At 38.0% G+C, this 288,358-nt stretch overlaps 1 protein-coding gene, 1 long non-coding RNA gene, 1 other non-coding gene and 3 pseudogenes across 12 annotated transcripts; 5 read left to right on the forward strand and 1 right to left on the reverse strand.

Annotated features, from left to right (window-relative positions):
- Positions 1-26,371: 26,371 nt before the first annotated feature.
- On the forward strand, positions 26,372-27,824 carry LOC112861223 (heterogeneous nuclear ribonucleoprotein K pseudogene; annotated as a pseudogene).
- Positions 27,825-79,807: 51,983 nt separating this feature from the next.
- On the reverse strand, positions 79,808-187,931 carry LOC147584282 (uncharacterized). Of its 8 annotated transcripts, XR_015248044.1 has the most exons (8): positions 184,681-184,835; positions 181,461-181,536; positions 178,329-178,448; positions 178,105-178,216; positions 175,127-175,255; positions 88,840-88,968; positions 86,952-87,083; positions 79,808-80,030 (listed from the first exon to the last, which is right to left on the reverse strand). It is a non-coding gene; the product is annotated as an uncharacterized LOC147584282 (long non-coding RNA). The 8 variants fall into 8 exon arrangements; XR_015248043.1 differs by lacking the exons at positions 181,461-181,536; positions 184,681-184,835 and adding an exon at positions 187,817-187,931; XR_015248039.1 differs by lacking the exon at positions 181,461-181,536 and having other exon boundaries at positions 184,681-184,834.
- Positions 98,598-98,917, forward strand: LOC147584283 (cytochrome c pseudogene; annotated as a pseudogene).
- On the forward strand, positions 172,153-172,243 carry LOC112861931 (U2 spliceosomal RNA; annotated as a pseudogene).
- On the forward strand, positions 184,886-199,496 carry ARRDC3 (arrestin domain containing 3). 3 transcript variants are annotated; one of them, XR_015248029.1, is made up of 8 exons: positions 184,886-185,412; positions 189,385-189,466; positions 191,385-191,532; positions 192,520-192,622; positions 192,963-193,219; positions 193,556-193,718; positions 193,953-194,145; positions 196,735-199,496. XR_015248029.1 is itself a non-coding variant. In XM_025924675.2 (8 exons), exons 1-8 carry the CDS (start codon positions 185,133-185,135, stop codon positions 196,789-196,791), a joined length of 1,245 nt encoding a protein of 414 aa, XP_025780460.1. In that variant the 5' UTR covers positions 184,887-185,132; the 3' UTR covers positions 196,792-199,496. The 3 variants fall into 3 exon arrangements, 2 of the variants coding, with proteins under 2 accessions (XP_025780460.1, XP_086552904.1); XM_025924675.2 differs by having other exon boundaries at positions 184,887-185,412; positions 193,991-194,145; XM_086696778.1 differs by lacking the exon at positions 191,385-191,532 and having other exon boundaries at positions 185,355-185,412; positions 193,991-194,145.
- An 88,298-nt stretch (positions 199,497-287,794) lies between these two features.
- On the forward strand, positions 287,795-287,901 carry LOC112861789 (U6 spliceosomal RNA). Its single transcript, XR_003223687.1, has one exon. It is a non-coding gene; the product is annotated as a U6 spliceosomal RNA (small nuclear RNA).
- The last annotated feature ends 457 nt before the right edge of the window (positions 287,902-288,358 follow it).

The following is a 288,358-nucleotide window of genomic DNA, read 5'->3' on the forward strand; positions in this document are numbered from 1 at the left end:
CAGAAGCCTAGGGACCCTGCCTGGCAGAGCTGCTGGGGTAGGACCTCCACTGTAGTGGATCCAAAAAGCATGACTGCTACCCCAGTGGGTCTGAAAGGCAAAGCATCAAGGCAAAGCATCAAGTCAAAGAGGATTATTCTCAAAACTTAAAATCTCCTGGAGCTTGTCTTGCCAGACTTTGGACTTGCTTGGGACCCATCACTCCTTCCTTCTTTCCTATTTCTCCCTATGGAGTGGAATTGTCTATCCTATGCCTGGCCCACCATTGTACTTTTCAAGCATGTAACATATTTGGTTCACTGCTGGAAAGCAACTTGCTCCAAGATGAATCATAAGTCAAGTCTCATTCATATTTGGTTTAGATATTTAAGTGACTTGGGACATTAGACTTTAGAGTTGGTGCTGGCATGAGTTAAGGCTTTGGAGCTGCTGGGATGGAATAAATATATTTGGCTGGGGGTGGTGTACAGGGGAGGAATGCAGTGGGTTGAATATTGGTATTCCCCCCAAATTCATGTTGAAACCCTAATCCCAAAGCAATGATACCTAAAGGTGGAACATTTGGGATGTAATTATATCATGAGGGTGGAGTCCTTGTGAATAAGATTAGTACCCTTATAAGAAGCCAGAGACCTAGCTAGCTCTGTTTCTGCTGTGTGAGGACACAGCAAGATAGCTATCTATAAACCAGCAACAGGGCATCCATCAAAAACCCTAGCCTCCTGGCACCCTGAACCCAGACTTCCAGCCTCCGGAACTATGAGAAACAAATGTTTGTTGTTTAAGCCACCCAGTTTATACTATTTCATTATAGCAGCCAAAGTTAACTAAGACAGATTCATTCTAATCACACTTGTGCCCCCTTATCTCTTCTAAAATTGCTCTTATCTAGGTTACCAATGACCTCCACATCATTACATCAATAATCAATTCTCAGTCCCCATCCTACTTACTCTATCAATAGCACTTAATCCTATTTATTAATTCCTTCACTTGTTAGATTTTCACTTTTTTCCCCAAGTTTTCCGTCTTCAGTTTGGCTTTTCCTTCTACTTCACTGGTTGTTCTTATTCAGTCTCCTTTGCTTCTCCCCAAATTCTTAGTATTTGAGTACTCCAAGGTGCAAGTCTAGGACCCTGTTCTCAGATCTTCTCATTCCACTGGCAACACCACCCAGTCTCATGGGTGGTGTCATCTACTGTGAAGCCAGATGTATCTCCTGGTCTTCTCCTCCTTATTCAGAGCACTTCCTCACATAAAACATATCAGAGATGTTTCTTCCTTGGGGCATTTGCTCAACTTGATCCCTCTGTCTGGAATATTTTTCTTCTTTTTTTTACTATTTATTTTGAGAGCAAGTGTGCATGCAAACAGGAAAGGGACAGAGACAGAAGGGGAGAGAGAAAATCCCAAGGAGGGTCTGCACTATCAGTGCAGAGCACAATGCAGGGCTCAATCTCACAAACCATGGGATCATGACCTGAGCCAAAATGAAGAGTTGGATGCTCAACCAACTGGACCACCCAGGTACCTGTATGGATTATTTTTCTGATAATTCCTTTCAATTCCTTGCTAAAATGTCACCTTTACAAATAGGCAATCATAAGATGCTATTTAAATTGTCAACCTACATCACTACCATCTCATTTAATCATACTATACACATACTCATTTCACGATATGATCTTTTATGTTTTTCTCCCCCATCCTATAATGTAAGCTTCACTCTCAACTGTTTTGTACACTAATATATCCCAAGTATCTAAAGTAGCTCTGGCTCATAGTTAGTGTTTAATATTTGTTGAATTAATGAATTTAACTATTGTCCTCCAAAGACATTCCACTTATCTCTAGATTTTTGTCACTATAAATAATGCTGCAATAAATAGCTACTAGATCCTTATATACTGAAGCTTTCATTTCTATGAGCTAGATCACTGTAAGTGGGGACTACTATGTCAAAGGTATACATATTTTTCTTTTAATAGATTTCAGATTACTTTCAAGACATCTGTAACAATATAAATTTCCGTCAGTATTGTAGATGACTATATACTTATATCCTCATATTCCAGTCAACAATAGATTTTGTTTTAAACAATTTCCTCTATTGTGAACATACAGCATCATTTTGCATATCTGACTACTAACAGATTTGATTATCAGCAGACAATGTCTTGAAAGAAAATCAGAAGAATTATTTAGGTTGACTTAAGTATCCTGTCCTCAAGTTATTCATCTATGAAATAATATTTGAAATAAGATGACCCCTCTGCAAATCTAGAAATATATGAATCAATACAAGACAATCTATTTTTGAATTTTATTGCAAGGCCAGAAATGGAGACTGGAACATCTTAGTATCTTCACATGAACTAATTTATCAGCTCAGTTTCAGAGAGAAGTCTTCTGAGAAACTAAACCCAAAGATAATTGGGGAATGGTTTAAAACATGGGTCACAAGTCTGGCTTATCTATACATTAGGTACTTAGGACATTGGGCTCTTAACTCCTAGAAAAGAATAGAGGAAGAAGGATGGGCTTGAACCAATTATGACCTGTTTCTCAGTATTTCTAGCATTAGCCCTAGCCCCTGGTATTTATTTTAATAATTCAAATACTGTCATGTGGGAAAAGGAATAATGGCAAGACTGTCATAATAATAAGCCTTCTTGATTTCTGCAAGCTTTATTTACAAATACTTATTCCTTGTCAAATCAAATCAAAGGAATCGCTTAGAAATTTATACACCCTTACTCTATTGGGTTTCACTGGTCCTTCTTAATGGAAAAATCTTCCACAAGTTGCCACTGACTGTCTTTACAATTATAGATATACTTTGTGCTTTCCTCTTCGTAAAGACTCTGCTTAACACAAATTGAGAACTAAAATTCCCACTAGCATAATAAAATCTACACCAAATACAGCATTTCGAACACAAAAGAAAATGAATATATGCTTTGTGATCAGAATAACATAAAAATAACCATCCCCAATGAATTCTTATGAAAAAAATTTTATCTCAAACAATCTGAATCTTAAATTAGTTTATATAGCTCCTTTAAAATATCTTTTAATACCACTGGGTCACTTGTGCTAATAATTTTGTTAAATTGAAATAAAATAATTATTGAAGCCCATCATGAGTTCATAGTGTGTTTGAGGGAAAATTTATGTTTATAATTAAATGTTTAAAAAGATATTCATGATTACAATAGAGTTGAGTATATTGTCCTCCATTTGTGATATCTCAATCAAAAATATTTATCCTGGGGTGCCTGGGTGGCACAGGCAGCTAAGGGTCTGACTTCAGCTCAAGTCATGATCTCACAGTTTGTGAGTTCAAGCCCCACGTCGGGCTATGTGCTGACAGCTCAGAACCTGGAGCCTGCTTCGGATTTTGTGTCTCCCTCTCTCTCTTCCCCTACCCTGTTTGCCCTCTGTCTCTATCTCTCAAAATTAAATAGACATTAAAAATATATATATATTTATCCTGTCATTGCTTATTCTCTCTTTATCTTGCATAATCTACCATGAATAATATTATTCATACAACATTAAATTACAGAGATTAATCAGATTCCTCTTATAAGTGGTTTAGACCGATTAACTTTTTCTGGAGAGAGTGAGAATGTGTAGGAATGGGGTGACTGTCCTTGTTTTTAATTAAGTTATAACTACATCTCTACTGTTCCTCATGAAATCACAGAATCCAAGAATTGGAAAGGACACCAAAGGTCATATAGTCCAGCCTCTCACTAAATATTAACTCCCTCCACAACACTGCTTACTGTTAGTAATCTAAAATATGTCTTACTGCTTCCAGCAGTGGGGCACTAACCCCCACACTGGGATGGTTCTAATTTCCAGAAAAACTTTCTTATATTTGATCAAAAGTATTCTACCTCAAACTGATACCCAATGTTTCTAATTACTTCTTTTGAGTGGCAGAAAAAATTACTGCATCTTCTACACAACATTCACAAAATATTTCAAAGTAGCTATTATGTACTCATTAATTCTCTCTTCTTCAGGGGGAATATTTTGGTCTTCTACAGTTTTCCCACTTAAGAGATGCTTTCCTTTTTAATCACCATCTCTGGCTTCTACTTCATTGTGCCTCACCTCTCACTCCCTTTCCACTAAAACTTCTTAGTAGTCTACATGGTTTTTTTTTTAAGCAGAGCATTGCAGCTTGCTCCCCAGCTTTGCATTTCCAAACTTCTCTGGTATGTGGCTCTAAAGACAGGATCCACAGGCCATCTCCACAATCCTTCCCTACATGTCTCTAAAAGGAAACAAGTGTGTGGAAATGTTCAAAAACAAACTGCTTGAATGGGTTTCAGGATGTCCCACTGAACAAGTAAAAGAATCAAGCTATGTGTGATGTCTATTGGTAAACAAATAAAATAAATGACATCATAGAAACTAAAGAGATGAAAATCTTCGACAGATTTTTGATGAGGAAGACAATTCTCATGTTAAAGGTACAAAGGAAAATGGGAAAAAAATAAAAGGATTAGAAAACAATCTATTTTACTTTATAAAAACTTTCTAATTCCTTTTCTGATAAAAAGGAACTAGAGGGGCGCCTGGGTGGCTCAGTCGGTTAAGCGTCGGACTTCAGCTCAGGTCATGATCTCGCGGTCCATGAGTTTGAGCCCCGCGTCAGGCTCTGTGCTGACAGCTCAGAGCCTGGAGCCTGTTTCAGATTCTGTGTCTCCCTCTCTCTCTGACCCTCCCCCATTCATGCTGTCTCTCTCTGTCTCAAAAATAAATAAATGTTAAAAAAAATTTTAAAGAAACTAGAAAATAATTCAAAGAAATTCATAACAGCATGCACATCAAAGCAAAATGACCAACCACACCATCACACATGTTACAAAGAAAAATATCTATAAAAACAATAAAATAATGACACACTTACAAGGCCATCACTTTCAATAGTTGTGGAATCCTTTTTTTTTTTAATGTTTATGAAAGAGTGGACCTACGCCAGCTGACTCCATCTTGTTCTGTGTCCTCCACCTTGAGTGACTGTGTCCCCAACACACCCCCTTTCCGGGAAAATCGCAGAAACCTCAGACCACGCCTCCTCCCCTTGAGTAACCTCCCGCTCACCTGTTCAAACTTCCCAATCAAAACACGCCCAGTTTCCTGCGTAACAGGACTCCGACCCTTCCCCAGCCAATCGGCTGAGGCCACAGCCATTACCTCACCAACTGCCCCTAGACCCCTATAAAACCTTTGTGCTTTGGAAACTCGCTCTCTCTTCGGTATCTCACCGCTGTGTCGGTGCACGTAGGGGATTGAGCTCGAGCTAGCTCAAATAAAGGCTCTCGGCTCCCTGGTGGTCTTTGGGGATCACGAATTCTGGGCACAACAGTTTATTTTAATTTTTGAAAGAGAGAGAGAGAAACAGAGCACAAGTTGTGGAGAGGCAGAGACAGAGGGAGACCCAGAATCCAAAGCAGGCTCCAGGCTCTGAGCTGTCAGCACAGAGCCCAATGCAGAGTTCAAACCCGTAAACCATGAGATCATGACCTGAGCTCAAGTCAGTCACTTAACTGACTGAGCCACCCAGGGGCGCCATTTATGGAATCTTTATATGATTTCTTTAAAATATACTCAGCTTAAAACAAAAAATACCAGTGGCACTGTAATACCAGATTGTTTTAAGTGAGGCTTAGTTTTATAGTCATCCATTTACATAAATTCCAATTTATCGTTTGCATTATTATTAAATCCAATTTATCACAGACAGTAGTTGGTGGCCCAGCTATTCAGAAATATTGACTTGCCTTTAAAAGAAAGACTACAAGCACTCAGGCAATTAACTACTATTTAAGTGAAATGTAACATACATATTCAAGGCATACTACTCACAAATGAAAACACTTATTTTACCAGTACCTATCAAGAAATAAAATATTCCCAAAACGCAGAAGGTCCCCTCATGCCTTTCTATTCACAGTCCTCCAGCAACGAGGACTATTGTAATCACTATTCTGTCTTCTAACAGGGTACAAGTCAACTCTGTTTTGAACTTATAAAAAGGTATAATACAGCACATACTAATTTCAATTTGGATTCTTTTAATAAATACTATGATACTGAGATTTATCCAAATGGCCAGGAAATTGACTTTTAATAGTACTAAAGCAGTCCCATGTCCACCTGCATTAGGATTATGTAAGGATGCTTCGTTTTTAAAAAGGCACAGTCCCAAGCAACCACCCAAGACCTAGAGAATCTGAAACTCTGAGAGGAGGTAGGAAATTAAGCCAAAATCTCTAACTTGTATAAACTCATCCAGTAATTATTTTGCCTACTAAAGGCTGAGACTCTATACTAAAAACTTAATGCCTCCCTTCACTTGCTTTACCAAAAGAACTTTTACAAGAGGCATGCTTTTTCTGGCATCATACCAATTTTACCAGTACTTCAGACTCTGAAACTGATTAGTTGCATTTTTAATAGTTTTAATAATCTCAAAAAATCTACTAACAATTCTTTCCAATTTCAGTATTTTAGCATCATCTATTTCATAAGAGTATCATTCTATAGCCTTAGAAATTACAATATCAGTTTTGAGTGTGTTTTTAATTTTTTCCAAAATTTCCCTTGCCTTTCATTATACAGTCACTAAGTGCTTGAAATCTAACAGAGCCAAGTTAATTTTGGTGATTTTCCTAAATCCACATATAACATAATGACAGTTTTACTATTTAAGGACCATCTTTTCTAGTAAAATTAGCATCAAAAAACAGTGGGGAAATATGCAATAAACCAATGATGAACCCTACCTAGGGCTAATTGGTATGGAATGTATTTTCTTCTTCCTAAAAAGAAGAGGCGTGGCAAGAGAAACGTATTTCAATGTCCCTTGACGATTCAAAAGATTTAAGAACTTGCTGATATGTCCTGGTCACTCACTTGTGCTAGGATTAGAATTGTTAAATCACCGTTAGACTTAACACATATAATCAGGCTAGAGAAGTCTCTAATAACTTCCAATAAAGATACTATCTCAATAAGATCTTGTACAATTATCTCTCTGATAACACCATAGTCACTGAGTATGAGTGAATTTCTGAAGCTCATAGTTGCTTCTTCAAATAAACTAGGACTTGCTGAATGACATGAGCTTTTCAAAGATGCTTTTAATCTGTTTCTTTTCATAGATGCTTCCTTTTTTTCTGTTTTTTAATTTTTTTTAAAGTTTATTTATTTTTGAGAGAGAGAGAGAGAGAGAGACAGAGCATGAGCAGGGGAGGGACAGAGAGAGAGGGAGACACAGAATCCGAAGCAGGCTCCAGGCTCTGAGCTGTCAGCACAGAGCCCGACGCGGGGCTGGAACTCACAGACTGCGAGATCATGACCTGAGCTGAAGTTGGACGCTCCACCGACTAAGCCACCCAGGCGCCCCACTTCCTTATTTTTTTTTCTAAGTGAGACTCCTCAACATATCTGAGCCTAACTATGATTCTGTAAGAATATAAATATCAATGCTACTATTGGGTAAAATGGATTCTAGTTTACATTCAAAGGCCAATGGTTCTTGATTGGATAAGTTCAAGAGTTTTAAATTTAAATACTAAAATAGGGCTGTTAACATTCAAGAAAATGAAACAATTTTAGAAATTCCAGATTATTCAGATAGTACAAATTTTTTTCTACTGGTAGCCACTTAAAATAGCAAAAATAATAAGCAATTACAGTGTTTACATTACACTTGTAAATCTCAACACAATAGTGTACAATCTTAGCATCACTGGGCAGAACCAATTCTCACAGGATTCCCTAGCTCATCCCTTTGCCTTCAGCAGTACAAGGACTTTGCTATTTTCAAGGTCTTCAGGGACAAAAAGCCCACAATTACTTGTTATAATAATTTTAAAGAGTTATTCCTTTCCCTCTAATATTTAAGTTTAAAGATATTCCATCCTGATTCCACTTTCTAGATATGAAAGTTAAGTACTTGATTCTATAATTTAGAGACACTGTTACAGGGACAAACTCTCCCTCACATCTTCATTTTGGATTACAGAGAAGAGAATTCCAGCTGAGTCTTCTACTCTTGTGAGAGGAAGCTTCTGTACTTATCTCTACCTTGCTATAGATTGAATGTTTGTAGCTCCCCTGCCACACCAGCCCCAAAATTCGTATGTTAATTCCTAACACCCAGTGTGATAGTGTTTGAAGGTGGGACCTTTAGAAAGTGATTAAGTCTTGAAGTTGGAACCCTCATGAGTGGGAATAGTGCCCTTATAAAAGAGACTCAGAGTGTGTCCTTGCCCTCTCCAACATATAAGGACCCAGAAAGAATATGGCATCTATGAACCAGGAAGCAGATCTTCACAAGATATGCCTACATCTTTATCTTAGACTTCCCTCTCCAACATATAAGGACCCAGAAAGAATATGGCATCTATGAACCAGGAAGCAGATCTTCACAAGATATGCCTACATCTTTATCTTAGACTTCCCAGCCTCTGGAAGTGGAAAAAATAAATGAACTCCTGTTGTTCATAAGCCACCTAGTTTATGCTATTATGTTAAAACTGCTGGAGAGATTAAAACACACCACTTACTCTTTTCATCAATGGGAAAGTAGCTCTGAAGGCTGGCACTCCTATTAGACATGTCCCATGAATTAGAGTGAGGTTATTTTGTCTCAAGAGCAGATTAACAAGTTCCATTATTTTGCTCTAGCTCTACTTGGCAATTTCATCAAGACTTTCTGATAAAAACGCCATGAAGCAAATGACCTTGCAAGACCAGCCAAACCTCGGTCCTTGCTCTTGCAATATCTTTACCTGCCCCTATATTTGCAAGTCACTTTAATCCTCTGCAGAAGGGTTCATATCTTCAAAGTAGTAAGAAGCCTTAAAAACGTTGACCTCAAGTCTTAGATTTCTCAATTACGAATATGGAGACAATAGTTCCTCAGATAAGTGTTAAGGAATAAAAGAGATCATATAAAGTGCTATGGAAACAATAAAGCATTCTATGAATACATGCTGCTAAGAATAATTTCCTCCATCTATAAAATAATGGGGTTGCCTAGTGCCTCAGAATGTGATCTTATTTGGAAAAAGGGTCATTGCAGATGTAATTAGTTAAGATGAGGTCATACTAGAACAGGTGTGTCCTTAATCCAATAGGAAAGGTATCCGTAGAAGAGGAGACAGATGCAGATAGAGGTGTATCATCTAAAACTATAAAAACACAAAGGGAGAAGACAGCCATGTTTTGGCAAAGACTAGTGGCAGAGATAAGTTTGCTGCTATAAGCCAAGGAATTCCTGAGGACACCAGAAGCTGGGAAAGTCAAAAAAACCTCCTTGTCTATAGGTTTTAGAGTGAGCATGGCTCTGCTGACACCTTGATTTTAGACTTACAGCCTCCACAAATGTAAAAAAGAAAAAGAAAGAAAAAGAAAAAAAAAGCTAAAAACTGGTTTGAACAAAAGCATTTCTAAGGAACATTAAATTCTAACATTTTCTCCAACCCAGATCTGTCTTCTAAATCTCAGATCCTTAATCCAACTACTTAATTATGGACACAAATTAGGTAAGTATATAAATACTTAAATAAGCCACTTGACTCTTTTAGAGGTCCAAACTCAACATGTCCAAAAATAAACTCATTATCTTTCCTCCTATATTTTTGTCAATTTTCCCTATTTTGGTAAAATAACATGTCATCTACCCAATGACATAACTCAGCAACCAGGAAGTTATCCTTGACTCTGCTCTCACCCTCAAATCCAATTAATCACAAAATGCTGACAATTCTTCCTCCTAAAGATCTTTGAAATTGGTCCTCAGTTCTCCATGTATACTGCCATTACCCTAGTACAAATACCCATCATCTCTCAGCTGGACTACTGACCTCAATCCCCAACTGGGAAATAATTCCCAACATGTCATTATTTCCTTTCTTTAAATCCTTCACCATACTAGAAACTGAATGATCACTTTAAATTACGAATCTCTTTCTGTCAATCTGCTCAAAAACACACAGTATCCTGTGACTGTTAATACACAGTTCAACTCCTCAACATAACTAAGGAAGCCCTTGCCACATCCAATGCTTCTCTCCTTCTTCAGTCTTTCATCATACCCTCCCAATGAATAATTTATGTTCTCCTATTCTTCTGCTTTCCTGATTCCTTGAATATCCCTTGCCCACTTGCCTCACTTCCTTACCTTGATAGGTCATACTCAAATTTGAGTTCTCAGCTTCTACGTTACTTTCTCATAGGAGACCCCTCTTGTTACCCCAACCCCCTTTTTTGAGTAGAATCCCTCATAATACATTCACTTAGTACTATGTAATTCTTTACAGCACGTTAAACATGTAATTAGTCAATTATGGGGTCATTTTCTTAACGATAAACTCAGTCTTTGAAGGTAGAAAATGTGTTTGCCTCAAAGTGGCTGTATCCCAATCATCCTGTTCTTGCCTAGCATACTTCAATGGAAGGAAGGATATCTTGCACATACTGCTGAACATGAACAAAACATATACAATCCAAACACAACACCAACAATGAAGATACCAACATGTTTCTCATTGGTGTCTGAGACTTTTTTCCTCCTTAGAAGTCAATGTGTATAGTAAAAATAAAGACATGACTTTTGTTTCTCCACAACTTTAAAGCCCCCTTGCATGTCAAGGATTTCCTGATTTTTATGGTCACCTACTAATAACTGAGTCCCTACTAACAATAACTACTTGTGTCATTTCAATAAAGCCCTTCCTGAATTTTTTTAAAAGCATAATGATATCTTTTTAAGGTTATGTAGTTTTGATGGATTAAAAATAGCATACTAAAAATTATGAAAGGATTATCAAGAAATTCTTTGCTTCCAGTTATATTAGTTAAGGTAATACTAGCTAACAAACTCAAAAATGCAGGATGGCTCAAACACAATAATTTCTTGTTCATATAAAGCCAATTTATTTTTTCTTCTGAGTATCAAGGACTTTTATCTCAACAGCAATGCAGGAAGTCCGAATTCCTCCTTTCTGTGACCCCATATACCTAAAATGTGGTTTCCCAGGCCACTGGGACAAGCTCTGCCAAAATGATAGAAGAAGAAGTTGGAAGATTATGTCAGAGTTCCACAAGCCAAACCTGAAAATGGAGCTTGTCACTTCTACTCTCATGACAATGGATAGATCATCAACACTCAGGCTATACCTGAGTGCAAAGGAAACTGGGAAATGTGGTTTAACTATGGGTCAAGAAGAGAAAATATGGTTTAGTTAAAAGCTCATCAGTCTCTACCATACCACTACCTCCCCAGTAAGATTTCTCATTGGTTTGTTCTCTACCCATTTCCTTTAATTCATTTTTCCTCAAAGGTTACTCTTATAAACTGACAATTCTGACCAATAGAAGATTTAAAGTATAATAACGTAATTATTATGTACTGCATGCAATCTCAACATTATAATACTTGTATAGTAATTTTGTCCTTAACAATAATTTCATGCAAATGAACGCACATCCTTCCCATTGTTAACTTTCTACTTATAATTCTTCCTTTCTAAAAAATAGGAAAGGGAAATAATCTTCATAGGTATATTTATAAAGAAGTGTAAAAACAAAGTTAGTAAGAGAATGACTTTAGCTTAAGAACTATTCATTTCATAACAATTGCATAAAGAAACTTGAACAACACGACTTAATTTATGCACATGCTAAATGTGAATAATAAAATTAGCATTCAGTGACTGTCAGCTACACTTATCTGTATAGTAATATTCATTTGCATGAATTGAGAATCATTCTCCATTATTGATAGGAGAAAAAAGTGAAACAAAAAAGGAAGATAAAGAGATTAATAAGTCTGTCAGAGTGACTATAATGGAGGAAATATGGATATTCAAGAAAGGCTTGATGTATCCACCTTACTTTTAAGCCAACTCTGATTGTACCTGAACACTGAAACTTGCTTCAAGGAAACTGCCAAAACCAATGTTTTGACCCTCTTCAATCTCCCTTTTTCACATGGCCTACCCAGAATCCAGAAACCCTTCCAAAGTCCTAAAATATTTGGAGGTACTTTGAAATCTGCTATCTATGATAGCGCATGAAGGCAATGACAAAGAATCTCCCTATTCAAGAATTAGATCATAATTTAAAAGATAAACTATTAAAATTTCAAATACATACAAACATACAAACCTAAAAAGTCACAAATCACACAGAAGTGGTTATTCAAATGCAAGAGTAAACCAAAATATTAACTCAGACAAGATATTGTCTGTGATATATGACTGAGAGTTTGGTACATAAACATAGCAGTTAAGATAGGCATATAATGATAATTGAGTCAACTTGAAACATAACCAATTATACAGTAGCCTAAATAAGACTGTGGAAATAAATAGTAGAGAGATGGTCAATTTTGAACCACAAATAAACAAAGCTTAAATACTAGAAACTGGTTTTGAACAAGCATGACACAGAGAGAGGGTACCCTTAACCACTAATTTATGCACTCTGTTTCTGTTATTTATCACACTATTAACCTTGATGATTCTGTCCTCATCAAGTGGTCTTCTGATTGTAATTTAGTTTTCCGTGTAGCTCTAGCTAAAATAAGAGAATATGCTGGTCGGGCCACTTGACAGTCTTACTTCTCATTGTTCTTTAACAATCTGGTCCTAGGTCCCTGGTAAAAATGACTCTGATCCTGAGAAATGGATGTACTCTTCATGTCCAATAAAAGCACATTTCTAATCCCAAAGAACAAGACAAAAAACCCCAGGTTGTGATTAATACAAACACAATACGTTCCATCTTGACACCATCAGGACAGCCTGTCATGTGATCAATATCCCTTCTTTACTACTGGCCTTTCATTTAAATTACAACAGTGTTTGGAACTTGCCAGGCAACACACCCAGTGTGTGAATATACCCAGTGAGCAGCATCCCCAAAGACACAAACTCAACAATAACAACAGTATAAAACTTCTGATCTATACCTCTAATTTGACAGGGTGAGTCCAGATTAAATTTATAATAAGGTTTATTTTCCACATTCTCCTTCCTGCCCTTTGATTAGTCAGTCCTTCTTTCTGGTCCAATTAATATGCCTTTTTTGGGTAGGGCCCTAAAACAAGTCTTTCTTTACACAATGACTTGTACAAGTTTCAAAAATGGTTTTAATTATTTTTGAAAACAGTAACATCTCATAGCTACATCAGGTTATCTTAACATCAAAGGGCTTTTCATTTTCCTGTATCTTTCCAACTGACTCTCGCTGAGTCCTATAGCAACAGGCTCACAATTCAAACCTCAGGAGACTACACAAAAAACCAGAACCATGAATGGCTTAATAGGAAACTGTAAACTTAGAGAAAATATAATAGGCATTCTGTCTCTGATCCTTTAACCACAAAGAAGCAGATTTTGTATAATAGATAAAATGAATATTAAGATTAACTATTACTTTATATACTGATTAAAATAAAATGCTAATTAAATCATGACACATTACTGATTGCAAGATGAATCCTCATTTCAAGGAATTAAAATATAAACCTAGAATTAATGACCTACAGTATTAGCTTTTATTGGTTTTTACTGAGTTCCAAACTCACTAAGGTTAACATCAAACTCAAGGCACCATTTCTTGAGCAGATGTGATGCAGGGAGAGGATTTCAATAGGCCAGAATGGGTCTTAAAAAGACATTTCCAGGGGCACCTGGATGGCTTAGTCTGTTGAGCGTCTAACTCCTCTTTCAGCTCAGGTCATAACCCCAAGGTCGTGGGATCAAGCCCTGGTTGGGCTCCACACTGGGCATAGAGCCTACTTAAGATCCTTCCTTTTTCTCTCTCTGCCCCTCTACCCTACTTGTGCTCCCTCTTTCCCTCTCTCTAAGAAGAGAAAAAAAGTAATAAATAAAAAGGCTACCTCATATCCTGCCTGGAAGGTTGTGATCTAACTGCTACAAATTACATAAACTTCCCCCACCGACATTTTTATCCAGAATATTTTAAGTTCTCTACAATCAGTATCTCTTCTAAAGTTTCATTTAAATCCATCTCATCCATACAAGGACACTTGGGGGGGGGGGGTGATGACCAAGTTCACTCTCGTTATGATGATGGCCCGATGGGCATACATATATGTCAAAACTTATCAGATTGTACACTTGAAATATATGCAGTTTACTGTATGTCCATTAAACTGTCAAAGCTGTTTTTAAAGATAAAGACTGTTCAGTCCTGGAGAAAATGCAACCTATCTAGTCCAATGAACTTTCTTTAGGGGTTGATAGTCAAGTAGAGAAGACAATCACATAAACAAATTATTACACTACAATAAAAGATCTGAAAAAGCACTGGGGATCTAGCAACTAGCTGTGGACAAATATCTGGACTTGGAGTTCAAAGATAGCATCCTAGAGGAAACAATGCCTCTGGTAAGTCTTGAAGTGAAATAACGATTTATCTCAAAACAGTAAACAAAAAAAAGGAAGAATGAGTCCTCTCTAACTTAACTTTTGTTGATTGGTTAGCTTCAGAGTATTATTAAAAGAAATTTTCAATCATATCTGCTCCATAACATCTGCTTATAAGAAACATTCAACTACTTCTATCCTTTGCATATATATACTTATTTCCTTTTCTATTTTTAGATTTCAGGGTTTTTTTTAATTTTTTAAAGTTTATTTATTTTGAGAGACAGACAGCATGAGCGGGGGAGGGGCAGAGAGCGGGGGGGGGGGAGAGAGAGAGAGAGAGAGAGAGAGAGAGAGAGAGAGAATCCCAGTCTCCATGATATCAGTGTAGAGCTTGATGTTGGGCTTGAATCCACAAAACTGAGATCATGATCTGATCCAAAACCAAGAGTCGGACAGTTAACCGACTGAGTCAGCCAGATGCCACCTCAGTCTTAAGTGTTTTTGCCTATGGATAAAGTATACATGACAACAAACTGTGCACGGACTATATGAAAACATAACAGAAAATTTTTAGTATCTAGTGGATTTAGCAGCAACAAATTGAGAAGTCATATTTAGGCATACATAGAGGAGATACCTGTGGCTGACTTTAGAGGTTACCGGATGACCATGTATTTGGTAGAGGTCCTTGGGGAAATTCTTTTACATTAGGTCCTGGGTCCTAAGTACTATGTTGTAATAACCTAATTCCTTAAATAGTGGAAAGTATGTACACTTTATATGTAAACCTAGTAACTTGCTAGCAATACTACAGTATGAGTTTAGTCATCAATGCTGCATTTGGCATCTAAGTGCATGATTGTCTTACATCTATGTGTTCTAAAAGGACTACTAGTTCCAATTTGTCTACCTGGTCATTCCTGACATGTCTGAGTACAAAACTGCATTAGTTCCAGAGGGCTGCCATGACAAAACACTACAAGGTGGGTGGCTTAAAATAAGAGAAATTTATTCTTCCAAGGTTATGGAGTCTAGGAGTAAAAAATGAAAATATCATTTGGGCTAGGCACCCTCTGAAGACACTAGGGAAGAATGCTTCTTCCCTCTCTGCTGTTGGTGGTTTCTAGGAATCCCTGGCATTCCCTGGATTATAGATGTTTCCCTCCAATGTCCACCTCCTTCACAGGACCTTCTCTTCTGTGGTTATGTGTGTGTCTGTGTCTTCACATGGGCATTTTATAAGAATGCTAGTCTTTGGACTAAAGGTCCATCCTAATTCAGTATGACACCATCTTAACAAATTACATCTGCAAAGACACTATTTCTAAGTGATTACATTCTGAGGTTCTGGGTAGATGTGAATTTGGAGGGACACCATTCAATCCAGTATAGTCCACCTTTGGCCCCCCAAAGTTGTATCTGTCTTGGAATAAAAAAGAAAACACTCACCTCATTTCGTTATCTTCAACAGTCTTAAACCATTCCAGTATTAACTCTAAATACAAGTATCTCATCTAAAAACCAAAACAAAGAATTCTAATTCTGCTCAACAAAATCATCTGATTCAGTAACATCTGGGTGGCTCAGTCACGTGAGCTTCCAACTCTTGATTTCAGCTCAGGTCATTATCCTAGGGTCAGGGGATTGAGTTGTGCATCATGCTCTGCACCGAGTGTGGAGCCTGCTTGGGATTCTCTCTCTCTTCCTCTGCCCTTCTACCATTCATGCGCTCTCTCTCGCGCTCTCTCTCTCTCTCTCTCTCTCTAAAATAAAAAAATAAATCAATAAATCACCTGAATCAGCTACAGGTGAGACTCTGAGTATTGCCCATCCCGAAGCAAAATTTCGCTCCATCTGTGAACCTGTGAAATGTAAAAACCAACTATCCTTTCCCAAAATACAATGATGAGACAAGCATAAGATATTTTTATTCCAAAAGGGAGAAACTGGAAGGCACAAAGGGGTCACAGCTCCCAAAGAAGTCCAAAATCCAGCAGAGAAAATCTTATTTGGCTTTAAGGCCTGCAAGTAATTCTTTGTTTTGATGCTATGTCCTCTGGGTCCTCCAGGGAAACTTTGATCATTAATTTGGAAGTCATTTTTCAATCACAGATGAAGATTTTCAAATAGGTAATAATTTTAAAATATGAAAAATAGTCCTTCATTTGCATAAAATAAATACATGATTTACCTGACCAAATTCAGAACAATGTAATATAATTTATATCTCTATAATTTTTTGTTATTCAAAACAAGAAGAAAATTATAAAACCACTTGGCAAGCTGAATTTTCTACACTAATATATATTTCTTCTCTTTTATCTTTAGTACTATAAAGAATTGCAAAACCCCAAATCTTTATCTAAGCATCTGGTATCTCTTTTCCAAACACATTTAATAAATTGCAAAAATGTAACAGAACCTTGCTGTCACCTTTAAGTACCCTGGGGCTAGAAATCTAATTCTGTCACCTAGCACTAGAATAGCAGAACCTTATATTGTTAAGGACAAATTTAATGAACTGAAGCATTAATATACGATAGCACCTAAAATTATAGCATTAAATGAAATGGAAAATAACTTATTTATAGCTCTGCTTAGAAAAATTTGAGTCATAAACAAACATTGATATACTGCATATATTCCTTAAAAAGCATACCTTAACAATATTTGTGTATATACTTAAGATGGAGACATTAAATATGGTATATGATTTATTCTTTAAAAGTTCTATATCTCAATGAAATCAACCCGAGGACTGACACAACAAACTGCACAACTAGAGGAAGGTGCACATCCACGAAGGTAGGAGGTGTGGAGGCATGGTTTGGTGGAGAAATGGAACATGGGTGCTGAGCAGGGGAGGGAGCCCTGGTCATGGAAAGAGGTCAGAGAGAGAGAGAGAAGCACACAGGGGACTGCATAAGGAGAACACTTCCCCAAAGCCATTGGCTGGGAAAATGAGTGGGGCTGATTTTCGTGACTTTTTGCAACCAGCAAGACTTTAAGAATGAAGTCTTCAAGGTCTGGGGCATGGCTAGGATAGAGCCCTGAGAGTGCTCCCCTACTCATGGGGAAAAAGCAGGCAGGGAATCCAGAAGGGGCGGGGAGGCGGCCTAAGGCACAAACTGATGATCACCTAAGACTCACAGGGAGAAACTGTTCCCTTTTCTTAGAGCACATCTGGGAGAGGTGGCATAGCCTCTCTGGGAACAAAAAAGCTAGCAGGCACTGTTCCCCTCCCCGACCCCTCAGCATAGGAACAGAGACACCTACTGAGGGCAGCCACCCTGGACACTGGCTGTTTAACATGTTTTGCTCCAAATCCCATGCCCATGCACTCTGGCGAAACTGCCCTCCTTAGTCAAACCTACAACAGTCCTAGCACAGTGAGATCCACCCCCAGAAGACCAGCTCAGGTCCTCACCACATCAGATGCCTAATGTCTGGAGTTTTAAAAGTTAGCAAGCTTGGCTGAGATAGACCCCAAAGTGCATAGCACTGTTTCAGGCAGGCAAATAATGCCAAGAGACAGTGTGAAAGCAACAATCTAAAAAATGCCTAGGATGCAGAGGGGAAGTTATTTGCTCTTCTGAGAGGGCTTCCCTGAGAACAGCAAGCACAGACTCCACCACTTTCTCCTCTCAGGGACAAAGGAGCTTCCTGGGGCCATTTTCCTCCCCAGCCCCTCAGCATAAACTAACTTCAACAAACAGCACAGGCTGCTTGATGTGCTTACACCAAGTCTCACCCTGTGGCGTACACCCTTGGCACTCTGCCAGTACTGCTTTTTTCAGGAAAGTGTGCCTAAGGATCAGCATAGTGTGCCCCTTCCCCCAGAAGAACAAAATGAATGCCCATATAAATGACATCTACTGACCATAGAGTTCTGCAAAACTTCAATTCTAGTGGAAATAGCATCAGGTCTCTTTTAGCAAGCAGACCAGAGCAAACCTAGTTAAAACTCTCCACACTCTGGCAAAGTTGCAAACACTCCCCACTGCAGACAAGTAGAAATGCTACAGAGGACTGACCTAAGGGATAGAGCAGCCATAACACAGTAGTAGAGTGCATGCAATACACACACCAGAGACACTTCCTGATGTGCCAGATCCTGGACATTATATGACCTCTTCTGTATAAAGCCATTACTCTCAGGAAAGGGAAACATAACAGGCTTCCTAACACAAAGAAGAAGACAGAGACCGTGACCTACACAAAATGCCCAGGTGGAGGAATTCATACCAAAACAAAGAACAAGAAAAGGTCACAGCCAGGATCTAATCAAAACAGATATAAGAAATGTGCCTGATCCAGAATTTAAGGCAACAGTCATAAGGATACTACATGGGCTTGAGAAGAGCGTAGAGGTCATCAGGGAGACCCTTACCAAAAAGATAAAAAGACTTAAAAACCAGTATGAAATGAAAAATGCAATAACCAAGATTTGAAACTGACTGACTATAATGAGCACAATGATGGAAGAAGGGGAGGAACACATCACTGATATAGAAGATAGCAATATGGAAAATAATAAAGCTGAACAAAAGGGGGAAGGAAAAATCTTGAATCATAAGATTCCCTAAGTAGGCTTAGGGAACTCAGTGACTCCATCAAGCATAATGACATTCATGTCACAGGAGACCCAGAAGAAGAAAAGGGGGCAGGTTGATTTGAGCAAACTGTAGCTGAAAACTTCCCTAATCTGGGGAAGGAAACCATACATCCAAATCCAAGAGACACAGAGAGGCACAGCAAAAAACAGCATAACACCAAGACATAATAGCTAAATTTGCAAAATATAGTAAAGTTAGCAACAGATCTCTCCACAGAAACTTGGCAAGCCAAAAGGAGTGGTATGATATACTCAACATGATGACTAGGAAAAATATGCAGTGAAGAATATTCTATCAAGCAAGGCTATCATTCAGAATAGGAGGAGAGATAAAAAGTTTCCCAGACAAACAAAAACCAAAGGAATTCATGACCACTAAACCAGTTCTGCAAGAAATATTAAAGGGGGACACTTTGAGTGGGAAAGACCAAAAGCAACAAAAACTAGGAAAGAACTAAGTCTCCAGAAACAACAACAAAACAAGTAAAAAAAAGGCACCAAATACATATCAATAATCACTTTGAATGTAAATGGATTAAATTCTCCAATCAAAATATAGTGGGTGTCAGAATAGATTAAAAAAAAAAAAAAAACAAGACCCATCAATATACGGCCTAGAGATCAAAAGACACTTGCAGATTGAAAATGAGAGGATGGAGAAACATTTATCATACAAATGGATGTCAAAAGAAAGCCACAGTAGCAATGCTTTTATTAGACAAACTAGATTTTAAACCAAAGACTATAACAAGAGATGAAGAAGGGCACTACATCATAATAAAGGGGACTATCCAACAAGAAGATCTAACAATTGTAAATATTTATGCTACCTACTTGGGAGCACCCAAATATATAAAACAATAAAAAACAACATAAAGGAACTCATTAACAATAATAATAGTAAGGGACTTTAATATCCTACTTATAGCAATGGACAGATCATCTAAGAGAAAATCAACAAGGAAACAATGGCTTTGAATGACACACTGTACTGGATGGACTTAAACAGATATATTCAAAACATTTCATCCTAAAGCAGCAGAATGCACATTCTTTTTGAGTACACATGAAACATTCTCCAGAAGAGATCACATACTAGGTCACAAATCAGGCTTCAATAAGTGCAACAAGACTGAAATCATACCATGCATATTTTCTGACCATAATGCTATTAAACTTGAAGTTAATCACAAGAAAAAAGTTGGAAAGACCACAAACACATGGAGGTTAAAAAACATACTGCTTGGGGCGCCTGAGTGGCTCAGGGGATTGGGTGTCTGACTTTAGGTCAGTTCATGATCTCGCCATTCCTGAGTTCAAGCCCCACATCATGCTCTGTGCTGACAGCTAGGAGCCTGTTTCAAATACTGTCTCCCTCTCTCTCTGCCCCTCCCCCACTAGCACTTTGTCTCTATCAAAAATAAACATTAAAAAACAAACAAACAAACAAAGCTGCAGTGATCAAGACTGTATGGTACTGGCACAAAAACAGACACATAGATCAATGGAACAGAATAAAAGACCCAGAAATGGACCTACAAATGTATGGCCAACTAACCTTTGACAAAGCAGGAAAGACTATCCAATGGCAAAAAGACAGTCTCTTCAACAAATGTTGAGAAAACTGGACAGCAACATGCAAAAAAACCAAACTGGACCACTTTCTTACACCATACACTATAATAAACTCAAAACGGATAGAAGACCTAAAAATAAGATATGCAACCATCAAAATCCTAGAAGAGAACTCAGGCAGTAACCTCCCTAACATCAGCTGTATCAAGTTCTTATTAGACAGGTCTCCTGAGGCAAAGGAAACAAAAGCAAAAATAAACTATTGGGACTTCAAGATAAAAAGCTTCTGCACAGTAAAAGAAACAATAATGAAAGTAAAAGGCAGCCTACAGAATGGGAGAAGATACTTGCAAATGGCATTTCCAATAAAGGGTTAGTATCCAAAATCTATAAATAATTTACCAAACTCAACATCCAAAAAACAAATAATCCAGTTAAAAACTGGGCAGAAGACATGAATATACATTTTTCCAAAAAAGATATCCAGATGGCTAACGGACACATGAAAGGATGCTTAACATCACTCGTCATCAGGGAAATACAAGTAAAAACTATAATGAGATATCACCCCACACCTGTCAGAATTGTTGAAATTAACAACACAGGAAACAACAGTTGTTGGTGAGGATGTGGAGAAAGGGAAAACTTCTTATACTGTTAGAAGGAATGCAAACTGGTGTAGCCACTCTGGAAAACAGCATGGAGGTCCCTCAAAAAGCTAAAATAGAACTACCCCATGATCCCGCAACTGCACTACTAGGTATTTACCCAAAGGATATAAAAATACTAATTCAAAGGAGCACATGCACCCCAATGTTTATAGCAGTATTATCAACAGCAGCCCAAGTATGGAAAGAGCCCAAATGTCCATCAGCTGATGAAGGGATAAAGAAGAGGTGGTATACACGTACAATGGAATATTATTCGGCCATAAAAAAAAAAAGAATGAATTCTTACCATTTCCAAAGACATGAATGGAGCTAGAAAGTATTATGCTAAGCACATTAAATCATCAGAGAAAGACAAATACCATATGATTTTACTCAGATGTGGAATTTAAGAAACAAAACAAATGAACATGCGGGGGAAAGAGGAAAACCATAAAAAAGACTCTTAGCTACAGAGAACTAACTGAGGGTTGCTGGAGGAAAGATGGATGATGGAGGATGGATTAAATGGGTAATTGGTGTAAGGAGGACACTTGTGATAAGCATTGGGTGTGTATGTAAGTGATGAATCACTAAATTCTACACCTGAAACTAATATCACACTAAATGTTAATTAACTGGAATTTAATAAAAACTTGAAAATGAAAAAATCTTATACTGCTTTTATTAGAATTTATTTCATAGATTAACTTTACAGCTACAAAGAAATCATTGTAACTGAAATAGAATATTTTAATGTTAATTTTTTCTACAATACATTATATTACTTTGGGAATGTAATATTTGTAGCTGAGTACTTGAGTTCTATTTCTATCTGTAAGGGTTGATTAGACAAAGCTTATAATTTCCTAACACTACACTATGCTAGATTGCTAGGTAAAGCAATCATTAACTAGTTAGTTCTAGTTATTAATGTCTGACCTGTAGACTGATTTAATAAATGTCATAACATAATGGTTAATTTTATGTGTCAACCTGAATGAACCACAGGGTTCCCAGATATTTGGCCAAACATTATTCCAGGTGTTTCTATGAGCATATTGAATGAGATTAACTTCAGCAGATTTTGTAGATTGTTCTCCCTAAAGTATGGGCCCTCATCCAGTCAGATGAAAGCCTAAATAGAACAACGGGATTGACTATTCCCTAAGGAAGAGAGGTGTTTTTTGTTTTTTTTTTTTTTTTTTGCTTGTTTGACTGCCTTCTCTCTGGGACATGGGCTTCTTCCAGCCTTCAAACTCAATCTGAAATATCATATCAGCTCTTTCTGGGTTGCAAGCCTGCTGGCCTTCAGATATCATCAACTCTCCTTGTTATTGTGCCTTTGAACTTAAAATGGAGCCACACCATCAGCTCTTTTGCATTTCCATTTTGCAGACTAATCCTACAAATCTTGGGACTTGCCAGCCCCATAACTGTGTGAGCCAACTCCTTGTCATATATCATAATATATTGTATATATTATTATAATGGTGCATATAGGGGTGCCTAGATGGCTCAGACAGTTGAGTGTCCAGCTCTTGGTTTTGGCTCAGATCATGACCTCAGAGTTTATGGATTTGAGCCCCACACTAGGCTCCCTGCTGACAGCACCGAGTCTGTTGAGATTCTTTCTCTTTCCCCTTCTCTCTGCCCCTCCCCTGCACATGCTCTCAATCTCTCTTTCAAAATAAAAATAAACTCTAAAAAATGGCATATATATATATGAAATTGGCTTATACAATACACCATACACACAACACACACACACACACACACACACACACACACACACCGTTGCTTCTATTTCTCTATTTCTGGTTCTGTTTCTCTGGAGAACCCTGACTAATACACATAGATACTCCAGCCCATGTCCTCTTCACCTCACCTCTGACTGCAGTCTCAGCTAGGGAAAACAATACCAGAGAGACCTTTGATTCATTTTCTGCTGACAGTGTCTACAGCAGGTATACCCTTTTCCCTCAATGTGTGGATAATACAGGCACTTTCTCTGGTCATGGCACTTGAGACATGGAAGTATCGGAAAGTTAAGAACATTGCAGATATAACCAGCCAATTGAAGATAAGAGCTGATGGAAAAATGCATTCACCTCTGGTTTGGAAGGCATTCTGTGTGTTTCCATGGAGGTCCTAGTACTGCCAAGCCTCCATTGCTTGTAGCAGTGACATGATTAACACAGCCTGATATTGGCTTGTGCTCCTTCTCATCCTCATTCTTTTGGCTTTTTCACTTCTGCTCCCTAGAATTACCTTCCAAATAAACTATCTGTATACAGGTCTTTATCTCATGTTCTGTTTCCAGTGAAACTCAGTCTAAAACAACCAGCTTTAATTTGGAACGCTATAACAAATGGTGAGATGTTAAAATGATTCACCCTAAGTGTTCTAGTGACATCAGTAAAAAGAACAAGTATGGACGTCTGAAAAGTCTCTCTTCCATAAAAGCAATAAAAATACTGGCAAAAAAATGTCAGATTTAGCTTTTTGCAATGCTGAAAATAACCAAAGGCTTGCAGCAATCTGAGGAGTGCTTATTAAAAAATGAAAAGTAGAAGAAAAACAGCTGAATTGGTAAGAGCAGTGAGCTTTTGACATTTTAACTTGCTTTATCCTCATTCCTTCCTCTGTAGATCCATGATAGTCTTAAAAATCCAAAGCCTGCATTTATCATGACAATCATCAGCCTAACCGCCACTGGAAGGAGCAAAATATTATTGGAATGCTTTCAAAGCTCCATTCCTAGACAACCAAGAGTTCTATATTTAATAGATTTATCATTCAAAAATGTAGGAGAAATTAACACATTCCCAGATAAACAAAATATTTTTAAAAGACAATATAAATTTATCTTTTATTTATAACTCTAGTTTCCTCCTATATGATTTAAAAGTACAAAGCAATGATTATATATTTCTATCCCTGACCATATATTTATGAAGATGAAATTTGTAGGAAAATAACAGCACAAAGAAAGGAGAGGGAATGGAGTCACAAGGAGAAAATATTTTATACCATTTGAATTAAATTGGTGTTAATCTGAATTAGACTATAATAAATGAAGATGTTAATGGTATTCCCTAGTTACTGAAAAAAAAAAGAAATCTCATAAATATAGTAAAATAAACAAGGATATTTCAATGGTACAGCAGAAAATATCTACTTAATACAAAATAAGGTAGTCATGGAGAAAGAGAGGAACTAATAAAACCAAAAACATGTAAAACAAATAGCAAAATGGCAAATGTAATCTAATAATTACATTAAAGATAAGTGGATTAAATTCTCCAATTAAAATGCAGAAGCTGACAGAATGAACTTTTAAAAAATAATTCAACTAGATGCTTTCTGTACACTTCAGATTTACAAACACAAATAAGTTGAAAATGAAAAGATAGAAAAAGATACAGCATGCAAACAATAAGAATGGCTATACTAATTTCAAAAAAATAGACTTTAACGCAAAAGTTGTTACTAGACACAAAGAAGGACATGTTATAATGAAAAAAGTATCAATGCATCAAGAAGTACACCTATTATAATCATCCATGCACCTAACAAGTACATGAAGCAAAAACTGGTAGAATGGAGACTATAATACCCTACTTTCAACAGTGGATAGAACAACTAGATGGAAGATCAAGCAGGAAATATAAGACTTGAACAGAATTTAAACCAATTATACCTAACAGACAGCTTACAACACTACACAAAAACCCCAAGATCAAGTGTCCATGAAACATTCTACAGGACACGTCATATGTTAAGACATAAAACAAGCTTCAGTAAATTTAAAAGGATTAAATGAAACAAAGTATACTCTGATAGCATGAAATGAAATGAGAACTCACTAACAGAAGGAAATTTGGGAAATCCATAAATATGTGGAAATTAACATGCTCCTATAATAATTAAGGTGTCAAAGAAGAAATCACAAGAGAAATTAGAAAATACCTGGAGATTAATAAAAATGAAAACACATTTTTAAAAAATGAAAATATATATCAAATTATTTATGCTATGAATAAGATAAAGCTGTGAATATAAAAACATTCATGGCTCTACACACCTCTATTAATAAAAAAGAAAAATCTCAAATTAATCACCAAATCTTCCACTGTTAGAAACTAGAAAAAGAGCAAACTAAGCCCAAAGCAAAAATTTTAAACGATAATGAAGATTAGAGAGGAAAATAAGAGAGAATAGAAAAACATAAAATAAGAGAATCAACAAAACTTAAAGATGGTTCTTTGAAATTTTTTTTCATGACAGCTCTGTAGCTAGACTGACCAAGAAAAAAATAGAAGTTTTAAATTACAAAAATCAGGAGTAAAAGATAAAATTACCAAAACTTAATCAAGAAGCAATGGAAAATCTATGAGAGATCTTCATTGGCAATTCTACGAAATGTTTAAAGAAAAAATAACTAATAACCCATCTTTAACACATTTTTCCATAAAAATGAAAATAAAAAATATAAGTGGAGAGAACACTTCTCAATTCATTCCATCAGCCCAGAATTATCCTATACAGACAAAGAGGTTATAAGCACCAGAGTCCTCAACAAAATACTAGCAAATCAAATCTGGCAACTTATAAAAAGGATTAAACAATACCATCAAGTAGGATTTATTTGAGAAATGCAAAGATGCATTCAATGTATGAAAATTAATATACTACACCATAGAAGTAGATTAAGGGACCAAAAAATGATCACTTCAGGAAAAGCATGTGACATATCTAACACCTGTCAGGATAAAAACACTCAAGAATCTAGGATTAAAATAGAAACTCTTCAACCATTACATACAAAAAGAAAACAATCCACAGGTAACATAACACTCCACAGTGAAAAAGTGAACACTTTCTCCTAAGATCACAAATAAGACAAGGAATCCACTTAAGCACTTCTAGTCAACATTGAATGAAAGTTCTAACTAAGGCAATTAGGCACGAAAACTAAATAAAAGGCATTGAGAAAGAACAAGAAGACTCTGTCTAGCTGTGACCAGCTGAGTGCAGCACAGCAGCCCAGGGGCCTAGGGATGTTGGTCTGGGGTGGCAGGGCATGGGGAGTGACTGCAGCACTAGGCTGTCAGCTGGTCCTGCCCAGAAGAGTACAGCTCTGCTCTACAAGGATATATAATACCTGATTGTTTTGTCCATTTATTATAAGAAAATGGAAACTGACCAGCCAGAGGAAACCTTCCCTGACACCATAACCAACGCTGAATTTGGTAAACATCACACAGAAGATACAGAAGAGGAACAAGACTTTAGAAAATCTAGAAACACTGGTAAGATGGTTGGTTGACTTACACATTCTACTACACAGCAAGAATGCTGGGGTAGTGATTGGGAAGGAGCCAAGAATATTAAGTTTCCCCATACAGACCACAATTCCAGTGTTTTAGTCCCAGATGGAAGTGGCCTGAGCATATAGTGACTATCAGTGCTGATACTGAAACAATTGGAGAAATTCTGAAGAATTTCTACCTTAGAGGAGGGCCTACAGTTGCCATCACCCACAGCAACCAATCAGCTCCCACTAGAATCTGATACTGTGGAATGCTTAAAATACCAACACTATAAAGGAAGCAACTTTGACTTCGAGTTGCAACTTGATTCATCAGAGACTGGCAGGAGGAATTACTGGGGTTAAAGGTGCTAAAATCAAAGAACGTTGAAGGAACACACACAACAGTCAGGCTTTTCTAGGACTCCTGTCTTCATTCCACTGACAGAGTTGTTCTCATTGGAGAAAAACTTCATAGGACTGAACAGTGCATCAAGATCATCCATCATCTTATAACAGAGTCACCCATAAAAGGACGTGCACAGCTTAACGATCCCAATTTTTATGATGAAACCTAGGATGGTTTTACAATTTTTGCTGACTGCCATAGATGTCCTGTGGGATTTCCCATGCAGGGGAAAGGCGGTTTTGACAGAATGCTTCCTGGTCAGGGTTGGTGTCCTATGCCTCCATCTAGAAGAGATTATGATGATGTCATCCCTCATCAAGGACCTCCTCAGTCTCTTCCTGAATGAGGTAGCCAGGGTTGAAGCAGAGCTCAGAATCTTCCTCTTCCTCCACTATCACCACCTAAAAGAGGAGATCTAATGGCCTAGGAGGACCTGGAGACCACTATAATGGGAATGTTGGTTTCAGTGCTGATGAAACTTAGAACTCTGTTGCATGGAGCCCATCAGAATGAAAGGTGGTTTATGAACCACAGGGTGGCTCTGGCTAGGATTATTCCTATGTAGGGGTTGTGGCTCATATGGTTATCTTGGTGGACCTATTGTTACTACGCAAGTAACTATTCCCAAAGATTTGGCTGGATCTATTATTGGCAAAGGCGGTCAGAGGATTAAACAAATCGTTGTGAGACAGGAGATTCAATCAAAATTGAAGAAACTTTAGAAAGATCTGAAGATCACACCATTACAATTACAGGAACACAGGACCTGATACAAAATGCACAGTATTGGCAGAACAGCGTGAAATAGTGTGCAGATGTGGAAGGATTCTGATGCAAAATATTTTTTCTTTTTTTATAGTGTGAAGCAGGATTCTAGAAAGTTCTTCTACAACTAGTGAAGAACTAGAGGAATCCTACATCTTGGTTTTTTTTTTTTCTATTTGTTTCTGTTTAAAAAGCCACCATTACTCTCCTTCATAGGTGTTCTGCGTTCGAGGTGCAGTAAAATCTTTGCTGTTCACCAGAAGAAATCTTTTAGTTTCTTAAAAAAAGGAAGGAAGCTGGGGAAGGGTGTGCAAAAATTAACATTAAAATTTTGAAATAGCAGCACAGTGAATGAATTTTAATTTTTTCTCATTGTTGGTGGTTCTAAAGAAAAAAAAAACCCATGTAATTATTGTGAACACTTTGCTTTGTGGTCATTGTAACATTTTGGGGAGTGAAACAGGGAGGAAAAGTAACAATAGTCCATATGTCCCTGGCATCTATTCACAGCAGTGTGCAGAATGTAATTCTCTTTTGTAAGAAATGTTCTGATTTTTTAAATAAATTTAGTGAACCTATTTTTGGTGTTCATTTTTTTAAGACTGTCATTTTTCAAATGGCTGGATTCCCCAACCCACCCCAAACTAAACACTAAGTTTTGAAACTAAACACTCTGATATAAATAAATACATTCTTTTCAACATAAGCATATCTTGGCAAATTTGTTTCTGGTGACTTCTTGATGATTTGAAAGTCCATTGCTTATGGGGCACCTGGGTGGCTCAGTTGGTTAAGCATCTGACTTTAGTTCAGGTCATGATCTCATGGCTTGTGAGTTCAAGCCCCATGTCAGGCTCTATGCTGACGGCTCAGAGCCTGGAGCCTGCTTCAGATTCTGTCTCCATCTCTCTGCCCCTCTCCCGCTCTCACACTGTCTCTCTCTCAAATATAAATAAACATTTAAAAATTATTTGAAAAAAATTCGTTGCTTGAGAAGTAATTCTGTCATATACATTCATGCTTATAGTAAGCTGGGGACACTGTTTTTGTATTTGCAAATGCTTGTCCCTGCCCTGCAGCAGCTTTCGATGCTACTAACTGTGAAGGAGAACCAAAGTGAAGAGCAACTCCACAAATTCAGTAAAGGTATAGATATTTGCCAGAAGCCTAATGGCAGCAAGTTTTATTAATCAGAATAATACTTGGTTATGGAAGTGATTGATGCTAAATAAATGATTTTTGTTAGATAATTTTCTCACCTATAGTCAAGCTGTCAGCCTGCTAGTGTTTTTTAAACTTTGTAAATATATATATATATATTTTCCCATTGTATTCAAATTGAAGTAAAAAGATGTGCCATTTCTTTGTGGTATATTGGATTTTATAGGAAACGTTTGTGAACAATTCAAAAAAATGATGAAAAAAGTTCCTGCAGATGTTTGGTGTAGTATCTTAGCATTTGCATTGATAGATAAAAGTTCACTACCAAATAAATAAAACTCCCATAATGCTAGATTTGATGTGTGCCCAGTTTGAACAAGGTATGATTGACTACCTGTAAAATTTATTCTAACATTCCTCTTGTGAGGAAACATAGTAATCTTAAATGATACAGAAAAAAAAGAGTGGACAAGAAGATAAGCTATATCTGCAGATGATATGACCCTGCATACAGAAAAAAATAATAGATCCACTAAAAATCAGCTAGAGGTAACAATTTCAGCAATGTTTCAGGATACAAAGTCAGTATACCACAATCAACTGTATTTCTATATGCTAGAAATAAAGAATTTGAAAATTAAATTATGAAAACAATGCCATTTAGCATAGTATAAAAAACCCTTAGGAATAAACTTAAAAAGCCCTTGATAGGAACTAAAAACTATAAAACACTGTGGAAAAAATTAAACAAGACCTAAATATATATGTGGAAGTATGTATTACGACTATGTCACTCCCCAAATAGATCTAAAGATTCAATACAATCTCTATCAAATTCCCAGCTGATTTTTTTTCTTTACAGAAACTGACAAGCTGATCCTAAAGTTCATATGGAAATGCAAGGGATCCAGTACATGAGAGGGAAGATAAATTAGACTTCATCAAATTTTAAAGTTTTTATGCATGAAAAGACATGGCAATCCATTGAATAGGAGAAAATAATTGCAAACCACATATCTGGATTCAGTATCCAAAATACATAGAGAACTCTTTCAACCCAACCATAAATTGACAATATAATTTAAAAATGGGCAAAGGACTTGAATAAAACTTTCTCCAAAAAAACACATTACAAATAGCCAATATGCCCATGAAAAGATGATCAACATCATCAGTCATTAGAAACATACAAATAAAAAACACAACAAGAGACCACTTCATATACACTAGAACATCTATTATCAAAAATCAAGTGTGGAATAGGATGTAGGGAAATTGAACCCCTCATACATTGCTGGTAGGAATGTAAAATGGTATAGCCAGGTTGAGAAACAGTTTGACAGTTCCTCAAAAAGCTGAACATATAGTTCCCACATGACCAAACAATTCTACTTCTAGGTAAATACCCAAGATAAATGGAAACATATGCCCACACAAAAACTTGTACAGGTATGTCTCTAATAGCCAATAGGTGGAAACAATCCTATTGTCTAACAATACATGAATAAACAAAATGTGATATATCTGTATAATGGAGTATTATTTAGCCATAAAAAAGAATCAAGGACTGGAGCACCTGGGTGTCTCAGTTGGTTAAGCATCCGACTTCGGCTCAGGTCATGATCTCACAGCTCATGAGTTCAAGCCCTGTGTCAGGCTCTGTGCTGACAGCTCAGAGCCTGGAGCCTGCTTCAGATTCTGTGTATCCCTCTCTCTCTGTCCCTCCCCCACTCACACTCTGTCTCTCACTCTCTCTCAGAAATAAAAAATAAACATAAAAAAAAGAATTAGTTACTTATTCTTACTACAACATGGAAGAACACTGAAATCATTATGTTATGTGAAAGAAGCAGACACAAAAGGCCACATATGATTCCATCTGTATGAAATGTCCAAAATAGGGGTGACTGGGTGGCTCTGTCAGTTAAGCATCCAACTCTTGATTTTGGTTCAGTCATGATCTCACGGTCATGAGATGAAGCCCTGAATCAGGCTCCATGCTGAGCATGGAGACTGCTTAAGATTCTCTCTTCTTCTCCCTCTGCCCCTCCCTTGCTTGTGCTTCCTCTCAAAAAATAAAATGTCCAAAATAGTCACATTCATAAAAACAGAAGGCAGATTACCAGTTGCCAGTGCGGGGGCTGGAATGGGAGGAGAATGACTACTAGTGGCATCATGAAAACATCCTGGATTTAGACAATGGTGATGTTTATACAACTTTGTGAATAATACTGAGAACCACGAAGTTGTATACTTTAAAAGGGTAAATTTTATGGTGTGTGATTTTTACCTAAATAAAAGAAATTAAAGGCAAAAATTATGCTTTGTTGATACACAAACCACTGTGCACTCTACTGATTTGTCTGGGTTATCCAGTGGGCTCTCTGACCCAATATGTAGTTGCCCAAATTGCATACATTTCCTCAGTACAAGTTTACTCTTCTGCCTTCATAATTAGACACCTGATATGTTTTGAAAAATCAAGAATGATTCACTAAACATCCTTGAAATTAATAAGTCAAGCTTCTGCTAGCTCTTTGCAAACCGGGTATCTGCTAGCTCTTGACAGTCCATGCCAATGTTCAAGGGTTTACAGTATCTTCCTGCATGTGTACGTGCACAATTTCTTTCTCCAAAGGTCTTTCGGCTATTTTCAGAGAACTGAGCATGTTTCCAAATACCTAAGCCCTGTGATGTCCCTTAGAATCACCACCACACCTGCCCCTCCACATACTCCTTTCTCAGGGCTCCTGTATTCACTGTTGCCTCTGCCTGGAATGTTCTTCCCAAAGATACCCACAAGGCTTGCTACCTCCTTCCAACTGCTCAACTCTCAATCTCCTCTTTTTATGACCATCCCTTTTAAAAACAGAAACCCCATTATATTCTGTCCCCTTTTGGTTTCATTGTACTTTCCTAGCTTTTATCTAACTGACTTAGAACACATATTCACACACCTACTTTTTCGTTTGTTAACTGTAAGTGATACACAGCAAAGTCCCAGTGTTTAGTCTCAGCATCTACAACTGTGCCTGGCATATAACGGATGCTCAAAAAATACTTGTTGAGGGGCACCTGGGGGGCTCAGTTGGTTAAGCCTCGAATTCAGCTCAGGTCATGACCTCATGGTTTGTGGGTTTGAGCCCCACTCAGGCTCTGTGCTGACAGCTCAGAGCCTGGAGCCTGCATCGGATTCTGTGTCTCCCTTTCTCTCTCTGCCCCTCCCCTGCTTGAGCTCGCTTGCTCCCTCTCTCTCTCTCTCTCTCTCAAAAAATAAATAATAAACATTTTAAAACATAAAAAAATTGTGGAATGAACAACTGAAAATCTATCTTAATACAATCTTCAAAATAATTCTTATTACTTATCCATTGATATATTAAGAATTCTGTAGACAGACTTCCTTATCCTCCTGAAAAGGCATAAAACTGGTAATTACTTTTAGACTTCCTGTCTTTCAAACCTGAGCCCTTCCTTCCTTTAAAAGAAGAGTTTGGGAGTTTTTGCCTCTCTAACAATAACTTTCCTAATCAAATGGTTAAGGGAAAAAAACTTAATAAAGCAACCCCAAGATTTCTAATATAATGTTCCCTATATACATTTATTGAAAAAGCACCAAACATAAGCACAAAACTTGATAAGCCAGGACAGTGTGTCTTTGGAGAAAATAGCATTTTCTGTAATCTTTCCCAGCATGTGTGTGAAAGATTAGAAAAGCAAACTACTAGTTTGGCTGACCACATGACAATATTCCTAAAAGTGCATCTCTAGAAAAGGGGAGACAGGCTTTCCTAAAAGAAACATGAGCATTTTAAGCTAATATTTTGAGCATGGATCTCCCTGTATAAGATGAATTCCCAGGGAATTGAATACAAACACATACATTAAGGGAAGCAGAGTAAAATGCACCATTGTATATATAGATTTCCAATCAGCAGAGAGGAATCTCTTATCTCTCAGCAGGAAATGTGTGAGATGAATTTCTCACTTAGCCAATTAATTTACACTTTAGTCACCAGTGCTGGAAGGTAGTTTGGCCGACTTAGTGGTCTAAAGCTAAAATGAGTAATAATAATTCACATTTATAAAGGGCTTCAGAATATTAATTATTTAATCCACATTATATTGCTGCATGATAATTCAGAATTATTGCTTGTGCTTTTTAGGCTGGAGAAACTGATCTAAATCAATTAAAATCCATGCTAAAAGCAGAGTTCCTGGCCTTCAAGTTGGTGCTCAGTCCATTTTGCCTTGCCACTCGGCCCTTTGGACTCTGTGATGGGTTAATTAACCTCTCTTGCTTTGAATTTGTCCATAAAATGGTGATAATAAGACTAACCTTACAGTAGTATATTGCGCAAATTAATTGATTTTTGGAAAGCACTTCCAGATCTATGGAAGGAAAGTATTAGTTGTAAATATCTCAATTGATTTTAAATGATAAATGATCATTTTTCATATCATTTATCAACAGCAACAGTGACAGAGATATTGAATAATATATAAAATGATGAAAAATTCTTTCCATCACTCAAAGAAAGGGTGCTTGAAACTCCCACCTCCATTCAACCAGCCATGAGTCATTCACTGGAAGAGAGGCTATGATTCATTCTTTCCACAACTACCCAGGCTAACGTGCATTTCCCAGTACAATGAGAATATTGTCTGTTCCTGACAATGTGATATCTCATTTATGGTTGTATTTTAAATATGTATACAGTATCTCAACTTCCTACACACTTCCATGCAGTTTGGAGTGTAAGTTGTCTGAGAAAAGGACACAATTTATTTGATTTATATTTTACAGTGCCCTGACCAGAACTACAAAACATTTGTTTTAGCACTAATACCTTAAGTGTTACTATAAACTTGTTTACTTATAAACAAACTTTACATGGTTTCAATGAAAATGCTATCCACATTGCAGATCTCAAAGAAGAATGATTTCATTTGTTTCTATTTTCTTAAACAAGTTTTTCTACCTAATACTTCAATAAAAAGTGTTGAATTTGATTCTGGAAAAAAAAATACAACTAAGTTATTTCATCTTAAAACTACAAATAAATAAGTACTTCTTTTATTTCAGACATGACCCAAAGTTGAAGCTCAGAAGCCGTATAACCTAGAATTATATGGTGATAAAATGTTGGTGTTTAGTACAAGAAATGAAATACTAAACCTTAAAATGTATCTAACAGATGGTTTGTAGCTACCTTCAATCAAAACTTGATACCCATTGATTTTATTTCCCCAAAACAGGAAGACCAGTTACCCTCTTAGTGATCTCTCTAATGTACAACTCTACACCCAACACCCAGTCTCCACATTTCTCCCAGTCACAAGTATAGGGTTATGACAGCAAAATCTTTAATAAGGTACAAATTCCATTCAAATTCTGGCTTGGAAAGGAAAAAGCCTAATTGGAATGTGCCAAACAGATTCTACCTGTCCGTTAGCGTAGCCTCATAATACCAGTGCATTCTCTGTTGAAAACAAACCCTAAAATCTAAGGTCAACGAGGGTATCCCAAGTTTTGATATCTATGAGGATCCCATTTAATCTATTCATATCTCCTTACCGTAATCCTGATTACAGAGGTGTGTGTGTGTGTGTGTGTGTGTGTGTGTGTGTGTCTCCTATCTCAACCTACTTAGCAAACACACATCAACCTATCTGAAAAACAACAGAAATGCCCTGATTTTTAAGCTATACTGTTTCATCTCTTACATGCATTTACAAATTTTATTGCTACCTTATTTTATACACTAAGATAAAACTACTTATCCATTTAAGCTTTCACAAATGGTTAAACATCATTTATATGTGCTTTTTGACATCACCTTTAAGCAAAGGAACTTTCCTATTCAGAGTCCTATTCAGAGTCAAGAATCAAGGAGATTAACGCAACAAATACAAATAATGGATGTAAATGAAGATTATTCTCAATTACCAACTTTGTGACAGTTTGCATAAAATTACTAACTAAAATATTTTCACAGGATTACTCAAAATATCTATTTAACTTAAACTCTTAAGGTTAGGGGCTCCTGGTGACTCAGTTGGTTAAACATACGACTTCAACTCAGGTCACGATCTCACGGTTTGTGAGTCCAAGCCCCACATTGGGCTCTCTGCTGACAGCACAGAGCCTGGAGCTTGCTTCAGATTCTGTGTCTCCCTCTCTCTCTGCCCCTCCCCCACTTGAATTCTATCTCTCAAAAATGAATAAACATTAAGAAAAGTTTTTTAATCTCAAGATAAACACCTACCAGGATGGTTATTATTTAAAGGGGAGGAAGGAGGAATATCATGTTTTGGCCAGGATGTAGAAAAATTAGAACCCGGGGCGCCTGGGTGGCGCAGTCGGTTAAGCGTCCGACTTCAGCCAGGTCACGATCTCGCGGTCCGGGAGTTCGAGCCCCGCGTCAGGCTCTGGGCTGATGGCTCAGAGCCTGGAGCCTGTTTCCGATTCTGTGTCTCCCTCTCTCTCTGTCCCTCTCCCGTTCATGCTCTGTCTCTCTCTGTCCCAAAAATAAATAAACGTTGAAAAAAAAAAATAAAAAAAAAAAAAAAGAAAAATTAGAACCCTCATGCATTGCTAGTGGAAATAGAAAATGGTACAGACACTGTGAAAATCAATTTGTCAGCTCCTGAAAAAGTTAAACATACAATTATTATAGGATTCAACAATTCCAATCTTAGGTATATACTCAAAAGAATTCACAGCAAGGTATCTGATATGTGTGCCCCAATGTTCACAGCAGTATTATTACCAGCAGCCCAAAAAGTCCCAATGTCCATCTCACTGTCCATGCCAATATCCACTAACAGATGAATGGATAAACAAAATACGGTATATACATACAATGAAATATTATTCAGTCATGAAAGGGAATAAAATTCTGAAATATGGATGAAACCTAAAAACATTATGCTAAGTGAAATAATCACACTAAATGAAATGAGCCAGACATAAAATGGCAGAAATTATGTCATTCCATGTATACGAGGTCTGTAGGACGGCAGAGTCATAGAGACAAAAAGCAAAATGGAGGTCATCAGGGGCTGGGCTAAGGGGGAGTTTATTATTTAATGGGGACAAGGTAAGTTGATCTGCTTAGGAAGATCAAAGGATTCTAGAAATGGATGGTAATGATGGATGCATGACACCGTGAATGTACTTAATGTCACTGAATTGTACACTTAAAAATTCTAAAATAAATTTTGGGTTATGTATATTTTACCACAAAAAAGGGGAAATAAAGAACACCTCAAAGCTGACTAGCAATCTTTTTGGTGTATTTGTTCAGAATAATTTGTTGTCACCTTAACCCATTATGTTTTTCATAGAAATTAGGCGTCTTAGTTAGTCCCCAATACATGTAATATAAATGTGTATGTGTATATAAAATCCAATTTCAGAAGATGGAAAAAGGCATATGTGGCATTCTGATTTATGAGATGAGGGAGTAAACATAAAATTTACCTTTGTAATTTCACTGAAGTTTAGAGCAAAATATCCTTCTTGAGGTTTATTAAACTCTAATCATTTTCTTGAAAGATTAGCAGCAATTATCATTAAGGTTTAAGCATTTAACTGTGACTACTGCAATAAATCTTATTAAAATAACTGAAACATACTTTTTTCGCATGTGGCAACCTGTCTCTGAATCACAACCATCTGTAAGTGGTGATTGCCTGGTGCACACAGATGGGAGGAAAACAAGGATCAGGCTATACCATTCTTTCCTCATTGCTTGGTACCAAACAAACTGAAATCTGAGTCAGACTATTTGCATTTGAAAGATTATATGATCGCTGTAATTAACAAATACTTGCTAGCTTCCTGATATAAAAATGTGTGATAGGTACCCGATTGAAAATAATGCTTGAACTGTACAGCCTCTCTTTCTAATCTCTGACAGCCTATAAAAAAAATCAGACGTTAACAATAGAGGAGCAGGTTTCAAGTTTTTATAGCACACAATTCCTTTACAGATTTAAAATGACAGAAGAAGGGAACAGCATAATTTATTCTTTCTGGCTTGCGGCACAGAATCATGAAGGCTCTTGGTCCATAACTTCAGGGCTACACTAAATTCCTGTCAGCCTAAATCAGTTACAAAGGTGAGCATCTGCCCTGCCTTGCTTTTCCTTCAAGGCAGGAAGAGACAGACCCATGTTATCACAAAGCCCAAATCATTAAGTAAGAAGAAAGGAAGCCAAAAATCAACAAGTTTAATGTCTTTCTATGTGTCTTTCTATGTGTCATTTTGGCTAATAACACTTACCCGTAATGTATTAAGAGTCAGAAAAGGCAAAGAGTTTTCAAGGCTGTGTAGTGACACAGAGCACTGAGTTTGGGGTTGAACAAGTCCTGCCTAGGACTGTGAGCTAATTAACCAACATTTACCAAGGCCAAATTACTTAAACTTTTATAGCCTCAGTTTCCCCATCTGTAAATTAAAAGAAACAAGATATTCACACACACACACACACGGTTCCTGTAAGGTCTGAGCAAGGAAATTTAAAAAGGTGCTTAGCACATTGGCAGGGAAACAATGCTTTTTTTGTGAAATGAATAAATACTATGTCTAGGGGTGATGATAAGTTACCATAACATCTAATTCTGTCAATGAGGTCTTTTTTGACCTTAACTTCAGATAATTTCTGACTGTGCCAAGAGCCCATTTCATAATTAAAACCATGGGCAGAGATAAAGTCAGATTGCCAGGGCCCAAATCCTGCTTCTTCCACTTAACTGCATGACTTTGGCAAGTTACTTGACTTCTCTGTGCTTTGCATTACATGTCTATAAAGTAGGGACAATAGTACTCCATTCAAAGTTTTGGGGGGAGGATTAAAAGGGTTAATATATTTAAGTAGTTTAGAACTGGGCCAGGCATCTATCACTGTCAATAAATATCAATTAGCCTCTATTTATATGTAAGCAGGTCCCTGGGTATATAATGAAGGACAGACGTAGTCCTTGACCTCATAGAGCTTACAGACTACTAGAAAGACAGACACTTTTAGAAAAATACAAAAACACATAACTCCAAGATGAAAGAAAGAAAGAAAGAAAGAAAGAAAGAAAGAAAGAAAGAAAGAAAGAGGATCTGAGTATGATTAGGGCATATCTCATAATATTTGAGCTAATTATTTCATGTCAAGTTCTTCATCTGGAAGATCTCAAAAATATTATGTACATGATAGCTATTGTGGGAAATACATAAGCATCATAACGTAAAGACCCTGGTAAAAGGAAAGCCTTGGTGCATGTCAGTTTCTTTCTTCCCTTTTCTCCATGGTATCTGATCGTTTAGATTAAGTACTTGCCTTTTTCACTGTTTGTCTGAAGATTATTATTATTATTATTATTATTATTGCAGGGAAAAGTTTCTTAACCTCAAATGACCTCATTCTTTGAGACGCCAGATGCTGAAGGATATTAAAATTATATTTAAAACAGTGTTACATTCAAATTAAGATGTATTTTCTGCTAGATTACATTTTTAAAAGACAGTCATCACATATTATATACACTTAGATATCAAATGACTGCATTTACATTTGAACCAAAATAAAAGATGAAAGTGGTTAATGAAGTTCTAATTCATTGCCTTGAATGTTTTTAGCCTACTACATCCAAATTATTTTTTAAATAACTACCACTAGAAAGGCTAATGCAGTGCAGATGACTCCCCAAATATTTGCAATAGGTCACGTGAACGCCGCCGCGGCATCTCAACAATTGACTATAATAGATTTAAGGGAGAATGATAGGCTGCCTTGACATTTAAATAGATAATATTTTCTATTAAATCTTTTTTAAAAAACCTTGATTAACACCAGAAATATTTCTCACTTTACCAAAAGAAACCCTCATTAAGGAAATTTTCACTGAGTTACATACAATATGCTCATCTGTGCACCATGAACTTGTTTTTACTCTATATTCAAAGCTGTATGTTTATTTCTCTGTTCTAGTTCAGTTCTAAAAGCCAAAAATATGAAACAGATGTGGTGACTTTCTGTGTACTGTGAAGCACAATTATGCTTCTTTGAATTGCTTAGGCTAAACAGTTGCCCTCCCTAGAGCATATCGAAACTGCTTGAGATTCTTTACAGCCAAGAATCCAGCTTGCTACCTGTCAGGAACTGGAATTGGCAGGCCACAGCTGGTTGATTGCACTGGATGCTCCCTTACTGTCCTCCCAACCAAAGTCTGTGAAACATAAAAAATATAGAGGAAAACTGCAGCTAAGTGGGTATGCTGTCTTCTCCTTAAGAAAAGATCAAGCTGTTTGATAGTGCATATCAAGGTCCACGTTATGTGGACCATTTAACAGCACTCAAAAAACAGTTTCGATTGTCCTGCTTTTGAGTTCATAGGCAACATGGGCAATAGCCAGGAGAAAATAAAGAAAACCTTCCAAATTATTTGTCACAGCCATGATGCCTTTAAACCTGTAGCTGCTAGATTAGCCTATGCATCAAAGTGCAAATGTTGATTTTTCTTTTGCTGAGAATAGTTTTAAAACATGTGGAAATTGCTATAATTGAAGGGAAAGCTTGAAACAAATGGTAATTTTTGTTCTCAAAAAGGAAACTTTCTTCAGGCTGTGGGAGGTGAGGAAAGGAAGTTTCCTTTTCTTCTAAAATGAGTGAATGCTGAAAATAATGGCATTCATAGACTTTTGCATTGATCTTGTCAGTGTACAACTTCAAAAAAGGTTTTAGGGGCGCCTGGGTGGCGCAGTCGGTTGAGCGTCCGACTTCAGCCAGGTCACGATCTCGCGGTCCGTGAGTTCGAGCCCCGCGTCGGGCTCTGGCCTGATGGCTCAGAGCCTGGAGCCTGTTTCTGATTCTGTGTCTCCCTCTCTCTCTGCCCCTCCCCGTTCATGCTCTGTCTCTCTCTGTCCCAAAAAAAAAAAATAAATAAACGTTAAAAAAAAAAAAAAAAAGGTTTTAAAACAGAAGTTAGCAACAGACATATTGATATAGGAACATTGACAGAGGGCCATGCTCCTGGGGGGGTCATAGGTTTGATATAAACAAGCAAATCAGCAGTCTCATAAATGTATGTTATTCCTCAAAAGGAACGATACATCACCATTCATTCATTCAGCACTCACTTATTCAATGGAGACCTGGGCATTACGCTGGAGGCGGAGGATACTGAAATGAAAAGACTAAGAATGTGCTGCAAGATACGCATATGGAAAAGGGGGAAAGACATTTAAAAGACATGTGATAGACAAATATTTTTACTACTAGTGAGGACTCATTTCCCCCTATATTCAGGCCTCTACATCTTGGGATAATAGAAATGAAGATACGGAAGGCAGAGACATTTGGCCTGTATCATCTTAGGAGTTTTTATTATCATTACCTAGGAATCAGGGCCATTTCAGACCAATGCTCAAATTACAATGACTTCTCTTACCAATTCCACCATACTCTCAACACACCTCTCATGTAAAGCTAAGAAGAGCAAGAGGTAACATTATCAGGATGGCTTGCCACCATTGCTCTTTAAACGGAAAGAGATCTGATCCTATATGGTCATTTTCAGTTTTATTGACATCTTATGATCCTTTCATCTACCTAAAAAAACAGAACAAAACTGGTACTCTCCCCCTCTAAATCTTTGCTGTGATCCAGCACTGTGCAGGCTATGGGCCCTGTATCCAATACCTACACTCCATCCTTTAGACTTTCTAGTGTCCTGGGTTCTTTTAAGAGAGGTTGTGTGACCATATTCACTCAAAAAGGATTAAGCGTCTTTAGAGAGTAAGAAACAATAAGGCACAATGCAGTGGCTGCCTCCCATGACCGAACATCACCTCCATCAATGAGGAGGATGAGTGTCATAATTCCCGGGAATGGGTTTTATATGGCTGTAATTCAAGCAGAGAATGGATTGATCTGAATGTTGGCTCTGCACTGTCTCAACAATTAGCTTTGGTGGGGCCAGATGCTTTAGGGTATAGCCCAGAAAGACCATTTCTAGAGCCTACCTCCACTCATCTCACTCAGAATTTTTCCTGTCTTAAATCTAAACCAATTCCTTGAACTCAGATGCAGATAATTTAATGCGTGTGTCCTGTATTCCACATCACGGGACAAAGGAGAATATTCTTGGATGGAAAATCCTTCAAGTTTATGTAAACGAATCTTGAAGTGGTCAGTAGATCCAAATCAGTAAAACTGTAAAAGTATATACTTGTTTAAAGCAATTTATGTAAAAGAGTTCTAGTCTTAGAAGTAGGCTTCCTGCACAAACTAGTCTATTTCCACCAGTTGTGAGCAAAGAAACAATGACTCTTATATCAAAGCCACTTGCCTTTAGATTCAGCAAAGGGTAGACAAAGTTTGCCTCAGTTCTTGGTCCACTATGTTAATATCACATCTTAACAAATTACAAATACTATAATTGCTGTGATCATAGTGTATGAAAAGTTCACCAGATCAAAGAGGAAAACATTACTCAAAGCAGCCAATAAAGTCCTTATCTAAGATGCTACACTAAAATGGAGACTTGAGTTTGCCAGGGACAAAAGCAGGCAGAGAGCACTGCAGATTGAGACAACAGCCTGTGCAAAAGCCCAGCAGTCTGAAAGCACATGAGAGCCTGGGACATGTGAGTGACTGGGAATCAGGGAATGCAAGAGGTAAGGCATGTCAGCAGGCATGGGCATTGGAACTTCTCTCTCAGACCACAGAGCATCATTTCATAATTTTAAGGAGTGGTGTAATGGGATCCGACAGTGAGCAGAGGTCGGAAGCACCATTTTCATTCCCAAGTGCCACCACAAATACTGCTCTGTGTGTATAAATATATAATCCTGTATGTGCATAATTTGCATCACAAGCTGTTAGGTGCATTTCTCTCAGAGAAGTTTGGAAACAGTAACTCATCAATTGAACAGACAAGGTAGAGAGACCATGGAAATATGCTGAATCGTTTCTACAGAAATCTCCAATTACAATGAACTTTAATTATTCAAAAATAAAATATGTTACTTAAATTCCAGGGATCTGAACTGCAGAACTTTCCATGTCACCACCACATAAGCTATAAAGTATAGTGTTTTTAAAACACAAAAGGAAAGAAGTCTTTCGAATTGTAAAAATGTTAATTATTTAACATAATGTTTGCCACCCCCATAATAGTTTCTCCTAAAGTGTGTGGAATAATTTATATATAAATATGTAGATGTATACAAACTGAAATGCCAAACATTGAAAAGAAACTCAAATGAGTGGGTATTTACATATGGAATAGAGCTCATAAGAAACCGTGTTTTTGTGATAATGAGATGTTTTCCAAGCTCTCCTTCATTCTGGAAATTTACTCAGAGACAAGCCCATATATTCATAAGACAACAAAGAAATCAAAAAGGCAGACTTTGAAGCCTTAAAAGGTAAGATCTGACGTAAGAAATGGCCATTGTGCCATCTCAAATTCAGTGATGGGTCAAAGAGTGAAATGAAAATTCCCAAGCTAAAGAAGGGGGAAAATCCTTCAGCTAACCATTTCTGTAACTGACAGAGGAAAGACGCTCTTCCAAAGCCAGTGAAACTTTAAATGCATTTAATCATGTTTCCCCTGTTTGGTACATTCTGTAAGGATCATTATCTATATACTCTCACAGGAAATAAACAGAGGAAAAGAAAATTTTTCTCCCTAATATTTAGGAAATAGGTGCCAGGATTTATGATCCAAATAGAAAACAAGGTAATAAATGTGTCTTAAAATTTGTCTGAGGACGGCTTTGTTTTGAATTTTTAATTCAACACAATGGGGGCACCTGGGTGGCTCAGGGGATTAAGCATCCAACTCTTGATTTTAGCTCAGGTCATGATCTCAAGGTTTGGGAGATTGGGCTCTGAATGGAGCCTGCTTGGGATTTACTCTCCCTCTCTCTCTGCCCCTCTCTTCGCTCACGTACACACACATTCTGTCTCTCTCAAAATAAATGAATGGACTTTAAAAAAAATTCAGCACAATGTAATCAACTGCCTTGTTGGTAAGATAGAGCCTCCTCAAAGGGACATCGTTTTATATAAGGAAAACAAGACACATGGCTTTAAAGCCCTATGTTATTTCAACAAGTAAGCATATCAATTACAAAACTATTACACTTCTCATCTAGAAGTTATATTCCAGTTACTGACTTAATTAGTCAAGCTTCTTTCCATTACAGAGGATAAAAACCAACTCAAACCAGCTTAAAACAAAAAGGGCATCTATTACCTAACATGGCGAAAGCATGTGCTGAATCCAGTTGCTCTAATGTGGATTCTAATCAGAGCCCTGTCTCTCTCTGTCTTAACTCTATCTCCCTCTGTGTTGAATGTATTGTCAAATATGCCTTTCCTGAGAGGGGGTAAGGATAGCTACTAATAGCTGCAGGAAGAGTTTCTACTGGTTTAGTAACCCAAAATAAAAGGGAGGGTCTTTCTCTCAAGAGTTTCTGCTAAAGACTCAAACTAACTTGGATCGAGTTGAGGAACATTCTCACCTCTGAATTGTTTGTTACATCCAAGAAGGTGTGATACTGATTGGCAAAACGTGGCCCAATCCTGGGACCATGGTGAGTTCAGTCCTTCTGGGCTATACTGACCAAGAATGAACAGTGGATAGTCCCCCCAAAGACATACTGAGTAGAAAAATACATATTTTGCATTCCACAGATAAAATATCATCATGGATTTCTGAGTTGTTTTGTACATGTATTTTTAATGAAACAACATTTCATAGTTTCAGTAAATTGTATTATCTGTAAGGACAGACACTCAACCATGTTTATGCCCTGGCTGATGCTCTAAAGCCAAGGGGAAATATGGCAATTTTCATTTGCTGACAAAATCAAGAGTGTTTCTTGGCCCCACAACAATTCCAAGTACTTTGTTTCTTCCCTTCTATTTAGATTCAAGTAGCTTAAAGAATTCTTTCAGGGGCACCTGGGAGGCTCAGTTGCTTAGTATGTGACTTCAGCTCAGGTCATGATCTCACAGTTTGTGGGTTTGAGCCCCACATTGGGCTCTCTGCTGTCACCAAAGAGCCCACTTTGGACCATCTGTCTGCCCCTCCCCCATGTGTGCACTCGCTCGTGCTCTCTCTCTCTCTGTCAAAAATAAATAATAAATATTTTTTTTATTATTTTAAAGACAGTCTATTACACAGGAGCAGAAATAGGAATTACATACAGGTAACTACATATAGGTATCCTGGAAATTGACATAGTAGCAGGGATGGTGATAAGAAGCCAGAGATAAAGCCCAGTAAGTAAAAAAACAGAAGCCCCAGGAAATCAATAAAGTCAGGAAGTAGGACTAGAAAGACAGGGTCCAGAATCTGGGAATTCAGAGGTTTAATAAGGACCATGGTAAGAAGGGAAAAAAATGTGGTTCTAAAGAAGAGGATGTTTTTTGCAGTCTTTCAGAACTTCTGCTTAAAGCTGAATATTCAAAGACAAGTTCTCACCCACTAGAAATAGATTTCCATTCAGAAGTATCAATAGGGTTCCCCATGTGTGTTTTTATCCTATTTGAAGAAAAGGAAGAAGACTAGGGCTTTGTAAGCTTCAAATAGATGTGGCCAGGTGGCCTAAAAAGTCAATCCTAATCATGAACAATCATGAGATCATTGCCTCAAATTTTTTAAAAAATCTTTTAACACATTCCTATTTCTAGTATACCGAAAGATATGGCTGAAGGCCACACTGACTGATACTGCTTCAATCATAGGGAATGTAGCATGGCCAGGTTACTAGCAGATCTCCAATTGGCTCAACTGTGGGCTTCTCAATAATCACCTTCTCCAGGAGGATCAAGTGATTTGGGACAGATTCACAGTTTTATACTTTAGCACTGAATATTGTTGATTCATATATCCTAAATTAAGTGGGGGAAGTGAGCAAAGCTATGGTATTAAAATGTGAGAATTCTATTTAATTCTCTATGTGAAAGCCTTGGGATAGCTGTACAATAACTATTAATGATGAGCTGATGACAATGTCAATTTAAGGTGATTGATTAGTTTTGTAAATTTTCACTGGCTATAACGTTCCAGGTACTGTGCTAAATGTTAACGCAATACACATTAACAAAGAAATCATCAAATAATGTGATCACTGTTATTCACAAATTCATGAAAAAGCTCACATGGCTACAAGGGAGCATAGGAGAAATGTTGCTAACATTTGAACTGGATAGAAAGATGAGTAGGCATTTGTCCACTTGAAAACTTAAGAGAAGGGCATTGCTGGCAGAACAACACTCAAAGACACAAAGGGTTAATATATTTGGTAAATAAAGAGTCCAGTGTTACTAGAGCACAAGCATGAGGCAACAGGTGACTCGTAATTTGACCCTTAACAGCATCTTCAAGGAGCAATGTATACTAAAGGGATTTTTTTTAATTTTTTAAATTTATTTTTGAGAAAAAGAGAAAGGGAGTGGCCAGGGGAGGGGGAGAAAGAGGGAGGATGGAGGATCCGAAGCAGACTTCATGCTGACAGAAGACAGCCCAACGTGTGGCTCGAACTCCAAACATAAACTGTTAGATCATGACCTGAGCCAAAATCAAGTCAGATGCTTAACCAGTTGAGCCACCCAGGCACTCCCAAAGTAATTTTGTTTGAAGTTTAAACTTAGTGAGTCATGATGTGTTTTCTTTAAAAAAGTGAAGATGATCTCATCATATTTAGTTTTTGAGTAATACAGCTGTTCCACCTATGGGAAAGGAGGACCATAGGAGATAGGGAGATAGGTAGGAAGTAACTGGCCACACAAGGAATCATGAGACAGCAACAGAATGAAGAGAAACTGAATTAAAGAGATAGAATTAGTGGAATTTGGTGACCAATTTCAAATAACTATGGAAAGAGTGGAAATAATTGATAATATAGCAAAGACTTCTACCTTTGGAAGCTAAAAAAAAAAAAAAAAAAAAAAAAGAAACTACTAACTAAACTTAAGTTCTTAAAAAATGAAACATTATGTCTAAGAATAATCACTGTCCACCAAATCCATGCTCCCCTTTACCTAGGCATGCCAGTGGACTCCATTTTCCAAAGCCCTTTGCAGTTAACTGGATCTTAAAACCTCATCTATTAAGGTAATTAAAGATGGACTTAAAAATTTGAAGCTCAGGAGAAATATCAGGTGTGGAGATAGGACTGAGGACCAATACACTTAAGCCACAAAAATGAGTGGAGAACTCCCTTTAGACCACCATACCAGACTAATCCCTTACAAGGCACCAATATTATTTGATATTATTCCTCTAACATTAAACATAAGATTAAGAAACTTTGAAAATATAACTGAATACATAACACTGAAAAACAACAGCAAGGAAAAATCTAATAATACTGTTTATCATCTGTGATCAGATACAGGAAATACAAAGGACTAGACAGAAAGTAGCTCATGTTATTTTATTTCACTCTACAATCATGTAGCACATATGTACAGATGTACAGCTGATTTTCCCCGCTATGAGTACCTAGTAAATATAAAGCTCAGATACTGTTATATTTCTTTATATCTACCACTTTGCAAAACAATTTGAGGGATCCCAAACATTATATTCTGCAACATATGAAAACTTTACCCAACTGGTGAAGAGCTATATGTGGACCTATGTATAAAAATATATGTAAATAGTGTAGAATTTACTCTACTTTTGTATTTAAAATGGTTAGAATATACACTAATCTACTCTTTTACTCATCTGAGACCTGTGAACAGAAGGGGAAAATGTGAAAATACTGAAATGCAATCCTGAAAAAAATGCCATTCTACTAACATTTAGAAATGTTTCCATTAATTTCCAGTAGGAATTAATTCTTAATTATAGGAATTAAAAATTCCTATCTTAGTCAAACTATAAATATTAAATAGTTTGTGTCCATGCAGCATTATTTTGTAGTATTACTTGATCTAAAAACTAAAAGTCTCCACCTGAAAAACTATTACTCCCAGAAAAACATTAACACTATACTAGGAATTGCTCCATGAAAATTCTAAGAATATGGGGGGGGGGGGGTGAAATTACTGAGACTTTAGACAGTAATTCCCCTGCTTTTCCATAGTTTCAGAGAGCCTACAGGCAAAAAATTATAAGGTGTCTGAATTATTTATCTTAAAACTTTAAAGGCATCTCCTATATTTTATAGACTTTGAATGGATCAGTGTCAACTACTAGAAATGTAGACTCAATGATCCTATAAGCCCAAATGGCCATTCTGTACCCAAATGAAAAATGCCACATGAGCCCTTTGGCCTTGGAGAATCTAACCCAGAACTGACTTATTTATGGGAACTATATGCTTTAGTCACTAATAAATCTTACAACCATAATCTACGAAGAAACAGATTTTCTTTATATTAAGTTATGGAAGTCAGCAATGGCTGTGAGGTGAGCTGCTTAGAAAGTAGTCTGTAAATCCAACTCTATTAGGTAAGCCTTTTAAGAACATTTTCCTCTTAGCAACAGAAGGAACGGTACTTCGGTTTAGATTTTATTTCCTTATGGAACATATTCTAGTGGTAAAAATGACTGAATATTTTGTGACTCTGAAATGCATTAATTAAAACATAATCTGTTCCTTAAGAACTCTAAATGTTTCTATATTTGAGATGTACAACTGGGATATCCCAAACTAAACTGAGACTGTTTGAAGAGTAATTCCAAACGTTTCTGCAAAACTGATGCATGCACCTGCAGTATCTGTAGGACATGTGAATAACCTGAACATTATACCTACCTTCAGGCTCCAACCATTGAGACCTTAAAATTTAAGGTGCATTTAAACCCCCAAGGAAAGGCTTAACTTCATGGAAGGTACAATTTTATTGTTGACATCTTGTAAAAATTTGGGGTTTCTAGTTCAAGATGGAAGACTGTATACATTCACTGCCCCTCCCTCCTAGCATTACAGTAATAGAAATGAACAATAAGGACTATGCTGAGTAGTACTGAGACTGGGATAGGAACCCTCAGTGAACCAGAGAATTTTTGTAACCTAGAGGCAAAAATCAGATACTGCAGGCTGAAAAGCCACACAAGACTGCAGACAGGTGGAAGCTACTGTAATGGCAGAGTCCCAGAGGGGTGCCAGGTTTGGAATGAACAAGAACAGGGAATCGTAGAACTTGCAGGGCTATAACCCAGAAGTTGAAAGAAAGGTCTTTGCAAAGACCAGTCAAGTGAGCTCTTTTTTCATGCCTTTCTCTTTCTTTTCAGAGAGTATTAGGCAGCAGCATTTGCCCCAAGTTAATACCAGAGAAATGCTTTCTATACCAAGCGAAGGATCTTTTGGGGTGAGCTAAGATTCCGAGAAAGATGTACAGCAGAGATGGAGGTAAATCTGAACTCCATACCCAAGGCATATGGAGAGAAGAAAACATGTGAAGAGAAGCCAAATCTTTTGAAAGTAAAGAACTCCTTACTGCTGATAGATTTGTAATGCTCATGGAACCTTTTTTGCAGGGTTCACTATTATTTGTGCTTTGTTTAGTGCCTAGCTTATTAAAAACATTTCTCTAGGGGCGCCTGGGTGGCGCAGTCGGTTAAGCGTCCGACTTCAGCCAGGTCACGATCTCGCGGTCCGTGGGTTCGAGCCCCGCGTCGGGCTCTGGGCTGATGGCTCAGAGCCTGGAGCCTGTTTCTGATTCTGTGTCTCCCTCTCTCTCTGCCCCTCCCCCGTTCATGCTCTGTCTCTCTCTGTCCCAAAAATAAATAAACGTTGAAAAAAAAAAAAAAATTATAAAAAAAAAAAAAAAAAAAAAAACATTTCTCTAAAGACAGATACCATATGTGTCCATTCTTATGTGGATCCTGAGAAACTTAACAGAAATCCATGGGGGAAGGGAAGGGAAAAAAAAAGAGGTTAGAGTGGAAGAGAGCCAAAGCATAAGTGACTCTTAAAAATTGAGAACAAACTGAGGGTTGATGGGGGGTGGGAGGGAGGGGAGGGTAGGTTATGGGTATTGAAGAGGGCATCTTTTGGGATGAGCACTGGGTGTTGTATGGAAACCAATTTGACAATAAGTTTCATATATTAAAAAAATAAATAAAAACTTTAAAAAATAAAAAAATTAAAAAATAAAAACATTTCTCTAATATAAAACACTTTGCAAGCCAATTTTTATCAAGCATTTTGACATTGGATCCAAATTTGATTAATTAAAATTCCTTTACAAATTTAAAATGCAATTACCAATGTAATATGACCAAACCTTTTACACACTTCAAATCCCTTAAACAAAGACGAACTTGCATAAACACAGTAATTATTAAACATGCACCTTTACTATAAAAACAGTTACAAAATGCTAATGCCATTGGATGTAACTGCTCTCCTCTCCTGATCCTTCCACTTCTCTAGGTTTCAATAATTCTACAAGATATTACTTATTTTAATTCCTAGGATTTTAATAAATTTTAAACCCAAAAGTATAACAATACAGTTTTAGGCAAGACAAACTGTAGACCTAGATTGTCAACAGTTGACACTTGAGGTAGAACATAATGCCTGATGACACAGTTCAAAAAAGCATACCCAAGTCATTGATCACATAGTTGAACCCCATTTCCCAATGAAGTTCTTAAGACATTTGCCTTTCTCAGAAATAAGTTGTTCTTGAAGAGGTGCCTGGGTGGCTCAGTCAGTTAAGCAACCAACTCTTGATTTCGGTTCATGTTATGATCTCATGATTCATTGGGTCAAGCCCCGCATCAGGGTCTGCACTGACAGCATGGAGCCTGCTTGGGATTCCCTCTCTCTCTGCCCATCCCCTACTTGTGCACTCTTTCTCTCTCTCTTCCACAAATAGAGAATAACTTCTGCTTACTTCATCATTTCTAAGACATTTCTTTTTCTTCCCCACATTTAACACCTTTAAAATGTGGGTACATCTTACAATAAAGGGAAACATCCAAGACCAACTGGGTCAACCAGGAGGAAGTTTAACAGTATTGTCACTGGTTGCTCATGTGTTTACTTGGTTGTTATCCCATGAAATATGACTAGACAACAGCAAGCCTTTGACATTTCAGACAACAAAGTATTTAGGGATATTTTAAGGAAGAATTATGAGACTTGGATATTGACTGAAAATTTTCCATTGATAACCTGCTGTCAAAAACATGAAAAATCAGTATCAAAATTTGCTGAAGGAGTGTCATTGGCTTGGAAGAAAATCTCAGAATTAGTGTTGCATATTTCTAGAAAATACTGCATCACCAATTTTATGAATACTAAAAAAAGATGAAATTAGGTAGAAGAATACAAACACTATTAATTTTGAGCCAATCAGTGGTTCAGAAGATTCAGAAATGTAAAAAAAGTTTTAGTTATACCTTAACCAAGTATTTTGTTTATGTTTTCCTTTTTATGTGTGCACAGGATTAAAATTATGTCTAACCCAAGTCCAAATATTCTAAATGATAAGAAAGATCTTTGTTAGGATACAACTGGCAGTGGTTATTTTTTTCCTGGTGGTAGAAAAAACAGCGATGCATATTACACTCAAAAGAACCCTAGGTTTGGTGAGATACAGTTGGTATCATTTTAAGAAAACTTAGCTGTTTCATCATTCTTGAAACACAATGTTCAACTCCCTTTTAAGTTTATTTATTTATTTTGAGAGAGAGATAACGAGAGTATGTGAGTGGGGGAAGGGCAGAGAGGGAGAATCCCAAGCAGGCTCTGTGCTGTCGGTGCAGAGCCTGACGCAAGACTCGAATTCATGAACCATGAGATCGTGGCCTGAACCAAAACAAAGAATGGGATGCTTAACCACTGAGCCATGCAGACACCCTTGAACTTTTTCTAATTAACATGTGTGACATCTGTAGTCTTGTCAAACTGGGCTCCTTATCTATGCAGTTACTCTAACCTATCCCAAACTCTTTGTTATGATCCTGCTACATTCATTTTCCTCCCTTAATTGTAAGGCTCACTCGCCAGTTTGATTCTCTTTCTTCATTACGGACAGACCAACTACATGTGATGTTTTATAAACAAACATATGCTTACTAGAAAAAGCAAAACATCCATAATTCCCTACTTATTAAAATCGGTCAAATTTAAGCATAACTTAGTATGTTGACCCTTCTTTTATATTATACCTGATTTTACATTAATTCATTTGATCTTTTATTCCTAATTGTGAATGGATAATAACCTACCATTTCAGAAAAACCAGATAGCAAAAAAGAGGAGGATCAAGTTGAACAAATAAAATTTAAAAATGACCCATGGGTGAAAAGAGGTAACTCTGGAAAAGAAGATATATAACAAAACGTGTAATTGGTTTTATCAGATTTGAGATAGCTACTATATCCACAAGGCAATAGTAAGATGCTGTGGGCAAAAGGAGAAATCAAAGAACAAGAATCCTTATAAATTAAAAAATCAAAATGAAGATAATGAATAAAAAAGAAGAAAATACTATTGATGAGTTGAGAAACTGAATACAAGGGTTAAGAAATAGGCAACACTGGAAAGCAAATGAATGATCTGGAGGAAAAGCTCACAGAAAGTCTTTGAACACAGAAATAAAAAGCAAAAATAGAAAATATGAGAGAAAAGCTGAGATAAAATAAAATCATAAAATCTAATATACATCATACAACAATCAGAGAGAGAGAGAGAAACCAAAAAATCATAAGATAAAGATATTCTCAAGAAGATATATTTGAGCTGACGAAAGAAATGAGTCTTTAGGCTGATAGACCCTGACAGGCTGAATTTAAAATTTATATATAAATAAAATATAAAAACTTCATTCAGGCATATGTCAGAGAAATTTCAGAACTTTGAGAGGAAAAAAAATGAAGTTTACAGTCTTTGAAAGGAAAAAAATGTTATCTAAAGCAAAACCACTATTGGAGTTGTACTGTATTACTTTTTGGTTCTGAATGCTAGGCTAAATGAAAAAAAAATTTCTAAGATTCTGAGATAAAAAAAAATGTTTTCAGTCTAAAACCCTCTACAAAACTAGCAAACAACTATGAAAATAGACAGGAGACTTTTTCAGACATGCAAGGAGTCAAAACATTAACTTCACATGTAGCTTCTCTGAAGAAACTACTTAAAAGATTGGCAAATACTGTGAGATACTGATCCACCATCCAGTCTCTTCCTTATTAACAGATACCTATTTTATTAAGGGCGTCAATGCTGTCGCTCATATTGGACACACTCAAAGCTAGATGTTAACAGAGACATCAGATGAGAATCCTGAGAACCCTCCTGAAAGACGTTAGGCTTAGCTTTAGGGAGCCTTTTTGCTCCCCCCTCCTCTGCTTTCTCCCAGCCTAAACTGTGGACAGTATGGAGTTTCAGTAAACATCTTAAAGAGGAGAACTTGACAGCAAAAAAGAATAATATATATGTACATAATGTATATGTACAGTTTAATGAATCATAATGAAGTGTAATTCCACGTGCCAACTCACCATCCAGTTTAAGAATTAGAATATTACCATTAGAAATCTCTATATGAAAAAAAAAGCAATCTCTAATAATGTCCCTGGTCACATTTTTCTTCTTTCACAGAAATATTCAGCATTCTGAATTCCTATCAATTATTTCTTTACTTTTCCTTATAGTTTTATCACATATATGTATCCTTAAAATGTTTTATTTAGTCTTGTCTTTTTTCACATCATATAGTGTACATTCTCTAATGACTTAACATTCAGTCATCAACATATTCTTGAGAGTCATTCATGTTGATATGCACAAGCTGCAGGTAATTTATTTTTCACTGTTTTATAGGATTCCACTGTATGAACATACTCCACTTTATCCATTCTACTCTTGATAGAGACTGGGGTTGTGTTCAGTTGTATTGTTGTCGTTGTTGTTGCTCCTGCTGTTCGCTATTACAAACGATAGTGCTTTGAATATTCTTCCATCTTTATTCTGATGCTGATGTGTAAGAGTTCCTCTCTAAAGTGAGTCAGGTGAAATTGCTGAGTCATAAGATATACACATACTCCTCGTTACCCATAATGCTCTTTTCCAAACTGCTCCAATTATACCCACTTAAGCAGTAGATGAGAGTGCTTAGTGCTCCACATCCTCTCCAAAACTTGCATTCTCTAATTTTAATCCACCTATGGTGGCTATAAAGTCATACCTCATTCAAGTTTTACTTTGCATTTCCTTGATTTTAATGAGACTCTTAAGTATTTCACATTTTCATGGTTTATTTCTCTTTTTGCCTTCTGGGAAACATGGATTCAAGTGTGTTGAACATCTTTAATTGGTTATCTATTTTTTATCCTCCTATATTCTGAAAACTAATATTTCAACCATATAGTTTCCCATACCTTCTCACAATTTGTAGCTTATCTTTTGACTCTATCTTTTGATGATGAAGTAATCTTACTAACATAGTTGAATATACCAACTCCAAAAACTCAAGGAATCTTAAATTTAAATTTTGTCTTGCAGGTAATTTTGGAAGGGTTATCATTGAAGTGTGAGAACAGAATGTATTTTTAGCTCAATCAATAATTTTTAAATATTTAGAAATACTGCATGTGGTCAAACTTTCCTCTCTGAGAGCAGGAGAATTTGCCTTGTAGGATGGAGTTTTGCAGCTCTCCCATCCTGCTTTTATCTTCTACTTCTCCTCCTCCTCCTCAACCAGGTTTAATGCTGACAAAAGCATCCTGTGCCTGGAGAATCTTAAAAAGGAGAGTTTCACCTAGAACAGCTCCATTATCATTCTGAGATTGTCTACTTTTCCAAAGTTTGCATTTACCCTCTGTGAGGAGCTTTCTATACTAAGACTCCCAACCATAGCGCATAATCAGACACACAGCAGCCAGACCAGTTCTCCTTTTGTTTTATAACTTTTTAAGTTTATTTATTTTGAGAGAGAGAGAAAGCACAAGGAGAGGAGGGTCAGAGAGAGAGAGAGAGAGAATCCCCAGCAGGTTCAGTGCTATCAGTGTGGAGCCGCATGGAGGGCTCAAACTCACAAATTGTGAGATCATGACCTGGGCTGAAATCAAGAATTGAATACTTACCTACTAAGTGACTCAGACACCCCCAGACCAAAAGAATGATGGAAATCTCTTGCTCAAAACCTTCCAATGGTTTCCCATCATACCTAACATAATCAAAAGTTCCCTCCATGGCATCTAAACCCCATTTAATTTGTCCCCTGAGCACATTTCTGGTCTCTTAAAGTCCTACTATTCCCCTGTACTCACTCCACTCCACTTCAGCTTAGGCCATGATCTTGCGGTTTGTGAGTTAGAGCCCTGCATCGGGCTCTGTGCGGACAGCTCAGAGCCTGGAGCCTGCTTCGGATTATGTGTCTCCTTCTCTCTCTGCCCATCCCCCACTTGTGGCTCTGTCTCTCTCAAAAATAAATAAATGTAAAAATTTTTTTCATAAAAAAATAAAAATAATAATAATAATTTAAAAATGTAAATTCTATGAAAACAGGTAATTTGCTTAGTTCGTATTTGTATCTACTAAACCTAGAACATGCCTTTATATGGCTTCATGTAATAGGCACTCAATAAATAATTGTTAACTGAACATTTTATCCACTTAATTCTTAGTCACGTATGTGCCCTCAGAGCAGAAAGATCTGGGTAACTCTTTGTTATCTACATCCATTACCATGAGCACATCCCTAGCTGTAAGTGTCAGATCCCCAGAAGCATTCCATTGAGAAATCCCAACATAAGGCTGAAGGCTCAAATATCTTGGTATCACAGGGCCCTACTGTGAGAGAATAGCAGCTCTCTTGATTTAATCAAATTCAACTTCAATAAAAAGAATTAACTTCTGGTTGAGAGTTTAGGGGGTAACACACACACACACACACACACACACACACACACACACACACACACACAGAGATAATCATAGGCATTGGGGCAGGGTCAGAGAATGGTACCATTCCGGACTATCTGAATTATTTTATCCACATGCATGAATCACCATTGAAATTTAAAAAATAAACTTTACCAGAAGATAAAATATTTTAATATCCTCTGAAAAAATACATACTAATTTGTTAAAACCTACTCCTGTCCCTGACCACCACCACTTCCCTCTTACATGTAAAGGTAGCATCTCCTATCTTCAACAAAAGGGCTCTAACTCTCCAGAAATACAAGGGTTTATTTTTAGTTCATTATATCTCCCAAGGAAGTTTGAGATTTCTTATTATTTATCTTCCCTTCTTCTTACTGCAATATCAAATACTATGTATTTATGTACCTGCCTCTACTTTCAGACCTTGCCTTCATAGATTATCTAATCAGAAAGTGCAAATATATCTTCGTTGTTAATTGCAAAGAGAAATTTAAATGAGCAATATATTCCAGGCACTTTGCATCTGATACTGTGGAACACAAGATTACAAGATTGACCATTAATGAAGGACAGTTACAAATTCACACAGCTATAAATCAACCCAAAAGAAAACAGAATGAGTTAATAATGATTGTAGAAATAATCATCTCTTCATGTGAGACATTATCTTAGTATTTCTAATAAATTTAATTTTTTAAAAGTACTTTATCCAATTTCTGCAAAAAACGAAATATACACAAGTATGTGTGTGTTTATATGCAAATAAAGAGCAAGAAGATAGAAATTGTGCCCAAAAATTGTTGACAGTAAACTCCCTCAAGGGAAAAAATGGAGGTGGGGGAAATAATAAAAGGAGGTTTCTAGATTTTCAAGACTATAGTTCTTTGTAGTTTGAGTTTTTAACAAAGAGATATATTTATGCTTTGTATAACGCGTGTATGTATGTGTGTGTGTGTGTGTGTGTGTGTGTGTATCTGCGTGATATCAATGATTAGTATTTTTAAAGGGTTTCAGAACAATTAAAACTAAAATTTCCAAGGGTGCCTGAGTGGTTCAATGGGTTGAGCATCTAACTCTTAATTTTGGCTCAGGTCATGATCCCGAGTTGTGGGATCAAGCCCCTCATCGGGCTCCACACTGAGCATGGAGCCTGCTTGGGATTCTCTCTTGCTCCCTCTCCTCCTCTCCTCTGATTATGCATTTGCTTGCTCTCTCTCAAAATAATAATAAAAAAAACCTAAAATTTTCAAAAAAAAGCAAAAGAAATTATTTTAAGGTATTGAGAGCTTGGTATTTAAATGAAAAACATGGAAAATATATTTAACATTTAAAAATGAAACATTTCTTAAAATGAATGACCAATCTTCTAATTTTTATCTTTATGCCCATATATCTACATTGATATAGGCCATAGTTAAATTGCAGGACACCCCTATTCTATTTTAACAATGTAAATAGTAAAACAAACCCGATTCCTATCATCTTATGATATTGCAATTCTTAGTCTATACACACTCAAGGGAGGGGGTTTGGGTAGAAGGAGGTAAATAAAATAAATTCACATACTCTTGACCTATTTCTAATATATTCATTTTTTTGGGAAAAAAGGCATTTATCTCTTTTATCTTTTTAAATGGTGGAGAACTTTAAACACAATGATAGAAGTGCCTGGTTGGTTGCTTCCTTCCAAATCCATGACCCACTTCCTGAAACCTTGCTGATGGGCTCACACATGAAACATTTCCCATCAGCAGTTTAAATTACCTTTCGGAATCTCCCCCGTGTTTCAGAATCTTAGGATGAATAATTAATGCAACTGCACTCACAGACCTTTGTAATGAGCACATATTTTATAAGTAAATAACTAATGTCCAATACTGAATGAATACCAATGGAATAGAGATTTCTGGGAAGCAAGCTCAGTGTTTTGTGTGACACCTAAAATTGACACTGATAGGCCAATATTCACAAACTTCCACTTCTATTAGTTGGTTTTTAGACCCATTTACTCAGTGTGTCAGCTTAATTCTCATATTGGCAATTGAATGTTGTTTGTGGCTCATGAAAGAGAATGGAATTAGCTATATCATTTAACCACAGGAAGCCACAAATAATGTTAACTGATCAGCTGGCCATAAATTTATTCTTTTTAACTGTTGAATTATGCATTCAATTCTTTGCACCTGAAAGCAGTTTTCTTCTCCTTTCCTGTATTTGTGTCACTCTTTTCTACTTTGTGAATCATCTCCACATTTATAGATTATATTATGTGAATCAAAAGCTTGCATATATATATGTAATAGTTCAGCCTCATATGCCTGCATGACTTTGAAATATTTTTCCATTTAATTTAATATTTTCTTAAAAGCCAGACTTTATATAATCTAATTTAAAGGCCCTGAATTGCATAAAAGCACATAACTAAAAAAATATTTGTGGAATTACCATTTTCCCGGATAAATACCAAAAAACTCTACTTCCTGAATTACATCTGTTTTTACAAGTTTAGTTTTCCTGAATCTACAGACTTTTTTCAGGTAAAATGATTTCAAACAATTGTGAGGAGGTTAAATTTTTTCTAGTCACTTAGGACACAGTTATGTCTCGTTTTCTGTTTGCTTTGAGAGAGTCTCAAACAAAAACAGGTAACTCTGACTTGTGTGAGAATATTCTGTCGTATTTTTATAGGAAATATTCATGAGGTGTACTAGCCTAAGGCAAAGGAAGGCTATTGATTAACATGAAAAAAAACTACCAGAAGGGTTAAAGCAACTAAAAGGAGCATACTGGGGTGAGACCTGGCTCAGTCTGGCACTGTCACAGAGAGAGCTTGGAGAAATCACTTCACTTCTCTGTTTCTCAGCTTTTTCGTGTGTAAATGGGAATAATAATTTCTCTTAGAGCTGTTCTCAAAATTAAACAATGTCTCTAATGTGCATGACACACAGTAAAGGCTCAATAAGCATAAGTTCTCTCCACAGCCTCTCCCCTTCCTTTGTCCAATTATAACTATCACATCTAAAATTCCCAGAAACCAGGGCCCCTGAGTGGCTCAGTCAGTTAAGTGTCCAACTTCCGCTCAGGTCATGATCTCACAGTTCATGGCATCAGGCTCTGTGCTGACAGCTCAGAGCCTGGAACCTGCTTCAGATTCTGTGTCTCTCTCTGTCTACCCCTCCCTCTCTCTCTCTCTCTAAATTAAAAATAAACATTAAAAAAAATTTAGGGGTGCCTGGGTGGCTCAGTCGGTTGAGTGTCCGACTTCAGCTCAGGTCATGATATGGTTCGTGGGTTCGAGCTCCCCGTCGGGCTCTGTCCTCACAGCTCCGCGCTGACAGCTCAGGGCCTGGAGCCTGCTTCAGATTCTGTGTCTGCCTCTCTCTCTGCTCCTCCCCTTCTCACACTCTGTCTCTCTCTCAACAATAAATAAAGATTAATTTTTTTTTAATTTTTAAATAAAATTCCCAGATACCATCTCTCAGAAAGAATTGGGATGAATTCTAGTGTACAAAAATCTGAATATTAAGGCAACCATGCTCCAATCACTCAGCTTCACCTTCTAACTCTACTCTTCCTTCATGACATTTATTACAGCTGAAATTAACTAGTCTTACAACTACGTGTTTCATGTCTGCCCCTGTTAGGCTATGACTCCATGAGGACCATGACCATTTCTGTCTTCCATCAATGCAACCTCAGAATAGAGTTTTATGGGTGCTCACTGAATCAGTGAAGGCCCTAATCTTTTCTTCCAGCAATAACTGCCTTTTACCTAAATCACTGATGGCCACCACAGGCACAATTCATCATGGAAAACACAATTAAAAATAAAATTTCCAAGGGGTGCCTGGGTTGCTCAGTCAATTAAGTGTCCAACTTCAGCTCAGGTCATGATCTCGGGGTCCATGAGTTTGAGCCCCAGGTCAGGATCTGTGCTGACAGCTGGAGATTCTGTGTCTTTAGATTCTGCCTCCCTCTCCCTCTGCCCCTTCCCTGCTCATGCTCTATTTCTTTCAAAAATATTTTTTTTAATTTTAATGAAAATTAAAATAAAATTTCTAAGACAAAAAAATCCAACATGAATTTTTACCTATATATACTCAAAATAAAGTTCAACATTTCCATGTGTTTCAGATAGAATGTCTTTAAATGGCTTACTGTATCATAAAATTGTTGGTCACTTCTCAAAAATATACTGATTCTATTTCAATTATTCTACAGCTGTTCATATGTGTAGGTTTTGCCAAAAAGATCAATTGGCAATGATCTTCCTGGAAGAACATAAACATTATTCTTTGATTTGTTGCAGGAATAGTTACTTGCAGAACCTAAAGCTGCTTCAGACTTTACTTTAAAATTTTTTTAATGTTTATTTATTTCAGAGACAGAGAGACAGAGCACAAGCAGGGGAGGGGCAGAGAGAGCCAGAGACAGAATCTGAAACAGGCTTCAGGCTCTGAGCTAACAGCACAGAGCCTGACGTGGGGCTCGAACCCACGAACCATGAGATCATGACCTGAGCTGAAGTTGGCCACTCAACTAACTGAGCCACCCAGGAGCCACCAGACTTGACTTTAAATTCAAATTTTACCTGAGACCTTTACTAAAGAAGGGGAAAAAATTATTATTCCATTCTTAGAGTTGTCTGCCACTGCCATTATCTATATTAAACTAAATTTAATCCATTAAAAATATTGTTTCAAAAATGATGACTGATTCTCTTAAAAACAAAAAAACAGAAAACTAGTAAACAATTTTCACAGAGCCCACAGCAATGTGTTTTTTATTTTTACTGCATTTTAAGTGGAAATTCCAAAGCTGTGAGAGAAACCTTATACCAAGTTAGGTAAGGAACAGGGGCGCCTGGGTGGTGCAGTCGGTTAAGCGTCCGACTTCAGCCAGGTCATGATCTCGCGGTCCGTGAGTTTGAGCCCCGCGTCGGGCTCTGGGCTGATGGCTCGGAGCCTGGAGCCTGTTTCCGATTCTGTGTCTCCCTCTCTCTCTGCCCCTCCCCCGTTCATGCTCTGTCTCTCTCTGTCCCAAAAATAAATAAACGTTGGAAAAAAAAAAAAAAGTTAGGTAAGGACCAAAGGGCTTGGCAGACTTTTGACGTATATAAAGGAATGACATGGAAAGATGTTTGTTGGAACAGCAATGGTGAAAACTGTTTAGTAAAGGGAATTCACAGCAGGAAGGCTTGCCAGAACTAGGTTTAAGGATGTGAATACTCAGGATAGGATTAATCTTAAATATTCCTTTAAGTCTTTTATTTATTAGGTATTTATATTTTGTCAGACACTTTATTAAGCATTTTATTTTTTTCCCTTTAATTATAACCAAAACCCAAAAGGTACCTAGGAATAAACCTTCCCAAAGAGGTCAAAGAGCTGTACGCTGAAAACTATAGAAAATTTATGAAAGACATTGAAGAAGACAAAAAGAAATGGAAAAATATTCCATGCTCATGGAAGAACAAATACTGTTAAAATATCTATACTACTCAAAGAAATCTACACATTCAGTGTAATCCCTATCAAAATAAAACTAGAATTTTTCACAGAGCTAGAACAAACCATTCTCAAATTTGTATGGAACCAGAAAAGACCCAGAATAGCCAAAGCAATCTTGAAAAAAAAAAAAAAACAAAAAACAAAAAAACAAAGCTGGAGGCATCATAATTCCAGACTTCATGCTGTATTACAAAGCTGTAATCATCCAAACAGTATGATCCTGGCACAAAAACAGACATACAGATCAATGGGGAAAAAAAGAGAACCCAGCAATGTACCCACAAATGTATGGCTAATCTTCGACTAATCTTCAACAAAGCAGGAAAGAATAACCAATGGAAAATTTTCTTCAGCAAATGGTGTTGGGAAAACTGGACAGTGGCACGCAAAAAATTAAACTGGACCACTTTCTTACACCATACACAAAAATAATTCAAAATAGATGAAAGACCTAAATATAAGACAGAAAACCATCAAAACCCTAGAGGAGAAAACAGGTAGCAACCTCTTTGACCTCAGCCAGAGCAACTTCTTGCTAGACATGTCTCCGGAGACAAGAGAAACAAAAGCAAAATTAAACTATTGGGACATCATTAACATAAAAAGCTTCTGAACAGCAAAGGAAACAATCAACAAAACTAAAAGGCAGCCTATGGAATGGAAGAAGATATTTGCAAATGACTTATCTGATAAAGGGTTAGTATGCAAAATCTATAAAGAACATATCAAACTCAACACCAAAAAACAAACTAGTTAGTAAATGGGTAGAAGAGGGGCACCTGGGTAGCCCGTTGGTTAAGCATCCAACTTCAGCTCAGGTCATGATCTCGCAGTCCATGAATTCAAGCCCCACATTGGGCTCTGTGCAGACACCTCAGAGCCTCCTTTGGATTCTTTGTCTTCATCTCTCTCTACCCCTCCCCCACTCGTGATTTGTCTCTCTCTCTCTCTCTCTCTGTCTCTCAAAAATAAGTAAATGTTTAAAAATTTTTTTAAAAAAGAAAGAAATGGGTAGAAGACATGAATAGACAATTTTCCAAAGACATCCAGATGGCTAATAGACACATGAAGAAGATGCTCAACATCACTCATCATCAGGGAAATACAAATCAAAATCACAATGAGTACCATTTTATGCCTGTCAAAATGGCTAAAATTAACAATTCAAGAAACAACAGATGACGGGGAGAAGGGGGAGAGAGGGAAAACTTTTATACTGTTAGAAAGAATGCAAACTGGTGCAGCCACTCTGGAGAATGGTATGGAGGTTCCTCAAAAAGTTAAAAATAGAACTACCCTACAACCCGGCCTTTGCACTACTAGGTAGTTATCCAAAAGATAAAAAAATGCTAATTTGAAGGGGCACACGCTCCCCAATGTTTATAGCAGCACTGTCAACAATAGCTAAATTATGGAAAGAGCCCAAATGTCCCTCAGTGGATGACTAGATAAAAGATGTAGCGCGCGCACACACACACACACACACACACACACACACACACACACACACAATGGAATATTACTCAGTGATCAAAAAGAGAGAAATCTTGCCATTTGGACAATGTGGATGGAACTATAGTGTATTATGCCAAGTGAAATAAATCTAAGACAAATATGTGGAATTTAAGAAACAAAACAGATGAACATAGGGGGAAGAGAAATAAAACTAAAATAAGATAAAATAAGAGAGGGAGGCAAACCATAAGAGACTCTTAACTATAGAGAACAAACTGAGAGTTGCTCAGTGGGTGGGGGGATGGGTTAAATTAAAGAGGGCACTTGTTGGGATGAGCATTGGGTGTTATATGTAAGTAATAAATTACTAATTTTTTTAATGTTTATTTACTTCTGAGAGATAGAGCATGTGCAAGGCGGGGCGGGGGCAGACAGGGAAAAACAGAAACCAAAGCAGGCTCCAGGCTCTGAGCTGTCAGGACAAAGCCCAACACGTGGCTCATACACACAAATCATGAGATCATGACCTGAGCCTAAGTCGGACGCTTAACCAACTAAGCCACCCAGGCACCCCAACCAGATTCTACTCCTGAAACCAATACTACATTATATGTTAACTAACTTGAATTTAAATTTAAAAAAAAAATCAAAAAAATAATTCTTATTTTAAAAAATGATTCCATAATTTAAGAATAATTACGCTTATTCTGTAGATGAGGAAATGGAGACCCTGTTAACAAAGTAAAATACCTGGGATCTTAAATGTATCTTTTTCCAAAACTTCTGGTTCTTAATCATTATGCTATGCTGACTATACAATCCTACGAGTTAGACAACCCCAACTTGAAATGCATTTCAATGGGGGAAACAATTTCAAAAGTACAAGTTCGAAAACTTCTGCTTATAAGTCACACAAATCTGGACACTTGTTGGGATGAGCACTGGGTGTTATGTGTAAGTGATGAATCACTAAATTCTATTCCTGAAATCATCATGACACTATATGTTAACTAATTTGGGTTTAAAATTAAAAAAATAATAAAAATAAGAAGTTTATTTATTTTGAGAGAGAAAGAGACAAAGCGTGAACAGGGGATTTTCTAAGATTTATTTAATTTATTGAAGAACCTAGCAGGATGGTAATGCTGATTCAAAGGACAGGGGGCCTCTGGGTGGCTCAGTTGGTTAAGGATCCGACTTCGACTCAGGCCATGATCTCGTGGGTCATCGGTTTGAGCCCTGCGTCAGGCTCTATGCTGACAGCTCAGAGCCTGGAGCCTACTTCAGATTCTATGTCTCCTTCTCTTTCTCTGCCTCTCCCCTACTCGCACTCTCTCAAAAATAAATAAAAACATTTTTTAAAAATAAAATAAAATCTGAGCACAGGGAATCTTAGCACATACCCCTGATACACCTGCCTTCTATGATCCTACTAGGGTAGTTCAACAACCACAGCAAGCATGCTGGCAGATACTATAAGAAGTCTCTGAAGTCCCAAGGTCTACAATATCTCCAAGGAGACCATGGCTTCTTTCTCCTAGAGGCAGATGGGAGCCAAAGGGGGGGGAGGGGGTAATCATAAAGAAAGAGAACAGCTTCTCTTCAAGGCCCAAGACAGAAACCTCAGTTTTGTTGGCTTTCCAAAGGGTTACAGCCAGCAAAAGTCAATGGAGACCATTAATCATCGAACAAAAAGAGAAAGTTTCTCCTGGGCACTTGCTACGTGGAATCCCTGGGTCATGAATACAGTCCCATTTATCCCAGTTGTCCTAGAAGATAGCTAGTCACATGAAAAAACTAAATTGCTCACAGTCTCAGTAATAAGAAGACTGTTCTTACACCTTATAAATCTCAGAGAAGAGGGGTACCTGGGTGGCTAAGTCGGTTAAGTCCTGACTTCAGCTCAGGTCATTATCTCAGTGTCCATGAGTTAGAGCCCTGAATCAGGCTCTGTGCTGATAGCTCAGAGCCTAGAGCCTGCTATGGATTGTGTGTCTCCCTCTCTGTCTGTCCCTCCCCCACTCACACTGTCTCTCTCAAATATAAATAAACATTAAAATTTTTTTTCTGGCTCTTATATCTTCTAACATGTTATTATTTGTGTATATTAGGATCTTTCAACCTTGGCACTGCACTAATGACATTATGAGACAAGTAATTCTTTTTTGGGGAGTGGGGGGGAGGCTATCTCATGCATTTTAAGATATTCAGCAGATCTCTGGCATCTACCCATTAGATGCTGGTATCACTACCATCCCCAGTCATGAAAACCCAAAATACTTCCAGACATGATCATATGTCACATAGGGCTGGGGGGGGTGGGGGGTCAGTTAAGAAACACTGGCGTATATGAAGGCTGTTGCTTTTTGTGTGCAAATTATGTATCTCACAATGAACCTGTCTGTGTCCAAAAACATTTCAGAAATAAGCCAAGAGTAAGGCAGGAGTCCAAAATATCATCTTTACTACTAGAAAAATTATTACAGAACACAGCTCTTAACTATATGTTTTTGGGGCTTTCTAATGTTAAACCCTCAATTAGACATAAACCACTCGGTGCCCCCACCAAGTCACAGGTAGCAGAGGCAAACCACAGGCTCCCCCAGGTAAGACAGATCCTTCTCACTGCCTGGCAGAGAGAAAAGCAAGATCTGTGCTGCTTTCACAGGCTCTTTCCATTGAGAAAGTGGGGAGAGAGAGGTTTCATTACTCAGTTTTTCCCTTAAAACTCCTCTAACAGATTAAGGGGGAAGAAGAAAAAAATCAAGAATAGGGAATAAATGTGCCCTTGAACATAAAGACATCACTCAGTATCTCTCCCAGTAATGACTGAGAATCAACAAAAGTGTCTCCTAGCTTCAGGGAAAAGTCAACGGATTTCTGAGCCACCATCTTTGCCACCCATGCCCTCCACGAGAAGGCTGCTCTGTGGAAGACGGCTGTCACATCCCGGCAGCCCAGACCCTCAGCATACTAACTTGCATTCTAGAGCTCAAAAGTGTATGATACTTTGTTTCCCAGGCTGTAAATGACCCTAACTTTTCCCCAAAGTATCACCACGTCCCCATAACATGGTTCCTCATCTACTTCTCTCCTTGGGACTCAAAACCACTTCCATAAACCAGTCAGAGAAACAGGCTTCATTCCATCACTTGGTCCTCATCAACTTGGTCTCTTCTTTTTTGTTCCCCCCCCCCCCAACTTGGTTTCTTCTTACAAAGAATCCATAAACAATAACACTTCTTTGTCCCCCTTTAGTTACCAATCCTGCACCAGAAGCAGTAGGAATTTTCCAAATAAATGTCCCAAAGCATTATTACATCACCAATTCCACAAACAACCAAATTCTGAATCTTGTTTTTACTACTTATGAAACACAACTACTTTCAAAGGTGTGCACTATTTAAAATTTGTCCTTAGTAATTCAACAGGAGTTATGAAGCATTTACCACCTGCAGGCATTATGCCAGAGCACTGATGACAAGACCTCCACTGACATGTATTCTGGAGTTAAAACCATTCTCTTGTGTATGTCTTGACACACGAGAATGGCACGTTTTAGAATCAGTATATATGTGCTTACCCACAATCCTATAAGATGCTGTTAGTATGTCAGGCCATTTGGCAACTCAGACTCCTTTTTATATGTTCTACCTCTCTGAAATTTAGAACTTTAACAGCTCACTATCTAAGCTTCAGGCAGACCAAATCACAGAAATAGCAATCAGAATTCTGGATAATGCCCTATCACCAAATTCCTGAAGAATTAAAGCCAACCTGCCACTTTGAGTTTCTGCCCATGGATGACTGGGAGGGATGGTGACCTTCTCTTCCCAAATCCGTCACTTTTAGAAATCATTAGACTGAAAGCACTCACCAGAAGCTTTATGTGGTAGCTTATAAATTACTTTAATATCATTTCCTTAAAACACATACCAAGCCCATGTTTGTTAAATAATTTGAAACACACATATGTTTGGCTAGTAATACAACAAACATGAATTCACACAAAAAGATAATAGAAGCTGTTCTACAAGTTAGTGCCAATTTAGGCCCTGAGTTTCCTGGCAGTCACAGAAATAAAAGGAAAGATGATGAATCACTTATCTCTTACTGACCTTGAGGAATTTTCCTGTAAATATTTGTTAAGAACATTCAATTACATGAAAAATGTACTCAGTTTGTCAGAGCAGGAGGCGGTGGCTGTGTTGGGCAGAGTGAGGAACAGTGGTGAAGGGTGTGGACAGGAGTAAAAGTATGTACTCAAGAAACAGTTCTGCAAAATATGCAGGATTGTTCTTTATAATACCATTGCTTTAAATGGTAACAGCTAAGGGCTTTATTATTGTGTGCGTTTGATGCAGTCTTCTTTTTAAATAATAATAGTGATTAAAGAGCCAGAGAAAATAATAATTTAAGTAGTCCTATATTTTTTCAATATCAACCATTTCACCCATGCTTTTGGCAGGAGTGTGATGGTGATCATTTTAAGGCAGGGCTTTCAGATTAAGCCTGATAAACAGAGGTTCTGTTTCAATTTAAATTAAAAATTATTACTACATAATTAAGTCTATGTAGTGTGTAAGATATAATGTGTGTGACAAAGACACATATGACTAGATAGAGATATCTGATATAAAAAACTCCATTTGGATAGGAGGCAGAGAGAGGGTAGATATGGTTTCTGAAATTAATGAACCTGACTTGTGCTCTCAGCAGGGCAGAAGAGCATTCAAATTTTTGTGAAAGTGGCAACTTTAACTTTCTTCAAAAGCCCAGATATCTTGAAACCCCAGGGCTTCACACTCTTAAGCATGGAAGAAAAAAACTTTCAAGCCATATGTGGCGAGAATGGCCTTCTTTTTGCTCCATCAGAGTAAGTTGCTTCAGACTTGCCAGACTGAATTATTTTATTGGAACTGTAAGTGAACATCTAGAACGGTTTTGTTTGTTGTCTTGGTTGCACTGGTAGAGTAGAATCACTTAAGTAAGACACGTCTGTTCTCATTTTCGCCCTATCATTGCCTAATGAGACTGTGGATAGGTTTATAGCCTCTCTCATCTATAAAATAGGGATAATGATAGTTCCTACTACATGGAATTATATTAGAAGTTGTGGCCACCAAACATGTCAACATCCTTATCCCTGTTACACAAGACTATGTTACCTTATATGGACTTTTTAGAAGCAATTAAGTTAAGGACCTTGGCAAGTAGGGAGATTATCTCATATTATCCAGGTGGATCCAAAGCAATCACAAGGGGTCCTTTAGAATCAAAGAAAGAGCTGTGACCACAGAATCACAATTCAGAGCGATGGAATCACTGGCTTTAAAGATGGAGAAAGAGGCCTGAAACCTGTTTGGACTTCTGACTTCCAATTATAAGATAATAAATTTGTTGGGTTTTTTTTTTTTTTTTAACAACTAAGTTTGTGGTAATTTGTTTGCATGAGCCATAAGAAACTAGTCTAGGGACGCCTGGGTGGCTCAGTCGGTTGAGCGTCCGACTTCGGCTCAGGTCATGATCTCGCGGTTCGTCGGTTTAAGCTCCACATAGGGCTCTGTGCTGACAGCTTAGAGCTTGGAGCCTGCCTCCAATTCTGTGTCTCCCTCTATCTCTGTTCCTCCCCCCACTCGTGCTGTCTCTCTCTCTTTCCTTCAAAAATAAATAAAAACATAAAAAAAAAAGAAACTAGTCTAGAATTAAATGGAAAAATACATGTGAAATGTTAGTACAATGGTGGACACACTGAAGAACTCAGTAAATGCTATTAACATGATAAATGGATGATGATAGTGCCTATTTTTGTTCTGATAATAATTTCCAGAAATTTTGACTATTAGGTTAAATTGTATGAAATTGCCAATATTTGATCATTTGTGACCTATAAAAATGATAATTTCATATGGTCCAACCAAACATTTGTAAGCTTACTATTGATTCAGGTGAATAAAAAAATCCATTAAAAGAAGATGCTTATCTCCTCAAAGTTTATCTTAATATCCCCGCTTAAATTACAACAACCTCTTGGCACAAAAACAGACACTCAGATCAATGGAACAGAATAGAGAACCCAGAAATGGACCCACAAATGTATGGCCAACTAATCTTTGATCAAGCAGGAAGGAATATTCAATGGAATGAAGACAGTCTCTTCAGCAAGTGGTGCTGGGAATACTGGACAGCGACTTGTAGAAGAATGAACTTGGACAACTTTTTACACCATACACAAAAATAAACTCAAAATGGATTAAAGACCTCAATGTAAGACAGGAAGCCATCAAAATCCTTGAGGAGAAAGCAGGCAAAAACCTCTTTGATCTTGGCTGTAGCAACTTCTTACTCAACACATCTCTGGACACAAGGGCAACAAAGGCAAAAGTGAACTACTGGGACCTCATCAAAATAAAAAGCTTCTGCACAGTGAAGGAAACAATCAGCAAAACTAAAAGGCAACCGACAGAATGGGACAAGATACTTGCAAACGACATATCAGATAAAGGGTTAGTATCCAAAATCTACCAAGAATTTCTCAAACTCAACACCCAAAAAACAAATAATCCAGTGAAGAAATGGGCAAAAGACATGAATACACACTTCTCCAAAGAAGACATCCAGATGGCCAACCAACACATGAAAAAATGCTCATCGCTCATCATCAGGGAAATACAAATCAAAACCACAATGAAATACCACCTCACACCTGTCAGAATGGCTAACATTAACAACTCAGGCAACAACAGATGTTGGTGAGGATGTGGAGAAAGAGGATCTCTTTTGCATTGTTTGTGGGAGTGCAAGCTGGTGCAGCCACTCTGGAAAACTGTATGGAGGTTCCTCAAAAAACTAAAAATAGAACTACCCTGTGACCCAGCAACTGCACTACTAGCTATGTATCCAAGAGATACAGGTATGCTGTTTTGAAGGGGCACATGTTAATATCAGCACTATCAACAATAGTCAAAGTATGGAAAGAGCCAAAATGTCCATCCATGAATGAATGGATAAAGAAGATGTGGTATACACACACACACACACACACACACACACACACACACACACACACAATGCAGTATTACTCGGCAATCAAAAAGAATTAAATCTTGCCATTTGCAATTACATGGATGGAACTAGAGAGTATTATGCTAAGAGAAATTAGAGAAAGGAAAATATATGATCTTACTCATATGAGGACTTTAAGTCACAGAACAGATGAACATAAGAGAAGGGAAGCAAAAAATAATATAAAAACAGGGAGGGGGACAAAACATGAGATACTCTTAAATATGGAGAACAAACTGAGGGTTACTGGAGGGGGTGTGAGGGGGGTGGGCTAAATGGGTAAGGGGCATGAAGGAATCTACTCCTGAAATCAGTGTTGCACTATGTGCTAACCAATTTGGATGTAAATTAAAAAAATACAATTAAAAAAAAAGAAACCTTCTATTAAATCAGTAGATGGGTGAAAAAAAATTACAACCTCATGAGATTGTTACAAGGATGAAATGAAATATGTAAATAAGTAACAAGAGTACTAACAGTAAGCCTAAATACAGGTTAGCCATTATTATGCTTTAAAGCTAAGTTCCAGGAGAGCAGGGACTTTGTTTTATTCACTGCTATAACTTGTGCTCACGCAACAGGGTAGTTTTATAAAAAGTACTCATTAACTATCTTATGCAGTTTCTTGTAGTGCCTATCCAATATGCCTTTTTGTTAGCATTGCCATGCTGTTAAAAAGTTTTGTCAATTGAAAATAGAACTACCCTATGACCCAGCATTAGCACTGCTAGGAATTTACCCAAGGGATACAGGAGTGCTGATACATAGGGGCATGTGTACCCCAGTGTTTAAAGCAGCCCTTTAGCCAAATTATGGAAAGAGCCTAAATGTCCATCAACTGATGAATGGATAAAGAAGATGTGGTTTATATATACAATGGAATACTACTTAGCAATGAGAAAGAATGAAATCATGCCATTTGCAGCAATGTGGATGGAACTGGAAGGTATTATGCTGAGTGAAGTAAGTCAGTCAGAAAAGGACAGATATCATATGTTTTCACTCATATGTGGATCTTGAGAAACTTAAGAGAAGACCAGGGGGAAAGGGAAGGGTAAAAAAATAGTTACAAACAGAGAGGGAGGGAGGCAAACCACAAAACACTTTTTTTTTTTTTTAATTTTTTTTTTCAACGTTTTTTATTTATTTTTGGGACAGAGAGAGACAGAGCATGAACGGGGGAGGGGCAGAGAGAGAGGGAGACACAGAATCGGAAACAGGCTCCAGGCTCTGAGCTGTCAGCGCAGAGCCCGACGCGGGGCTCGAACTCACGGACCGCGAGATCGTGACCTGGCTGAAGTCGGACGCTTAACCGACTGCGCCACCCAGGCGCCCCCACAAAACACTTTTAAATACAGAAAACAAACTGAGGGTGGGTGGGGGGTGGGGGAGAGGGGAAAGTGGGTGATGGGCATTGAGGAGGGCATTTGTTGGAATGAGCACTGGGTGTTGTATGTAAGCCAATTTGACAATAAATTATATTCATAAAAAATAAAATAAACATTAAAAAATTAAAATTAAAAAAATAAAAAGTTTTTGTTGGGGACACCTGGGTGGCTCAGTCAGTTGAGCACCAAACTATTGATTTCAGCTCAGGTAATGATCCCAGGGTATAGGATTAAGCCTTGAGTTGGGCTCCATACTGAACTTGGAGACTACTGGTATTCTCTCTGTCTCCCTCTACCTCTCTCCCTACCCCTCTCAAATTCAAATAAAAAGTTTTTGTTGGATTAAAAATTATCACTTGGGTCACATTTGGTCAAGTATTCTGTTTCTCTTTGCATGACAATTTTTCTCTTTCTGTGTCTTACACATCATGTGTATTTTTTTTTATAGTACCTTACCACAGGGGCTTAAGAAAAATTGTTTTCAGGGGCACCTAGATGGCTCAAGTTGAAATCGTCAGACTTCAGCTCAGGTCATGATCTTGCCTCGCCTTTAAGAGTTCAAGCCCCACATTGGGCTCTGTCTTGACAGCTCAGAGCCTAGAGCCTGTTTCAGATTCTGTGTCCACCCCCCTGCCTCTCTCTCTCTCTGTCCCTCCCCCCACCACCTCAAAAATAAACTTTAGAAAAAGAAAATTATTTTCACTGTTTTACTGACACAAATAGCAATGTGTCTTCTTTCTGCCTCCATCCTGGTTAAATGAAATACAATAACCCACATCTGCTTCATTCATACCAGTGTGGAAATAAACCAGAAATCTAAAGGTACAAAAATACAGCAAGCATGTTATTGCCCACCAATACACAAATGCTCCCTCACACTTCCCTGCCCCCCTCTTGCTAGGTAATGCCACATGACCCATGGTTATGGGTCTGTGGAAAGAAATGGTAAAGTGGTATGGGCATCTTCTGGACCAAAGCATTTCAAAGTCCATATGGGACACCTCAACTCTCAACCTTCATCAAAGAAGCCACATATTTCAGCAGTGCAGCTTCAAGAAGCAGAGCCTCCTTGAGCTTGTGATGCTTCGCAGCTGTGAGAAGCAATGCCACACACACTCTCATTAGGCTACTAGCATAAGCGAGAACTTAGTTTCACGTGTGGCAAGCCACTGGGATTTTAACATTGTTACCTTAGGCCACTGTTATTTGAATAAAAAGAAAAATATGTATATTTAATAATGCAATGATCCAGATTATGAGTCGATTAGTAATTAGTTGTCCTTACTCTTATAAAAACAATTATTTTCAAAATAACTTTAAAGAAAGAAAGTTGGAGAGCAGATTGAAGATATACTGAAAAAGCAGGAGCCAACAAAAAAGCATTGGATAGCATAAATCACACAACATCCATCTGAGATAAAGTTAGACAAAAAATGAAATTTATGCCACTGGTTCAGACATAACACATAGAAAGAAACACTGTATTCTAGGTTTCATAATGCCAGAGAACACATACCTTGTTCAACATTAATGGATACTGTATGTTATTATGTACTATTAATGCTCATGTTAGAATTATAGACAGATGTTCACCAGCTGACAATATAACTTTTGAGAATGTCAAATAAAGATCATGTGAAATACTAGACCATGAAAATGATACTCTTTATCAGTGGTTCTCAAACTATAATGTGAATGAATAGGAATCACCTAGAGATTGGGTGAAAAATGCAGATTCCTGAGCCCTGCCTCCAGCTATTCGTATGCACTGTGTCTAGAGAAATGCCACCCCACTGGCAATTTTAGCAAACATCCAGGTGACTCTGATGTAAGTGGTCCATTTACCAAAACTTTGAAAAAAGTATCCTTTACTAGGATTCCATTAGTAACTGGTTCCAACATAAGTGTAAAACATACTCTCTATATATACTCTGAGGCTTGCCCTTCCCCTTAAATTTGTTTTATTAGAATTAATTTTAATATTATGGGGCACCTGGGTGGCTCAGTCGGTTAAGCATTCAACTTCGGATCAGGTCATGATGTCGTGGTTTGTGAGTTCAAGCCCCGCGTCAGGCTCTGTGCTAACAGCTCAGAGCCTAGAGCCTGCTTCAGATTCTCTGTCTCCTCCTCTCTCTGCCCCTCTCATGCTCATGTTCTCTGTCTCTTAATAATAAATAAACGTTTAAAAAAATTTTTTTAAAGAATTTTAACATTATATTGGAGATATTTCTCTTTACATATATACATTTACATGTAATGTTTACATACATATATTTTTATATGTAACATTTATTTATATATTATAGTATTTATTGATATATATATCTATATTTTATATGTTACATATATAATGTTTTCTTACACTTTAACTGATCTGTACATATTTCTTCCAGTAGCTTGAATGTTTATTTGATTAAAACAATCAAAAACATTTTTCTAACAAGTACCTATTTCTAGAAGGATGGGGTTTCATGTTTACTATTAGTGATGGCATATTTTAAAGAGTTTTCTTATTATCTGTTCAATTAGAACAATTTATGAGGATTAAATGACATACCATATTTAAAATAATTAGAAGTATGTTCAGAATATAATAAGCCTGAATAATACTAGATATTATTATTCACTAGAACATAAGTCTCATGAGAGTAGAGACTGCCTATGTTTTATCTACTGCTTTAACTTCTGCTCCAACACTTAGAGTACACTTGATAAATATCTGTTGGTTGGTTGGTTGGTTGTTTGGATGGATGGATGGATGGATGGATGGATGGATGAACAGGACTATAACTATTCTTATTACTATCACCTACTTGGGTAGAAACCATTCAAAAGTTTGAGGGTTAAATCCTCACACCTGGTGCTATTTTTTTTTTTTTTTTGGCTGTTTCACCATTTGTCTTCCCTTCCTTGCTCTCCTCACCCTCATCCTCACATTTTCACCACCCCAGCCAAGACACATAGTCCTTTTCATGCAATGTTTTCACAGGATGACGTTTCAGAGTTGCCTCCATCTAGACTTCCCTGAAGTGGAAAGACTATCGTTCGAACCTGAGACGTTGCTCAGCGTCACAGAATGCACGCACACACACAAGGCTAAGAACCAGTGGGTCCAGACGCTCAGCCTCAGGTGTGCCGGGAATCTGGGAGGTCATCCCGCACCTGTGTGGAGTTCAGCAGTCTCTAGTAGTGAACACACAATTGTAAGCCTGCAAGTTTGGACTCACAGGATGCTCCTTAGACCATGAGCATATGGCAACCTGGCAGAATAATGGGCTGCCACAGCCAAACATCACGGAGTGTCAACAACCATCTCTGGGCTGCTGAGGAAATAACAAAGTTGTGCAGAACATTAGCTTAAATTTTTTTCCAAGCTTCTATAGATGCCAGGCAGCTGGATTAAAAAAGATTTTGATTAAAAAATGTATAAGCCCTTCCAAAAAAACCCACATCAAATGCATACTATCAAAGGCTGCAACACTTCATCTAAAGAAATCTTGACTTGCTACACAAGTTACAACACATCTGCTAGTAATTATTACAATGATTTTATTCCCTAATTTTGAATAATGACCGTGTTCCTACCTTTTAAACCACACAGATATACATTGTACATGACATTAATGTTACATTTGTTTCTCATTATACGTGTTTCTCATTAACAACTAATTAGTCCTGATTTTCCCCCCTTAAATTATGTAGTATTAAAAGAAATAGACCTTAAAAAATGTCAACAGCAGTCAGAGTTAAGTCAATATTAAAGAAACAAACAAGGCTGACCTATAGTTAACCTTGCAAGCAAGAGTAAAAATTGACCAAATTGCATGTTTAAATTAACCAAAAAAGAGTGTGGAAAAAAAAAAAAAAAAGAAAAACACGTTTCACACTACATTTTCCTTTGTGGAGAAAAAAAATTAAATACACTGCATTTGGGATGAAACTGGATTATATTAGATTCGAACCATGAAAATGTTTTTATCCTTCTTTCCTGAGTTGATGATCTGAACAATGTAGGTTTTTTTAAACAAAGAAAAAAATTGCTTTCAATTAATTATGCTGCAATTTTTAAATTTTAATATGTAAAATGTTATTTTTTATCTTTTTAATTCAAGTATAATTAACATACAGCTTTATATTAGTTTCAGGTGTACAACAGAATGATTCCACAATTCCATGCTTTACTCTTAATGTTATATTTTAAAATGCTATTTTTAAACTCTAAAACATCGACTGCCAAACTAAAAGATCCTAATCTAGTTAGACGATTTTAAACAATATGTTGGTATGATAAAACTGGAGAAAAAGTTTTTCTGTTTTTCTTTGTCGTAAATTCTAAAATGTGTCACTTGTTAAAAATAAAGGTTATAATATTCATCCCCTATGCCTGACTATACTAAATTTTAAAATACTATCAGAACCCTGTGATGCCATGTCTAGCCCAGTAACAATTTTAAATAAATTTTAAAATTGTCCTAATTATTTGACTAGAAGCAGAATAGTTCTAATTACTTACCCAGCCAGCAACACGGCATCATGGGAAGAGACGTCTATAGTTGTACAGCTTCCTGTAGTGTGAGAAGGTACAGGTTCGGCACGTCCCAGATTTTCCCTCCCCGTCAAGGGTTTATAGTAAAATAGTCCTGACATTGACGTCTCAAAGACCCAACAGCTGAAACCACCCTAACAAGGTATTAACACAGCAACATGCTCCATAAACTGTTACCACCTGGAACGGGGGGGGGAGAGAGGTGAGGCATGGGAGCAAGAGACTGAAGAAGTCATTTCACAGTTGGGAGGGACAGGAAACACAATAAGAAGTTAAAGAATATGAATTTAATGGGAGTTTTTTTGTCTAATTGTTTTATTTGGGGAACGAAGTCAGATACAGAACAATGTTCAAGTAATGTATTAGCTACTCAAAGCATTTGGAGCTATTTTATATTTTCCCTTTCAGTGAATCACAATCCAGACCTGGGAAAAGTGCCTTTTTTTTTTTTTTCTGTTGTCTCAAAAAAATTTTGAAACTTCTTTCTTTAACAATATTCTCCAAAATGTTTTATGAAAACAAATAAAAAGGAGGAGGAGGAGAAAGAAGAAGGACTCCAGTATTCAAAACTTGAAGCAAATGAATTAAACAGATAAGGTAGTCTTAATTCTAACCATGACCTACACCAGTGTTTCTCAAACCGTAATAGAATCACCAGGTATGAGAATCACCTGGATATCTTGCTGCACTGCTACTTAGGATTCAGTAGGTCTGGAATGGGGTTTGAGAGTCTACATTTCTCAAAGGGTCCTCAGTGACGCTGATGCTGCTGGTCTGTGGGCCACGCTTTGAGCCACAATGACCTAGAGTTCCCTGAATGTTGACAGGAGTCTCTACCAGATGGATTCATTCCAACAGATATTGTAATTGGTCTGTTGTACTCTAAGGTGTCTAAAGAAGACTTAATAACAGGCTTTAAGGGCACCTGCGTGGCTCAGGCAGTTAAGCGTCTGAGTGTTGATTTGGGCTCAGGTCATGATCTCAACATGAGATTGAGCCTCGTGTCGGGCTCCATGCTGGACGTGGAGGCTGCTTAAGCTTCTCTCTCCCTCTCCCTCTCCCTCCCCCACTCACTCTCTCAAAAAAATAAAATAGCTGGCTGACTTTACTGTGTGATTTCTTAATTATTTCTCTTTTGTATACTATTGGTCATAGCTTTCATGTTTCCTATATATTCTGCATATTGGTTATTTGATTATTGATAAAACATTCAAAACTTATTCCCTCTTATTTTAGAAGAAAGAAGGCAGTTTCAAGCTGACTGGTCAGATAATCAGGCTCTCTAACAAGCCAGCACTGGCCACACCTAAAAAAAGCAAAATGTTAGGGGGTGCCTGGGTGGCTGAGTCAGTTAAGCCTCCGACTTCAGCTCAGGTCATGATCTCACAGTTCATGAGTTCGAGCCCTGCATCAGGCTCTGTGCTGACAGCTTAGAGCCTGGAGCCTGCTTCGAATTCTGTGTCTCCCTCTCGTCTCTGTTCCTCCCCCACTCATGCTCTGTCTCTCTCTCTCTCCTTCAAAAATAAAAACATAAAAAAAAGCAAAATGTTAGGTGAAATGACGTAGTCTCTAGGACTAAGAAAAAAAAGTGTATACTTATATGGCAGAAATCATATTTGGGGTGCTGATTCTTATTCCTGCTAAATATCCCTGGGGTAAAAATACTGACAACAGCTAAATGCCAACATTCATTTACTCCAACCTTAAAAAAAAAAAAAAAAAAAGAGAAGTTGCATAATTTGTATGTGTCATCTCTGTAGAACTTCTGTATGTAGACTATATGGAAGGAAAATTTTTAATGTAGCCTTTTGGCACAAAGTGAGGTTTTGCAAAAAGAGGGGAGGGATTAATCTGTATCTATATTAATCTATTAATCTATATCTATAACTATACTAACCGATATCTAGATCTCAGGTATATTGGTTTCTTCCTATGTATGCTTGCAAAAAAGAAAACTCTGTGTAATAGCAAACTTGAACAATAGCCTTGATGAGAAGCTCTATTCTCATGTCCCGTGCAGTCCTAAAAAATCAGAACCGTAAGAAAGAAACTCCCCTACAGGCAGTAGGAAATGGATGGAACAACCAGCAGGTAGTAACAATTAAAAATTGGGAAACTTTCAAAAAAGGCTAATTCCACATGAATCCAAACATTCAGTCTTTTCACTGGGAATAAGTATCAACCCATGTGTTTGACCAGAAGTTGTAAAAACTAGCAGCTGGCCTAAATTAGTTTGTCAGCCAGTCATTTTGGTGTCACGTAGTCACAAATATGATATGAAAGGTAAATAGACGAAATAAACTATTGTTGTGTTTATCTTCTTTATTGTTATCAAAGGTTAATGAAAGATGCTATGAAAGAAAACCGATAAGAAAAGGATAAGACCACATGACAAACTAAATTTACAAGAGTGAATAAGGAGAAGAAAGCACTCACACTACTCATGTGGGCATGGCGAGCCATGAATACAGCAGAGAGGCCACTGCAATGGAAGTGTTCCACCAGCGAGCCAGACAGGTGAAGAGCAAATAGCAGGAAATGGAAGGAAGGAGAGAAGGGATTCGTGTATCTGAGCAGGGACAGAGCGATATTAACATTTTGAAATATTAAAAAATCAAATCAGGGAGCACCTGGGTGGCTTGGTCGGTTAAGCCTCCGACTTCGGTTCAGGTCATGATCTCACAGTCCGTGAGTTCGAGCCCCGCGTTGGGCTCTGTGCTGACAGCTCAGAGCCTGGAGCCTGTTTCAGATTCTGTGTCTCCCTCTCTCTCTGCTCCTCCCCTGTTCATGCTATGTCTCTGTCTCAAAAATAAATAAACGTTAAAAAAAAAAAAAAAGTAACTGCTTTCTAAAAAAAAAAAAAAAAAATCAAATCAGAAATCCAAAATCCTGAATATTTTACCCTAAGTAAAATCTGTGTATTAATGCAAGGGCTATCACAGGGAAGGGGAAAAAATGAAGTTGGAGTCTTTTGAAAAATCTTCATCACATAATTTAGGCAATGAAATTCTGTGAAATTTAACAAAGCAAGTTATCTTTGAATAGCTGAGCTCCCTTTATTAAACTCACTGAAACTACAGAATCAAAAGAACATCTCATGTATGTAAGTGATGAATCACTGAATTCTACTTATGAAACCAATATTGCACTGTATGTTAACTAACTAAAATATAGGCGGGGGAAGCGAACATCTCACAAACACCATATCACTCTGAAGATATGCTGTTCTCATAAATGTGGACAGCAGTAGTCACAGGACATGTCTAACATCTGCTTTCTTTTGATTAAAACCACAATTTAAAATACCATCTCAAATGGACAACCCAAAGTCTAGGTCTAAAACTAAAATCCTACTTTGGGGTGAATGAATACATTTTTAAACCAAAATTAATTTAAAATATTAGCCCCAAACAGATACTTATTGAGAATCACTTTCTTTTTCTGCAATTTAATGTTCTCCAAAGTAATGCAGTAGAATAAAAGATGTACTTAGGATAATATCATTCATTTTTTAACACCCCCCCCCTTTTAAATGTATCCCTTCTTAATACTTTTTAATCCACTTATTCGCTGAAAAATAAATGGGTGGAGGGTGCCGCAGGGGAGCACCAAGCAGTAATTTAATTTTAGTCTTACAGTGACATCTAGTGGTGAACACTGGGTAATCTATTGCAATTAAGTGTAAAAATAGAAATTGCTGTGTTGTAAATGAGAGGTTATTTCAATGAGTATCTCCCTATTTCTCCTATTTCTATGTAAGCATCCAAAGCCCTCACCTGACTCTGCTTCTACCACCCTGTGTGTGTGGGTTTTTTTTAATTTTTTTTAAAAAAAATTTTTAACATTTATTTTTTGACACAGAGAGAGACAGAGCATGAACGGGGAAGGCGCAGAGAGAGAGGGAGACACAGAATCGGAAGCAGGCTCCAGGCTCTGAGCCATCAGCCCAGAGCCCGACGCGGGGCTCAAACTCACGGACCGCGAGATCGTGACCTGAGCTGAAATCGGACGCTCAACCGACTGAGCCACCCAGGTGCCCCACCCTGTGTGTTCTTTAGGAGACTTAGTTTTATATTGTGTTTAGTACCTGATAATTGGTTCGTCTCTCTTGCCTCTATGAGACAAATACAAGATCAAGGCTTGTGTTTGCTCTATTCACGTTCTTTACCCATACCTTATGTTACAAATGTACAATGTGGGTGAGTCATAATAAATATTCAACGTGCAGGAAAATTTTTTAAACACACAAGTGCACCAATCCTGCATAATAACAATCTCCTTTTGCTTTCTCCCTCCTTGTGAGCAACTGAGCAAACCTAAGGACAGATTCCTTAGCCTGTCTCTATTCAGCCTTTCTCTCCTTGGCTTCACCACACTGCAGAAGTTAAGAGCATGAAAACTGAAGTCAAGTAGATCTGTATGTTATTCCTAGGTCTTAAATATTACCTGTGTGGTCAGAAAACACTGTTTAACCTTCATAGATTTCAGCTTCCTCATTGAAGAAACAAGCTAGTCCCAACCTCATAGAGATTAAATTAAATGATGTATGAAAAGCACCATAAAGTTTGTGTTATATAAAGTGTTTAATATGTTTGGTAATTTGCTTTGGTAACCTTCTTCTACTAGATACACAACCAGCCAAATGTCTTCCCAATTCCCAAATATTCTGTGTATACTCCACCCCATGTAACTTTACCCATGCTGTTCCCTTTGCTTTTGGAATACTCCTTCAAGGGATAACTCAAGTGTATCTCCTTCATGAAGATTCCCTCAGTACGCCTCTTCTGCTCTAATGTCTCCTTTCTCTGCTTTGGAGCAATGATTGAGTTCATGAAATGACTCATCTGGTTTCACTAATAACCCCTCCCCACCAGACTTTAAGATACTTTGAACAAGACTCCAAACCAGAGTTAAGTCACTGAACAATTTCATGGAATAGGCACTCAGTAGTCACCGGCCTTTACAACCTTGACAATAGCTGGGAAGTGGATAAGTTCAGATGTGTAGCATTTCCTTAAGCAGAAATATAAATGCTAGCCTTCACTCCAGAGTCAAGTCACAGAGCCAGTTTTATTTGATGAAAATGGGATTTTCAAATAGTTGAGGGTAAATGAAGAATAGGGGCCTTCAAGTCATTATTCATGGAAGCTTGTCTCCCTGACTCCTTGTATCAGGTAGAGACCTCTGGTAGCACACCTCATCTCTTGCCCCATTTTCTTTCCATGAATCAGGAGTAACTGAAGCACTTGGTGGGTGGTGTTAATTTATGAAGATCTGTAAGGAATGAAGATCAGAGATTTTGGTTCCTGATGCCGCAAATCAATGCAAACCAGGGATCCAGGCAAATGGAACTCCCCTAAACACCGCCACTTTCCTCCCTTGAAGTGTGCTGTCCCACATGCTATAATCCAAAGCGTGAAGGCAGATGTGGAGAAGTGTCAATGGATCATTTCTAAAGCACTTTCTCCAGGGGCACCTGCGTGGCTCAGTCAATTAAGTGTCAGACTTTGGCTCAGGTCATGATCTCCTGGCTTGTGACTTCGAGCCCCCCACTGGGCTCTGTGCTGACAGCTCAGAGCCTGGAGCCTGCTTCAGATTCTGTGTCTCCTCTCTCTCTGCCCCTTCCCCGCTCGCTCTCTCTCAATCTCTCTCTCTCTCTCTCTCTCTCTCTCGACAATAAACATTTAAAAAATTTAAACCACTTTCTCCAAAAGCTTCATCTGGGGTTGGGGGTGAGGGGGGAAGCAATGTTTTTAAGTCTGTACTTTCTACCCAGTATCGAGCTCTCAACTAAACTCAGGCAAAGGAAGAGTATCAAATTAGCCTTTTTAAACCCTACCAAGTTGCATTCATGACTTTTACTCTTCTATTTTCCGCTTGCCCCAGACTTTTGAACAAAGTACGATGATTTTAAAGAAAGACAGTGTCTGTCCCTGTAATTGCATGACCCTGCCTTGCTCTCCTCACCCTATTCCCAGCCTCTCTGAATTCTAACAATTATAACCTGTCACACTGTAGTGCCCCCTCACTCTGGCAAGAGAAAAGGTTTTGGTGCCAGCATTTAAGCAGGATGTAAGGAAGACCAGAGTCCTTTCTTAGAACTGGACTGGCAGAAAGGGGTTCTTACTAGGCTAAGTCTAGGAGGTAGGACTCTGGGGCTGCCAGTGGGCGTCTTCTCCATTATTTGAAAAGGGTTTCTATGCAGAACAAAGCCTATCAGAGACCAGCAGAGATAAAAGCTGGGTAGAAAAAGAGAGTCCAGAGGTTCTAAGACCCATTCCAGGATGTGGGGTTCTAGTTCCTTTCGCTATTCCTTCAGGCATGTGAGCTATTCCAGTTGTAAGAGCTATGACATTTCCTTCCTGCTCCAAGTAATTTGAATTGAACTTTTTTCACAGATCCAAAAGAACCTTTAACAATTTTAGGATCTCATCATTAAAGGTTCTTTAAGGTCTATTATTATCTCACACACACACACACACACACACACACACACACACACACACACAGACACACCCTTTTCCTGAATTAGTTCAGCTGGTCTAATGCTTCAAACCTTCAGTTCCAGGAAGGCAGATGTTCTTACCTATAGAGGTAACTATTGTCCCATGACAAATGGAAGAGTATTTAATAGAGTGACACATGAGGAATTGCTACAAACTATCACAACTTTCCATTTAAAAACAGCCCCAAGAAAAGTTGGGAAACACATGATGTTTGTCATTAGTGTCCTAAAACTTCTTTCCAAATTTCTTTTTGTACTTTCAACAACGCATCCTAGACATTGTGCCTCGACACATTCCTTAATATGTCTGGTTTTAGGAGCAGCTGTGGAATAACAAAATGACTACAAGACGTCTAGAACTCTCATCCTCAAAGTGTCCAGGAAGCTTAATAAAGCTAAAAGCAGAGAAATCCTACTTTGAGTGAACCCTATCGAGAAAATTTGTCTTCATAAAATGTCAGACACTTACTTTATTCAGGGAAACTGGAAGTCAGAGTTAATGGGGATACAGAGAAATTCTTCCTCCAAAGGTTCCTGGCCATGTCTGGGTTCCGTAGGCCTACACAGATGATAACAGGGCACTTGGCCTTGATTCCTCATAGAAGATTGAAGCCTCATTTATTTTTTAATTACCATAAACTAAGATTGCTTGTAATGGCTTTTAAATCTGTAAATTTTTATTTAAAAATGCTTAAATTTTGTTTAAAGATAGTAGTTTTGTATTGCCACCCACAGATCTCAGCAGAACAGGGTCCAGAGGGTTTATTCTGTTCTCAATGCTAGACTAGGGCCTTGGGAACTTCAAAAGACACAGGTCTCCCTCTGGTGGCTCAGAGTATGGAACAAATAAAGTCTAAGGCAGAGGTGAGAAACATGGGAGTCAGTCTATAGAAAATGCCAGGAGGCTGCCGTGTACAGGCTATACCCTGGGGAGGTGGTGCTGAAATCTGTCCTTTATTTCCCAAACAACCTGTGCATCCTGGCACCACTTTCTAATTGTCCCACCCAGTGGAGGATCCCTTTTGCAATCTGTCCAGGACAAAACGGGATATACTAAAGGACACCCTAGAAAATGACAGACCCAGTGTTTGAAGTTTCTGCTCTTAACGGTGCAAAGTTGCCAATGGAAGTGATTTGCTCATCAGCTGACCTTAAAATAGGGACAGTCTCCTGGATTATCACAAAGATCCTTTCAGAATAGCCCTGGTAAAAAAGAATCCTAGAGTTAAAAAGTCAATGGGGAAAGTGGGAAATAACTTAGGTAAGTATAAGTAAGGTCATTAAAAACTTACATCTAGAAAATTCCAATGATCATATTTTCAATCAAGAGAAATTAGAAAAACATATATTATTTTCTAACTTGGGAAAACTTCATAGGCATGCATCATGTTTAGAAGGTTTTTCCCTATGTATAAAATAATATACTTATACATTAGACATGCCATGGCTCAAATCTTACCATATATTAGCCAGTTTCTATGGTTAAAAAAATCAACAAACTTATAAATCAGGGTTTTGTTTAGACGTTTATAGAGGACTAGCATGAACTCAATGAAGAACAAAGTACACACTGAACCTAAGTAGTAGAAATCCAAGGTGCATGAACTTAACCTATAGAACTGGGTCTATAGTTTTCTACACGTATAGCTACTAATGTCTTCAATAAGTCTTACAAATTTAGTGAAAACACTGACACCATTACTATACATTATGTTTAGTCTCTTCTAATACATTTTGTATAGGATAGAGCTTAGTCTGTCAACTATTTCACAGTAGTATAATACAGCTACCTTCCCACCCATCCAGAAGTGACTACAGTAATGCACAGAGGGCTCTGAATTAACTCAGAATACTTGCTTCCTGACCCTATCCCCAGCTCAGCCCTGGATTGTTATACTATGATGAAAACAATATTCCTATACTCGTCTTCAGAGTAGAATGTGGCATAGGAGAATTAAAACATTAAAATCATTACAGATGGGAGTCTACAGTGACAATTAGGAAAAATATCATTCCCTTTCACTCAGGAAAATGTTTATAAAACTAAATAGGCACCTTTGCTATGACCAGCCAGCCATTCCACTCCATAGTATATATGCAAGAGAAATGAAAACATACAACCACACAAAGACTTGTAGCGACTTCATTCATAATGGTCAAAAACTGGAAACAGGTGTCCTTCAACAAAGGACAAACAAATTAGTCATTACATTTGAGGTAGTACTCAACAATAAAAATAAATGAGCCACAGATACTTATAACAATATGATGAAGTCTCAAAAACATGCTCAGTGAAAATCTTACAAAGAGTGTAGATATGAATGGTGCCATTTTTATGAAGTTCTAGAACAACACAATTAATCCATCCTGAAAAAAATCAGAACAAGGTGGGTGGCTTGGGTGAGCCTGGGTGGCTCAGTCAGTCAAGCGTCCAACTTCAGCACAGAGCCCACTTCAGATCCTCTGTCCCCCCTCTGCCCCTCTACCACGCTCTCTCTCTCTCTCTCTCTCTCTCAAAAATAAGTAAACATTTAAAAAAATCAGAACAGTGGGGTACAAGCAGGGATTGCCTGGGAAAGGGTGCAAAGGAAATTTCTGCTGGGGTTACAAGGGAGTATACATTTGCCAAAATCATCAAATCGTAAACTTCAGAAGAGAATTCCACTATCTTTAATCATAACTGAAAAAAAAAAAAACAAATACTAAATTCTAGCATGCATTATGTTAAAGTGCTTGGTTGATGAGGGATACTGATTGGAATCTATACCAGAAAATTTAATTTTGAAATGCATCAAAACATATAGGGTGGATTGATGTACGGATATAGTCTCAATTTTTAAAAGCAACAATTAATGGATATCAAGCATCCACATAAGTAAGCAATTAAAGAGGCAATTTTTAGTTCGAATTTCAGTAGTCACCAATCCTATTTGCCCTGTACTGTTGACTGTTGGAACTGGGGAAGGTCTCAAATCATAGCCCACATCTTGTGTGAATACTAACATCCTCTCAAGAAGCTTCATATAGCATGTAAGTCGGTCCCCCCAACACTCAAGAATAACCCTAGGTTAAGGAGAATGAAAACTTCCTCAGCTAATGCAGAATGAGAATTTATCAAACTAGAAAGAGCCTTTTTCAAATTCCAGACTTCTTTTAAGTTAGGATAAGATAGCCAAAGTCCCCGGAGTCCTTTAGAACTGATTCTTAAAACAAAGGTCTGGCTCATAAAAAATTATGAGCATATTAAGATGATCTTATTTATCTCCTTGGGAAGGCATAAGACTTCCCTCACAAATGCTAGCAATCCTGAACATTGGAAGGGCAATTTTAAGATCTCCTTTAGCATACACATCTCAACATGTGAAATTGTTTTTGTACACAGTGCATGATACAAAGTTCACATAGTTACAGGATCATCAGCTAACTCCCTTATTCTTTCTTTCATTTCACACAAATAAGGGCTCCAAACTTTTCTTGACTTTGCCTTCTTTAGGATTTATTTTGTTCTAGAATTTAAAGAAGGACTGCTCAGAGAAAGACAAATATATGACTTCACTCATATGAGGACTTTAAGAAACAAAACAGATGAACATAAGGGAAGAGAAGCAAAAATAATATAAAAACAGGGAGGGGGACAAAACAGAAGATACTCATAAATATGGAGAACAACAGAGGGTTACTGGAGGGGTTGTGGAAGGAGGGATGGGCTACATGGGTAAGGGCATGAAGGAACCTACTCCCAAAATCATTGTTGCACTATATGCTAACTTGGATGTAAATAAAAAATAATTAAATTTTAAAAATAATAAATAAGTAAATAAATAAAAACTTAAAAAATAAAAAATAAATAAGGAAGGACTGCTGTGTCATACAGAATCCAAACAACCCCATCTGGTACTGTGAGTAAAATAATTTTGTGAACAAATAGAATTTGCCCTTGCATATGCCCTTGACCTGGAGTATTTCCCGCTTCTCCAAGGCAGAGCAGTATGGAAATGGCTGGGTTTTTCTCTATGCTAAACCCAAGTCCTTAATAATGTGTCATAAGTCATCTCAATTCTCAGCAGTCCTTTTGTATGAAATGTGGACTAGGAAAGCTTCTTATCAAAAGGAACACAACCCTCCAATACAGACCACAATTCAGAATTTGTCCAAAAATAAGGATTTATTTTTGTAACTCCTAAGATGAACCCCAGATGAAGATCAGAAATAGAATTCTTTCTTTGCTACATGTTATTTTGCAGAATTGTTTATTCTGGCTCTGAAGGCTTTATCTCAAGGGAAAACAAAACCGAAAGTTAAAACAAAGTGGCAGGTGTGACTTTGATCGCTCTCACTGTTGGTCCTTCAGAGGTGACTAAAATTGAAGAAGTGTCCCTGGCTTCAACTAATTGTCTCCTTCTTAACCTGCTCAACAGATATGTAATATTTCTCAGAGACTTCTTTTAAGATTTGATTTATTCAAAATACTCTTTAGCCTTTGATATTCAAGAAAATGACACTGATACAGAAAGCTCCATGTAAATCATCAGAGGGTCAGAGAACCTAGCTTCACACTAACCTTCCTTATCCTTGAATCAAAAAATGTTCCAAACATAAAACCTTTTTCACTTTTAATCCATGAATCTAGGCAAATGTGCATACCTAACTGTAAATTACGTGGACGCTGTCAGTGCTCCATTGCCCATGCAATTTTGAACCCCAAATGCTAGCCTTCTGCAATGAATTTTCCAGGACCAATTTTGATGGATATAAAACCTCCTTAATCAGATAACAAGGCTAATAACCCCTTTATTTAAGCATGAGTCTGAGAGTGTTATGTGTGGGGTGCAGAAGAGAAAGTTTCAGCAAAATAGAGTAGGCAGGGGCAAATAAAAGTCTATTCCCTTTTTTTTTTTCACCATATCCCTTCTTTTAACTATTTAGAACTAACCAGCTCTGCAATCAAATCAAAACTCTCAAATGCCATAAGATTTTGCTGACTTGCTCTTCAAAAAGCACTTATTGAGCTCCTACTTTGTACCAGGGTTGGAAGAAACAATCACTTAAAATATGTATATGGCCTTAAGAAATTATGATCACAGTGTCTGATTAGCCGGTAGAGCAAAACAAGGGACTTTGTTATTATCCTCTCTTGTGCTGAAATCTTCATGGTAAAAATAAATAGAAAAACATTTTGGTAAGACATCTCTAAATTCCCCTCTAGAGCTGAAATTCTGTGATCTTATACATTTATTATATTTTCTTAGCTGTGTTAGATTTTTTGAAGTTGGAGGAAGAGTGAGAAGCCCAATTTAATATAGTTGAAGTTAGTTTGCCATATGAAGAATAACAAACTAATAATAATAATAATCTCAACAGCTTTACTGTAGCAACCCAGCCCACTTTTAGTCTTCTGAAATGTCAAGTTCTAAATTCCTGATGGCTCCACTACTTTCTATTTCAGCTTCTATAATATCTACTGCTCAATGACTTTGTTCTTATTTCAGTGGTTGGCTTTTGCATATGGCAGCTTTGGCAACATTATAGAGTCTACTAATCGCTTTCCTTTTGGGAGTCTCTATGCTTCTGAGTTGCTTTACCATTTGTGCGTCTCACCTTTGAATGCCTTCAGAAAGTCTAACAAGGTCCAGTCTCCTATCTCTTAGGCAGAATATCTCTCTTTCCTGAGGTTCTCATGCCTGACATACCTCCACACAGATCACTAGCCAGGATAGTGCTGCCTTTCTCTGCTGCAGGTGCTAATCCCTGGTCCAGTTCAGCCGTGCTCCCAAACAAGATCTCCCCTATACCGGGCATAAGAAACTGGCTGTGCCTGTGTCCTTCAGAAACAAAATATGGAGACAGGTGGCGTTAAAACAATTACCTAATATACCTGGATGCTATAAATTTTCTCTGACTACACCTAGACCATCATCAATGTAATTCTCATCTGGTATATACATCAGGATAAAATTCAGAAAATTTGGCTGAGCCATCTCTATAGCAATGGCAAAATAAGGAAGTCTTCATCTATAACTTAGAATACTGCCTCAAAAATGTTATATTTAAAAGCAGAAGTTAAAGGAAATAAAATTTTAAAACTCACATATTGCCTTTTCAAATTATAAGCTCAAAGTTATTAAGATAATAAAAATATAGACATGGCTTCTGATGAAAAACCTAAATGTTAAAAAAAATCTAGCCACAAAGATCAGAAACATTTATCAGAGGGGCTTATGTTTCTGATAAATATTTAAGTGTGTAAGGCAGAACCACTGAGAACAATAAATACTTTATAGCTGGCACTTTGTCAAACCTATAAGTGGCTCTGCCTTAGAATTTTACATCATCACTGAATTTACAGTCATTTGATAAGTGGAACAGGACAAGAATTACTTCTTTCTAAATCTAAACCAGGTAATAAATCTAACATCAGGATTCTTCTTATTGTCTGTTATCATCTGATGACAATGCCTTTTACCTTCATTGTCTTGGCAGAAATATGCTATGTAAAATTATAATGTCATATCACTCATAGTGATTTAACACTATCCAGCCCATACCATTTTAATCAATCAAAATTGTCGCTTTTTAGTGTAATGATTTTGTGGTGAATTCCCTGTGTTTAATATGATATATGGTCCTATCTACCCGTTGATTTACTATTCTCTTCCAAAGTCTAACAGCTCGGGAAGCTGTTCTTGCTTTTGGACATCTTTGGAATTAGCAAACAAGAATAATTTGTGGTAATAAAAATGCTAATTTACATGGCAATGAAAGCTGAAAAAAATATCTTAAGTGTTAGTAGCTGCAGCTACTTTTAAGTGCAAATAAAAGATGGCGTTGTGAAATAAAATCACAGAAGACCTGGAGTTTTCCCCTCTGTATCCACATATGATCAAGGCATCTGTAATACCAAAACCACAGACCTCAGTACATGATCATTCCTTCCATACAACCATGAAAAATCCGGAATACACAAAGTATTCCCCTTGATTAAATGCAAGCATACATTGCACAAATTTCTTTGTTTTTTAAAAAAAAAATGGCAAGGTAGTTTAAAGTGATTTTATTAATATTTATAAATCTTTTCAACTCGACATAAGCTAATAAAAATCAACCCCAGCTCCTACTCCTCAACTATATTATGCATTTAGGATTGGCTACAATGCAGTAACAATCAACCACCAAATCTCAGTGGACAAAACTATAATTTCTGGCTCATGCTATGTTTCCCAAACAGATCCACAGACAGTCATTTAGGGACTCAGTGACTCAGGGACCCATGCTACAGACTCCACATAGGTCACCAGAGAGTCACTGAGGGAGCCCGGTTTATAGAGGTTCTCCCATCTTATGTGTGCACCATCTGGAATGTGTAGCCTCCTGAGACGCCACGGAAGGGAAAGAGAGAGCTGCAGGTCCCGAGCCAGTGATTACATGACAAAATTACAAGTCTCTTGTGCTCATAGCCCATTGGCCAGAACTAGTTACATGGCCCTTCCCAATTGCAAGGCTGAGGGGAAACATAATCCTTCTGTGTGCCTGGAAGGAGAAAAATATGATATGGATGAGCTTAAGAAGTCTAAAACTTACATATTTTTAAAGAACGAAAAATGTCCAAATTTATTACAGGCAACTCTCCTTGATTCTCCTTGTAGAATCTTGAATGCCACATTGCTTCCTCTGGAACTTATAATGTTATGCATTTACAGAGAAAGTGACCTGTATGACAATAAATAAGTTAAGGTTAACAACCGATTCCATTATTTAAGCTGCAATACGTATTTAAATAAGAGAAAGCAGATATTCTGCCTATAGGTTAAGCTAATGAAAGTGCTTGTCTTTAAATTGTTTAAACCTTATTCCATTTGGCAAAGTAATTAAAATAATTTAAAATAAAATGTTTCATTTTGGTGCCCAGTCATTCCAATTCTGGCTTGTTGAAGCATAAACACAGATTTTAAGCACAAAAACATTAATAAGTCTAAGATTCCAATATTTCCATTTAATAGCAGAGTGAGTTGAGCTTTTTCAAACTTGTTAAAGCTCCACACTGTTACCACGTCCACCAGCCAGACCAGGTGCTGTTATTGTAGTTCCCAGTGGGCAGGATCAAGAGCTCCTGGGTTGAGCTGGTTGCCCAAGGCCCACCCAATGCTGATGGGGAGAGGAATATGACAGCTCATTCATTCATTCAACAAAAAAACTATTGAATGTCTATGATGCACCAGGCATTTGCCATACTCTGAGAATACAGCAATAACTGAAATAAGCTAACCACCCCCCCCAAAAAAAACTCTTCTTTCTTAGACTTCACATACTAGTGAGAGAGGAGGACAACAAGATTAAGGGGAGCCATAGAACAAGCAAGCAAACAAATGAGAAAGATAATTCCATGTAATGATAAAGGCTATGAAAATAAGTCAAATAAAAGGATAGAGACAGGAGTGGAGTTTGGAGTACTTTGGAGTAGATGGTCAGAAACGATCTCTGAGGATATGACATTTGAGCTGAGAGAAGGAAGGTATGAAGGAGCCAGGACAGAGAACTTTGGGTTGAAGAAAACCTAAAGGCAAATCTTAAGGCAAGAAAAAGCTTGGCATAAGACAAGAAAACCACCAGCGTCACAGGGGTAGGAAATGAAGAAGACTGGTAGATGGGCCAAATCAAGACAGGATCAGAGAAAAATAAGAAAAATAAGAAAAGATTTTCAAACCATTAATGTAGTGTAGAACAGAAAATTTCATGCAGTGATTAACAGTTGTTATTAAACAAGTTCAGTAGGGTTGCTAGGACAATGTAAAAATTCATCCTCCAATTCCAAAAAGCATTCTGTAAGAGGTTTAAGTAGTTAAAATCACTGAGGGATCAGAATAAACTTCAGGGCTGTAAAGGATTGGGAGAGTAAAAGACTGAGTCTGTCTTGAGAAATCTATAATTGAATGCAAAAAGCAGAGGATATGTCACTTAAAAATGAATCAAGGACTTTTGAAAACAAAATGTAACTAAGTGCAAATTAACATGAGACAAATTATATCTCAAGTGCAAAAGCGAGAGTCAGAAACAAGTGAATTGGTAACAAAAAGAGAGTGAATTTTAGAGTTTTGAAGTAGAGGCCAGATAAAAGATTTGCTTCTGGAAGTCTTGAAAAGTATCAAAGACATACCATGCAGAGAAAAATAAGTGTGCTAAGTGTGAAAAGATGTTAGTGTTTTGCCACATAACAAACCATCATCATAAAATCTAGTAGCTTAAGGCAATTTATTACACTCTCTCACAGTTCTACGAATTGACTGAGCTCTGCTGGTGGTGCTCACTTGGGTTCTCCTATGCAACTGGAGTAAGAAAACGGCTAAGGCTCAGCTGAGCTGCTCATTAAGATGGCAACTGATGCTGGCTCTTGGAGAGACCTCAGTTGGAGTGTTCACCTGGAGTGCCTACAAGTGTTCTTCCCATGTTGCTGGGCTTCATATAGCAGCAGCTAATTTCTAAAACAGAATGTCTCATAAGCAAGCATTACAATAGAACAAAGCAGAAGCAGTAAAGCGTATCACCTAGCTTCAGAAGTCCCATAAAGTCATTTTCATTTGCAGGGGTCTCTGGGTGACTCCGTCAGTTGAGTGCCTGACTCCTGATTCCAGTTCAGGTCATGATCCCAGGGTTGAGGGATCGAGCCCCATGTTGGAGTCCATGCAAGCATGGAGACTGATTAAGATTTTCTCTGTCTCTCCTTCTGCCCCTCTACCCTACTCACATGCTCAATTTCTCTCTAAAACTTTAAAAAAAAATCATTTTCAGTGCAGTCTGTTGGTCAAAAAAAGCACTAAGTTCAGTCCAGATTCAAAGGGAAGGAAATTAGACTCTACTCTTTGACATAAGTAGGAGCATGTCTAATTGTGTAAAGAGGAACAGAATTCAGAAGAGCTTTTTTTTTTTTTTTTTTTTTTTTACTATTTATCACAGTCTACCCTTGGGCCACCTAAATTCATGCCTCTCCCACTAACTCTCAACACTTCCAACATTTTTGTCCCATTGTATCATCAGGCTCAGACTCCAAGATCTTGTGGTCTGAGTCAGGTCCAGGTACAGTTGTGCTGTGTTTCCCTGGGTTTGGTTCCTCATGTATGGTTGCTGTCAATCTGAAGATTGTTAAAGAGACAAATGGCTGCCACCATATACACCCCACACACTGATTAGAAAGCAAAGAATAACTAAAATAGATACTCCCCTTCACAAATGGACAAAATGGGAAGCACACAGCAGGTCTGCAGCAGTTTTGAAATCCATATGAGTGTGTTACCAGTTTCTTGTTAACAGTCATGCTTCCTGGGATTGTCTCACTGGAGCTTTGACTGCTCCTTCAAAGACGTTGGCTCTGCCCTCTGAATTATGCTATGCCCCTGAGAATAGCCATCCTTGTAACTAAGTAGTTATATTCAGCCTGGTTAAGGGAATAAAACCTTTTCATTTTATACTATCTCATCCTTCTCATACCAAGCTTATGTAATTCCTTTAAAAGCTTTGTGTGCTTCCTGTGTGTCAAATCATAATCCACTTCATTCAGCAAAAGTTATACTGCGCTTTCTTTCCAAACAATACTGGGTCTAAGCAACAAGGTCCCGTGGGACAATGACGTTAAGATACTTTGAAGCATTGTTGCCTGGTTGAAAATACCTAAGAGTCATACCCTTAAGATCCTTCAGGGCCTTTATTTTCTAGCAGAGAAAGCATACCAGAGTATTCTTAGAATACCTGGTAAGCACACTCTTAAGTTCTTCTCAGGTCACAACAAAGGGTCTCACAGGCATACTCTAGAGTTCTTCGTTTGTACTAGCCTAGATTCGATCTTTGCTTGGATGTCAACACTGACTGAGAATCTTGCTGGGAGACACTGAAGATGAAAAACTATTTTTGTAACACAAGAAACCCTGAATACGATACATTTCCTCTGATTTTGCTTAAAAAGAATTCCTTAAATTCTCCCAATTATATTCCAAACAGTTTCTTCTTGAGTTCATCTCTCTCTTCTCATTTTGTCTTTTCACAACAAAAATTCATACACACACAAAAACCTATTTGGCAATATCTAAGTCTATTCAGCCAGATTCATAAGTTCATTAGGTACATATGTCAGAACATAATAGCTACTGCTTCATTTTTGCCCCCCAAATCTCATTCATATATATTTCTCTTTTGGCAACCCTAATCCAAAACCACGCAGAGAAAAGAAAAGTGGGAAAGAGACCAAGAGTAGTTGACACAGTGCAAAACCATAGCACTTACAAAAGCAGTAAAAATTATTTTCCTCCTTTTCTATAAGCTTATCCCTTTTTTTCCACAAACACTGTAAAAACTAAAAGAAAATATAAAAATCTTCATATTCCATAACAAATTGTGATTTTATTTAACACGTCAATAACTTTAGGGAAGAAAAAACTATGAACAGTTGCTGCAATACAGAGTCTCTTAGCATCTTCTTGTGCATATGGAAGACTCTTCCCCTTCCCTCTTCTTATCCCTCAGGTCTGACTGCCCTCCAGTCAGAAATCCTTCATTAGTTATTGTTCTGTTTATATAATCATAAAATGTGCTTTGCAAATGAAATTTAATCAAAACATAAAAGCAAAATGAAGCAAAAATCATTAGAAATTCAAAGCTGCAACATCCACTATTAACACTTTAGTGCCCAGTGCCCACAATTATTTTAATGTGTACACACACACATACACACTTTTACATCCTTCAGGGTAATTTTTACTGTGAACTTTTATTAACTTTTTTATTAACTTTTTTTAATTAACTTTTTATTAACTGCTTCTTTCTTGTATGTTTGTTTTTCTTGTCTTTGCTCTACCTTTCTTTAAATCATCATATCTCCATTGAAGTCATCAATGTTAGTAACCTAGAATTTAGTTTTCTGTGGCTTTCACCCTGTGTGTGTGTGTGTGTGTGTGTGCGCGTGCGCACGCACACGTGCACACATGTATGTGTGTGTTCACATGGCTTACCATGATTTATCTTTACTTTTGGAAAACCTCTCCAACTAGGTTCCTCGAAAAGTTGAAAATAGAACTACCCCATAATCCAGCAATTGCACTACTAGGTATTTACCCAAAGGATACAAAAATATTAATTCAAAGGGATACATGCACCCCAGTATTTATAGCAGCATTATCTACAATAGCCAAATTATGGAAACAGCCCAAGTGCCCATTGACTGATAAATGGATAAAGAAGATATGGTATATAAACAACGGAATATTAGCCATAAAAAAAGAAATCTTGGCATTTGCAACAACATGAATGGAGCTAGAGAGTATTATGCTAAGCGAAATAAGTCAGTCAGAGAAAGACAAATACCATATGATTTCACTCATGTGTAGAATTTAAGAAACAAAACAAATGAGCAAAGGAAAAGAAAGAGAGGGAGGCAAGCCATGAAATAGACTCTTAACCTTAGAGAACAAAATGATGGTAATCAGAGGGGAGGTCAGTGAGGGGAGAGTGAAATAAGTGATGGGGATTAAGGAGTGCACTTGTAATGGGCACTGGAATATTATATGGAAGTGTTGAGTCACCATATTGTACACCTGAAACTTATATTATACTGTATGTTAACTAAATGGAATTTAAATTTTAAAAAGAGGAAGAAGGGAAGGGAAGGGAAGGGAAGGGAAGGGAAGGGAAGGGAAGGGAAGGGAAGGGAAGGGAGGAAGGAATGCAGGAAGGCAGAATGAAAGAAAGAAAGAAAGAAAGAAAGAAAGAAAGAAAGAAAGAAAGAAAGAAAGAAAGAAAGAAAGAAAGAAAGAAAAAGGGAAGGAGGAAGGAAGGAAGGAAAAAGGAAAGAAATGAAAATAAAGGAAAAGAGAAAAGGAAAAGAAAAGAGAAGAAAAGAAGGGAGGGAAGAAGGAAATCTCACCAACTTAACTGGTAGAAGGTAGAAAATTAACTTATTTCAATGAATTTGTAATGCATAAATCCTTACTCCTGTTGGGTTTTGTATCTTGTATATGATAAAAGGAATAAAGAGCCCATTTTTACACTCTTCCAAATGAATAGCTAATTGTATGAAAACTACTTACTACATAAAAAATTTGTTCCCATAAAATTTCCATATATTAAATCCCTTATATACTAGCTTGAGCTTCTTTTTTTTCCTTCCAGTATATATCTCTGGTACTATACTAATACCATATTGTTTATTAATAATAGATTAATATTTTAATATCTGTTAAAACAAATTTATTCCCACTGTTCCTCTTTTACTAACATTTTTGGCTAACCATGTTGTTCATTCTTTCACATTTAAATGGTATAATTTTGTCCAAAGTGTTTTAAAAATATTGGGATTCTAGCTGGAGTTGTATCAAGTGTATGTATGAATCTGGTATTACTGACATTTTATATTATTGAGTCTTCCCAGCCAAGAGAATGCTGTCTTTCAGATTGGTTAAAGGATTTCAACAGATTTTATAGTTTTCTTCATGTAGGTATAGCTTCCTTCTTTATAAGTTTATCTCTAATATTTCACAGTTTTCCTACTTAATGTGGTAATGAAGAGCAAACAAGTCTAAGTCATAAACTGAATTTTTTAGCTCTTGGATAATTACCATGAGCCATGACCAAGTTCTTAAATGAGAATTATATTAAAGACCTAAGCTAGTGAGATCCCTGCATTAACAAAGACAAGATGACAGGACAATCCCAGTTGTTGACCCATTGCAACATCAGGCCAGCAAAAGGTACGAGCGAACCATAGCAAACCCACGGCCACTAACAGATACACACACACACACACACACACACACACACACACACACACACAAAGAACATAGTATTTACCCCATGGGTTTGATTGGAACATTTTACAAGGAGTAATTTTATTTAAAAAAAAATATTACATAGTTTAATGGTTTAAAATGAAAGGCTGACTATAAAATTTACATATTTACATTTCACACAATCTTCAGCAAACAGCCTCTGTCTTAATTAGAAATCACAAGTAACTTTAGTAATAAAAGAAAATGTTGGTTCTCCACCTTGGATATCAACTTCACAATTTTTAAAAATCTCATTCTAAAAGTCAAAAATGAAATCATTTTCATTTGGAAGATTCTATAATCAAGAATTAATACTAATCTTTTAAGAGACAGTCCAAATGGGAAGAACAATGCATGAATTTTACTGCCTGTTCTTTCTGGTAATTAGTCTGTAGCTATAATCATTTTGTCTTAATTTCAAGACACATACAAAAACAGATCAATTGGCTAGCTGAATAGTTTCAATCAAGATGTTTTTGATTTTCATGGTATCCAAATACCATCTTTTCTTTTGATATTTTATTATAGCATTTTAGAGTTAGGATGAACTTAAGAGTCTGTATCCCAGACATTTAAGTTCTACTTGATTTTATTATGTAGCTTTCCAATAAACATGCCATCCAACCAAAGTTGTATTAAGGAGCAGGAGCAGGTAGGTGCTGGACAGCCAGAATGCCAGTCTATAATGAACACCAAAAATTCTTTAAATAAATTGAAAATATGGGACCAGTCAACAGAAGTTTTATACATTACTCCTTACATAACTGTCAAATTATTAGTGAATCCTGCTTCCATTTAGTTCCTCGTTCCAAAAACATATTTTTTCTGGAATATATGTATATATTCAAAATATTTTTTTCTGTATACTTCTATTCAGAAAAAATATATTAACATTATTCATAATCCCTACTGCCTTTAATGGAGAACGGATCCTTTCAATTGACAGATCTTTTAGTAGCTCTGTGAAAAAAAAAAATCTCCCTCATTATAATAGCCTCAGACACACTTGAGGGAAATCTCATGTGGTAGACAGAGGCAGTGGTGAAATTCAAAATTTTTACTAACCAGTATAGCAAAGACATCAGCTAACCAGAGTGTCTGTCTCAGGGAAAAAAAAAAAAAAAATTAAGACGACTATACATCCGTCTATACCTTTCTCTCTCTAGATTAAACATTCTGGTGACTTTCAAAATGGACTTCATTATCATGGTTTCAAATCCTCTCCTAGTGCGGGTCATTCTCTCCCTCTCGCCAAAGCCACAGCCCTCACTGGTGAAGACACATGTGCTCCCACCAACAGGAAACACAACTGCACTACCACCTCTCCCCCATTCTCTATACCATAATTTTTAAAGGGTTAAAAATTATCCCTTTTTGGCAGCTCATCATCCTGTGGCTTTATGAGTTATATTTCTGTAAACAGTCTTTTGATATTACCTTATTACATTCAAAGTTTGTGTCAAAATACTTAATTAGAAAAACAGACACCTATTTGATGACTCTAAGAGGGAACCTGCCAAAGTCATTTTTCCCTCTATCCCGAAATACATGAATCAGAATACCCTTATGTGTAATGTATTTATAACTGCTTAAATTAAAAATTGCTCAAAAGAAACGTTTTTATACTTACCAATTTAATGAACATTTCCATAACTGTGAGAAGCATCTTTTACACCAATGTTTAATTCACACATCAGTAAGCACTAACGATAAGTGTATCACCATATCAACTTCTGGCAGTTAGGTATGTCAGTGACAGGCATCATAAAATTAAATAGATAACTAATATTCAAAGAGACTGCAATAAAAATATATTGTGGTAATTACCCATGTCGAAAGTGAAGAGTTTTAATCAAACCATTTTCTTGAGTGACCATATTTTCATTTAAATACGAGTTTAAGAAATCACAGAGAAAGTTGCTGCTTTCAACACCAAATGCAAGTCTAATTAGTGCCTTTTTACTGCAATTAATACTGCAGTTATACTCAGCATTCTTTACATCAGCAAAGTAAGTTCTTTCTGGCTTTTCTCTCTCCACCTCACTCTTTCCCTGTTAGGTTTCTGACTAATGTTTGGCAACAGAGAAGAGTGTTTATTTTGCTTGAAAACAAAACCGTTACCATTCCTAATGTCCCAGAGATTTCCTCATGACTAGACAGAATGGATATCTGAAGAGACTTCCAATTCCCTCTATTACTTATGTTGTTGCTTTTAACAGATTCTGAAAGATGCCATCAGTTTTGTATGATAGTAGCTTCCTACTGCAGGCTCATTGAAAACTTGCTCTCCATTAAAGTTCTATTTATGTGAGAATATAAGCCTCCTTTTGTCCTCCTATTGAAACTGGATTTTCAGAAACAAACAGTTTTCTTTGAATAGTACTTCATAATTTTCTGGCTACATTTATATCCTCTGGTATTTGCGAGGGGTGATAATTATGAGCATTAAATCAATATGTACTAGTTTATTGAATTAACCAAGATGATAAAGAAGAATCTTTACTCATGCCCTAATACCATAAAATAGTATAACAAAAAGTATATTAGGGGTGCTTGGGTGGCTACTTGGTTAAGCATCCGACTTTCAGTTTCACCTCAGGTCATGATCTGGTGGTTCATGAGTTTGAGCCCCACATTGGGCTCCATGCTGATAACTCAGAGTCTGCTTGTGATTTTCTTTCTCCCTCTCTCTCTCTCTCTCTCTCTGCCTCTCCCCTGCTCTCTCTCTCTCTCTCTCTCTCTCTCAAAATAAATAAATAAACTTTTAAAAAATACATAATAGTAAAATGAAATAGCAATGGACTGGAAATGAGAAGACTTGAATTCGAATTCTGATGTCCCTACTTATTTTACAAGCTGTGGGATCATGTACACAATTCTTAAACTCTATAAGCCTTCCTTTCATTATTTACAAAATGGTGGTGAATCTGTTGGCAAAACTGGATGTAGCATGTGAGAGAAAACAGGAGGTCAAGGATGAGTAAACAAATTAAAGGATGATTTTGCTATTTATGAAAATAAGGACGATGGCAGGAAAACAAGGAAAAAAATAGGGTTATTTTGATGTGTTAAATTTGAAACATCTATATTATACAAGCCAAGAGAGCAAGTAGGCAGTTCAATATACAAATCTAGAGTTCAAGGAAAGTATCTGAACCAAAGATACAAACGTTACTCATATATTAATAGTTACTTCCACTTACTATGCACCAAACAATGCAACAGATCCTATAGGTAAGTAATTTATTCCTCGAGACAAACTTGAGTTCACAATGAGTATTATTATCATAATTATTGTTATTTTCTAACACTTAACACATTATCTGGTTATGTATGTAAGCTACCAAAATGTTTTTTGAATGAATGTTCAGCTTATGGGTGAGGAATTCAAGACTCGGAAAAGAAACTTAACCACATCTAGTAAGTGGCAGAACCAGAATTTGAAATTAAATTGGTCTTGAGTAGACAGTGGAACGTCTGGCTTACAAGCCGTCACCTTCATTTCGCACACGTCAAAAGAGCAAATTTTAAAATGGGCGATGTTGAGAAGGCAAGATGATTTTTGTTCAGAAGTGTGCCCAGTGCCATACCACGGAAAAGGGAGAGAAGCACAGTCTGGGCCAAACCTCCATGGTTTATTTGGGCAAAAGACAGGTCAGGCCCCTGGATTTTCGTACACAGGTGCCAACAAGAACAAAGGCAACACCTGGAGAGAGGAGACACCAATGGAGTATTTGGATAATCCCAGAAAGTACATCCCTGGAATAAAAATGATCTTTGCTAGCATTAAGAAGGCAAAGGAAAGAGCAGACTTGATAGATTATCTCAAAAAAAAAAAAAAAAGCTACTAAGGAGCAACAGTTGGCCTCTGCCTTATTTATTATAAAACAACAACAACAAAAAAATGTCTGATGACTTCTTTCATGTGTCCTGTATTTAAATTGATCTCATACACCAGAATTCAGACCATGAACGGCTGAGAGAATACTTTTTTTGGACAGTGCTGATTTAAGTAATATTGGCTTGTAGTTAAAACATATGATCAGCTTTTTGAACTCTGAGAGTAATTCTGGTTCAGCAGGTGCTGTCACTGTTTTCCCCTTCTGAAGATATGACTGGAATTGATGAGCAACGTTCAGCTTTTCACACAGACGGTAAATGTCATCTCTAAACCTATAGGAGATTAGTTTTATATTTAGATTTATATAAGTGGTTATATTAATATATTTAAATACTGAGGAAATCCCTTCACTGTCTCAGAGAACAGCAAGACTCCATTGTGTTTCAAGTTGCGTTTGTTAGCCTGTTAAAGGCAAGGGCTGATGATAAGCTGCCAATGTCCACTTTATCTTTTTGGTATTAACTATACCAGTTTAATTAAAATTCCCTACATCTAAAGAGTTGCCTTTTGCTTAACAAAAGGCATTTTAGTATGGTTTATGTACAATATTAAATACAGAATATTTAACATTTCTCACATTTTTATAGGTGATCTATAAGGTCAGATGCTTTTAAGATTCAGTGTGACAAGATACAGCAGCAAACTTGGCTTCCAAATGCTTTACTTAATCAGACCAAGTTATAATTCAGGATTGTCTTCTAAACACCTATTCAAAAACCCAATGGTAGAATGACCATGTATGTATGATTGATAATAATGCTTTTGCCAACTCATCAGAAGGATTAAAATACAAAAGATATATTATCAGCACAAATTTGTAAATTATGTGAAAAGGCTTAGGATAATTAAAAACAAAATCACAGATCATTTAAAAAAAAAGTTGTCTTCAATTCCAAATGATTATTCTTACCCTTACTGCAGAGGTCATATCAGACACCAAGCAACTTCAGACTCACTAGTTTATTTAATGCACACAATAAACATTTCAGGTAGGGGCAGATGAGAGACCAACACTCAGAGAAGCTGAGTGGCTTGACAATGTTATGCATCTGTTCACTATGCCAGGACTCTCTATCACCCATAGCTAAAGATAATCACATAAGTTGACCATGAAAAACCTTCTAATATAAGGATACTTTGGTACACTAATTATAGAAAACCTTCTACTCCTTGCCTTTTTGAAGGCTGGTTCTGAGGTTTTAGTACGCACTATGGTCAGTGAGACTTTAAAACATTTTATCATGCAAAATGTAGCAAAATAATCTATTACAATAACCATCTGTGATTTCTTTTGGCTTCTTTGAAGACCCAAAAAGAATGAGAGATGTTTTTCTCTTCCACCTACCAGACAGCAAATGGACATCAGAGTGCTGGAGGTCTGGAGATTCTCTTGCCAAAGGGGAAAGTTAATGGGCTCCATTCAGAAATGCTTCTGCATAGGGGAGCCTGGGTGGCTCAGTCACTTAAGCTTCTGACTTCAGCTCAGGTCATGATCTCATGGCTCATGAGTTTGAGCTCCACGTCCGGTTCTCTGTGCTGACAGCTCAGAGCCTGGAGCCTGCTTTGGATTCTGTGTCTCCTTCTCTCTCTGTTCCTCCCCGGCTTGTACTCTGTCTCTCTCTCATTCTCTATAAATTAAACATACATTAAAAAAATTTTTTTTCTGGCACAAAAACAGACACATAGACCAATGGAATAGAATAGAAACCCCAGAACTAGACCCACAAACGTATGGCCAACTCATCTTTGACAAAGCAGGAAAGAACATCCAATGGAAAAAAGACAGTCTCTTTAACAAATGGTGCTGGGAGAACTGGACAGCAACATGCAGAAGGTTGAAACTAGACCACTTTCTCACACCATTCACAAAAATAAACTCAAAATGGATAAAGGACCTGAAGTGAGACAGGAAACCATCAAAACCTTAGAGGAAAAAGCAGGAAAAGACCTCTCTGACCTCAGCCGTAGCAATCTCTTACTCGACACATCCCCAAAGGCAAGGGAATTAAAAGCAAAAATGAATTACTGGGACCTTATGAAGATAAAAAGCTTCTGCACAGCAAAGGAAACAACCAACAAAACTAAAAGGCGACCAATGGAATAGGAAAAGATATTTGCAAATGACATATCAGACAAAGGGCTAGTATCCCAAATCTATAAAGAGCTCACCAAACTCCACACCCGAAAAGCAAATAACCCAGTGAAGACATGGGCAGAAAACATGAATAGACACTTCTCTAAAGAAGACATCCGGATGGCCAACAGGCACATGAAAAGATGTTCAACGTCACTCTTCATCAGGGAAATACAAATCAAAACCACACTCAGATATCACCTCACACCAGTCAGAGTGGCCAAAATGAACAAATCAGGAGGCTATAGATGCTGGCGAGGATGTGGAGAAACGGGAACCCTCTTGCACTGTTGGTGGGAGTGCAAACTGGTTCAGCCACTCTGGAAAACAGTGTGGAGGTTCCTCAGAAAATTAAAAATAGACCTACCCTATGACCCAGCAATAGCGCTGCTAGGAATTTACCCAAGGGATACAGGAGTACTGATGCATAGGGGCACTTGGACCCCAATGTTTATAGCAGCACTCTCAACAATAGCCAAATTGTGGAAAGAGCCTAAATGTCCATCAACTGATGAATGGATAAAGAAATTGTGGTTTATATACACAATGGAGTACTACGTGGCAATGCGAAAGAACGAAATATGGCCATTTGTAGCAACGTGGATGGAACTGGAGAGTGTGATGCTAAGTGAAATAAGCCATACAGAGAAAGACAGATACCATATGGTTTCACTCTTATGTGGATCCTGAGAAACTTAACAGAAACCCATGGGGGAGGGGAAGGAAAAAAAAAAAAAAAGAGGTTAGAGTGGGAGAGAGCCAAAGCATAAGAGACTCTTAAAAACTGAGAACAAACTGAGGGTTGATGGGGGGTGGGAGGGAAGGGAGGGTGGGTGATGGGTATTGAGGAGGGCACCTTTTGGGATGAGCACTGGGTGTTGTATGGAAACCAATTTTACAATAAATTTCATATACTGAAAAAAAAATTTTTTTTCAAAGAAATGCTTCTGCTTACAGAGGCCATAGACTCTGGTGAGGGGCCTAGGGATGACAGCTCTATCTGAGAGCATGAGGATATTTTCTCTGAGCCTGGAAAAATAAAAGGTATTGGGGATGTATGAGGCGTAGAGACCTCTCCTTTTTTGCACATAGTGCCTTGGATGAGGCGGAAGGTTTTGGGATGGACTTTGGGAGCTAAGTTAGTGGCTCTTCACTCTGCCTAGAACCTTCTCCCCCCAAATATTCATGTGGCTGGTTCCTCACTTTATCCAGGACTCTATTCACAGGTCATGAGCTTCTGAAAGGCCTTCCTGATCACTCAAAATTAGTCCCTCCTGACCTTCTCTCTTTTTTGTCCTTTATTACTTTCCAGTTCTAACGTCAACCTGAAATTTTATAACATACATGTTGTACCTATGTATTTATATATTTATTTATGTAGAGGCTTTTTGTTCTTCTCCCCCCCCCCCAAATTTATGCCCTTTGAAGGCAGGGATTTGGGGTTGTTGTTTTTTTTTTTCAACATTACATAATACACGGTAAGGTATCAATAAATACTTGTTATGTGATAAATTTACCATATACCTTGAAAGGACATGAAGCATTAAAATGTAATTTTTAGGGCCCCCCAAAATTTAACTTTTTGTAATTTTCAAATTTTTTATTAAATATTGTGTGTGTGTGTGTTTATTTGTTTGATTTTATGTTTATTTATTCTTAAGAGAGAGAGAGACAGAGTGAGCAGGGGAGGGGCAGAGAGAGAGGGAGACACAGAATCCGAAGCAGGCTCCAGGCTCTGAGCTGTCAGCACAGAACCCGACGCAGGGCTTGAACTCATTAGCTGTGAGATCATGACCTAGGCCAAAGTCGGACGCTTAACCGACTGAGCCACCTAGGTGTCTCAAGGATGTTCAGTTTTAAACCAGAAAAGTTCCCAGCAAACCGGGACAAGCTGGTTACCCTACCTAGGCCTCCTAGCCATCAAAGACCATCCTTCAATTCAGTAACTAAAGGGTAATAATGCCTGACATTGGTTAAATATTATGACTGTTGTTTGTTGTTGCACCTGCTTATACTCCCAATAACAGATTATGTGTTTCATTTCTCCCTCTCTTTGCCATCACCTGTTATAGTCCTAATGTTTCATTTTTATTATCCAGCAGTAGAAAATATATTCTCATTTTAATATTTTCATTTTCTTAATGTGATGGATCATCTTTTCATAGGATAACTGGCTATTCATGTGTGTTTACAAAAGTGTTTCACCATGGCAGAGAGAGGCTGATATGACCAGGCTAACTAAATGGCTCCAGGCTGTTCAAAAATTTCATTTTCAATAGTCTTTTAAAAACCAAAGCTTTGGAGGGCTCCTGGGTGGCTCATTCAGTTGAGACCTCTAGATTTCAGCTCAGGTCATGATCCCAGGATCATGGAATCAAGCCCCACGTCAAGCTCCATGCTGAGCGTGGAGCCTGCTTGAGATTCTCTCTCTTTCTCCCTCTCTCTCTCTCTCTCTCTCTAAAAATGAAAACAAAATAAGAAATAAAAACAAAAGTTTTAGAAAAATTCTCTGTCCCAGCCTTACTTAGAGTGACATGGCTCTGCATCTCCAAATTGGCCATAGTTTGCACCCTAAGCAACTATCACAATGGCAAAAAAAAGGTAAACTGATAACCAAAAGCCCTTTCTTCCTTTTTTCACATTGTGTAGGCCACCTGAGCATCCTGTACCATAGTAAAAAAGAAGAGAGTGACAAATTATGGCTAATACTAAATACCTAGCCAAAGCAAGGTGGGTAATTAATACATGGATTTTATTTTACTTAGAAACATACAGCAGTATGGTACTGTTGCTCCTTCATCTCGTGAGCCATATTTATACTCCCTGCATTAGACTCCTGTGACCACCAAAATAAACACAGTAGAGTCTGCTCTAAATGTGTAATCCATACAATTATATGTCCAAAGTCAGGATGATAACTAGTACAGTCTTGAAAGGAAAAGAAAATGTAAAGACAGAGACTGAAAATGAAATACCATAGTTGGTCCTCTCATCTTTTAAAATGTTTTATGTCTTGAGGAAAGAGTTAGGCTCAAAGAAGGTAACTGAGAAGGCACCATGGAATTACTGCAACCCATGTGTGGTCTCAAAACAGTGACAAAACCTGGTTTAAAAAATTTTTGCCCAAGTTCCATGGCTGAGAGGAATAAAGCATGATTTTAACCTTGATAAACAATATTTCTGTGGCTTTTACGTCCTCTCAAATCATACATTCATGATCTGTTATACAGATCTTATATGTGACTTGTATAATAACAGATTTTTTGCTTGCTTTCATGATGTCCTATTTAAAAGAAAAAGAATTTCTTAGGCAATGTTTATAGTGAATTATTCACAATATTTTGGTACGTAGATAGCGAGGGTGGAGGCAGTAACAGAGCTGGAGTAAGAGAGTAAGTGGCTCACAAAACTACTTAGAATAAGCTTACTCCTGAGTAACATAATTTAAGCTTGGAAAAGAACCATCCAACCCCAAATACCTCCTAACTCTTTGTTGCAATGCCTGGACCTCCATCATTTGATCCTAATCATTAGGCCTTGAAATTTTTCAACAAGAGTACCCTACATGTTTCTTTTTAAAGGCAACTATTTTCAGAATATGTAACTCAACAATAATACAGCAGGTGAGAAGGAAATGCCAAAGAAGCTGCATCATCCAACACAGAAGTAAAGTTCTTATAATTCCTATAAATGTTCCTTCTGCCCCTACTCTATGATCAAAGAAGTATGAAGGAATCAAAGGCAAGACCTATCTTCTTTACAGCCCACCCTGATCAATACTAATAATGAGTCATTTCCCTACCAGCCCCATTGCCACTTGTCATAGCCAAGTAATGATCTGTTCTTCACCACTGCATCTTAAGACCCCCAGAGGAGCCCAACCAGCATCCGACCATTCATTCACCAAGCCATGAAGATGGAACATCTGGCCTGCATGTTCTAGTTTGTAGAAAATCTTACACTGACTGTCTCATTTCATAAATACAACAAATGTGGGGTTGTTTTACTTTTTAAATATTATTTTTAAAATATAACCTATTAACAGAAACAAAATATAAGGAAACAGTTAAGAATCAGAAAACTAGAGGGGTGCCTGGGTGGTTCAGTTGGTTAAGCTACCGACTTCGGCTCAGGTCATGATCTCACAGTTTGTGAGTTCGAGCCCCGTGTCAGGCTCTGTGCTGACAGTTCAGAGCCTGGAGCCTACTTCAGATTCTATGTCTCCCCCTCTCTCTATGCCTCCCCTGCTCACACTCTGTGTCTCTCTGTCTCTCAATAATAAATAAACATTAAAAATTTTTTTAAAAAAAGAATCAGAAAACTAGAATCAGAAAACGGTTAAGTGTCTGACTCTTGGTTTAGGCTCATGTCATGATCTCACGGCTTCATGGGTTTGAGCCCCGCATTGGGCTTTGCACTGGCAGCTTGGGATTCTCTCTCTTTCCCTGTCTTCCTGCACCTCCACCACTCATGCTGTCTCTGCCTCTCTCAAAATAAATAAACTTTAAAAAAAATACAAAGGAAAGAAAGAATTAGAAAACTACTTTTTCATTAAAACCTGAATTACTATCATGCTGAACATCTGAAGAATTTTCATGACTAGCATGTAGCTCATTTACTATTCTGTTATTTTTATATGCCATATCTTTTCATTTAAAGAGCTAAATCCAAAGTCACTTGGAGCAGTAAGAAAAATGAGACAAATCTCTACACACATGTAAACATGGAAACTCATGTCTCAAAAGGAAACTCCTTTTCTCTTTACATGGGCTTTAGATGGGCTGATATTTGGGGGTGGGGCCGAGGCCTTTGGGAGGTAATTAAGTTTAGATGAGGTCATGAGGGTAGTGTCCTCATAATAGAATTAATGCTCATAGAAGAGGAAGAGCTCTCTCTCTGTGTCTTTCCATGTGCACACACTAAGGAGAAGGCGGGTAAGGACATAACCAGAAGACAGCCATGTGCAAACCAGAAAGGGGTCTCTAATCAGACACCGAATCTGCTGGTACCTTGACCTTGGACTTCTCAGCCCCAGACCTGTGAGAAATAATGCTTGTTGTTTCAGCCACCCAGTCTATGATATCTTGTTACAGCAGCCCAAGCTAACTAAGACACCATGTTATACAAAGGCAGGAGAATCATGCAGTTTCTAATATCTGTGGTTATACACACAGAGACACCTACACACACATAGGAAAATAAATGTCCCTCTATTTGAAGGGAAGAGATAAGTCAGGCAATTTATATTTTTTTAAAATCAAAAGAATAAACAAAATCACATATGTAGGATGAACACGGGGGGGGGGGGGATAAAGGATTTGGCATAAATATAATTAGTCATATCAGCAGAGAGAGGTACAGGTTGGTTTTAGTAAACACAGGGTGGTTTTTTAGTGGAAAGTAAATAAGTGCACTGAGGTACTGTACTAATCACATTTGTTCTAACATTGACCTTATAATAATTAAAAATTGATGCTTGCAACATAATACAGCTGTGCAATCATATTTAAACCTAATCATTTCATAGAGAGAGGAAAGTTGTACAAAAAGGTCAAAAACACTTTAATTTCATGACAGTAAATTTACTCTTTATTCCCAAAGTGAAAATGTCTAATTTCTAAAAGAGCAAACCAATAATTACTTATTATAAAGCTATTTTAGTCAATACTTAATTTCTCTATATTGATTAGTGTTTAGACATTTAAAATGTACCCTACAGCAAGAATATGTGTTTACAATACTATTCTCTCTACTGATGTTTGTAAGTATTACAGGTATCGATTTAAGACATGTCTCAAAAATGCCAAACTTAATAGAATCATATAAAATGGAGTTTGATTCTTTCAAAACTGGAATTTAATTTTTAAATGTTTGAATAATAGTGTCCTTAAAGGTCTCTGTATCATGATCATTGTTTCTTCCATTACATATTTTAATGACGAGTGCTCGATTAAACTGTGCGTTATAAATTCTGCCCCTCTCCCAAAAGTAATATGGAAAGAAAATATAAAAATGATCAACTCTACCACTCACAACTGGAACAAAATGTTTTCTCTTTATTTTATGTACTTCTGATTATAAAATAAGGACTGGGATATTATTCCCCCTTAACTTGCATTCTGTGTAACTTAGAGCTCTTTGCAATAAAAAGAAATGATGCTTCATCAGGATGTTACTGGGAGTACCAAGGCAATTTACAAACTTTCTATCATTAAGTCTGAGAACATCACTGTGAGGCAGGTATTAATATAACACTTCTCTCTTGAGGAGTTCAATGCACTTTACATAACTTTACTTTATTAACTCTTCCTCGAGCTGGGCTAAAAGGCTAAGTAAGATACCTAACCATGCACCTCATATCCAATGTGTGCATAAAAATAGAGAAGACTCTATCTGGCAACATACTTTAAATTCGCTTTAACTTCTAATCTGAAATTAAAATTTAAGATAAGGCCAATAGGATCACTCAATATATTTGGCTTTTGTTAATACTGATTTTTTAACAGGTTTCAATTTCATAAATTTGAAGTCAGAGCTAAACACTTAAAAGATGATTAATCCTATTAATTCTTAAGCAGTAATTGTTTTGGAAGATGGATGAAATTCAAGGGTAACAGTCAACTTTTCCCTCTACTAAAATACATCAGAAATTACAAAAGCAGAATATGATCCTGCGGACAGTCATCACAACGTCTGTAAGTAAATCTATGCCTTTCTTAGCAAGAGTGCAATGATGCACAAATACAGACACCCAGAAGACAGATATAAAGTGAAGGGTGGGGCGCCTGGGCGACTCAGTCGGTTGAGCGTCCGACTTTGGCTCAGGTCATGATTTCACAGTTCGTGGGTTCGAGCCCCGCGTCCGGCTCTGTGCTGACAGCTCAGAGCCTGGAGCCTGCTTCCGATTCTGCGTTTCCCTCTCTCTCTGTCCCTCCCCCACTCACACTCTGTCTCTCTCTCCTTCAAAAATAAATAAACATTAAAAAAAAATTTAGGTGAAGGGTGCAGAAATACTAATAATAGCTAATAGTGTTTACCAAGTGTCAGCCACTACTTTAATGAACCTACATGTATTAACCCATGTAATTCTCATAACAATTCCCTGAGGAAGGTAATTTTATCCCCATTTGATAGATGAGGAAACTGAGGCTCAGAAAGCTATGGCTGCCCAAGATTGCAAAGTTACTAAGTAGCAGAGCTGGGATACAACCCAGGAAATATGAAATACAGCCAATTATCTAGAAAGGAAGAAAGCTGTTCCCAGCGACCCAATCCATGGTATACTCTATCATAGTGTTCCAAGTCCATAATCTTTTTCCATCCAATTGCAACACTTCCCACCTTGAGGTCAACCTCACAATCAACACAGAACAACTGTTCAAGTTTGTGTATTGTGCTTTCAAAATAAGACACCGAGTATTTAGAAAAGGGTACAAGGAGACAGTATAGTATGATCAGGTGTACAGGACTTTAACAAGCTGCCATTAGATAATCTATTTCTACTCAAGCTTCATAAAATGGAGATCATGGAATTCGCTTCCTGATGCTATAGTCAGAATCAAACAGGTTAATATTAAGGGTTTAACACAGAGGCTCACATGTAGTAAGCACTAAGTAAGTGGTTGCTATTATATAAGTTAATATAAAATTATTCATGCCATTCTCAAAACCCTGAAATTCAGAACAATGAAATTTAGCCCATCACAATACTGGTGATAAATTGAACTTAAATGATTGTTTTATCAAAATATATGTTCTAGGTATTATGAATGATCTTATTTAATCCTCAGAATAAACCTAAAATTGACGTTGGTTATGTCCACTTTTTTAAAAAAATTTTTTTATGAGAGGGAGAGCATGAGCAGGGTAGAGGGGCAGAGAGAGAAGAGAGAGAATCTTAAGCAGGCTCCACATCCAGCGCAGTGCCCGATCTTATGACGGTGAGATCACGACCTGAGCCAAAATCAAGAGTCAGACACTTAACTGGATGAGCCACGCAGGTGGCCCATATGCCCACTTTAGATAGGAAAATAAGTTTAGAGATTTTACTTGCCAACTATCCTGACAGTAGTAATTAAATGATCAATCAATTACCTAGATGTTTCCCACAAAGCAGGATGAAAACAAATAAGCAGGGAGATTATTTGACAAACTCTTTCCTCTCAAAAAATAATGGAACTGAAAAAGTTCCTGGACTAAAGTTTCACCTTGTTTAGCTTTTCTATAATCAGAGTAAAGCTGCGCCCAAAGAGTAGTCAGAACAGAGATGATAAAGAGAAAAAACACTGCCCCAAAATAAATCCAGGCCCAGCACATACAAGGTGCTTCTGCTCCTTCCATCAGAGCCACCAAGGGAAACAGCAGGGGCCAAGGTTAGGGCTTTCACAGGGGACAGTGTTAGGGGAAGGCAGGCAAGAACTCTGCGCTCAAGGGCTCAGGCCCCAGTCAAAGGGACTGGGACACTGTAAAGCAGATTTGCCTCAAATTAGCCTCCCCTGAACCCAAAGATCCTGTAGAAGTCTGCTTTTGGTCTAACTCATAGAAATCTGCAGAAAAAGAGAAGATACATTACATCAGTCTTTCTCTAACCTCCCTGAACCTTAACCTACCACTATTCTTTAACTTGGAAATGTCTTAGTTATGCAAAACAAAAATACCTCCTGCTGAATTAGGATACTATTCCCTTTCTCTTAATGCAAATAAAAAAGTTTTGTCATTTCCATAATATCTACTGTATACAGAAAGAAAATTATCATTTTCATTTAAAGAATATGATTCAGAATTGATTATAATATATAATTTATTACTACAATGACTGAAAAAAGCTTGAAGTGAAAGAACGGAATTTCTTCTTTCATTGGCTAACATACAAGCCAATATGGAGGATGTGGCACATATAATGTAATCATATATAAAAACAGTCACAAGCATAATGACACAGGGTTCTCTTACACAAGTGTAAAAAAAATTAAAAATAATCAACCCATTGTCAGCAAAACTTTAATTGAAAATATACCCATATTGGGGCACGTGGGTGGCTTGGTCAGTTGAGCGTCCGACTTCGGCTCAGGTCATGACCTCACGGTCCGTGAGTTTGAGCCCCGCGTCGGGTTCTGTGCTGACCGCTCAGAGCCTGGAGCCTGTTTCAGATTCTGTGTCTCCCTCTCTCTCTGCCCCTCCCCTGTTCATGCTCTGTCTCTCTCTGTCTCAAAAATAAATAAACGTTAAAAAAAATTAAAAATAAAAAAACAGAAAATATATCCATATTATCTCAAGAATCTCAAAGAGCTTGTGTTCCATCACTAACAGGGAGCATGCAACTTAACCATTTCTGCCACATTTAGAATATATGACCTCTCTCAATAACTCATTCAAACTTTTAATAATTGTCATATAAAAGTCAACCTTTTTTTTTTTTTTTACCTATTTTCAGTCACTCATATGATATGACTGAAACACCTAGAATGATTGTGAGCACAAACAAGGTATTCCAGAAACCCCTTGTTGATGCAATGGTGATTTTAGTCTATTTTCCTGTCCTCTGACCTTAGTGGAGACAGGAGAAATGCTTAGACAGAAACACTGTAGAGATAAGAGGAAGTTGATGAGAGACAAATGCAGAGTAGAACTGAGGAAAACAATGTAGAATGACTCACTGTGCCCTAGTACAGTATGATCCATTTCAGAAGACGCAGTCAGCCACCAACAAAATACGCATTGTAAAACAAAACTTGCTAAAGCATACACTCAGAAAATCAACTACCTCACTGCTTTCCCACTCAATTCCATGCAAATAATTTCCAAACTATCAATCCCTTTCTAACCCTGACCACTTATGTAACTGTAGATGTGTATTGGGTGATAAGATGGGATATTCTTTCTCCCCAATTCATTCTGTCCTTCCTCCATGGCTTTACTGCTAGCATGGAAGGCATCTTTGGTACAACCTAGTGAAAAGAATTGTTATGGGCTGCCGTCGTGACCCACTGTCATTTTAGTAGGAGAAGTAATCAAAATTAACAAGGAAAACTGTTTACTTGTCTTACAGATTCTTCAGTCTTTTGAATCTAACAACGTATAGAAAAGACCTGACAATGCTCACGCTGGAAGAAATTAGAGAAGCCTGGGGGTGAGGGGAGAGAACCCACTGGAAAAAGTGAAGTAAGCAACTGGGTAATAGTAGGACTCTCTGGTAATGGAACAGACTTGCCTGTTATCCCCTGCAACAAAGGATCCAACAAAGGGATTAAATTTGGATACCCTGAAAGCACCTCATACTTAAAATTTCTAAAATTAAATTTCCCCGAGAACCAGTTTCTGCTGACTTCCTTGTTTGTTAAGGGTACACTTGTTCTCTCAGGCTCCAAACATGAGTCATCCTGCCTCATTCCTCACCCACCCCCACCATATCTAATTAAACACTAACTTGGGTCTGTTTTTCTCTTCAGCACTTTTTTGCAACTTTCTGCTGCTTTCTTTTCCCATTGCTTCAACTCCAATTTAGTTTTGACCTCACACCTGACTCCCTGACTCTTCCAAACATTCTATCCAGCAGGTGGCTTCAGCTTTGAATTTGAGCTCTGCCTTGATTGGGTCACTATTCTTATCACAAATATTCTGGAGGCTCCTGGGGGGTTTAGTCAGTTAGGCATCTGACTTTTGATTTCGGCTCAGTTATGATCTCATGATTCATTGGTTCCAGCCCCTTAACAGGCTCCCTGCTGACAGTGTGGAGCCTGCTTGGGATTCTCTCTCTCTCTCCCTGTCTCTCTTCCCCTCAGCTCTCTGTCTCTCAAAATAAAGAATCAAACTTATTTTCTTGAAAAAAGTATTCCAGATCCCCCCTTGTCTGCTGTACAGAAACTCCAAGCTACTTCCAAATGCACCCCGAACTGCCTTTCAGTCTTACTTTCTCCTGACTTCCTGGGCACCAGCCATGCTGGCTATAATTCTGTTCCCTACCACACTCTCCTGCCCTGACGCCCCACCGCCATTGCCTTCTCCTGTAATACAGTCTCCCAGCCCCAGCACATTCCAACCACACACACACACACACACACACACACACACACACACACACTTGTTTTGGTGTCAGCTCAGATGTCTTCCATCCCTGTTAAGTCTCACTTCACCTTCCCACAGATCCCCCAACAGAAGTTTTTCCTGCTGCCTTCATTTTACAGCAAGACATATTGCTTCATACCATCGTTATTATTTTTATTCAAGGATGTCACTTTCCCTACTAGGCTATCTGCCCTTGAAAGGAAGAATCATGTCTTGCTTGTCTTCTTATATCCCTCAGTGAATGGCATACTGCCCCTCACAGACAGAGGGTTCAGGAGCTATTGTATGTGAACAAATGCAGAAACAAAATGATTGCTCCATGTATTGTTTTCAAATAGTGCTTTTCAAGCTTTAGAGTGCCATGGAACTACCTGTGATGCTTATTCAGATATTCTGACTCAAAAGATCTGATCTGAGAAGCAAGGATGTATATTTTAAATGCTTTTTAAACTAAAACTCCATTTGTTTCCATGGAAAAGGTGCTGTCTGTGCAATTTATAGTCTGAGATATTGAGATAGAGCCCACACTAAACGATCATTCTAAAAAAAAAAAAAAAAGCTTTGTAAAACTGCACACCCCAAATCAACAAAACAATTGATGTGCAATAGTAGTAATAAACACAGATATCATCTGGGGTTAATATTGTTTTAAGGACCAATAATTAGGTCAAATAAATCAAGCAGGGTAATATTTCAGTTGATAGTTTCTACCGAAGATAATTTTCATTCTAAGCAAAAAACTGTTCACAAATATTTACTATAATGCACTACCAAAAAGTGTACAGAAATAATAACCTCTTTCCTTCCAGAAAGGGTTTTGGTTAGCAAAGAAATTTCATTTCCCAAAAATTCAAAAAAAAAGTGACTTTAAGACTATAGAATAATAAATAATAGAAAGGAAAAAACCAAAATGATTATCCTTCTGTTTACAATAGAACAGAACCTTTACTTTGTCTATCTTCAGTCTAGCCTCATCTTGCTTTTTTGCAACCATTTCCCATGTGTGCCAAGTTTACTTGCACCTTGGATCCCCACCACAGAATCAGAGTTCTTTAGCCTAGTTCAAGTTCTCAGGGAACTCCCTAGATCTTAGGGAAGACACTGTCCATGCAAGGTGAGTAAGTAAACAAAGAGAAAATTGGAATTTTTCCTTAAGAAGCCCAGGAATTCAGGAGCACCTGGATGGCTCAGTCAGTTAAACGTCTGACTCTTGATTTCAGCTCAGGTCATGATCTCAAGGTTACTTCCTGAGATCAAGCTCCGCATCCAGCTCTGCACTGACAGTGTGGAAACTGCTTAGGATTCTTTCCCTCCCTATCTCTCTGCACCTCCCCCTGTCGCACTCTCTCTCTCTCTCAAAATAAAGTAAAAAAGAAGAAGAAGAAGAAGAAGAAGAAGAAGAAGAAGAAGAAGCCGCTGAAGCCGCCGACACGGCCGTCCATGAATTCAGAAAAAACTATCTTTTCCGTAGAACTTAAGAGAGGGGCGCCTGGGTGGCTAAATTGGTTAAGTTGGTTAAGTCTCCCACTCTTCATCTTAGCTCAGGTCATGATCTCATAGTCGTGAGTTTGTGCTACAAATTGAACCCCAAGTCCAGCTCCACATTGGGCTCTGTGCTGACAGTGCACAGCCTGCTTGGGATTCTCTTTCCCTCCATCTCTTTGCCACTCCCCTGCTTGTGCTCTCTGCCTCTCAAAATAAAGAAATAAAAAAAAAAAGAGAGAGAGAACTTAGACAATATAAATTATATCTAATTATAAATTCTGACAATTTATATCCTATTACAGAAATTTTTTACAACTAATATAAAAAATGAATATTTTACCTTTAAAGCATTAATTCTAGTTCTAGAAATATAGCCAAAATAAATAATCATGCATGTAAAAATTTTGTGTATAAGCTTTAATTACAATTTTTAATATCAAAATAACTATAAATGTTAAAAAGTAAAAAAATGATTATACTGTAACTATTAATAAATCAGAATAGTATATAATCACTAAAAGTGTTGCTGTATAAATCTGCTCTATAAAATAATATATAAAAATTAGAAGCCAATTACAAAATACTATATAAAATATTATACCATTTTACAAGACCCATCCAATCATGGAAAATAAACACTAGAAAGACACTCACCAAAATGTCAGTCGTGGTTGTTTCTGGCTTTGCGGTTATTGTTTTTTTTTATTTTGTTCTTAGCACTTTATTTTATACATTATAATAAATGCAGTATTTTTGTAACCAGTACACAAAGAAAGAAAAGTCTGGATTGTAGTGATAGCTGGGTCACCTTGACCAAATTGCTTAAGCTCACTCAGCCAGAGTTAGTTACTTCATCTAAAAAAGTGGGCCAATAATTGTACCAACTTTACAGGGTTAGGTAAAAATTGAAATAAGTGATATAATACATGTAAAATTCTTAGTACTGGAACATGAATAAATAGGAGTTTGAAAATACCAGTTAAAGGGGTTGTATAGTAATTTCAAGTTTCCCCTCTTTTTTATTCTTAATCATTTTAACTATCAAGCCACTCTACCCTTGAGTTCAAACTCTCCTATATCAAATAATTGTCTAACTTGTGGTGGTTTGTTGATCCAAAGAACATAACTATGGCTGTGGCCCAAGCTGGTATTTTCCACTAGCTGCATTACACACTGGTGATTTTAATAAATGGCCATAACAGCCAAGAGGGGAAAGAAAAAAATTATCTTCCGAATCCATGCTCTTCGGGAATTCTATGAAGGAAATGCATAATTGCTAGAATTTGGCTGGCGTATTGAACCTGGCACATTAAGAAAAGGCATGGGACTTCTAATGACAGAAAATGGTCCAGACTTCAGGTTTGTATGTCATCAAATAAAAATAAATCCTTTAAGCAAAGTACTCTAATGAACCGATGTTTTACTTCTGGGTACACTTTAGTCATTTTAACTGGAAAAATATATTGTTATTCTGCATAATTATTATACTTTCATTTTTCTTGGATGTATGTATCACTGTTAATCAGGTAATAATCTGACTGAAAACATTCACAAGATCAGGCATACACTCCCTCCTTCCTTCCTCCATTCATTCACCCAACAAATACTTATCGGTTACTTACTATGAGACATTCATAATGTAGATAGTGAGGGCATAAGGAAGATCTCTTCTCACAAAGCACAGAACACAGTGGGAAAAGATTATTCAAATGATTTCATGAAAATATGTCATAATAATGTAACTGATGCTACAAAGGAGAGGTGGTCCAGTACCAGGTGAAGAGTACAGGGTGTGGAATTAGAAGCATCAAGCTGTTAAGATGCTGAGAGTTTTAGACCATGTAAGGAGGTTTCTCTCGTACCTCTCTCCTTCCCTCCCCTCCTTCCCTACCTCTCACTCTTGCCGTGTGTGTGTGTGTGTGTGTGTGTGTGTGTGTGTGTGTGTGTGTTGCCCATCATCCTGAATGCCCATCATAGACTATCTGTATGAATGCTTTAACTTTGTAAGTTGAAAATGTGAGGTGCACATTAGTTTGCCAGAGCTGTCATAGCAAAATGCCACAGACGGGGCACCTTAAACAGAATTTTTCTTCTCATAGTTCCAGAATGCTGGATGTCCAAGATCAAGGTGCTGGCAGGATTGGTTTCCTCTGAGGCCTCTCTCATTAGCTTACAGAAATGGCTGATTTTTTGCTGCCTCTTTACATGGTTTTCCTCCTGTGCCTGCCACCCCTCATGTCACTGTCTCTTTTTGTGAGGACACTTGGGGTGGATTAGGGCCCCACCCAAACACCTTCATTTTAACTCAATCACTTCTTTAGAAAACTTCCTTCTTTTTTTTTTTAATTTTTTTTAACGTTTATTCATTTTTGAGAGACAGAGAAAGACAGACTATGAGCGGGGAAGGGGAAGAAAGAGAGGGAGACACAGAATCTGAAGCAGGCTCCAGGCTCTGAGCTGTCAGCACAGAGCCTGACACGGGGCTCGAACTCACGAACCGCAAGATCATAACCTGAGCCGAAGTTGAACGCTCAACCAACTAAGCCACCCAGGGGCCCCTAGAAACCTTCTTTCTAAATACCATTATACTCTGAGGAATTAGGAGTTGGGATTTCAAAGTATGAATTTTACAGGGACGTGATTCAGCCCATAACAGGGTAGTAGGGGACAGAGTTGACACATACAGTTATGACAGTTATATATACTGCACAACTCCAGGATGTATCACCCACATCACAATTATAAATTTTTGTGTTTTTTATGGAAAATTTTCTCTCAGAAATCTTTTTAATTGAAAACTTCCTGGAGGAAGATTTACCTTTTTCTGACTTTTGCAAAGGACCTCTTGGGCTAGCAGTGTTGCTCTGTGCTGGGAAACCCTTTTCTGGCCCCCGTTTGGCCCTCCCTCCATGCCTTCCTTGAAGAGTGATTTATTCTGAACGATTAATATAGAAGGAGCTCCATGAAGGTCCTATGTCTGCACTCCCATAATAGAGGCAATGTGGGGTAGGATTAAACAGACAACTTCTAGAATAACATGACCTGGGCTTAAAGACCAGTCCTACCAATGTACGACCATAGGCCTTATTTAACATACGTGTGCTTATGATTCCTCATGCATAAAAGTGGGAAATGTCTCTACTTTTTCGAGTTAGTGTAAGATTCCAACAAGATTACACCTATTACAAAGTGTAAGTGATTTATGAGAAGTGCTCCATGATTACAAATGCTTACAGTGGAGTTCTGGGCAGTGGTGATGGCTGCAAACAATATGACTGTAGTTAATGCCACTGAACTGCACCTTTAAAAACCAGTTAAAATGGAAACTTTTCAGGTTATGCATATTTTACCACGACTTCTTTTTTCATGTCCACTGTGATTGTATGGTGAGAAAAAAGGGAAATTTTGCTACTGAAATACAAGGTTGTTTTGAGAATCAAGTAAGATACTGGAGTGCCTGGCACATGGCAGAAACTTGATAAAAGTTAGTTCCCTTTTCCGTTAGTTCTGGATCGCAACTGCCCCTAATGGTGACAAGTCACCCAGAACGCTCTCTGTAGTTTCTACTTCCAGATAAAAAGGTTCTTCTGAGGGGAGAAAAAAATCTCCAACCCTTGTGATGTTTCTTGTCCTGATACTGCAGATGGTGGCAACGATCCCTCTGGAAGAAACCTTGCGGCTTAGCCTCTGTTATATTCAAATCTAATATCATACATTATAAAGTATCATAGGAAATGCTTGACACTATTCAAAGAAGACATGCCATTTACTGTCCATTTTGGATAGGCAACTGTAACATTGGTTTCAAAGTAACAGATTTTTTTCAACAACAGCTCTAGGGAATTTATGTGACTCATGACAAAGTAATTCTGCAGGAGTTGAGGGATTAGAAAGTAAAGTCATTAACTCCTTCTTCAGAGGAAAACCACAATAACCTACAAAGAAGGCATGAAAGATATAAATATGAATTTCATATTTAATATACAGCCAATAGTTTATTTTAAAAGATATATTCATCTTCACCTACTAATCATTCTCCTTGAATTTGACTATTTTTTTTAAAAAAATCAACATATTCGTGATTGCCTGAGTTTAAATAAATCATGCCATGATCCTGAGAACTTGGCAAGAACATCAATGATTTTACATCTGGTATCACACACCAGCTGCATGTTGAGGGAATGAAAAGCTTTTCTATTTCTTTACCTTGCTTCATTAGTGAGTATGTGGTGATGCATGCATTACCGCATGTATTCAGGCTCAGCTCCCCATATGGAGAGGCATCCAGCAAAGCCACAGAACCCAGGCATCATTTGCTATGATGTTGAATTTTCAAAAATACAAAGGTGGTATTTTTACTGAAATATTTTGAGTATATTAAATATACTATAAATGGACATATGCTTTTTATCAATAGGGCTACATAGTTAATGGATATTGGTAGAACCTGTTGCAAAAGTCTCTAATGGAGAAATATCTTTAGCTGTCACAGCTGAACATATGTACAGTATGGTACCCATCTTCAAATCATCATACAGCAAAAAAACAATAATTTCCTTGCCAAATCTACGTCCAACACATTTTCTACTTAGTTCTTGACAACTATACTACTTACTGGAAAAATATCTGCACTGCAAGCTCTGTGGTTATCCAATTAAAGAAATCTTTATGTGTCCTTATCCTCACCACAGTTACTTGCCTTATGTTTGCATATTGTAAGTTTAACAAACACTTGTTCTTATTATTTATCTATTGCTGTGCAACAAATTGCCCCAAACTTTAATAGCTTAAAACAACAATAATAGTTTATTATCTTTGGGTCAGGAAGTTAAGAGTGGCATGGCTGGGCAGTTATGGCTCAGAGTTTCACATGAGGTTACAGTCTAGGTGCCAGAACTGCATTTGTCCTAAGGTTTGACTGTGGCTGATGGATCCACTTCCAAGATGGCTCACTCAGGTGATTGGTAAGTTGTCGCTGACTCTTTTGGCAAGAGGCTATCAGTCCTTTCAACGTGGAACTCTCTAGAAAGTTCCTTAAATGTCCTCATGACATGACAGCTGAATTTGTCCAGAGTGACTGATCTGAGACCACATGGCAGAAGAGGCACTGTCTTTTACAACCTAGCCGTAAAAGTCACAATGCTGGCACTTCCATCACAGTCCATCACAGACAAACCAAACCCGGCACAGTATAGAAGGGGACTACACAAGGTCATGAATATCGAAAGTAAATATCACTGAGGGCCATCTTGAAGGCTGGCTCCCACACCCCTAAATATTTTTTTCAAATGTGTAAGTTTTCATTGTACATATACTTTTGTTTGGCTGAAATCTGATTTTGCATATGTCCACTTTTCTGTCTTGTCAGAACATTAAAAGTATAAAAGTAAAAATAGAGGTTCTCAACCATAATAACAATCTAAAAATTACAAACACATCCATATTTAAATAAAGAAAAAACTGAGACATGCCTGGATGGCTCAGTTGGTTAAGCATCCGACATCAGCTCAGGTCATGATTTCATGGTTTGTGAGTCTGAGCCCCACGTTGGGCTCTGTGCTGAAAGCTTAGAGTCTGGAGCCTACTTCAGATTCTGTGTCTCCCTCTCTCTCTGCCCCTCCCCCACTCACACTGTGTCTCTCTCTCTCAAAAATAAAAACATTAAAAAAATTTTTAAGAAAAAAAAAAGTGATCTCATCTAACAGCGAAACTATTTGTAATCCATTGAAAGCATTTACCTAAGAGTAAAACAAAAATCACTTTAAGTCATTGGTTAAAATTAGAGATCAGGAAATTATTTGGAGAGATTTTTCTGTTTTATCTTACTCGATATTCTGAGGTAATACCAATCATTAATCTCAAACTATTTTTTTTAAATAAGATAAAGCTTCTGCATATGTTTTATCTTCTGAAAGTTTTTAATTAATGATACATTAAGGGAAGGGAATTATTTGTTTGGCTTTTTAAAGCAATGAAAAGGAAATATTCACGCAGAACTTATCACTAAGTTACTTGCAGAATCTTTAACTTGGTACCGACCTTATTCATTCAACAAATACATCTGAGCACCTTTTGCTTTGAGATACTCTGGGGATATATAGAAATCTAAACCACAGTCATTGCCCTCAAGAAGTTATACCTTGTTAGGTTGACAAGGTAGGTTTACAACCTTTTAATGCTAAACATTGTACAGTAATTTTCATAAGAGAGGGGGAAAGTACAGTATGAGTTAGAAGAGGGAGAAATCAATTCTAATTGGCAAATCCAGAAAAGCATATGGAATATTGGCATTCGAGGCAACTCTTGAAGGATGAGCAGCTTTTAACAGTGGGAGATAGTAGAGTGGTTACTACAATGAAAGGAGAAGCAAAATCAAAGTGTACATGGAGGAAATCATTAAGTTACTAACACACCTCGCCCTCCCCATTATAGGCAAATTCTCCCAATAGTCCCATATTCCATATTCCCACATTCTCCATATTTCAACTTGAGAAGTAAAGTAGATTCTGTTGCTCTAATGACTACATCCTAGTCCTCTTCGTCCTTCATCCAGTACAACATCGTTATTACCTTCCACTGGCCTTTTGGTTCACATTTTCTGAGTCTAGTTTTCCTGACATTCCATCAGCACTATAATTTACATACTATACTTTCAATAAGTTCTTTTTTTTGTTTGTTTCAATTAACCAGTGAAGTCTTCTATGTAAGATTTAAAATTTAAACTATTCTGATACAGCTATTGTGTCAGATTGTATTTTCCAACAAGACCACAAAAATAGCCCGAGCTAAGGTCCCAGTCTTAGCCAGCATCTGAATGCCACCAAAAGACTGATCTCCAGTGGGAACTCCCTGGCTGAGCCCAGTCCACACCAGGTAATAATGAATGGACTGTTGTTGTTTTAAACCATTATGGCTTCGAGTGGTTTGCTTCAGAACAGTAAATACTAAGGAAAGATTCTGATACCCGGAAGCAGAGCACCGCCATAATAAAGTCCTAAGACATGTAGCATTATCTGTAGGACCAGATTGTGAGCAGAAAGTGGGATGACATTGAGAAGACTGTTAGTGGAAACCTAAAGAGCCTCCACGGAAGTATTATGGAAGCCTAGAGGGCTTCACGAAGGCTGTCAGCAAGGGCTCAGGCAAAGTAAGAAAAATGTCATTGGAAGCAGAAAAGGCTCACTTGTTAAGCAGAGGCCCAAAGTATGGCAACACTGTGGCCTGTGGTCATGTGGAAGATGAGAAATGTACCTAATGAATTCCAAGATCTAGCTAAGGAGATTTTCAGGAAGTATAACAAAATCACCACCTGGCTTCTTCTCACTGCCGATGATAAAATGCCAAAGAAAGATAAGCTAAAGAATGAACTATTAAACAGAGGAGCCAAGACTTGCTACGCTTGAAAATAAAACTATTTCATACTCTCAGCCTATCTAGACAGTAAATGATTCTAAAATTAAAAATAGTTTCATAAAAGCAGGGGCGGCACACACCTGGGTGGCTCAGTCGTTTAAGTGTCTGGACTCTTGATTTCAGCTCAGGTCATGATCTCGTGTTTTGTGAGATTGAGCCCCGCCTGCAGGCTCCATGCTGACAGAGCAGAGCCTGCTTGGGATTCTCTCTCTCTGTCTCTCTCTCTCTTTCTGGCTCTCTCTCTCTTTCTCTCTCTCTCTCTCAAAAATAAATAAAATAAACTTAAAAAAATAGTTTTGGGGCAGAGATGAAATCTAGTGCACTATCAGAAAAACAGTGTCTAGGGGCGCCTGGGTGGCGCAGTCGGTTAAGCGTCCAACTTCAGCCAGGTCACGATCTCACGCTCCGTGAGTTCGAGCCCCGCGTCGGGCTCTGGGCTGATGGCTCAGGGCCTGGAGCCTGTTTCCGATTCTGTGTCTCCCTCTCTCTCTGCCCCTCCCCCGTTCATGCTCTGTCTCTCTCTGTCCCAAAAATAAAAAAATAAACGTTGAAAAATAAAAAAAAATAAAAATAAAAAAAAATAAAAAATAAAAAAAAATAAAAAAGAAAAACAGTGTCTAAAAATGAAACTGAAGGCTTGATAAATTATTTGGTAGAATTTTAGAAAGATCTAATATAGTGCCTCACAGAACCTTCCAATCAGACCAGAAGCTCTTTAAGGATCTTCTCAGTAAAATAATAAGCCTTTAAGAATCTTACGGATGGTCATCCCACAGCAGTGTCATACTGAGCCCAAGTTAGAGAAGTGCTTAGCTTGAAGAAATAAGATTACAAAGTGATACATTTATTTTTTTAATGTTTAGTTATTTATTTTGAGAGAGAAAGACTGAGTAGGGAAGAGGAAGGAAGAGAGGGAGAGACAGAATCCTAAGCAGGCTCCGAGCTGTCAGCGCAGAGCCTGACCTGGGTCTTGAACTCACGAACTAGGAGATCAAGACCTGAGCCAAAACCAAGAGTCAGATGCTTAACTGACTGAGCCATCCAGGTGCCCCAAGTGATACATTTAAATACACACAAACACATTGTTTTTAAAAGAGTTATTCTGGTGGAACCACAGCCAACCTGTACTAAAAAGGACAAATACCAAATATTAAATAAAAAGAGGACTTTTTACTACTCTCTATATTACATGCAAAAAGCGGGCTGAGAAAGCTGCTTCATTGCAAACTCAGGATTTCTTTTTGGGAAAAAGACAAGGATGACTTGGAGGGCAGAACCAAAGGTCCAAAGGGCAGAGCCAATAGCCATGACAAACACCCACCAAGCAGGTGGACTGAGCCCTAAGCCAAGCTCTGGAAACATAATTAGGGGAAAAAGAAGATTACCCACTCTCATTTAACAGTCCAGACATGAGCATTTCAAGGCCGACAAAGTGGCTCTGCTTAAAAGGTTATCCAAGGATACAATCTTTTCATGCTGTTCCTCTTCCAGAAACCTCCTAGGGTTATCTTCATTGACAGAGTCAACACCACCATATTTACACTGTCACTTGCAGGAAGGGGGAGATAGAGCAGAACGGATGACAAAAAAATTCCTTATTAAAATAGATTACAGAACTTCCACCCATTATTTCTCCTGTCCTCCCATTGGCCCAAACTTAGAGCCACCCTAGCTACAAGGAAGCCTAGGAAATATAAACTGTACTTGAGCAGATATATACTTAATTTTGGCACAAAAATTCTAAACATGCCCTGTGATCCCTCCTTCTTGGTATTCGCACCCTTGTAAAATCTCCTCATCTTGAGTGTGGGTGGGACCTGTAACTTGTAACTATTGGTTAGAAGCATCTAACCAATAAAATATGGTAAAGATAATGGGATGCACATGACCACATTATTTAAACCCATTAAGGCCATTCTGATAGGAGAATCTTTCCCTTGCTATCTTCCAAGATGCAAGCGGCCATGTTGTGAGCTTCCATATAGAGAGGGCCACACAACAAGGAAGTGAGAGCAGTGCTTGTCCAACAGCCAGCATGGAAATGAATGCTGCCAACAACCCCAAAATCCTACAGGTCAAAAGACAGAGAGTAGTTCCACCCTTCAACAAGAGAGTAACAAAACATTGGTACCCAACGGCAAACTTATGGCAGTTAGTAAAAGACCACAATCACAGGGAACCAGCCACTCAGTCTGCCCAGTGAGCCTAAGTCATAGAAGTCAAATTACAATTAGCAGGTGAGCATGTAATCAATATAAAAAAGCTATAGTATGAATCAAATGCTAACCAATGCCACAGTAACTTGTTGTGATGTGACCATGGCATAGTATGGACAGATAAACCCGCAAATCTGACTCCCCAGAACAAGGACTGGATGAACAATGTTAACGTTTTTTTCAGTGACTCTCTTCTGTTTGCTAGGTAAGCTGACCAACCTCTTTCTTTTCTGGATATTCTTGTAATCCGAACATGCCAGGTAAAACCACAATGCAGTTATACACATTGTATGGATTGCACCGTATAGAGTGACCACATATAACCTGACAACATTGACTCTCATGTGAATTTAATATATTTGCATATTTATTATGAAATTTATCTGACCAGATGGAAATCATGTGTTTTGAGGAAAAGGTACCATTTTTGGTAGTTCACATAGAACTCTACAGAGGGTCTGAGCAATTGACTAATGAGAACATTTTCTTTTTTTTTTTTAATTATTTTTTTCAACGTTTATTTATTTTTGGGACAGAGAGAGACAGAGCATGAACGGGGGAGGAGCAGAGAGAGAGGGAGACACAGAATCGGAAACAGGCTCCAGGCTCTGAGCCATCAGTCCAGAGCCTGACGCGGGACTCGAACTCACGGACCGCGAGATCGTGACCTGGCTGAAGTCGGACGCTTAACCGACTGCGCCACCCAGGCGCCCCGAGAACATTTTCTAAAATGCATTCAAAATTTACTAAGTAGACATACTCTATCCAACAAAAAAAGTATACTTACAACATTAAGGGAGGGGAACGAAGACAAGCTTTTAGAGATGTGTCCCAATTGGATATTATCTTGCTTTCTAACTCTGAATCATATACTTTCTCATCAACCCTCAGCCTCAACTTGGGACTCCGCTCTGGTCCAGGGTCTCAAATACCCTCCTGAAGAATTTCTATCTATCCCCAAATATGAAAAGTCCCACACTACTGTCCTTTCCTGTGCCCCGTGAGCTCTGATACCTCCAGTTTCCGCCTGATTTTAATGCTCATTTTTCTCTGCTCCCGTTTCTGCCTTCTCTGAAAAGAGCAGTGGACTTTGACCCCATCAGCACAAGGAAGAAAGTAGATGCCATGATTCCATATCAATCTTTCTATACATAATAGCTGCAATACATTTCCTCCTGAATTATCTAAAGGCATACACACCACCTCCAACACCAAGCATATCAGTTCCCTAGGGTTTCCATGACAAATTACCACAAACTTAGATGACTGAAAACAACAGAAATTTATTGTCTCACAGTTCTGGAGGCTAAAAGAAATTAAGGCAGCAGCATAGCCATGCTCTCTCTGAAAGTTCTGGGGAAGGATCCTTTCTTACGTCTTCCTAGAAATCACTCCGATTTCTGCCTCTATAATCACATGGCATTGTTCTGTGTCTGTGTCCTAATTTCCAACTTCTTACAAGGTCATCGGTCATTTGATTAGGGCCCAATGTAATCCATCTTAACTTGATCACATCTGCAAAGACTCTACTTCCAAATCAAGTCACATTCACGGATACTGGGGGTAAAGACTTGAACATCTTTGTGGGGACACAATTCAACCCAAAACATCATCAAGGACTGATTTTCTTACATAGACAATGTAATCTAGTTTACCTGAGGAGAGTATACTCCTGCTATCAATGCGACTTAGACCCAACACCCAGCTAAATAATAACTTCAATTGATGGTGCTACAAAATTTACACCTTTTATAGGACTTGAGATGTTTTTTTGTCTGTATGTTTTTAACTGTCTAGCTCTCTGGAGCTGTTAAGTTTGCAACCTCTTGGATAGAGTCCAGTTTGTAGGCCTGGAACCAATCACACTTTTAAGTGGCTATGTACATATCTGAAATATCCTCTTTTGTATTGTTCTTAAATTTTAACTCTTAAAGGATAAATTTTATTTCAAACTTCTAAAGAAATTACCTCATAATAACTGCCACATACTGACAACATGAGCTTTGTGTTGCTTTCTAGATTAATACATAATGGTTCAGTGGTGGAAGTTAATAAAGATGTAGATTTTACTAATTATGAAACAAATTTCTAACCATTAAAGTAAACTGAGGGGTGCCTGGGTGGCCAGTCAGTTAAGCATCTGACTCTTGACTTTGGCTCAGGTGATGATCTCATGGTTCATGAGTTCAAGCCCCACATCGGGTTTTGCGCTGATAGTGTAGAGTCTGCTTGGGATTCTCTTTCTCTCTCCTTTTCTCTCTGCCTCTTTCTCTCTCTCTCTCTCTCTCTCTCTCTCTCTCTCTCTAAGTTAAAAAAAAAAAGTAATCTGAAAAGGTACTGGAGACTGGTCTACAGTAGTGAGTAGTCTTCCCCATAGGTGTTTAGTCAGAGGGTCAACATGCTGTAGACTAAAGAGTGCACAGTGGCCAGCATATAGCAAGTACTCAATAAATAATAGCTGAAGCAGTAACAGAGAGAAGGTTCATCTGAGATCTCATCCAAATCTGAGACTGTCAGATTGTCTATTTAGAAGAAAGTTATAGTTGTATGTCTCAAGTAAATATCTATGCAAGGTAGCTATTATCATTCCCAATTTACAAGTGAAGAAATGCTCATTTTTCTCTGCTCCAGTTTCTGCCTTCTCTGAAAAGAGCAGTGGACTTTGACCTCATCAGCACAAGGAAGAAAGTAGATGCCATGACTCCATATCATGGAAGGCTCGGCCAGTTTATGTGATATATGGAAGGTCACACAGCTAATAAAATACAAAACCAAGACTCAATCCAAATCTGACTAGCTCTAAAGTCATATTTACCACTCATTACATTATTTCAAAGAACAAAATAACTGATTACCCTTCAGATACATAATATTAAATGGATAATAATTTTCAAGTAAGGCCCAGACAAAGATGTCATCAAAGATACATATTTACATTTTTTACTTAAATCAAGGAGGTACTATTTCTCCTCCTTGAAGAGGTCTCATGAAGGAAAGGCATCACATGGCTAGATCAGAAGGGTATTTTACCTTTGCTGAGCTCCATCCTTCAGAACAAAACCCAAGAAAAAGTCTCACTGAGGCTTCCAGCGACCACCTTAAAGGAAGTTTGGAGTTATATACCAGCGATTACTGCTGGGACAATTTGCAAACTTTGGAAAATTGTCCAGTTTATTTATCTCATTGAACTCTTTTTTCCAAAATGATTACTTGAAAACTCATAAAGAGAAAAGGACCGGGGTGCCTGTCTTCAGGCATATTAAAGAAAAGGGAGCTATGTTTTTGTTTTTTTGTTTTTCGTTTTTTTACCAACCATGTCACATGGAGAGAATAAAGACCTTTGATGACCCAGTTGGCAGTGGGAGGGTCTAAAAGAAAAGTTCAGTGTTAAGGGAACAAGTTAACTAAGGTAAGTGGCCAAACTATGTGGCAAAATAGAATTGAAACGACCTAGAGCTGATTGGAGCCTGTCTCAACAGTAGAACACTGCACCGTCTCCAGTGGGACACAGAGATGATTGACCAAAGGACATGCACTCCAGTTGCTCCGTAGGAGTGGTTCTCGAAATGTGGTTCCCAGGCCAAAACATTATCATCACCAGGGAGCTCATTTGATGTGCAAATGATGCAGCCCCATTCCGGACCTACTGAACCAAAAACTCTGGGGACGGGGCCCAGCCATCTGTATTTTAACAAGCCTCCAGGTGATTACGGTATCCGCTAAAGTTTGCAAACCACTAAGGAAGAAGATTTGGCTCATTATGGAATTTCACCTCAGGAGGTACTGTTCTCCTGATGCAAGGTAAAAACAAAAACAAGTTTATTAGGAAGTCACTGTGCTGAGAGAGCTAGACAAAATGATTCATTTCCTCAATATTCACCAACAGAAAGTATCACCAAAGAAGAAAGGCAAATAATTCATTGAACAATCATGAGTCATCACTCTCAATAACATCTATACCCTATGTATATTGCTGCACAATCCACATTTGTTTGCTGACAGTTTTACTTGTTAACCAAAACTCACTATAAATGATATAAAAATAGGACTTAAAATTAGTGAAACTTACCATATCAGTTAGCAATGAATTTGGCTGAAAACAACATATGCCTAAGATAAACACATATTATTCATTCCAGTCAGGCACATTAAAGAATAAAAAAAGAAAATTAAGAAAAAGAATCCAGACTCTGGTTATCAGTGAAGTATATGGCACTGATGTCCTAAAATGAAAGGTTAAGTATTCAAATATATTCATGAACTTATTTCAAATGTGACAAATGCTACTGCTCAAGACACTGGTAAACATGTGTACATTCTAATGAGATGGAAAAATAAAGAAAAAACAGTACACATGTTCACACCCAAAACCATCTGAAACCATGATGTTTTGTTACCCAGATTGTGTTACATGAATTTTTTATTTAAATTTTTCATAATAACCAATGTCCTTATCATTATATCATATAGAGCCCAATTTCAAACTTTTTTCTTTCTTCAGACATTGAGTACCTCAGAAAAGGAAGAAATATTTTTAAACAAACATTTTTATTGAAGAAAAAGAAACACAAGGCCTCTCCCCATTAGTAGAAATAAATCCCACGAGCCTGCATAAAGGTAGCTAAGCCATAGATAAAAGCAGACTCCCGGCTGCAAAACATTACACAAATGTCAATGATGCTGGATTAATGCCAAAACTCCTCAGCAAGAGGTACTGACAGCATGAGTCACATAGCTCTGCACAGCGAGAGGGAAGAAGAGGCAGTCCTGGAATTCTATCTGCTATAACCATGGTAGGTGACAGCAGACATTCCTCATCTTCAAGTGCTTAAAATTTTTCTTTATTACAACAATGATAACTCGGAGAAGATACTAATGTTGGTGGGGAAGGTGGTGGGTGACACCAGAGCAGCAAATGGTTTCAATTTCGTTCATACATTTCTCTTTCCAACCTTGCTGTGTTCAGAGACACCTAATTACATCACCATATGTTTCGAAAAGAACATTTTTTCACTGCATCTAAAACAAACATATGGTGAAATGTTTTTTCAGTGTCATCTTTTAAATAAAGTGAAGAAGAATTGACATCGTATATAATACTTCTAATATACAAGAAGTTTGAAGACCTTTGAGATCTGACATCAGAATAGAAGAATTAATAATTTTCTTGACATATTTTTGCATGTTTGATTAATTAATTGGTGTCTTGAGACTATGTCATTTTATATCAAGATCTGAATGTACATGGGTTAATTTAGTAATGGAGATCATTTTAATTGGATTCAAAATTGGGGTATATGTCTCTGAGGATCTTAACTGGTCAGGGTAGTCAAAAGTATTAATTAATGCACTTCAGAATATTAACTTATTTTCTAACTGCTTTATGGTCCTCAGAAGTTCATAAAGTTTTCCTCTCAGCACCAACTTATTATGCCCATACATTTGGGTGTTATAAAAGGTTAGTCAAATGTAAAATGACAAAAAAAAAAGCAAAAAAATGTTCATCATAGGCCTTCTGTTACTGATTTTTAAATTAGTTTACTAAAAATGTACTTGCAGCATCTGGAAGAAAGTCAACTGTGTGTTTCTTGGATAGCTAAATCTACTTTCTATCAAATAGCAATGCATCAGCCAGCATTATCAAATTAAGCCATTTAAACAATGATTTTTGTCAATCTGTTTGGGAAATATATGTGTCAAAACACATGTCAAGTGGTTTGGAGGTCAGAAAACATGACAATTAGTTGTGGCTCTTCGAATGATTTTTGCAACTCTGACCAAGTTACCTGGTCTTTTTGTGTCAGGTGCCCTTATCTGTAAAATGCTGCTGCACTCTGACGCTGCCATGGTTCATTAGAGTCTGGGTCTGTGAAGCCTGCAGAGAGAAGAGATTGGGCCTATTTGCTAACTCTCTTGTGCTTATTGAGATACTACCAATCACTTAAGGACACCAAGTACAAGGTATTGCACACCCTGCAGTTTGCAGATATGAGGTTTGGAGAAATTCTGTAGCCATGTCAGTCCTAACAATAACCGGAAGCCAGCCTCACAGTGCTCCAATATGCATCAGTGAATTCCAATCTATTCCAAGAAACCTCCTGAGGTAAGGCAAGTGGTCCAGGAATACCTTCCAGGCAACATGCAAGGGATGCTGGGCGTACCATGAGTCCTGCTCTATGAGAAAACAAAGCATAGTCCTTTATGCACATTGTCCTCTGTTTTATATTCTTGTTGCATGGGTGAGTAAAGGCTCTTCATTATTATCTAGAACTAGAGGGAGACAAAGCCTCACCAGTATTTGACGTGGCCTATAAGGCCCTACATGGTTTGACCACCTGCTTACTTCTAATATCACCTACCTTGGCTAGCATTGGGGATCCCCTCACCCTCCATGCTCCAGTCAGAACAGCCATCTTGCCCTCTGCTTCAGGACCTTGGTACCTGAGGCTTCCTCTAGAAGGCTCCAATTACATGCTCCACAGGCTCCCACACAGTCTTGATCTAGTAACTCACTCAAATCTATTAAAGTATCACTTTCTCAGAGAACCCTTCCATGATCCCCAAGTCTAGATCAGATTTGTTTGTGATGGACGCTAAACAATGTGATCCTTTCCTTGACTTACCTACATTTGTAATTATGATTCATTGATGGAATTATTTCAGTAATGTGTGTCTCTACAACCCAATGGTAACATCCATGAGAGTGTATAGTTTGAGCCTTCTACTCACCAGTTCTGTCATTTAAGGTCATAGTTGCAAACATCGGAAACCAATTCTGAAAGATTTACAAGATGGTATAGATAGAGGTTAAAAACTTATGTCTAGCACCAAGCTCCCTGGGTTTGAATCCTGACTCTGCCATTTATTACTCTATGGCCTTGGACTCGTTCCTTAACCTCTGTGTGCTTCAGCTTTTTCATATGTAAAATGGGGATAATAAGAGAATCTACCTATTAGAACTGTAGTGAGGATTGAATGAGTTTATTCAGATAAAATGCTCAGTAAGAAGAGAACAAAGCAAATATTAAATACCCAATAAATTTAAGCCATTACTGTATAAGCAGAAAATAAAATGCATTAGTATTTATTTTAAGGGTTATTAATATAATAATTAAATACTGTCAAAAGGTTATTGGGTAATAGTCTATGATTCTGGAAAAGACAAAACCCTAGGAATAGAAGACAGATTAGGGCTTGGGGTAGATGAAGAGTAACTACAAAGAAGTGGTATGAGGAATCTGAGGCATGATGGAACTGTTCGATAGCATGACTGTGGTGGTGAGTCCATACTTCACACGTCAGAATCCAGAGAAATGTCTACCATGAAGAGTGAATTTGTTGCATATGAATTTAAAAAATGAAGTTACTTAACAGCTCATATTTTTATCACTGCAATATTAGAGAACCAGACCTAGAAACTGAGCAAAAATTATTAAAAAGCAAGTCCACACTGAGAATCACAGCCCAAAGTAGTTCCATGGGGACAAGGCACCACCACTGCTAGATGCTGGACACCAGAGGACACACTACCACTATCAAGTAGAGCAGGGAATGTGCTAAGCTCCACTGGGTCTCACTGCCCCCGTGTCCCTAACTGCCCTTGAAGACTGGATACTAAAACTTCCATGGCAACCACCGGCCAGCTGAGAGGATTTTCTGCCCTTACTTCTTGGGCCACTAGCTGCTGACTGAAAGTCAAGGTGGGTGCAAAAAAATTAGCCAACCCTAGATCACACAGACATATCTTAGCTGCAAGGGAGGATGGATACACGAGTGTCAGTTTCAGTTCTATAATAACAGGCAAATGCCACCCCCAACCACATTAATAAGGTAGAAAATCATCCTGAACAGAGGGATGGGTTCAGATGCTGGGAATCCAAAATAAAAACTAATACAAAAGAAATAGGTCAATAATAGTTTTCAATAAACACTTGTTGAATCAGATTTATAACAGAGAGGTAAAATTAGGACTTTCAGAAAAGCAGTTCTTATTAACAAATAACTTAAGTGGTACCTAAGTTTTTCCTGTCCAATTTAAACATAAACCAGCATTTAACAGGAAGCAGCATGTTCTAGTGGAGAGGGAACCAGGCGACCAGAGATCTTGAATTCACAAACACCTGGACCCCCCTTAAGGCTTTATTCTCATCTCTACCAAACAAAAATTGTTTGATACTACACAAAATTGTTGTGATGCTGAAACAAGGGGAAAATGATGAAAGTTTTTAAAACTCTAAAATCCTACGTAAATTTATTAGGGAAAAAAAAATGGCACCTTTAAAATGATTTTAGTCTCTGTGTGCTGAAATGGTAAGGTCTCCAAGCTTTGTTTGCTGGAGAAGAAATCACTATCATTCTGCTCATATTTCCATGGCAGCCCACGGGACAGGGCACACTCCTCTGCCATGCTCCCAAGCCACCTCTCCACCTGCTTCCCAGCCACTCTTCTGTGTCTCAGGAGAGGACGAATTGTTAGTGTCATCAGCCTCATTCCTGGATCAAATTTTACTGGTGGCAGGGCTACTACTCTTAAAAAGCTAGAAGACTTCCACTGGCTTTCTATCGCTTCCTGCTCCTATGCTGTCAGTTCACAGAGCAGAGCCTGGCTCAGGCACAGGCCAGCCATGCGTATCCATGGACCAGCTAGGTAACAGGACTGAGACAGGAAGCAGGGAGCAAAAAGCCCTGCTTAGACTTCTTGGTCTCTCCCTCACAGACCACTGTCACTACATAAGGCAAACTTCCTTCTAAAGATAGGGGCACTTGCCCAGCTATCCTGTTTTAGAAGTCATTAACTGTAATTTGCTCCCCTCTTCCTCCCCTCCCCGACTGAGGTATTGTTTCTTAGTCAAGAGTCCTTGAGACCACACCTGGAACTAATATAACGTTGAATGTTAATTATAGTGGGCTTGGGTAATCATCATCATCATCATCATCATCATCATCATCATCATCATCATCTCCAACTCAGAAAAAAAAGTCCTGGAGAGAAGGTGGATCAGTGGTGGGGTTTAGCATTAAAATTCCACCCAAAATAGCAACATTTTTTAGATGAAGAAAGGAAAGCTTTAGAACAATATCTATAATTCTGTTTCTGTCAAAGTTAAAATATCCCCAAACTCTTTGCATGTCCTTATATGATTATGAGAAGAATTTTGTAAAAAGTCAGGAAGGATGCAAACCAAACCTAACCATGCCTGCCATTCAAGAGGAGAATGGGATGGAGAAAGAGAGGGAAAATGTGAAGAGAGATGTTGGCTTTTTCCTCTGTATAGTTCCGTATATTGTTACATTTTTACAATGAGCAGATATCCATATCTTATGTGTAAGGGTTTTAAAAGATAAGGTTTACTAGTTTTTAATACACAGAAAAATAACTTGCTATTGAATGTCAGAAATCTAAGAAACAACAAATCTTTTTTTTTTTTTTAAACATTTTTTTTTTCAACGTTTATTTATTATTTTTGGGACAGAGAGAGACAGAGCATGAACGGGGGAGGGGCAGAGAGAGAGGGAGACACAGAATCGGAAACAGGCTCCAGGCTCTGAGCCATCAGCCCAGAGCCCGACGCGGGGCTCGAACTCACGGACCGCGAGATCGTGACCTGGCTGAAGTCGGACGCTTAACCGACTGCGCCACCCAGGCGCCCCTAAGAAACAACAAATCTTGTACACAAAGGATTTCCTTAAGCAAATGTACGGACTTATCTAAAACACAATCTCTCCACCTACCCACCCCCTGAAAAACCGTAAGAACTATAGGAATTTGTAAGAAAAGCCAGTAAAGATATGTTACAAAATAATTCCTATTTTAGGTTTTACCCTTGGTTTTCTTTACTTGCTGTCACCTCTGTGTGGGCCTTTCCTAGAACCAGAGTGTCAAACAATAGCTATTTTGAGTGGTGGATGAAGGATTATGAATTCTCTAAGAACAAGAGAGGCCATAGTTTGCCAAAACAGGAAATGATGTTTGTCTTCTCTACCCAGGGGGTATTTGTACCTAATGCTACATACCAAATATATATATATATATATGTGTATATATATATATATATACATATATATATGTATGAGTATATACACATATGTATATGTATATATGTATATATGTATATATATACATGTGTATATGTATATGTATTCTATATGTACATATATATATATATTCTATATATACCTAGACACAGAGCACACATATGTACACATATATATTAACATAATTCACACAAAATGATACCTGACTCCTTGGCATCAACACAAATGTTGTAAACTAGGTAACAACATTAGATACCATTGATTGAAGACAATGCTGGCCAGTTAAATACACTGTCATTTAACATGTAACTTACTAGGTAAGTATAATGACCTGAACTATATCCCCCCACCCACCCCTTCATATGTTGAAGTCCTAACCCCCAGGATCTCAGAACATGACTCTATTTGAAGCTAGGGTCTAAAATGGTTATTAAGGTAAAAATGAGGTCATGTGGGTGGGCCCTAATCCAATATGGCTATTGTCCTTATAAAAAGAAGAGATAAGGACACACACATCGAAGCAATACCTTGTGAAGACACTGGAGGACAACAAGTATCTTTTTTTTTTTTTTAATGTTTATTTATTTTTTGAGAGACAGACAGAGAGACAGAGTACAAGCAGGGGAGGGGCAGAGAGAGAGGGAGACACAGAATCTGAAGCAGGCTCCAGGCTCTGAGCTGACAGCACAGAGCGCCACATGGGGTTCAAACCCACAAACTAAAAGATCGTGACCTGAGCCAAAGTTGGACGCTCAACCGACTGAGCCACCCAGGCACCTCGACAACAACCATCTTTAAGCCAAGGAGAAAGGCCTTACTTGGACTTCCAGCCTCTAGAATTGTGAAAATAAATTCCTGTTCTTTAAACACCCAGTCTACATAGTTTATTATGGCAGCTTTAGTAAACTAATACAGTAGGTTAGTTATTTTATCCTACTACCTGATTCTTCTGAGATTTACTCAAGTCCTGCTAGTGTAATGGATATCTGTTTTGGTTAACAGTACCCTGTTCTTTCTAAGGGTTTCTATTCCATGGAGTCCTGAGAGGTCTACTACAACAAAGAGTAAGCACATGATCAAGACTATGCTATGTTAAAATTCCTCCCCACCGCAACTGGCCCAGGGAAGACTTCCAGCTCACGCTTTCAATCAGCCTTTCTCTCTTAGGATGTAAAACCTGAGTAGAGTCACACAAGGTGGAAGGACTTTGTCAACTCTAGTACCCTAAACAGACTTTCCATGAGTTTTTACCATAGAGATCCCTGGAGCCACCCTGGTTGTTGACCTTCCTAAGGCCTTACATTTTTAATTTTTTCTCTGTTTCTGACTCAATTCATTTCCATTTTTGGCCTAAGCTCACTAGACACAGTCTTAGTTCCTTAAAGCCAAAAACACCTCGGTGATACACATATTATTTTGTACAATGGAGTCTCTCACATGATAGTCTCTTAATAAATGGGATAATTGTATATTCTTGGGCTCCTTAAGGAAAAATGCTTAAAATATACCGCAAAATAGAACCCTTCATCACACCTATCCAATGTGACGATGCCATTTCACGGATGAGAAAGTCAAAGAACAGATGCTAACACACAAACAGACTTTTGCAACACATCAAACAGAACTTACTAAGAATATTAGGGGCAAAAAAAACAACAACATGGAATTCTGCATTGAACTGCAGAAGTATACAATTTTCTCAACAACCAGGTACCTGTAGCACACTATGACACAGCTAATCACAAGCTGGTGAGTAAATGAGCTCCAGAGTTTTGCAATGATAACTTTGCCCTACTGAACTCTCACACAAAACCCAATGGTTTCTACAGAGAATCCACTTCATTACCAATCATTACTTAATATCATGACTTGGTAATACAATTTTAAGATCATTTTCAATAGTACTGTTTCCTGATATCCCTACACAAGTAATACGCAAAAAAGTTATATTTGCCAAAGCAGTGATTTACCACAGTGGAAACCACTTATTCTGCACTTATTACTTATATCACTTGCATTTTGTTGGCATAAAGTTTATAAAAAAAAAATACTCTCCCAACCCCCTATCATTTACAATTTTTAAATTGCCTAGATCCAGATAATACAATTAAATCTCTGAATTAACATAACCCTTTTCTGCTTAAATTTTAAAACATCAATATAGCTTTCATTTACTTTTCCATCCTCCTTCAATATTAGAAATTAAATTTCATTAGCTGGCTTTTTTTAAATACCTGGGAGATTTTTATTTGAGGTCTCTGCTTTTCCGTACCCAAAGAACTACTACAATACCTTTCAAAAGCTGCATAAGCCACAACTTAAACCGATTTGATCATTCATGAAACTGGTACCATGCACACTGCCAGCTTGCTACCTTGACTAGTAAGTATTAGGAATGACCTTTTTACATTCCAGGGAAGTAAATCACCTCCTGAGGTCGGTTAACTAATGGAATCAGCAGGAAAGTCTTATTATCATATCCTACACCTAAGGAAGTTTGCAGGTGTCCCCATTACTAGCTACTGAGCTAACAGTTATTTGCCCAACTGCAAATCTACAAATCAAACTCTCTCCTTTCCTCTCCCTCCCGCCTCTTTTCTCCCTCTCTCCCCTCTCATCACCTCTTCCCCCTCCCACGCCACCCACTTTGGCTTCTGAATGTTTTCATTTCAATATTCTGGATCAGTCCATTTCAACTCAACTTAGCTTCCAAGTAGAGACAAACACAGGAAGAGAAAATGGCTATGACTTATGAGGTCCTAAAAGCCTCTGTGGTGCTTTTTCCTTTATGTAACAGTTAACAATGTCCCCAAATTCCCACACTACCCCAGGAGAAGTTTAAGGCCTGGTCTCTCCAGATCAATGCTGTGAAAGTATACACAGCTGCAGTGGAAAGGTAGCACATGAATTGCCATTAACATGGTAGACAATCATGTACTAGGGAAGAAAAACCCAAAGGGTAAGCAGTATAGACAGACATTTACCCCTGACATGAACCAGTCATCAGTAGAACCACAGATTTAAAGATGGGAGTGAAGAAATAAGATAGTGTAAGGAAGTTATGATCTGGAAAGAGGTAAGGAAAAGTCTGCACACTACAGTAAACTGCCCCAGCGAGAATGATAGGGGCAGACTCATATTCGTATGGTCTGTAGAGTTACATACTTTTTTTTCAAATGGCACAGAAGTATTTGTTTAGAATGAGAAAGAAATAATGATGTATTCATTTTTAAAAGCTGACAAATATGACAGACTTTCAATATTGTTTTTCCACATTTTTAATCTGCATACTCCTTGACCACTTCTTCAAATGACAACAATTAAGTCATATTTTCTATAAAAAGAATACAAAATAATAATCTTCTAGCACAGTGGATAGATTTCAGGGTTGTTGTTTTGTTGTTGCTTTTTTTTTTAAATCACTGCTGGATTCTAAAAGTTTCTTTTAATTTCACAATGCCTGATCTTTTTCTAATCCAACAAAGCCTCTTTTTCCTATATGATTAGTTTCTGGTTCTATACCTTTCAAACATTGTTTCTCACCACAGCCTACATACCTTCAGTGCCAAGAACACATTCACACCGCGACACGCTGCCCGGTCTCGCACCTTCAAATCCAGCTGCCACTGTCAGAAGCAGTTTTACACTTCTTATACAAGTAATACACTGTGTTTGTTTATGAGCTCACACGGTGAAACACAGAACACACATCAATTTTTGCATCATAAAATTTCTCTGTAACCAAGTTATGAGATACAGAAGCATTGAGAGTATCAGACAAATCTACACCCACTTTTAATTGTACATTAAATGGAGTAAAGAACATGAATTTGCTGATAATTTCCTCACCAGAGCACTTGCTTCTTGTGGGATTTGGCTTCCTTCCAGCCCTTTTTAGATAGTAATGCTGACCAAATTATCCTGTTATTCAGAAAACTCAATGAAACATTAGATCATATTTATTTCCAATAATTAAATTCATACCCAGCTGCCGAACAAGAAAAGCATTCTTTCTAACGCAAACCAAAATCAGTTTTTAAAAGACATTGGTCACAAAGAGTGCACGTAATGAACCAGAATATTCCACATTTAAAGCTACACATAGTCATGTAGACAACTATGGATTCATTAATTTGCAGGCAGTAAGGGGAAGTCCTATTCACATTATTTCATTCTTATAAAATGTAATGTTCTACCATAAACTAAACAGTTTACTAAAGAAGTGATAATCATCCCAGAGTGCCTACTATAGAAGCCCGATTTAAAAACCACAAAATAAAAACAATATTTCCATAGACTTAATTGAAAGCATCTATTCACCCTATTCGTAGGATAGCTATGAAATTTTTGATTTGTGTCACAATGACTTTATAAAATTAAAACGCTATATGGGTTTTTTACTCTGAATTTAATAATTTACTAAAATGGAAATCTAACAATACTTCTTTATCACTCATTTGGTCCTTTAGGAAATTCCAGAGAAAAGAAAGTTTAGAAGTTCAAGACAAAATAAATGTTTTAAAGCTTGCTTTAATTAAAAACAATCGTAAAATGTTAAAGACAGCTGTTTTCAATCATGGATGCATATTAGAATCACCTGGGGAGTTTTTAAAACAACTACTGTCCAGACCACACCCCAGACAAATTAATTAGAAATTTCTGCATATAAGACCCAGGTACCAGTATTTGTAAAGTCCCAAGTGATTCTGGTATGTATTAAGAATTACAAATAATTGCTTTATAGGGACATCTGAGTGGTTCACTCAGTTAAACCTCCAACTCTTGATTTTGGGTTCAGGTCTCAATCTCATGTTTAGTGGGATCAATCCCCACGACCTGTTCTGCTGTGCTGACAGCACAGAGCCTGCTTGCGATTCTCTCTCCCTCTCTCCCCACCCCTACCCCTCCCTCAAAATAAATAAATAAACTTTAAAAAAAAGAACAATTGTTTTATACTATGTTATAATCAGCTGGCAGGCAAGAACAGACAACACATTTAAGAATATTTGCTATGGGGGCGCCTGGGTGGCACAGTCGGTTAAGCGTCCGACTTCAGCCAGGTCACGATCTCGCAGTCCGTGAGTTCGAGCCCCGCGTCAGGCTCTGGGCTGATGGCTCAGAGCCTGGAGCCTGTTTCCGATTCTGTGTCTCCCTCTCTCTCTGCCCCTCCCCCGTTCATGCTCTGTCTCTCTCTGTCCCAAAAATAAATAAAAAAACGTTGAAAAAAAATTAAAAAAAAAAGAATATTTGCTATGATTTCATTCAGAAGGAAAAGCTATACAAAGTACCAAAGTGATTTGGTACCCAGCCTCTCCAGATGGCAAGAGGTCCTCAAAGCAGGAAAAAGAAGGGTAAAGATTATTTCAATGTGGCTCTAAGACTTTTTGATAAGACTTCAGAAAAACTGACCCTCTCCACTAGACAAGCAGGCTTCAATGATGAACATGGGCTTTGTCTCACATACCCTGACAGGCAGGCAGGCCAGGGATGGACCTCTTACAGAGATTTGTGGATGTGGCTTTTATTTAATTGAATAAACCCCAACAAGATTTATAGAAAGCCCACAAAACTTTTAGAAAAATTGTACGAACAAAAGCACCCCCAACTTAGACTAAAGGGGATGAGGGAGAAGAGCCCATAGTGCTACCACTGTTCTACAGACGGTTGGGAGAGGGCTTCTCTGGCCACCGCCACACGGGCCATGGATGAGGAGGAATGACACAGAGGGAAGATCTGGTGCCCAGAGAGATTTCAGAATTGTTAATGGTCAGAGTACGTGTTTCCTATCACTACCGTAAAAAGTTAGCACACGGGGGCGCCTGGGTGGCGCAGTCGGTTGAGCGTCCGACTTCAGCCAGGTCACGATCTCGCGGTCCGTGAGTTCAAGCCCCGCGTCGGGCTCTGGGCTGATGGCTCAGAGCCTGGAGCCTGTTTCCAATTCTGTGTCTCCCTCTCTCTGACCCTCCCCCGTTCATGCTCTGTCTCTCTCTGTCCCAAAAATAAATAAACGTTGGAAAAAAAAAAAAAAAAAGTTAGCACACTTTTTTTTTTTAATGTTTATTTATTTTTGAGAGACAAAGAAAGATAGAGCATAAGCAGAGGAGGGGCAGAGAGAGAGAGGAGACACAGAATCCGAAGCAGGCTCCAGACTCTGAGCCGTCAGCACAGAACCCAACATGGGCTCGAACTCAAGAGCCAGGAGATCATGACCTGAGCCAAAGTCAGACACTTAACCGACTGAGCCACCCAGGCGCTCCAAAAGTTAGCACACATTTAGTGGATAAACACAAATTTATGATCTTACAGTTCTCTGGATCAGAAACCCAGTATGAGCTTTACCAAAATAAAACCAAGCTTTCAGCAGGGCTCTGTTTCCTTCTAGTTCTGGTTACTGGCAAAATTCAGTACCCTAAGATTACAGGAATGAGTTCCCTATTTTCGTGCTGGCTGTAAATGGAAGGCCTAATCCAGCTTCTAGAGGTCATCACATTCCTTGGCTAATAGCCTCATTCTCCATCTTCAAAGCCAGCAGCAGCCTCTGGCTGGCTCACTTTTCTGTCTTCCTCTTCCACTTTTAAGGATTCAGGTTACTAGATTGGCCTACCTGGACAATCCAGAATAATCTTCCATCTCAACTCCTTAACTTTAACATATCCGCAAACCTTCCTTTTGTCATGTAAGGTAACAATACTCACAGGTTCTGGGAATTAAGATATGGACATCTTTGGGAGCCTTTTTTCTATGTACGTTGACCACTATTGATCACTAAGTGCTATAGGCTTTCTGTTGTCCTTTTGAATGGGAATGTCTACTTTGGTGATCTTATCTCTCTGTTCTACCAGGGTACATGTAAGGGTGGCAACAGGAAGGGCTGGCGTGGCAAAGAGGGACAGATAACTGCTCTTTTTAATGCACAAGTCTTCAGGGAAACTGGATCTGAACTCAAGGAGCTGTACCCAAACAACCTCAACCATGTATGAGGAGCCTCAGCCACATCTGGATCTGATTCAGATGAAGAGCTCTTTAATTTTGAACTGATGCTGTAGCAGAATAACATTTTGTAGGACCTTGGAATATTTTGCATGTGAGAGGGATATAAATAATCTGCAACCAGAAGGCAGCCTGTGGTAGACTGAAGATGACTGATATTTTTTGCTACTGCTCCCATGACAGGTGGAATCCACATCCCCTCCCTTTAAATCTTGTGACTGCTTTGACCAACAGAGTACGGCAGAAGTGATGCAATATGACTTCCTCAGCCAATTATTGTGCCTGTCAATACCAATGCTCAAAAAACATGTGTCAAGTGAGTGGATAAACAAAAAGCCTACCCTTTGAAGGAGTCAAGGAAGAAGATTATCTTAAACATTAATAATTGTGTAAGGTCATATAACCACTTATTGGAGACTTATTATGTGCCAGGCAGTATGCTATGTGCTTTAAATCATGTATCATAATTTTATTATCTGCACTTGATAGATGAGAGCAGAGAGATTAAGAAATGTGAATATAATTACATAGTAAGTGGCTTCATGGGTATTCACATCTGGGTCCCTGTAATGCCAAGAGTCTCCTTCCTTTCTCTCCTTCTTTCCTCCTTTTTCTTTCTTTTCTTTCTTTCTTTCTTTCTTTCTTTCTTTCTTTCTTTCTTTCCATTTCTCTTCTTTTCTTTTATTTTCTTTTTTCTTTTTTCAATAGGGAGAGTGCGAGCAGGGGAAAAGAGCAGAGGGAGGGAGACAGAGAGAGAATCTCAAGCAGGCTCCAGGTCCAGCACAGAGCTTGATGCAGGGCTCGATCTCCCAACCCTGGGATCATGACCTGAGCCGAAACCAAGAGTTAAGACTCTCAACCAACTGAGCCACGCAGGTGCCCCTCTTTTCTTTTTAAATTCCAATTAAGTTATTCACATACATGGCAAAAACAAAACCACAAACACCACAAATCAGTGAAAAAGAGTCAAAACTATGTCTCCCTGTCATCACTAATCCTAGTCTCTATTCCTCTCCACAAAGAAAAGCACCACTGCTAGTTTCCTGTGTATCATCCTAAATATACACTAGGGCATTTTTTTTACACAAATGGTAGTATTTTTTTTAATGTTTATTTTTATTTTTGAAAGAGAGGGAGTGCAAGCAGAGGAGATGCGGACAGTGGTGGTGGGGGTGTAAGGAGAGTACAGAGGGTCTGAAGCGGGCTCTGTGCTGACAGCAGAGAGCCTGATGTGGGTCTCAAACTCATGAACCACAATATTATGACCTGAGCCAAAGTTGGATGCTCAACTGAATGAGCCACCCAGGAACCCCACAAATGGTAGTATTTTAAACATAATAATTCAACTTTTTTTCCATATAGCCATGTCTCCAAAATCTTTAAACAATATACTGCATCCACACACACACCTACAGAGGTAAAACCTGGGAATCTCAAAGTAATTTGAGGCAGTCTGTTTGTTTAGACAATAAAGCAATTCATGTGGCCAAAACAAGTATTTTATTCCTCCATTTTTTTTCAGATATTGAAAAAAATATCTTAAATATCTTACAGATATTTAAGATTTAAATATCTTACAGATATTTAAGATTTAAATATCTTACAGATATTTAAGATTTAAATATCTTAAATATCTATTCCATACTTCATAATAGTTTAGGGGCATCAAGTATTATGTTCATTAAGAAAATGAAAAAACACATGATGTAATTTAAATAGTAATATTAAAATTTTATTCAAGATATAGATGCCTATAGAATCTTGAACAAAGGATAAATGGAAGAGGTTTATGTCTGACACTATCTACTGATTTTTACTAACCACTAGGGAAATAATATGAGACATATATAAGGAAAACACATGGGCATTTTCCACAGAGTTATGAAATATTTATTCTTAAACATCCTGTACCTATAGCTAATTATCATATGGAAAAAATTATCTTGGCCATCTTTTATGCTGTGTTTGTTTCCATCTATTATTGATGCAAAATAAAATTTGAGTGTTCTAAAGACATAGCAGAAAAGTTTTATTAGTAAAAAGAAGAAAATAAAAAATTCACAAAGGATGAAAGGAAGATTTTACAATATGAAAAATTAATTCAGTACTTCAAGAATAACTCCCCTGGAATAGGCATTTATATTGAAAAATATGAGAAAATTATCAAACTGCATCTTTCAGGATCAATTTGGCTGATAAATGTCACACATAATAAAACTATCAATTAATAAAACCTGTCTTTCCTTTAGAAGTAGGGAAACAAATGGCCCAAATGTTTGGTTGTAAATTTTTCATCACACCTGAGTAGCTTATACATCAAGGTGACACACTAAATAATAGATATACACAAATAATTCACATTTGTCTTAGTATGGATTTCGCCCAGAAACATACTCTGCATCAAGGATTCTCATGCAAGTAGCTCATTTGAGAGGCAATCCCAGGAAAAACTGTGGTGGGGTGGGAAGTCAGAGAGGGGTGTTTTATCAAGGCAGTTAGCACTGTGGGCAATCAGACTTGATAGCCCCTAAAAAAAAAAAACTCTGTTGGTGTTGAACATGCCTAACCTATCAGTATTTATCCACTAATTATCATGGTTGAGGAGTGATCCCCAAAAGTGTTGATTGTGGACACTTTAGATCTGCTGAGAATACAGGCAAGGGTGCTCAGACCCAGAGAAAGCCCTCAGTGACAAGGCCTTTGCACTACAGGGGTGGAACCTGAGGGAATATGAACAGTCTTGACTATAGTATTTTAAACCAGGGGCAGGCAAATGTTTTCTGTAAATGTCCAGAAGGTAAGTATTTCAGGCTTTGCAGGCCATTTGTAGCTGCTCAACTGTGCAGTTGTACCACAAAAGCAGTCATAGAGAATACACATACATAAACATGGCTGTGTATCAATAAAACTTTAGTTATAAGCACTGTCATTTGAATTTCATGTAATTTGCATAGGTTACAAAATGTCACTCTTCTTTTAATTTTTTTCAGCCACTTAAAAACTCAAAAATTATTCTTAGTTTGCAGCTATACAAAACAGGTGGTAAGCTGTGTTTGGCCCACTGGCCACAGTTTCCAACTCCTGTTTTAGTCCACAAAGATATTTACTGAACCTAAATAAAATCCCATGGGAGATAACATTCGATTTGTAAGAACATCATATAATATTTAATAACCAACCTAACATAAAAACTGCCCTAATGTTTTGAAAATAGTTTATTCCCATATTAGTTTATTGATCTACAATGAACTTACTAATGAGTTGTTAAAGGGAACATATGCATGAAAATCCACATGACATAAATGATCTCATGTTTGTTTAAAAGCAGAGAGGTCAGGGCGCTTCGGTAGCTCAGTCGATAAAGCTCAGGTCCAGCTCTCGCAGTTTGTGAGTTGGAGCCCCACACTGGGCTCTGTGCTGACAGCTCGGAGCCTGGAGCCTGCTTCAGATTCTGTGTCTCCCTCTCTCTCTGCCCCTCCCCCACCTCTCTCTCTCTCAAAAATAAACATTAAAAATTTTTTAAATAAATAAAGTGGATAGTTCATCTAACCTGTTCTTTTAAGTCACAATCTTATATCTGATGACTGAAAAAGAAATATATATATATATATATATATATGAATTCCCTTATGACAGTTTTTCATCAGTCTTTAGTGCACTATACTAATCTTCATATTTAAATTAATTATGAAGTAGGGGCACCTGGGTGGCTCAGTCGGTTGGGCGGCCGACTTCGGCTCAGGTCATGATCTTGCGGTCTGTGAGTTCGAGCCCCGCGTCGAGCTCTGTGCTGACAACTCAGAGCCTGGAGCCTGTTTCAGATTCTGTGTCTCCCTCTCTCTGATCCTCCCCCGTTCATGCTCTGTCTCTCTCTGTCTCAAAAATAAATAAACGTTAAAAAAATTTAAAATTAATTATGAAGTGTACATAACATAATCTAAATAAGCAAGTTCAGAATGTCATTTTATAGAAGGAACTTGGGTGAAATTCTTGGAAGGCAGGGCTAATCTTGGGCTCTGTTTGCATAAGAAGCATGTTATTTTTCTTTAGGTCTCAAATTTGGGATTAATATATAGGACAGAGGGAAGAAATGCTGTATATCACAGAAAGGTATAAAATCTCCTCCTGAAAGTGTCTCTTTATGCCAACACTACACAAGGCAAAAGAGAGAACTTAAGTGCAAATCTTCCACACAAGGCATATTAACTTGGGGAACCCATATGACGTCTCTGATCATCATTTATTTTTTAAAATAGTCATTAAACACCATAATGCAAAAAGCACCTTGCTTGATGCTGGAGTCAGTCAGATCCTGCTTTTTAAGAGCCAAATATTTAAAAGAAGATGTGGGGTATGAATATTACTGAGCCATAAAAAATAACAAAAATCTTGCCATTTGCAATGATATGGATGAAGCTGGAGAGTACCGTGCTAAATGAAATCAGTCAGTCAGAGAAAAACAAATACCACAGGATCTCACTCACATGTGGGATTTAAGTAACAGAACAAATGAGCAAAGGGAGGGAAAGAAGAGAGCGAGTGGAAAACCAAGAAGCAGACGGTTAACTATAGAGAACTGATGGTTATCAGAGAGGGGAGGGGGATGGGTGAAACAGGTGATAAGAACTGCGGAGGGCACTTGTGATGGAGCACCAGGTGTCTTGTGGAAGTGTTGGATAACTATATTGCACACCTGAAACTTATATTACACTGTATTGTAACTAAGTGGCATTTAAATAAAAACTTAAAAAATAAATTTAAAAAATGAAAGTCCAATATTTAGTGGACAGATCACAATTCAATATCAGTGGTCAATTAAACATGTGCACAATGAAGTGTGGGAATCTCAGAAAAGAGAGTGACCATCAAGACTTACACAGAAAATATTTCAGCTAATTCCTAAAGGATAAGCATGGCAGGGCATGTTGTGAGAAAGAGTTTAGAATTTCTCCCGCAAACAAACAGATGAAAGCTCTCTGAGATGGACTGTGACAAGGAGCTATAGCATAGGCAGCAAGGGTATGATAAGGAATCAGATTGAGAGACATATCTGAGCTAACAGTGGCTGTACTTCACTGATTAGATACAGGATGAAACAGAATAGTAGTCAGTGAGGACTCACACTGCTAGCAGATTTAGTGGACAGGTGAACTGTGTTGACATCAATTGAGATATATTATACAGAAAGAAAAGAATTTGTGAGAAAATCACAGTGTGCCTTTGAAAAAATGTTTAAGTTACCTGCATTATACCCAGAATAGTCACAGTAACACTGCAGCCTAATATTAAAAGAAATGTCTGGGATAAAGGGTTAGATTTAGTAGTCTCTATTCCATGGAGAGCTGTAAGAGAAAATAAAAGAGGCTGAAGATAAAATTCTGGTAGACACAAAATAGTTCCTGTTTGTAAAATGGATATAATTGTGGGCTCCAGAGAAAGCATTCAGAATTCACAGGAATCCTTTAAGAGGTTCTGTTGAACATTATTTGTTGATTCAGCCAGTATCTATCATATTTGTTCTAAGTATCAAGCCCAGGGCTAGGTCCTCACAAGTTTGCAGCAATGAACTAGAAAGAGAAATTCAGTGAGTCATGGAACTTAGTCTATGTGAAGACACACTTAACAAGTAAACAAAGCGGTAAAATAATCCAGACTGTTCCAAGTACTAGGAAGAAAATGAACAGAGTACTATGATATAGAGAATAACAAGGGACGTACTTATTTTTTTTTTAATTATGGCTTGTCAAGACCAAATTTCTCTGAGGAGTTTTCATTTAAGCTAAGACCTGAAAGAAACAATGGAGGAAACATTCTAGGAAGATGATAGCAAGTACAAAATCCTTTTTTAAGGAAGAGCTTGATCCGTTCTCAAAACTACCAGAATGCCTGCATGACTAGCAAATGGGAAGCAAGATAGAAATAAAGATGGAGGCAGGGGACAGATCTTATAAACTCAGGTAAAATATGAGGCTAAGATTTGAGGAAAGAAAAGAAAGAAAAGAAAGAAAAGAAAGAAAGGAAGGAAGGAAGGAAGGAAGGAAGGAAGGAAGGAAGGAAGGAAGAAAGAAAGAGAAAGAAGTTTTTTTATTTTATTAGCTATATTGATAGTTGTGTAATTTTCAGAGAAAATAAATACCCAAGAAAAGATACATTTGGGGCTAAAATCTAGAATTTTATTTGTACATATTAGTTTGAAGTATGTACAGGGTGCCAAGTGGGAATGTCAAAAAGGCATGCGGGTATACAAGTCTAGAGTTGAGAGGAAAGGTTTGACTGAAGAAATACTCTGGGGGTTATTTGTCCTATTTGTGATATTGTAAGGTGTGAGAAGAAATGAGGTTCTCCGAGAAGAATGATACATCATTCAGTGAATGTTTGCTAAATGAATGAGTGAATAAATTTATATAGGTCTTTTAAATCAGGCAGATAAAGATTCAAATCTTGACTGTGCCACTTGTGAGTTGTGTGACATTGGATAAACAATTTAACCAAGCTAAGCACAATTTTCTCATCTGTAAACATGGAAACAATAAAAAATGCCTCACTTGGTCATTTTAGAAAGTTACACCTGTAACTTGTAAAACTTTTTACACTTGTAAAACATTAGCAAGTTACAGGTGTAAAGTAACATTTAGAAAGTTACAGGTGTAAACATCTAGAAAGTTACAGGTGTAAAGTGCCTAACAGTGCATGGCATATAACAAAGTCTGATAAATGTTAACTCTTCACCACCTCACTTCCCCAATACCCCAATGTCATAGGTGAAACTTCTTACTGTATCTTTACCAAAGCCTTGTATGTGCCAAGCAGCAAATTATCTCCTCTCCCTTCTGCCTTTTTCTTCCTTCCTTCCTTCCTCTTTCCCTCTCTCTCTCTCCTTTCTCTTTCTCTTTTCTTTCTTTCTATTAAAACCCATTGAGCATCTACTTAACATGTAATGCTTCCTTTGGTTACTGAAGACACAGTAATGAACAAAAGTATGGTAGGAAAGAACACAAATGACTCTGCTTTTCATTGTCCCAAAAGTAAAATTAAATCAAATACCTACATACTCTAACAATGATAACAGTCACTACAAAAGAAAAAGATCGAAAAAAATCTGTTAAATCAGTTTTTCTAGGATAACTTCATAAATGAGAAATTGCAATCACTCTGTTAAAATAAAGTTACCTTTCCCCCAAAACATTCACATTTGTGTCCTTAATGTCTTAGACTTAATTCCTGGGACAGTTAAAACTGAGTTGACACTGCCTAATATGAAGGGTGGCTGTGGGGAGTAAAGGAGACCACCTACCTAAAAGATCTTGCACAATGCTGAGTACAAAGGAGACACTAACAAAGTTATTTCCAGCTCCCTTCCCCTTTTTCTTAGTGTATTTAAAAAATTTCTGATATTACACACACACACACACACACACACACACACACACACACACAGCTAGCTCAAACTTTTCTAGATCTGAAAAAATTAATTTAAATTTTATTGAACAGAGACAAATATGATTTTTTTTTGTAAATCTTTTATATTAAGAAAAAGGTGATCATTTTAACTGTGTAAGTCTCTCAAAACCAAGTATAAATATCAAAAACTCAGGACTGAAATTCTGTCATGTAACTAGTTTATACTGTACAGAAGTATGTCTTAATTTTATATGCACAAGTTCTTTAAATTGCACTTGAAAAATTTTTACTTATTTAATACTATTTATGAGCAAGTGTAAAGTTATTCACAATATTTCTTGAAAAACAAGGTCACAAAAGGGAATCTGAAAAGCTGGTATTTGGCCAGCAGATGGCGCCAACCTCCCAAATATCTTTTTGCTAGGCAAACAACACAGCATTCAAGTTAATTTAGACCTCTGAGGTTAGTTGCTTCTTCTGTGTTTTTGTGGTATATGTACAACCATCCTAATTATTTCCTGTGGGTCAAGACTCCTTTATGGGATCCTATCAGATTCCTGCTTTAGCTTTTCATATTTTTTTTTAATTTTTTTAACATTTACTCATCTTTGAGAGACAGAGAGCAAGTGGGGGAGGAGCAGAGAGAGAGGGAGACACAGAATCTGAAGCAGGCTCTAGGCTCTGAGCGGTGTCAGCACAGAGCCCGATGCAAGACTTGAACTCACTCAAACTCATTGACTGTGAAATCAAGACCTGAGCCGAAGTAGGACAATTAACCGACTGAGCCACCCAGGTGCCCCATAGTTATTCATATTTTAATCTGTTGAGTTTTCAAGATACTTTTTCACTGCCAGAACTTTACCACATAAATTCGGTGAAGAATTTGTTCATTAAATGTTAGACCATGAATGAAGTAAAAATTAAAAATGTTAAATAAAATTGCTCCCAGATGTTAAATGTTAGTTATTTTAAATCGACAGTAACATGATAGAAACTGATTCAAATCAGCTTTCTCAAAATCATTAAGGTTTGTAGTAGGAAGAGGAATTTTAGATGTATTAATGAGACTTGAAAATTTCATTCTTGAGGACTGCATAGCTGCTTCTTTTCAAAAGAGTTTAAACTTCATATGTGTTTTAGTTTTCAACTTGCCAATTTCAATATACTCAGGTGTGTTTTTTAAATCTGTCCTACATGTTCCTGCATGTTGCTATGAGACTCTGAGTCTTTATTGTTGATCTCACTGAAAAGATTCAGGTTTGATTTTTAATTCCAGCATAATTAATATACAGTATTATATTCATTTCAGGTATACAACACAGTAATTCAACAATTCCATATAGTACTCAGTGCTCACCAAGATAAGTGTACTCTTAATCTCCTTTACCTATCTCACCCATACCCCCATCCACCTCCCTTCCAGTAACCATTTGTTTATTCTCTATAGTTAGAAGTCTGCTTTTTGATTTGTCTCGTTATTCTTTTTGTTTTTTTCTTAAATTCTACCTATGAATGAAATCACATGGTACTTACCTTTCTCTGACTGGTTTACTTCACTTAGTTCTATCCATAATACTCTCTAGCTCTATCCATGTTGTTGTAAATGGAAAGATATTTTATGACTGCATAATATTTCATTGCAGATAGATAGATAGATCGATCGATCACCTCTTCTTTACCCGTTCATTTTCTATCAATGGACATTTGGCTGCTTCCATAATTTGGCTACTGTAAAACTGCAATAAATGACGGGATGCATGTTTCCCTTTGAATTAGTGTTTTTGTATTCTTTGTGTAAATATCCAGTAATGGGATTACTGGATCATAGGGCAGTTCTAGTTTTAATTTTTTGAGCAAACTCCACACTGTTTTCCAGAGTGGCTGCACCAGTTTGCATTCCTACCAAAAATGCACAAGTGTTCCTATTTCTCCACATCTTCGCCAACACTTGTTGTTTCTTGTGTTTTTTACTTTAGTCATTCTGACAGGTATGAGGTGATATCTCATTGTAGTTTTGATTGGCATTTCCCTGTGATGAGTGATATGAGCATCTTTTCATGTGTCTGTTGGTCATCTGGATGTTTTCTTTGGAGCAATGTTTGTTCATGTCTTCTGCCCATTTTTAATTGGATTATTTGTCTTTTGGGTGTTGAGTTGTATAAGTTCTTCATATATTTGGAAACTAACTCTTTATCAGATAGGTCACTTGCAAATATCTTCTCCCATTCAGTACACTGTCTTTCAGTTTTGTTGGTTGTTTCCTTCCTGTGCAGAAGCTTTTCATTTTGAATGGAGTCCCAAAATGTTTTATTTTTCCTTTTGTTTCCGTTGCCTCAGGGACACATCTAGAAAGATGCTATTAGGACTGATGTCAGAGAAATTATTGACTATGCTCTCTTCTAGGATTTTAATGGTTTTAAGTCTCACATTTCGAACCTTAATCCATTTTGAGTTTATTTTTGCATCTAGTGTAAGAAAGTGATCCAGTTTCATTCTTTTGCATGTAGCTGTCCAGTTTTCCCAACACTATCTGTTGAAGAGACTGTTGTTTTCCCATTGCATATTTTTGCCTCCTTTGTCAAAGATTAAGTGACCATATAATTGCCGGTTTCTTTCTGGACTATTATGTTCCATTGATCTTTATGTCTAGTTTTGTGCCAATACCATACTGTTTTGATTACTACAGCTTTGTACTATATCTTGAAATCTAGGATGGTGATACCTCCAGTTTTGCTCTTCTTCAATATTGCTTTGGCAACCTTTTGTGGCTTCATACAAATTCTAGGATTTTTTTAGTTCTGTGAAACATACTGTTGGTATTTTGATAGGGTTTTCTTTGGGTAGTATAGACACTTCAACAATATTTGTTCTTCCAAACCATGAGCATGGAATGTTTTTACATTTCTTTGCCTTTCAATTTCTTTCATCAGTGTTTTACAGTTTTCAGAGTACAGATCTTTAACCTCTTTGGTTAAGTTTATTGCTGGGTATTTTATTATTTTTGGTGCAATTGTAAATGGGATTGTTTTCTTAATTTCTCTTTCTGCTGCTTCATTAGTAGTGTATAGAAATGCAATGCACTGATTTTGTTTTTTGTTTTTGTTTTGGGTTTTTTTTTTTTGTACATTGATTTTGCATTCTGAGACTCTACTAAATTCATTTATCAGTTCTAATAGTTTTTTGGTAGACTCTTCATGGTTTCTATATGTAGTATCATGTCATCTGCAAATACTGACAGTTTTGCTTCATCTTGCTGATCTGGATGGCTTTTATTTTCTTGTTGCAGGATTGCTGTGGATAGGACTTCCAGTACTATGTTGAATAAAAGTATGAAGAGTGGACATCATTGTCTTATTCCTGACCTTAAAGGAAAAGCTCTCAGTTTTCCCCACTGAGTATGATATTAGCTGTGAGTTTTCCATATAAGGTGAAGATTCTTTATTTTTAAATGTAAGAAATAGCATATATTGAAATGGTGTGCATTTAAAATTTTAAATGAATTAAATTATGAATTTAATAAAGAAATAAAGAAAATTATAAATTTTTATCATTTTTTTAATGAGGTTTGTATAGGTATCAACAGGTTATGCTTCTATAATCTATAATCTCCAAAATTTCAGTGGACTAAGAAACAAGGGTTTACTTCTCATGCACACTACAAGTCCATTGCAGGTTATTTGGGGTTCTTTCATACTACACTCATTTCAGGACCCAAGCTGAAGATCATTCACCAAGTGGAATATTCCTGGTCTCTATGGCACAGGAAAGAGGTAGTAAATCTACACTGGCTCAAAAGCTTCCAGCTGGAATTAACACATCATTTTCACTCACATCTAATCGGCCAAAAGAAGTCACATGCAAATACCTAAGACCTGGAGATCTGGAAAGCATTAAGCTAGAAATATATAGTGAAGAGTCACTATAATTCATAAATATTCAATCATTATACCCATATATATAACACATATTCAGGATTACTATAACATAAAACACTTTATATGAATTTTATGTCCTTACCACCAAATCCTCTTTGTATTAAAGGAAATGCAAAAAGTTCTTTCTTTTACAGACATTAAGGCTACCTAGAGACAAAAAAAATATTTGAAAAAGAAAATTCTTATGCAACTAATGCCAGAGGTTTTAATAAATATTCTCATACGTGCAAAGGAAGATGGGTGAAGAGGTACAGGTGTTACATAAATAAGACGAACTGAAGGAGAGGAGGTTTGATCTTGGCATTACAGGAAGTGTGGAATTTGTAATGAAGTAACAGGAGAACACTAGAGACAACAGGAATGACTATGAGAAAAGACAGAGAAATGGGAAAACACATGACTTTTGAGTATGCATTATGCAAAACAACTGAAATCATTATGTTTTCCTGAACTGCAAAAATGTTAAAAGAGAGAGCAAGAGAGAGAGAGAAAGAGACTGTGTGTGTGTTTCTGAGGTGGGGATAAGTAGGAGGGGTAGGAAAAAGGCAGCCATAAAAGTTACCAACTTGTACTTTTCCCAAGAAAGATCTTTTTTAAAATTCTGTCATCAACTATCACTATTTTATGAAGCAATACATTTTACCAGAAAAAGCAGGAAAAATCTCAAAAATTTACATTTGGATAATTTTAACTGCATATAACTCTAACCACATTATCCGTATTTTTATCATTTTACTGTGGTTGCTGAAAACTTTGTCACAAGCCAGCTTCTGTGAGTACTGGTCTAAAAAATGGAGAGTCCAAACTGAAACTAATGACAAAGAACACCTTCAAAATGAAGCTGAGTGATTTCATCTAGCCGGCAATAAATAACTACTGGTTGTCTTTAAGTAGAGCACTAACCAAAATTGGGGAGTGGAGATGGAAGGGGGAGCTTAGAAGAGAGAACTTCCAAAATGACCTGTAGTAACCCAGAAAGTATAGGGATCTGGATTAGGAGGCAAACAGAGGAAAAGAAAAGGCAACAAAGATGAAAACCCAAGAAAAAAAACCTTAAAAATAAGCTGATTCCCCTAAACCCCCATGCCCAGAAAAGTTAGTTTCGGGGTGTTATTTTTTTTTCAATATATGAAATTTATTGTCAAATTGGTTTCCATACAACACCCAGTGCTCATCCCAAAAGGTGCCCCCCTCAATACCCATCACCCACCCTCCCCTCCCTCCCACCCCCCATCAACCCTCAGTTTGTTCTCAGTTTTTAAGAGTCTCTTATGCTTTGGCTCTCTCCCACTCTAACCCCTTTTTTTTTTCCTTCCCCTCCCCCATGGGTTTCTGTTAAGTTTCTCAGGATCCACATAAGAGTGAAACCATATGGTATCTGTCTTTCTCTGTATGGCTTATTTCACTTAGCATCACACTTTCCAGTTCCATCCACGTTGCTACAAAGGGCCATATTTCGTTCTTTCTCATTACCCTGTGGTACTCCATTGTGTATATAAACCACAATTTCTTTATCCATTCATCAGTTGATGGACATTTAGGCTCTTTCCACAATTTGGCTATTGTTGAGAGTGTTGCTATAAACATTGGGGTACAAGTGCCCCTATGCATCAGTACTCCTGTATCCCTTGGGTAAATTCCTAGCAGTGCTATTGCTGGGTCATAGGGTAGGTCTATTTTTAATTTTCTGAGGAACCTCCACACTGCTTTCCAGAGTGGCTGAACCAGTTTGCATTCCCACCAACAGTGCAAGAGGGTTCCCGTTTCTCCACATCCTCTCCAGCATCTATAGTCTCCTGATTTGTTCATTTTGGCCACTCTGACTGGCGTGAGGTGATATCTGAGTGTGGTTTTGATTTATTTGTATTTCCCTGATGAGGAGCGACGTTGAGCATCTTTTCATGTGCCTGTTGGCCATCCGGATGTCTTCTTTAGAGAAGTGTCTATTCGTGTTTTCTGCCCATTTCTTCACTGGGTTATTTGTTTTTCGGGTGTGGAGTTTGGTGAGCTCTTTATAGATTTGGGATACTAGCCCTTTGTCCGATATGTCATTTGCAAATATCTTTTCCCATTCCGTTGGTTGCCTTTTAGTTTTGTTGGTTGTTTCCTTTGCTGTGCAGAAGCTTTTTATCTTCATAAGGTCCCAGTAATTCATTTTTGCTTTTAATTCCCTTGCCTTTGGGGATGTGTCGAGTAAGAGATTGCTACGGCTGAGGTCAGAGAGGTCTTTTCCTGCTTTCTCCTCTAGGGTTTTGATGGTTTCCTGTCTCACATTCAGGTCCTTTATCCATTTTGAGTTTATTTTTGTGAATGGTGTGAGAAAGTGGTCTAGTTTCAACCTTCTGCATGTTGCTGTCCAGTTCTCCCAGCACCATTTGTTAAAGAGACTGTCTTTTTTCCATTGGATGTTCTTTCCTGCTTTGTCAAAGATGAGTTGGCCATACGTTTGTGGGTCTAGTTCTGGGGTTTCTATTCTATTCCATTGGTCTATGTGTCTGTTTTTGTGCCAATACCGTGCTGTCTTGATGATGACAGCTTTGTAGTAGAGGCTAAAGTCTGGGATTGTGATGCCTCCTGCTTTGGTCTTCGGGGTGTTTTTTTAATGATTTGTGTAACAGAGTCAAGTGTCCAACACATCAAAAAGCTCCATCCATCTTGAAAAAATGCTACATAAACAAAGCTATAACTAGACAATGAGAAAGGAGAGTATTTCAACATCCTCCACGGGTGGGGCCTATCACTTAAACCTTCATCTAACCCTCATCGGAGCCACCCAGGCACCCCTGAAAAAATAAAATCTTAAAAAAAATATAACCGTAGTGATTTTTTTCTGTTTTAATTGTAGAATATTTCAGGCCTATCACAACATATAGAGAGCAATAATAGAAATATCTAAGTACGTCTCTCCATGAGCTTAAAACAAAATCTAATTTGCTGTGCACTTCCATACACGTGCTAATCCTATCCTCTTCTTCTCATCCCAGAAATAAACAGTCTCAATTTGATATTTGTCATTATGATACTGCACAGTTGCTCTATATTTCATAATGTAAGCATCTATAAACAATGTGCAATATTGTTTAGTACAATTTAAAACTTCATACACATGGTATTCTATTGTACTATCCTTTCTCACTTTGTTACTCAACTTCACGTTAGGATTTGGTCACAGGTTGACACATACAACTATAGGTCATTCATATATTTTCCATCGCACGCTATTTGCTTATCCATTCTCCTATTGTTGGACAATTTGGTTTTTTTCTATACTTACATTATGAACAATGCTGCCATCAACCTTCTTGTCCCAATCCCCTCATATACACGTGCAAGAGTTTGTCCAACCTCCACATCTTGATGCACACCCTCTCACCAGTAGTATTAGTTTTTGTAGATTCTCTCCCTCACCAAAACTTTTTATGAAATTTTCTGATTTTATGCCAGTCTGACAGATGTGAAATCGTGTTGCACTAAGGTTTTACTTTCCTTTTTCCTGGTTACAAATGAGATTAAGCATCTTTTTTTGTATCAATGGACACTCAGTTTTTGTCATATGTGAAATGCCTCTTCATAGCTTTGCCTATTTCTCTACTGGGTTGCTGGTTTCTTTAGTATTAATTTTGCAAGATTCTTTGTATATTTAGAATTATCACTTGAAAGTCAGTAATAAGCACTGCAAATATCTTCTTTCCATTTATGGCTCAAATTTTTACTTTTTACTGGTTTTTTCTAATGTACATAAGTACCAGGAATACCTACCAAGCAGCTTCATCTCTTTTGCTTTATGGCTTGTATTTTTTATATCTTATGTCTTATTTAACATAACAATCACACCAAACTATGGAGAGAGCCCAAATGTCCATTCACTGATAAATGGGTAGAGATGTGTGTGTATACACACACACACACACACACACACACACACACACACACACATTGGAATATTACTCAGCCATCAAAAAAATTAAATCTTGCCATTTGCAACAACATAGATGGAGATGGAATGTATTATGCTAAGCAAAGTAAGTCAATCAGAGAAAGACAAGTATCATATGATTTCACATATATGTGGAATTTAAGAAACAAAACAGATGAACATATGGCAAAGAGGGGAGAGAAGAAAGGGAAAAAACCACAAGAGACTCTTAATGATAGAGAACAAACTGAGGGTTGATGGAGGGAGGTGGTTGGGAGATGGGCTAGATGGGTGATGGGTACTAAGGAGGGCACTTGTGATGAGCATTGGGTGTTGTATATAAGTGATGTATCACTGTATTCTACTTCTGAAACCAATATTGTACTGTATATTAACTATTTTTAAAAAGAAAGAAAAGAACAATCACTATTATCAAGGCATAAAGAGATATTCTGAGCTTTCTATTATTTTTAAGCAGCAGGGAACTTTCAAAGAGCAAAGCTTTATCTAAATCTTTATCACTTATCTGAATTGTTTTTCTATAGGTGAATATAAATTTTTAAGAAATTTTACAACTACATGTTCAAAACATTGAGAAATGAAATTTATATTATATATAATATATATAAAATATATATAAATATATATAAATATATATAAAATAAAAAATAAATATAAAAATAAAAAATAAATATAAAAAATATATATAAATATATAATAGGTCTATATTTTATCTTCACCAACTTAGCCCCACAAATTTTAATATAAGACTGATTCTTGGGGCGCCTGGGTGGCGCAGTCGGTTAAGCGTCCGACTTCAGCCAGGTCACGATCTCGCGGTCCGTGAGTTCGAGCCCCGCGTCGGGCTCTGGGCCGATGGCTCGGAGCCTGGAGCCTGTTTCCGATTCTGTGTTTCCCTCTCTCTCTGCCCCTCCCCCGTTCATGCTCTGTCTCTCTCTGTCCCAAAAATAAATAAAAAACGTTGAAAAAAAAAATTTAAAAAAAAAAAAAAAGACTGATTCTCAAAGAAATATTTCATATTCTTGGGGCGCCTGGCTGGCTCAGTCAGTAAAGCCTGTGACTCTTGATCTTGGGGCTGTGAGTTCAAGGCCCATGTTAGGTGTAAAGATCACCCCAAAAAAAGATAAATAAACTTCAAAAAAAAAATTTCATATGCTTATGATCATTTCAAGTCAAAACAATCAATTCAAGATTTTCCCCTTTCCTCTGGGATAGCAGTCAACATCATGAACCACTGTCAACAATGATACAATTTGCTAAGAAAGAGAGAGAAGAAAGGAGAGGGGGAGAGAAAGAAAATGAGAGGGAGGTGGTGAACATGGGGAGAAGCCCCTCTGCCCCACACACACCACAGTTCAGTGCCCACCTTGTTTCTTGTCTCCCTGGTTCATCTGTTGTTTGCTTAGACTCTTTTTCCCATATGTCTTCTCAAATATGACAGCCCATTTGAGAGCCAACTTGTGTGATGATAAAGTGTGGTGCCTCTGTAGCTAGACCACTTTTGTTGAGCCCTGGCTCTGTCACTTTCTAGTTATGAGACCTTGGGCTTATGATTTAACCTCTGTCTGTACCAGTTTCCTCACAGGTAAAATGTAGATAAAAACAACTCCCACCTAGAGGTGCATGGGTGGCTCAGTGAGTTGAGCCTCCGACTTTGGCACAGGTCATGATCTCATGGTTTGTGAGTCTGAGCCCCACATCAGGCTCTCTGCTATCAGCAAAGAGCCCACTTTGGATCCTCTGCCCTCCTCTCTCTGCCCCTCTCCCACTCATGCTTTCTCTCAAAAATAAACAAACATTAAAAAAAAATGACTCCTACCTAACAGGGTTGTTGTGAAGAAAAAATGCATATAATTACTACTTCTAAGACACTTAAGAAGAATCATAAGTACCATTTTTCTGCGTGTAGGATTTGTTCTTTCTGCCTAAAGTCTTGCACCATTTTCTATTAATGATTAGAGTTCAGGGATTTTATCATGACATACTAAGTATGTTTTCCCTCATCTCTCAAACCTAGAACTTGGCAAGATACTAGAATCTACAAGCTAATTTCTTTCTCCATCAAATGGAAAGTAACTTCCATATTTGTTTAATTATTGTCTGACTTCCTAAAAAAAATTGTCTGACTTCCTTTCTCTTCTTCTTCTAGAACTCTCATTACATGTATCTAACTGCTTCCCTCAGATTTCCATCTCTTTATATTTTTACTCTGCCTCTAAGATACGTCTTGGCGTTGATTTCTATTTGACTATTCCAGAGTTTAACTGTGTGCATCCTCTTTCCAAATTCCTCTAATAAATTATTTATTTGAATTTTTTGTCACAGAAATTCTCATTTATGCTGCATGTTTATTTCTTTGGGTTTATTTCCTTCTTACTTTTGAGTTCAGGATTTCCTTTGACTTCTCCAAAAAGCTCTATTACACTGATTATTCTGCCTGATCTTTCCCTCTCTGGCTTCTTGCCCCCTTGACGTACAATGTCATTTTTCTTTTGGCTCAGAGGGACTCAATTCTAGCTGGTAGAGAATGCTGCAGGTGAAAGGCTAAGCTCTCTCCTAGGCAGAGAAGCCGGCAAACTGCCATTGCCCAACTGAAGCACCTCAAGGAAGCTTCCATGCGATCTGTCCCTGCTGAATCCTCCAGCCTCAATGTCAGGGAAGACTCAGTCAGTCAGCCCATAAAACTTCTTCACTTTTTAGAAGCCAAGAAGACTGGATTTACTCCTGCTGAGCCTGTAATGACCTTGTCCCTCAGTGATCCAAAGTGTCCCCTGAATTCACTGCTTTCTGGTCCTCAGCTGCCTACTCATTCATTGGGCCTCATTCCTCACCTGCATTCATCTCTTAAGAATTTGGTTCAGGAGAAGCCCATAGACTGGAATTGGGAGTGGAAGTGAAAGAAAGATGTTCTAGTCACCCTCTTCCCAATATCTTTTTATGCAATTTATAAAACTAAAAGGAAAAAAGCTAGAAAAACACACAAATCACAAAAGTGTGCAAGATATCATTTTTATGGGTAGGCATATTATTTCTATAATTTCCAAATATTGTAAAACAAATATTTATCACTTAATAAGCAAGAAAGTTACATGTTATTATTCATCTTAAAGCCAACTGTTGGTCACTCTTATGCCATTTTAAAAGTCTAAGCTTTATTAATAATATAATTAATGATAATTATAATAATATGTAATATTAATAATAATATAAATTCCAGCTAGTTAACATGCAGTGTAATATTAGTTTTAAGTGCACAATGTAGTGACTCAGCAGTTCCATACATCACCAGATGCTCATCACAACAAGTGTACTTCTTAATCGCCATCACCTATTTCTTACCCATCCCTCTACCCACCTCTCCTCTGGAAACCATCAGTTTGTTCTCTATAATTAAGAATCTGTTTCTTGATTTGTTTCCTTTTTTTTTTTCTTTGCTCATTTGTCTTGTTTCTTAAATTCCACATATGAGTAAGATCATTGGTATTTGTCTTTCTCTGACTGACTTATTGACTCAGCATAATACTCCAGAGTTCCATCCATGTCATTGTAAATGGCAAGATTTTGTGCTTTTTATGGCTGAATATTTCATTGTATATATACCACATCTTCTTTATCTATTCATCTATTGATGAGCACTTCCATAATTTGGCTATTGTAAGCAATGGATCACTTTCATAATTTAGCAATGAAAATTTTCTATTTCAATATATGAAATAATATATTGAAAAAAATGGCTAAACATAACGATATTGAGCTCTATATATCCTTACTTTGAACTTGTTCCTCTCAATTAAAAACTCCAGATGCATGATTGAAAAATTTAAAATAGTACAAAAGGTACACAGTGAAAATGAGGCTCAGGTCCCACCCAGAATCTCCCATCTCCCTCCCAAGTATTAACAGTTTCTTGAGTGTCAGTCCCCCCAAAAATTTATATATTAATACAAGCATATATGCACTTAAATATCCTTTTAAAAAATGCAAACATACATTACACAGTGTCTTGCACCTTACTTTTTTTTCAAGCAACAATTTATCTAGGCAATCATTTCATATTTTTTTATTTTCTGTGCAGTGTTCCATTTCTACACAATCATTAAATGGGTTTCATACATCACCGATCACCCATAAAGATAACCTTTTTTTAAATAACAAGAGTTAACACTTGCAAAGCACTTACTATGTGTCAAGCACCTTCTATAAAATATGGATTATTATCTCCATTTTACTGATAAGGAACTGGGGTCCAGGTTTCAGAGATAGGAGAGTCAGGATTCAGAAAAGATTTATTTTAATGTTTATTTACTTTGAGAGAGACAGAGAAAGCGAGAGCAGGGGAGGGGCAGAGAGATGGCACAAGAGAGAATCCCGAGAGGCTCCATGCTGTCAGCACACAGACCCATACAGGGCTCGAACTCACTAACCATGAGACCATGACCTGAGCTGAAATCAAGAGTCAGAAGCTCAATGGACTGAGTCACCCAGGCACCCCCTGATTTTCAGCTTTATAACTTGAAAATGTATTTAATTCAGTCATTATTATGCTTCTGTGAAGAAAAAAGATACCACAAAATGGTTCTATTTTACCAACTGCTACTATTCCTGGAATGATTTAGTTTTGCAGAATTCTTTTCCACTTCCACATGTCCTATCTTGCCTGATCTGCAGTCAGCAGGACACTGGTACTGCCCTGCAGTGGGCTCAACTGCTGAAGCTGAGCCTAGCAATACTTCCATTTCCCGGGCCATCTCCTTATGTGAAATCTTGATTTCCTCTTCTCCAGCTCTGGAAACTCTTCAATCTCTTTCCTTTCTTTTTTTTTTTTTTTTTTTTTAATGTTTAATTATTTTGAGACGGAGGGAGACAGAACATGAGTTGGGGAGGGGCATAGAGAGAGGGAGACACAGAATCTGAAACAGACTCCGGGCTCCGAGCTGTCAGCACAGAGCCCGATGCGGGGCTCGAAACCCCATGAGATCATGACCCAAGCCGAAGTCGGACACTTAACCGATTGAGCCACCCAGGCACCCTTTTTTTTTTTTTTTAAATCAATCTCTTTCCTTTCAACGTAAGGTTAAAACACGCAGCTCTTCTTATAGGGTGGTAGGTACTAGACAAAGTTATCTGACTACAAGTGAAAGCAAATTTGGGTGGCCAGCATCTCTAGGCCATGTGCTTGTTTTCACTGTAATCTCCGGCTGCCTTGAGGAAAGAGCAGCAGAGCTGGTTCTGGTGGGGGGCCTGACAGTGGCTCTAGGGCCAGTGTGGCCTCAGGCAAAATGAAAGCCACCATTTCGTATTCCCCTTCCCAAAGGAGACATCACTAATTGATCCCTGTACTCCAGGCTGCTGAGACCTATTCAGGATTCACAAGTGGCAGGCACTCCGAGTGACTACCAGCGAGGTTACACTATCCCCTCCCTGGTTGATGTTAAACCACAGATGAGGCAAGTTACATTCTTCCACAGTGACGTTACTTTCTCATTATATACGTAAAGTGGTTCAAATATTTTCTTCTTATTACCTCTCCTATTTTTTTTAACTTGAGTTTTGATAAGCATAATATTATTACTTTATTTTATTTAGGCCTCAGTCATAGACAATTTGTCTTTTTAATTATTTGATGCTGTTAAGTGTAATCTTACACTTTAGTTACTGTTTAGTTACTTAGTTTAGTTTAGTTACTGTTGAGTTAGTTAGTTACTTTAGTTACTGCATTACAGTTTAGTTACTGAGTTCTCATAGTTAATCCAAATAAATCTATTTAACTTGTCTGTGGTCAGGGCTTTGCTGATGACCGGCTTAATTTATCTGTGATCTCACTGGTAGAATTCTGTTCAAAGACACACATTGCAGGAATATCAAATGGTAGCTGCATTTGCTGTGAAATAATATTGTGCATTTTTATATCTTAGAAGGATAAAGTTTTTGTTTATTATAAGCATATAACTAACCATCCAACATACCCTAGATTCTGGACATGAGAGGATAATGTCTGAGCCTAAAAAGGTGAATAGAAATTTGTATTTCATTGTAACTGAAATGGAAACATGTCTATATAATTGGAGAATATTTATCAAGTTTTAGCAAAAGGACCATAGTCTAGAGGATCTTGGTTCATATAAGGCCCTAGTTTACCTCATAATGGTGTTGCTTCTGGAAGGCACTTGCCCAAAATATTAGCTCAGAGTCTGACCCTGGGCAACAGTGGAAAGACCTGGGCTCTGGAATTAATCACTGCTCACTGTCTTACTTGCTAAGACAGGTTATACTAATCCTTAAGTGCTTCAGTTTCCTCATCTGTAAGATGGAACGAATATCCCCTAACTTGCAAGGATGAAGTCATAAAGATTAGAAATAGATTAAAAAATTTAAGAGAAAACTTTACTGGTTATTTACAGAGTTGTTGTTTCTGATGCCTTTATTAGAACTGAAGCTACAAAGACAGCGCTACACAGGCCTGCACCTGAGAAGTGGCCCCAGCACTAATTAGCAAGAAATCCACAGTGAATGGTTGCCCTCCTCTCTAGTTTGGATCTCTGACTTGGGCTCTCAGTCCCAGAAATTGGCATCTTCCTTCCAGGTAGAAATGCCTTCCCAGATGTTAACCTTTGGAATGTATACACAAAATATTTTTTTCCATTCTATCACCTAGGTGTCCATTGAAGCTTCCCTGTCACTCCAGACCCTGCAACTGCAAATGCTATCTTGGTACTTTATTCTCTTTGTAGCTTTTTCACTATTGACATTACACTCTAACTATAGAAGTTAAATTGCTCATTATTTGACCCTAACGTTAAAAATACAAATTCCGAGGCGCCTGGGTGGCTCAGTCAGTTAAGCATCTGACTTCAGCTCAGGTCATGATCTTGCGGTTTCTGAGTTCAGGCCCCACGTCGGGCTTGGTCTCGGTGCTGACAGCTCAGAGCCTACTGCTTCGAATGCCATGTCTCCCTCTCTCTCTGTCCCTCCCCTGCTCATACTCTGTCTGTCTGTCTCTCTCCCTCTCTCAAAAATAAACATTAAAAAAAAATTCCATGAAGGAAGGCAATTTGTCTCTTTTTCTTACCACTGGATCCTCAGTGCCTAGAACAGAGGCCAGAACATACAGTAAATTCAATAAATAAGTGTTAAGTGAATAAATCATCTATTTAAAAATTGTACTCACTCTGTTCAGCTGAACATAAAACTCAGTTATGATTCAAGAACTACTAAATAATTCACTTACAAAAAAATATTATTGGGCAATGTTGATTACACCAAAGATTTTGGATAGGAAATGGAGAAAGGATTTATATTGGCACTCTTCATTAAAATTGCTCAACCTCACTCATAACAACAACAAAAAAGCCTGAGTTGTCAGAGCCTATGAAGAGTGAAGAGAACTTCTGCAGGAAATGATGGGAGAGAGAAGGGAGGTATCTGGCACAGGCCCAAGAAGACTGAGTTAAGTATTAATGTGGGAGAGGAGCAGTGATGGGAGATGTGTTACATAAAGGGGGTATCATTAAATATTTAAGGATAATGTGAAATACATTTTTCACTGTCAGAGAAGGGAATTAAAAATATGGGAAGGGAAATAACTAAAATGAATCATGTGATGTTGGGTAAGAAATGAAGTTATAGTATCAACTCATAGTTTTTAAAGTTTATTTATTTATTTTGAGAGAGAAAGAGAGCATGAGTGGGGAAGGGACAGAGAGAGAGAGATAGAGAGAGAGAGAATCCCAAGCAGGCTCCACACTGCCAGCACAGAGCCTGACACATGGCCTGATTCCACAAACCATGAAATCATGACCTGAGCCAAAATCAAGAGTCAGACACCCAACTGACTGACCCATCCAGGAGTCCCTCAACTCATAGTTTTTAATACAGAGAAAGGCAGGAAGTAAGGGAGGGAGGGAGGGAAGGAGGACAGGAGGAAGGAATTGTTTATTAAGAGGGTCTAGGAACAAGACACCTCAAAAGCAAGGAACACACGTAGCACCATATCTTGGCTTCTAAATACCATTCTCCATGAAAAATGTCCTGAAGAAATGGATGACTCCAGGTCAGAGACAAGGAAAGTACAAGATGAGCCTGGAACATCTCTGAATGAGAAAGCAAGGAAGTGCTCACAGATGATGGAGAAAAGTCAAAAGGACAGAACAGCCAGTTTGAAGGAGCTCCCACTGACCAAATCTAGGACAATTTGACCATCAAAATAAATAATGATAGAAACAGACTATGACCTACTGAATATAATAGAAACCATGGGTCCACAATGACATTACTAAAAAGAAACAAATTGATAACATTGAAATTTTAACAATGAAGCTATATACATAATTTCAAAGTACTTTATAAAACACTGGTTACAAAAGGAAAAGACTAAATTTACAGTAGAGAAACTTGGCAGCCAACAATTTAATGAAATGATCAGAATAACATCATCAGTAATGCACTAAATCAAAATTGTGAGTCACCTGATAGGTTGCAACGAGAGGAACACAGCAACATTTCTGTTATATTCCTGCCAAACATGTATAATCTGAATTGAGTCAAAAAGAAATGTCAGGCAAACCCAAATTGAGAGACATTTTACAAAATATCTGGCCTATAATCTTTAAAAATATCAAGATCACAGAAGTGAAAGAAAGCAGAAGGAACCACTTCAAATTGGACGACACTAAAGAGGACCAGCAGCTAAGCACAACACATGATTCTGGACTGTTTACTTTTGCTATAAAGGACATCCTAGGGATAATGGACAAAACATGAATGGAGTCTGAGAATTAGACTGTACTAATGTATCAAAACTAATGCTCTCATATGGATGGATTTATTTTGGTTACGCAGCAGAATGTCCTTGCTTGTAAGATATATACCCTACAGTATTCAGGAGTATAGGGTCATGATGTTGGTAACTTATTCTTATGGGGGCGGTGGGGAAGCATTCTTTACACTTGCAATTTTCCCCTAAATTTGAGATAGTCTGCAAATTTTCTTAAATTGAACTAAAAAAAAAAAAAAAAAAGTGCTAGAGCCAAGATGCCATTTGTCTCCTCTCAGGTTTGTGGAAATGTAAAAGCTTGACAATACATTGTGCTGGCAAAAATTTGAGAAAAGGGGGACTTATCTCTGTTGGGACTATAAATTGGTACAACTATTTAGGAGGGAAATGTAGTAATGTTTATCCAAACAACAATTACATATATCGTCTCCAACAATATCACTACTGGGAATTTATTCTATGGGTATACATACACTAGTGCAAAGTAAGGTCTATATACATTTACATGTTGCAGTATTGTTATTAATGGAAACAATCACAAACAACCCAATGTCCATGAATAGGTTAAATTAATTATTGTTCTGTACCTTAATTTTTTTCTCTGTACTACATATTTTGGATATCTTTCCTATCAGTGCATAGTGAGCTTTGTAATTCTTTTACATTGTTCCAGTGTACTCCATTTAATCTATGTACCATAATTAATTTAACCCATTTATGGATACTGGGTCTCATAGAATAAATTCTCAGTAGTGGTATTTTTGGATAAGATACATGTAGCTGTAGTATTTTTTCTTTTTCTTTTCTTTTTTGTTTTTTTTCCTTTTTTTTTTAAGTTTTTAACTCCTGTTAGTTAACATACAGTGTTATATTACTGTATATCAGTAATCATATATCACTATGTGTTTATCACAACAAGTCCATTGACTGGACTCTCTCGCTCCCTTATTTTTTTTTCCCCTTTGCTTGTTTGTTTTGTTTCTCAAATTCCACATATGAGTAAGATCATATGGCATTTTATCTTTCTCTGACTGGCTTATTTCCCTTAGCATTATACTCTCTGGCTCCATCCATGTCCTTGCAAATGACAAGACTTCATTCTTTTTTATGGCTGAATAATATTCCTGTGTGTGTGTGTGTGTGTGTGTGTGTGTGTGTGTGTGTGTGTGTGTGTGTCTGTCTCACATCTTTATCCATTCATCAGTCGGTGGATACTTGGGCTGATCCCTTATCTTGGTTATTGTAAATAACATTGCTATAAACACAGGGATGCATGTATGTATGAGGAACCTCCATACCGCTTTCCACAGTGGCTGCACCAACTTGCATTCCCACCAACACCTGTTGTTTCTTGTGTTGTTGATTTTAGCCAATCTGACAGATGTGAAGTAGTATCTCAATGTGGTTTTGATTTGCATCTCCCTGATGATAAACGATGATGAACATCTTTTCATGTGTCTGTTGGCCAACTATGTCTTTTTTGGATATGCATTTATAATTTTTTGAATATTCTTTTTTTATTTTATTTTATAAAGACAGTAAGCAGAAAGGGGGGAGAAGGAAAGAGAGAGAGAATCTTAAGCAGACTCCACGCTCAAACTAGGGCTCCATCCCATGACCCTGGGATCATGACCTGAGCTGAAATCAAGAGTCGGATGCTCAACCGACTGAGCCACCCAGGTGCCCCTGCAATTGTAATTTTGATAAGCATTATTACATTTCCCTCCTAAGGAATTGTATTGATTTATACTTGAAACAGAAATAAATGCAAGTGCCTATATTCTCAAAGTTTTACCAACTCAGTTATTATCAAACTACCCACCAGTAGCTTATCAAGTAATTTTTCTAAATACATTCTTTGCCCAAGAGAAACTTTAATGAATGGGATATCTTCCACCTCATGAGGTATTCATTTACTCACTAGTGGTGCCCCTCTATCCACAAACATACCATTGTCTACCCTGTGACCTTTTTCTGCTCTTTGATTTTGGTGGGTCCTGATACACATGAGCCTCCATCCCCCTTATCTGATGTTGAACTAAGCAGCATCTATCTCTAAATAGGCAAAAGGCTCTGCCAAAATTTGGAGAAACATTTAAAACTAGTCAAAACTGAGGATTTTTGGCTCAAACTCAGGATGAGAAGGATAAACCCTGCCCAAATGGAATCTAGTTCTGATATATTTTCCCACCTTTCTGACTAAAGCCAAATGTTTGAATATTTCCTAAATTACCTCTGAAATTCACTGCATTATTTTGCCTTTTAAAAGCAGACAAACTTACATTTTCATTGTTAATAGATTTATTTTAACACATGCTTGTTTTTCAGTTTGTCATGGGGTGTTGTGAATCTCCACTGTGACTCCCAATGTGCTCTATTTTTCGGTGGACTGACATAAATCTGCCTGGACTACACATGTACGAAAGAATTATGGGAGCTACAAGTGGTCAGAATGCCCACTGCCACAACTTTTTGCCATTATTTTGTTCCTTGACAATGATTCAAGGGAGCCAGGGAAAAGAATCCAGGATATTAGTGAACAGTTAACACCAAGAGGACAAAAAGTGAAATCTTCTGACTTGACTATATTTCAAAATAATACTTCCAGTACCAAACATTTCAGTAGTGCATTTCAGAATCCACTATAGGTGTTAACCCATTTGATTTCTATAATTTCAGTGAATAATATTGATTCCCATTCTTTAAGTCAGGAAATGAAAACTCAGAGATGATAACCACATCTCCCCAAATCACACAGCTAGGAAGAAACAAGCCTATAAAGTACCTGAATTAGGCTAACCTTCAATGATCTCAGAGTAAATCTCTGTGATTATTAAGTTTAATAACTCTATCAGTAATGGATATTTCTAAATTCAAATGAGTTTAAAATTTCATGAGGCTATCTAATGCCTCAAGAACAGTGTCTACGGAGGCTGGGAATTCCAGAAAATAGGAGCTAAAAGGTTAATTTATTCTAACAGAAGGATGATTAACACAAGGTAAGATTACCTATCTCTAATTAACCTAGTCCATTATTGAGTTCTTAACAAGAAGGATATGGATAGCAGAAATGTCACTCAAAAAGAATTCAGCTGAGAAAGTCTGAAGACAGTACTGCTCTGGGAATGATAATCATTATACTTGTTAGCCATTGGGAATGCTTAAAACCATCTTAATATTTAAGCCAGAACCTAAAATACTTCTTTATTCAAACCTCTCTGTTAAGGGGACTATGAGGCATAAGATTAACAAGTAATCTTTGAAAAGGTCTCAAAGGAAAATATGTTTATTGTTTTTAAATAAACATCAGTCTTGCTTATTGTATTCAAAGCCCTACTAATAAAAAGTTAAACATTGTTACTAAGTGAGATATATTCTTGACTGATCAATGATTTAATAATAGGCCTAACTCCTCTCCCTCACTCTGACATCTATCTTACACCTGCTACATTCCAAGAGAAAGTCAGACAAAACACCTATAATATTTTCACTAATAATACTTCTGATGATCTTTGAAAATCAATGGTACTCTAAGCATACCTAACTTAAAATCTTAGGTACTGAAAAATTTGGTTTGGCATATCCTGTGGGTTAGTTTGTGTTTTGTTTTGTTTTGCTTTTCATTGCATGACACAATGTCATGTAAGAATGAAGTATATCATTTACTTTAGTTTTGTGCTATTATAATGGCATGTTGATGGGATTTTTCTTGTTGTCTTGGAATTGGTTATTCTAATTGAAATATGATGACAAAATTGTATAAGGATTCCATACTTTTAAAGGCCTCTCCAACCAATGAGGCCAAAAGTCTCCCTGAGGACTTATTCAGAGGCAAAGGAACCACCTCTCCCATTGCCAACCGGCATAACACCCCTAAGTGGGCAGAAAAATAGTTCCCCTCAACCCACCAGAAGTCAAGTAAAGAGGGAGGTTCAGTGAAATACAGAAAGTGATCACTGGCAAGGCAGAAAGCCTGACAGCCTACTAGTTAGCTAAATATTTAGAGTCAGGGAACTAGAGACCAACCTGAAGCCTGCCTTCAAAGTGCAGTGAGCCCTATGAGGGAGTATGAGGGAGAATGTGACCTGTGTCTTTTGGAACTTGGGAGCATATCTGAACACCAAGAACTGTGCCTCCTTCTTTTCTGGAGATTTTGAAGGAGGACTTGCTGACTGAGCCCAGGAGAACGGGACAAAAAGAGAGCACGTTATAGGGAAATTAGGAAAAAGGTGGAGGAAGTCTCCAACTTGTTCCCAGTTTCTTTATCTATCAGAGAATGCAGAGGAGGACTTCCGGGTTTGACTGAATACAAAAGAATATAGAGAAGAGAGGAGAAAGCCCAGGCCCTAGAGTTACCTGACAGCTTGCTTTTTTTTTTGGGGGGGGGGGGGGCGGGATATGGACCAAAGGCAGGACTAAAGGAAGACATGGGTGCCTCCTCTGCCATATCCTCAGAGAGGTAGTGCACCAAGATGAAGCTAAATAGCACTAAAAACTGCACAAACTTATGAGAAGATCATCACATCCTCAGTGACCACCAGCAGCAACAGAATCATGCACATTCTTAGGGGGAGGGGTATTTCCTCATCTTCAATAAGCAATCCCGGCCATCTCTTATATTCCTCCTCCACAACAAAGGAGTGAGATGCTATAGAGGGAAATGAGAGGATCATATTTGAATCAGATTTGAGCCTGGATTTTTACACTGGAGTGAAATTAGTTTGGATTTGCTTTGTTTTTTTTAATAACTGAAAATGATGACAAAGATGCAGAATATGCTCAGGAAATTGTCTTGGGAGATTTCTACAAAGCACTACTGGGAATTGTGATCGGAGAAAAATAAAAACATTATTATGTTAATATCCACGAAGTAGAGTCTACTCAATAAAACTGTTTATACTAACATGCTGACTTTCTAAAGCAGGTTGGGAGGAGTTTTTGGGGGGAGGAAGGGGGTCACACATCATCTCAAAAATAGTGGACAATAAAAAGAACAATAACAAAAAAACAAGTCAACTCTTACATGCAGGAATTAAGAAAGGAGACATTAAAAGAATAAAAAAATCATTCAGATTTGATTTTATTGTTTAAGTTGAAGAACCCATACTTACTTGCCTATGTCTTTGTTAAAAGGAAACATTTTTAGTAAAAAATATCTGGGATTTGTATAAGACCTTTGAAAGTTTTCAAGGTACTGGGTTTGAGGGGTTTTTTTGTTTTGTTTTGTTTTGTTGTTTTGATAACATACAGTATAGTCTTAACTTCAGGAGTAGAAACCAGTTATTCATCACTTACATATGACATCCAGTGCTCATCCCAAAAAGTACCTTTCTTAATGCCCTTCACCCATTTAACCCATCCCCACACCTCCCCTCCAGCAACCCTCAGTTTTTTCTCTGTGTTTAAGAGTCTTTTATGGTTTGCCTCCCTCTCTGTTTTGAATTTTACCTTATGAGAAAAGACTAAAGTCTCATTATTCACTTTCATATCCAAGGTGTATGTAATGAACCTTAGAAAGTATTCAAACCATGATTTTCAAATCAATCTATCACCTTCTACCCTCTTCTCCCTTCTGCTGTCTTAACTTCAATTCAGTGAAGAGTTGGGGGAGGGGGGATAGTCTTAATTATTTTCATAAGATACGTGTATTATTTTTGTAATCAAAAAAATAAAACAATGATTAGCATTCTATTCATCATCTTCCTCTCCTATGTAATTATGCTTTATTCTATTTAACAACTATTCATTTCAACATTCAACAATTATTTCCTTCAGGTCAACCTCTCTAGCCGGTATCTTCAACTTATTTGCGCCATGTTTTTCTATTTAAATGTTTGCCTGATAAAAATTGCCTTCTCCACTCCTAGCACTGGGGCTAACGGTTGGTATCTCAACTCATTTTCGGTTTCGATTCTCAGATCTTCCATAACACTCAGAAATTTGTTTGTTTTGTTTTGTTTTTGCTCATTTCACTTTTTCATTCTCTACAGTGATTTCAGAACCCTCTCCACTGTCCTCAAACCTCCAACTAAATCTTAGCATGACTGCACAGAGAAAGTAAGAGCCGTAAGATAGAACGTCACTTCTCTTCCAGCCAGGAAACTCTCAAACCAACCTGCATTGAAGCTTTCTCCCCTCCCAGTCTCTTGAAGTGGGAATTTGGTCTTTTCACATTCCTACAACTAATCCTGTCTCTTCTATATCTTTAAACTTGCCCTCAGATTGGCATCTTATCAAAAACAGGTCTTTCCTGAATGAATAACCTTTTAGCTACCACCCTATCTTTTTCATTGACAGCTAAATTGAAATTGTTGCATATCTGCCCTGCTTGTGGAAGAATCTGGGGGGAGTAGGAACAGCATGGGAGTCAGAGCCCACCTCATAGAGGGTAAAGATGTCCTCACACAAAGATCAGTCTAGTGTAGAGAGGCCAAGCCTGAGTAGGATGAGGATTTGTCCATTTAGAGGGGCACAGTGTCGATGGCAGAGCCTGCACAGGGGAACAGTGCATCTACAGAGGAGAGGGGATGGCAGTAGAAAGAAGAGACTGATTACATACAGAAGGATTGGGCAAATAATCAGACCACTGGGAACCAGGTTTCTCAGCAGCAAGGAAGGGGGTTACATATATGAAAAGGGAGAAAAATAGAATAAATCCTGAAGAGATAGATTAAAACTAATAATATCAGTATGCATTTATGGTTTAATAGATAGATGGATAGATGAAATGCAAATGTGTGGACATACATTGATATATACATGTGTCTATATCTTAGCTCTCTCTAACTGAGAAACTTTGAAGCACCACACTCCAAAAACAAAGAGCACACCTAGTGTCCAGACTTTGTTTTCTAAATGTTATTTTCAACTAAAAAGACTTGAGGCTAAAACGGCTAATTCCAGGACCAGGGTAGGGAAAGTACAAGGTGACCTTATTCTATCTTATGCCAGAAAGGAAGAAGTCAAAAAGTGACTTGAGACACGTCAAGAGAATACATAAACCACCTTCAAGGGGCTTCCATTAGCTAAACTGGGAACAGCTTGAACATCAAAATAAATGATAAGAATTAAGACCCATATTAATCACCAGTACTATAAATAAATAAATGAATAAATTCAAAGTTTCATAAGAAATGGGCTATTTGCAAAGTCTCAAAGAACTTCCTTACAAAGTACTTAACTAATTACCAAAGGAGGAAAAATTTTAAAAAACTAAATAGTTGAGAATCCTGAAAGACACATTCTTAATCAAGTGACCATTAGTAACGGGACAAATCAAAATTGTGTGTCATCTGATAGGATTCACTAAGGAGAAAACAGCATTACCTTTGAGGTACTCCTGTCAAAATCTATTAATTCAGTCTTTTTCAATTGTATCACAGAACACACTATTTCCTCAACCATCTCAAGAACAGTACATAATTAACACCATTCTAGATGTATTGAAAGAAGTTAATTTTTTCATACAATAGATGCCAATTGATGTTGGTATCTAACTCTCTCCAGTTGGAAAAGGCCCAGAGGTACATTCCATAAAATAACTGGTCAGTAATCTTTAAAATGTCAAGGTCACTAAAGACTAGAAAAGACTATTGCTGCTCTCAAATGAAAGACACTAAAGAAGTATTACAACTTTATGCAACAGGTGACTTTTAACTACAGCCTCCCATTCTAAAGGACAGTATTGAGACAAGTGGCAAACATGACTGGGATTTGAGGATTAGATGGTAATAACCCATGACTTGATTTTCACAGTTGTATTATGGCTATGTAGGCACATGTCCCTATTGGTAGAAAATACTATCGCTTCTCGGCCTTTTGGCTAAGATCAAGTGTAGTACCTATTGGTAGAAAATACCTAGTAAAGTAGTCAGGAGTGGTAGAGTATCATACTGGCAAATTACTTTCAAATGGTTCTGGGGGGAAATAATGGTTGTGTACATGCCTGCAAGTTTTTTTTCTTTTTTTTTTTTTTTATTTGAAATTTATTGTCAAATTGGTTTCCATACAACACCCAATGCTCATCCCAACAGGTGCCCTCCTCAATGCCCATCATTTACTTTCCCCTCCCTCCCACCCCTCCCATCAACCCTCAGTTTATTCATTTCTTGTTTCAAAATTTTAAAAATCAGAAAAATTAAAAATGAACAAAAATAAAACTGAACAAAAGTAAATTCATCATCATCTTCACTCCTCCGCACGTTCCTCATCTCAGCAAATGGCTCCACCATTCAGTCAGCAAGTTGCCTAGTCCAGAAATCCAGGGTCATCCTTGACTTCCCTTCCCTTCACTAATATACACCCAATTAATGTGTCTCCCTCTGAACCCAGATCTAATCATGTACCAAGTTCTGGTGATTCTACATCCTAAATATCTCTTGAACTTAATCCATTTCCCTTTTGTCTCTCTAATACTATGGAATTCTGGCCACCATCCTACTCTACTGTATTACCAAAACAGCCTCTTAAAATAATCTACAAGCCTCCTCTAATCTATTTTCCAAGATCAGAGTTATTCTAAAACAAAAATCTGTTCATGTTATTCCTCTTAAAAACTCTTCAATATTCCTTATTGCTTCTAGAATGAAAACCAAACTCCTTATACTGCCATATATTTTGGTTTGCCCGGGATGATTTTTATTTCTATTGTACAAACACGGTTATTATTGGCCTCTCTTGCACTCTCAGTAACGTCTCAACTAGGACAATGAATCATATGTTCTGGAAAGCTATAAGGTTCTGACAATTTGGTCTCTGTTTACTTCTCTAGATTGATCCTGACTTCTCTCTCATTTCTAGTAAATCTCAACTCTTCTGGGAAGACTCTGCCTGAGCACTGGATCAGGATTCAGTACCTTTGCTAGACATTTCCTAATACTATGCAAGTCCTGTTAGCAACATGTATCTATTGCACACATATCCTTATTTAACTATTTGCTTATATTTCTCCTTAAATTGTAAATTCTGTAAAGGTAACTCTACCACTTGGGGGTGTGACCTTGAGCAAGTTACCAGATCTTTCTAAGCCTCAGTTTCCCCATCTTTAAAATGAGGATAATTGCATTATTATTATGATCAAATGATATAAAGCATGTAAAGGCTTAGCCCACCATACTCACCATTTTATGTTTTAAGAATTATGTAAAGAGTCAAAAGCATTTTTTTCCCTCTAGAGCTCCTTAAAATTGTTTTCTTTTCATAACCAATCTTTTGATTTTTTTATGTACCCTACTTATCACACAGATAGACTGTTTCTTCTTAACATAAATCTAACAAGTCTCTTCATGATAGAGTTATTTCTCATTTTACTTATTTGCTTCTTTAAAAAAAGGTATGTTCTGGGGTGCCTGGGTGGCTCAGTTGGTTAAGCGTCTGACTCTTGGTTTCAGCTCAGGTCATGATCTCACAGTTTCATGAGTTCAAGCCCTAAATCGGGTTCTGTTCTGGAAGTGCAGAGCCAGCTTGGGATTCTCTCTCTCCCTTTCTCTCTCTGCCCCTCCCACACTCATGCTGTCTCTGTCTCTCTCTCTTAATAAATAAATAAACTTAAAAAAAAAAAGAAAGAAAAGGTATGTTCTAACAGAAAGTTATCTTGTGAGAAATGAGATAATACCAGAATCTATTAGCACTGCTCAGGCATGGAATATTTCTTTCCTCTCTGTCCTAGTGAGTAAGCACATGTAAGTCCTCACAGGAAACTGAACACATACACTGTATGGTAAATATAGTATTATAAGAAAATATGCTTTTGAAATATTATAAAACAGTGAAGGCCAAATACATAAATTTGTAGAAAACAGTGTTTCTATCATTTTAATAGTTGTTTCTTAATAACTAAACAATGTTTGGGAGAAAAAGCCCTATTGAAAAAAGAGTAATGATTCAATTAATTAATGGGCCCTACATTGACAGATTGAACATTGTATACCATACATTGAAAGCTCTTTTGAGTCCCATAATTGATATTGTGTTTCTTTTATAAATTTTAAACTAAAAGTTCTGGCTGCCAGAGATGAAAATTTAAAATTAATTACATGATTGTATTTTCTACTCACAGACCACACTCTTTCTCTAAATTTAACTATCATGTTGTACCTTTGTTAATTGTACAATTTTATCATTGATCTCCTTTGTTTAGTAAAATATGCAAGATAGCGGGGCACCTGGGTGGCTCAGTCAGTTAACCGTACAACTCTTGGCTTCAGCTCAGGTCATGATCTCACGGTTTGTGGGTTCGAGCCCCACATCAACCCCAAAATCGGGTTCCGTACTGACACTACAGAGCCTGCTTGGGATTCTCTGTCTCCCTCTCTCTCTGCCCCTCTTCCACCTGCTTTCTCTGTCTCTCTCTCAAAATAAATAAAACTAAATTTTAAAAAATATGCAAGATAATACATTAAACACATCCTCAGAGCTTTTCTTTCAATTATTAAAGGAAAATTAATTCACCATTCAGAAGTTAAATTTATACACATAAATTTAATCCACAGCCATTTAAGAAACAAAACAATCAAGCAACGGTGAGAAAAAGAGAAAGGCAAACCAAGAAACAGACTCTTCACCACAGAGAACACACTGATGGTTACCACGTGGGAGGTGGATAGGGCGAGGAGTTAAATAGGTGATGCGGATTAAGGAGGGCATTTGTGATGAGTACGTAACTAGTGTTATGTGGAAGTCTTGAATCACTGTAACATACACCTGAAACTAATATTACACTCTGTTAACTGGTATTTGGATAAAAACTTTAAAAAAAATGTAATCCACAGCACTTACCATTGCTCATACTTTCTGCTCTCTTGTAAGAATCCAGAACGTTATATCTCATTTCCATTCATAAATCCACAAAGTTCTGTTTCTCCACAGCAAATATTGTAGTGTTTTCAATCTAAGTATTTCACTGTTCTTAAAAATAAAAAAAAATTTGAAAATATATGCAAAATAATTTTTAAATAATATATATTTTCATTTTTAATATTTTCTTCTTTTTTTAATGTTTATTTTTAAGACAGAGAGAGACAGAGCATGAACAGGGGAGGAGCAGAGAGAGAGAGGGAGACACAGAATCCGAAGCAGGCTCCAGGCTCTGAGCTGTCAGCACAGAGCCCGACGCAGGGCTCAAACTCATGGCCATGAGATCATGACCTGAACCTAAGTCGGATGCTTAACCGACTGAGCCACCCAGGTGCCCCAATATATTTTTTCAATGACCAGATTTTCAAATACCTGACTGTCAAATTTCCAAACTTATAAATGAAAAGTGTTTGTCTTCAGAAATGTTTTTAGTGATTTTAATTTCTAAGATAGGTATCACCTACACATATTCTCAATATATATATAGCAAATAAAATATTACAAAATCAAGATCTTTGATTTCTATGACCTACTTGCAAATCTGTTCAAAATACTTCTATCAAATGGCAGATATGAAACTATATTAAAAATATAGATAAGCGGGGCGCCTGGGTGGCGCAGTCGGTTAAGCGTCCGACTTCAGCCAGGTCACGATCTCGCGGTCCGTGAGTTCGAGCCCCGCGTCGGGCTCTGGGCTGATGGCTCGGAGCCTGGAGCCTGTTTCCGATTCTGTGTCTCCCTCTCTCTCTCTCTGCCCCTCCCCCGTTCATGCTCTGTCTCTCTCTGTCCCAAAAATAAATAAAAAACGTTGAAAAAAAATTAAAAAAAAAAATATAGATAAGCAAGTTTCATTTAAGTTTCCCAAATTCTTATAGTCAGGTATTTTGCTCTCTGCTATGGCACACAACAGCATTTTTCCTAAGCAATCAAAAGCAAGCTGGAAGATTCTTTGTTCATTAATTGTAAATAATGTATCCAATAAAAGTAGAAAAATGCTGAAAAGTGATATATGTATTTTAATATCATTATTACTTTAAAACCATAAAACTTTAATAAAGGCAGTAATCTTTACTTTAGTAAAGGCAGTTTACTTCAACTGGGATTGGACAATAAATACATCATGATGACGACCTTGAGGCAATCAGCACATACTTATAAAATGATGGTTTGACCTTATATCTTATTTTCTTTTAATTTTTAAATTTTTTTTAATGTTTATTTATTTTGAGATAGAGACACAGAGTGCGAGTGGGGGAGGGGCAGAGAGAGGGGGAGATATAGAATCCAAAGCGGGCTCCAGGCTCTGAGCCATCAGCACAGAGCCCAACACAGAGCTCAAACTCATTAGCTGTGAGATCATGACCTGAGGCAAAGTCGAACGCTCAACCTACCGAGCCACCCAGCTGCCCCTGAACTTATATCTTATTTTTAATTCATCAGCCTCATGTGGTTTCATGTGGGTATCTAGAAAAACTTCCCATAAGATTCGACAATCTTTCAATGGAAAATTGCTTAAAGATAACATTCCTTTATCAACTTACCACATATCAGCACACAATTTATTAAGTGTGTATTATGTGCCAGGCACTACGCTAAGTACTGCAGATATAAAAATGATTAACACTTGAGCCCTAGATAAGAGTACCCCTGAGGGGCGCCTGGATGGCTGAGCAGATTAAGCCTCCGACTTCAGCTCAGGTCATGATCTCACAGTTCATGACTTCGAGTCCCATATCAGGCTCTGTGCTGACAGCTCAGAGCCTGGAGCCTGCTTCGGATTTGTCTCCCTCTCGCTCTGCCCTCCCCCACTCGCACTTTCCCTCTCTCTCTCTCTCTCTCTCTTAGAAATAGAGAAACATTAAGAAAAAAAAACTAAAAAAAAAGTGAGAGCATGGAGTATTATGGAAGAGACAGTAAAATAAACCACACAAAATATTGTTAAGAAACAAAGTTTTTAAAAGGTGTTGTGAGGGGCGCCTGAGTGGCTCAATAGGTTAAGCGTCAGACTTCAGCTCAGGTCATGATCTCACGGTTCATGAGTTTGAGCCCCACGTCGGGCTCTGGGCTGACAGCTCAGAGCCTGGAGCCCACTTCAGATTCTGTGTCTCTCTCTCTCTGCCCCTCCGCTGCTTGCACTCTGTTTCTTGCATTTTCTCAAAAATAAGGATTAAAAGGTGTTGTGAACAAAGAAGAGGAACATATAATCCAAACTAGGGAGGAGAGGATGGTTACAGAAGCCTTCTTGGAGGCTTACTGATAAATAAGTCTACTGCCTGGCTTTCAGCATGGCCTACTGATTAAGAGAATTGATTCAAATCCTAGTACCATCTGTTACTAGTTGTGGGAGTATGGACAAGTTACTTCATTATTCCAAGCTGGTTTCCTTGTTTATAGTATGGATACAATAGTATTTACCTAATAGTGCTGTTAAGACGACCAAATAAGATAATGAGCAGAAAGCACAGTGGCTGCCATAAAATATGCTAGTATTCTGATTGTTTTAACGGTGATCTCTTTCTCTCTCTCACACACACACCCCTCACCTAGCAAACAAGCTGGTGGTTTCTGGATTTCCTGGCCAATGTATGTATGTCCTATATACCTCTAAAAGAAAAACTTGTTTCATCCCACCTAGCCTGCCCCCCTGCCCCATTTTCAGTTATCAGACAGGCTTCCTGATCCTATGAAAAGTCTCCCTGACTTTCTTTAGTCATGCCTGTGCCATGTCCACTCTTTGAATGTGAGCCTGACCACTGAGAAATGTCTTGAGAAGACCGTAACTCTCCTGTCATCCTTCTCTGTCTCCATATCCTCCCAGAGACAGATCTCTTGCCCTTCACCCTCACACTACTCTCTGAAGATTTGGTGATTTTTTGGTGATTTTTCAACAGTTCACTTACCAATGTTTTGGTGATTTTTCAAGAGTTCACTTAATTGGCTTTGTCCTCTTAACTATTGGCCACTGCTGTCTCCAAGCCAGCAACCAACACTTCATTTCATTTAGAGTGATCACTGCAGAGACAGAAAAAAATAATGTGATTAGAATACAAAATCACTGAAGTTCATGACAATGAGAAAGGCTTGTGCTAGAAACAGTAAGAGAATGACCATTTGTTCTTCTCACCTTATCCTTTTTAGGATCATGACTCTATTTGACAATCATTCCCCTGCCATTGGCCACTTATTTATCAAGCGACTCTTTCTAAAAGGTTCTTCTCTCCTTCCTCTTCATTTGCAGAAAAGCCTAAGGGGAGAGGTCAGGCTAAGTTCAGTATCTTCTTATACGTTTATCTTTCTAGAGCTTCTGCCAAGTTTCACCAAAACAGATTGAAATAATATCAAAAGACAAAAATAAATGAAAAATTAGAGTTAAAAGGCTTCTCCCATTCAAGGGGCCCACTGGCAGAAATAAAGTATTCCTTATCTGTAAGAGTGTAAAAGATGGTTTGGACATTAAAATTAGTAGGTAAAATTCAATCTACTCTAGCTTCCTAATCATGTCTTTAACCCGTATGTTACAAAATTATTTTGACTTTACTAAAGCATTACTCCCACTTTCTAAAGACAAAGATACACTATATTATTTCAACTTGTAAATTACTCACTTATTTTTTTTTTTACTTGAGAGAGAGAGAAAGAGAGAGAGCATGAGAGCAGGAGCAGAGGAGAGGTTCAGAGAGAGAGAATCCCAAGCAGGCTCCACGCTAAGCATGGAGCTTCACACAGGGCTCAATCCAACTACCCTGGGATCATGACCTGAGCCACCCAGGTGCCCCAATTTGTAGATTATTCATGATTTAATTCTGCTCCTCACTTCAGACGCTTTGTGCATCTTCACAACAGCATGTGTACCCCATATCCACAAAACTCTTCAAAGAGTTTTGAAGAGTTGTATGTTTCAAAGAGATATATGTTTTAAAGTCTAAACTATTAAAGCATTAAGGTCCTACCAGATTCTCCACTGCAAAATAATTGGAAATTCATACACTCTACAAAAACCAATTATCAACTGACTATATCAATTACAAAGCAATTTTATATCAATTTGGGGCAGAAAATTTCAGTTGCCTCAAGTTTCCACTGAAATGCATTGATTTAAGTAGCTTATTCATAAACTAAAAGAAAAATGTTCATGTTACAAAAACAAAAAATATAAAACCAATTCCTGATTAAGCCACATGTGAATTTACTAAGTCACAGATTAAATGTGTGATTTCAAAGCTTAGCTATCATGTAACTTGTTTCCTGACTCTGAAACAAAAGATCATTTGAAACACTTAGAATTCTGGATGCAGCAAACTTTTAAACTGCCTTTCCTCCTTACAGCATTTCTCAACAAACTCTTCCTTCATCATGGCTACTTCTTCAATGAGATAACAAGTAAAAGTCCTCAACAACAGAAAAAAATAGTAACAGGAAAACTAAGCTGATTCAAATGAATGAGAAGAAATAATTCTTTTTACAGTTTTTAAGTATGATAACATAATAATAAACAACAATAAATAAAACTAACCTTACATAACAGACCCTTGGAAAATGCTTCCATTAAACAGTATTGAAAAAATAGTGACAGTAAATAATAAGTTTCGGGTTTTAAAAATCATCAATAATAAGGAACCTCTTCATCAACAGAAAAAAATGTAGATGACTGGAAAGGCAATATTCTCTAAGTGAGATATCGAATATGAAATTCCATTTAGCGGGGCGCCTGGGTGGCGCAGTCGGTTAAGCGTCCGACTTCAGCCAGGTCACGATCTCGCGGTCCGGGAGTTCGAGCCCCGCGTCAGGCCGTCAGGCTCTGGGCTGATGGCTCAGAGCCTGGAGCCTGTTTCCGATTCTGTGTCTCCCTCTCTCTCTGCCCCTCCCCCGTTAATGCTCTGTCTCTCTCTGTCCCAAAAATAAAGAAACGTTGAAAAAAAAAAAACATTAAAAAAAAAGAAATTCCATTTAGCAAAATATGAATTTGAGGTAAAAAAAAAACTGAGAACTTGTTGCATTCACTTATACTTTCCGCTAAAACTCAGTAATCATCAGAAAATGTTAGCTATTATAGTTAGATTTTTTTTTACATTCATTACATAAAGTTGTGCCAGGTCAAAAGTCATAAAATAGTTCAAAAAAGAAACTTAACATTTCTGATTCTCCCCATAGGCCCAATGCCACTCAAGCCTACATGAATAAACTTTACCAAGTCAATCTAATTTAGCAGGACCTAAGTGTTACAAATTCATTCAAGAGATTTTCCCTTGGAGCCACTAATCAAATCTGTTGTCAGAGAATTCTAATTGATATGAATCATTGTCTTTACTTCACCAGCAATGCAATAATGCTTATTATTAATAATTCTTTATTAGTTGTATATCTAGATGGAAATGTAACAAAATGTTAACAGTGGTATATCTGGGTGTATAGAATTATGGATGACTTTACTGTAAATTAAAAAATCAAGGGGTACCTGGGTGGCTCAGTTGGTTAAGCACTGGATTCCTGATTTTGGTTCAGGTCAAGGTCTCATGGCTAGTGAGATAGAGCCCTGAGTTAGGCTTTGTGCTGATAGTGCAGAGCCTGCATAGCACAGAGCCTGCTTGGGGTTCTCTCTCTCTTCCTATGCCCCTACCCAGCTCATGCTCGCTCTCTCTCTTTCCCTTTCTCTCTCTAAATAAATAAAATAACCTTTAAAAAAAAACATACTTTAAAAAAAAAAGACATCAAAAATAAAAGATCAACTGGTGTTCACATAACACATACTACATCTTAATGAGGAGGGAGAACAGAAATAGAAATTCGGAACTGAAATTTATGATGAAATTCAGAATACATCTGAATGTCTATTAAGTATGAAGAACATAAATACACCATCTAATTAACTATCAAATATAAAAAACTCACTTATTTTGCTAATAACATAGCAAATCTTGCCTCCAGTCTTTGCGCCAAAGTCATTGTATTTTGAGGATGTTAAAGAGTTAAGTCAGAGTCACAAAATCCTGAAATATGAAATTAAAACAAAAAGAAAACAAAAACCAAACACCCTTAGTTCTACACTAGGTAAGACAATCAAGTGTTAGTTGAAATAAGGATTAAACATGGATTTCATTTTTTTTTTTAAGAATAGGTCTGGCTCCTGGTGTGGTTTTTCTTACAATCATACATGAAAACTTTCTGTTGAGATGGCTTGGTGTTTTTTTTTTAATAATATTGAGCACTATGACATATTATGTAAAAATCTCCAGACTTGGCAGTAATTTTTACTTACCACATGAATACAAAATATCTTGATAGTGATCATCATTTGTCAGTTTTAGATAGAGTTCTTGAGCTTGAGTTTAATCCTTTGTACAGTAAGATGGAACAGCCATTGAATTTAAAATCCAAGGAACAAATACCAGAAAGAGGGATTTCTACTTAAGCTCTGAAGAAGTTGTAAAAAGGGAAGGGGGAGCTAGTTATTCTGCCTACTTGGAATTTTATTCAGTTGTGCCCAACTGAGTCTAGTAGAGGGGTTAGAAGAAGGGAAAGGAGTTAACAGCAGTGAGATGTTGTTCTGGGCACAGAAAACAGCATGCAACTGCACATTGGCAACAGCGAGACAGGCTAACAAAGGGGACAGAAGATGCACTTGACAGGAGTATAGAGAGTCAGCAGAGGAGTAGGAGGAGAAGGCATACGAGACGTAGGCTGGAGTGCAGTAGGAAAGAGCCTTAGTGGTAAAGATGAATAGCTTAAACTTAATGCAAAATACAATAAGGGCCCAGTAAGACAAGTCCAGAAGACCAAGAAAACACCTAAAGTACAACATTTCAAGTTATCTCAAAGGCAGAGTTTTAGACAAGGAGTTTTGAAAAGGGGAGGTTACAAATGCCACAAGAGAAAACATTTAGTCCAAAATTTAGTCCAAGTTTTTTTTTCCTTTTAGACACAAAAACAAAGGGACATCTGGCTGGCTCAGTTGGAAGAGCATGAGACTCTTGATCTCTGGTTGTGAGTTTGAGCCCCATACTGGATGTAGAAATTACTTACATAAATAAATTTTTAAAAAACTGAAAACACAAACAGGAATTTAAAGGTGCCAGGGTTGTTTGTTTGTTGTTCGTTTGTTTCTGGTGTTTCCAGAGTTTGAACAAATAGGAGAAAGTAAACAAAATGAAGCAAGTAAACTCAAGTTTAGACACTTAAATAGTTATATGACCAAATCCAAATCAAAGAAAGGTGATAATTAGGATAAATGAGTAGAATCTTAAGTAAAAGTGACAGGGGATAAGAATTTCCTGGCAACTTGTCAATTAGTTTAAGAGGTGTTTAGGAAGTGTTTATGAAGACACAGAGAGAAAATAAAGAGAAATAGCAAAGTAAGTAATAAAGACAGTAATTTATAATATCCTAAAAGCTTCTAAGAGAAGGAATAATGCCCTATAGCCCCATGAATGAATCATTTAATGTGGTAAAACAATTTTCCAAACTACAAGTAAATCTGTTAGGGTTCTTTCTGATTAAATGCAATTCTAGTTCATTTAAAAAGCTGATTCTTGGGGCGCCTGGGTGGCGCAGTCGGTTAAGCGTCCGACTTCAGCCAGGTCACGATCTCGCGGTCCGGGAGTTCGAGCCCCGCATCAGGCTCTGGGCTGATGGCTCAGAGCCTGGAGCCTGTTTCCGATTCTGTGTCTCCCTCTCTCTCTGCCCCTCCCCCGTTCATGCTCTGTCTCTCTCTGTCCCAAAAATAAATAAACGTTGAAAAAAAAAATTTTTTTAAACTGATTCTTATTTTTTCAGATAGAAGTTATATTACGACAAGAAAATTTTTACTTAAACTTCTGAACAATTTAGCCATTGTTCACGAGCCCTGAGGTATTTAAAACAAATTTAGTAATGAAGGCCTCATTGTGTACTGCACTTTTAAATCCATTTCTTGCCCAATGTCATTTGAATGCTTCACAAGTATCATTTGACCCTAAAGCTGAGAAGCTGACATTTTAGCAAATTCACCATTTTACCACTAGGTGGCAAAAAAACCCAAGTAGTATCTGTCACCAAAGCTAGTACAAAATTCCAAGTACTTGAACAACCAGAATGAATTTCCACCAGGTGTCAACCAAGAGGGAAAAAAAAGAAAAAAGGCTATGTTTCCCACTCAGATACACAAATTCAGTTTTAAGCATAGCCATCTAAACTTTATTAGAGATAAATGGCCTGCTCATTAACTCTCCAAATAATTTGTATATTTATATATAATGCTGAGGCCAAGATAACTACCTTGTCAACTAAAATCCAACGAAATTGTTTCTTCCCCAAAAAGCAAGAAAACAGTAAACCAATGAGAACGGTCAAAAATCTTCCAGTGTATTTAATTATGAATATATAGTTCCAGATTCATATTTTTCCATCTACATTTCTCTTAGAAGCAGCTCTGTTGATTGCAAAAATCTAGAAAAGTTTATGCTGTTATGCCTTGAATCCCAGTGTGAGTTTATGAAAAAATTGCCATTTGTTACCAAAATGTTCACAATATAAATTTACTTGTCTTTGATTAAGAGGATTACAATGTTGAACAGTCTAAGACCGTTGGACTTGTAAAAATTAATATGAGAACTTTACAAAATTAAGTTCTATTTATATACCACATCACGCTTTTTAAAAACCATCTTACAGGCTTCACTAATTTCTAACAAAGATTTTCGATTCTGTTGTGAACATGAGGTCAGTTAAAACACTATGTCATGTTGCCTCTTATAAAGTGGTACTTTTTAAGGCCAAACTCTATTTTTAATCCTCTGGACACAGGAGTTGTAATCATGTCATACCCTGCAAATCTAGCTGTAGGTGGTGTCTTTAAAAAGCCTCTTTTCTTCCTTCTAGGAAGTGGTCAGGCCTTTTCCCCCCTGGCGTCATCATGCAAACAACTTGGTTGCTTTTCGTTGCTAATTAAGAGATGGAAGAAAAAGCAGTCGAGGAGTAAGCAAAACCTATTGATTAAAAAAGAAGAAGAAAGAAAAAAAAACAACTATTGATCATAGTTGCCTCTCTTTCTTGCTCCTTCTGGTCTTCTCTTGTAAGGTTCCTTTGGCCTCGACTGAGTTCCCTTCCACTCTGCCTACAACGCAGTGGTCTTTTAAATAATCCAAGCCAAGAATGCTCTTGTCTACGAACATTGTTTCTTGTCTAGTTTTTATTACGTTTTCTTTTGAAATTCGTTAGATTATGCTCGGCAACCAGCCGCTTGCCCAACCGGTTTCTCCCCTTCCCCCATCTCTCTTCACACATCACTTTTTCCTCCTTCCATCCAAGTAGTGGGCAAAACCCTGCAGCGCCGGTAACGTTCGCTTCGGTCTGGTCACTCAGCAGTTTATCCCTACTTGGTTTTGCAAACATCTCCCCACCCGGCGCCTGTCCCCCAGTGCCCCACTCTTTTATTATCTATTAGAGTGTGCTCGGTAAGGGGCTCCAGATAGCACGTCGAGGGTTTACGGTAGCCTGCCTACCAATAGGAACCCACAATGAAGAGAAGTCAGGTTCAGCCTCCCGACAGCCCGTGTCTTCTTCCCTTAGCTGTACACCTACTGTACCCGCGAGCGAGCTAGGGAGCAAGCCGGGCGCGGGAGGGGACGCGCAGGGAGGGCGGACAGCAGCCGCGGCGTGCGCATGCGCACTGGGGTTGTTTTTCACAAAGCTGCTCTTAAAGTGAGCTGGCAGCCTCCAGCCGCCCGTCTTTGTAAGGAGACCACTGAGACTAGCAGAATCGTGGAGCAGCAGCCTCTGTGCTGCCCTGACTTTTTAAGAAATCTCAATGAACTATTTGTAAAGAATCACTGATCTTGCCTGCAAGCTTTTTGCACGGCAGAGACATCGATCAGTGTTAGGTGAAGATCACATTTTATATGTGATCTTGACTTTTTTTGTCTTACATTATATTTTTATAGATTTTGTTATAAACATGGTGCTGGGAAAGGTGAAGAGTTTGACAATAAGCTTTGACTGTCTTAATGACAGCAATGTCCCTGTGTATTCTAGTGGGGATACAGTCTCAGGAAGGGTGAATTTAGAAGTTACTGGGGAAATCAGAGTAAAATCTCTTAAAATTCATGCAAGAGGACATGCGAAAGTACGCTGGACCGAGTCAAGAAACGCCGGCTCCAATACTGCCTATACACAGAATTACACTGAAGAAGTAGAATATTTCAACCATAAAGACATCTTAATTGGACACGAAAGAGGTAAGTTTTTATATTATACAGAAATCATTAGACCTTGATTTTCTTTGGAAAAGTACCTTTTCAATTTTCCTGAATTCGTGTTAATTCTACTCCTGGCCTAACACATAGCAGTTTGATAAAGATTAGCAAAGTTGGAAGATTGGGATTCTCCTTGACATTCATCGTGTGTTAAGCCGTAATGCATGCAGGCATCTGCAAAGTGACTGCAAACTGCACTTATTCAACTACCTCTGTCTATACCCGGCTTGGTCTGTGCCATACGCACTTGGAATACATTTCTATCTTACTTGTAAATTCTACTTAAATCTCATTCAATAATTTTACTAATAAGTTTTCAAATGAATTGCTAAAATCTGCAGTCCAGTATTCGATTTTTTTTCCCCTTGTACTCTGCAACCTTAGATCTTAAAAAACTAAGCTTCAGTGAAGAAATGGAGTAACATTTTTAAGTGGGTAAATAGGTGGTTTTCATTTTTAGTACTGACACGCAAAATATTTTAAAGAATTGATCGTTGTTCTTTGATAAAGGATTTCTGTGGCTTATTTTGACATATGGCATCAACACCCCACGTGTTTTTTCCCTATTCTTTCCAGATCCTTTATAAATTTACATCAAGCATTCTCTATTTTAAAGGATAGTGTCTATCATTATGATAGGTTTCAAATCAGTTTTAGAAGCCATTTCGGGTCAGTAATTTTCTTTTCCGAGTATGATGCCTAACTTTGGAACGTGCATTCAATGAAACCGGTGCCAGTCAAATGGAATTGAAAAGTATTCGGCACATTGGATTTGATTTTTGGTTAGAAAGGGAAGATGAAGGGTTGTCAAGGGGAGAAGGGGTCCTAAGATTTCCAATCTATTGTTTAAGTGGTTACATTGTGGAAATATAGGAGACTCTAAGCTTGTTTTTCTAAGTTTCCACCCTTTGTTAGAAGCGGTTCAATCCTGTTTCGGACCAGTTCTGGGGGGTGGTGAGGAGGGGCGCTTGTTCTGCTCTCAGCAGATTGGTTACACGCGTCAGGTGGTGGCGATGACTTAATTCCTAGCCCAAGAAGAATATAATGTTAAAACTGGTTATGTAATTTTATGCTTCTCCTTTTTCATGCAGTATTTAGTTCAAATGTTGACGATTTTGAAAAAGTACAGGACATCTTTACCTTTTTTAATATTAAAAAATATACATCCTTGAGGAAGTGCTAATTGAACTAAGGCAAGTGTCGAAATGAAGGATGCTTGGGAGTTACAGCATTTAACTCATTTTTTTTAATAGATTAAGATGAAATCAGTTCTTTGGTTGGGTTTTCACGGTTACACACAGGTCATTTGTATTCTGAAATAATTTCTAGTTAATCCTTCTGAGCAGTAAGACTGATGTTAAATGTAAATGCCTAATGACAGCTTTGGTATTTGTTGAGAAGCAGGCACACGAGTTTGTGTTTGAACCTTTCTGGACATTGCAGCTTTTTATCAAACGGTTAAGAAACAAAGGTTTTTAAGGAGCTGAGGTTTGCAGTGGGATAAAAGTAGAATAACGACTTATGGGGGCAAACGCAGTTTGATTAGTTACTCGATGATTTCACGGTAAAGAAAACTATGTACCCCGTACCCCAGCGAGATGCCCCTCAACCCCTGCAAGGCGCGGACGAGCTCTTAGCTGGAATAGTTTCAATGACTTAAAAGTGGGACCTCTCAAACTAGCCTGGTAACTGAGACCCCGCCCCGGGCGACCGGGGATAGGCGGAGCCGCGTTTGTTAGCCTGTTGCTAAGGCGATGCCAGGCTCTGATTGGATTGGGCGCGGGCGGGTGGGGAGAGTGGGCTCGCGCCGGTTGGGGCGAGGCTTGGAACCGGCGTGCGCCGGTAAAGGTCCCTCCAGAGTGGCCGCCCCCGCCCGTACTCGCATCCCTCCCCGAGCTTGTGGAGGCGCCGTGGTTCATGTCACGGAATGTTGTCGCCCCTCACCTCGGCTTGCTTGGGGACCCCGAAGAAAACGATCTTGGGTTTCAGCAGAGTAGAGGGGGAGAAGCTCCTGCTGGCCTTACAGGTGCCGAACGGCCCTGGGCGTAACTTCAGCTGACAATTCTATTCTGAAGGAACTTGGGTAGGCAGGGTTAGCAGGACCCCGTTTTCCTGTTCTCGGCTGGAAGATGTCAGCTGGCTTCTGTAAACGCTCATTCCCTGAGCTGAAACAAAGCGTGTTGTGGACCTATGCAGTCCCCAGACCGGCTACCTTGATTTGACCTGAGGGACAGACCGTAAAGGCTGGCCAGGAGAAGAGGGAAAAGTGCCACCGACAACGAAAGCTGGGGTCGGGGCCTTGGCGAGTATTCCCTGGCCCCTCCCCATTGTTTCCCGGGGACTATGCAGCCCTGCCCACCCCCCACCCCGCCCCAGTTTCCCTCACCGCAACTGTAAAGGTGTCAGGGTGGCCCGAGCCAGATCTAACCGGTCACCGGCTGGGGCGTGTAAAGCGGAAGCGCCGCTGTGCGGTCGCCCCGCCCCCAGTCCAGCAGGGTAGGCTGCGCGAACGCGAGCGCGAGCGCCGCGCGACGTATGCCGTATGTATAGCGGGTCGCGCGGGCGGCGGCGGCGCGCGGGCGGGCCGGCTGGGATCTGCTCGCGCCGGTTTAGGCCGGTCCTCTCCTGCTCCGGTCTAGTTCTTGATTGACAGCCCGGCACTTGTTTACCACGGCGCGGCCGCCGCAGCTCGCCTCAATGAGACTGCTGAGCTGGCACAAAAAGGGAGAGAGAAGGGAAGAAAAGGAGAGGGAGGCAAACTTTGGGCGCCTTCGAGGGGAACGAGTGTACATGGCCCCCAACTCACCAGCCAATTTTCAGTGCTGAAATTCTTTCAGAGGATTTGCACAGGGGACGAGGAAAATAGTACTGAGATATGAGGGAATCATCGTGGGTTTTGAATAAAAGTATCCACATATAGACGCGCTTTTTTCCTTTTCTCCCTTTGATGTAAGGGAAGCATCACGTTTTTTGTGTACCTTCGATACTTTTTGGTGAGGGAAAGTTAAATGATTTTACCAGTCTCGTCTCCTCTCGTGGTAAATGATGGTGTCCACACTAAAAAGTACGTTAATAATAAGACATTTATGTAATTATAATATTTAGAAGGCTAAGAAAAGTCATTTTAAGAATCCAGAATCCCCGCCCGTATTTTCATTAAGTATATTTATTATGGAGAAATTTTTAAAATAAGCTCTTTGGCCGAAAGAAATTGGTTATAAAATGAAAGGTCATTCATCTGGAAATTGGAAACAACCTAATTGGAGTTCATTTTTCAAGGATGTAGAACATGTTTCCCCGTAAGCAGGCAACCTTTAAAAGATCTTAAAGCTATTTAAGGGTTTTTTTAATATATGTATGCACATTTTTAGCTGTCGCTAGGACAAACTGAGTGTGGTCATCATTTTAGGGTCAATAAAGAATTTTTATTTTTAGCTTTGAAACTGACATTAAAATCACTGTTCCGTTTTTCTTTTTAACGTCAACATTTGACAAAGTTTTCTAATGGTTTTAGAATTATAACATTCATTTCATCTGTATCAAAACTGACAGACTTGAAAGGTTTACCCAGTTTTTATTATATGTCTCATAATAAGCTTAAATAAACCATTGGAGACCAAGATAACATCTTAGTGTGAAATTTGAGCTCTTCCTCTTTTTGTTGAGCATGTACTGTATTGGATGCAGATCCTGTAGAGTTGGCTCATATACCATTAAAATACTTGCCTTTGGGGTAGAAGTGTTAATTATCCCCATCTTACGGATGAGGCAACTGAAGTCTCAGGATTTGTATTTCACCCAGGGGAAGTAACCAAAGTAAGAATTGGCATTAAGACCTCTCAGACTACAAAGCTTGTGGCCTTAATTGTTATAGGAGTATCTTTAAAGTTATGCCACTGTGAGGAGTGTGCAAAGGTTTAACGTCAAGCTTTTTCTTTTTCTGTTTGTTTTAAGATGATGATAATTCCGAAGAAGGCTTCAACACTATTCATTCAGGAAGGCATGAATATGCATTCAGCTTCGAGCTTCCACAGACGTAAGTATTATAACAGGCATTCTTCATAAACCTCCATTCTTTTAAAATTAAAATTATTCTAAATTTAAATATTTTTAGTTTAAAAAAAAACCCTTTTCATTATTGAATGTTGCTAGAGGAAAACAATACACTGAAAGAAGTAGCTACTTTTTAATCTAGCCTGGCAAAATTATAGAAAGCAAAGCTCAATTCTTAGTACTTTGTCTCAAGATCTGTGAGGTTTTTAAAACTTGAATAGTATTTCACCTAACCTTGAGTGAATTAGAAGATTCTGCTCAAATAGTAACCATTTTATAAGTACTTTATTTATCATCAATTGGTACTAGCAGAAACATAGAACATATCAAGTCTTTTCTGCTAATGCTAACCAACAGCAGTAAACTAAAAAGATAAAAATAATTAGGAATAGATTAACTTTAGAAGTGATGTTCTTTAGATATGGATTCAGCTTCTGTGCAAAGAGCTGATTGAAAAGGTCCCAAAAGAGATACCATATGATCTGAACTTAAAAGGAAACACCCATCATGTACCTAAATATAAGGCTTGGAATATAGTATGGAAGAAGAAAAGAAAGTGGTTTATTCTTAACATAAAAATAGATCGTTAAAAAACAAATACTCCCCTCAATTTTTTAATATCTTTGATAATTCTAGTACTTGAGTTACATGCGAATAGTTCATAAATGGTATTTTTCAGAATATTCTATTTCCTCCATGCCCTAATCTACTTTTTAAGAGACATACTGCAAGTGTGAATATAATGCTAATACTGGGCCTGAATATTTCTCAGGGTGAAGGTAATTTAATATTTATATGTTTTTTAAAAATCTGTAAACCAAGGTCATTAACTTTTTTTAATGTTTATTTATTTATTTTGAGAGAAAAAGAGGGAGAGCGAATCCAAAGCAGGCTCTGCACTGTCGGCTCAGAGCCAGACATGGGGCTCAATCCCACAAACCGTGAGGTCTCGACCTGATCCAAAATCAAGAGTCAGATGTTTGACTGAGCCACCCAGGCACCCCAAATCAAGGTCATTTAAAATAAAGTCTGGAAGACTAACATAAATACTGCATTTTATTTTTCTGTGCTATACACATTAATACAGGAGTCTAAAATACAAAAATATCTGTAAAAACAACACTACTTCTCATGCTAATCTAAGTTAGCACTGTACCTTATACATAACTGAACCCTGGGCATTTTTCTAAGGAAATTATGAAAGAAGAAAAAAAAAAAAACTAAGCCTACCGAAATAAAACCTTCCACAATTAATAAAATTTGGGAGAATTGAAAAACACTTCTGATTTTCTTGACAGAGATTAACAGAAATGTTTCTTTTTCTTTTTAAACCTATAAAGTTAGAAAACCTGGCCAAAAAGAGTTAGAATATGAGTAAACTAGGAAATGGGAAACCAGCTTTTTAGAGTTTCAGTAGACCTATAAAATGCAAATTTTTTTTAATTATAACAAATGGCCTATGCCTTTTCTAGACCTTCTTAATTAGTTACTACAAAAAGAGATTTCTAGCCAGTGGGTAGAATTTCTTAATAGAAATACTTAAACCATTCTTAACTTCATTTTTAGATTAAACTTTTGATCTTTCAAGAATTGTTCATTTCCAAACTTGCATAATTTTGCCACCAGCATTAAAAGTAGCTTCTTCTTAGTTTAAAGGGATTGTATTCTTCTGGCTTTTTTAAGCAAAATTACTATAATATTAACTGTTAGCTATTGTCATTTGGAAAACAGAAGATTTTTTCCCCCAATGACTTATCCCTTTGGAAATTAAAAAAATTCTATGTTTGATACCTCATTGATAATAAACAGTGCCCTGTAGTAACACTTCTATATGCTGACCTGCTGTATAATTATTAAAAAGAGGTATAAAATTAATATATTGAACTTTATATTCTGCACAGACCACTTGCTACCTCATTCGAAGGCCGACATGGCAGTGTGCGCTATTGGGTGAAAGCCGAATTGCACAGGCCTTGGCTTCTACCAGTAAAATTAAAGAAGGAATTTACAGTCTTTGAGCATATAGATATCAACACTCCTTCATTACTGGTAAGAATTGACTGAATTCTTCATTCTTGTTTTCAGCATATAAATATTAAAGAATAATCACCTAAACTATGCAATACGTATAAATTTTAAATTGTGATTTATTTTAAAATTCATAACTATTTATTTTTTAATATTTATTTTAAAAATACAGTCAAGAGCACACAAATTAGCGAAAAGTATGCTCATATTTTCTGACATTGTAATAACTTCAGCATATGGTATGAAATAACTCTTACTCAAAAGATAACAACAACAAAAAATAGATCTGTTCCTTGGATAATTCTAGCAGAAGAGGAACAGTAGTATCAGTTATTATTATAAGACCATATCACTTACCATGAAAAGATCATAATCTAAAATTCGCATTGCATTCTTCCAACATAGGGATAGTTGTCAAATGTTGGGGAGATTTTGTCACTTTGATGAAAAAACAATTCCATTTTAAAAGCAATTCTTTTTAATTGCATTTTTCCACAAGATTCAAATTTGACTTTAAAAACTTTATTTGGTTTAAACAAATGATAACATCTTCAAGCAAATAACATTACAAATGAGAGTTTTCCTTTTTTCACATAATTAATTGATTGTTACCTTCTTAAAGAAAGATGTTAACATTTGGGATTATAACCAAACTGCTTTCTAAGCTGCCTTTTTTTTTTAAAGGCAGTTTATGTGGAAAGGGTTTTTTTGTTTGTTTGGATGGTTAGTTTTTAATTACTGTATATGTAAAACTTTGTTTATGGAATGTGATGTTAAACCTTGTACCCCTTTTTTTAATTGAATGGAAATTTATATATAAACAAAAATAATTGTATAATTCAGGAGCCATCAGTTAGGTTTTTTTTGAAGTACATTTGGATGCACTTAGAAAAAAAGCAACACTGCTTTTAATTTTAATTCTCCAAGAATTTGGGATTTTTATATTAAAACATTGTTACTGTCCCAATTTCATGCATTGATCTTTTTCTCTGAATTTATTTCTTACAGTCACCCCAAGCAGGCACAAAAGAAAAGACTCTCTGTTGCTGGTTCTGTACCTCAGGCCCAATATCCTTAAGTGCCAAAATCGAAAGGAAGGGCTATACCCCAGGTACGTATGAGATGGCTTCCCAAGGAAAACGATCCTTCATTTAGCTTTTATATATAAATTTATGGAATGTCTCTAAATGCAAACATAATATAGTATTCTTTAGTAAAGTAACTCAGTTTTCTTTCGTAAATTGGAATGTAGTGTCCGTTTTAAATAGCTACTGTAAATGAGTAGTTCTTTTTCATAATTCTAAATTACTTCCTGCTTTTGGGACAGTTTTTTGTCCATGTAGTCCATGTAGAGCAATGAACTTACATTTTAAGTTCTTAAGAATCCATTTTTGGGTTTGTTTTACCTTTTTCTGCTTTTTTAACAGTAGATACATATTTTTTTTCTCTAGGTGAATCAATTCAGATATTTGCTGAGATTGAAAACTGCTCTTCCCGAATGGTAGTGCCAAAGGCAGCCATTTACCAAACACAGGCCTTCTATGCCAAAGGGAAAATGAAGGAAGTAAAACAGCTTGTGGCTAACTTACGTGGGGAATCCTTATCATCTGGAAAGACAGATACCTGGAATGGAAAGTTGCTGAAAATTCCACCAGTTTCTCCCTCTATCCTCGACTGTAGCATAATTCGTGTGGAATATTCACTAATGGTATGTATAGAGTTAAGGGTTTGTTGTTGTTATTTAGTATTAAAGTCATGACGATATTATTTTGTCTTATATCCAGGATTTGATTTTTATATTCCATATATGATATATAAAAATATATGTAAATACTAAATTTGGTTTATAATTAATCGTTTACCTCACGTGTAAACGTACTATACAGTATTATACGTAACTAGAGAAAAATTTCTAGTATGTTTTACGTATATATAACTAAGAAACAAAGTAAATGAAGGCTTCAACATTAAAATTGGGTTATTAGTTTTTAAAAAAGAAATAATACTTGGAATTCTAAACCTAACATCTTTTTTCAATGTTTAGGTATATGTGGATATTCCTGGAGCTATGGATTTATTTCTTAATTTGCCACTTGTCATTGGTACCATTCCTCTACATCCATTTGGTAGCAGAACCTCAAGTGTAAGCAGTCAGTGTAGCATGAATATGAACTGGCTTGGTTTATCCCTACCTGAAAGACCTGAAGGTAATTTGATAATGCATGTTTAAGCTTAATTTCTTAATATTTTCAAGAACATAATTTTGCTTCTAATATTTTATAGATACACTTTTGTCTATACCTGCAGACAGTAGATGTGTCCCTAATGTTAGATTTAAAACCTATATCCCTGTAGTTTTGATCACAAAACAAAAAATTATTTTTTTTATCTTGACATTCTTTTTTAATATCTATTATTCTGTGTATTTTGACATGCATAAGAACATGCTGTTCGAATTGCGTGTATCTTTTTCCTTCAGCACCACCCAGCTATGCAGAAGTGGTAACAGAGGAACAAAGGCGGAACAATCTTGCACCAGTGAGTGCTTGTGATGACTTTGAGAGAGCGCTTCAAGGACCACTGTTTGCTTATATCCAGGAGTTTCGGTTCTTGCCTCCACCTCTTTATTCAGAGGTAAGCACTAGCTCCTCAAGTATGAAATAGGCTAGCTCTCCTGGGAAATACTATTGTAGACTTTTTTAAAAACGTAGTTCAGTTTTGATTAGCATCATATTAATAGAAAAATAATTTAAAACAACAGGATTAAGCATTAAATTATGGTTGTCCAGATTTAAATAAGTTTCATTCTTAACTTTAATAAGTAGGACTCATATTATTGGGGAAACAGGGATAGTGGTCCAGTCTCATGCTCACAGAATGTCAGTTAAAGGAATAATTCATTTTTTTAAGCTTATTTATATTTATTTTGAGAGAGAGAGAGAGCAAGCACATGCGGGGAAGGGGCAGAAAGAGAGCTTTACAGAGAATCCCAAGCAGGTTCTGCACTGTCAGCGCAGAGCCTGATACGGGGCTTGAACTCACAAACCATGACATCATGACCTGAGCCAAAATCAAGAGTCACATGCTCAACAGACTGAGTCAACCAGGCACCCCAGGATTAATTCATATTTTAAGCATCAATAGAAGTGGCATTTTGCAACCATAAATTAATTCAGTAGCTTTAATTCATCTTACTCATCAGCCTTTTCAAGTTTAATTCTTGCATATTTTAACAGTCATAGGGGAAAAGAACATGTGCAAAAACATGTTAAACATTTCTATTCATCTCCCATTGATGACCACCAAGCATGTAGGTGAATAAAACATGGCCCTTACTTGAGAGAAGCTCACAGACTAGTGAGAAGAACAAATTTAGAGATGAAATATTCCATAATAGTATGATAGGAATGCATGCAGTTCATTTGAGAACAGTTCATTAGGACTTGGGAATCAGGAAAGGCTTCCCTGAGAAGGTGATTATTAAGTCAGATCTTCAAAATAAGTAGTCCTCAAAAAGTAATATAGTCCAGGCAGGAAAAACAGCATGTGGAAGGCAAGGAGGCAGGGTAGAAAGCCAGCAATTTCGGGATACTTCAGAATATATCTTAATATATGTTTGAACAGGGGTGCCTGGGTGGCTTCGCTGACTTGGCTCAGGTCATGGTCTCACAGTTTGTGAGTTCGAGCCCCACGTCAGGCTCTGTGCTGACAGCTCAGCGCCTGGAGCCTGCTTCAGATTCTGTGTCTCCCTCTCTCTCTGCCCCTCCCTTGCTCGTGCTCTGTCTCTGTCTCTCAAAAATAAATACACATTAAAAATTTTTTTTAAAAATACATACATGTTTGAAGGGCTTTAAAGTTGCTCTTGATACCAGTATAATACCAAATAGTTTTGTAAATCACTGGAATCAACCTAATCCTTTTGGTTATCATAGTTTAGCAATTTTACTACGTATTATTACTCTCAAATAAGACATAATGGGATTGTTTCACTCTGCAAGAAATTGCTCCTTTTCTCCCATAACATCATTGCCAGAAGAGTGTGTTTTCCTTTGAATGTGGTTAATAGGAGATCCACTTTACTCATTGAAATGTAGAATATTTAGAATTTGTTTTTGTAAATTCTTATGGTTTTTCTATCCTACTATTCTATTTCATAAAATTTCCCTTACAATGTTAAAAATGTTCTCCCACTTACAGATTTTATTACATTTTTACACTGATGTTTCTGTCTTAAGTCAGTCACTACTGATTTGATCTGAGGCCTTCTGGCTGTACAACAGGCATTTTAAAAGAATGACAATCTAAGCAATTTGTAGTAAAATTCTACTTCCTTCTTTTAAAGTGAACTAAGATAATTAAGGGGATTTAAAAACTTTTAAAACCCTAAATTGGTTCAAAGTGTGATTTAATTAATAGCTGCATGGGGGGAGGAGTTCTAGATTGTATTACAGTGATTTTTTTTTTTTTTTTTTTTTGTCTCTTTTAAGTCATTAAAAGGTAGATGCTTTTTTTCCTCTAAAAATGTGTTTTACCTAAAGTTTCTGAGGCACTTTGGACTGTGCCACATTTAAATACAAGTAAAAATGGATGATGCCCAAACGATGTCTCACAAAAAGGAACGTATTAAAGGCAGCTATTTGCCTTCCTGTGTCAATTCTCTTTCTAGCTGAGAAACAGCTGAAATATACTCACGTTGCTTAAATGTATGTGCATATGAAAGTCACTGTAGAAATAGAGAAGGTGGGAAGACTGTAGAGCATTATGGGTTCAGCATTATTTCTTGATACACACTGTTTTTCTAGGCCCTCTGGGGTTTTACACAACTGCATTCTTCTCAAAGCCTAGAAAAGAGAGGAGTTGACTTTTTTGTAAAAGGATAAAAGGGATACTTCATAAAAGGAGATCATTGCTATGAAGATGTTTTCCATTGTGTATTTGAGTCTTCGTTCCTACTAAGTGCGGAGTAAAACACCATTCTCTGATAAAATTTCACCATTACCTTTTGGAAAAGAGAACTATTTGGGCATACCTTTATAAATTTTATTATTAACCTAGTAATTAAATCTAAGACACTTTATAGATAATACTAGTATCCTTTCTTCCCTTAAATGCTGCGTATGTTCTTTCTGATTAAATTCCTCAGTGGTACTCAAAATGTTAGTCATTAGCTGCATTTTTACTAGACCTTATCAAATAACTATTTTTTTTCACTTTTCTTTTTAGATTGATCCAAATCCTGATCAGTCAGCAGATGATAGACCATCCTGCCCCTCTCGTTGAAGGAACTGTGTTAGATCAACTTGATGTGGGTTCTGAACTGTATCTCTTCCCAGCTGAGGACAGAGAAGTATCTTGGAGACACGTTTTCAGAGGAAGTGGAATTGCTTTTGCCCAGAAAAATGGCAGATACATGAAACAACCAGTGATCATGCTTTAGAAGCCTACAGCAACATTCTGGGACTGCTCCAACATGCTTGAAGATCTAAGCTTTTCTCTTTTAAAACAGGCACATATTAAGAGCAGTCTTCTTAGCCTATGGTCATACGTGTCAAGACACCACGTTGTAAAGAGGGATGATTTCCTTCTTTTGATTTGAAAATTTGCACATGCTCAATGCTTACATTGTGCAGTTCCGATGTCACTACAGCTTTTTTTTTTTCCATTTATGCCAGACTCTTGATACTCTTTAAAAACTTGTTTGTGGTCAGCACAACAAGGAACAAAAGAAAGCTTTGAAAAAACTTTAACATGAAAAAAACGCACTGACTTTTTTTTTAATTTAATATAGCCTGGACTTTACCTGCGTATGCACATGCTCAGAAATGTCCTACTAGGCTGACCATGTATCACCTCTTCAGCTTGGATCCTATTGTGGATTTATTTACAAACATCAAATGCCTTCAAGCCAATCCTTCTTGCTGTATGTTTTGCAGCCTACTGTAGTAGATACGCAACAGATATGTGGGAAAAGAGATAAGAGGAGGAAGCTAATAAGAGACTTTGTCAAGATTGTATACCTTCTTGGTTTCTTTTAAGAATTTGTTGCCTTTCTACTATTACAGCAAAGCAGCATTTTGTTACTGACTGCCTAAAATCACTTAATCTCAGGTGAACGCATCACTTGCCAAACTGTTGGAATGCTATTTGTGTTTTGTTGCACTGTTGAGTTATTTTTTTGTTTTGTTTGTTTGGTTGGCTTTTTGGAGAGGGAAATTTGGAAAAGGGACATACACAAAAGTGATAACCCACCCACATTCCCTTTTTATCATTACATATAAGAAGAAACTAGCAGAGCTAAGAATGGAGTAAAGAAAGGCAGTATGGCAGGCACCAGCAAAGAGTTAAGGGCTTGTTGCTCTTAAAAATGATTGTTATTTTTATTATTTTAAGAGTATGAAAATTTTCCAGTCACTGGAAAGGAGGAGAAAGTGCATTTATTTTTGTACGGAGTTACTTAATTACCTCCAAAACACTATGTTGGAAATCATTTTTGCTGGTGCAAAGTGTTTTAATGAGCAGGAATATGTACACACACATACACACACACACACATACATATTAGAGAGTTCAATTTATATATTTCGTGTCCTGCTCAAGCTTCACAGAGCTTGAAAACCCAAGTTTATTCTAAAAGTGTATAACTTCAGAATTACAAGTATACTAGAATATGTGCTGGGATGATAACTGTTTTATATTTTTGTGGGATTTTTTTTAATGAAAGTATTTTTTCCATTACCTAAAGAACATTTTGCTAAACATGAGAAACAACTCACTTTGAGTATATATAGATAAGAGCAACCACATCAGTAAATTATAGTTTATATTAAAGATAATTTACAGTTGGCTCATAACAAATATACCAGCATTCATGATGACACTTAAAAACTGCATTTTCCAAGGTACCAAGTTTACCGATCGTCTTACTTTGGAAGGAATTCAGCTCTGATGTTTTTAATGAAAATCAGCATCTCTGATATTGCAACATACGTGTGAAATGGGTGTTACATCTATCCTGCCGTTTAACCCCACAGTTAATAAAGTGGCTGAAAATAATAGTAACTCTGGCTTGGTGCTTGACCTGGTTAAATACTGTCTTAAAGCTTCATACAAAACAAATAGGCTTTTCCATAAGTGGCCTTTAAGAAAACATGGAAGACAATTCATGTTTGAAAAATGCTGACAGGGTGAAGAAAGCCCAGCGTAAAAATGAATCGCGTTTTAGGTGATTCAGTAAAGGGTTTGGGCTCCCGTAGCAAACTAATACTAGATAATAAGGAAATGGGGGTGAAATATTTTTTTATTGTTGTTAAATCATTTTGTGAATGTCCCCCTCAAAAGAAGCTAATGGAATATTTGGCATAAAGGGCATTTGGTGGTTTTATTTTTGTTTGGGGGGGGGGTGTGTCTGAAAAATCCCTTTTCTTTTTTCTCTTATGTCTAACTAGGGAACAATTGTTGATATGCATAGCATTGGAATACTTAATCATCATATACTCTTATAAATAACACATGAAACAAGAATGACCAATATTCTAATAATTGGCACTGGGTCACAAAATAAAATGTGATTAAATTTTGAATCTATAAAACTTTATCAAATAAAGTTTTATTTTCCCCATTAAAAGTTATTTCTTTACTTATTTAGAGGCATTACTTTACTCTTTTCTAAATATTGGTCAATTCCTGACATAAGATGTGAGGTTCACAGTTGTATTCCAGTATTCAAGATAGATTCCTGATTTTTCAATTAGGAAAAGTAAAATCCAAAATGTTAGCAAAACAAAGTGCAATATTAAATGTTTGCTTTATAGATTATATTCTATGGCTGTTTGTAATTTCCCCCTTTTTTCCCCCGTTTTATTTGGTGCTGAATATGTCCTTGTAGGCTCTGTTTTAAGAAAACAATATGTGGGAAATGATTTAATTTTTCCTATTGCTCTTCCTTGTGGAAAATAAAGTGTTTTGTTTTTCTCTTTTTTGTAAAATTGTTTGGAGATTTATTTCAATCTTAATCATGTTAGTAATTCGTCATGCTTGCAAACATTAAGACTACAATTAAACCCTGTTTTAAGCCATGCTAGGTAAGAATAGTTTCTAGATATCAAAATCACTGAAGACTTACAGGAATTTTTAATACTACTTATTAGTGTTTGCCTTAATAATTCACCAAGTTACAGATTTTTTTTTTTTTATGAAACATAAGTTTGTTAAATAATTTCAAGTCCTCTATATGAACCAAACTTAACCAGGTAAAGTAGTTTCACTTTGAGGTACCAATTCCCTCTTGCTGTGAAGTATCTAAGTTTCTAGTACTTCAAGAGCACTTACATTTAAAAGGTGTATTAACTAACCTTACAAAAATATTTTTCCTAAATTTTAAAATAACAGTATTTTTCTTAATGTGTGAATTTTAGTGATTCATAACATTATAGGTACTTTGGGGATCACATTTAGAAAAAAAACAAGTATTTATACATACACAGATTAGCTATCAAGTTGTATATGATTGCCGCATATTCTCAAACATATGTACACATAAAAAGTGTTTTACAAAGAAGCGTTTAGACATTATACATTTATAATCAATTTTATGGAAATAAGAGCAAGGAGCACCTAGGTGACTCAGTCAGCTAAGTATCCTACTCTTGATTTCAGCTCAGGTCATGATCTCATGGTTCATGGGATCAAGCCCCAAGTCAGGCTCTGCACTGACAATGCCAAGCCTGCTTGGGATCCTCTCCCTCTTTCTGCCCCTCTGCACACTCTCTCTCTCTCTCTCTCTCTCTCTCTCTCTATCTCTCTCTTTCTCTCTCTCTCCTCTCAAAATAAATGAACATTAAAAAAAAAAAAAAAACCCTATCTACACAATGTCTAGACAATAAGGAATAAAAATGACTGAGAAGAGAGGAATAATAGCATGAAAAAGAGAGTTCTCTGTTTTGCTTTCTGTAACTTTAGATGTAGCCTTGAACAGGATGTGTGAATTTTAATGTCTTCATCCACAAAGTAGAAAGTAGCTATCCAAAGTCCCCTTCATCATTGAAGGTGCAAAGTTGTAATATGTTTTTAGGTAAAGAAATAATGCTCTAAGTCCATTACAACATTGGAAGTTAACCATGTTGCTTCTAAATTTGCATTAGAATACTTCGAGGCTGAGTTAAGTAAATGTCTCAAGTTATATACAATTAACTGACTGTTACTTGGCTTTGCTTTTGCATTGTCATCTATACTTAACCAAACCCTATCACTAATTAGGATTTACTGAATGACAAGCTCAGTATATTTATCAGGATTTTTTTCCTGTAACAGGAAGAAACTCAGACTAGCTTAAGAGGAAAAACAAAGTGTATTAACCAGTAATTCCAAGGATGAACTATATATATTAAGCACATTTGGATTCAAAAATCCAAATAATGCTCTGGAGACACACTCTTGTCTCTCATCTCTGTTAACTTACCCTTTTTCATATTTGCCTTATTCTTTCATTTCAGATGGGCCAGGAAAGATGACCCCAGCTTCTATAGCTCCTGGAAGAAAAGCCATCTGGACTCTCCAAATCACTTGTTAAGGGCGATTCTGATTGGCCAGTATCTGGGTCATGTCTCATGCCACATAGAATGGGTTGCCCAATAAAAAGAAATCTGTTTCCAGAAGAAAGGAGAAAAGAGGTTACTATATATTCTTGCTATTTCAAGTGTTGTCCAAACCAACAGCAATGGCGTCACCTATGAGTGCATTAGAAAAGCAGAATATCAAGGTCTACCGCAGAATACTGACCCAAAATTCCTGTTTACATGGTTCTCAGGTAATCTGTAAGTACAGTAAAATTTAAGACGCTGTGTTGTGCACCAAAGAGACAAAGACAAAACAGGCAACTTTGTTTTCAGGAGTCCCAAGCTGTAACTGAGTTGAGGATTTGGAGTACTTGATAAGTGAAAAATAAATGTGGCATTTTAAATCTCAAAGCCTGTTTATGGCTTGATATTTTTGAGATATAACTTTTTAACTATAATAATTGGTGGCAATTACACCTCCAGAATTCCTATATCAACAACAGTATTTCTCACAACATCCATATCTGAATGATGAAATATTTTGCCTTTTTATGTCTTGATTTCAAAATCAATAGGAGATACATTTTTCAATACATGAGAGAAAAACTTACTGATAAAATTAATTTGACTTTTGAGGAACTAGTCTAAATAACCAGGAAATGCTGTGGTAAATACATGAATATGAAAAGATGACTTCAAATCCAAGACAGCTAGTAGTATAGAAAGCGAAACACACCAGCCCAACTGGAAATAGAACCAGTATCACTGTCTTTATTGAATAGCACAAAACTAACATATAAGGACAAGAATATATTATTTTCAAACCAGCTTCACAGACACCAACTTTGGCAGATGGTGTCAAGATATTATAAAGCCAAAAAAGGGGGGAAACATTGCTTTAGAATAGGTTCTAGCATTTGTATGTTAAGGTGTATAGCCTAATGTGATTCAAGAGAACAAGTTTATGACATACTAGGAATTTCTGATACATTGTAGCTAATTCTAAGTAGAAATGGATTTTCCTACTTCTAAATTCAAGACTTACATAAGTTCTCAACATCAATTTCCAATCCAAACAAAATGATTATTACCTCTGGCACTGGTAGATCTCTGGGAATGTTAATAAAGTTAAAATAGTGTATTAAAACATCTTGGTATAATTTAGAGATTTATTTACTAGTTACACAAAACAGTCTTACCAGTGAACAGAAGAATGTGAAAGATTAAAATACATTGTCCTAAGATGAAAAATCTAACAGTTTCTTCTAACAACTGATGAAAGTCAAATTATTACATTCTTATTACTTTAGATGACATGAATTTTTGCCAAATGAAAAGCTATCTGATCCTTACTGAATATAGGAAAGTATATGAATTAGATCATTTTTCTCTAATGAATTAATAGTGTAACTAATGATAGAAATGCAAAAAAATTGTTAGAATAAGCATCCAGTTTCTGCTTTTATTTTTTTAAGAAAATCAACATTTCTACCTTCTAGTGCAAGGCACACTTTTATAATGTACACATATACATGTGTACATTCTTAATAGGTCTGAATCCCAAAAGGTTAGTACTCAAGATGTTTAGATCAAAAGGAAAATAACAGGAAACTAAGATATAACACACGCATCATGTAAACAAACAGGATGCTAGCAGCCTACAAAAGTATATCCAGAACCCACAACAAAATCGCACATGCATTCTTCCCCAAATTGTTAATTCCAAAATTAAAACAGCAAAGAAAAAAATGTTCACTCCGCTCACTATTCTTCCTCCTATGAGGAGAATCAACTTTAGGAAACCCTTGTGAGGAACGAGCCATAACAGTGCATGCTCTGTAGAGAAGTAGTGGACAAATGCCTCAGACTGATAAGCTTTTATGAGTGCCTTGAGCAGACTGACCAGGAAAGCCCAATAAATTCCTTCATTACACTGTCCTCTGTATTAGTTTCCTACTGGCTGCTGTACTTTAGAACAGGAGAGTTAAAACAACTAAACTTTGGGGTGTCTGGTTTAAGCATCCAACTTTGGCTCAGGTCATGAACTCATGGTTTGTGAGTTCAAGCCCCATGTCGGGCTTTCTGCTATCAGCACAGAACCCGTTTTGGATCCTCTGACACCTGCCCCCCCTTGCCCTCCCCTGCTCATGTTCTCTCGCTCGCTCGCTCACTCTCAAAAATAAAATAAACATAATTTAAAAAAAAAAATTTATTCTCTCACAGTTCTGGTGGCTAGAAGTCCAAAATCATGGCAGGGCCATGTTCCTTCTCAAGTCTGGAGAGGCAGAGCTTTCCTTTTCTTGCTTCTGGTGGTGGCTGGCAATCTTTGGCAGTCCTTGCATTATAGATGCATCACTGGAATCTCTACCTCTTTATCTAATGTCCATCTTCTCCCACTGTATCTCTGTCTCTTCTGGCTTTCTCCTCTAAGTCTCTCCTCTTCTTATATAGACATAGTCATAATGGATTAAGGGCCCACCCTACTCCAATATGAGCTTATATTAACTATTTATATCTGCAATGACCCTGTTCCAAATAAAGTCATATTCTGAGATATTGGGGATTAGAGTTTCAACCAATCTTTTTGGGAGATGCAATTGAATGCATAGCAACTTCCTTTCCTCCAAAAGAGAAAACACGGTAACAATGTAGTACCTATAAGGAAAAGCTACCTATTTAGAGGAAATACAGTTAGCCATTATTCCTCACTTTATAGAGCAGATTTAGCCCTGAGCTGTAAAACCACTATAAATCAAAGGAAACATTCCCTCCCTCTCCCACCCCTTTTCCCTGATGAGATACTGTATTGGGTGAGCACTCATTTGGGAGACAAGGAAACTAAGTTCTGGTCCACAGACACTAAGTGGCTAAATGAACTTCAACAAGTCATCTGAGTTTCCTGGGGTTCCATTTCCTATTTCCTAATTGAACAAACTCTAAAAAAAAATAAACTCCTCTTGCAGCAATACCTTTCTATTCAGAGAACGTTACATAATTGAGTTAAAATACCATAACCTTGTGCCCAGACTCTGGACTTCAAGACTTTATATTGTAAAACTTGTAATTTCCCTATATTTAAACCAACATGGTAGCTTGAAACTTAACACAACTGAGTTTCACTCTAGAAAAGAATGTATGTAAGCTGCTGTTTTATTTCAAAACAGTAAGAGCTCACCATATTCTTTTATAGCTAGCCATGATATCATCCAATAACCATGGTGTTTTAAAAAGTGCATTGTTGGGGTCCTGGCTGGCTCAGTCAGTTGAGCATCCCACTTCAGCTCAGGTCATAATCTCACGGTCCAGGAGTTCGAGTCCCACATCAGGCTTACTGCTATGAGGGCAGAGCCCTCTTCAGATCTTCTGTCTGCCTCTCTCTCCACCCGTCCCTGACTCATGATCTCCCAAAAATAAACATTATAAATAAATACATAGATATATTAAAAATAATAAATAAAATAAATAAATAGTGTATTATGTCAGGAATTAAGAATCCTAGACCTCCATCTTCCTCTAGCAAGTTGATCCCCTTGTACATATCAGTGACCTCTCTGGACCTCTGTTTCTTCAATCTTCACCATTTAGAATGAAACTTTACCATGGCTTCTGCAGTTTCTTCTAGTCAAATAGTCTACTAGGCTACCTGTTATTCAAAGGGATGACATTCATCTGAGACACTGCTTTTAGAATGCCACATAATCAAGCTATGGGCATACCTTGGAGATATTGCAGGTTCAGTTCCAGACCATATCAATAAGGTGAATATTGCAATAAAGCAAGTAAAATAAATTTTTTGGTTTCCTAGTGACTATAAAAGTTATATTTAGGGGCGCCTGGGTGGCGCAGTCGGTTAAGCGTCCGACTTCAGCCAGGTCACGATCTCGCGGTCCGTGAGTTCGAGCCCCGCGTCGGGCTCTGGGCTGATGGCTCAGAGCCTGGAGCCTGTTTCTGATTCTGTGTCTCCCTCTCTCTCTGCCCCTCCCCCGTTCATGCTCTGTCTCTCTCTGTCCCAAAAAAATAAATAAACGTTAAAAAAAAAAAATTTAAAAAAAAAAAAAGTTATATTTACACTACACTATAATCTATTAAGTATGAAAAGCATTGTGTCTAAAAAAAAACCAATGTGTACACCTTAATGAAACAGTAATTTATTGCCAAAAAAAAAAAAAAGGTAACCATCATCTGAGCTTTAAGCAAGTAGTCATCTTTTTGCTGGAGGATGGGCTGATGGCTGCTGACCAATCAGGCTGGTGGTTGCTGAGATTGGGGTGGTTGTGATAAATTCCTTTTTCTTTTTTTCTTTTAATGTAAACTCTATGTCCAACATGGGACTCGAACTCACAAGAGTCACATGCTCTACCAACTGAGCCAGCCAAGTGCCCTTGGTTGTGGTAATTTCTTAAAATAAGACAGCAATGAAGTTTGCCACATCAACTGACTCTTCCTTTTATGAGTCATTTTTCTGTAGCATGTGAAGCTGTTTGATAACATTTTACCTATGGTAGAACAATTAAAATTGAAATCAATCCTCTCAAACACTGCCACTTCATCAACTAAGTTTACGTCATATTCTAAATCTCTTGTTGTCATTTCAACAGTCTTCACAGCATCTTCACCAGAAACAAATTCCATCTCAAGAAACCATTTTTTTTGCTCATTCGCAAGAAGCAACTCCTCATCTGTTAAAGTTTGATAGTGATGCTGCAGCAATTCAGTCACATCTCCAGGCTCCACTTATAATTCTAGTTCTCCTGCTATTTCCACCACATCTGCAGTCACTTCCTCAACTGAAGTCTTGAACCTCTCGAAGTCATCCATGAGGGTTGGAATAACTTCTTCCAAATTCCTGTTCCTGTTGATATTTTTACTTTTTCTCATGAATCACAAATGTTCTTAATAGTATCTAAAATGGTGATTTATTTCCAGAAGGTTTTCAATTGACTACCCAGATCCATCAAAGCAATCATTATCTTTAGTAGATACATACAGCGTAATGTATTTCTTTAATAACTAAGACTTGAAAGTTGGGGCTCCTGGCTGGCTTAGATGGTATAGCATGTGACTATTGATCTTGGGGTTGTAAGTTCAAGTCCCACATTGTGTATAGAGATTACTTAAAAATAAAATCTTAAAAAATAATAATACATCTTTGCATACACACACACACATACACACACACACAATTACTTGAAAGCTCCACATGGTCAGCACAGAGGCCAATGAGGGGCTCCATCTCATGAACCATGAGATCATGACCTGAGCAGAAATCAAAAGTCAGATGCTTAACCAATTGGGCCACTCAGGAGTCCCTGGAGTGGTACTTTTTAATTTGCTTCCAGAACTTTTTCTTTTCATTTACAACTTGGCTAACTGTTTAGCATAAGAGACCAATCTTTTGGCCTGGCTTGACTTTTGACATGCCTTCCTCACTAGGCTTATTTATTTCTAGGTTTTGATTTAAAGTGAGAGACCTGTAACTCTTTCATATTAACACTAAGAGGTCATTGTAGAGTCATTACTTGGCCTACTTTCAATAATGTTGTGTCTCAAGGAATAGGGAAGCCCGAGGAGAGGGAGAGGGAGAGGGACAGGGAACAGCCTGTCAGTGGAACAGTCAGAACACACACAACATTTATCAATGAAGTTCACAGTCTTATAGGGGTGTGGTTCGTGCTCCAAAAGAATTACAACAGCAACATGAAAAATTACTGATCACAGATCACCATAACAAATATGATAATAATGAAAAATTTCGAAATATTGTGAGAATTACCAAAATGTGACACAGGGACAGTGAGCAAATGCTGTTGGAAAAATGGCCCCAATGACTTGCTCAACACAAGGTTGCCACCAACCTTCAATCTGTAAAAAACACAGTGTCCACAAAGTGCAATAAAGTGCAGTGTAATGAAATGAGGTGTGCCTATATGTAATTTGGGATTCATGTGGTTATTTAGGCAAAAATCTCTCTCTTACTTAAGGTAACTAAAATCTTCCCAATTCTAACATGAAGATATGTATTTTTACCTATAGCATTGAACAACTGTAATATATACTCCTAATGCTAAGATATAGATATAGATCTAAAATATTTCATGACATGACTAGTAAATAAGGAATATATTTGGTTTTCTAAAACTTATCTAGCAAACATTAATCCACAGAGTAGCCAAGTCTTAGTTGGTATAAGGGTCAGAAGAGAGTAAAACTTCTAAGATCTGGCTCTTATTCAGGAGCAACTGCAAAGTCACCTGCCTGCTTACTTATGGGAAAGATACCAGTGACTCTGGTTTACATAAATGGAGGGAGGAAGGTGGTAGGCAAGCTGAAACATTCCTTTGAAGGGAACTTGAATATTTCTCTGTTCACCTTAACGTTGTTTACTTCAAAGATAATCTCCAATTTAGCATTAACACTAGATTCTCTCAAGACGAAAAAATGAACCTGGGATATTTCCATTTGGGACAACGCTACTAAGGTACACAGTAGAAAAACCTGGAGAAAAACAGCCGTATAAAGTTTGGACTACAATCCCCTCTTATTACATAGTAAAATTTTCTTCCAAGATACCCTGGGCTCAGCTCTAATGGAATACAACATAATAGAGTTTTGTTACCTTAGAGTATTATCTATACCATTCTATGCCTCTTTGACAGTTAACTTTCTTGATTCAATAAAGAAGAAGAAAATTGGTCCAATTTCAGGAAAATCTATTAACTTGTTTAGTTCTCTAAGGTACTATTCTTCAGCACATTGAAGCACTAGCTAACAAAATAACATCATAGAAATCGAAAAGATCTGACCAGGAAGAACTGGGAGTCTATATTCTTAAATTAGGGGAGAGAGTGTATGTCTGTCTGCCTTAATCTTCTTCCTCATAAGCCCATGTAGAGTGATTTGTGGAACTATGGCACATGTGTATTTTGCCTTGGCTTGTCATATAAAATACCATCCTATAAAGCTCCTATAATATGCCAGGTACTATGCAAGGTCTCTTCATGTACATCTACCTTATTTATGCTTACAGTCACTTTCAAAGACAGCTGTTACATGTATTTTTCAGTTGGGAAAACTGTTTTCAAAAACGGTTAAGCAACTGTCTCAAATCATACACCGGTCAAATTAAAGACTAACGATTCACATCCAGGACTATCTGGATTTAAAGTCTTAGTATTTTATGGATACCTGGCTAGCTCAGTTGAAAAAGCCCCGGACTCTTGATCTCAGGGTTGTGAGTTTGAGCCCTACATTGGGTGTAGAGATTACTGAAATAAATTTTTTTTACTACTTATTTATTTTTGAGAGAGAGACACACACACAGAGTGAGTGGGGAAGGGGCTGAGAGAAAGGAAGACACAGAATCCAACGCAGGCTCCAGGCTCCAAGCTGTTAGCACAGAGCCTGATACGGGGCTCGAACCCACAAGCCGTGAGATCATGATCTGAGCCGAAGTTGGTCACTTAACCAACTGAGCCACCCAGGCGCCCCTGAAATAAATGTTTAAAAGCTTAAATAAATAAAATCCTGGCATTTTATTATAACATTAAATATATTATTAAATATATTAAATATATAATATGCATTTAAATTAAATATATTATTAACTCCTTATCTGACTCAATTCTTTGTCTTCAGAAAGCCCCAAGATAGCATAAAATTCATTGATCCACACCAGGACTCCACAAGAACTAGACATTAGAATGGCAAATACTGCTAGTAGAAGTTGGAGGATCTAAAATATTGGGTACAGTTGTGGGCAGCTCTGAGCTCCAAAGGGAGGAGTGAGAAATTCAAAGGCAGACCAACCACACGTTGTCTTCACAAAGGTAGTTCCAACCGTTAGCTGCTAGTACAGGGAGAAAGGTCACTGAGAGCAGAACTGCCAAGAGAAAGCTGAGGTAGGCCCAGGAGAAAGGACCTGCTTCCAAAGGGAAAACTAGGTCATAGTGCAATGCTCTCCCAGGATCCCTGCCCACTGGGAATGCCCCAGTGAATGTACCTGGACTAGTATGACAGTCAGATGACTCCTCTGAAAACCGAGCTAATTAACCCCTTCATGTGATGGAAGGAATATTTCAGCTTATCATTTCTTCAGTGTATAAGTAATAAATGATGATCAAACAATCAATTAAATGGAAATGGGAAAGCTGCTGGACTTTAAAACATCTCTGACGCATAGTAGACATTGTGGATTTTAAACTTCTGACATTCATCCATTCTATCATCAACCAACAAATGATCATTTCACATGACACTTAGTTCTGTGCATGCCCTGAGAAAATCAGAACTAAATCCATCAAAGTTTCAATAGTCTCACACCATCATGCCACTTGCTATTGCTAGATACTTCAGGGAAATGATGATTGTTAGCCCTTTTCTTTCCATCCATCTCTCTACATGTTTTCTCAAAGAGATCATTCATTTCCTTAGCTTCAATTATCAACCCCATGATAAAAACTTTCTAAAAACGATTATTTCTAAAATAATCCTCATCCTTCTGCATGGACCCAATCCCACCCCCAAAACTTCCCTCTTTATGGAATTTCTGATCTCTGTTCAAAGTTCCATTCTCCTCACCCTTTCATTCCATGTCTCAGTTATGAAGTCCCCTCTATGCCAATCAGTTATGAAACTTTCTCAGTCTTTTCTGTAAGACCTCCATGGTACCTGGCCCTTTCCCTCAAGTCCCATTGCTACCCTCCTCATCTGGGTGTTTATCCTTTCACACACTTCATACTTCTTTCCACCAATTCCAAAATCTTAGCTTAAGCCTCAAATTCTCCATACAGTTTTTGGGCCATTCCAATCTTCAGTGATCCCGGCCACTCTGGAGTTCTCCCAGCATTACTCTACCTCACAGCATTTGTTCTAGTTTATGATTGCTGCCCAGTGAATATTTCATCCTGCCCCACCAAACCCCCAACCATCACAATGCCCAGTCCCCCTTGGACACAGAACAGATGCTCAAAAAATACTTGGGCAATGATTAACATCTCAACACTGCTATCTGCTGAATCTGTTCCCCCCTCTAATTAATATGGTGAAGCCCTAATGCCCAATAGGACTATCTGAAGATAGGACCTTTAGATGGGAATTTAAGGTAAATGAGGTCAGAAGGGAGGTGTCCTAATCCGGTAGGAATATGGCCTTAGAAGAAGAGGATAAGAGAGTTCTCCTCCTGTTTGTCTCTCTGTCTTTTGCTGCCATGAGGACACAGCAGAAAGGTGGCCATCTGTAAGTCAGAAATAGAGCTCTCACCAGAACCCAGCCACACTGGCATCCTGATCTTGGACATGTCAGCCCCCAGAACTGTGGGAACATAAATATGTATTGTTTAAGGCTCCCAGTCTATAGTATTAAGGTTTCATCCTCATAAAAGAAAAGAAGGACTACCACATGAAGTACTTTTTTTTTTTTCTATATGTGAGGTAGCAACTTAGAGGATGATCATACTTAACGAAGTTTCTTCCTAGCGGTGTAACTTCTAAAGAAGGTGTCTCTGTCCAGCTGTCTACATCTCCTTCAGTGTAATAATTTTCCCCACCGCACCCTTTTAGCCATGAGGTATGGATGAGCTAATAAAGAATAAGCCCTGGTTAGCTCAATCTTGTCACACTGGCCACATTTAAACATTTAAGGATGGGCAAATGACCCAGTGTTGACCAGAGATGTATATAAGACTTTTGTGAAGATTTCTGGGAAATTTCCTTGCTCTTACCAAAAAGTGATCAGGACAGATACTCTCTTTGCCACAGGAACTACTATATGTGGAATTGCTTCAGGTGTTTATTTACAGTGTAGGAAGCCAGGCTAAAAATGAAGCAGACAATCAGAGAGGGGCAGAGCTGAAAGACTCAATGGAAATAGAATTGTAGTCTTGATCTGGTTATGCCTGAAGCCTGATCTCCCACTGCACTCTATTGAGCCAGTAAATTTCCTTCACTGCCAGTTTGAATCTGGTCTTCAATTACCCACAACCGGAAATATCTTTCTTATAGAAGGGAAAGCCAAGCTAAGTCCATTAAAATGAGGATATTATTATTCACAGGAGAGAATTCAGAACTTTTCATTCTTTGTGTCTCAATCTGACCCAATTCATACCTGAAATGCTTTCTAAGGACATTTGTAACTACTTTACAATACTGTATCTTTCTGTGAATGCTGGTCCATTCCACAGCCTAAGGCACTGTGAGTACACTAAATTGACATTACATTAATTTGTCCTCTCAGAACAACAAACTAGAGCCTCTGATCGAACAGATAAAACAACAGAATAAACATTTGAAGATGCAATGCAAAGGCATATCTTTAGGAGGACCAAAACTCTACTAAGAAGAATTGAGGACTAATCATAAGACGACCGAAAAAAGCCTGGGTCCTACAAAAAAGCAGAAACAGAATCAGCAGCATAAAAACTGTGGAAGACAATGAAGTAGCAGGAGGTCCAGAGCCACATATTTTTGTTATGGTTGAGATAACACACTTTAGCTAAATTCTGTTTCTGGTTCCAAGCCTAATTTAAAAAAAAAAAAAATCATTCTCAGTAGAAAAATTCAAAGAAGATCTAACAACCACAGATTAAGATCTATGAAGAAAAGTTTAAAGCCAGGATAATATAGCCCAGGGATCACAATACCAAATGCTTTCAGTGACCGGGCAGGTACTGTGTATGAGCAGACTGTGTGTAGTGGGGAGTGGAGAGGACTGAGAATTAGTGCTCTGTTCAAAGTGCACAAGGGGTACTCCGCTTCAGTTGATTCCTGCCCTGTAGAAATATTAGCCTTGTGTTGTCAGATTTTCTTTTTTCTCGAGAGAGAGAACGTGGAAATGTGAGGGTGCCTGGGTGGCTCTCTCAGTTAAATGTCCAACTCTTGATCTCAGCTTAGGGTCGTGAGTTCAAGCCCCACATTGAGCTCTGTGCTGGGCATGAAGACTACTTAAAAGAAAGAGAAAGAGACAAAGAGAAATTGGAAATGTGTGTATATAGGGAGTATGTGTGTAAAATCAGCTAATCAGGAAAATAAAATAAAATAAAAAAACACTGCTCAGTCCAAAACAAGGAAAAAGAAAAAAGAAAGTCAGTGAGCCGTTTCTCTGAGCTATTCTGTAAAGAAGTCAACTTAAAGGTTTTTCCAGCTTTTTCTGACCACAACCTAAAATAAAAAATACATTTTATGTGGCAACTTAGAACAAATATACAAAATAAACATAATTGAATTAGAGAAAAAAAGTTATTTTAAGGGTTGCACTTGATGGGGAACCTGGGTGGCTCAGTTGGTTAAGCATCCAACTCTTGATCTCGCCTCAGGTCATGATTTCACAGTTCATGAATTCAAGCCACACACCGGGATCCACACTGAAAGCATAAAGCCTACTTGGTATTCTCTCTCTCTCCCTTTCTCTTTGCCCTCCCACCTCTCTCTCTCTCTCTGAAAATAAATAAGCTTTTTAAAAAAGGTTGTACTTGATATTTTTATTTAATTTTGTTTTATCTTATCTTATTGCATTATGCTTTATTTTTTTAAAGCTGGTTGTGACTTATTAAATAGATTTTATAACTCATGAATAGATTATGATATAAAGTTTAAAAAACACTCCTATTAAATTTTTCTTCAAATTCCTCTATGCATTTTTTAAGTTTTTTTAGAGTTTATTAATTTATATGTGGGGAGAGAGAGCACAAACAGAAGAGGGGCAGAGAGGGAAGGAGAGAGAGAATTCCAAGCAAGCCCCAAGCCGTCAGCCCAGAGCCCAATGTAGGTCTTGATCTCATGAACCGTGAGATCATGACCTGAGCCAAAATCAAGACTGGGTGGGACTCTCAACCTACTGAGCCACCCAGGCCTCCCCCTTCTATACATTTTTTAAAATGTATCTTTCCTTCTCTTCAAAGAACAGCACAAGAAGGGATACAAACCTGTAAATGTTGCTTGAGGAGTGTAGGTCAGCTGAGATGACAGTAATAGCTACCAGGGGTTGAGCACTTTTCCAGGAGTATGGTTCAGCCCATGTGCTCTAGGACCACCCTGCAGGATTCTAATCCCAGCATGGCCACCTACAAGCTGTGAAACCTTAGGCGAGTTACTTAACCACTCTGTGTCCAGTTTCCACATCTGTAAAAAGGAGATAACAATGATACAAATGCCTCATGAGGCTTTTGTGATGATTGCTGTAAACTTAAAGCTGTGCACGTATAAGACAATGTATCACACATAGCAAATACCATAGTAGAAGTGTTTGCCATTGTCATCAGTAGTACTTCATAGAAATTATATTATTTAGCTTTCCAATAATCATCAGGAACAGAATAACAGAGCCGTTAAACAGTCCCATTTATAGCCGTTAAATAGTCCTGTTTATACTTCAACAAAGAAGTAGGTAGGAATGGCTACCTTTTATTCAGGGCATCAATCCTTCATAGGTGACTCAGGGGTGAACCCAAGTTGGTAAGGTGATCACAATAAACCTTCTCCCTTTGCCGGTGATGGCTTAAGAAAGAGCATGTGAATTACTTCTGGCCAATGAACCACATGGCATCCAGGAAGTGTTTCTCCCTTAAAGTAAAATGGAAGGAGAAAACATCCTATCTTCTTCCGCTGCATGTTGTTATGTCTAGATGTGATGCCAGAAAGGGCAGCATGCCTTTAGCAATCATGAGGGAAACCAGTAAAGAACAAAGGGAAAGGAACACTTGCGTACACAAGGAGGAAGGGCACCATCCCCATTACAGATGGGGAAGGTGAGGGATAAAATAGGTATAGGAAGTTTTCAAAAATGACACTCAGGGGGAGCCTGAGTGACTCAGTCGATTAATCTCATTTTCTCGGGGTCCGTGAGTTCAAGCCCCCCATAGGGCTCTGTGCTGACAGCTCAGAGCCTGGAGTTGGCTTTAGATTCTGCATCTCCCTCTCTCTCTGCCCCTCCCCCACTCATGCTCTGTCTTTCTCTCTCTCTCTCTCAAAATAAATAAACATTAAAAAAAATCACACTCACAAAGTTGTCCATTCTTTACCCATTATGCTACAATAGCCCTATCCTAAAGAATGTCAAATTTTTTTAGTTTATTTTCATTTATTTTGAGATAGAGATAGAGAGCTAACGGAGGAAGGGCAGAGAAAGAAGGGAGACAGAATCCCAAGAGGGCTCTACAATGATGGGCTCAGCGGACTCAGTGCAGAGCCTGATGCGGAACTTGAATTCACAAACCGTGATATCATGACCTGAGACAAAATCAAAAGTCTGATGCTTAACTAACTCAGCCACCCAGGTGTCCTGGAACGCCATTAAAAAAAAAAAGAAATGTTTATTTATTTTGAGAGAGAGAGAATGGAGCAGGGGCAGAGAGATAGGGGGAGAGACAATCCCAAGCAGCCTCCACACTGTCAGTGCAGAGCCTGACACAGGACTTGATCCCACAACCATGACCCGAGGTGATATCAACAGCCGGATGCTCAAACGACTAAGTCATCCGGGTGCCCCAAAGAACATCATTTTTTGCTAAATGTCCTGAAGATATGGGAAACATTTCCAGAATCGGTTGTCCATCTCAAGACCTTTAAGGTTAGTTAACATGGTCATTTGTTGGGGGTAGGTAGGTTGTGATCCTGTCAATATGTACAGTATTGATATATTTACTTTATGCCATACTCTGCTACTTTGTACATGTTGATTACTTTGCAGCTATTCTCTTCTTATTACATGTCTATAGATTAGTTTCTCTCTAACTAGGCTGTCGATTCCATAATTATTCTGATGAACAACCTTAAGCCAAGGTGTTATTGACTAATAATAGATTAACAAATCCCTGTTTCCAGACTATGTTTTTAACATGCGTCTTCACTAAGAGAATTTAAATACTCTGTAATTACAGAGACTCTGGCAGGGATATAAGACATATTAGGGGTGCAAAGTGACCATTTTGACCCCTAAAAATAACACCCCTTAATCAGCTGCCTTGGTCTCTGAGTCTGACATTTTTCTTCTAAAACCTAGCAGGCATAATATTCTCCATGGCAACCTCCCTTATTATTCCAGTGAACGCAAGAATACCTAAATAAAAAAGTATTACATAGGCATGATGTTTAAGTACTAAGTCACAGGGCACCTGGGTGGCTCAGTTGGTTGAACGTCCAACTTCAGCTCAGGTCATGATCTCCCGGTTCATTGACAGCTCAGAGCCTGGAGCCTGCTTTGGCTTCTGTGCCTCCCTCTCTCTCTCTGCCCCTCCCCTGCTCACAGTCTGTCAATCTCTCTCTCAAAAAATAAATAAACATTAAAAGAAAATTCAAACAAAGAAAATGTACTAAGTCATTTCACAAAGCTAAAACAACCTCATTTGGTTTTTTGAATCAATATTTTGATTCTAAGAAACACACTTTTATTTCACATTTTAACAAGTCTTAAATTGGTTAGTATCTTGCTACCTTTGTTGATTCCGGCTGGAATCATGATGCACTTGCCACTGACTGTACACAAACTTTTAGTTATTTCTGGAGGCAACACTGAAAACTCTAAACCCATGTCATCTTAGGACCTGTTGTGTTGCACTTGTCCAAAAACCTTCTGATGATACCTTTGGTAAGATGAAAAAAGTCACAGGGGCACCTGGGTGGCTTAGTTGGTTAAGTGCCTGACTCAGGTCATGATCTCACAGTTTGTGAGTTTGAGCCCTGTGTCGGGCTCTGTGCTGACAGCTCAGAGCCTGCAACCTGCTTCAGATCCTGTGTCTCCTTCTCTCTCTGCCCCTCCCCTGCTCACACTCTGTCTCTCTCTGTCTCCCAATAATAAATAAATGTTTAATAAAAATTTTTTTAAAGATGAAAAAAGCCACAAGCATCAAAACTTATAAATAGTGTTAGAAGCTTGGGAGCAAAATGTAGAACAATCATAGTAAAGTTGTCTTTTTGAAAATGTTGCATTAACATCCATAGGCATTGATAAATGCAATTCAAGAGTAAATCTGAAAAGCTGGACTCCAAAGAAATTTTCAGAACACCCTAACTAATTATTTGGTTTCTATTTTCCTTTCTCTATATACAAAAGTAAAATACAACAAAATGTATATCTAAGTCTAAAAGACCTCTTTCAAATGTCTTTAAGGTCGTGAATTTAAGCCCCACATTGGGCATAGAGTTTACTTAGTAATAATTTTTAAAAAGCCAACCTAAAAAACCACACATATCAAAAGAGAGCAATAATTCTACCTTATAAAAAGAACTAGGTCATAGTTTAACTGGCATCATTTTTTCTTTTTTTCTGTTTTTTTCTTAAGGTCATATTTATTATTTCCAAATAAATATCCACATATTCTAACACCATTTATTTTTTAAAAAGCTATCCTTCATTGAATTACCTTAGTGTCTGTGTAAACAAACAAAAAAATCAATTGGTATTTTGAATGTGGGTCTATTTCTGGACTCTTAATCTTAGCCATTGACCTAGATGTCTACATATATTTCTTTTTTTTAAGTTTTTATTTTAATTACCCAGTGCTCATTACGTTAAACGCACTCCTTAATCCCCATCACTTATTTCACCCATCCCCCTACCCATCATTTTTTTTCTTTCTTAATGATATCTAAAATAATGGTGCATTTGCAAGTCAAAGACATCTTGAAGTCTATGAATATGTTATTCACAGAAGAGCAAACAGGATGAGAAAGGCTAAATGGCTTACACACACACACACACACACACACACACACAGTTTCCACAGGACTAGAAAATGCATCTTTTCCATGCACTGCAATATTTTGCCTCTCCTTTGATGAGTACCTGGGCATGAACTAGTTTCCTAAGGTTCTCTCTAATCCAAAGATTCAATTTGGAGAGTATATTTGCCACCCGTAGACTGTTATGTGTATTGTTTCTATAAGACATAGTGCATATGAAATGGAAAATGACATGGCAGGGGTAGTTTTTTCTCTTAATGTAAATCACTCTGAAGGAAGAACTTGATTGTCCAGATTGTAGGCAGGGACTGCAGTCTGTAAGACACAGATTGTATATGTTAGAGGAAAAGCCACATTGCGCACACGTGCTCTGTCTGCTATGACACGTATGCTCCGTGGGGTCCTATCGGCCCCTGGAAAAAGTAGTGCGCTTTTGCTAGGCTGACGTGCAAAACACACAGTGCAAAATGTTCTGATGATCTGATGACTATGTTTCAGAGTTTAGCTTCAGTGATCAATTGTGTAAAGAACAGATCAAAATCTTCCAAGATCTTAAAATGTGAAAGTGCCTTAAGGGAATTCTAGTGTGATCCCACAGTGTTTGTTAGCTCAGATTCTTAGGAGCTCCTGCTGGACTTGCAAGTAAACATTTCTCTGAAAGAAAAAATACCCTGAGGGAAAAGTTGGACACAATATTAAGAGTTCCTGGACTGTGTGATGGTGCTGAAGTACTTGGAGTTTAAGAGATGAGTCTAGCAAAGATTATATACCTCTTAGTCCACATGGAGAATGCAATGCTTTAAATTAAAAACAATAAATCTTCCTAAACTCCAGTTTTCTGCCAATAATGATCTGGAAACTGAAACACAGATCATTCATTTGAACAGATCTATGAAAGGGAAAGGACAAAATCAAAGAGAATTTTTCCTGTCATGAAGCCTTTGAGAGCAGTGTGCCAAAAGGACAGTTTCTGGTTACACTGACTATTGAAGTGGGGTCTTTAGGAAGTGGGGGCAGGGACAAGAGAAAGCCTCATGGATTGTAAAGAGACAAACAGATGGGCTCTCAATCAAACCAATGCCATTAACACCTTATTCTAATTTGATTTTACCTTCTTATTTATTTATTTATTTATTTATTTATTTATTAAATGTTTTATTTATTTTTGAGACAGAGAGAGACAGAGTGTGAGTGGAGGAGGAGCAGAGAGAGACAGAGACACAGAATCCAAAGCAGGCTCCAGGCTCCGAACTGTCAGGACAGAGCCTGACGCGGGGCTTGAACCCACAAACCTCGAGATCATGACCTGAGCCGAAGTCGGACGCTCAACCGACTGAGCCACCCAGCGCCCCTGATTTTACCTTCTTTAAAGCAAGTTATGAACTATTTAACAAACTAATTTAGAGTTAGATGTTGTGTCCACTGTGATCTCAGCAGCTAGTTGAATTTAGAGATTTTTAGATGATAATTTATTCAACACAATTTCTTGCCAGTTCTCAATTATAAAGTGTTATGTGGAATCTCTAATAACCTTAAAAATGAATTATTTTTTGTGTGAATCTAAAATATTCAGGCCCTGTACCAAAACATCAACTTAAGTTCTTTCATTTGTACCCCTCCTTCAAATAAAGTAATTTGGTACCTATACCAAAATAAATAAATTTTTAAAAAAATTAAAATAAAATAAAATAAAATAAAATAAAATAAAATAAAATAAAATAAAATAAAATAAAGAGGCGGCTGCATGACTCAGTCGGTTAAGCATCTGACTCTTGGTTTCAGCTTAGGTCATGATCTTGCAGTTCATGGGATCGAGCCCCGGTAGGGCTCCGTGCTGAGAGCTTGGGATTCTCTCTCTCCCTCTCTCTCTTCCCCTCACCTGATCTCTCTTTCTCTCCCAAAACAAATAAATAAACAAACTTTAAAAAAATAAAATAAAAAACAAACTTAAACATAAAATAAAGTAATTCAGGCCCTGTGTTCAAGAAGAGGAAAAAATAATCATCAGCTAAAACACTTCTAAGTTATTGTCAGTATTTGTTTGCAATTGGCCTACTTCCTCTTAAGGAAATGTTATATAAATAATCAGGAACATATCTCAGTTGTTCTGGGAGATTATGTCAGTTAAAAGAAGAAAACCTTGAGAAGTATCTTTTTATGAAGTTTAGGCAAAAAAAGTGTTTTTAGGAGTTCCTGGCTGGCTCAGTGGGTACACATGTAACTCTGGATCTCGGGGTTGTGGGTTTAAGCCCCACGTTGGGTGTAGAGATTACTTACAGATAAAATCTTTCTCTTTTTAAGGGTTTTTTGTTGATGTTGTTGTTGCTGTATTTTTCTTTCCTGTAGTGATAGAAGGCTTTTAGAAAGCATAGTTAAAAATAATGCAACATAAAATTTGATAATGGACAAAACCCCTTTTCCAAATCAGTTCCCTTTTCCCTTATTATCCATACAAATTGAAATTTTATTGTAGAATACTTCCAAAAGCATTCAGTTTTGCTGTGATTTTCATCTCAATCATTTTCGGAGAAGCCAGTCTGGGAATTTTGAACATTTCTGAGATCAATTTCAAACAAATGAATATCTATGTTTCATAGAGACCAGTTTTCAAATGGGTCGATTTTGCATCTCCCCCACCCTTGCCAAACTCCAGGGGACATTTGGCAACGTCTGGATACAGTTTTGGTTGTTACAGCTGGGGGAGAGGCGGACGTGCTACTGGCATCTGGTGGGTTGAGGTCAGGGCAGCTGCTAACCATCCTACAACACACAGCACAGCCGCTACAACACAGAATTATCCCATCCAAAATGTTCATAGTGCTGAGGTTGAGCAACCCTGATACAGACATATCTTTGTTTCTCTTTATTTGAAGAATGTGAAGATCTGTGTGCCCACAGATCCCTTGGGACACAATGTGGTGCACAGAAAGAGAAAACACTTTATCACACACACTTTCTGCCATGTGCACTGTTGGCACCCTAGACTATTCCACCATGAATTCTTGCTTGGACTTCAACAGCCTCCCCACTTCTGCTCCTTTTATTCCATTCCCTCCAGAAGCAGCCAGAGTTGCTTAAATGACAGGGGGGTCTCCCTTGCTGTAGGCCACATTAAGGTCAATACCATCTGAGGCCCTGCAGGATCCCCCTCCTGCCTCCCTCTCTTGCCTAAGCCACACTGGCCTTTTAGCTGCTCCTTTGGCCCTCAGCCTTCCAGTTTTGTACCCAGCCCTCTTTATTCCTTTTTATCTCACAGATTAATCTCAGTTCCAGGAAGTCTTCTTTAATCCATCTGCACTAGATGAGCTCCATCTGCTAGAAACCCCACAGCCCCTCTGTACTTTTTTCTTCATCATCTTTGTGATTTGCAGTATATGCTTGTGTATATTTTTTAATAACACCTATCTATGCCAGTTGACTGTAAGTTTGTGAGTGCAGTCACTACCTAATTTGCTTGTTGTTACCTGGCCAAGCCCCAGCCCAGTACCTGATACAGGAGCTCAATTAAATGTTACTGAATGATTTTTTGCCTTCTAGGATAGTTGGTTGACACAACTGACAGGGTTGGAATAAATGTCTCTTATGTTTATCAATTTGCCAATATAATGCATCTACTTGATATGGAAGGGGAAACACTGAAAGGCATAGTTTACGTGAGAAGAACTTAAGTATTAAACTGCTTTGCAAGATAAAACAACAATTTACAAGGTTTGGAGACAGGGGTGACATGGGAGGGGCCAAAACTGGGGCCTTAAAAATATATAACTTGGGGCACCTGGGTGGCTCGGTTGGTTAAGCATCTGATTTTGGCTCAAGTCATGATCTCACAGTTAGTGACTTCAAGACCTGAGTTGAGCTCTCTGCTGTCAGCACAGAGCCTGCTTCAGAACCTCTGTCTTCCTCTATCTCTACCCTTCCCCCAAGCAGCTTGCTCTCTCTCTCTCTTTCAAAAATAAGTAAACATAAATATATATATACGTACATATATAAGTAGGGGCACCTGGGTGGCTCAGTCGGTTGAGCTAATGACTCTTGATTTCAGCTCAGCTTATATCTCATGGTTTGTGAGATCCGGTCTTGAATCAGGCTCCTCACTGACAGCACAGGGCCTGCTTGGGATTCTCTCTCTCCCTCTTTCTCTGCCTCTCCCCTACTCATGTGCTGTCTCAAAATAAATAAAAATAAAACTTAAAAAAGGTTATATATATATTTATATAGCTATGTATCTATATATAACTAGAAACAAGATGTTCAGGAGACATAGAAATTCTCTGATAGGAATTAACCGCTAGATTTTAGGAGTGACAGTAACGATGTTGAAGTTGTTTCCTGTACTGTGGAGCTCTGTAACCTTTTACTGTTAATACAAATTCCAATTCCAATAAAAGCCTTTGTGCACTTGACCTTGTACCAGTGGTGCTTTGTGAAATGGGAATAATCCAGGTTGTGTCCAATGCTGGGAACAGGATGGAAAAAAGACATTGGAGAGGGGCAGAGTCTGAGATCTCAACAGAGAATAGAAAACTGGAGTAGAATGAACAGAAATCTAAGCCCCTTGAGGATTACTAAAGACAATGAGACAGATGCTGAGTTTCCCCCATATTTGTATAAAGGGCTTGAGATGGATTTTCAATCCATTTTAGAGGTCTAGTTGCTCCTGAGCAAGCGACACCTTGGCACTGTGTCGTCTGGGTTACATAACAATGGAGAATGAAGAAAGACAGGGTTAAACTCGACAATATCTGTGTTTTCTTTTTTTTTAGCATTTCCCCTCTTTATTCTAACATAATTAAAGGCTGAAGCATAAATCTGAGAATAACTGCTTTTGATACTAACATTTGAATGTGTGTACATTTCCTCTGGCATGTCCAAGTGTTATTTCTTTTGTTCCTTCAGCACTCCTCTGACAAACAGGCAAATGAAAATCATATGTAACCTTTATTCTGAAGTTCCCAGAAAGGTTTACAACTTCCTAACTAAAAGTTACCAAGTGACTCATTATGGAAAGAAATGGGAAAAAGAGTTGCGACTTCTTCACAGGTAATGTTTAAATAGTTCTGTTAGCTAACATACACAGCCAAGTTCTGTTTTTAAGTGCTTTCATACATGAATTCACTAAATCTTATCAACTCTATGAGGTAGGTACTACTGTTATCCCCATTTCACAGAGAAGTTAAGTGACTTACTCAAAGTCACATAGCTACTAAGTGGTGAGTCAAGATTAGAACTCAGGCAGTCAACCTCTGGAAGCTACACACTTAAGCAATGTGTATTCATGCCTCAATTTGACGAAGTTCATGCGGATTGGCTTTTGAACGTGGCACAGTGCTAGGTGAAACACAAGATGAAATCTCAGTTAGTGCTACTTCCGCCCTTCGTTTGCTCAATCCAGAGACGCATCCTTGAATTCTGTCTTTTTCTTACATCCCACATCTAATTTGTTGGGAAGCTGCCATGGCTCGGCCTTCAGAATATATCCAGACTACAACTGCTTCTCATCATCTTCACTACTACGGCCCTGGTCTACTTAAATCACTGTGACCTCCTCACTGTCTCCCAACCATTTTCTCTGTTTCTAGCCTTGCCCTCTAGTAAGCTACTCTCAACACGACAGCCAGAGGGATCTTGCAAAAATAAAAGAGAGATCAGAGCACCTGGGTGGCTCAGTCAGTTAAGCATCCAGCTCTAGATTTTGGCTCAGGTCAAGATCTCACAGTTTGTGAGATCGAGTCCCACGTTGGGCTCTGCTCTGACAATGCAGAGCCTGTTTAGGATTCTCTCCCCCTCTCTCTGCCCTTCCCCTGGTTGTGCGTGTATGCTCTCTCACAAAAGAAATCAATAAACTAAAAAAAAAAAAAAAAAAAAAAAAAAAAAAAAGGTGAGATCAAGTCAGTTCTCTGCTCCAACCCAGTTAACGGTTCCCCATTTCGTTCACAGGAAAGTCAAAATTGTTATAGTGGTTTATGAGGGTCCATACTCTCTGGACCTCCTCCCTGTTCGTGATGACTTCATCTTTCTCCAGCAGAGCCGTCTGGCCAAATTTCACTTGATTATTTGCTCTTCCTCTCCTTGAATATTCCACATGGGCTCTCTGCCTTAGGACTTTTACACTGGCCAGTCCCTCTGCCTAGAATTCAGCATGGTCATTTGCCTCACTTTCTAAAAGTATTCATTCAGGGGCACCTGGGTGGCTCAGTCAGTTAAGCATCTGACTTTGGTTCAGGTCATGATCTCATGGCTCATGAGTTCAAGCCCCACATGGGGCTCTCTTTGGATCCTTTACCTGCCCCCCTCTCTCTGCCCCTCCCCTGCTGGTTCTCTCTCTCACTCTCTCTCTCACTTCCTCTCTCTCTCTCTCAAAATAAATAAACTTTAAAAAATTTTAAAAAAATAAAAATATAACTCTTTACTCAAATGACAGGCCTATTGTGAAAACCCTATTTAAAATTTTAAATGGCTACTGCCCTGATCCTGATGAATCCTATTTCTCTCTGTGTATATTTTTTCATGTATGTTTTCCTATGAGACTTTATACTTCCTTTTTTGTTTTGTTTTTTAAGAATTTTATTTTTAAGTAATCTCTATACCCAACATGGGGCTGGAACACACAACCCCAAGATCAAGAGTCATACCCTCCAACGACTGAGCCAGCCATGCACCCAAGACACTTATTAGTTTATAACATAATATATAATTTGCTACTTATTTATTGTATTTATTGTTTGTCTTCTCTACTAGAATTTTTTTTTTTAATATTTTTTTTTCAACGTTTTATTTTTGGGACAGAGAGAGACAGAGCATGAACGGGGGAGGGGCAGAGAGAGAGGGAGACACAGAATCGGAAGCAGGCTCCAGGCTCTGAGCCATCAGCCCAGAGCCTGACGCGGGGCTCGAACTCACGGACCGCGAGATCGTGACCTGGCTGAAGTCAGACGCTTAACCGACTGCGCCACCCAGGCGCCCCTCTACTAGAATTTAAACTTATCAGCACTACATGTACCTTAAGTGCCATACAGATTCGTTGATGAAACAAATTCGATGATGAATGAATGAAAAAGTGGTCATAGTTACTGACCCTAAGTGATGAGCACAGCTAGTGTTTAGTATCAGGAAATTGTCCATGGAAGTATATGAAATGTATTATAAATGGGCATTTCAGTTTTTTGGCATGTAGATGTGTTTAAAATTTTAGAAGCTAAATTTTCCTTCCCATGACTCACCAATATTAAAATATAAATTGAAAAGCAATGAATATTACCACTTTAATGGTGGAGATCCCCACGCCAGTAATGCCTCTTTGCGTTTGCCTTCGAGGCCCCCAAGAGGAACAGGAACAGTTGTAGAAAAATTACATGCAGGGAAATTTTGATTTCAGAACCTTTCATCCTCCCTGTGTGCTCAGCACATCCTTGAAAATGTTCTTCTCCCAGAGAATCACTCCACTGAAGCCTTATATCCTTGGGATCACGCACAGAAACGCATTCAGGTGAGTGGTAGGAAGGACTCTGCCAGAAGGCATCACATTTGCTGTATGCTGGCTGTCCACGCCATCAGCACCTAAAGTGTGGTCCAGGACAAGATGCATCATGAAGCCTGGGACTCCAGCTATCCTTACTGAGTTAGAGTCCCAGGAGAGAGGGCCAGGAGTTTATATTTTAGCTTGTTTTTGGTGTGTTCCTTAAATCCCTCGATATTTAAAAACCACTATCTCAGTCTAGACTCTTCCTGATCTTTTTCCCAAGTTCAAATTTGCCCTTCCCAATTCTCACTTTTTTGTGCCTGATTCTCTGCCATGGCTAGTTTTCTGAGAGATATTTAGGCAATAATTATGGGTAATGTTTTAATGTGTTAATTCCCAAGATCTCCTCTCTGTAATTGCATTCAAAACCTTTCTGCAAACTTGAAAACTCCCTAACACCAGGAACTGTCTGCATTTTGCAGCCTCATAGGGAAAAGGATTTGTGACCACCTTTCTCCCACTCAAGGCAATTCTTGTTCTTTAATGTCCTGCCCTGGGTATGAGTTTGAGGGGAAGAATGCTTCTCTCCATGAGAAATTTTTCTTCTTTCAATGTCTTCTCATTTAAGTGATATATTTAGAAACAAAAATCATGTTCTTCTATATCCCATGTAGAGTTTATTTTACCACGTACCAGGTTGATCGAGACGAAACCAGGATAACCTTAGTTAGAGTGGCATAAATTATATTTGAACTTGATCCTTAATATTTGCTGAGTTATATCAAATACTGACATAGGTAGGTACTTCTGGTATTTATAAGAATAAAGTGATTCTGAGAATTCCAATAGTCTTGTTTGGGTAGCATTCCACTACCTGGCAGGTTTGTTTTTTTTTTAAGTTTATTTATTTTTGAGAGAGAGAGAGAGCAAGCGGGGTAGAGGCAGACAGAGAGGGAGACAGAGAATCCCAAGGAAGCTTCACACTCAGCACAGAGCCTGATGCTGGGCTCGATCCCATGAACCATGAGATCATGAGCTGAGCCACAACCAGGAGTTGGGTGCTTAACCAACTAAGCCACCCAGGTGCCCCTTTAAAAGATATTTTTAAAGCAAGACTTCAATATAAATACAGTTGATTCTCATTATTCAGGGTAGTTATATTCTATAAAGTTGCCATGAACACTGAATTAGTGAGCACTGAACCATTGCTTCTAGGGAAAATACAGTTAGGTTCCTGCAAGCCTTTGGTCACAATATACATTTTTTCAAGTTTATTTATTTATTTTGAAAGACAGAGAAAGTGCGAGTCGGGGAGAGGCAGAGAGAGAGAAGAGAGCGAGAATCCCAAGCAGGCTCAGCACTAGTGCAAAGCCCATGCGGGGCCTGAACCCACAAACCATGAGATCATGACCTGAGCTAAAGTCAGACACTTTACTGACTGAGCCACACAGGCACCCCTGGTTGCAAAATTTTTGTCAACTGATCAATGCATAACTTTATTTACATATTTTCCATTGAAAGACAACTTATTTAATAATGTCATAGTCATCCACACTATAATTCATGCTTCCTTGAAGATTCTCGAACACATAAGACACATCATAGCCTTAAAGCACTTAAGACCAGCACTTCAGTACTATTCTTGGGGGCTGTTTTAAACAGCAAAATCTCAAAAAAAAAAAAAAAAGGCACAAAAATGAGAAAAACACGGCACTGAATAGACTACAAAAACAGCATTTTACACTGTAAGAGCTAAAATAAGAAGGTATATTGTCACCTCGTTTGACTGTGGTTAGAAACATGCACTTCAGATAACTTGGTTTTCCATTCATTGCTCTGTGCATGCCCATGTCTGCAAACGATCATGGAAGTGTTGATTTTAATTTTATAAATAAATTGTAGAAGTCGGCAAAATCATAAATATGGAATCCATGAATAAGAATTGACCATGTTTTCAAGAATAAAACACTAATAATAATATACCTACCACTTACTAAAGACTTAATGTTGTGCCTAAGACACTTATTAACTTACTTAACTCTTAAAACAACCCAAATTTATAGCTGAAGAAATTGGGATTTAGTGAGATCATTAATTTTCTCAGATCACCACACTCTAAATATCAAAGCAAGACTCAAGAATTTGAGATTTACTTTAAGATGAGGCACTGGCTGGCTCAGCCAGTAGAGCATACAACTCTTGATCTCAGGGTTATGAGTTTGAGCCCCACATTGTGTGTAGAGATTACCTTAAAAATAAATAAAGATTTTAAAAAATAATTAAATAAATAAATAATTTTTTAAAAATATTTACTTTAAGACAACTTAAATATTTTAAGACATGAAATTACAAAAAGAAAGAAAGAAAGAAAGAAAGAAAGAAAGAAAGAAAGAAAGAAAGGAGAAAGAAAATAAATATCCCAAGACATACAAAGGTTTGTTTGGCCTTTTTTTTCTTTTTCCACATTTAAAATCTTAATTCAAACATTATTAGTCTGAATTTAATAGAAGGAATTTTTCTGACATTACTTTACATCAGTGGGAAAATCAAAGCACAAAGACATTAAATTACTAACCGGGCTCACAAATTCAATTTGTAAGAACAGGAGTTTCAACATCCAGGGGCACAGCCCAGGCATAATGACAATCATACTCTGTGGATACAAACAAATAGTACTTCTACTAAAATAAGTGCCATATGGATTAAATTTGAATTTGCCAAACTATTCCTAACTTCTTATTAAATTAGAGTGGCAACATTTTTCTGAGGATATTTGAAGGATCATTGTAATCATAGCAGAACATAATCTTCACAATTTAGCACTTTTACTGTATCACAATATTAGATAATATATAATATTGTTAGTGAAAGAGGAAATTAAAAGTTTCACGAATTCCTCTGTCTGTGTCATTTCCATAGCACTTTGCAACAATCTCTATTTCACCACACACTGCATGGTACTATAATCATATGCTTCCATGTCTTTCTGTGCCACCACAATAGGAGTGCCTCAATGACTAGGACCCCATGTTATTCCCTTTTGCATTGTTTAGTATAGTACTTGCCTCAGGAGGTGCTCAGTGAAAGGTGAATGAATTTGTGAATGAATGGCTGGATGAATGAATTAATGATTAACTGAATGACGTTTGTCTATCATTATATATGAGGTCTTGAAGAATGAGACTGGGTCAACTGTTTCTTACTTGCGCTTTGTTCATACATTTAACACATACTTGTTGAGCACTGCTATGTGCCAGCCACTGCACTAGGAGGGCATAGGAGATAACATAGTGCAAACAATAAAAAAGGTCCCAGTCATAAGAAAATTAATATTTTAATATCTTTAGTGGAGAAGAAGACACTAACTAAACACATAAATGACTTCGTTTATAGTAAATAGTATAATGGAGGAAATAGTAAATAGTGTAATGGAGGAAAAAACCCAACAAGGTCATGTGGGCACAGTGACTGCGTTAGGGTGAGGGTACTCCCTAAGTGGGTGACATTTGATCCGAGACCTGAAGGGTGATGGAGAATCCATCATGCAAAAATCAGAGGGCTCACTGCCTCAGCCCAGAGATAACAGATCTCACTTATGCTCACATTTCATTGGCTAGTATTGGACACATAGACTCAACTGACTGCAAGCATGCTAGGAAGCAGAGTCCAAGAAAAAAGGGGAAATCGGATCATGGTGAACCAGTAATGTCTACCCAGTGGCTCAAAGAAAAGGGAGCATTAAAAACTAACTTTACTCTTTGAAGATACAACCAATACTTAGCATTTAGTATGGCTTTAAAAATCAGAGAGGGGCACCTGGGAGGCTCACTTGGTTAAACGTTCACAGACTCTTGATTTTGGCTCAAGTCACGATCTCACAATTTGTGACATCAAGCCCTGCATCAGGCTCTGTGCTGACTGTGTGGATCCTGCTTGGGATTCTCTGTCTTCCTCTCTCTCTTTGCCCCTCCCCCACTAGTGTGCACTATCTCTTTCTCTCTCTCTCTCTCTGTCTCAAAATAAATAAACATAAAAAAAAATCTGAGGGGGGTTGCCTGGGGGGCTCAGTCCATTAAGCATCCGACTTTAGCTCAAGTCATGATCTCACAGTTTGTGAGTTTGAGCTCTGCATCAGGCTCTGTGCTGACAGCTCAGAGCCTGGAGCCTGCTTCACATTCTGTGTCTCCCTCTCTCTCTCTGCCCCTCCCCTGATCATGCTGTGTGTGTCTCTCTCTCAAAAATAAATAATAAACATTAAAAAAAATTGTTTTAAATCAGAGGAGCTTCTAGGTGGCTCAGTCCATTGAGCATCTGATGCTTGGTTTCAGCTCAGGTCATGATCTCCCACTTTTTGGGTTCTAGCCCTGCATCAGGCTCTGCAATGACAGCACGGAACCTGCTTGGGACTCTCTCTCTCCCTCTCTCTTTTCCCCACCCCTGCTCATGCTCTGTCTCTCTCTCTCTCTCTCTCAAGATAAATAAATAAACTTAGAAATTTTGTTTAAAAATCAGAGAAACAATTGTTCCATGTAGAGGGATTGGCAAGTGGTTGGCACATAAAAAGAACAGAAAGGCCAGTGCACGGTGAATGAAAAGCAATGTTGCAGGATATGAGGAGCTACAGGACAAAAAGCACAATGTGGGCCAAGCCAAGGGATATGAATTTTACTCTAAATGCAGAGAGATGCTTTTATGAGGACAGACAAGTAATCTGATTTAAATTTTTAAAGTCTCTCTTTGGCTATTGTGTGCAGAATAGATTTCAGGGGCGGGGGAAGCATTATGGTGGGAAGATAGTCAGGTTCTGCTCTACTCCAGATGAGAGAGGATGGTCACCAGGCCTAGGGGAGGGTATCAAAGAGGATGAAAGATCGTTAACATAGAAGAGATAGAACTTTGTGGTAAACTGGATGTGAGTGGGTAGAAAATAGAGAAATGCACACTTATAGACAGTGCTGGACACTTGCCTGTCTTCCCATCTTTATCTTTATCCACAAACTTAAAGATGCAAGAAAACATGCAATACGCTCTTCATTGAAAAAGTTTTATGCATTGTACGAAATAAGGAAGATGAAACATGAGGTAGTAGTGAACAACTGTAAGCTTGAAAGTGAAACAGATTACTAGTCCTAGCCAAGCCAATTGTTCTCTTTAAAAAAATACAAAATATTCTTGAGTTTGGATTTTAAAATTTACCTCATGATTCAGGATACACAACTGCAGGGTAGAGTTTATATTGAAAGGTTTCTAGAAACTAATATATGATTGCCTGATGTAGTCCAAGTATTACAGTAGCAATTAAATTGTATAAATCTCTGCATTCATTGTCAATGCCAATTACATGCTACAAATGCAATTTGTTAACTCACTACAATCACTGGTGGCTTTGTCATTACATTATAAGACCAACATTCCTAACCTTATTTTTAGAAATGCTAACTGCAGCCTTCTATTCTTTTACATTTCATATAGAAACACACAGGTTATTTTTTTTTTTAATTTTTTTTTTTTTAACGTTTACTTATTTTTGAGACGGAGAGAGACAGAGCATGAACAAGGGAGGGGCAGAGAGAGAGGCAGACACAGAACCCGAAGCAGGCTCCAGGCTCCGAGCTGTAGCACAGAGCCCGATGCGGGGCCCGAACCCACAGACCGTGAGATCATGACCTGAGCCGAAGTCGGACGCTTAACCGACCGAGCCACCCAGGCGCCCCCACACAGGTTATTTTTACACAACATTTTTTTTAATGTTCATAGCTTTTAATGAATAGAGATGTAGGAAACAATGAAATGCAAGCATTGGTTCTTGAGATATAGTGAGATTTGCCTTTTTGTTACGTTCTCGCCAAGAGTGAGGTGCAACAGAACAGACTATTTGCCATATGAACCAGAAATATACAAGACTAGTCTGAAGTAGAGTTATTGAAATATCTATTTTGTTGTGCAATGTGACTGGACATGTTTGAGACACAAAAAAAGCTGAGTCACATCCTCCATAAGGTTGAACACCACTGTGAAGCAGCTGTATGGTGTGATCATAAGACAAGGCTCACAATAAATGGCTGCTTGTAATCTTTTATCTATTTTTCCATATTTTAAATAAGGATTCTTCCAGTTCTAGATCTATCTGTATACATTCTTCTGATGCATATCATGTACAACTTTCTTATCAGATGTGGAAACCACTCCAGGAACATAGAGAAGGTCCCAGATTGATCCAGAGACCCACTCTTCACTTGTGAGAACCTGGCTGATTTTTTGAGTGAGCAGGAATCATTCCATTAAAGGGACATATTATTGCCCTGGTTGCCTAGTTGGTACTGGTGAGACCAGCCTCCCCTCTGTAACACTGCCTGTGGGAGAAACTTTTTTTTTTAATTTGATATAGTGAGGATCTAAAGGGATTTACCAAGATAAAAGATACACTGGAGAGAAAAATGGAATGCCAGCAATGAAGAAAAAAAGGAAATTAGAGAAAGGGGATATACCAAGTTTGGAGGGTTTTGTTTCGGTTCTTTTGAGAAATGATTTTGAAACTTTTGGGGGGGCATTTTATATCTTTCTCTTTTTTAGATTTGGAATGTGTCTTTCTGTGAGGTAAGAAGGACTTACTGTAAATGCATACATCTATTTCTCCTCTTTTTACTAAGAAAATTGCCATTAAATGTGCTGCTGCTGCTCCCTTATTTTGCACCAAGTAAATATTTAAATATTTTAAAATAAACATGTTTCAGCTGACTGCTGGGTGAGATTCATTACAGCCAGGAGGAACTCAGTGGGACTGTTCAAGGAGATCTGGTTAATATCCCCATGATTTATGCTTGCGGTGGAAATAGCACTAATATTTACATGAAGGGCATGGTTTGGGGGCAATGGCAAGGCCTGATTGAAGTGGGAATTTGCAGTCAATACCCACTAATGAAAATAGCTACAGTTCAGTGCCCTTTCCAAAAGCATAATTAGGCCCTTCAAATGACATGTTATTTTCACATTTTTACTCTTAAGCTGCAAACTTTTTCTTGCTGTTCAGGGTCTGCACTGAGATTATTACTTTGCAAAAATAATTAAGCAAGATAATACTACACTACTAGGTAACTTCTTAAAAAAATGTACTTTGTTTTTTCTTTTGTAAGCTTTACCAATGGGGGAAAAACCATATTTTCTTGATATATACATATATATATATTTTTTTTTTTTAAATGGTCTATGAGTTATCCTTATAGTGTCGGAGTGACATTGTAGAACTGCATTTCTTGGTATTCTATACACTTGAATGACTTCCACGTGGGTAAAGAAGAAACTATAGACCAAAAGTTACACTGCAAATACAGGGGTGCAAAGGTCCTTGTGCATGTCCTCATTTCAGTGATCCAGTGGGAAATCTCTGACATTGGCTTTGCTGGGTTTCTATGTTTTCTTTTTCTTGCTTTCCAAATTCAAAAGTTCTCTAATTTGTTTGGGAAGCAGAACATTCTGGAAGTCAAGGTGCTTTCATGTCATATGACAAAATACAGATATATTTGTTTCGATCCAAAAAACTCTGATTTAGTACCAAAAGACTTATCTATATATCTGTATCTAGATATAGATAACTATATAGATATATAAATATTTATGTATTTACTTTATGTTTCAAGATACTTTATGTTGGGTATTGTAAGTCACACTACCCATTATTATATTTATAAATAAAACAAGGCTACTTCCTGGTTTCCAGTTAGGGCTGTTTCCATCTTTTCCTATTAGTATTTGTTTGCTACTTGATTGCTCACTTTTGTCCTAACAGATAAGATGCAATCACTGATGTTTTAAGAACACTCCAAGAGAGAAAAATCCAAAATTTCAAAGGTTCTATCCAGTTAAGATTTTTCTGAGAGCTGGGAAAATCCATTGTTCGATTTTAGTTGTGAAGACGTTGGTCCAGTTCATAGTCCAGTACTAATAGATCAGAGCATAGCTTGCAAACTATTCTTCTAATTTTGAGAACCCATTACAATATCTAATTGGTGCTCAGAAGATAGATGATATTATTGTGAGCCAAGGTTAATTGGAAGGCAGCTGCCTTTTTAAAAAAATCTCATGGGTGTCTCAGTTGGTTCGGCGTCCGACTTTGGCTCAGGTCATGACCTCACAGTCTGTGAGTTCGAGCCCTGGGTCAGGCTCTGTGCTGACAGCAGCCTGGAACCTGCTTCATATTCTGTGTCTCCCTCTCTCTCCGCCCCTCCCCCGCTCATCCTGTCTCTCTCTGTCTCTCTTTTAAAAATAAAAAAACATTAAAAAAATTTTTTTAAAAATCTTTATTGAGCTGTAACTATGTGCCAGGCACTGATTTAAGCTCTCTGCATGTATTAATATTTTTAATCTTAAAAACTCTAAGAGGTAGATAATCATTTGTTCATTTATTAATACTTTTATACCAGGCACTATTCCATGTCCTGGGGATAGAAAATGAACAAAACAAAGTCCCAGCTCTTCTAGAGGGGTACAATTCTGTCTTTGTTTAAATCTCTGCCCACTCTTCCTTTACAAGTTCTGTGACCTTGGGCAGATTACATAACTTCTCTGTGCTTCAGACTCTTTATCTGTAAAGTGTAGATGATAACAGTTCCTACTTTAGGAGGTTGATACGAAGTGATACGATATGATACTAATGAGTTAGTAGTTGTAAAGCTCTTAGAACAGTGCCTGGCAGATAGTAGGCATCATGTCGTGCATGTTTTTTGTCAGGATCATTGGCAACGTAAAGTGCTTCCTCTGTGTCAGTCACTGTTTTAAACATGCAACACACACCTGGAGTGGTAATAAATGATATGAAGAAAAACTAGGTAAGAGAAATAGAGAATGACTAAAAACAGATGTGGGGGTTCATTTCTTATAGGTGGATGGGAAAAGCCTCCCGGCAACAGTAACATATGATACCCAACAGAAGTGAGAGACCAAATCGTGGGGACCACATAGGGGAGGAGTGGCCTGGACAGAGGGAACTGCATGTGCAAAGGACAGAGGTGGGAGTGTGTATGGTGTGTTCAAAGAACAGTGAGGAAGCCAACACAACAGAAAAGGAGTGTGATGGGAGATGAGGACAGAAGGAGCAAGAAATCAGTTTTGTTTCTTAGAAACTAATGAATTTCTGGAACAGAAAAAGAAACAAACTCCACCTGGCCTAGACAAAGTAGAGCTTGATCACCAGGGCAGTGCTTGTGAAGCTGAGCCATAAAGCATCTAACAGTTACCTCAACTTTATTATAATTTTAAGATCCCTGCCCCGGGAGAGACGTAAGCTTTATTAACATAACATATAGCGCACGTATAAGTACGTCGTCTAAGTGCACACATGCAAACCTATGCCCAACTTCTACATGCAATGCTCAAACTCCCCCTCTCTGAATATTCATCCCAAACCCCAAATAAAAAGAAGGCTTTGGGGTGCCTGGGTGGCACAGTCAGTTAAGCTTCCAACTCTTGATCTCATCTCAGGTCAGTCACCATCTCAGGGTTGGTGAGTTAGAGCCCCACATCGGCTATGTAGAGCGTGCTTGGGATTCTGTCTCTCCTTCTCTCTGCCCTTCCGCACTTGGTGCACATGTGCTCTCTGGCTCTCTCTCTCTCTCTCTCTCTCTCTCTCTCAAAATAAATAAATAAACTCAAAAATTGAAAAAAATAAAATAAAAAAGAACCCCTTTAGGCCTGCTCAGGGAGTCATGGCATTGGAAATCATTCCCCACAATCCCCTTATTTGCTACAAATAAAGTTGACTTTGTGCAAAAATTCCATTCAGTGTACTCCATATCTTCAGCTCACTAAGTGAGCTCACATTAGTTCAATCACAGTATCTGGAAGAGCCTTGTATGAGAACTTTCTGTTTTAATCAGAACTTTACTCTGGGGGCACCTGGGTGGCTCAGTCGGTTAAGCATCCAACTTTGGCTCAGGTGGTGATTTCATGATCTAGTGGTTTATGAGTTTGAGCCCCACATCAGACTCTCTACTGTCAGCACAGAGCCTACTTCGTGTCCTCTGTCCCCCTCTCTCTCTACCCCTCCCTTGCTATCTCTCTCTCTCTCTCTCTCTCTCTCAAAAATAAACATCTAAAAAAAGAACTTTACTCTGAATAAAGCTAAAAGCCTCAGAACAGACTCCCAATAAGTTGTACCCATCTTCCTGGCCCAGGTTTTAAATAATTGGCCAAATGAAGGAAGACATTTTTATCTGTTTTTCTCTTTCTCCCCCTCTCTAACGTACCCTGAGCATTGGAACAGTATCAAGCATATAGCAATCTCTCAAAAAATACCTGATGAATGAATAAAGGGAGAAATTCGGTCTCAAAGTAAAAATGGAAGCCAACAAATCAGCTTTATTACTGCTTGAGGTAGTTGTTAGATGCTGTTTTGGGTTCATTAACCAAAGTGGACTTGCTAATATGGAACCCCAATATATGAGGCAGAAAGAAGCGCTGATCAGTGTACCAGTTGGTGGGGCCAAGGCAGCCTAAGAAAGATCTACATGATGGCAGAACATAAGAGAGCTCCTGCTTTCTGTTGGCTGTCACTCTCAGAGGGTGAAGTGCCATACCTGCTTTTCTGTCCTGCACTTATCAACCAGATAAGTCAATTCATCTTTCCAGGAGCAGAGTATCTAGAAACAGAGAGAAGCTAGGAATGTGTTTAGGAACTGCACCCTCCATACTGAAACCAGGAAGAGAGAAAGTATATCCTTCTGTGGAATGAGATGGGCACATATTCCAGGATCTGGGGCAGGGGAGGACATTCCCTGATTTACATTTTTAAAGGATTCTTTCCATTTGCCCCACCAGATCCACTCTTTACTCACCTCCTCTTGCTCAGTGCTCCTCGGAGGTGAATAGAACTGGACCCTAGGAGGGCATCAAAGAACTCAGGCAGGGAATTGTGTGTCTCCCTCTCTCTGCTCGTCCCCCACGTGCACTGTCTCTCTCTCCCCAAAATAAACAAACATTAAAAAAAATTTTTAAAGGGGTTCCTGGGTGGCTCAGTCAGTGGAACACATGACTTTAGCTCAAGTCATGATCTCGTGGTTTGTGGGTTCGAACCCCATGTCAGGCTCTGTGCTGACAGCTCAGAGTCTGGAGCCTGCTTCGGATTCTTTGTCTCCCTCTCTCTCTCTGCCCCTCCTCTGCTCACACTCTGTCTCGCTCTGTCACTCTCTCAAAAATACATAAACATTAAAAAAAAAAAAAAAAAAAAAGACCAGTAAGGGGCCAGCGGTGGTGCGGGGCACAGAGGTGATGGGGAATGAATGGCTGGAGATGGGATTGAATGAATGTACAGGTAGAGCCAACAGGACTTGCTGATGCACTGGATATGGGCTCTAAGAGAAAAAAAAAGTGTCAGAGAAGACTCATTTTACAAATCTGTGGAGCACCATGGTGCTCTTTAGAGGCCTGACAGAGAATTAGCTGTGGTGGTTTCAGAGGTGGGAGGATATCCTCCAAGAATTTGCGAGATTGCTTTACCAAGTTTTTTCCTATTGGTATTTTCATCCCCAAACTGTAATTCCCAGAGCCTGCCCTGCGGCCTTCTGTGGCTTCTCCAGTGATCTCTAGACTATTGCAGACTTTTCCGCTGAAGGGAATGAATTTTAACCTAGTTTATTTATTTATTTTTAAAATATATTTTCTAAGCTTATTTATTTATTTTGAGAGAGAGAAAGAGAACGGGGCAGGGGCAGAGAGAGAGACAGAGAGACAGGATCACAAGTAGGCTCTGCGCTGTCAGCGCAAAGCCCAACACCAGGCTCAAACTCGCAAACCATGAGATCATGACCTGACCTGAAATCAAAATTGGACACTCAACCAACTGAGCCACCTGGGTGCCCCAAATTTAAACTCACTTTAATGAAAAAAGCAAACCTGTATATAAGCCATGTGGCCTTTTTTTAAGGAAAAGAGGGAAAGGAGATATTTTAAACCAATTTACAAAGGGATGTTGCAATTGCAAAACTCTTGTTAACTACTGGCCAACAGAATAACGCCCCAAGTTTCTGAGCACTGAATCTTTTCACTGGACGCATCTGCCATGCAAACTTCTGACCACTACTGTCTTCACATGCTGAGCAAATAATACGCATATTCAGCAGTACCTTAATAACACACAGGTGCACGTGTGTGTCATGAAACAAAAACTGAAAAGACATGAACCAAATTTCTAGGACATTAGGTAACTTTTTATTTCCTCTTTATACTTGTCCACAGTCAGAGTTTTCTAAAATAATCAGGTATGAGTTTTAGAAATATCATCTATTTTGATATTGAATCTTTATACTAGGCTTCTCTGACATCTGTCGAAAATAGTGATATGTCTACCCCACCCCTACTTTCACACAAATAAATAAACATACTGCTCTACTCTTCACAGCACGTATCACAGCCTGAAATTAGATTTGCTTATTGTTCAAAATCCCATCAATAAAATTTAAGCTGAAAATGTGATTTCCTGCCTTGTTCACTCTTTCAGTGCCCAGAGCTGTGCCTGGCACTTAGGATGATGATCAATAAATGTCTGTTAATTCACAGACAGACAGGCAGGCACACATGCACGCGCACACACACACACACACACACACACGCACTTTTCTTTTAAAGGTATTTTGCAGCACAGATTGTCATGGTGATTCTAAAAAATCTACACCACTTGTAGGAGTATAAATTGATACAAATTTTCTAAGGAGAATTTTACCACATATTAAAAAAGAAACCTAAGAAAAATCATGACCTGGATTCAGAAACTCTACTTGTAGGGCTTGATAGGAAATTCAGACAAATAGTTATTTACAAAAGTATCTTTGTAGCATTTGTATAATAGTGAGAAAAATAAGGAGGCTTAAATATATTATGAAAAAGCCATAAAATAATTAATCATTATAGAAATTACACTGCTGTAAGAGGTATATCATCTATTATTAAATTTTAAAAATAGGTAACAAAGTAACATATTCAGCATAATTTCTTAGACATTGAAAAAAACTTGAGGAACTCTAGAATATTAATTGTGGTTATTTTTGGGTTGTGAGATCAGAGATGTTGCAGTTTCTTCTGGGTGTTTATCTACACACTTTAAGATGTCTATAATAAATTCATGAAATTAGGGGTTGTTTTGTTTTATTTCACTTTTCAATAGTGTTAAAAATTATAAGTAGTCCTAAGCGGATTTCCTAAGGACTCAAAACTATAGTATCTCAAAATAGAATTTCCAAGTGAATTGGAATCACAAACATTTCTATTTTCTCTCTTTGTTCTACCCATTTATCTGTCTCAAGTGGAACAACATTTCTCTGGGCTCAAAAAGGGACTTGTGGAGTTACTACCATCTGTCAACAGAAATTATTATTGCGAATAATAATTAGGTTGACAATGAAAACCTCGGCGGGTGGTGGGGGGGATGGGGGTCAATACAAAAGCCACAATTCACCATTCTTCTTGAGTATGACCTACAGAGGGTGGGCTCAAGTAGTGAGGTCCTCTTTCAAATTCAAATTGAATAAATGGAAGTAAGCACTGCTACCTGCATTGGACCCACTGAACCAAGCTCTGCAGAAACAGAGAATGTGTGATGACATTGCTCATCGGGGACTGTATTGACTGATGCAACTGAGAAAATTCTCATTGGAAAAGCTGTTTTGAGTGAGCGCATAAGATGGCATTAGAGGTGAAGAGTGGCATTATGGGCAGTATGGGTTACGTCCTTAACCTGAGCCACAGGCTGCAAAAATGGGATCTGAAGGTTGGTATCAGTCCTGCAGACATGTAAACACTTAGAGTGCTTAAAAATAAAAGTTTAAAATCGTACTCAGTTCTTTTCAGACATAGATTGCACTTTGCAGGTAGCTCAATGCACAGAGTTCATTCATGGGCTCCAGCGGGTATAATTTTTGGTCCTCGTATCTGAGCTATTCTTGGATCCCTAATTGAAAGTTAACCAGCATTTGTCAAACAGAAAATCCAGAGAACACTGCTAGTTCCTGACCAGTATGAAAGTCTTGTGCCATTAAATTTCAGTAATGGTTCAACTTCCATAATTCTCAGGAAATAGCTACTAGATAGGATTTCCTCCTGGGCCTCTTTCTTAAAGCTTTGTCCTGCTGCTGTTTATCTGCTGGGGATGAAAACTAAGAAACAAAAAGTAGCAAGCCAGTGTAAAGGAAAAACAGGAAACAAAAAGCATAGTAAGGGTCTATGGTGCTGGGAAAGCAGGTGTAGATCAGTTTCTGCGGGACTTCAACTGCCAAGATATCAAAATTTGACTTTATCCTGGAGATAATCAGAAGTCCTTGATAGAGAGATAGAAGAAAAATTTAAGAGCTGCCTCTAAATTTCAGAAACGGAATCCAATGATAAGAGTCCATTTTAAAGAGGAATCCCCACACTTGGGGCATGAGGTCATGCTCGTCAAACAATTTTTGTCAGTCTCCGGATTAGTAATGGGTGACTTGGCCCCCTGGCTGATGACCTGGCAAGAAAGGAGCTATCATGTGTCATATCACAGACCGCCACAGACACCCGGGGCAATGTGATTTGTCACTTCAAGGAGCAGGCAGCCTGAGAGTGTCCCATCCTCCGGCAGCTGAGTCATCCTACTCCAGTAGGTATTTAAAGAGAAGCCTCCGACAGACACACCAGCAACACCTCACTCGGACAATGCCCACACTTCCAGAAGTCATGTCTAGCTTGGACTGCCCACAAGTGCAATTTCCAAAAACAGCTTCTGTCCTCTTTTCCCCATATTGTCACACTAGGGTTCTGACTTCTGGCTCCTTTCCTCAAAACCAGCCTATCCAGCCAGTCCTCCTAGGACACCTTGGCCCCAGAGGCCATCAATTCCTGTGCAAGTTTCCTCATGGTCTCTCTGACTTCACTTTCTTATATTTCTTTGATGTCAACAAACACTGGCTGAGTGTCTGTTATGGGTTAGGCACTGAGCTATAGGTAAGGGTTGGTTAAAAAACGCGTAAGACACATTCCTTGCCTTTCAGGAGTTCCCAGTCCAGTGGAAGAGACAGTCAGGAAACCAGGCAACCACAATGCACAAAGTGATGGCTCTAAGACAGGTAAGTACAAAATGGCATTTTGGACCTTAATTTTTTGTGGGCAAGGCACCACTAATCTTCTCTAAGAACCGTCAACCTCTCTGTATGGCCATCTGGGAGGAATTGAAGGGATGTGGAAGGATGCATGCTTTAGAAGGGCATTTCGTATCTGACAGTGTATCCGCATCGCCACCTGTCCACCAGCCTTTGCCCTGTTTGACCTGGGCCTGACGGCTGCTCTGTCTGGCTGTAAGGGCCGCCAGTGGTTCTTCTCCCTGCCCATGCTCTAGGTGCTGTCTTCGGTGTGTCAGATGAGGACTCCCTTCACATTTGGCTGTCATCTATCAGCCACAACTGCCCTGTCCAGAAGAGCTGGCTTTGGCTTTAGAGCCTGCTTCCTGGCCGAGCCTCTCTACCACTCCATTAAGGATACCATTTGACATCACATGTGCTGCAGGTGCTGTTGATGAAAGTGCTAAAGGAGCTGGATGTGACTGACGTCTTTGGGAAGGACAGGATTTACCATGCGCATGCAGTTGTTGTGTCCAAATGCCGTTCTTACCTCCCGATGGAAAGGTATTGTAAATAAAGAGAAAGGGCACTTGCTTATTTTAAACACCAAATATGAGCAAGGAGCTGTTCTTGGCACTATGTAAAAGCTTTATTTAGTTCTCACAGTCACACTGGCCTACTAGAGTCCCATTTTATAGACTAAGGAAATTATGGCTCAGAGAGGTTAAGAGACTTATCTAAGGTCACACAGCTGTAGAGTTTTTTGTTGAGCTCGAATCTGAACACGGGTCTATGTGATTTTGAATCTTGTGTTCTTTAAACAATTGGAATAGTTCACAGAAGCAGCTGTAGAATACTAACATGGCAGTAAGATTTCTGATTCCAGTCTGATTATCAATCTTCCAAGAGTGATATAAATACAGGACATATAGCACGGATTTCTGCATCTTTGTTTTGAAACGTGAAATCAATCGGAATGAACCGGGGTAGAAGGAAGCAACAAATCTATAGTAAAACCAAGCTCATCAGATGAAAATGTGGATGAAATGTTTACATTCCCAGAACTGTAAATGTTGAAAAAGAAAAGACACACTGAGAAAATATGTCTGTTTTTATGACTTGTTGATATCCAGGGGGTTTTTCCTTAAGCCTCAAAACAATTTACAGCATTGCCAGCAGCATTCAGTACATTCAGAACAGGATCATTTCACCCACAGCTGAATGAGGGCCATGCTTGGGACAGCAACCAGAAGAGCCTTCCAGCAGACAGGCCAGGGAGGAAGCCAGGGTCAGTGAGTGAAGAGGAGAACAGAGCCATTTAAAGCAACACGGTTTATGTAAGTGTGATCTGACTGCTTCCACTGGAAATGGGTCAGATTGAGCAGAGAAAACCAGGGGACTTGATGACCCCAGTGAAGTCAGATTATGGCTTTTCTTTCAGTCTCTTTGGAGAATATGGCCTTTGATGAAATAGTGGTGCTTAGATCCATTTCAATCTGCTGTGTTTCCCATCCTCTTCTTGCCTCCTCGTAGTTGATTTGCATTTTTTTTCCTTTTTGGTTAAACACGTTAAACTAAACAGGATATGTCAGATGACAGACTGTGATAAATTTACTATTGGGAATAGGGGAAAAGTATGGGATAAAGAAATAGGTCTTTTTTGTCTCACGGCCATGATTCAGTTCTGACTCAAAAGGAAGTGTGCCACCTACTGAATCACGGAAACCACTTCCTGTAGCTGTTTGGTTTATTCCGGAGGGGCATTAGGCCAAGTACTGCCCTGCCCTGACCCTGACTGGCTCTTCAGAACCAAAGCGTTCACAACTTGAGGTGGTTTGGCCTGGGACGCTGAGAACATTACATATTAAATTACAAGTGTTTCGTTTCCTAGCAAAGAGTCTTTAGCAACATGAAAACGAACATGTGTTATTTGCAAAGTGAGTGTCATTACTCAACCTGAATATCCTTACTTTTTCATAAGGTATGTATTCCAGATGACCACTCTCAAGATCTGAACGTACCCTGGTTCTGTTTTCCTGAGGGCAGTTTGGGCAGTCTGTAGGGTGGCAGTAACCAGATGAGGTTTCAAACGTACCCTTTCATTAGTGAAGCAATACTAGACTCGTATTCATTCATGCAATGTATTTTTGAGCACGTGCTTATTGCCATGTCCTGCGCAAGGCAGGTAGAGAGAATACAGTGGCAAACAAGACCATATGGCTTCTGACCTCATGGTGCTTATGATCTGCACTATACGGAAATTATGTTCGCTCTGCTAGAGTCAAGGATCATGCTTAGTGCACAATTCAAAGGAACATCAATTAAAAGAAAACGTGTTCCCTCTCTGCCCACAGGACATTTTTGACCCCAGATGTGTGTGGGTTTCTCTACACCAAGGAATTCTCCAACTCTCAGCAACCACTGACTATCCTGCAATTTAACTCAATTCGGACTGTCATTGGCCAGAATTAGCACAGATCCCCAGAGTTACAGACTCAGTCTCACAAGATTGCACTTCAGGTTCCAGTCGTAAGACCCACATTGTCACCTGCATTTCTGATCAACTGGATATAAATTGAGCTTTTCCTCCATCTTCTCTTTGGGTTTGATAATCACCCAGAATAGCTCAGAGAATTCAGAAAAATACTTCATTTACATTTACCAGTTTTTTATAAAGGATACAACTCAGGAACAGCCAGATGGAAGAGATACATAGGGTAAGGTATGGGTAGAGGGGGTGTGCAGCCTCCTGCCCTCTCTGGATGTACCACCCTCCCAGCATCTCCATGTGTTCACTGACCTCGAAGCTCTTCGAATCCCATAGCTTAAGGTTTTTATAGAGATTGCATTGTGTGGACATGATCGATTTAATTATTGGCTATTGGTGATTAAGTTATTCTCCAGCCCCTGTCCTTCCTGGAGGTCACAGGGTAGGGCTGAAAGTTCCAACTCTTAAATTACATGATTGGATCCTCTGACAACCAGCCTCCACCTTCCAAGAGTCACCTTATTAGAATAAGCTTAAGTATGGTTTAAAGGGGCTTATTATGAATAATAAAGATGCTCTGGTCGCTCCTGTTGCTCAAGAAATTCCAAGGGTTTTAGGGGCCCTGTGCCAGGAACCAGGGAGGAAGACCAAAATATATATACTTCTTACTATACCACAATCATACAGCCCCAGCATCTAGCATGGGCCTTGCATAAAGGAGCCCCTCAACGCTTGTTTGAGTAGATTCACATGAAAGGAAGAACAAAAGACAGAAAGAAGGAAGGAAAGAAGGAAGGGGAGAGCAAAGGGAGGGAGGAAAAGAAGTCATCCCAAAATGATATTGTATTTGCAAGTGAAGATGTAAATATCCAGCTATTTGTTTTTCTTCTGTAATGTGAATGCCAAATAGACTAAAGGTTTGTGCCCTTACGTGCATCTGGAGAGTCTGTGATGCTTTGTGATATATATATGGGCTCCTAATCAGGGAAGTTCTAGAACAAAGGAGGCCCATTCTGAGAGCAGGTCAACATGACAAGTCCTGAGAACCATCTCTGAGTGTAAAAGGCTCTTTGTTCTCCTCCTCAGAATAGGCCAGAATCCTGGATGCTAGATAATCTATCATTGCTCTGGTAGTGCATGCCCAAAAGATGTGTCAAAGAATGGCTGTAAATCTGTGTAACACTGAGCGAGTACCTTACCCACCTCAAAGAAGAATAGTGAGAATTCAGTGAAACAATGTCTAGAATGGCCCTTGGCACACAGGAGGCTCCTATCACCACTACAGCTTCTCTTAATATCGTTACCATTATTACTTCCACTACTGCTACTTAGGTTACATCTGATAAGGCCAGCAGTTTTTCCAGAGTATGACCAATGGCTTTATGTTTAATGACAGAATTCTAAGGTTCAGTGTCACGGCCTCCCTAAACCCATGTTCTCCTTTTGACAATCATAAGAATTATAAATTGACCTTCAGTTGAAACTCATTGTGAAGAAGAGACTGTCTCAGTTACTTACTTATGTTTAATTTATGAGAGGAATATTCTCCAAACATCAAATTATATACTATTGAATCCTTTAAAAAATTATATGTAACCTAAATATAACTAGTGTTATAAGATAATCAGAGGCATATTACAAATTGTAAGAGTTTATTTGAACCAAAACTGAATCTAACTGGGCTGTATCAAACCAGAAGTGGTCATGAGTGCTCTACGGACAAGAGCTAGGGGAAAGACTTTTCTAGCAAAGACCCAGAAGCAAGAAAATTATTTGATTGTCTATAGCTTATGTGCTTGCCTTGCTGGGGTAAGGGTAACTGACTGTGATTGGTTGTCCTTAGGATTCAATTTCTTAACCTTGAGGCATTACAGGCTTAGGTTTTAGTTTGTTAGAACCAGTTCAGTCCCGGGATGCCTGGGTGGCTCAGTTTGTTGAGCTTCTGACTTGGGCTCAGGTGATGATCTTGTGGTTTGTGAGTTCAGAGCCGGCTAGGGATCCTCTGTTCCCTGAGCTCTCTGTCCCTCCCCCACGTGTGTGTGTGTGTGTGTGTGTGTGTGCGCGCGCGCGCGCGCACGCGCGCGCTCTCTCTCTCAAAAATAAATTTAAAAAAACGTTTAAAAAAAGAACCACCTCAGTCTAAGGGCCTCTTCATTTAATTAATTTAACACTAGGTTGTTTCGCCCCTGCCTTAAGACTATTCTCTGCAAGTTTGACTTACAATTGTAAGAAGGAAAAAAAGAAGACAAGTAGGACGGTATACAACGAAAGGGAAGATCGCCACCAGAAATACTGAAAAGAGACGGAGGTTTTATGGAAGTTTCCTTAAGTACCGCTGAGGTGTTCGCACCGTACCTCACACCGCAAAGATAACTAGTGTCTTATTCAAACCTTGACGAGTTTCCCTCAGAGTTCTCCTTTCTATACAAATCCAACATTTCCCTTCACATAGATTCTTGTTCACTCAGATGACACTTTTCTACCTGTCCTTCCAAATCATCCCAGAGTCTCCCTCTGTTTCACCTTCCCCTTAGCTTTCCTAGTTCCCTTACTGATCATTGGCTCAACAAAGGATGGGAAGTTAAACCCTAACTGAAGTTTTCAAAATCAAGGCATTATAAAAAGCTGTTTAGCCAAGAATTACGATAACAATTACAGCAAGCAAATAAATTAGTTCACAAGTCTCAGAAGTTCAACAAGATTTTAAACCCTCATCTCTATGTACAGTTTCATTACCATTTTTGTTCAGTGATACATCCCAAGTGCCTAAAACAGTACCTGGCAAAAATATTTATTGAATAAATAAATTAGCTTAAGAGTTAACATTTTAAGTAAAACAAAGTACCATTAGATTTCCCCTTCTTTTTCCTTTTTAAGTATTCTGTGTGAGACAAATAGTCACAAATACATCCATATGAAAGAATATAATTTTATGTCATTAATTTCTTATTATGTCACTTAAGGTCAAATGTCACAGAAAATTATATTGAACTCTTGACCAACCTGTCTATTTTTCCCATTGGAATATTGGCCTAAGAAATAACATCAAGGAAAAATTATTTGTTGGCAGGAAATTATCCTCTCTAAATTCTTATGTGTTTTGTTTTGATTTTTCCTTAGTGACTAGAGGTCAGTTTCAATCCGCTGAAGCACAGATTCCAAATTTTCAATCTGGTTTTCTTGAGTACTGACTGAGTGCCAAGAATGAGGCAATGACACAAAATCACTACCAACACACACACACACACACACACACACACACACACACACACACACACACACACTTCTAGGGCCTGTTCTGATGATTTGCAAGCTTCTTCCTCTCTAAAATTTATCCTTAAGTTCATACTTTTAAACCTGAAGTGGATCTATTCCCTCTCTCCCTAGCAAATTCTTATGATTTTTTTTTTTTTTTGGTCTAATATACTGGTCAGGGTATTCCACACCCTAAAAGACATAACAGAATCATCTTTTAACCAAAGATTATGTGTCCTCTGCTTATCCTTTCTTGCTTCCTTTTAAAAGTTGAATTTTATATGCTTAAGGGTAGGTTAATGACTATAAATGTAGTTATTGAACAAACCATCATTTTGTGTTCGCCTAGAAAAAAGGAAACTAAACATTACTTGGCAGCTGCCAAAACAATCACATGTTTAATGGAGTGGAGGGACAGTGCCCTAAAAGAAAGGGTGGCATGTTGGACAGCCAAAAGAACATCCACTACGGGTAATGTGACTACCAGGTTTGGATGAGATCCATCTCTGCTATGAGACAGGGGCAATTCACTTGATCCAAGCCCCAGTTTCTTCAGCCATGACTAGAGATATCAATACCTGTCTACCTCTTTTGTGAATCTCTTTACTAAAATGAACTGTTTTCTGTTGTTCTGTGATTCTATAAACCTCAGAATAATCTTTTCCTGTTATAGCCAAGTTCTCTATCGTGGTCAGAGATATTCACCTGGTTATTTTGGCTTCTCTAATCCTGCTGTTGTGAAAACACCTCCAAGGGAGCTTTTGGTCAGGAGCTGACAATGGCATTTAAGGTCACTTGTGCTCTTGGTAAAGGAGAATTTGAAAGGAGACCAGGATTTACCCACCAATAGTATACTTTTTAAATTTGGACGTAGTAACTTCCCTGATAAGGTTATTTAATTCACATTTGTTAAGTCCTTATTAATGCCAAGCTCTTTTTATGTAGTATGTTATTTAATTCTTACAGTAATCCTTTGAGATAGGTTATCAGCTAGGGTGTTTGAATCACTGTAAATTATAGGAAAAAACAAAAACAAAAAAACCTCCAACTGACCAAAACAATACAGGCACTTGGTAGTCTAGAGAGAGCAGCTCCAGGATTGGTTGATGACTAGTGGCTTCCTACAGTCACCAGGTTCCCAGGTTCTATCTCTGACCTTACATCCAGGGTTGGATTCCTCCTAACACCAATTTCCCTTTCTGGCATGGCTATCAGCCAGAAAACCATTTCCTTATTAATATCCAGCAAAGGTGACAGGGTGCCCCACAAACAATGAAAAAAAGTGAAAAACTTGCCTTCGCCTCCTTATGAGCCACCTTTACCCAGTTGCTTATCTCATAAATAGCTACTGGGGGTGAACTTGGGGGGAAGAAAAATACTATGGTAGGATTAACTCACCTCCTGATCCAGAGTGCTAGGGTTGTCTTGATTGGTTTGGATGAATTGTAATTTACTCCTGGTGCTGGGGTGATTTTCTGTACCACAATGCCGACTACACAGTGAAAAAGAAATAGATCAAATTTGGGAGAGCCAAGTATAATGCACACTACAGGTAAATATTGCTAATTCCCAATTTACAGATGAGGAAACTGAGGCATGGGAAAGGAAGGTAAAGTTAATTTGCCCAAGATGATAATTGAACTTGGGCAGCCTATATCCATTCTAATAGTCAATTATCTCCTGCATGCACTGTTTTTAAGATTTTATTTTTAGGTAATCTCTACACCCAAAATGGGGCTCAAATTTACAACCCTAAGATCAAGAGTCATATGCTCCACCAACTGAGCCAGCCAGCCCCCACCCCGCCCCCCGCTCTTGCATTCATTTCTTGAAAGCTTATGATGTATGTGAGGAATTCTGAGATAAGGAGAAGGTGTATAAAGGAAAGTCCACAGTACTAGGCATCAAGAGATAGGATTCATTCTTGTCTCTTCTGCTTACTAGCTTTGTGACTTCTCTGAAAATGAGAATAATAAAACCTACTTACTGGAATAGTAGCAAATACTCAAATAGAAACCCTGCAGTGGCACCACCTCGGTGGCTCAGTCAGTTAAGCGTCCAACTTCAGCTCAGGTCAGGATTTCACAGTTTGTGGGTTCGAGCCCTGCATCCGGCTCTGTGCTGACAGCTCAGAGTCTGGAACCTGCTTCAGATTCTGTGTCTACCTCTCTCTCTCTGCCCTTCCCCCGCTCATGCTCTGTCTCTCTCTCTCTCAAAAAAAAAAAAAAAAATAATAATAATAATAATAATTAAAGAAAAGAAAAGAACCCCTGCAGAAGAGTGGCATCACTTGGGAACTTACTTGAAATGCAAATTCTTCATCTCACCCCAGACCCACTTAATCAGAAGCTGGGGGGGGGAGGGGGGAGTGGGAGGGGTGGGCAAGGAAGGAAGCAAGGGCAAGCAAGGAAGGGGCAGCAACAAATATTTCAATAAACACTCCAAGTATTTCTGATGCTTGCTAAAATTTGAGAATCACTGGTCTAACACACTGCCAGGTGCATAAACTTTTATTTGTTGTTAGTTCTAAAGACAATGCACATGTTGATGTCTATCTCTAAGAGCTCCAAGCTTAAGGAAACAAAGAAAAAGTTCCATATTAACTTCTTTAATATAGGACCATACCTTTAATATAGGACCATTCAAATAATTGAATACAAACTTAATATCCTTGGAAAGCTTATGGGCCGCCTGGGTGGCTCAGTCGGTTAAGTGTCCGACTTCAGCTCAGGTCACGATCTCGCAGTCCACGAGTTCGAGCCCCGCGTTGGGCTCTGGGCTGATGGCTCAGAGCCTGGAGCCTGCTTCCGATTCTGTGTCTCCCTCTCTCTCTGCCCCTCCCCCGTTCATGCTCTGTCTTTCTCTGTCTCAAAAATAAATAAACGTTAAAAAAAAATTAAAAAAAAATTATAAAAAAAAAACATCCTTGGAAAGCTTATAAAGGATTGAATTTATTTTTTTTAACTTTATTTACTTTTGAGAGAGAGAGAGAGAGAGAAAGTTCATGTATGAGTAGTGGGGGGAGAGGGGCAGAGAGAGAAGGAGAGAGAATCCCAAGCAGGCTGCGTGCTGTTTGTGAACACACAAACCATGAGATCATGACCTGAGCCAAAGTCAAGAGTTGGACAATTAACCAACTGAGCCACCCAGGCAGCCCATGGGGTTGAATTTATTTCTAACAAAGTGAATCTCAGAAAATTTTATAGAAAGAAATAAAAAGGGGGAAAATAGCTATAAACTGTAAATTATAAAGCAACTCAGATAATTAAACTTCCAGGGGTTACTGCAAAGTTGTATTTAGAAAGTTAATTTAAAATGTATCAATACAAACTAACAGATTAGATACCTGATGCTGTATGGGAATAAAAATCCATCAGAAGTCAGAAAAGGAGGATTTTATTCCTGATATTACACTTACTAGCTGACCCTTAATGTCCTATTTCATAAAAAAAAGCAAGAGGTTGGAGCACCTGGGTGGCTCAGTTGGTTAAGCGTCCAACTTCACCTCAGGTCACGATCACAGTTTGTGGGTTCAAGCCCCCCGTTGGGTTCTGAATTGACAGCTCAGAGCTTGGAGCCAGCTTCGGATTCTCCCTCTGCCACTCCCCCCTCTCATGCATGCTCTCTCTCTCTCTCTCTCAAAAATAAATAAACATAAAAAAAAAAAGAAAAAAGGAAAGAAAGAAGTTGACCTGGAACCCTGATTCTTAATCAAGGGAAAATAAGGTGGGCCCATTAAGGTGGAGCATGTGTATGTAGACTTAAGGTTTCCACAGGAGTGTGGGCACAGCCTGGTTAAAGAGCAGTGGACTAAATTGTCTCTAATCTCTAACTGAAGATAAAAGAATTATCAAATGTAAAGGTAAAACACTGAGGAAGCATGCAAATATTATTTAAAACCTATAAACCAATCTCTGCTTTTGCTTTTCAAAATTTTTGCCTCACATCTCTGAAAATGCTACAGTACCTGAACACCTAATTAATCAAAGGGAAACATCTGTAATATGTAGCAACTAAAGTATCACCTTCCCTGTGTAGATCACAAAGTCCTTGGCAATCACTTCCATACCAGACTAGTGAGTATTGTTGTTCTCATTTTCCAGATGGATAAACAGAGGATAAAGGCCTTGTTCAGTGTCATACATTTCTGTCACCAAATGAGACACAATGGATGTCAGTCTTCTCATTCCTTCAACAATAAAAAGCTTTCAAGCTCTTACAGTCAACAAGAACTTTTGGAAAGATTACACTAGCTGAAAAGCCATACCCGCGAATGACATCCACAAATAGGAGGAAAATTAACTTGAAGCTGAGTGTCTAACTTCACTGACTCTCAGTGGTAGAGACAGAAGCAAAGTAAGGTTTTAGCAAAGAAAGTTCTGAAAAAAATAAATATAGCTAATTATTATCAAGTGCTGTTTTTACACAGTAAACAAGTGAAAATGACTCTTCTTTACGTAGTGGTTCCTATCTCATGATTGAGTCATCCATTCATTCAATAAATACTTCTTGATTGGCTTTTCCGTGCAGAGTCCTCATTTCTGTACCGGAAATGAAACCACGGCAGAGCAGATAACAATAATAACAATCATCACTACTGTAGCAGGTACCAATAATAAATAATAACTGTTGAATAAAATGTCAAAACTAGGTGAACAAGCAGTCTCTTTGGGGCTGCATCCACTGACCACAACACAGCTAATCTACTTTGAGATTCTCCAGCTCTGAGACTATCAGAAGAAGCTGTTGGTGGGCCTGCCTCTTGTCAATGCATCTACCAATGAGAATAGACTTACACTCACTGTCCTTGGAAAGGCAACCGGAACTGAGAGCATTATGACTTCACTGTAATTTTTAAGTTACTAGAGCCAGTTCTAGCTTTACTTGTTTCCTATGACTCAAATACTGAAAGGGATTGCAAAATAAATGCTATCTTAAGATTGTTTTAACACAAAACAAGTGTTCCTTTCCATTGGGCTTGCCATGTAATAAAACAGAAGCATATTTGAGATTAATTATCACCGGTCGATTCATTGCATATATGATTTTATGAGTAAATCCTTTGGGGGGGCTCTAAAAATCATCTCTTCATCTTTTTAAATGTCAGCGTACTCACCCTGATGGTGCTCTCAGATGTTAGGAAATCTTTTGAGACAGAAGTGGGAGGGGAATGTGGGGCGGAGGGGGTCGAGTGATGCAATATCCCTGAGTGTCATGTGATTTCACAATTTGTTTTTCAATCTGTTTGGATTTCCAAAAAGGAAGACTCTCGTATGTCAACAAGCACATAACTGAAGCTTAAAGCACCGGAAACAAAACCATAGAGTCTCAAATATACATGACATGTATATATTCTTAGTATTTGATGGGATGCTGGCTGGCACTAACATCTGATCTCTGAGAAATGTGAATTTTTCTCTGACAGATTTACTAACTTGCTTCATCTGAACAAAAGACCCATAAACAATACCTAATGAGAAAACTTTCTGCCTTCTCCAAGGTCAAAGTTGGAATGAGGGTAGGGAATTCAGTTTTCCTTACTTGATAGTATTCATCATTCTTGTACTCAGTATGCTCATGAAAAACACAAATCTCTTATAGTTAGCACAAAGACGCAGAGAATTTTCAGAGATAAAATATAAACGGGTGAAACTAGAAGGATGTAAAAATATAGTTATTAACTTCTTATAGTCCCAGATTTCAAGTTTAAACTCTATGCTCCCATTGTGAAGAAAAAGTCAATTAATGTAATTGTAAACAAAAAACCAATCTTTGTTTATTCCTGTTCCACTAGTCTGAGCACCTGTGAGGACTTTTGCTGGTACTTAACTGTTGACCTGCTCATGCTTTTCCAAGCTTCTGCGTGTTCTCCCACTTTCCGTTGAGCATTTCTGGTACAGTAGAGATAGCTCAATGATAATGGGTAAGTGAGAAGGAAAGAAAAAAAAAATCAAGTTCTAAAATGGCATTAAGAATAGCAACAATAAAACATAATTGTCTGGAAAAAATAGCCTTGGAGGCAGGTGGGTCAAATAAAATACGTACTTTGTTTGGAGTCAGGAGATGTTTCCAGTTTGTCTCTATTACGAGCATTTATTTGGTAAACTTCAGCCAGTTAACTTTTCTGTGACTCCTGATTTTCAAAAAAGGCTAAAAGCAAGTGAAGACATGAGCTTATTTTTTAAAGGAAATCTGATGATTAACTATAAAGTGGCATAAATAGACTCTATGGAAATGAAATGCAAATTATTTGGTTGCCAGACCTGGAATCTTGAGACCATCCTCACTATTATAATTATAGTCTCTCACTATGTATCCTTCCAATAGTCTCAGAGTCTCCTCACCTTTCCTATACCACATCCAATTCATGGGCACCACAATCCTGTTGATTTAATTCAAGTGATAGTCAACATTTCCATGTAGATCAAGAATGATTCCTCCATGCAGCTGTGGCCTTATCACAGCCTTTTAAGTCCCATCCACTTAACACTTCTGTGTAGAAAAGGGACACCAGCACGCTAGAATTGCAATGATGGTTGATGAATCACATGTCGGTAGCGAGTTATTATATAAAGTTTGAAGCTTGTTAGAGCAGAAATGGTACTAAAAGTAAAATCCCGCCTCCCCTAAAACTTTTCTCATTCCCAGAGCTGTCATTTTTTTTAATGATATTTTTTAATGTTTATTTATTTTTGAGAGAGAGAGAGAGAGAGAGACAGAGCGTGGGTGGGGGGGTAGGGGGAGAGAGTGAGAAGAAGACACAGAATCCGAAGTGGACTCCAGGCTCTGAGGTTTCAGCAGAAAGCCCGACATGAGGCTCGAACCCACGAACCGGGAGATCATGACCTGAGTCGAAGATGGACACTCAACCAACTGAGCCATCCAGGTGCCCCACAGGGCCATCATTTTTAAGTAAAGCTTGCATGTATTTCTTCCGTATCTCACTATATAAGTGTATTAACACACTTTGCAACGTGTGCAATTCATTACCAGGTAGTAACTCTAGCAAAGGGAGAAATCTGGCTGGGTCAGTGATGTGTCAGCAAGGCCTTGAATCACGGGGAGGTTGGTCTCTGGTGTATCTTCTTGGTCCAAAAAGTAGGAGGCGGTGGTCCACTGGGCCAGGAATTGTCTGGCAGCATCAACATCCTGGCTGTTGCTCACGGTAGGTTGCATTTTTTGGCTTATGCTCCTGAACCAAAAGTTCAAGTGTGAAAACTGGGACTGAAGCCTCATCTCGGCTGGAACCAGGACACCCCCAGTTCAGCCAGAAGTTAGTTTGAGGGTGTAGTGGCCCAGCATTCCAGGAGTGGCACATGTCACCAGGAGGTGTGCCAGGGCTGTGTCCCAACTGCAGAGCAGGGCTTGCCACACATCCTTCACTTCATTAATATACTGGATTTCTGGGCGACCCGGCAGAGGCGCTGTTGAAACAGAACCAAGATGTGACTTATATGCTGAGTCTATTATCTCAGCTGGGGTAGGCATGTATTTGAGAAGAGTCAGGCCGTGCCTGTAGATTTCAGACCTCCTTCTCCGCAGTGTACCAGAAAGTTTCTCCTTTGCCCTTTTGTTCCAACTTTCTTAAGAGTAAAGGGCTCTTGGGGCGCCTGGGTGGCTCAGTAGGTTGAGCGTCTGACTTCGGCTCAGGTCATGATCTCATGGTTCCTGAGTTTGAGCCCCGTGTCGGACTCTGTGCTGGCAGCTCAGAGCCTGGAGCCTGCTTCAGATTCTGTGTCCCCCTCTCTTTCTGCCCCACCCCTGCTTGTGCTCTGTCTCTTTCTTTCAAAAATGAATAAACATATAAAAAATTAAAAAAAAAAAAAGAGTAAAGGGTTCAGGGTTCTCCCTTGCTCCTTTTGCATTAACCAAATGCTTCTACAGCAGTAATTTCCAAAGGTGACTACACCAGAAAGGAAGAAACACCTCCAAGTCTATGCTTCTGACATCACTTGTAGCTTTGATGTTTACCTTCATACAAATGATTTTTTTTTTTAATTACAATGTAGACTCTACTAAAGGGGGAAAAATCAGGACAGTGTTGGATAAACTGAAGGGAGAAGTCCACCTCATCACCCTCTATAACCCCACTCTCTTGCAATTTGGTGTGCTTTTGTGGACCTTTCTCTAAACATACACAGACATACAGGAATACCAGTGTTTCCAAGAGTTTGTGCCTTTTGGGTTTGGTTTTGTTTTTACAAAAATGGTCTCTTGATGTTATCTTTATCTACTAAAAATGTGTGTGACGATGGCTGTAGGATGGGGTGTAGAGGAAATTTGCCTTCCTCTTCTCCCTCCTAGCCTGTCTCCATGGGCTGACTCTGTGTGATCTCATGATGGAAGAGAGCTTTCTGATGTGGCATCTAGACCTGGACCATGCTACAGAGGCGTGGCCACTGACACAAAGAACATCTGGTTTTCAGATACAAGTCAGGAAGCCAAGACTCAGGTACTTGTGTGTCAGAGCCTAACATAGCCCAGGATCAGAATGATTTTAACTAGCTAGCAAGAAATATGTGAATGATTTTGTGATACATGATTTAGCTGAAAATGTCAGTGATTTGAGTGCAATGAAATTGGTATGAAACTTGTCAGTGGCTAAAATTTTCTGGTTCACTTCTGCACTGTGTTTAGCACAAAGAGAAATTATGATAGGGGCACCTGGGTGACTCAGTCAAGTGACTGACTCTTGATAGTGGCACAGATCACAAGCTCACGGTTTGTGGGATCGAGCCCTGTGTTGGGCTCCATGCTTATAGCAAGGAGTCCGCATGGGATTCTCTCTCTCTCTCTCTCTCTCTCTCTCTCTCTCTCTCTCTCTGTCTCTCTCTCTCTGGCTCTCCCCTGTTCACACTCTCTCGCTCTCTCTCTCAAAATAAATAAATAAAATTTTAAAAAATGTTTAAAAAAATAAAGCAACTATGATATATGTGCAAAATAGTAGCCTGATTAGTTGTTCACATGCACGTACACAATAGAGTGCTTTTCACGCATCCTAATTGCTTTTCTGCTAAGGAGAGTACACTGCAAATCATAAAAGTACAGTATCCTCTTGCATGATAATTCCATTTCTTTATCATGTAATATATGTTGAATATGATTCAGAAGGGACTAAAAGATGCTTATTTATAGGAAAAGTTAAGGTGAAGACACTTCTCTCATAGAAGACAATTACAAAGACTTACTGTTCACACTCATTTATCTCTGTACAGAAACGAGGGACTATTTGAGATCATGTCCAATGTTCTTTTTTGCATTTCTTGTTTGCCCACATTAACCTGTAGGTTAGGGGAAGGGAATGCCTCTGAAGAGGAAGAATACAGACTAAAGAAGTAAATTAAAGTACTCGGTAGCTTTTCTAAAGGCTAAGGGAGGCAGAATTGTCTTAAAAGACAACACAAGAGAAGAAAGGATGTTTTAAACATCTTAAGACTGAGGGGCACCTGGGTGGCTCAGTTGGTAAGCACCTGACTCTTAGTTTCAGCTTAGGTCATGATCACACAGTTCTTCAGTTCGAGACCTGCATCAGGCTCTGTGCTGACCAGAAGCCTAGTTGGGATTCTCTCTCTCCCCACCTAACGCGTACACTCTCCCTCTCTCTTACTCTCTCTCAGAAATAAATAAACTTAAACAAAACAAAACAAAAAACTTCTTAAGACTGAGGGCCTGAAGGAGCCAGAGCACCAGAGAATTTGCATTATAAGCCACAGTGTGGGTAAAACGGTTAGTTTTCCCACCACTGAGATAGGAGATAAAAGTTTCTCCAGCTTGAAGGAGAGAGAGATTCTAAAATGGCTAGTGTTCCCACCACTGAGATAGGAGATAAAAGTTTCTCCAGCTTGAAGAAGAGAGAGATTCAAAGGGAGATCTGGGCAGGGCCTACGTGCTGCCTGGGTTTCTGAGAGGGAGAAATAGAAACCCCATAAAGACTCAGGAAAATTAGAGGTGGAGACTGCAGGGAATTTTGCTTCTATTCTCAGAGGATAGCCTGAGGAGACTCCAAGACCTTTCAAAGGTCATATCCACTACACAACAGAGCACAGCAAACCAGGGGGGAGCAGGGTGGGTGACCTAAGGGGGTGCTGAGAATAGCCAGGGGACTCAAAGGAGCCTGGGGTAGGATGAGGAGGATCAAGAACACCTGAGCATGACACGTGCAGATTATGAACTCTGAGCATCAACAGCAGAAGCCCACAGAGCCAAATAGACTGGATTCTTCTTCAAGGCCAAAAGGGATAGAGGATGACAGAAGACCAAGGGCCCCATTCCCACCTGACGTCAGGTGATACATATCCCCCACTCTCCTTCTCCCTTCATTATCTCATCCCTGAAAGAGAGGAGGGGAGAAGACACAGAAAGAGCAATCCTGTGTTACGTGAGCATTACTTAAAATAAATTAATAAGTTTTGAATTCACAAAATGTAGTGTTTCATGGGCACTGGAAATAGGGCTCTTGAGCCAGGCTAAGATCAGAGATAGAGAAACACAGCCACATACAAGCACACCCAAGTCCGTGTCTGGATTTTTCATGCCCACTATCTACACACACAGACGTGCACGACTAAACAAGTATTTGTGTCTGTATTTTTTCATAATATCATGGGCCCTGGAGGCAAACAAACCTGGGATTGAATCTCTCATCCACTTAATAGCTAGATGACTTTGAGCAAATTTCTTGATCCAAGATTTTGCTTCAGTAAACTAGGAATAATAGTGTCTTGCAGGCTTGTTGTATGGATTAAATGAGATACAAATGTTACCCTAGGACTTGCCATGTGGTAAGCCCTTAATAAATGCTATTTACCATGATCATGACAACAATAATAATTATTGTGCATTTGCTCATTTCGACTGTAAGTATGAACTTCCGATTGGCAAGATTTAATTACTGTTGTTTACAAAGCATAGCACATCTGGCTACTAATACTATAAATGCTTAGAGGCTAAGGGGACATTCACGCTCAGGTCTTTGATGCCAGTATTTAAGGTGAGCAGTCTTTCACATGTTTATTTATGTTTATTTAATTTTGAGTTTGTTCTCAGGGAAAGATATATACGACTAGATTTGGGGAAATCTGAGGAAAAATTCCTTTTGAGCCAAGATGGAAATCTAAACTTTAGATTTAAAGGGAACATCTGGGGGCGCCTGGGTGGCGCAGTCGGTTAAGCGTCCGACTTCAACCAGGTCACGATCTCGCGGTCCGTGAGTTCGAGCCCCGCGTCAGGCTTTGGGCTGATGGCTCGGAGCCTGGAGCCTGTTTCCGATTCTGTGTGTCTCCCTCTCTCTCTGCCCCTCCCCCGTTCATGCTCTGTCTCTCTCTGTTCCCAAAAAAATAAATAAATGTTGAAAAAAAAAATTAAAAAAAAAAAAAAAAAAAAAAAAAAAAAAAAAAAAAAATAAAGGGAACATCTGTTCCCCAACCACACCCCCTTCCCCCTTCACTCTGGTGGAAGTATGGTGGCCCAAAGGTTCATGTTTGGTTTTCTCTTTGCCAAGATCATCAGAGGCCCAGCACGCTTGAGCCTTACCCTAACACCCACTGAAGAGCATTACTGTCTGCATGGCATCCCAAAGTCTCCTCTAAAAGATTCAGCCTTGTAGTGGTTTTACTAACGCAACAGCCCTTAAATAGCAACCAAATATTTACTACATTTCAACATATATGATGTGGTAGCAATATCTTCAGCAACATCTCTGGGGCTTCCTTCTGATCTGATCTGAGAGATTTTATAAGGCAAAGCATCCAGATAACTCACCACACCTCTAGCCTAAGCATCCTATACCTGTTATTCAAGGGTGAGGGGGCAATCCTAATTCCACCCAGTAAAGCTATCAAAGTTCAAAGCCTGCAGAAAGTCCTGTCCCCAGTAATAAAGCAACACAGGTACTAAAACAACACAGCCTTAGGGGCTAGGAGCCCATGCTGTATCTGGTAGCAGAGGCATTACAAAGTCTTTGCTTGATTTTTGGGTGGCCTCAAATAAAGCATCTAATCTCTTGACTCAGTTAACTTATCTTTAAGAGAGGGATAATAATATTGTGCCAGTTTGCCCCAAAGGGGAATTATCTAAAGCTGAAGATTGCACTGTTGAAGAACCAAGCACTGTGCTAGTGCTGTGATTATCATTAACCAGCAGTGGTTTTATTCATACGGTGAATCAGTTTGTTTACTGTTTACTGTAGCCACACCCTATATTAATATAAACAGTGGAGAACAGCAATTTCACTGTGGGCCTCTAGATTTTCAGTCAGACCCATTATTCATTCCCTTTGGTCTCTGAGTCTTTCTCCTAGATCCTGAAATAAACAACATTTCCCATTAGAGAAAAGCTTCTGTCCTCCCAAGTATGAAGTTTAGAGGCACAGGCTTGGCCAGATGAACCTAGGCAAATGAGAGTTGACAGATGTCAGCTGAATTAGGTGCCCCTCACCCACAGATGTTTTACTTCATCTAAGTATATTGTGTGAAAGTTGTACACATAACAACCTTTGGCAAATACTTTATAAGCAGAACTGTTTTCTTAAAATTATTAATAAGAATACATGCCCCTTGGCATATGTACATATTATCAGAGTATCCAGAAATTCCTGTATTCTTCAGAAGTCAACTACAAATATTGATGACTCATTCTCCAGTCACACTTATAAAAACATACGTTGAGCATGTTTGTGGAATAAATACACACAAAGCTGCAAATTATCACTTTTAACTCTAAAGGCAACTTACTGACATTTGAAGCCACAGGACAGATTGTTTTTTTCCCTATCACTCAAGTTTCTTCTGGGTCTGTGGAATTGCTGAGGAGACTTAAAAGGAAGCCCTGGTCTACTGGGATGAGTGCCAGCTTTTGACTTTGGTCTGGCTGTGAAAAATCCCAGAGAAAATCCAGGAACATCCTTGTTTGGGACGAGTGTTGAGACCATCCCCATCATTATTGTTCTGTGTAGATCCTGCCATTAAGTATTTTTCCTTTCTCACAGAGGTACCCCCACGCCCAGCCCCCCACCCCCACCCAGGAAGGCCCTCATCGTGTTAATGCAGGCCTCACCAACTTCAGAGCTGGGAGATAAGAAGGCAGAGTGGGGTTTACATGTGGTCTCACAGGGCACCCAGCAAGATCATATCATGGGGCTTATTTGAGGGACAGAGCACAGTCAAGAATAGTCCTAGGAAGTCCTAGAATTTCTCTCCTGACTTTGTTTCCTAAAGTATATTACAAACTCCTTCAAGTGGGGGTCCATGACTATTCCCTTATATATTTCATGGGAATCTATTTAGAGATTCTCCTTGCCTGAAGAAAGTGGATTCTGGGATATTCTAAATCACAATTTTAATCAGGGCAGGGAGCCATGTTTATTCTTTTTTGAAAATAAAAATGAAGTGAACTGTGTCATTTCTCCATGTGAATCTGATTAAGAAGGAATATACTTTATATTCTTCTACTTTTCTCAGTAAACTGCCTACCAAGACCGGTTCACATATTATAACAACTGCCACCTCTCACACCCAGTTGTATTCCCACAGTTATGTTACTGGAATCTTTATCAGATATTTGCCTTTTTTTTTTCTAAAAAAAAAAAAATTAATGGTGGTCTCCTAAACTGTAGCCTATTGGTCTTAAATATTGCCAGAGTTTATCCTGGGACCTCATCAAAATAAAAAGCTTCCGCACAGCGAAGGAAACAATCAGCAAAACTAAAAGGCAACCGACAGAATGGGAGAAGAAATTTGCAAATGACATATCAGATAAAGGGTTAGTAGCCAAAATCTATAAAGAACTTATCAAACTCAACACCCAAAAAACAAATAATCCAGGGAAGAAATGGGAAAAATACATGAATAGACACTTCTCCCAAGAAGACATCCAGAAACAGTTTCATGTGACACATGAAAAAATGAAATCTTGCCATTTGCACGAACGTGGATGGAACTGGAGGGTATTATGCTAAGTGAAATTAGTCAGAGAAAGACACAAATCATATGACTTCACTCATATGAAGACTTTAAGAGACAAAACAGATGAACATAAGGGAAGGGAAACAAAAATAATATAAAAACAGGGAGGGGGACCAAACAGAAGAGACTCACAAATATGGAGAACAAACTGAGGGTTACTGGAGGAGGGGGGGGGGGGGATGGGCTAAATGGGTAAGGAGCATTAAGGAATCTACTCCTGAAATCATTGTTGCACTATATGTTAACTAATTTGGATGTAAATTTTAAAAAATAAAAAATAAAATTTAAAAAATATACAGAGTTCAGGATACACTGCCCAAAAACAGGATACTGTGGCATATTGAATTTGAGAAACAGCAAATGTTGGAAGGAATCTCTGACTGTCCCCTAAGGCAGGTCATAAAACCCCTTAGGTGAGGGATGACCTCCTCATCCCTGGAGGAAAGATGCATCCTTATCTCTAAGATGCTGAGAAGAAGCCTTGCCGTTTCCCCCAATTTACCACACAAAGCTCATACCCCTTTTGGCCCTATTGCATTTTCCCATGACCTTCCACTCTGTCAAACCTAACCTAAAATCACTCAGGTCTAACATCTTCAGGCCTTCATTTCCTTAAGAAGGCTCCCATGTCACATGAAACTGTTAATAAACAAACGAGTATGATTTTCTCTTTTTAATCAGTCTTTTGCTACAGGGACCCCAGCCGAGAACTCAGAAGTATAAAAGAAAAAGCTATTTTTCCTCCTTACATCAACAAAGTAGAAACCAGGTAACAAACTGTCAACAGTTTCCCCCAAGAAAGGGGAAATTTTGGGGCGCCTGGGTGGCGCAGTCGGTTAAGCGTCCGACTTCAGCCAGGTCACGATCTCGCGGTCTGTGGGTTCGAGCCCCGCGTCGGGCTCTGGGCTGATGGCTCAGAGCCTGGAGCCTGTTTCCGATTCTGTGTCTCCCTCTCCCTCTCTCTCTGCCCCTCCCCCGTTCATGCTCTGTCTCTCTCTGTCCCAAAAAAAATAAACGTTGAAAAAAAAAAAAAAATTTAAGAAGGGAAATTTCTACAGGGTGAGAACAGTCACATTGTGTTAAGTATTAATTGTCAAGGAGAAAAAGAGTTAGTAGCAGAGGAATGGTACCACTCTGAGAAGTAAACTCGCCCGTCTCTGAAGTCTCCTAGCAGTCACTATTACGGTATCAGAACTGGCCCCATGGTTTTTTTGTTTCTCCTAGGTACAACGTGACCAGTATATGTAGAGGCTTTGGTGCATAATATCTAGGAAGTTTTTCATAATCATTGAGTAATAAATAAGCTTTACTGAAGTCTTGAGTAATAAATAAGCTTTACTGAAGTCTTGTATCATCACATTACTAAACACAATGGCAGAATTTCTCAGGTTCTTGTTAGGTTTAAACTTTCTGTATCTAATGTCTAAAGATGCATTTTTTTTTTTTTAAACAGGAAAAGATTTTCAAAGTCTGTTCCTCTATGGACTATCACAGATCTCTAAATCAGAGAACTAGGAAATGTTCCCCTCTCTATCTCCACATTCATAGATAATCTCCTGCTAATTGTTAGCAAGGTAAAAGAAATTAAGGAAGAAGCCATTTGTGGGGTATACGATGCTATTATTGTTTTATGTACAGTGAGCATACAGCATTTTATTCGTTTCAGGTGTACATTATGATTCTCTATTTCTTGGTACTTGCCTTTTCACTGACTTCTGCTTAGCATTGATGAAGCACATAGGTACTTTTCAAAACTAGAAGATAAATTCATTTCTTTATTCAACAAACACAATTGACTATATTCATTACTAAATTCTTTTCAGTACCAATATACTCATTGAAATAGGCTGGAACAACCCTATCCTGAATATTCTTTGATAAAACAGACACCTACAGCATATCATAAGGAAAAGAGAGCTGGTGTTGGAACCCAGATCAACCTCTACCAATTCCTGGAAGTGAAATTCTGGGTAAAATATCTAACTTTTCTCATTCACAGCCTGTCTATAAAAATGAAGAGTGTAGAAATAAGACAGAATGGCTACGCGATTAAGATCTCAGGCTTTGCATTCCAATCCAATTCTATTCTGCTGCTTGTTAGGTGAGTACCCTTGGGCAAGTTACTTAAACTTCTTATATCTTAGTTTTGTTATCTGTGAAAATAGAAATACCACCACCTCACCTCATGAAGTTGTTTTTACAAAAATCAAATAAAAGATATCAATGGTGCTTACTTAGCTCAGTATCTCGTTCTTAATATTCAGTAACACTGGTTTTAAAAAAGAAATCCTGAAACAACTTTGGGATCACAAGGCCTAAAGCTTTTCGTTTTTTACATGAGAAATGGAGGCCCAGACATTAAGGATCTTGTCCCAGGTCACTGAACCCACATGCATGTGGTATATATTCTCAAAGCTTTTATGAGTTCCATGACCTGGTCAGACTACTATCTTTTTGTGACCTAATCTCCTAGACACTAAATATATGGATTATCTAACTACGTGATCAAGTTACTGTGCATGTAAAAACACCAGTGATTCCACTGCTGTTTGTTGAGGCCCTTCTGCGTTCAGGGCATGCTGCCAGATATTGTGGGTGTTATAATGGGCATATGAAAATCTGTCTCTGGTCTCAAGAGGGTTTACAGTTGAGGTGGAGAGACATTTAGGAGACATGTAAATCACTGGGATAGCCATGTGACATGACCAAAGTTCAAGTGTCATAAGAATTGTCCATGGGCAGTGAATGTACATTACAGGATCCTGCAGACAGTGAGATCCATTTGACCTTGGTGTCAGTGGTGGTTTCAGAGAGAAAATGGGACTTTCTCTGTGCATTAACATTAAAGTGGAGAGGAGAGGAGAGGAGAGGAGAGGAGAGGAGAGGAGAGGAGAGGAGAGGAGAGGAGAGGAGAGGAGAGGAGAGGAGAGGAGAAGGGAGGAGAGACGAAGGCATTATGTTCCTCACAATAGTCTGTATAAAAGTACAGAGGTAGAAATGAGCAGCATTAAGTGTGGGGCTTTCACCCAGGCACACACTGAGTCATTTTTATTAGCCACCTTAGTCCTCTCCATGTGTTCTATTTTCACAAGTGGTGGTGGGTGTTTTCATAAGTGTGTGTATATGTGTGTGTGCACACAGGTTCACACATAAGTCTGAACTCTTGACTGTAAATATTGGCCAGGGAAACATCAAGGACTTGTGACTTCCCAAATGTTCAACAGCCAGGAAATTAGAGGTCATCTTTGAGGTCACTTGTTCTTGACTCTCACTCCAATCTATCAGCTCACTCTGGCTCTTCAACCTCCAGCATAATTCTCAGATTCCTCCACTTCTCTTTATTTCTACTGCTAGACCCATCCCAATATCAGCCTTCATTCTCCACCGTTGTACTTACACTACAGGTGCCCCCATTCCATTCCTGTCTCCTGCAATGCATTCTCCACACAGCAGTCTTCGAGCAATGTGAATCACATCATGGAACCCCTTGCTGAAAACCTCTCAATGACTGCCAATTTTACAGAGCATATAATCCAAACTGTTTGCTATGGCCTTCAAGGCTCTGAAGGATCTGGCTTCCTTACTACTCAGACATCACATCATGTTACCGATCCCCTCATTTGCTTGCTGTTCTTTGAACAAGCCAAGGTGCTTTCCCAACTCAAGGTCTTTGCGCTTGTGGTGGCTTCTGCTTAAAACATATTCCCCCTGCTTTCTGCAACCTTCTTGCCTTTCAAGTTTCAGCTTAAATGTTACCTACTCAAGAGAGATTTTCTTTGATCTATCTAAATAAATTCCCTCTGCTATTCTCTAAGATTGTACCTTATGAATTTCCCTTTCCAGCACTTATCAATTTCTTTAGAATTTCTGAAACCTACTCAACTTGTTTGCTGCTTAGCTTTTTAAACGTTTGCTTTCCCTATCAGAACATAACCTCTATGATCACAGCTTGTCTGTTTTGTCCATTTTTCAGTCTCCAGAGTCTAGTATTGAAAACTTCAGAGATTACGGAATGGATTTATAAAAGGAAATAAATGGAAAACCGGTATAGCAAATAATTCTCATAAAATGCAGTTGCTTTAGTGATGATATTCACCCTTGATTCTTTGAATAGGAGACTGCGGTTGTTTACAAAGCAGTTGCTTTAACGGCACTTGGGTGGCTCAGTCTATTTAGCGTCTGACTCTTGATTTTGGCTCAGGTCATAAGCTCATGGTTTGTGAGTTCCAGCCCCACATCAGGATCTGTGCTGACAGTGCAGAGCCTGCTGGAGATTTTCTGTCTCTCCCTCCCTCCCTCTCTCCTCCTCCCCTACTCACACACACACTCTCTCCCTCTCTCTCTCTCAAAATAAATAAATAAACATTAAAAAAAAACCACAAAGCAGTTGCTTTATTTGGAGGGTAATTCTAAAAGAAATATTTCATTATTTCAAAAGAATGACTGTTAACCTTTTATGAGTAGGGGACTCAGAGCTTTATACCTGAAAAAAAACAACTTTCTCTCTCTAAAAAATAACGAATTACTACATGGCAAGATAATTGATCTATAATTTAAAGGACAAGTGTTATATTCTCCCTGCCTCCTGAATGCTATTTTGTTGTAAAGTTGCTCTCTCTGAGAACAGCAGAAAAGGGCTCTTGCCTGGACATTTTGCATCACTTCCCATTTTGCTGGCCAAATGATGATTATAGGCATTCCCTTAATTTCACCCTCCCTTATTTCTCTTCCAATTTTTCTCATAATCAAAGATCATTAAACACTTGCCCAGAAGTTTTACAGTCATACCCAAGGATCTTGCCCAAGGTCACAGAACCAATATATTTGTAATATATATATATTCTCAAAGGTTTTACTAGTGCTGTGATCTAGACAAAATACATCTTTGTGACATAATCAATCAAGTTCAATAACAAAGACAACAGGATATAATATTTCATTTACTGAGGGATTTTTTAAAAATGTGCCTGGCATTATGTTAAACCTTTTATAGGCATCTCTTTTAATCCTCCCTCAAGCCCATGAAATAGTAATTATAATCTTCATTTCACAGAGGAGGAAACTGAGGCCTGGTGAAGCTAAGAAACTAGCCCAAGTTCACACTGTTGTAAAGTGAACTTGGGTTGTAAACTCAACTTTGAGCCTGTAAGTGCCAAAGCAGTATCAACATGGATGAGCTAATAATGCAAATCAGAATCAAGCACTTTTTAAAAAATGTTTATTTACTTTTGAGAGAGAGAGAGTGCATGTGTGTGTGTGTGTGTGTGTGTGTGTGTGTGTGTGTGAGTGGGGGAGGGGCAGACAGGGAGAGACACAGAACTCGAAGGATGCTCCAGGCTCCACCGTGCTGTCAGCACAGAGCCTGACGCGGGGCTCAAACTCACAAACTGTGAGATCATAACCTGAGCAGAAGTCGGAGGCTTAACCAACTGAGCCACCCAGGCGCCCTTAAGCACACTTTTTTAAAAATATATTTATTTATTTTAAGAGAGAAAGCTCATGTGAGCAGGGGAGGGGCAGAGAGAGAGAGGGAAAGACAGAATCCCAAGCAGACTCCATGCTGTCAGCGCATAGCTAGATGCAGGGCTCAAACTCATGAACCGTCAGATCATGACCTGAGCCAAAATCAACAGCCAGATGCTTAACCAACTGGGCCACCCAGGTGCCCCAAGCACACTTTTTTTTAAATGTCAAATGATGTGTATGCTTAGTTAAGCATTTAAATATTTTATGTGAGAATAATTTGAAATGTCCTTTTTTAAAGGGTTGCACGTTAAGTATGTTTCTGGTTATAAACAATGCAAGTATATTAGATTCCATTTCTGGTCCATATAACTCATTTTGCTTTTCTGGCCTCTCAGCAACTATTTTCATGTTTCCTTATTTTGTTTGATTGCTAGCTTTTCCCTTCTTATACAAAATTGGGCAGCCTGCTTCTCTGCAACCTTGGTGGGTCAGTTCAACCTCTAATTACTCCAGTCTCCTTCCCTGCAAGAAAAGTTGTCAAAATACAAGAACTCTCGAATGTTTTGCATCATCTCACACGCACACAGGATAAAAAAGGATATAATTCTTCCAAAGAACAACTGGCAACAGCTGGCACAACTTCTGAAGACCCAGTCTGACTCTGTCTTGAAAATCAGCCTCAAAATCAGAATTACCCCCACCTATACCAGGACTATCTCACTCACTAGCCACACTTAATGACATAATACCTGCAGTCAACTTTCAGTATAGATTTAATCATTACCATTAATATTTCATAAGACCAACAAAATAGTATTTGTACCTCAGGACAACTGGCTATTAGTGAAGGTATGAAAATCACAGATAGCTCCCCTGTTCTTTAGTAACCCCAGATGAAATTATTATCAAATATGTTTCCAGTCTTTAGAATAATTTAGTTATTAGAAAAGCTGGTTGGACAAAATAGCAAAAATTTGGAGGTTTTGTATTGCTACTAACAACAGGCAAATCAGAACAGAGTTATAATACATCTTTTCTCCCGTTACCCAGCATTCAAAGCTACAGCTGTAGCCACATTATAATTTTAGACTCCAAAGCAGTGTGACGATTTGATGCATAATTTTCAACACATGTTTTATTAATCCATTCTTCCTGTGCTTCATTTAAAAGCCTGGAAACTATAAAAAAAAAAAAAAAAAAAAAGATCAGCGTGTTACTCCTGTGCCAGGAAAAAAAAAAAGACAGAAAAAAGAGAAAGAAAAGAATAGAAAAGAGAGGAAAAGAAAAGAAAGAAAGGAAAAGAAAAGAAAAAAAGAAAAAGAAAAAAGAACCTAACAAACACGTTAAAAAAAAAAAAAAAAAAGCCAGAGCAAATGGAATCTCAGTTTTGAGGAAACACATGGGATTGAAGCATCCGCCGCAACTCTGTAACCAACTGTCACATGTGACTCTTCCCCTCTGCGCTGAATCCTGCGTGTCACCAGGATGGAGCGAGGCCGTGCTTGCAGGCAAGTGTGCGACGGCGGGGGCCCCGCCGGGCGGAGGAGGTGACGCCGGCTCCCGGCGCGGGGAGGGTCTTCCAGGAAGCCGCGGGCCGGGCCGACAGCGGCCGCGGGTCGGGGCCGGGCCGCGCCGCCTTGGCCGGCACGTAGCGCCCGGCGTGACTCAGCGCTGACTCACCGCGCGCGCTGCCAGCGGATTTCCCCGTCAGCGGCTCCCGCTCGCCTGTCCTTGCAGCCGCCGGCTCCCCGAGTCCTTCCTTCTCTGCACGCCAGACCAGTCCCGTCGCTTTCAGCAGAGCAGGGCAGCCTTTACAGCTTTTGAATCCCGACCAAACAGGGAAGAGACTGCCTTTGTTTTCTTAGACTTTAAGAGCTAAATGGCCCACTAATCAAATTCTTTCATCAAAGGCTTGTTGGAACAAATCCCGAACCTCGTCCTTCCACGGTGACTTATAGATGACCTCCGCTCAGATTTTGCTTCTGTCGTGCTAAGCCTGCATCGTATTTTTATCCCGCTTTTTCTGAGGTTATCTTTTCAATATGTTTGATAACCAGTCTTGGCACAAACCCACAAGTGCAGTGACGCAAATCAGGTTGGAACTTGGCATTATATGCTGGCTTGAGTGACTTACTGTAAAAACCAGGGAACACTTCATAAAGACGTTATTATCTGCAATCTCAGTTGCTGATTAGATGCCATGCTCTTTTTCAGCCTGTCACTACCCTTTGAAAGGTCCTGGGACAGGCTGTTAAAATGCAGATTCTTGAGCAGTCATATTTATCTCTTCCTCTCCAGGATTCCACATGGACAGCAAGAGTACAGCACGGGAGGTCTCCACCTGCGGCCCATGGACCACTTGTGTGGAGAGTGGCTGGGATATGTGGCAAAAATGCAGGTTCTTAGACCCCACTCCAAACCACACACTCAGAATGTCTTGTGGTGGGGCCCCGAAATCCATCTTATTAGGCAGCCCATCAGAGATGCCTATGAACACTTAAGTTTGAATACTACTGGCCAGAGGGTGAGGGTGGGAGACCATTATTCTGTGAAGGCCCCAGGAAGAATCCTTACAGTGGAAAATACTTCGTTCTCAAATTGATTTTGAAGTTCTGTTACCAGGCAACCATATTTCTAAAATTGGTTTTATGTACAATATTGCTTAACTGTATATTAATAGAAATATTTTTTTAATTAAAAACCTGGGTATAAAATAAAATGTCGTTGGGGCGCCTGGGTGGCTCAGTCGGTTGAGCGTCCGACTTCAGCTCAGGTCAAGATCTCACGATCTTTCTGTCTTTAGAAAGCAAATTTGAAATCTTTGCATCCTTAATCTTTTGGGGGATGTGAGGGGAGTTGGAGGAGGTCAGGAGATGGAGAATGATCTGTGAGTCTATTCTGAAAATTTCCCTATCCTTCTTCCCTGGGATATTTTATTTGTTTACTTATTTTCTTTTCATCTCACTGGATAAGTTTTCCCACTTTATCCCCGTCAGCATTGTGCCAAAAAGCCTAGATCTGACAAGAGACCTCTCCTTGCTGACTCCCTTACATATGCGTTGCTTCTCCAAGTGTGGTCTTTGGACCAGCAGCATGGACAGCACCTGGAAACTTGTAAGAAATGCAGACTCTCGGGTTCCACCAGAAACGCTATATCAGAATCAACACTTTAGCAAGATCTCCCACTGATTTGTGTGCATATTAAAATATTGGCAGTACTGGTTTGTAGTAATGGTAAGTACTTGGTAATGGTAACAATCTGAGGCTGATGGAATTAAAAAAAGGAAACAGGAGATGGGGGTGAATTCATTTCCTGGGGCTGCCATAGCGGAGTACCACAAACTGGGTGGCTTAAAATAAGAGAAACTTATTCTTCCATAGTTCTGGAGTCTAGCAGTCTAAAATCAAGATGTCAACAGGAACATGTTCTATCTATGGTACTGGGTAAGACCAAAAGTCTACCACAAAACTACTTTGACCATAAAAGTAAGCCCTCAAATAAAGAAAAAAAAAATTATAGCTAAAACAATGACCACATTGAGAGACAAACTGAAAATATCTTAGGATCAAGGCAAGAGAATCCTTATATTATCAGAAAGAGATAGGAGTAGGACCAGAGAGGCCTCTCCAAGATAGTAATGTCTTTTTAAAAGTTCTTGACAGTTGGTGGTGGACATCTGTTTCTGTTTGCCCAGCTCTTGTCATCCTCACTAACATTTCTCTGCAGGACGTCAACCAGCATTTCCCTTCCCCCTTCCTCCCAAGGGTGAAACACATGACTCTTTACTTTCTGTCCTGCACATCTGAATCTGGGTTGAGTCCCAAAAATGCAAAAAGTGGTTGAGGCGGAGTCATTTCAGTCGTGCTCAAAGACACTAACCAGATGTGTTTGTCTACTAAGAATACCAGAATAACTCTAGCTGCTGTCCTCCCAAGGCCCAATTGTTTAATTTCTTTTGTCCTAAGAGCTACCCAGTGTCTTTCCAAGTGTTATTAATTCATTGTTTTATTTGAAAGTTTAAAAATTTTAATGCTTCTTTTTAGCTATTTTGGACTATTTCTTACTATTTTATTATAATTTGTTGTCAATTGTTTTTGATGGGACCAAGAGTTTGCCCCAGTTGGCTTCTATTGCTTACATAGAATGAACCCACTGCTACGAAATTATTGATGGAAGAACATGTTGCCCAGAGCCACACCACTAATATAACCTGATTGCAGTCTGCATCCATGACAAATATGTACTCCTGAAATATAACAAAGATCTTTCTGGAGTTTTTTTCAATTGATTTTACCAGCCATCACTGCCCTGTATTTCAAGCTGAGTCATTCTTCCCTTGTGAACCAACCAAATTGCCAGAGGGCACAAAAGGAAGAAGCACTCTTGTTATGCTGCTTGTAGACACCAATAATCTTTATGTTGCCTCCAACTCCTCATTGTGGTTTTCATGATATTTGCAATATTAAGGAGAGTAAAGAAAAGTACTCCAAAGTTTCTAATTAGAGCTACTTTACCAGAGGGCTTATTGGCAAACAGAGAGTCCCTGTTATGCCAGACTAAATGTGACCTTTTTTTTTTGCAAGCAAAGATTAGCCTAAAAAGGCTTTCAAACTAGCTAACACAAAAAGTGTGTGTCGTTTGAACTCTACTGATAAAATTTAATTTGATCAAGGTATGTCAGTTTCTCAAAATCCATACTCCTTATTCTCCCCAATCTCCCTTCACATTAATTGTATTAATTTTATCTTGTGCCAGTGGTTGCATGGTGGATATGGTTTCATTTGGCTGGAGTAGGGAGCATATAAGGAAGAGTAAACCCAAAAAAGTACCTGTTTTGAAATTAACATGAATCATGAAGGTCATAGTGAGGACATTGTACTTAAATATAATTCTTTAATGGTTTTGATCAAGATAAATATGTGACATTTACTGAGTGCATATTAAGTGCCTGGAACTATACTGTCCATTGACTTCCTGCTTATGATGGGTGAAGATTTAGCTCTCTTACACTACCAATGACTTGAAGTAAAATATTTAAGCTTCAGAAAAATTTTTTTTTAAATCAGTAACAGACAACATGAACATCTATGTTGTGAGAAGAGGATATATTCTCCTTGCTGTTCTCCTTTCTTTCTCTTTGTAGCTGTTAAATGCTATCATTGGTAGGTTTCTTTTTTACCTTCTTGGGATTGATAACATGTACATATCTAACTATTCTGGGGTTTGTCTAAAGGTTTAACACTGAAATAAAAAATAAATAACATTTGCATTATTAAGACTATAGGAATATTCTTCATGGCAGAGAATGTAATATACTTATGATTCAGATAAAGATTACATGTCTTTTGCTATACTCAGTGTTTTTCCTAAAGTTTTTGTCTTTCTGTTTTTCATCATCTCCCATAATTTCTTCCAAAACTGTCAAACATACTACCTGGTCAATGGAAACTTCTTCTTCTAGGAGATCTCTGTCCCCTGAAGCAAGCGCACTCTAGGCCTGTCACACAACGCACAGCAATCACGGAGCCTCCTTGCATTGCAACACTAGGTGAAAGCCACTGTTTTCTAGGTCTCTTTGTGCCTAACTTATTCCACCCCCTCTCTAGTATCTTTTAAGGAGAGAGTATCTGGGAAATAAATGGATTGATTTTCACAATCCTGAAAATGTTTTTATTCTGCTTTTACATTTAATTAATATTTAAGCTGGGTATAGAATTCTGGGTTGAAAATCACTTTCTTTCAAAAGGTTTGACAGCATTCCCCCAATATGTTTTTTAACAGTACTGAAGATGAAAAATCAGATAGAAGCCTGAATCTCAATCCCATCTTTTCTTTTCTCTCACCTCAAATTTCTTCTCTCTATTCCAAGCTTTCTATAGTTTCACAGTGTTGTTTCTACATGGAGGCATTTTTTCATTTATTCTACTTACCACTTGGCAGAAACATTTAAGGTCTCAAGGCTTCCTTTAGCTCTTTAAATATTTCCTTTCTCCCATTTTCTCTGACCTCTCCCCCTGGAAGATCTTAGATCTTGGATCTCAAAGACAATTCTTTATTTTTCCTATAGTTCTTCTGTCTTAGGTTTTCTTGACTCTTTATACTATTTTGAGGTTTTCCTTAATTTTATTTTCTTATCTTTCTGTTTATATTTTCATATTGAAAACTATGTTTTTAGTTTCTCAGGATTCTTTATTTTTTAAGTTTATTTATTTTGAGAGAGAGAGAGAGACAGAGCATGAGCAGGGAAAGGGTGGAGAGGGAAAGAGAGAGAGAATGTGAAGCAGGGTCCACACTGTCAGCACAGAGCTTGATGTGGGGCTCAAACTCATAAATCGCGAGATCATAACCTGAGCCAAAAAGAGCTGGATGCTTAACCAACTAAGTCACCCAGGCACCCCTGGTTTCTCAGGATTCTTAGTGTCTGATCGTTCTTTTATTATAATATCTTCTTGAATTTCTCTGATAAACTTATTAGGGCATTTTTTTTTTTAAAGAATTCTTTGTTCTCTGAATTATTTGTATTTCCTTATGCCAAGTTTTCTATTGATGCATTTCTTTTTATTTGGCAGGTTTTCTTTTTTTTTCTTCATTGTTTTATTTTTATTTTTTAAAGTTTATTCATTTATTTTTGAGAGAGAGAGAGAGAGAGAGAGAGAGAGAGAGAGTGCGCGCGTGCACGAGCATGAGTTAGGGAGGGACAGAGAGGGAGAGGGACAGACAGAGAGGGAGAGAGAATCCGAATCCGAAGCAGGTTCCGCACTGTCAGCACAGAGCCCCATGCGGGGCTTGAACCCACAAACCGTGAGATCATGACCTGAGCCAAAGTCAGATGCTTAACCGACTGAGCCACCCAGGCACCACTTTTATTTTTTTTTAATGTTTTTCTTTTTTTATTTTTGAGAGAAAGCAAGCATGCAAGCAGGGGAGGGGCGGGGGGGGGGGTGGGGGAGTAACAGGATCCAAAGCGGGCTCCATGCTGACAGCACAGAGCCCGAGGCAGATCAGGGCCCGAGCCAAAGTAGGCCGCATAACTGACTGAGCCACCCAGGCACCCCTTATTTTCCAGGTTTTTTCCAAATGTCTAGGGATCTTGGTTGCGTTTTTATATTCAAAAAGAGGCATCAGAAAGGCTTCAGTTTATAATACATAAACTTCTTGGTTCTTAAGTTCCAGGATGATTTTATTTTAGGGCATCAGCAACACACTGTGATACTAGGCTGCCATAGTTCCCCCAGACAGTATTTTCAGTGCCTCTAGATGAAAACCTTATTTGTGTTTTTGTTTTGGATTGGGGCAAAAGCCCTGATCATCAAATGTTTTGAACTAGGGGGCTGGAAGGAGAGAAAGGGGAAACATGGTCCACTGTGGCTCCATATTCACTGTAGGACCTTTAATTTATCTGGATGTCTTAGTTCCACTTCTCACTATTACCCTTTCTTACATCTCTCAGTTTTTGAGAACAGGTGTTATCTAGGTACTGCAAATAGGAAGCCTTCCCCATTTTCCTAGGAAGCTGTCGAAAAGTACAAATCCCTGGACCCTACCTAGGGATCCTGATTCAGCACCTCTGGGATGGGCCTAGATATCTGCTTTTTGTTGTTGTTGTTGTCTAATACTTTCCCTGGCTCATGTACACAACCAGTCTGAGGCACCACAAAGAAGTTAGTAGTGACATGGAGAAGAGGTAACTTTACAAGATAAAGCAGATGTGGGAGACTCATGACAGATGACTGGGTGAGTAAGGGGAGAAGGAAGAGGAAAGAACTAAAAACAACTACCAGGTTTCAAGCCTGAGTGACTCCAAAAGTGATAGTGAAATTAGCATAAATAAGAAAGTGATAAGGAGTACTTCCTTCTGGATTTCTTCTCCCAGATACTGTACTAAATGCCACCTTAGAATATTACCAGAGTGCTCCTTTTGTAGAAAAATTACTAGTAAAAATGGTGTTAGATTACAGTAAAATGATGAATAAATAGACGTGTAAATACATTCTCAGGCTGGAGAACTAGTATTTGTATGCACAAGCTCAACAATCTATCTACTTTTCACAATTTATGAAGGTATTAAAAAACATTCATAGAGCATTCCAAAACTGAATGTGAGTAATCTACTGATACAGAATTCCTGGTTTCTTTTCAACCAAGTGTCTTAATTTCTCAAATGTAAAAGAGCAAAATTCAAATATACAGTACCCCTTATGCTTAATATATCTGAACACAAGTGCAAGAAAAACAAAACATAAACTCTCACAATAGTATCTACAGCTCTTCATAAGGCTTATATTTTTACTAAAATATTGCTGTTAACACACTTCAATTTCTATTAATAGTAAAGCCTGATGACTCATTTTGTACATTTAGAGTCTAATGAGGATTTTTAGATCTGCAATACCTGTGACGACTATTTATAGCTCTTTCACATTAAAATACATATTTTGGGCAGAAATACTTCTGTGAAAATATTGATTTTTTTCTTTTTTAAAATTAAGGTATTCATATAAAGTATTTAAGGTATTTAAGTATACATAGTATATAAGGTGTGTGTGTGTGTATATATATATATATTTTATATATATATATATATATATATATAAAGTAATTTTAGTGCTTTTAGTGCACAGTTCTGTAAATTTTTACCAATGCACAACGCACAATCCTATAACCACAAACAAATACAAAGTAATTTCATCAATCCTCAAACTCCCCCATACTTACTCGAAGTCAGAACCTAACCTCCCTCAAATCTCTGACAATGACTAATCTCTTTTCTCTCCTTTTATTTTTGCCTCTTCCAGATTGCTATGTAAATGTTATCAGGGAGTATGTAGCCTTTTGAATTTGGCTTCTTTCATTTAGCATAACACCTGTAAGATTCAAACATTTTCTTGCATGTATCATGAGTTTGTCCATTGTCATTGCTCATAATATTCTATTGTATGGATGTACCACAGTTAATTTATCCAATTAATGATATTTAACCATTTACCAGTAACTTTATTTTGCAAAAGAGGATGGTTTAATGACTATGAAATGATGCATTGATCAAGAAGGGAAACATTAAATAAATTCCCTTTTTGCCTTGAATTCTTTAGTATTTGACTATATGTTAGATATGGCTATTTCAAAAAATATATTTTTTAGATAACTGAAAAAGTAGATATCTATTCTAATTGTGGGTATACATTTAAAGCAAGTGTTTATTATAATTTGAAAGGTTTTCTTTACCTGGAATGGGAATGATGACACATACTACTGTTATTGCTGATAACACCAGATAATGTTTTGCTTAAACTTCTGAAGTAAAATGCTACATGAAGGCCCTATTCAGCCCAGATCTCTGAAATGGTTCATTTCCCATTGCAACTCTGTTAATCTTTTAGCCCATGGAGGCAACAGGTGGGTTAGCAAATAGCCAATAGAAGGACAACTGTTGTCCTTCAGGATCAGTGCCAGTGGAAAAAAGTGACCTGAAATACAGATCTCAGGCCTGACATGATGAAAATCTAATGCCACAGCTGTTGTCTCTCGCAACTGTCACTCATCATGTTTTTTTTAATGTTTTTTAATTGAAGTATAATTGACATACAACATTACATTAATTTCAGGTGTATAGCATAATGATGCAATATTTGTATATATTGTAAAACCATCACTGCAATAAGTCTAGTTACCATCCATCACCATAGTTACATAAGTTTTCTTTTCTTATGATGAGAACATTCTAGATCTATTCAGCAACTTTTAAATATGTAATACATTACTGACTACAGTCATCATGCTGTATATTACATCCCCATGACTTATTTATAATTGGAAGTTGGTACCTCATGATCCCCTTACCCATTTCGCTCATACTCTTCCCCTCTTCCCTCTGACAACCACCACTCTGTTATCGATATATCTATGAATTTCAGGGTGTTTTTTTTTTTTTGCTTTGTTTTGTTTTGTTTTTCCTTTTTTATGTTCACATATAAGTGAAATCACATGGTATTGGTCTGTCTCTGTTTGACTAATTTCACTTAGCATGGATACACTCAAGGTCCATCCATGTGGTCACAAACAGTAAAATTTCATTATTTTTTAATGGCTCGGTACTACCCACTGTATATATGTGTACCACATCTACCTTATCCATTCACCCAATGACAGACACTTAGGTTGTTTCTATATCTTGGCTATTGTTAAATAAGGCTGCAATGAACATAGGGGTGCATATATTTTATTGAATTTGTGCTTTTGTTTTCTTTGGTAAATACCCAGAAGTGGGATTACGTGTGTATTTGAGTATTTATCCAAATATTTATCCAAATGCCTACAAGTAATTCTATTTTTAATAGAGAACAAGTAAGCTCTATTTTTAATATTTTGAGGAACTTCCATATTATATTCCATAGTGGCTGCACCAATTTACATTCCCATCAGCAGTACACAAGGGGTTCCCTTCTCACTACATCCTAACACTTGTTATTTCTTGTCTTTTTGATTAATAGCCATTCTGTCAGGTGTAATATTATACCTCATTATGGTTTTGATTTGTATTTTCCTAATGATGAGTAATATTGAACATCTTTTCATGTGCCTGTCAGCCATCTGTATGTCTTCTTTGGAAAAATTTCTACTCAGAACCTCTACCCATTTTGTAACCAGAATGTTTGTTTTTTGTTACTGAGTTGCAGGAGTTCTCTATATACTTTTGATACTAACTCTATATTGGATATATGATTTGCAAATATGTTTTCTCACATAGTAGACAATCTTTTCATTTTGTTCATAGTTCCCCTCACTGTGCAGACCCTTTTTAATTTGATGTAGTTTCATTTGTTTATTTTTGCTTTTCTTGCTTTTGCCTTTGGAGTCAGGTCCCAAATATCATCACCAAGACCAATGTCAAGGAACTTACCCCTTATGTTTTCTTCTAGAAGTCTTATGATTTCAAGTTTCACATTTAAGTCTTTATTTTTTTTTTTATTTTTTTTTTCAATGTTTATTTATTTTTGGGACAGAGAGAGACAGAGCATGAACGGGGGAGGGGCAGAGAGAGAGGGAGACACAGAATCGGAAACAGGCTCCAGGCTCTGAGCCATCAGCCCAGAGCCTGACGCGGGGCTCGAACTCACGGACCGCGAGATCGTGACCTGGCTGAAGTCGGACGCTGAACCGACTGCGCCACCCAGGCGCCCCTCACATTTAAGTCTTTAATCCATGTTGAGCTAATTTAAGTTAGTGGTCCAGTTTTAACAATACTATTTATTAAAGAAACTGTCTTTTCCCCATGGTACATTCTTGCCTCCTTTGTTATAAATTAATTGCCCATATGTGCATGGGTTTACTTTGGGGCTCTTTATTCTGTTTCATTGATCCATGTGTCTGTTTTTATGCCAATACCATGCAGTTTTGATTACTATAACTTTATAATATAATTTGAAATCCGGGACTGTGATGTCTCTTTGTTCTTTTTTCTCAAGATTGCTTTGCTATTTGCAGTCTCTTGTATTTCCATACAAATTTTATTCATTTTTTTCAACAAGCAATGAACCATACTTTGCCCACCTGTGTTTTATTGTTTTTATTTTTTATTCTTTTTTTAATGTTTATTTATTTTTGACAGAGAGGGAGAGAAAGAGCAAGAACGTTCATGAGAGGGGGAGGGGCACAGAGAAAGGGATACAGAGGATCAGAAGCGGGATCTGTATGGAGCAGAGGGCTCAATGCGGGGTTTGAACTCATAAAACCCTGAGATCATGACCTGAGCCAAAGTGAGACACTTAACCAACTGAACCACCCAAGCACCCTTCCATGCAAATTTTAGAATTTAGGATTTTTTGTTCTAGTTCTGTGAAAAATGTTGGTATTTTGATAGGGATTTCATTTAATCTGCAGATTGCTTTGTGTAATAGGGACATTTTAACAATATTAATTCTTCCAATCTGTGAGCATGGAGTATGTTTGCATTTCTTTGTGTCTTCTTTAATTTCTTTCATCAATGTCTTAGTATTCAGTGTACAGGCCTTTAGCTTCTTTGGTTAAAATTATTCCTAGGTATTTTATTCCTTTTTAATGCAATTATAAATAAGATTGTTTTTTAATTTCTCTTCCTGATATTTTGTTGTTAGTATATAAAAATTCAACAGGTTTTACATACTGATTTTGTACCCTGAATTTTACTGAATTCATTTATTAGTTTCAACTAGAGTTTTGGTGGACTCTATAAGGTTTTCAATATATAAAACCATGTTCACGAATAATGACAGTTTTACTTTTTCCTTCCCAATTTGGATGTCTTTTATTTCTTCTCCTGGCTAAGGACTTTGGTTAGGACTCCTAGTACTATGTTGAAAAAAAGGGGTGATACCTCACGCCAGTCAGAGTGGCCAAAATGAACAAATCAGGAGGCTATAGATGCTGGCGAGGATGTGGAGAAACGGGAACCCTCTTGCACTGTTGGTGGGAATGCAAATTGGTGCAGCCACTCTGGAAAACAGTGTGGAGGTTCCTCAGAAAATTAAAAATAGACCTACCCTATGACCCAGCAATAGCAATGCTAGGAATTTACCCAAGGGATACAGGAGTATTGATGCATAGGGGCACTTGGACCCCAATGTTTAGAGCAACACTCTCAACAATAGCCAAATTATGGAAAGAGCCTCAGTGTCCATCAACTGATGAATGGATAAAGAAATTGTAGTTTATATACACAATGGAGTACTACATGGCAATGAGAAAGAACGAAATATGGCCCTTTGTAGCAACATGGATGGAACTGGAGAGTGTGATGCTAAGTGAAATAAGCCATACAGAGAAAGACAGATACCATATGGTTTCACTCTTATGTGGATCCTGAGAAACTTAACAGAAACCCATGGGGGAGGGGAAGGAAAAAAAAAAAAAAGAGGTTAGAGTGGGAGAGAGAGCCAAAGCATAAGGGACTCTTAAAACCTGAGCACAAACTGAGGGTTGATGGGGGGTGGGAGGGAGGGGAAGGTGGGTGATGGGTATTGAGGAGGGCACCTTTTGGGATGAGCACTGGGTGTTGTATGGAAACAAATTTGACAATAAATTTCATATATTGAAAAAAAAACTAGTCATTAAAATTCAAAAAGAAAAAATAAATAAAAAATAAAATAATAAATAAAATAAATAAAATAATGATAGTAAACATCCTTATCTTGTTCCTAATCTTAAAACAAGAGCTTTCAATTTTTTACTATTGAGCATAGTGTTAGCTGTGGTCTTGTCATATATGGCCTTTACTATGTTGAGGTATGTTCTATCTATACTCATTTTGTTGACAGGGTTGTTTTGTTTTTTTTTTTTATCTAAAAGCATGCTAAACTTTGACAACTACTTTTTCTGCATCTACTGAGATCATTTTATTCCTTCGCTTTTTTTTAATGCTTATTTGAGAGAGAGTGCATATGCAAGTAGGAGAGGGGCAGATAGAGGGGGAGAGAGAAAGAATCACAAGCAAGCTTTGTACTATCAGCACACAGCCCAATACAGGGCTCAATTTCACAGGCCTTGAGATCATGACCAAAATCAAGAGTCAGATGCTTGACTGAGCCACCCAGGCGCTCCACATTCCTTCACATTTTTAATGTGGTATATCATAGTGATTAATTTGCAGATTGTGAACCATCCTTGCATCACTGGAATAAATCCCACTTGATCACTGTGAATGCTTCTTTTAATGTATTGTTGAATTCAGTTTGCTTGTATTTTGTTGAGGATTTTTTTCATCTACGTTCACCAGGAATAGTGGTCCATAGTTTTATTTTTTATGGTGTCTTTGACTGGTTTTGGTATGACAGTAATGCTGACCTCGTAAAATGAGTTCAGAAGCATTCCTTTCTCTTCAAATTTTTGGAAGACTTTGAGAAGGATTGGTATTAAAATCTTTGTTTAGTAGAATTCATGAGTGAAGCTGTCTCATCCCTGAACTCTTGCTAGTCGGGAGGTTTTTGATTACTGATTCAATTTTGTGGCTGTTTTGTAATTCTTTTTTTTTCTTTTAATGTTTATTTTTGAGAGAGAGAGAGAGAGAGAGAGTCTAAGCATGCGCACATGCACATGCATGCACGCGAGTTGGGGAGGGCAGAGAGTGACATAGACATAGAACCTGAAGCAGGCTCCAGGCTCTGAGCTGCTCAGCACAGAGCCCAACGTAGGGTGTGAACTCACCAGCGCGTGAGATCATGACCTGAGTCAAAGTTGGATGCTTAACCAACTGAGCCACCCAGGAGCCCCTTGTAATTCTTTATTCCTTTCTTCCTTGTGCCTTGATCACTTTATGTAATATGCTCAGACTCCTTTCTTATTATCTTTTATGGGTCTATTATAGGTTTTTGCTGTGTGGTTACCATGAGGCTCACATATAACAGCCTATTTGTACAATCATCTATTTTAAGATGAAAGCAACTTAAGTATGAACACATTTTAAAACCCTGCATTTTTACCCCCCCCCCAATTTTATGTATTTGCTGTCACATTTTATATCTTTTTATTTTGTATATCCTTTAATTATTGTGGTTATATTTTTCCTATTTTATTTTAAACTTCATACTAGCTTTATAAGTGATTAATCCACTATCTTTTCCATATATATACCTTTATCAGTGAGATTTTTACTTTCATATGTTTTCTTGTTGCAAATTAGTGTCCTTTTCTTTTAGCTTAAAGAATTCCCTTCAACATTTCTTGTAAGGCTGGTTTAGTGGTGATGAATTCCTTTAGCTTTTGCTTGTCTGGAAAACCCTTTCTCTCTCCTTCAATTCTGAATGATAACTGTGCTGGGTAAAGTATTCTTGGTTGGAATTTTTTCCTTTCAGCACCTGAATATATCATGCCACTCCCTTTGGGGCCAAAAACTTTCTGAGAAATCTACTGACAGCTTTGGGGCAGGGGGAGTCTGTTATATGTAACAAGTTGTTTTCTCTTGCTGCTTTTAATCACTCATCATGTTTTAATTTTACAGTTTTGATTTAATCTTTTCTAAATAAAGCACTGGATAAATACAGAATGAGAGAACAAGAGTCTGTAGCAAAGGAGCCAGATTGGTATTAGCACCACCACTCATCCCTTTCACCACCTCCCCAGCCCTCTGGGTTTTGTTTTTTTGTGATGATGGCATCTCTAGGACACTACTTGATGTTCATGAAGGCCAGAGCTTCTGCACCAGCTCAGAAGCTTAAGAGAAATTACAGAGTTTGGATTTCATGGTGACTTCTTAACCTTTCTTATCATGCTAACCAGAATGCTTTTGACCAGATATTTCAAGTTGTAACACACAGTGGAGTTATATCTCAACAAAAACATGAGATTTTTCAATGGTGGGCTCTAAGATTCCCCCAATTTTCTCAGATCTGTAATTTATGGGGCACTTGAGTGGCTCAGTTAGTTGAGCGTCCAACTTCAGCTCAGGTCATGAATCTGCTGTCCATGAGTTCAGGCCCAGCATCGGCCTCTGTGCTGTCAGCTCAGAGCCTGGAGCCTGCTTCAGATTCTGTGTCTCCCTCTTTCTCTGCCCCTCCCCCACTCGCATTCTGTCTGTCTCTCTCTTTCTCTCTCAAGAAAATGAATAAACATTAAAAAAAAATTAAAATACATTTTCCACCATGGGTTACATTATTTTTCTTAAAAAAGAAAATGTTTACTTTTGAGAGACAGTGTGAGCAGGGAGGGGCAGAGAGAGAGGGACAGAGAGAATCCCCAGCAGGCTCCACACTGTCAGCACAGAGCCCGATTGGGGCTCAGACTCACAAACTATGAGATCCTGACCTGAGCTGAATCAAGAGTAGGATTTTAATGGACTGAGCCACCCAGGTGCCCCACATTCTTTCTATTATGAAGCCACCTTTTAAAAAATGAACCCTGTATTGAATTATAGCTTTACATAAAATGAAATGCATCCATTCTAAGTGTACAGTCTTAACAAATACGTATACTTAGTGAGAATTCCATGACTACAAGATACAGAGCACCCTCCCCCCAACCAAAGTCTCCTTAATGCCCTTTTCAGTCAGTTTCCCCTCCACTCCCAACCTCAGGCAGTTGATCTGATTTCTATCATGATAGGTTAGTTCTGCTTTTTCAAGAATATTCTGTAAATAGTATGTATGCTTTTGGGGTCTGGCTTTTTTACTTAGCATCAGCTTTTTGAGGTTCATCAATGTTGTATGTATCTATAACTAGTTCTTTCTTTCCCCTCAGTACTATTCCATTTTATGGCTATAATGCCATTTGTTTATCCATTTTCATATTGATGGACATTTGGATTGTTTTCACTTAGGGGCTGTAATATACACATACCCATGGCAGCTTTACTCATAAGTTTTTGTGCAGTATTCATTTCTCCTGGGAAAATATCTAAAAGCAAATACCTGGGTTGTATGTTAAGTACATATTTAAGCTTTTAAGAAACTACAAGCTACTTTCTAGAATGGTTGTATCATTTTGAAAACCCACTAGTAATACAGCTGACCCCTGAACAATGTGGGGGTTAAAGGCACCAACCCCCAGTGCAGTTGAAAATCTGAGTATAGGGGCACCTGGGTGGCTCAGTCGGTTAAGTGGCCGACTTCGGCTCAGGTCATGATTTCGCAGTCTGTGAGTTCGAGCCCCGCATCGGGCTCTGTACTGCCAGCTCAGACCTGTTTCAGATTCTGTGTCTCCCTCTTTCTGACCCTCCCCCGTTCATGCTCTGTCTCTCTCTGTCTCAAAAATAAATAAACCTTAAAAAAAAATTTTTTTAATTAAAAAAAAAAAAAATCTGAGTATAACTTTGACCCTCCCACCACCAAAACTTAACTACTAATAACCTACAGTTGACCAGAAGCCTTACTGATAACATAAACAACTAATACATATTTTTATATGTATTATATACTGTATTCTTATAATAATCTAGAGAAAATAAAATATTAAGAAAATCATAAGGAAAATGCATTTACAGTACTGTATTATATTTGCAAAAAAATCCACATATGTATGGACTCACATAGTTCAAACCCATGTTGTTCAAAGGTCAACCGTATAATGTATTCATTGCGAATAAGTGTTACAGAGAAAAGTAAAAAAAAAAAAAAAAAAAAAAAAAACAACCAAAAAAAGGGCAAGTAGATGTTATGGTGCTATTTACAGATGATGGTAAGAAAAGGCTTCCTAGACTATTGTGAGCCAAAACCTGAAGGAAGTAAAGGAGAATGCCATGAAAATATCTGAGAGAACAGCATTCAGAAGGCAGAAATAACAGCACATGCAAAAGGGTATTCGTTGGTGGGTTGGAGGAATTTCAAAGGGGCCAAGGGGTTCGCAGTGGGGTGAGAGAGACAGAAAAGAGGTAAACAGGTCAGAAAGGCAGGGAGCTCAGTCAGTTCATGGAGGACTTTGTAGGCCAATGAACTTTGGAATGAATGAAATGAGGAATCACTGGAGGATTCTGAGCACTAAAGGGACACAACTTCTCTTATATAGATCTCTTATATAGGATCACTTTGATGTGAAAAATAGACTATAGGATGCAAGCATGAAAGTAGGCAGGCCAGTTAGGAGGTCACTGTAATTGCCCAGACCGAAGACTAGACCAGTGTGGTAGCAGTGCAGCTGGAGAAAAGTGGTGCGACTCTGGACGTATTCTCAAGGCAAAGCTGACGATATTCCCAAAGGATTTAAAGTGTCCTGGTGAAAGAAGAGTCAAATCTAATTAGGCCGATCTAATTCCACATCCATTCTTCCTCCAAGTACAGGAAATAATCTGTCTAAAGAACAAAGAAAGGGGGGGGGGGGGGATGCAGTTTGTGTGGTTAAAAACCAGTAAGAAACTAAGTTGAAACTCATGGTCCCTGGCAAAGCCAAACTGCTTTAATCACCCAAATTATCCTCAATCTAAATAGCCCAATGTGTCTGCCTGAAATAAATGTAATTTTATGGAAAAAAAAGTAATATACATATTGTAGTGCCAATTTGTAACACTTTAAAATTCTATACATAGAATCTAATATAAAAATACTTCTCTTGAGGTTTAGAAAATAATAGTAAAGTAAAATGAGAAGCACGGCAATCCTATGAAATAGGAGATGAGCAACTATTAATCCTACTATTCCATAGGTAATAAATTTTAACTCTAGATAAATATATGACCCCTTTGGGTCAAATCCAATGCATCAGGGACTACGATCAGTCTGCTGATTCAAAGTCTAGCTCAGATACACTCTATGATCAACTGTTGACTCCTATCCAGGACTGCCAATCTTTTCTGCCTATTTTATTTTTTTATCGTTTAACAAACTTTTTTGTTTGTTTGTTTTTTTGAGAGCGAGAGAGAGCAAGCAAGCACTCGGCTGCATGCAAGCTAGGGAGAGGGGCAGAGGGAGGGAGAGAGAATTCCAAGCAGACTCTACACAGCACAGAGCCTGATGCAGGGCTTAATCCCATAACCCTAGGATCATGACCCGAGCCAAAACAGAGTCAGATGCTCAACCGACTGAGCCATGCAGGTGCCCCTCTGTGTATTTTCATTAAAGACATCAAATTCCAGTACCTCTGATACCCGAGATATATGTACTGAAACACTGATAGATGACTATAAGACATTTTACAAGATGTTCACAGATTTAGTAAGGTCCACCAAATGATAGGCCAGCAAAACATAACTAACTTACAAGAATCAATTTCCACCCTAAGTATTTTCAAACATCTAATGCTACTATAGATGTGTGAATTTCCTTTTCGTATATTTTTCAATAGCAAAATCTGTTCAACTATATATGTCTATTGCAGGTAGGGTGTTGAAGGGGATGGTTTAGAAATTCACAAAGAAAGAATATTTGCAAACACATTTAAACAAAGCAGGTTTGGAAACTGTAATTTTTAGTTCTTTGATGCTGACTATATGATAATTACATTTCCCCTAAAATAAAAAATAAAAATGGAGAAGAGAGGGCTATAGAATTTAACTCTACCAAAGCATTTGGGTTGTGTGGATTCTTTTATTACACTGTAAATATTTTGCATATGTCTAGAGCAAGCACCAGTAATTAGGCCATAATGGTAACTTGTCACTCATAAACACAACAGTGCATTTGGAAAGATTAAGACCTAGATTGTTCAGTAATTCTGGGAGCCTTGTTTACCAAGCTAAGATGTCTAGCAAGACTCTTGTTTACTTGATATGATGTACTTGTTATTTTATTAAATATTTAAGACTGCATAGTTTAAAATTTTATACAGAAAGCTTTTTACCTAATTTTGAGGAGAATTAAAGAACTATTCCTAAGGTGTAATTTTAATTTCTTTTTTTTAAATTTTTTTTAATGTTTATTTATTTATTTTTGACAGAGAGAGAGACAGAGAGACAGAGACAGAGCATGAGTGGGGGAGGGGCAGAGAGCGAGGGAGATACAGAATCCGAAGCTGGCTCTAGGCTCTGAGCTGGCAGCACAGAGCCCAACACGGGACTCGAACTCACGAACCGCGAGATCATGACCTGAGCCAAAATTAAGAGTTGGACACTCAGGGGCGCCTGGGTGGCGCAGTCGGTTAAGCGTCCGACTTCAGCCAGGTCACGATCTCACGGTCCGTGAGTTCGAGCCCCGCGTCGGGCTCTGGGCTGATGGCTCAGAGCCTGGAGCCTGTTTCTGATTCTGTGTCTCCCTCTCTCTCTGCCCCTCCCCCGTTCATGCTCTGTCTCTCTCTGTCCCAAAAATAAATAAACGTTGAAAAAAAAAATTTTTAATAAAAAAAAAAATAAAAAAAAAAAGAGTTGGACACTCAACCACCCAGGCGCCCCAGGAAAATACAGTTTTTAGAACTTACTCATTGTTTATATGGCATGAAAAAGCAATTTACTAAACATAGACAAAATATTTTGGTGAAAATAGATGTAAAAGTAAAGTAGACTACGTCTCAGTGAAACAATCTTCTATTGAATTCAAAATATGGAGGCATTACGTGTAGAATAATTCAGTTTTAGGACCTAGAAAATGGAAGAGAGCTTTTTCTGAGTCAGTTTTAAAAGTGTAAAAACTTCTAGAGAAGTTAGTAACAGCTGAGTAAAATTGTGAGACCCAAATAGGAGTTTCCATGGTTTGCCTAAATCCGCTCAATCTAAAGATACCTATCTTTAGATATTTCATATAAACCTAACATCTATAGCTTTAGAGTCCTTGCTGTAATAGCTAAGATAATGAAAAATGAAGACTTCTAGGTAAAAATAAAGGGTAAAATTCTTGTACTTGTGTTTGCTTCCTTTCTATAATCTCATCAAAATGACAGAAAAGCAATTTAAAAAGAATAATCTCAAGGGTGCCTGGGTGGCTCAGTCAGATAACCGTCTGGCTCAGGTCATGATCTCACAGTTCGCGGGTTCAGGCCCCACGTCAGGCTCTGTGCTGACAGCTCGGAGCCTGGAGCCTGCTTCGGATTCTGTGTCTCCCTCTCTCTGTCCCTCCGCCACTCATCATTCTCTGTCACTTTCCCTCCCTCTCAAAAATAAATAAACATTAAAAAATTAAAAAAAAAGAAAATAAAAAGAATAACCTCATAAGGACAAAGAGGGCAGAAAAGTCAATACAAGAAAGTCTTAGAAACTGAAAAGCAGACATAAGAGTAGTAACTACCTGTTAAAACTTTAGAAAGCAATTGTGGGTAAAAGTAAGAAATTAATTTATGTTTCTGATTACCTAAAGCCTCCAAATTGTTGGCAACAGTTATTTCTTTTTTTTTTTTTAATTTTTTTTTTTAACGTTTATTTATTTTTGAGACAGAGAGAGACAGAGCATGAACGGGGGAGGGGCAGAGAGAGGGATACACAGAATCTGAAACAGGCTCCAGGCTCTGAGCCATCAGCCCAGAGCCCGACGCGGGGCTCGAACTCACGGACCGCGAGATCGTGACCTGAGCTGAAGTCGGACGCTTAACCGACTGAGCCACCCAGGCGCCCCGGCAACAGTTATTTCTGAACTGTGGTACCTGTAAGGCTATCAACAGGAGAATGAGTGGGAAGTGTTTGTAGGGTGCAGTCAGACATCTTCCCCACCACCACCACCCCAGAACTCTTCACCTACTCTGTATAATGGACCTACTGTGCAGGTAGACAGAACATGGCAGGTTTATTCTAGAAAGGATCTTTGAAATAGAGGACACTAGGCAAAAATCGAAGTTAGGGGAGCCATGCTACAAAGAGTGGAACTCAGTGAACTTTAACATATGGTGCTCTCAGAATGGCTGTGTTGTCTTCCTGCACTTGGTTCCTGTAATGCCTGCTTCCAGCCTCTACCTCCAAGGCCTAGGAATGGCAAAGTCACCTGTCAGGAATCTGATCCAAGAAAACGTAAAAATTCTGACATTAGTGTTCCTTCAATGAAAGAGACCGCCCAACTCACCAACCAAGGGCAAAGCCCCCTTCAATGTACTATACCCAGAGGTACTCAGAACTTCCCATAGCTGTCCAATCTCCCCACTCTTAGAAAACCAAAGGTCATTCTGAGGAAAGCCTCTAAGTGCGAGACAAAGATGGAAAGGAGCAGACAGAAGCAACACTGAAGAGATGAATGGAGGGGAGGGAAGAAAATAGAAACACTATCTTTCATATCTATTACAAACAGACGAGAGAGTACAACTGTATCCACAGCATTAGAACCACATGATTCCCTATCATCTGTCTAAAAAGAATAACAAAAAAAGAGCTTCTAAAAGTTCAAATTGTGAGAGCAGAAACTTTTCGAAACAAATAATAAAAGGCTGAAAGATACTTAAGGAAATCTCTCTGAAAGTAGAGCAAGAAGACAATGAGAGGATCACAAGAGAGAAGATTCAGAAATCAGAGAACTAGAGGAACAGTCCAGGGAGCCCACTATCCAAGTAATTGAAGAAAGGGAGTTAAGAGGAAATGGATAGAAGAAAATAATCAAATAAGTAAATCAAGAACACTTTGCATTGAAAGATATGAGTTTGCACATTAAAAGGGACTACCAAGTGCCCAGGGCAAAGATTTCTAAACCAGTGTTTGGGGGGTGGGGGGAAGAAGGGTAATTTCAGGCCATATTTCTGGATAATGTATTTATAGTGCTGCTTCTTGATTTTGCAGAAATGGGCATTATCTATTGACTTCCTAACAAGGTAGATGTGGATTCAGTATTGCTTTGCCATTACCCCTTCATATCTATCCCTCTTCTCATCCTCACATCTACCACATATAATTATATAGCAATTTTGGTTAAATCAATATTCATTGTTTACATTATTATGACAATATAAAAGCTAGTCACAGCTGAGCCATGTAGCATTTGATAATTTTTCTTTCCTGCATAACCTTTTATTTTCCTTAATCTTCGTTTCTTTACTGGCAAAAGTGGGAAGTTCATGGTTGGACCGATTTCTGATAGAGTCAAACGTTATCATTAAAAATAATCCCCTCCTCTGATCTGCTCTGCTGGCTTCAGAGTTGCCTTCATTCTCAGGCAAGTACTCCCAGAAAGCAGGCTCTAAGCAGCTCCAAACTGACATATCAGCAGTTTAGAAACCTCAGCAGGTAAAGAATCTTTTTCTCAACAGCTCCAGTAAAAGAACCAATGTCTTGCTCAAGAGGATGTTGCTACTCTTTTTGCTCTCCTGACTCACCACTTTACCTAGGGGTGGAGTCAAGTTTTATTTGATTGTCATGACTGAGAATGGCAAAGAGGTTCCGCAAACAAAGAGGCTGAGAAAAACTGTAATGCATTTTATATTTGCATCTGTACTGTCGCACAGTTCAAACTCAAAAAGTCCTAGAATTTTACAGGCTAGAAAGGACAAGAATAAGTGATGCCTCTGGGTTGAGGAAACATTATATAAACCAAGTTTTCAAGTTTAAAATTGTCTAAGGGATAATAGCATTATGATTTTAGAGTTAATTCAGGGATTTTATACTGATACTCAAAAAGCAGAAATTAATATATTAATCAAAAGTAAGAAAAAATGAACTTATGGCATCTTTAAAATCACAAACATGTTTTTATATAGTTCAGCTGATCTTTTAAATGTTGGATTTAATATTATTTTTGATGAGTATTGTGACCTACGCAACCTGTTAAGTGAGGTAATGACTGACTATACAAAATTTAGTATTTAGGATACTTTACTGCTGTTTGAGACTTTAGCCATACAGTTTTGATTTTCTAAGGGAGCGAGGCTGTCTTCATTTCCCCCTTTTTTGGTTATATATATATATACATACATATATATATATATATATATATATATATATATATATATTTACCAAACTAAAAGTCTTTAGCTGTACATCAAATATTTTGCATTATAATAAGGATCAAAAGTTTTTCTTGGAAAAAAAATACCAGCAGGATTTCAAAAGTAATGAACACGTGCTCACTTCAGCAGCACATATACTAAAACTGGAACAATTTGGAGAAGATTAGCATGGCCCCTATGCAAGGCTGACATGCAAATTCATGAAGTGTTCTATGTATAAATATATACAAATAAAACAAACAGCTTCATAGTTCAGAGATGCTCTTAGTAGTGCTCTCTACTGATCTTTAGTGTTACCATATTTATATTTCCTTTAGAATTCTTTTATTAATCACTCTGCAGTGTGGCTACATTTATATCTAAGCTTACAAGTAAAAATGTTCATTCTGTATTTCTTTATCAGGGTTAGGACTATGATGACCACTTTTAGTTTATGACAATACAACCCTACCGTTTGCAAATAGTGATAATGACAATAGCTAACATTAAGTTTCACAAAACCCCTACAAGTTAGACACTATTATTATTCCCAGTATACTAATGAGGAAACTGAAAAAGAAGATAGAAACTTTACTTAAGACAATACTAGTAAGTGGTAACAGCCCAATTGGTCTGAACCCAAAGCCTGCAAAAGGTAATAAACCATAAGACAGTATTGATGGAGTTGTGATAGCCAG

Source organism: Puma concolor, chromosome A1, assembly GCF_028749965.1.
Source record: "Puma concolor isolate L17-30 chromosome A1, mPumCon1.1.hap2, whole genome shotgun sequence".
In the NCBI taxonomy this organism is placed as follows: domain Eukaryota; kingdom Metazoa; phylum Chordata; class Mammalia; order Carnivora; family Felidae; genus Puma; species Puma concolor.

Bases quoted from the DNA above. Each gene is read 5' to 3' on its own strand.
- ARRDC3 (XM_025924675.2), top strand. From the start codon at position 185,133: ATGGTGCTGGGAAAGGTGAAGAGTTTGACAATAAGCTTTGACTGTCTT. The intron at 189,467-191,384 runs GTAAGTATTATA...TATTCTGCACAG, and splicing joins AGCTTCGAGCTTCCACAGAC to ACCACTTGCTACCTCATTCG. The intron at 191,533-192,519 runs GTAAGAATTGAC...TATTTCTTACAG, and splicing joins TCAACACTCCTTCATTACTG to TCACCCCAAGCAGGCACAAA.